Source organism: Akebia trifoliata, chromosome 4, assembly GCF_017979445.1.
Source record: "Akebia trifoliata isolate Shusen 1 chromosome 4, ASM1797944v1, whole genome shotgun sequence".
Classification (NCBI taxonomy): domain Eukaryota; kingdom Viridiplantae; phylum Streptophyta; class Magnoliopsida; order Ranunculales; family Lardizabalaceae; genus Akebia; species Akebia trifoliata.
Genome location: NC_141378.1, coordinates 3,651,446 through 3,896,527, shown reverse-complemented (window position 1 = coordinate 3,896,527; position 245,082 = coordinate 3,651,446). Strand labels below are relative to the sequence as shown.

Here is a 245,082-nt window from a genome sequence, read left to right as displayed (position 1 = left end):
CTCCTAGTGCTGAGCGTACTATCTCGGCTTCCATCATTTGGTTTAGGTCAGTGCCTTCTAAAATCTCTTTCTTTGTCTGGTTGGCTTCCCTTGGTAGGATTCTTACGATGGATAACTTGATTGCTCGGGGTTGGATCACTCCTAATTGTTGTCCCCTTTGCTTGATGGAAGGGGAATCTGTTGATCACATTTTAATTCATTGCCTTTTTTCCTATAATTTATGGTAAAGTTTCCTTGGTTTATTCCGTATGACTTGGGTTTTCCCTCATAAGTTTTCATCGTTGTTGAAAGAGTGGACCAGTAATGTCTTTCACACCAGAAAACGTTACCTGTGGGCTATGCTACCTTCGACTATTGCTTGGGGGATTTGGAATGAAAGGAATAACAGGGTGTTTAATGGCAAGATTAGAAGCTCTCATACAAGTTTTTTAGAGATTTTGGGCTTCTTATACCTTTGGTCCAAACAAAATATAGAGTTCGTGGGAACTTCGTTTGATGATTTTGTTTTTAGATGGAACTCTTTATGTAATCATTGATGTTGTTTGCTCTTCTTCTTTGTTGCTTTCTATGAGGCTTTCTCGACCTCCTTGTATGCTCTTTTTTCTTTCTCCCTGAATTATATTATACTTTTCAAAAAAAATATATACATTGCAAGCACATGACATATTGGTGGACCCAATGTTTGATTAACTCCTGGCCAGGAATTTTTTTAATTTGAATTTCTCTCCTATATTATTGACATAAATAAAATCATTTATTAGTATTATTATTTTAAAAGTAATTGTGATTTTTCTTTAATTTAATCTTTAAAAAATAGGGGTTTTATTGTCAATGAGCAATGATATTTTTCTAAATAAATTATAAAAAATATGTATTGTACAATAAAATCCTTTTTTTCCCACTACTCCAACAAAATAAAATTGCTTTTTAAGATTTATTTATTTAAAATGTTTGACTTTGGTGGTTGTAAAAGTCCAATTAACATCTTGATCGACAACATGTTCCCTATCAATTCTCTTGAAAACCTAAATGATAGGTAGAAATGTAGAATAACCATATGAAGAAACTCAATGAATCCCTAGAAAATGTAAGGGTTGGTGAGATGGCCAAGATTACATCTTAGGAACCGTAGGTCTTGAGTTTGAATCTCCCCTAAGAGGCACCTTCAGTGGTTTATCATAAAAAATACATGTTACATGTATTGGAGGGGGGGATGTGCCCTGAAAATTAGTCGGGTGCTCTAAAAGACTTAGATATATTAGTTTCAAAAAAAAAAAAATTCCCGTTAAAGCATAAAAATAATGATTTAAGTGATTAGTGTGACTTACGAGCATTTTATCAGACTTTTAGAGGTGATCAGAGAAGAACAAAAGAGTTTTATATCTTCTATCATGCATCTCAAGCTATTTTGAAGGATTTTCATCCCTAAAAGTATCATTGTAAAGAACTTTAAACTTTTTAAAACTAATAAAATAAAAGTTAAAAAAAAAAATGAAATTATTACTTTTAAGAGGGTAGAACGAGCATGTATAAAGCTCTAAAAAGATTGGTTGTAATAAATTAGTTGATTGAGTAAATTTTATAAATGATTTGTGTAAATTATAAAATTATCTTAAGAATGATATCATCCTGAATTGATGATAAAGGGTAATTTTTGGAAATGATCCAACTCGAATATCCGATATATAGAATACAATTTTTTTTTCTCATATTATACTTATATTTCTTGATCTTCATTTATGCAATCTTCACTATAAGAAAATCTCATTGAACAGATAGTGCGAAATATCTATAAATGAATCTAAAATCGTTCAGTCAATGTTTGATTTAATTTTTTAATTTTTTTAATTTTTTAAGTTTTTTTAATTTTAATGTGGGTCATCTAACTATGATGCCAACTACCCCAATTAATTGTGTGGAGGATATTAAAAGTAGGATACAATAAGTAATAGCTCGTTATCATCCTTGCATTTAATTATATCCTCATACCATAAAGAATTATCAAGTCGGTGGAACGGAAAGGGACACCACTATAAAGATACCTTTATCAAAAATTTGATATTGGTTGATGATTTCAAGATGAGTGCTAGGCTCAAAACTCACTGATGCGGCATGAGCAAAGAATCGTAGATTATGCTTCTCGGGATACACAACCGACCTGACCCTCCTGCTCTACAGTTGTGTATCTCTACGATTCTTTGTGCATGACACGTCAGTGAATTTTTGAGTCCAGATGTTAGGTTGAGTTAAAAAATCATTAGTCTTTCAAGATATCAATTTTAGTACTCAAATTCGATGGATAGATATTGAAGATCATGAACACTTGGGGGATCCAAGGGCTTGGAACTGTCACACATCTTTACCAAATTTAGTGTTCCTTCAACCTTCAAATAATGAGATGCCACGTAATCTCTAGGATGGTTATCAAATGTGTAGAGGCCAACATGAAATCGACATCCAAGTTTCTAGCAACCACGTGAACGATGCCACTAAAATAGAAAAATACGTTAAGAATCATTATGGTTGAGCTCGATTATTCTACACTAAAACTACCTTAAGAAATTCAGAAAATGGTAGATGATCCATGGCCCCCAAACCAGTTGGAAAGTATCTACCATTGAACCATTCGGCATCCATGGTTTGGCCCATGTTTAGCTAAAATCATTATGGTTGAGCTCATTCTTTTTATGGGTCAACCATTGAATCATTTGATCTCCATTGGTTTGCCATGTTTTTAGAATCATTGATTTGAACAATGGTTGAGCTTATTTTTTAGAATGGGTGGATCAACCAAGAAAGGATCGTGACCTAAGAAGATATGCTCCATCCATCACCATGAAACGGAAGGGAGTATGAATTAAATATCGAACTGCTTAGTAAACAATGAGAACCAAAACTTAACTTGGTTAAAGCTAAATAATTGTTTCTAAACTTTTTTGACATTTTTTTTTTGGTTGGACAAGAAAGGATTTACTGGTCAGCGTGAATGTGGGCTCAATGGGTTTTGAACCTGTTATGGCTTCAATACTTGACACATCTTACCAACTTAACTTAGTTGGCAACTTCAGAAGCATTCTTAGTAGCATTGCCAACCGCTTTAATTGGTTTTTTTCTTCTTATTTTAACACCTGTTCGTTAGAACTATTGGTGCATTTTTCATGAATCTATTCTGACTAGGTAAAAGCATGATATAGTCCTAGGTGTGACACATGTTGTCTCAAGATCAACATCAAGCACACATACAACAGGAAGTTGGGTTGTGAATACCTTGGATCCTAAGGGTTTGCAATGGGCCGCACTAACCTCACAAGATCCCAACTTCTTGGTAGGAAGAGAGATTCACAATAGAACTGTGCCGATGATAACCAAGACAAGACCTCTGAAGAAGGTTGGTCGGGAACATCCCGCCAACCAATAACAGAAGACATGATTCAAGGAAGACGATAATCTCAAAACTCAACATCATGGTGGGTGTTATTGGTGCATTCATAACTTACACAATTGATAAGTGATCTATAAATGAAGGAAACAAATTAATTACTCAGAGATTAAAAGAATTGAAAAAAAAAAAAGCACTCTTAAAAAATATAACTTTTGCAAGTACCACATTGGTGCACAAAGATTGAAGAAGATTGCAGATATATTGATTGTTGTGGAAAATCTAAAGGCGCGCAAACTAATGTAAACACCTCCCCCTACAAGGTGGCAGACTAATGGAGATATAATTTTAATTAGGTATTATAACTGATGAGCTTAATCATACATATACTCCCAACATGCACAGCAATCCAAGCCTCAAGTGATGGCAACCCCTTGGTGGAAACATGATTGTACCCTCAGGAAAGGTGAGCTTTGATATGGATTAGCGTTTACTCAGTAGGGGGGGACAAAATGAAGGGTTGATTGGAGCTCCAATTTCGACAAAGACAATGAACCTTGGCAAGGGCGACCATATAATCATCAGACCTTAGTCCATATGGGGATCGACAAGAAGCAAGTATGTGTAGTTTGGCAGATTCCGGATTGTTCTGCACAGGTGAAAATTGTTAAACTGTATCGATGCATCCACAAATAATTTTTCTATCATACCAGCAACCAAATTGAAGAATACATAAGCATTTATATAACCATAATTGGAAAAACAAAGAAGGAATAATAATTTCTGAGTTGTTGGACATCTTTTTGGTGACTGGTATGAGTTCAAATTTGTTTTGTGTTAGTTTGCCTGACACATAAATTGTTTAAGTTCCATCGTTCATAATTAATAACAAGAATTTTTTTATATATTAGAAGCACATGGTAATTATAAAGTGCAAGGTGAGAGATCCAACAAAAGGAGAATTAAGTATGACAAACCTGAGACTCATAATAAAGCCCAGCATACAAAGAAGCATAGAAATATTCACGGTCCTTCCCTTGCAAAAATGAGGAAACAAGCTGTAGAGAATAATCACATGCTTTGATTAGATGAATTCTTGGAAATAAATGCACCTTCATGAACCTAGATCACAAAACATACATCCACACCTTTTCTGGATCACCACCATCTTTGAACATATTATAAACTTCATGCATGACAGGTCGTGGATCACGGCCAACCTGATAAATAGAGTTGTAATTTTTAGGAACAAATATAACCATTAGTTGCAACGGATAAACCAATAACTCTGATCAGGGATCACATAAACATTGGTTGTAATGAATATAATTCACCACTAGTTTCAAATACATATGATCTTAATGAAATCTGTATGTGAATGTTGCATGCAAATTTGGTGAACTCAGTATCCACACAAGACTCAAAGAGGGAAGAATAAGCAATACCCAACAAGCACTGACTTGCCTCCAGAAATTTTCTCCTTGCTTCTTCCACTCCATGCAATTGAGCTTCACATAGGAAACACCATATCGACTCCTCTGTGTCATTTGGATTCTGTGAAACATCTAATCGAAACTGCTCTGCCCCTTCTTCAAATCTACATATATACCATCTTCAATTTTACCAAGTTCTAATTTTACAAACAAGCAATTTACAATAAGAATCCAAAATTGGTGAGATAACAATACCTATCCAGATAATACAATGATAGCCCCCTCTGCCAAAGATCTGATAAGAACCATTACAGAGTAGATATTGTCCAATTTAAAATTGATCAATATTGCAAATGAGTATTGCGTGTATTGAAAAATCACATTTAATCTTGTGTGGAAATGTGCCACCTTGAGGTATGTGCATCTATAATTCATAAAACTAAGGAATAGGGAGGAAGGAGTATTGTTCATCATTTCAAAATGCTCACTGGGGACACTGGAAGGTGGGGGTTCAGGGGTGGATCCCCCGGAAGAAATTTTCCTAAGAGTGATTTCGTCGATATGATGTAAACCCTAGTTATATTTTCTTAGGGGCATCTATATTTCTCATTACTCGGTGAAAGGATGTAATCTGTAACAGAGTTTTCTCTTCATAGTGGAATTGGTGTGGATCCATGGACATACCTCGATCTTATGTGAACCACATAAAATCTCTGCGTTTCTGTGTGTGTGTGATTGCATCTTTTTTTTTTTCCGTTCTCCATTGCTTCTGTTTTCCTTAAGTGTCCCTACTCGAGAAGTTATAAGGAAGAAGTCGTAATTGGGAGGTTCTAGGGAGAAAGTTTTTAGTTGGAGAGGTTATAGGGAGAAAACCCTTAGTCGGAGGGTTTTAGAGAGGGATTCCCAAGTAGGAAGGCTCTCCTAGTCCTCAGGAAGAATGTTGAGTCTTAATCCTGGTCTTTAGGAAGACTGCTGAATCGTAATCTTTAGGAAGGCCACTCAATCCATTGAAACCCCATTTAGCGAGGTAGGGAGACAACTAAACTGCCAAAGGCATGACCTCGTATGAGATTTGCCAAATGAAGAGGTCCCTAATATGATATGGAAAATGCTGAAGTGACTGTGCAAGACACAGCATTTAGACACTGAGATGACGTGGAGTGTGCTGATGAAAAGCATCCATGGTTCTATGCACACCTCCACGTCAGTTTAGTGTCTAATGCAATGTCCTGCACAGTCACTCTAGCACTACTCATGATGTCACTTCTACTAACCTACCACATTTATTGTTTAGAGTTGTGTTAAACCAACCAAAAGAAGACACTCAAATCCACTCTACTAACGCGGGATGTGCACAGAACCATATATTTTCCTCGAGATACACAAAAAACCGATGGTTATGTGCATATTCACATGAGTTGATTGGATTTGAGAGTCTTAGTTTTCTTAATAAAAAGGGGAAAAGATTCAAGGGAAAAAAAAGAGAAAAGAGTGGAAGAGGAACTTTGTGAAGAGATGAGCCTGAAATGTAATATGTAATAAGATGTATATTTCTCCAATTGATTGGCTCCAAAGAGTTTGATGACATAGTCACCAATTTGGGTGTCGTAAACCTAAAAATATAAAAAATCATCTTGTTCTCTCTTTCACTCCCCCCTCTCCTTGATTTGTTAGTGTGAAATTAATGTCCATTATGTTTTCGAATTGATTAAATTGAAAATAGTGATTTTTTTAAAACCCCGAAGGCACAATTAAAAAATTGGTGACATACATGCCTTTTGGCGAGGATCCAACTCGATCGCTCTATCAAACTCCATTAACGACCCCGAAACATCACCCTTGGGATCAAATAAAAGAACAATCAGAAATATAAAACCTAGTTTATCAAAGAAACTAAGATTGAGAGGAATCTTAGGAGAATAAATTATACCTCTCTGAAGAGTAGCATTCCTCGTCGAATTGCAATCACCGCTTCACGGGAAGAGTTTCCGCCTGTCAAGGCATCCCAAATCCCCGACACCGAAGGTAGGAACAACCGCCGAGACAATAATGGTGATAGAGTTTGTTGATTCTGCATTTTCGAAAGACTAACGCCATAGAATAGTAATCTTTTGGGGATTTTGACTCCAGTTGGAGATACAGAAGGAGCAAAGTATGAAGAGTTGGAAAAGCTGGGAGAAATGGAAACGTTGGGTTGCAAGTTCAGTGTTGAAACCATGGCGGTTCGATCAGAGAAATTTGAAAAAACAAAAATATGGTGAGTTGGTTTTTAATCGAAATGTTTCAATAACGATTTTGAGGAATTCGAAACCCTAGATTTGCAGAGATCAGAAGAAGAAGAATGGAGAGATAAGGTTCTTGAGAAGTGAGTGAGACTCGCAAGCGCGCCAAAGCCAACGACCACAATAAAACGGGTACAGTCGTTGTGACCTTTTATATTATGGATAATTTAGATATTGCCCTCAGGTTTCGGTGAATAACAATATCCGTTTCAATCCGATAACATCAGGTCTGGAATTTGGATTCCAAATAAGGATTGGATCCGATATCTTATTGGATTGAAACTGGATCAACCAGATCCGAATTATGTTAGAAAGTATATAAATTATATTATATATTAATTGAGATATATGAAGTTTATTTAGATTTTGTATATTACATCGGATTTGACCTTCTCTAGATTTGATCTGATTGTTAATGGATTGAATCTAAATCTTACTATTGAAAAATAAATATTAGACTCTTACCTTTTGGAATCCGATAAGTATTTGATCCGGTACCTATTGGATCAATATCGGACATGATCTGATCCTTATAGGATCGGTACCATCGATCCCAATCCGATCCGATCCATTGACAACCCTAAATATAGACTACTATTGAATGACTTAAACCATGCTCTCATAAATTATTGCTGGTCAATGATTTTTGTAAGAAATGCTTGGTTGTATAACAAGTATGTTTATATTTCCACGAGAAGGTGAATATCCTAAATGTTTACATTATCGGTAATGAAGTGCAATTAGTAGGTTAGAGAATAGGTTTTTTTTATTTAAAAAAAAAAATGGTTATTTTTTAAGATTGGTGTGCAACTAGAATCTTCTCTGTCACGCCAGGGATCATGGGGTCATACACATTTAAGCTGTAACGTTGTAAAGGATGGTCAGATTATGTAACCGATTGGGGTGTTGTAAGTAAAACTTGACGTGTTAATAGAATCTTTCTTTGAAAAGGTAGGGTGCCTTTCAACCATTCACCAAATTTGGGAGGGGTATTTCTATTATATTTTTCAAAAAAAAAAAAAATTAATGGGTCGAGTGGGGATCCTTGATGGAGATTTCTTTAAGTGGGTCCTAACCATATATTTGGCTAATAAATCCCATTTTAAGCACGGTAAGTGCTACAGGACTCGAGGCAAACCATGACTTCCTCTCTCATTTTTTCCTACTTGTTCTACTTCCATGTCTTTTTCTCTTCCACTCCAACCAAGTTTACGCTGCAAAATTAATTCCATTTAGTTTGAGAGACATTGAGGGCCTATGTTATCAGTCCTGGACACAATACTATGATCGATGTGTTTCATCTTTGAAATCCGATCGCTGGGCCCTCAATGCCCCGTGCTAGAATCTTCCAAAGATCTCCAATCGCCCAGACACCCTTCTTTACCAAAATAATAATAATAATCTCCAATCACATATCCTTGGCCAATGCCACAGCCATAGGTTCATACGTACAGAATTTTCTTAAGTACACAACTGAGGATCCCGTGCCATTAGACTGCCTACTGGCATGTAATAAAAGTTATGCTTTAGCAGTTGATGATATCAAATAGTCTTAAAAATTTTCTGGAGTAAAGAATGGGATCTGATTGTCTATATTTTGGCTAGTGTTCTGAACAGTGTGACCGAGTGTGAAAATTTGTTCGCAAAACATGGAGTGAAATCTCCATTGATACCCATTATTGAGCTATCGAGGCAACTCATTGTAATTGATCATGGTATTGTTAAATTTGCAGTTTGAAGCTTAATGTGTCGGTTCTTTATATGGCAATTGTTTGGGGAAGTGGCCCTATTAGATTTTAATATTTTGATATTAAACATAATAATAATGTGCATCTTTGTTTGGATTATCTGGCCTTCAATGCGTCGCTCCACGACAGATGAAAGTCTCAAAAGGAGATTGATTTGGATGTCGTTGTCTTTCTTCTCTCTTTTTTTTTTTTTTTCCGTGCGTGCGGCCACTTCAAAATTACAGTAGAATCCTCTTCGCTTTTGTATATATTTCACTCTACTACTCTTTTATTAATATTTCTATTGGATTGATGGTCCACGACTTCAGTGAAAGAGATACAAAGACACAACCTCCTAATAAAAGAATTGTAACTTATGCCACTCGCTCAAATGATCTTCAAAAGGGGAACGCAGTGATGCATAGACTTCCCAGGAGCCTAAGATGCATCTTTTGAATGTTGGATATATGCAGGATCTGAGTCTACAATGTGTCTTCTATTCCATTGCGCCCAGTAGATCAATCCTGACATGCTTGTAATGGGAACAAACAGTCGGGAAGACAATTCTTTCCTCTCTTTTGCTTCGGCAAGTCTCCTTTGTGCACCATGACATACCTTGGTGAAATTAAACATGACAGATTACTCCCTAACAAACCCAAAGACCTGTTTGTAATATAGATTAAAAAAAAAATGCTTCCAAGACCCAAGTCAATGACTTTTTGACCAACTCTTCTCTAGTCATAGTTTAAACCCATCAAGGTTCTCAAACAATGTTCCATGATCTTGCATCACAACAACAAAACCCAATTTTCTGACAATGGTATCAACCAATTCTTTTCTGAATAGGGCACATGCAAGGGATCTTAAACCACCTTCTGTAATCTTGCATCTCAACACTGAGATCCAATTTTGCATAGGGGCAATGGAATAATAAAACATCCAAATTAAATGGTCCTAACCATCCAATGCATTTGTTTTGGTTTCAACCGTTACCATCCCAGCATCAAGGCATCAAACCACCAATCACAAGTTGCACCTATAAACATTTCACAACTTTCTATAGGGTTAATACATCCAACTCTGGCCAAAACATTAAGCATAAAGAGGTGGACATCTAACAATCAGTATTGATTAATTTTCCCCTTTCATACACAAAGGTAAGGCGATTCAGAACCAGGTAAGGTGGGTGGGGAGATCAGCATCAACTGCAATACAACCCAAGGCCAGTATCCCACATATCGTAATGAAACTATGCAGTCATTCTCAAGAAGTTCATCCCAAATCCACATGGATTCCTCGAACAAAGATGAGTTTGATAGGGCAAGCGATGAAGGTGGGTATTGATCATATATATTTCTTTTAAGTATAAATACTCGTCTAAAGCATTTCCTAGCTGTGCTCTGCTGCAATCAGGTCACATACATTATATATTTTCTCATAAACTACTTTAAAATGAAAACTAAGAGAATTTAAACTCTCAATCTCAGCAAGAAAACTCAATTACAATCTCTGTCCAGTCACCACATATGGTTTGAAAGAAACATCACCAAACACGGGAAAAAAAAAAAACTCAAATAAGCCAAGTTTCATAATTTTGAAGTTTACTTTGTGCTTGGTGTAAAGAAAGAACAGCAAAAATGGGGGAAAGGCTCCAAAAACTACTATACTACTGCATACCTAATGATATTTTATAAGAGTATCTCATTTCTTGGCCTTCTTAGCTCCCCTACAAGAGAAAACATTAATAAGATTAGACGTTGGTACCAAACTTCCCCTATTCCAAGTAGAGTGAAATATTTAAACTTGTACAAAACACAAAATCTCCTTACTCGACTTTTGGAGGTGCCAGAGTAGGTGCCGCTCGTTCTACAGGTCCCTGTAGCAAATTGGATCAACATTACAAATTTAGAAACCCATTTTGGAGAAAAATAAACCTATCTACTTGATATTCATAATTCAACTCTTTCCCAAAAAACTGAGCCAAGTAAAATTTTCTTTACAAATTAGAATCCAACCCACAAGGAGTTGAATGCCGACTTACTCCCATCAGTTTTTACTAAACATGACATATTGCCACTTTTCGAAGTAAATATTGCAATTTATGTTTCATGAGTGCGATTTCGGAGGCCCACATTCTCATTGGTTCACATGTATTGAAAAGCACCCCAACGTGATCTAACATAGGTATTCATAATTTCAAAATGCTATTCAATACATGTGGGGTCTCCAAAATAAACGAACTCGTGTTTTACTTGGACACTATGATCTATGAACAAAACACATAATGTTACGACGATCCAATCTTAAATGGTTTCACTGGTAAAATGGACATCCATTCTATGAAATGATCAATCAATTAAGTCGTTCACCAGTAATAAAATCATGGGTAGTTTTAAGTTATTAAATAATATGTGTTACTATTACGATAGCTTGAAACGGAAGGTTCACAAAGGCATAACTCACCTGGGCCAAACGTTCCTCCCTCCTGGCATTCTTTCTTTCCCTGCTAGCCTTGTTCTTAGCACGCTTAGCCTCAAACTGATCAGACAAAGTCTTCTCTCTTGCCTTCTCAGCCTTTGACTTATGAATACTCTCCATCAGCACACGCTTGTTCTTAAAGACATTACCTTTTACCTTCATGTACATATCATGATACATATGCTTGTCAATCTTCTTTGATTCTCTGTACTTGCGAAGCAAACGCCTGAGTACCCTCATTCTCCTCATCCAAAGAATCTTAGTGGGGAGCCTTGCCTCCCTAGTACCCTTTCGCTTACCTATTAACACACCACATTATAGTCTATAAAACCATCCAAACCCTTTAAAAAAAACTCAACCCATCTCTTTACAAGGAAATTTCTCCAATCTAGTCGAGTATTTTTTTTAAACTATTTTCCAAAGTTTTTCCAATATTTCATGAAAAAAACTAGTTTCCTTCTATGAGTAATTGCCCATTACAGATGCTGAACCAATATCACAATATACATCTTGTAAATTTTGGGGTTGGCGCTATGATTTCTATTTCTACATAAAACTTTATTAAGAACCAAAATGTTTCATTAAATCTCGAAAAAAAAAATTACCATATCCAGAATGACGACCCTTCCTCTTGGCCTCCTTCATTCGGCGAGCACGAGATCGAGAGTGAATCTTAGTTGGCTTTCGGATGATGAAACCATCCTTAACCAGCTTTCTAATGTTTTGTCCTGCAATCGAAAATCACAAATGATTACCCTATAAAGTGATGAACAAAACCCTAAATCCCAACAGAAAGAAAAACTTGAATTCTCCACTACATGGATGTATCAGATCGAACCCATCAGTATCGATCAAAATGAGAATCAAAAGTTGTATTTTTGTTGGAATTTAAACCAAATAACGGTCAAAATGATCGAAAAAGGAGATTAAGAATAAAGAGAGATGATCATACTGGAATTGGCCATGGAGATTTCGTTGACCTCATTGGGGTCTAGCCAGACTTTCCCTCTCCCGCACTTGAGAACGCTTGCGGAGAGCCGCTTTTGAAGTTTCAGAGACACCATCTCGTCTCGCTCGCTCGCTTCTCTTCTGCGAAACAGAGAACCGTCAAGTTCAAGAAGAGTGTCTACTTGAGTTCGAAGCCCTGGATATAACCGTGATTAGGGTTCACTTGGGTTTTTTTGTGGCATAGTTGTAGATTCGAGAGATGCTAAGGGCATTTAAGTAACAAAATATTCTGATTCAATACACCAGATGTTGGATAAGTTATCGGACACCGAGTCTTGTTAGTTGCCATATATATATCGTTGTACTCCATTTGAGTATTTTGCTAAATTACTCCATATGACATGAGTATGAAGCATATGTTGAACAAGAATACTTTGGCAAGATTTTCCTAGGGTGCAACTTGGTCTGGTTCAAACTGAGGTTGAGCCAAACCGATGGCTTTGGGGTGATTTGGAGTAAGTTGTGATTCAATATTAGGTTAAGAACATGGATAACAGATCGATCCATTTCGATTTTGGTTCAAGGCTTATATAGAACTAAACCAAACCTAGAATAGCACTTACTACTTTTTAAGAGTTAGGACATAAATTAATTATTTTTTTCATAGATTAATTATTTATTATATGGAATTTCATGTAGGTTATTTATTTGTTTTTTTTTTTTAATAAAAAATATATAGCTTCCAAGCAGGTTTACAGAATATTGGCAATCAAAAGAATCAAACTGACTTCGGTTTGTTTTGATTTGATTAAGTTCTATGGACATTTCTGTTTGATTATGGTTCTTATTTAGGGGAACCGACTTGTGTTAGTTCGATTTTCCCCAAACCGAACCAAGTTGCACCCCTAGAATTTAGCTAATCAAGTGGTTAGTGCAGGTCAGAAATTCATGCTTACAATTGAGACATAGATCAAGTTGGAGCGTTTGTTTAGAATAAGGGCATTGGCTGTTTTCACGAATCTAGCAGGCGTACATATGTCTGGCATGTGTGTGTCAAGTGCCCTTGTACATATGTCTCTGTATATAACATTCTATGTGCCATTGTATGTCATTCTAACGGGTCATGTAGTTGGCCTTGGACTTCCATAAGACTTAGTATGAGTGACCTTAACTTTTAATGTTTCCTTATAGGTATGGGGGAAATACTTAGCATCCTGTATGGATGAGAAGTTTTGATCGAATCCCATAAGACCTAGTATTTATTTCTTTTGCTTATCGTGGGTGTCCCCACCCTTCGGGTGAGATTGATCCCACAGTCACACACACCGTCCCCTTGGAAAGTCCTACATGCAATTGGTTAAGTCGAGGTTTATCGGATCCTGGAGGGTGACCCTAAGAAGTTCATAGTTTCAGAGGGTTTCAAACACTTGACCTACCCTTCTGGAGGAGCTTATCAAGGCTCGGTTTGCCACTGGTCTATGCACAAATTTCTTGTAAGTTAGTCATTGTTTCCTTTATTGTGTTGCTTTGTGTATCATGGGTTCTTTTAAGCTTACTTGCGTAGCGATGCCTTCCAATGCTGCATGATTGGGCATCGCAAAGAATATGCTCGTGACACTCCTTGATTAGGTGGTATGAAGTCCGTGAGTGGTAATACAATGTGTATCCCAAGGAGGAGAATCTATGGTTCCGTGTTCATGTCACATCAGCTGAGTGAAGATTTTCTAGTTAAAAATGCAGGACTCGTATTCAAATGCTCCCAAAAGAGCTTCCTACGCAAGTCGAAATAGGAAACTTTCTTTGGAAGCAATCCAAACATCTACCTAGTATCTACTAATGGCCTTATTATGGATCAAGATGAAAATAATCAAATCTAGTGGTTATCCATCACTTATCAATTGATATTTTTCAAGAGAGATTTTGTTACTAAATGGATTTTGTGGAAAACAAAAAATAAATTTAATATATTTATATTTGAATCATTCAAATCAACTCTTGAATTGTTGATTTGACTCAACTTGGTAATCATTCAAGTGGAGTTGAGTTTTTGAGTATTAAAACTAGAGTTAGGTTAGTGTGACTAATTAGTCATGCTCCTACTCCCACAAAGGCTTGTTGGGTTTAAGGGTGTCAATGGGAACCTATTTACCCGGAATCGAAAATTTAGATTCCAATTCCCTTTTTATCAGAGAACCAATTATAGTTGGTTCTAATATGGAACCGAACCAATAAGAACTGAAACCATCAGGTTCTATCCAATGGGTACCTATGAGCACCCGGAACTGATTTATTTTTACATTATACATGATTCTAGATAATCCTATATTTTAAAATTAACATATATGATATAAAATTCTTCAAATTTCATATAAACTAAATATTTGAGCTTAAGATGAGTCATTTCTTTTGAAATTTATTATTTGTAAAGGAAAATAAATTTTAATATTTGAAAATAAAAGTCATTAAATCATTATTTTAATGGAACAAATTATTATTAAGTTGATACTTTACAAATAATATATTGTTTTTTTTAAATAATTTTTTTAATAATGATTTTGAAATAATTTTTCTCATTTGATTCTTGAGAACCAGAACCGACAGGCACCTGTGATTTTTTATGGTTCCAGTTCTAATTTCACTTATTATAAAACTGGAACCGGAACCGATAAAATATAAAGGTTATGATTCCAATATTCATATGAATCGAACCGGAACAGACCAATTGACATCCCTAGTTGGGTTCACATGGAATTGTAACAAAATAACACCTCAAACCTCCAGAGTTCATAGATTAGATCGGATTTAAAAGGAAATTATAAAATAAATAAATAAAGTAAAGTAAAAATAAATTGGGGTGTTATCAAAAGTTTTTAAAATGGATGGTCATTGAATTCCCAACTTTTAAATTCAAATATAATAGTGATTTTTTTTTCAAAGTTCTTTCACTTTGTGTTTGTTGTGGGGAAGCAAAATAAGAGCAAGAATCATATCTAAAACAAGTATATCTACAGAACATAAGGATTTATGTGATTTGAAAAATTACCTACATTCACAAAGGAGGTAGGAATCAATCCATTACCAACAATAAAGATCGATTACAAGCACTCATTATGTGAAAACTGGAAATTTCTATAGCAAAATTTGGTGAGCCAAGGCCCATGAAATTTGGAAACCAAAATTCGATAACCTAGGGCTATTGTAAGTTGTGATTCTCCCTAAAATCAATGGCTTACAACAGTCAAATTTCTTTCATCCTCCATTAATTTGATGATTTCAACCCGTTGGATGAAAAAATTTGACGCCATAATCCATTGAATATGAGCTTTTTTCACGTTGTGACTTAGACCTCCATAACTCTCTTGATGCTCCAAATTCCTTCACAGAGCAATAAAAAAGCGTTTTTCTTAAAATTATGAATAATAACCCATACATGTGAGATCAAAACCCTGCCTCAACCTATTTATGAATCAAAAGTGGGAAAAAGGTAGAAAAAAACGAAAAAAAATAAAAAAGAGAAGTATGATAAGATTTAGTTTGATTATAATTGTGTGAGTATGAGTTATATCAAACCAATAAAATTTTCCTAATATAATGTGCACCAAGTCAGGCCCAACTCTTGACTTGAGCAAAGGCTCAACTTTGGAGCTACCACGCCTAGGGGCGGATTTAGAGTGGGGGCTGTGGAGGTACTTGCCCCCATAAGAATTTTCAAAGTCTATGCATTAGTGAGGTATTGCGATATGTTTTAACGGCCAATAAAAACATCTGTCGCTATTGCTCTCATAATTATTTTTTTCCAATCTTAGTTGTCCCCACAACTATTTTTTGTCACTCTTAGTTATCCCCACAAAGAAATGTCTACTCTTGTTTGCCCTCACATGGGCAAAATCCTGACTCCTCTCTTGATCACACTGTTTCAAAATTTGGAGGAACTTGCTCATAACATGACACATAGCTTTTTATATTTATTTCACATCTTAACCTTTTTATTATTATTATTATTATTATTATTTATTTAGGATACCTTCTCAAAGATGTTACGTGCAACTTAAAGAAGAGAGTTCTATCAAAATTTTGAAGTAGGACAGGCACTTGGAAGTTTTTTTCACATAACAATAATGCGTTATATGTGGCCATCCCCAATTATATGGGTTGGGGTTACCGTCAAAATGATATCATGGTCTAACGATCTAATCGACATGACTTTTTCAAGTTTTATCCTAACTATTTTTCTAACTAAATTCATTCTCTCTCTCTATAGGAAAAGGTTGAAGTAGCATCTAATCGTTTGACACATTGCTGACATAGATGTGTCTATAAAACCATAAATGAGTTGCATCGAGATACGAGTGAGGAGCATCTATGATTCTATACACAATAATGTCCCAAATGATATTCATTTTGAAGTTACTCCAGCACGGCCCATTAATATATTGAATGAAGCAGCCTTACTAGACTCGCAATATCCTTTGAAAGTCTTCTCAACTCGTTTTGACCCTTCATTTTCAAAATTTGCCGGGTCAACGTTCTAAGGTACTAACATTGCTGTGTTGGCTCACTTTTTTCTTTTTAACATCTGAATAAGGATTAATATGTGTTAGAAATTATTAAGGAGACCCTCTAAGGGTTGGTGAGATGGCCAAGACCAAATCAAGTGGTGGTCTTGATTTCGAATCCCCCTTAAGTGCCACTCTCAAGTATTTATCCCAAAATTTACTTAGTGGATTACACGTGCTTTGAGGATTAATCGGATACTCTAAAAAGCTCGAATTCAAAAAATTAAAAAAAAAAATAAAATTATTTAACTGTAAAAACTTGCAAGTTTATATAATTAAGAGTGCTAGAGTAACATTGGATAGTACATCGATCCTAATATTTTGATGCGGTGGTGGTGGATGAAAAGCATATATGATTATGTGTGCATCACTACATCAGAATGTACAATCGATGTACATTTTAATGTTACTTCAATATTATCTTATAATTAATCATAAATATGTTAGATAGTGTCTTTTGTAGACCTAAGGATTAAGGAGCTATGAAGACAATCATGAGTCAATTGTTTCGGATGGTTGACAATATCTTGCATATTAAGGTTGTTGAAATATTATCTAATTATGTCATACTTTATTATAATTCAAGTATTTTTTGTATTTGCAATTGTTATTTTAATTTATAATATATTTTTTTTCTTTTTGAAATAGGTGGTGCTGGCGTGACACATGATTTACTACTCGTATCGCAAGAAAACACATATATGTTTATGTGCACACCTCACGTCAAAATTGTGAGAGTTGCAATAACTCCTGAGTCACCTCAGCATTAGTGTATCTAATGCCATACTTTATTAAAAGTAATATTTTCTTGTAAAAAAAAGAAAAAGAAAAGTATTTTGTTTTATTTTAAAATATTAGAACTATTGTATTTAAATAATTATAAAATTAATATTTAGTTTGACTGATCCAAGAAACTTGCGATATACGTGTCGATTGAATTTTTGAGTTTTAAAACTATGTGCAGAACCAGTGAGGTAAAGCCAGCCATCCGCGTCAAAGGGTCAAAAAAAGTGATATATGTGAATATAACCCCCACACGTTTGATGGGGAAATTTCTTCGTAACTTGTGTCTTTTTTCATTAATGTGTCTACGCTTCATCCATAGAATTTTCTCTTTGATTATTATAAATATAAGCTGTTATTCACCAACACAAGTGCCACACATAAAGACTCTAAAGAGCCTAAGGTTTCATTTCTGAATTTCATTAATAAGTCTAATATCTTAGAATGGAAGGTGTTGATTTTAATATCCTCCCTGAAGGTTGTATTTCTACCTTCATCTCCCTATCTTCTCCCCTGGATGCGTGTAGATCGTCACTTGTCTCTTCAATCTTTCGATCCGCGGCTGACTCCGATGTCGTTTGGGAGAGATTCTTGCCATCCAATTATCAAGAAATCTTATCGAGATCGGTTTCTTCAATAGCCTTTTCGTCTAAGAAAGAGCTTTTTTTTCATCTCAATCACCCCATTCTTATTGATGGTGGTAACAAAGTAAGCTCAAATTACCTCTAAATGTCACTCTAGCAATTAAGGGTACACATACGTTTGTAGAATTATATCATGTCAAGATTAACTTACAATAATTTAAATTTTGACAATAGAGCTTCGCATTGGAGAGATCGTCGGGCAAGGTGTGTTATATGTTGTGTGCAAGAGAGCTTCTGATCTCGGAGGCAGATGATCCAATTATATGGAGCTGGAAATCGGTACCCGATTCAAGGTTAGTACTGAATTCCCCCTTCTTTGTTAAAACTATGACCATTATGTGCTTATTTTCAGACTAAATGGTTTATTTAAGATCATTTATTTTATATTTTGTATTGTAGATTTTCCGAAGTGGCCGAATTAAGAGGTGTCATGAGATTGGAAATCCAAGGAAAGATCGATAGTCGCTCATTGTCTCCCAAAACGACTTATGCTGCTTATCTTATCATGAAATTCACTGATTGCTCTTATGGGCTGAACTCCATACCTTCGGAGTTGTCCGTTGAAGTAGGAAGCCATGTGTCCAGGGGTACTGCATATCTACCTCACAACAACAATAAAAAACAATGGTTGGAGCATCTGTATTACTTAAATCGTGCACAAATGTTGCAGTCTAGGGTGATCAAAGGGGAACAAAGTGAACCTCGGGAAAGAAATGATGGATGGATGGAGATTGAGTTGGGTGAGTTCTTTAATGATGGAGGGGATGGTGTGGTGAAGATGAGCTTGATGGAGGTGAAAGGTGATTTCCTGAAAGGAGGGCTTATTGTTGAAGGCATTGAACTGAGGCCTAAAGTATAAAAGAGGACTAATATGTCTATTAGTTTAATCATTCTTTTATTCATTGTTTGTCATCAAATATGAAAGAAATTAAGAAGAATTTAATCATTATGGCTATGTTGTAGATCACGTAGATCCACTGCAGTGTTTTGTCTTGTCACACCATGTAGCACTTTTTCGATGGTTAAAAGTGCCGCGTTCAAAAAGTAAAATATCAGTCCGCACGGGCTCATCATGATTTACATCAGATTAAAAATAATAATTTTTTATCTAATCAAAGACTTTGAAAATAGACGGCCACTAAACTCCTAAATTTATATTGAAAGTGAAATTGTAAGTCTATTAATACAATTTTGGATCAAAGCTCCATCTTCTCTCTTCAAACTATAAAAAAAAGGGTTGAATTCGTTTAGAACTCTTCGATGAGAGAACCTGTTTCATCCATGGGTGCCCATCTCAATAAGAGAGATTTGAATCCATGACATCCCACAAAAATAAGTTCATGTATTTGAGACTTGCGAGATCATCACTTCTAAAACGAATCCAATGGACGATCGTAATCATTCTAGAGGTGGCTTGGGATCATTATGAATCCAATTAATTCTCAAGTCAAAGTCATTCTTGAGCCATCACCCCATGCTCAAGTTAAAATCAAGCAATTCCAATTTTTGTGAGGAGCTGTTGACACGGTTTTATAATAGAGAAGATTGTTTGTTAAGTGGACGTCCCAGTCTTTGTGGTGGCGTGGGCTGAGAAGAACAACCATGTCACCTGCTACATTCTTTCCAGGGAAAATTACTTATAAGGCCCTAGTGAAGGGAATTTTTTATATATAAATAATCCTAAGTTTTGGGCAGTCTCTTAATAATCCATTTAGTAATCTTTTCTTTTCTTAACCATCTCTGGAACCTTGACTCCCACATTTCTTACGATTGAATGTCTTTTTGAATTGAACTCATCGTTTTTATTAAAAAAAATTTGGATTTTTGACATCTCAATCAAGTTTTTGAGACTCCATTTTGTCAGAAAGGATTTAAAATGAAAGAAGAAGTCATTTTCAGGCATTTTGAAAATATATGTAAAAAATAATAATTAGAATTTTTTCACTTTATTTTTTAATTTTTGGATGAAAATCGGCCAAGAGTGGTCCTTTTGGATTGAAATCATCTAAACAAGTGTCATATCAAATTTTTAGTCAATCTTTCCATGTATTTTAGTAAAAAATGGGTGGGTTTTACCAGTGTCAAGTTCACCACTTTTTATTTTAAAAGTGGTGAACTCGATAGTAAGTAGTGTTCAGTTCGCCAATAAAAATTGCGAACTCGACACTAAATAAAAAATAGTGAATTCGTCAATAATGAAGGGTCATTAAGAAATAAAAAAGTTTACTACAGATCTTATAAAGTTATTGTGCAAAACTTAGGGACTGTTTAAAAATAAATCCCCTTGGCAGGGCTCTTTTAAGTAATTTTACCAGGGATAATACTATGATACATACTTCTCTAAACCATGGTTCAAAGTTCAAACATCAACAACCATCTATAAAAAGAATAAAAATAAAAAAGCGACCAACCAAAGGAGGCCAACAACCCCTCAAAGTCGTTCATATTTTTTTGACTCACCACGTTTTTCAAATTATGATTCCTTGCACCACTCGTAGATAAAAAAAAAAAAAAAACAAATAAATGAATAAAAAATTCATGTGAGGTTCAGTTAGGTTGTTAATGCTTCATAATACCTTGTATGTAATATATAAGATCCTATAGCCAATTTGAGTTTTGACCTTATATAAATTAATTCTTTTTCTTTCGAGCGCGGCACTTAGGAAAATTAATATTTGGCTCACGCAGTATGTTTCCTGGTTCGTTGCTGTCAACAGTGATACCCGGTTATAATTTTTTTTTAAAATAAAGTCTCTTTAGTTATTTTTATTTGATTTACGCAATTTAAATTTTGAAAGTAACTACGTTTTATCCCATTAACCAAAGTAAATACTTAAACAATTAAGCTTGCAAATTTGGTGATATAAGATTCGTTGTATTTTAAGAACCCAAATAAATCGTAACATGAATCGATTCACTTAGTATCAATCTGCGGTATGATTTTATAGCTTGGCAGATGCTTTGGGCCTACTTAATCGATAAATGTTTAGCCTATTCTTTCTTGATCTCAGCGGCAAGCCCAGCCTTGATAAGCTCGTTAGGAAGGGTAGGTCAAGGGTTGAAACCCAATGAAGCAGTGAATTCCTTGTAGCCACACTCAAGGTCTGGTTTAACCTTGACTCAACCTGTTACACATAGGTCTTTCAGAAAGGGCAATGCATATAATCATGGGATTAGCCTCGCCTAAGGTATGTGCCAAAAGTTATTGTTTTAATGTGCCATGTGACAATGCATGAATCACATAAATATTAGAGTCGTGCTTGAGGCCAATAACTGTACTGTGTTGGAATCATAGATGCTTTTTCACTATCTAAAAAGCATCTTTGCTTCCTAAACACTTTCACTTAAGAAAAGTGAGATACAATCTTGAAGTCAGTTCAGCATTATTCTACATATTAACCTCACCAACCACATAAAATCCGAGAGGCACCTTTCCCGTTGAACCTAGTGAAACTACTAACGAACTTCAAAGATTCTTATTAATGAAAGACTTTTGAGTTTAAGGTAACATCAGTGCCGTGTCATACAATCATCTAATAGGTTGACATTTTTTTTTTTTTTCAATTCGGTTATTTGGTCTACTTTTTAATAACAGTGGGCCAGTGGTTGGTGTTATTGGACAACCAGTCATTCATGTTACATAGATGTTCAATATATATATATATATATATTTTAATATCTAAGTTTCAACTTATTTTCAAAAAATGTAAATAGTGCCAACATTTGCTTCTTGGGGAGTAATTTTGCGATCATCAACATAATGATAACATCAAAATCTTAAAAGTCCATGATCTGAATTTGTTCGAATAGGGAATGTTCAGGCATTTTCTTTCCTTCTCATGTTTGTCTCTAATCATGTTTCTATATTAATTTAGTAATTTATTTTTTATGGGTAAATTGAAATTAAACCCATGAACTCAAAGTTACTGCTTTGCAATGTGTCAAACCAACTGAGCTATAGGTGTAAACCCTCATGGCGTTTGTATGTTATTCCTTCACATATTCAAAATTTGTCATACATGAATTGGTTGGTTCACTAAAACAGAGCTTGATATAATTACCTTGATTTCATGGAGTTCTCATAATCATAATTTGTATTGTACATATGAGTAGTTCACAAAAGAACAAATTACAAGAGACATCCACTAACTTGTTTTATGTTCCTCTCATTCTCCCCACTTCTATCTATCACCGAAGGAGTTGTTATACAGAGGGATCATACATAAAACAACTATATGTTCTGCCCCCATTACTTCTTAAACAATTGTGTAAATAGATCAATTTTGCGATCATGATTCTTACAGGAATTTAAAAGAGAGACACTTCTCTAAGTGCACAAGGTGTACAACTTGTTCCAGTCGAAACTAAGAACCAAATATAGAGCAAAGTCACATAATATGTAAACAAGATCAATCTTACATTATTTTCTTCTTTGGGGAAGTAAAATATGATGGATATTGGTAAAACAAACCTAACATCACTAGAGTTTTAAAATTTAAAATCAAATATCAAAATTATATGTACAAGAAAGATCATACTATTATAGAAGGCTGAAATAAGGATTTGTATACTTCATTTGCCCCTTATTTCTTTTGTTTTCATTTAAAAGATAAACAATAAAAAATGGAGAGGCGGACAAAATATCAAAAGAAAAATGGAGAGTTCCCTCAGCGAATGTAAAACAAGATGTATTACTCATCAAAGAAATGAGTATCACTCAGTATTAGCATGGTTTAGTAAAGCATCACTGGGAACTATATATACAAATTAAAAATAAAAAATAAAAAATAAAAAATAAAAAAACCAATTATGAAGAATATAAAAAATATAAATAGGGTGCTCAGATAATATTTATTGGATCTTTTCCCCGATCCTTCAAATTGAAAGATCTCATAATGAGCTGGGATTATAAACAATATCATCATCGCATTCCCATCATCTAAACTTCCAAATCAAATATGAAAAATGAACCACCACACACACACACACACACACACACACGCAGAGACACAGAGAGAAGGGGGAAGGGGAGCATTGTTCACAGTATCATAATCGCCTAACAATACCCAAAGAGAAAGATGGAGGCGTCGAAGAGAAAACATTGTCGATTTAATAAGGCTGAGTGTTAGGGTTAGGGTTTTGGATCTTTTTATTTTTCAAATTTCTCAATATGCCCCTAACCTTCTAGCAAAATACGATATGACGGCAAGTCAAGTGTATAATTGTAAATGGGCCGGACCTGGGTGGCTGGGGCTAACTTTTGTTGAAATTTGCATTGGTCTGATACCCAAGCCCAATTAACATTAAATTTTATTCCCAAAACTACTATTACATTTCACCTAATTGGAACTATATCATGTTACCCATCCAAAAAAAAATTATATCATGCATGTTGGAATTACAATGTAAACAGATGGGCTTTTGTTCTGTATATCAAATTACTAAGAATCAAAACAAATTAAATATCTCAATCATGGTTCCTAGTGGGTCTAGTTCTAATTCAAAAACAAATGGGCCAAGAAATTACAATAAACTATTTAAAATTTCTGTCAGATTTCATCTTTTCTTCCATGAAACCAGTAAGAACTGAACCGTGATCAAGATAACTGAGAATCCAAAAATATACAATGAGCAATGGATAAGTATATTTCAAAAAAAAAAAAAAAAACTTCATTTAATGTGATCTTGATTGAAAATACTATTGGAAATTTGACTTGAACATCGAAATCTCTTACATGGTTGTGTATTTTGACATCTAGGACAAGCGGGAACTAGAATCAAACTATAGTTTGTTTACCAACACATATAAAGTAATGACTTATATATACAATGATTTCAGATATTATCATTTTGTTTCATATTGTGAATTTGGTAGTCCTAGAACGAGGATGATTCATTCTTATTCCAATTTAAATTTGGTTTCAGATATTTTCATTTTAGTTCATAATGTGAATTTGATAGTCCTGGAACAAGGATAATTCATTCTTATTCCAGTTGAATTGACTCTGATAACTATGTTGGACCTGTAAATGGATGGGGTCTGTATCTAACTTTTGTTAAAATCTAGGAGGCCCAAGGAAAAGCCATATTAAATATGCAATCCATACTGAAAACCACAACCAATCACGGACTTGACAATTACTTTATATGAGAATACTTTCGCACGAATGAAATGCCGTGCAGGCACCTTATTGGGCCCCCTGTCCCATCACATTTGGCCCACCAAATGGTCTATTAGGAAGTAGGGACCACCAATCCAATTAATCAAATTGAGTACTGATAGTACGATGGATTTGACGCACGCTATGTGAAAGCACATAATTTAGTATAAAAAAAAAAGTTTCTCTATCATGTATATAGTGAAAAAAGTAAAAAAAAATTTCAGATTTTATCGCCTTGTAACATTCAAAATCATGATCCGATGAAATGAGATTATAGAGGATAAAATTATATAAAATTAAAGATAAAAATAAAAAAATAAAAAATTTTCACTATTAAATTTTATTTTTAAATGTGAGTGTTGGTAGCCATCCATTTTGCACACCATGGATCAAATTTGATAAACAATTTTTTATTTTAAATATTTTTTTAATATGAATATTTTCATGAAATCTATATATATGTTGTTGGATTGTTAATGTGATAATCAATGTGAGCCCATTGATCTTTTTTAAGATTTGAAATCTAAATAAATAAATATATGAGTAAAAAATGGGCAAGAGAAAAAACTTTTTTAAAAAAAATAAATTATGTGTTACCAGTGTGTCCGTCCACCAAAAGTCGATTATATTAATTATTAGCACTCAATCAAAATCGATTGAACCCATAATCATAACATCAAGAAGAGTGCTAATTTTTTTAACTCAATTTGACAGCCAGACTCAAAAACTCACCGATGTGGTATGGGTAAAGAATTGTAGATTTTATCATTCACAATACACAATCAACCTACTATCTACAGTTGTGTATCCCGAGTGAAAGAATCTACGGTTAGTCGCACATGACGCATTGGTAAGTTTTGAGTTCGGCGGTCAGGTTGAGTTAAAAAATCATTACTTTCTCAAGAACGTGAGCATAGTTCTTAATACGCCATGTGGACACCTGAAGATACGTAAATCTTTCACCACGTAATCTTTTATTCAAATGGGATCGACTTTAAGGTGGGTCCCATCCCTACACTTGAAACACGTGTCCACATGACCTGGTCAACGGTCGAGATTAATCCATGGTTCTGTTGCAGATTTCCTCCTCGGCACGTAAGACGCCAAGTACCGACTCTACCAAGGCTGTCCGCTTCAAACTCCTATCGAAATTGTCTTCAGAAAAGAAAACCCCAACTTCCCAATCTTTTCATCTCAAACACCAAATCAAACAAATCGCTTGAAATTGCAAAAAACCCAGAAAATAAAGATGGAAGAATCATCTAATAAGCAAAGAAAGAAGAAGATTGAAGTAAGAGGTGCTGGAGTTGGAGGAATTCTGGTTCTGGGTGGAGCATTAGTTGCTGCAGCTTTGATAGCCACTTTTACCCACATAACAAACAAGAGAAAACCCAATTCAAAAACCCCGCAAAAACCTCATAAATTTAAGGAAAGAAACTGTAGTGGGAGCAGTAGAGAAGGAAGTGAAGGACTTCTCTCTGTTCTTCATCCATCTTCCTCTGTTGAATCTCATCGCTGGTATAAAAAAGTGAACGTTCTATTTTTATTTTTATTTTTATTGAATTTGGTATTAGTTAACGATTTTCTCTGCAGCTGTAGAAGCAGAATTGAACATGGAGAGTCGAGGATCGAATCGACCCAGATTGGGTTATTTGATTCAGTGGAGATTGAAACACATGTCATGGTAATTTTGTTAATAAAGTTTATTGATTTCTGTAGTTTTCTTTAATTAGAGACTCTGAGACTAAATGGGTTAACTCGATATGGTGTTTTTATCAGGAAGAGAGATCAGCTCTTGAAGTCAATGGGGAAGATCAGGATCTGGATATTGTGTCTTATAAATCACAAACAGATAGCCTTTGGACATCCAATGATTATGTTATAAGCAAAGATAAAGGATTTTCTTCATTGGATATCGATGTGAGTTTGATTGATGAAGAAAACATAAACAGGGAAGATCATGTTGAGGATTCTCTTTATGCTAATGCTCTTGTAGTTGTTCAAGAAAACCCATCACTGCAAATCGAAGAAGAAGATGATGATGAGGAGGAGGAGGAGGAGGATGAGATAGAAGGAGAGGGAACAGGTGACTCTTCCATGGAATCAAACACTGAGCCAATTTGGCCAGCCGAGTCCATGGAAGATGGGTCATTAGAATTGAAGGAGACGAAGACCCAAGTTCAGATTTTAGCTGAGAAGATCGATGAGGTAGATATTAAACCAGTCGAAGACGAAGGTGAGATTGAGTCGATGAGGATTTTTAAGAGTCAAGAGAAGAAAACAGGGTTCATGATGGTAAGGTCAAGGTTTTGTGTGTGGTCAATGTTTGCTGTGGGGCTATTGTTTGTTTTGCTGTCTCATGTTATGATCTTTAGTTTCAAGAATATAAAATAAAATTTTTAGAGGCTCTGATTATTGAATTTATATAGGGGTGCACATGGTGGATTGGTTCGGATTTTGACAAAATTAAAATCGAACCAAACATAATCGATTTTACAAATTTGGAATCGAAACAATCCAAACCAACTTTAGTTCGGATAAGATCATAAATAATGCCTATTTTTAAAATGAAAATGATTTTATGATAAATTTTGACTGAAACCTATATAAATTAAAAATTAGAAGAAGTTCAATGAGACTGAAAAAAATTATAATTTTAAAATTGGTATTTTAGATGGATTAGTGAGGAAACTAATTCATAAATGGTAGATTAACGAATCCAAGTCTAGGATCGTATATTATATTTCATCTAACAAACACGGCATAAAGGTTCTAGTAAAAAAATAATGAATCAAACTCTTTGAAAAAGTTTTTCCATAAATTGATTGATTCATTTAAGAGTTGATAGAGAGATTTGTGCAAAATTTTTTTATGAGTTTTTGTTAGAAAAAAATAGAGGAGATAAAGTTGAAGACTTTGATGAGTTATCTCTTCGTAATACACACACACACACACACACACACACACATATATATATATATATATATAGGGAAATGTTCAGCACCCTAAGTTTTACCACACACTTTAACAAACGTTTTTTGTCCTACATGGGTTAGAAGTTTTGGAATGAGCTGATTTTTGGTGAGGATGATCTCTATGATTAGAAGATCATCCTCCCTAAAAATCAGCCCATTCCGAAATGTTTAGCCCCATGTTTACACGTTGAAAAATCGTGGACCGTCCATTTTTTGTAAATCAATTTTGATGGGGTTAGAAGTTTTGGAATGAGCTGATTTTTGGTGAGGATGATCTCCTCACCATAGAGATCATCCTCACCAAAAATCAGCTCATTCCGAAACTTCTAACCCATGTAAGACAAAACGCGTTTGTTAAAGTGTGTGGTAAAACTTAGGGTGCCGAACGGGACCCATATATATATATATATAAAATAGATACTTCGGATTAGTTCGGTTCTCGGATTGATTCAGTTCTATTATACACCTAGTCCGGAATCAAACCAAATCAATCAGATTTTTTTATATACAATCTGTACCCAAACCAAGTCATGCTCAATCTGAATCAATCCAATCCAAAAGACTTCGGATTGGTTCAGTTCTCGGATTTACCCAATCCAATGTGCACCCCTAGTTTCATACATTGTCTCTGCTCATTAGTCTTATTAGAGCTTAGTCAGGCCTATCTAGTCTTGGGATTGTACTTAATAAACCAGCCCAACAACAATAGTTGGGTTCCATCGTAAGGGGACTTGTGAACATGCCCATCGATCGTTTACCAAGCCCATTCTTATTGTCACATTACTATGACAATTTTGATGAATGAATATATACATCAACATTATAATAAAAGTAATATATTTTGGAGGGCTTAGACTCATAGCTTTGACACATTACAAAACAACTTTGAGGTCGTGGATTCCATCTCAGCTTAACCATTAAAAAAATGTATATATATATATGGAAATGTTCAGCTACAAACATTTTGGCAAAACATGGGTTAGAGGTTTTGGAATGGGCTAATTTTTGGTGAGGAGATCATCATCACCAAAAATCAGCCAATTCCAAAACTTCTAACCCCATCAAAAATGGTTTACAAAAAATGGACGGTCCACGATTTTTCAACTTGTAAACTGGGGCTAGAAGTTTTGGAATGGGCTGATTTTTGGTGAGGATGATCTTCTCACCGTAGAGATCATCCTCACCAAAAATCAGCCCATTCCAAAACCTCTAACCCATGTTTTGAAAAATGTTTTGCCAAAATGTTTGTTGCTGAACGGGACCCATATATATATATATATATATATATATATATATATATATATATATGTATGTAGATTAAATTTCCGTCATCACTGAATTATTGATCTCATTAAAAATAGACTTTCGATGTGATAATACCGAAGTGCCAATTACTTTGGTTGGTAAAGCAGCCTATAAGTGATTAACTCAGATCTCTATGGTGATGAGATCATCCTCACATAACCAGTCCAAAGGATTTACATTAGCTTGTTTTTTAATTTTCTATTTAATAAAATGTTGTTAGACCATCATAGCTTGAATGCCGGATTTCCTTTTAACATTCATCCATCTATTCACACAGCTACAAGAAGTTAGAGATCAAGAATATAAAGACTAGTATATAAACCATTCTCGGTATGAATTCAAGATCTATGGATTCAAAAGAAAAAATATCTTCAGAGTATCTATCAACGACTAACATTAAAATGTTCCCTTGAACTTGGATTAGAGGACCGAATTCCCAAAGTTGTTTCTTTTCAGCATATAAATGGAAAATGTACATTTTTTCATGGCAAGCGTCTCCACACGAAAGCCCCCACCACAAATTCCTGTAACATAAAGACTCTCTTTCCTACTCGAGAAACCAATTTTCCTTGCTTGCCATAGTATAAATTTAGTGGTGGTAAGCAAGAAAAATAAAGAAGAAAGAACTCGACAATGGACAAGCAACTACCGACAAGGTGGTGGGTTCTGTTGGCCACCAAAGTGCATTTTCGCATTCGAACATGTAGACCTTGCATTCATAGAGTTCGCTCTTTTGCTACTGTACTTCAAATTGATGTCGAACAAGTTAACATTTTGGCAAGGAAACTGAGGGCTGCACAAGATACTGACTGCAACATCTGACGCTGAGGATCCCTTAATGTTTCTGAAATTTACGTTGCTTATCTTCACGCGTGAGGGCTGGACATAATAAATTAATAGGAACATTAGATACCCGGTCGATATATCCATTAGTTTATTTAAAGTCATAAAGAGTGGCTAAGATGGTTTACCTTGTTGTTACAAGAAGATGATGAACAGTATTCTTGATCTATGATGATTGGGTTTCGGGCGTTGTTCATGATGATATCTTGGAAAATAAAGCTTGAAGCTTGGCTTGGAGGTGATCCAGGCCAGGTTTTGATCCTAACTCCATTATCAGTGTTTGTTAGCGTGCAGTTTCTCACGATTATCCCTCTCACATCCTTCTCATCTGGGTACTTGCCCAAACTACCCACACTGTTGAAAGAAACAAAAACAGAAGTAAAATCAGCAAGCATTTGATATTAACAACCTTTCATATCTTGTCTTCTAGTAGTAAAAAACAAAAACAAAAACAAAAAATTAGTAAAAGTAACGATATTTGATCGTAACCTAACTATGTTATTTTTTTTTTTTTAAACAAAAACCAAAAAACATTGCACAATGGCATCAAAACCTTGTCCATTGACCATTAAAACATTTACATGGACGATGTATATTGCATAATGATAAAATGACTAAAAAAAGATACTTAACTGACGTGGAATGTGCACATAACCATAGATTTTTTCCTCATGTATCTGGAGGAAAAAATCTATGGTTATGTGCACATGCCACATCAATTGAGTTTGTTCTTTTTTTTAGTCCGTTTATCACGACTCATATATATTAGCATTCCCTTTAGAAAATAGGATACCGGTAAATAATGCATGTCCATGAAAGTGTGCGTAGTTGACAAATGTTACCTAATGCCATGTCCAGGCCCACAGATGATCTTCGATATTGAGACATTGACAGAACCTTGCCCTATTGAAATGCAGTCATCACCTGTCTTGATGACACTTCTAGAAATCCGAACTCCATTAGAACTGCTTATATGGACGCCATCGGTGTTTGGGCTATCTTCAGGGGCAGTGATGTGAAGATCGTGTGCCCTAAAGTTCTCACATCTATTGATGCCAATGTGGAAGGCTTTGCTATTAATCGAATTGATCCCCCGAACTTTTCCATTGGTTACAGAGCTGAATTTTAAGTTCTAGACCAAAACAACAAGTAACATAAGTCCCTACCATAAATCACAAAATCAATTCAACACATCGATCACAAAATTATCTTACTGTTGGAAGCATTTGGCATTCTTTATTCTGGTGACAATCGTTATATTCCCAAACAGAGGAGCCTTGTCCGTCAAAAGTTCCTCCTCCAGTGAGAATCAAGCCATTAATGGAGTCGAATGTGATCCATTCGGGAGAAGGATATTCGCTAATGTCAGTCTGAGCTAACAAAGTTCCCTTAACTTGAACAATTATAGAAATTGGGCTGTTGCATGGACCTTCAAATGAGACCTGTCCAACTAAAAATTTCCCTGTAGGGATAACAAGCATTGCTCTCCCTCTCCAATGACATGCTGCAAGCCATGCCTTCATAAATGCCTGCATGAACCCAAAGTTTATTTCTCATTTGTATCAAAACTATATAGCCAAAGTGTTTTGTATTATATGGGCTACAAAAAATTAGCCCATTATGAAACTCCTAATTGCAGTTTACAGGTGAAGAATCGTCCACCTGATGTATTAATTTTTAAATCACTTTTGATGGGCTAGAAGTTTTGGAATGGGCTGATTTTTTTGTGAGCCCATTCTGAAACTTGTTGCCATATAGGACAAAACTTTGATTCTATTTTGGCTCCCTAAGGTTTGGCTGCCGAATGAGCATTACGTTAAGTTGCCATTTATATTGTAACATGAAAGTGGGTTCAATGGGGTTTGAACATATGTCATGAGATTCTCCACATGCCTTTACCTACTTTGCTAAGTTGGCATTTATAATGTAGGGTATCCCACATCCCTACGGTTGTACACCCCGACCCCATGTTTTATAATGCTTTTTATAAGGGGAAAAAAAAAAAAAAAGTCGATCTCTTTCAGTCTGATTGGTCACACTTGCATGTTCAAGTACAAAGATCAAATGCCCATGTAGTGTAACATGAATGTCACATGCACTAGGCTGTAGAGGCCGCTCTCTACTACCCCACTAGTCGTACAATGTATGCAGAGAAAATATTTTCTCTGGAAATTTATTTTTAGGAAAATCTTTGTTGTTGTTTAATTGCACCTTGGAAAATGTTAAAAACAGAGTTTTGATTTTAGTTTTCGAGGTGGGGGTAATCCTGAGAGAATCACATTATGCTTTTCCTTCCTAGACAAGAAAATCATTTTCTTAGAGATTGAGTTTAACAATATTTTTACCAAACAATTCCTTGGAAATATAATTTTTATGTAAAAGAAAAAAAAAAACAGCTAAGTTCATATATAAAGCCTGAAAAATTCCATATTTTGCAAACTCACTTGGGTATTGTCTTTCCTTCCATCTGGTTTAGCACCAAAGCTCAAGACATTAAATATCGTAATAGGAACACCAATGCCAGCAACCGGACCTCTGTTAGGGGCACCGAATGCCCCTTTTGCTACATAAGAAATCAAAGTTAAACCCAATAGAAGAACAGCTTTGATACCAATTCTAAAGGTTGCCATTGCCACTTTGCGACCTTATAAAATTCTTTTGATTTTGATGGGAAGGAAGTTCTTCCCTTTGGATACTTATACCTTATTTTCGGTTAGTGCCTTTGTTACCACTAAATCTATCTATAGTAGCTCCAACTGTTGGTTTGTTGTTTGGGTTGCCTTCCCTAAATTTAACTATAATTGTGTTTCAACTCTAAATTTAGAGGGATTTTTGTTCATCCAACCATCGAACTACCCCTCATCTTCTCTCATCCATTAGTACTAATGCCAAGTACCAACAATAGCCACCAAATTTAATATTTCTTGCACCCATGAAACCAATTCGGTTGGGCACATTCCGAATTAACATATCTTGGGAATTCTTTTTTTTTTTTACTTCAACCCCTAATAGCCATAAAAAGATAAAAGAAGGACAAAAAAGGGTGGTTGTCCAAACCGATCCTGACTCGTTGGACATTTAACTGGGTCGCTGGGGCACCAACTCGTTATCCTTCCACTGTCATGTGCGGGAGGTGTGACGCTGCTCTGTGAAGCCAGCCTGACGCGGTCTCCTCCACTCTAAGAACAATGTAGCACTCTCTTTCGACTGAGCTACAGAGTTCGACACACAACTTGGAGAGGACGAGTCAGTATACGCCCTCATTGGCCCAAGCCCAACGAGGCAAGTCAGAGTCCAACCACACTATTGCCCCCACATGGGTCACAAGTTATCGCTACTTAACTCGGCATACAAAAGACCACCACCTGGTCTTTATAAAATACTCATCTTTTTATTTGCTGCGCGATGTGGGACAATTTTTTATGATAAAATTGGGTATCAAATTCATACGCCTCTTAATGAAACAGATGAATTGAAAATATCTGACCCAATCAAAGATCAAAGAACCAGATTAGCCTTACTAACTTAGTAAAATTTCAAATCTTCCCAAGTGTTGTTGGACCCACATGGATTATCCCATTGGCCTTCTCGATTTAATAAAAAACTCAGATTCAAAACAAAAGAAATCGAAAAAGAAAAAATATTTTTTTAAAACTTGATCCAATGTGTTAAAAATGGATGGCTACTGAACTCTTAATATTAAAATTAGCATTGTACAGTTAAATTTAACCTTTTTTTTTAAAGAAAAAAAAATTGTTCTAAGAATTATGTCCTCTATGACCCTCTGGTATCAGATCATGTCTTTTTTATTGCCACAATGTGATGGGGTGAGGGAATTTTTCTTACTAAGTAGTAAGAAAAGTGTTTTTCAAGATCAAAAGGTAAAAGTTGAAAATTATTGTTTAGTACCAGAGGACTACATCATAGTTTTGTTGGACTCTGTCTATGATCTTTCGAATGATTGATTGATTGATTTATACGGTAGGATGAGTGCAGATGTGGGCTGGCTTCATTGCGACTTGTTAGCTGTAGTGTACATGTGACAGTGTATAATTCGAAAGTAGGCCATAACTTCACTGTCCATCAATACAAATAATTGGTCATATACTGCCTAACTGTATTAAGCCATTACTTGATGTTCAGAAATTAAATTCAAAATGAAGGTCATGATCTTCATTCAAACTTGCTTCTAGAATGTGAAAAAATTCATAATTGAAATTAAATTTGAAAATTCGACCACTCCACAATAAATATATTCAAGGGTTGTCGCCGGCCTAGTTAAAGCTACAATCATTTTTATTAGAGTCGTGATAATATAATGCCCCCCTTTGACATAAGCCTCCTACATCCCCATTATTGAATCATAGATCATTTGTCTTGGGATACACAAGAAAAAGATTTAGGATTATGCATGTCCCGAGGCAAATGATCCAGGATTCTGTGATGGGGTGTGTGTGTGTGTGTGTCAGAGCGGGGGGCATTAGAAAATCATTACACTTTTCATTAATAATTAAAATAAATAATTTTTTTTTTCATTTATATGATTTACATGTGCCACGTGCCTCTTTTGGGATCAATTTTAATAAATTAATTCCCCATCTCACTCCCTTATCTTCTTCACTACTACCATGGATAGTCACAGAGAAGGCTTTCCTCCATACATACATTGAATTGCAACCGTTCAATTCGACGAGACTCACATCTTTACTATATCAAAGCTCAACGTCAATGATATATATCTTTATAGCTAGAAACTTATGAAAAGAATTTACAGATATAATGTTCCTATCACCAATTGCAACAATAATACCTAGACACCAATTATGATAATGCAAAATGCACCCGAACCCACCACAAATCCCTTGAACATGCCCTTTGGTGTCTAGTGTCATGTACACTAAAGGCGTGGGACTCATATATGTCGTTAGAGCAAAGTAAAAGAAGTTCTTGAATAATTCGTGTACCGAACAAATTAATTAATAAATAAGAACTTGTTCAATCGGTTCGTTAATATAACAATCACTGACTAATGAAGGCTAGGAAATTAGTCATGAATATAATTCATGTTCCGACCAAATCAACTGAAGGATTCCTAAAATGTTTAAGTTCCCATGGAGTTCATTGCTTCATCGGTTGATTTGTAATTATCCTTCATTCAATATTTCATCAATCATTGTTCTCCAATCGTCAATTTTCCAATGTAGTCCTCCATCTTCCCTCCTGTTAATAGGTTTGTCGTTTTATTTCTTTTTCCAAATGCGTTGTACAACATCATGATCACTAGCTAGCTAGAGAATGTTATCGATGCATCTTGTACCAATCGGGCTAGCAATCATTTAAAGCCATGTTACTTATTTGTATACCTATATCATTTTTTCTTCTTCAAAAAGATTCTCATTTCATACATTTAGTGTCATGGTCATTGGCCCATCCAATACTACACTGATCTATGATAAGTAGATTCAGTTTTGCATTTAAGATGGAATTCAAAGCAAGAATGGTTCATGATTATTTAGAAATTGTTTATAGATAACTCTTATTTTGTTTTGGTTCAGTATCAAATATTATGGTATTAGGATCTTGAATTTGATTTTATGGTATTTTTTTTCTTTATTTGATAAAATATGATTTCGATTTCATTTTATAAATAAAAGTAGAACAATGCTCAATGCTAAAGTGAACTCAAAGATTGACCTCATTTCACACTTTGCTGATGTGAAGGTGTGTAAGAGCTATAAATACTTTTTATTGATTTACGAGTAAAATACATCTATGGCTCGGTGCACAACTTCACGTAAGAGAAATGATGCCAACCTCAAATTCACTCCAGCACAACAAATAAAAGTATGTCCTATATTAATTAAAAAGAATCGAGCTGAAGTGACCTCAAGAATGTACCTCATATCACACATCCTGGGAAGTTTTCAGGAATCACAGATGTTTAGCACTCGTATACATTGGGAAAAAGAGAACTATTGCTATACCAATTTTTACTTATAGCACACCAAGCTGTAGATTATAATCTTTTGTTGATTTCAGTTGAATGGTGAGCTCATAGTAAAAGTTGGTGTGGCAGTAAAATCTCTAAGAAAATAACTCTAGTAGTTCTTTTTTTAATCCTGTTTGGTCTGGTTCTATATTTCTGTGGGCCTTATTATTGTGGAGTCCAAAAACCTGTCAGAGTCAGAGTCTCCTCGATATAAGTTTTTTTATACCTTTGTTTGGCATCTATTTGGGACACAGGCAGTTTTGTCAAATTATCATACACAAAGACGAGGTCCTAATCTATTCAACTATCCTCTCGCCTTAAACCCCACTGGAATGTCTTCCGGTCTCTTCAATTCTTTCTTCCCATGTTACACTTCCATGCGCCATGCATGTTACATAAAGCCCCTTACTTTGGACCACTCCTGACTTCTGACACCCTTGTTTCCTCCCTTTCTATCCAATAACCCCCTGCACACTTGGGACCCACTTCACATGCATATCCATCATTATCATCCACATACATTACCACCAACGGTCAAAATTTTCAATACATCTACTTAATTAAAAATAATTAATACCGCTTTGGGAATGTTAACGACACAGCTTAATACCACTTTATAGTAAACAACAGTTGTTAACAAGTAACAAAAATCTGAGGTTCAACACTATAGAAACAAAGAAGGGGGGGCTTTTTCTCCATTTCTCCCTCACTTCTGCACACAATAACACTTCTACAAACCATATAATAACCAACTACTACATAACCTTAAAACCCTATAACTACTTAGAGAGATGGATCGGATCTGGGTTTGTTCCACCCTTGGATCTCGACCCGATACACATTAGGGAATAAAAACACAATTAATTATAGCTTAATAGTATGAAATGGCAAATAAACTTGTTTCTTTAGAGTTGGCCAAAGGAGTGGGCAAGATAAGACAATGCGCCTACTAGTGGTGCGTTAATGTAAGTGGCTGGCTCAGATTGCTCGTAGTCTCTTCGCTGATCGGGGAATCGATCATGTGCATCGGGCCCACCAATGACTGCACCCACTAGGATGTTTGGGTTAGGGGATTGGGAGTTTAAGGCGCTGAAGCCTGATGAGCATTGGATCTTAGCTGGATGAGCAGCAATGGACGGCAGTGATGAGCCGCGGTGGTGTATCCTTTGTGGGTACCTCCCACCATACCCCACCATGTAGGACATCTTCAAAGGGTTGTCTCCGAGTAAGTAGTCCACCTAGTAGCGCATTTTAGCAACATAATTAATGTTAATACCTTAATTAATATAACAGTTACTACTAAAATACGCAGTGGGTTGAGTGTACTTTTCTTTGAAGTTTTCAATCAGATTTTTACCTGTCTTTTAGCTATGTTTCGGAGCCTCTTTGGCGTGATGACTGTGTGCCCACCACAGGTAACGACCTTGTGTGCGTAGGATAAGTACTTGGCGTACGTTAGCAAGAGAAATGAGGTGGAAGTCACATACTGCATGTTGGTATCACTCATCTTGAATAGAAGCCCTCCTGTTCATTTTCCAAGCATAACTAAGCCGTTATAACTATCAGCACAACTAGCCGTTACAATAACTATAAGAGAGAGAGAGAGAGAGAGAGAGGGAGAACCTGGAGTGTATTGGGCTTGAGAGAAGGAGTTGCCTGGTATAAGAGAACAAATATAGTTGTCTGCATGGCCTTTATAATCATGGAGAGATTGAACCTTTTGAACAAGGAAGGCCTGAAAATGCAATACAAGTAACCAAAAACAGCAAGTTTGAAAACCCATGTCTCTAATCAGACTTACTGAACCAAAAAAGGGGGAAAAGAGATTTTAAAAAATGGACCTTCGAGAGAAGAATCCTTGCTCCAACATGCTTGTTATCCCACCCAAATGTATTATCAGATTCATCAGCTCCAAGGGTTTGGCCATTAACTCGAATATAGTTTAGGTAAGTTGGATTCTTGGTGGCTTTGTGAAGCCATGCAGCACCCCACAATAGCTCATCCTTCAATAAAGAACCCAAAGTAAAAGAAAGATTACAGAGACCAAAAGTGAAAACGAGTCAAAAGCATAGAAGCTTACTTGATAGCCAGAATAAGAACAGTAATAGGGGCAGACATATGGCTTCAACCCATTGCTATAAGCTCCTCTGTACTTGTCAGCAAATGCAAATACCTACATCCATAAAATCCCAAGAAAGTAAAGATTTTGGAGAAACATAAAAAGGAGAAAAATATATTTATTGACGATGAGAGAACTCATTTTACACTGATAGCTCTTCTAATGAGAAGCTTGGAGTAAGAAGGATCAGATTTTCTGAACACCAAAGAAGCGGCAGCCAGGGCAGCAGCAGTTTCAGCAGCTACATCAGAACCAGGGGTATTTTTGTCAATCTTGAAAACAGATCTTGCTGTGTCCATATCTTCAGGCCTCTCCCAACAAGCATGGTCTTTGTTAGCATCTCCAACCTGAAACCCAAACTCAAGTAATCAAATAGGGAAATGGGTTTTGATTTTTGAAGAAGAATAAACAAAACTCCAAAACCAAAAAAAAGACCTTGAAACAGAAGGAAAAAAAAAAAACAAACCTGAACAAAAATGGTGCCTGGATGGGCAGTAGCTTTGAGGAGATAATCAGTAGCCCAACGAATGGCCACCCTTGCGTTCTGTAACTCGCCCTTCATCAACCCACCAAACTCAATCACACTCCATGAAAGCATAGTGGTTGTGAAAGCCATTGGAAACCCAAACTTCACATTGTCCCCTGCATCATAGTACCCTCCAACCAAGTCAACCTGCATTTTCCAACAAAACCCAGTTTAGATTTTCCACAAAATTTACCAATAGAAGATTAAAATAAGTCTCTTACATGCATGGCTGAACCATCTGAGAGACCAGAGTTTCTTCTCCATGTCATTCTCTGGTTAGAAGGGAGTCTTCCTGACCTCTGACCTTCAAAGAACAGGATTGATTTAGTGAGAGCATCTCTGTAGTTGTGGGATGCAAAACGATGGTGTTGGTGATGGGTTTGAGGGTGGGCTACAATGGCATTGGAGAGAAAAAGAGAGGTGTACAATAAACAGAGGACCAGAATACAAGAGGCCATACACGCCATTGGTTTTGGGGCTTTGGGATGCCTAACCAAGTGACCAACTAACCTGTACGTGTAGCTGAGACAAGAAGAAGCTCTTTATTTATAAGGAAAAAAACTGCCATTTAACTTCCCACTCTGTTATTGCACTGTCAAGTATCATCAATACCACTCAAAGTCAAAAAAAGCGGTCAAATTAGGCCTTTCCTTTCACATGAACAATAATGATTTTCTTACTTACAAAGTCTTAACCTGGTCAATACTCGTCTGATGTGGCATGGATACGGAATCATAGATCTTTTTCTCGGGATACAAAACACAAATATTATAGCACGATATGTGATAATGAATCTCAATGAAAAATATCTATGTCTCCTTATTCGTACCACACAGCCCAGTATTGACCGAGTGAAAACTTTCTAGTTGAAAATCAGCACTCTAACGTTAAAGAGTGATGTTAAATGGACAATGTTTTTAGCCAATCAACGACGCATCTTTCTCTCTCCCGCCCACAATGAAAAAAATCAAACTTCTTAATTTGAGACATTAAAAAACATGATCCAATCCAATGAAATGGTAGAGGATAAAAATAATATGAACTTGAAAAAAAAATAAAAATAAAAATAAAAAATAAAAAATAAAAAAATTAATTTCATAAGTGAATTTTATTTTTAAAGGTGTTCAGTGACCACTCACTTTCAATACTTTGGATCAAATTTGAAAAATAATATTTTTTTAATTTATCTTTTTTTTCTAAACATGAATATTTTTTTTTTAAATAAATATGTGAGCAACTTGAGAAAAACTCACTCTATTATTGATGTCATTGTGCCACATGTCAAATGTTTATTGGACTGTGAGCCAACACGTCATATGGCATAAGGGCAACGTCTGTTTAGCATTTCTCAACATCAAAGTAATGCAAATAGGGATGAAAATGGCGGAACTATTTAGAGAGCTGCTCTTGGCACTTCAAATTTTACTTATTATACTCCAATTAAAAGAAAATATCAATGAATGAGCTTACCCAACAGGCAACAACAAAACAAAAAGAATAATAATAATAATAAGTTGGACAATCATATTACACCACTATTATGTTATAAATAAACGACACAAATGACAAATAATTTGACAGGGAAAATATGATCCATGTTACCAATTGTAATACTTGGGATTAAAAAAATATATATTCTATGAGTTTTTGTTGGCATGGTATGAAGTTAAAGTGTTTGACTCAAAAACAACACAAGATCTTGGTTGTGTATATAATAAATAAAATTGGCGATTTTTTGAAAAAGTTGCGTTTAATCCCTAATGATTAAAACGACTAAAAAAAAAACGCGAATTTTTCATTTGTAGCAAAAGTCATCATTTTTTTTTCAAGTGGACAAAAATTTAAATATTCTCTCTTTTTTTTTTAAATGTGGGATTTGATACATAATAAAATTTGATAATTCATAAATATAAAATATATGGGATTTGATGATAATAACTTGATTTTATGAATTTTCATTAGATATTTTTTTTTTCATAACTTTTAATTTATTTTTTTATTTTTTATTTTCAGCATTTTTTATTATATTTTTAAGAGTTTTTTAGAAGTTTTTTCTAAATAGTCCAATTTAAACTCGTACCTTGACTTTGTGACTATGGTCATGCAAACCCAAAATCTAATGGTTAAGATTTTATGTGCATCTCAATAATAAATATGTTTATAAAACTTATTTCAAGGATAATTTCCAACCATTAAATTTTGTATTTACATAATTAAGATCTCATGTCATTTTCTAAGTCAATGAAACCTAACCTTAAGTTAAATGTTATACTAGATAGTCCCACCCCCATTAATTTTTTGGGTGTTTTCGATATGCTTTCTACATATGATCAATATTAGAGGTATCCCATGACACATGACCTAGATCTTATTGGAGAGTAAAATAAATGGTCTAAATACATTTATTTGTAATCTTTATCTGAAACTCCTTGATTTTCTCTTCAAAGCCCGTCACCTTCAACTTCATGGGATAATGGGAAAGTTCTTCGCCCCCAATCTTCACCCTTAATTTTTATTCAATTCAACTTTCACACCTCAATAACAAGATAATTTTGTTTAAAAGAAATTTGAAACGGATTTCTCAAAATTAGTCATCTTCAATTTGAAGATTCTACTTGCTTCAACCTGCATTTCTAACAAATGAGATATGATTTTTTTCAAAAATAATTGACAATGGGTGATTTCAAGTAGAAAAGTCAATGATTTTTTTACAAGAAATCAAGGTGAGGTTGAAAACGATGCATTTAGGATGAGGATAATAAAATGTTAAAAATAATTTCTCATAGAGATGGAAAAGCTTGACAATGATGGATATTTTTAGGAGAAAAATCAAGGGCTTTTTTCGTTAATCTATTTGAAGATGATAGATTTTCTACAAAATAAATCAAAGGGATTTCTCTACCCACCTATCACTGTCTAATTGACTCCTTTTAAATGCAAGTAGTTTCCTTATCAAATAAAGAGGGGCCATGTGGATAATGTTCTTCATCAATATCTACCTATACACCTTATCCCATCACTTGAGCAAAAGTACGTTATCTAGAAGGGGAAAATGTTTATGGAAATCTTTTATGAAGTATATTGTCCAAACATGCACCCTACTTTAAAAGCCTAATGACTAATGATTAATGCGTGTTAAGAAGCATTAAATACACCTTTTGGTATTTGTTAACGTGTGGCCAAAGGGCACATGTTAAAAAGCATTAAATGGTAAATAAGCATTTTAGGATATTTTTTGTAGGAAATAGTTTTTTGAAGGCAGTTTTAATAGTAAAACTTATTTCATGGGTGTATTTAATTTTATATGTTAGGGCACATGTTAACACCACCCATGAACTACAATTGAGCAAATTAAAATAACTTGCTTGGTTCATTTGGAATTAGAAATGCACTTGTGGTGGTGGGAAGTGATGCTTTGATTCTCTTTAATAAATGAAGACTTTTGAATAATGGATAATGGGGGAGAGAGAGGGAAGTTCTGTCAAGATTTTATCCTTTCTTTCACATATCTATGAAGACCAACCCTATCTTCTTTTGGATGAGAGCACTAGTTCTATTTTATTCTATTCTATTATATTTCACCAGACATCAGTTATAGTTGGTTTATATGAAAATTGATTTATTATAATCATTCCAACCAAATTGAACCTTTGTAGTTCCTCAAAAATTTATCGAATCATCAATTTAATTTATGAAACATTGGTCTTAACTTGAAATGTGACATATATTCTCTATTTTTTTTTTTAAATTTATTTATGAGGGAAAGGTAAGTAACCATTTCTATACGGCTTAAAACTCCTCGAGATACAAATCCTCTTTTGTCCATTCAACCAAACCCTAATGACATTATCTTCAATCATATTATTTATAGATTAATCTCTTCTTTTAATGTATATAAAGTGTAATAAGGAAATAGAACTTTTAATGTGCTTTAGAAGAAAAGGGATCAAACAAAGTGTAGAGAGTGTCACAGAGAGAGAAAGACAGAAACTGGTCCAAAAGAAGGATCCTATGAGGGTGTGTAAGGGCTGAGATCAGTCAGTCTTACATAAAGTAGATAAAGAATAATGGTTTTAAATGATATCGCTTAGATTCTCTCTATAATAATATTTAAAATATTTAAATATTTTTTTAAGAAATTTTATTCATTTTTATTCTTCCATATGTCTCAATGCATTTAATTTTCTTGGTTATATAAAAAAAACAACGTTGGATATATTTACAATTCTCTCAAGAATAAAAATTATAATAAAATAAAATTAGAATTTTTTTTTTAATTTAAAAAATCGAACTTTATCTGATTCTGACAGAAAGCGATGGCCCAGATTTGACCATATGGTAGTAGCGTGGTGTTCATGTGCGGCTCTGATATCTCGCACATGCAAAAGAACTGAAGAGAGAGAACTGAAGCAAGACTTCCTTGTTTCCTGGGTGAGGATTAAAAGATGCCCATTGTTTTGGGTTTAAATTTCGGTTATACCCTCTTAGTGTCTCGAGAATCCCCCAAGCGGCCAAACCATGCTAGCGATTTTTTTGCTTTTGGGAGCTACTCTATCGTGCGCCTGAGGTACAGTTTCATAATGGCTTACACACCCGTGAATCGTGGTTGCACGTATAAAATATAACGGCTACATTTAACTCTTGTCTTCAATGTGCTCTCAGTTCTCATCTCTGTCAGCTGATTCTTGCTTAGAATTCGGATTCATGGTTCGCCACTCTAGAATGAATCTGTTTCGTAGGCGTCAAGGGAGACGAGGGTATTTGAAGATTGAAATGATGAGTAAAGTAAGATTTTGAAAAAAAAAAAAAAAACATGAAAATTTTATGTATTTATATGTTGAAGATGAGGGTTTTTTTTTTTATCATTTTGTATTAGTCTATTATTAAATACCAAGGTCAAAGGAACATACTGTCAATATAAAATATTGGGGAATGTTTTAAATGTTATCAAAATGTGGAGAGATATATAAAAAAAAGCAAAGTAAAGTGGAATTTGTCACTTTTTACGAATGTGCAACGAACCATACTGCAAACTAGTTCAGTTCAAACCTATTCACGATATAGATCCGACAAGCCTACATATCTATATATATATATATATATATATATATATATGGGTCCCTTTCAGCAACAAACATTTTAGCAAACATTTTGGCAAAACATTTTTCAAAACATGGGTTAGAGGTTTTGGAATGGGCTTATTTTTTGTGAGGATGATCTCTACGGTGAGGAGATCATCCTCACCAAAAATCAGCCTATTCCAAAACTTCTAGCCCCATGTTTACAAGTTGAAAACTCGTGGACCGTCCATTTTTTGTAAATCATTTTTGATGGGTTAGAAGTTTTGGAATGGGCTGATTTTTGGTGATGATGATCTTCTCACCGTAGAGATCATCCTCACCAAAAATCAGCCCATTCCAAAACCTCTAACCCATATTTTGAAAAATGTTTTGCCAAAATGTTTGTCAAAATGTTTGTTGCTGAACATTTCCCTATATATATATATATATATATATTTTTTTTTTTTTTTAATGTTGTGGAAATTCAGGGTATCGCCCATGGGAATAAATTTAGATAATTTATATTGCGATACCATCTTTTACTTACAACACCCCAAGGTTGAGGTGCTCTAAGTAAAAGTAGACGTGACAATAGAATCTCTCTAAAGCCCTGCCTGGTTTGCAGCAAATCATTTGTGAATGCAAATAATTTTTTGAAATCAATTCTATTGGTACTTGATTACACAATGCAAATGATTTGCATTGCAAAAAAAAATTCATGGATCATCTAGATTTAAATAATAAAAAAAAAACTCAAAAAATAATTTGCGATACAAAAAGTATCACAAGTAATTTGCAAAATTAGACTAAAAAATTTATTATGATTCTCACATTTCTGACATGGAGTTGTGCACATAAGCATAGATACTTGTATCTCAAAGAAACGCATCAATGACTATCACATCAACGCAATGAAAAACAAAGTCCCCCAAAGATTTTCCAATATTTTATTGTAAAGATTTACAAATCACAAAAATATATTTGCAAGAGATTTTTCTATGGTTACCAAGTAATAGTAAATCATTCATTGTAGAACATTTGCAGTGTAAATCGTTTGTCAATGCAAATGATTTATAATGTATCCTAAATTTATTTGCAACTATTTTGATTTTTTTTATAGCATTTTGATGAAGAGATTATGAGTTGAAGTTTACTTCTTTGCTTTTAGAAATACTTATTGGAAACATAGGGTTTAAAATGGACTTTTGGCTGATTTTTTTTGGTGTTCAGGGTTATGTTAAGTCTTTTACTGAGAAAATCCCAAATTTGTAAGTATTTGCACATTCTTCACTAAAATTGAAAAACTCTTAAAAATCCTTTTTTTTTTTCTTTTTTTTTGTCCTTTTCTTTTTTTCTTATGGATATTATTATTGTGTGGTTTTCATGAACCTCATTATTTTTATATGACAAAAGTAGATTTTGTTTACTAGTTGAGGATAACAAAATACGAATGCAATGGTATTGGTATTGGAAGCAAAAAAAAAAACCCATCATGACCAAATTCAAAGTCTTCTATTGGGAAACCCCAATCCCAACTATTATTTAAATATTATCCCTCACTAGAAATAAACCAAAAAATTATCCTAATTTCTTTCTTTTAAATAAAATTAAATGTACAATTTTTTTGGTTGATAAATTGAGGATAACAGTGTAGATGATTTATATGTTTGGTTTGTTCAATGGGTCACAAGGTATTAGGGCAAATAAAAAACCACCTAATTCCAAGTCCAGCCCATATTGACAGATCTCTTGCTCTAAACAATTTTTTTATGGAGAAGTGCAACCGTGTATCCCGAGGAACACATATCTACGATTCTCAAACTTATCACGTTAGGGAAGTTGATTGAGTTTGCCATGTGGGGTTGTTAGATTATCACAATTCTTAATCAATCCCATTAACAACCATGAATATTTAGGATTCAAAACGATTAGATACCTGTTTGCAGTGAATTCGAAATAGAATAAAATAAAGTAGGAATGCATAAATCTGATTTCTTTTGTCGTTGATCAATAAAGGAAAATGCTGAAATGACAAAAAAAAAATTTACTGCGATTCTCACAAATCTGACGTGGGATGTGCACATAACCATAGATGTGTTTCCTCGCAATACGAGTAAAAACCATCTATGGTTATGTGCGCATGTCCATGTCACATTTGTGAGAATCACAGTAAATTCTGTGTCACCCCAGCACGACTCATCGATAAATTCAAAACCACACAATGCTATAAAGATGTTTGCTACAGTTTGGAGCCTTTGAATTAGAATTCGTTTCTCTTGATTTTTGAGTTTTGTAAGTCAAAGTCTTGGGTCTTTTCTTTTCTCCTAATTTCTCTATTGTAGTTTATGAAAATTGATACAACATTTATAAAAATGACGGAGTTCGTTCAAAAATAAATAAATGAAGTTTACAATTAATTGGGTGGTTGGATTTGGAGATTCAAAAAAAAGGCCTAAGTAAACGAAAGGTCTGTGAATTTATAGAATTTGAGTCTTTAAATGACCATTGAGTCCTTGTAAACACCATCCTTGGTGTGGTTGATCCAATCTAGTAAAACTCATCTTTTATTTTTATTGATCCAAGACTGATCCTGGCCTTAAACATGAATTGTGCATTGCACGTCCAATCCTTGTTAGTAATCTTTCGTCTAATTTTTGAAAAATTCATTATTTTTTTTTTTTCCCAATAAAAGTATTATTTTCTGGATTATTGAACTATTCTAAATAATTCACGGATTTTAAGTTTGAAAAAAATAAAACACGGTATTTACAAATTTTTGTAAAACTTGGTTGAAAAAAAATGCTTTTATAATATGTTGTATGCTGCAAAGTGTAAACTTGTAAGTTATGACATCTAACACAAATCTACTTTGAAGTGGTCATGCTCCAAAATTTTAGAAGAATCCACATTTTTACGTGACAAATATCCATTTTCTATCTTTAAAAAAATAATGACACAACCCTTTACATTTATTTGAGATTACATCTTAATTTTTTAAATTGATGATTTGTCCCTTAACTTTGGTTTTCTTTTAAAAATCAATGGAACAATAACCTTAATGCCCTCATTTTCTTGCCGCATATTTTTCATTTATAGAATTTTTGGTTGAATTTTAGACAGGATTTTTGCAATCTAAAATCAAATAGAACTTGAATTTTTCACGAATTGAATTTTTACCATATTCCAAATTGCTAACAAGGCATCTAATAACCAAACGGACCTAATAACACTTCCCAAGCATGGATTGAAAACCCTCCCCAAGAGTATCCAATGATTGGTGTGTTATGATGTCGATTGAGCGATGATATTTTCATTTTACACATCCATTTGTACATGAGTGTTGAATGTACAGTGAAAATTATTGCAATAGTTCTCAAGAAGATCAAGGTCAAAGGGGATATGCTAACACAAAAGTTTATCTCAAATATTCACCAAAAATTCAAGGAGTGTGTCTAATTTACCCAAATACTAATTTCCATATTTATTCTTATAAATATCATTTCTTCACCAAGAATTATTTGGATGCATTAATCCACGTTTGCCTACAATTTTCTTTTCATATTTTCTCCGAATCCAAGTCCAGGTGCATACGTATAGTTTATAATCAATCATCTATTCTCCAATTGGGTTTGATGTGTTGAATCAACTCGATGAAACTACCTTTAGGTTAGGTAAACATATTGGTAGTAAGCGATCAAGACAAGTGAGTGAAAATAACATGCCATATAATTGGAAGAAGTTGAGTATATTTTTTGAGTTGCCTTATTGGAAACATAATTTATTGAGACACAGTCTAGATGTGATGCATATTGAGAAGAATGTATGTGATAATGTACTTGGTACATTGTTGAATATTGAAGGAAAGTCGAAGGATAACTTAAAAGCTCGTCTCGACTTGGTAGATATGGGCGTGAGACACTCCCTTCACCCACGAGTGGTACCTGGTACAAACAAAGCTTATCTTCCTACTGCTTGCTTCTCCATGGATAAGACTGAGAAGGAATTGTTTTGTAAAGTGCTAAAGAGTGTGAAGGTTCCAGATGGTTACTCTTCAAATATCGCAAGACGTGTCAATATCAGAGAACGCAAAATATCAGGACTAAAGAGCCACGATTCACATGTTATAATGCAGCAATTTCTACCATTAGCTGTGAGAAAGTCGTTACCCAAGAATGTGAGTTCAATACTGATTGAATTAAGTAATTTCTTTAGAGAATTATGTTCCAAAGTCTATCGAGAACAAGATATGATACAATTGGAAGAACGCATTGTACTTACACTTTGTCATTTGGAGAGGATTTTTCCACCAGCATTTTTTGATATTATGATGCATTTGCCCATCCATCTAGCTATGGAGACGAGGCTTGGTGGACCTGTCCAATATCGTTGGATGTATCCCGTTGAAAGGTCTTTCATACCTTTTAAGTTATCAAAGATTTACTTTTTTACTTTATAAGTTATCAAACATCTATGTGACTTATTGTACTTTCATATTTTCACATATAGGTACTTATACAAATTAAAGTGTTATGTACGTAATAAAGCACAACCAGAGGGGTCTATTGCTGAAGGTTACTTGGCCGAAGAATGTCTTACATTCTGCTCAAGATACTTACATAATGTTGAAACAAAGCTCAATCGACCAATACGAAATCTTGACGAAAGTGTGATAGGAAATGCCCAATCATTTTTCTTGAGTGAGATAGAATGGCAACAAATGCATCGTTATGTATTATTCAACCATGAAAAAGTTGCAATATATCTAGAGTAAGGCGAATTATCATACATTTCTCATTCTCATTAAGTGTAGTTTTCTATACTAAATGTATACGGATCTTAACTTGTGCACTACCTTGCAGACAACATGTTCGACAACTTAAGATGCAAAATCCACGATTACGATCACGTGTTCGTGATATACAAAAAATGCATACTGACCAATTCATAGATTGGTTCAAGAACCATGTAAGTCACACTTAATACATATAAGTTAACCACGTAAGTTATGTCTTGATAATAATATTTATTTTCTTCATTTCTTTATATAGGTTCAACTAATGCAACAAGCAAATAGTGTGGTACCAGATGAAATTATATGGCTTGCTAGGGGTCCAGACTCAATAGCTAAAAGGCTCAAAGGATATGTTCAAAATGGATATAGGTTTCGAACCGTGTATAAAGAAAAGGGACGCATGAGTCAAAATAGTGGTGTTGCAGTCACTGCAAATACTACAAGTTATGCAAGTGCTAGGGACACAAGGCCTATTACAGGAGACTTAGTATATTATGGGCGTTTAACTGACATTGTTGAGTTGACGTATTCTCAACGTCTTAAATTTGTATTGTTTAAATGTGACTGGGTTGATGTGAGGGCCCAAGGAAGAGGGATTAAGATTGATGAGTTTGGATTCACTCTTGTGAACTTCACACGATTGTTATTCGAAGGATCTCATCCATCTGATGAACCATATGTGTTAGCATCTCAAGCAGAGCAAGTTTTCTATGTGCAAGATCCACTTGAATTAGATTGGCAAATTGTGATCAAGACTAAACCAAGGGATTTGTTTGATATGAATGGCGAATATATTGAAGATGATGATGTGGTTTGGGAGAATGAGCCATTCAAAAATCAACACTTACGGGTTTTGGAACGAGATGATGATGATGCCGATGTTAGTTGGGTTAGGGAAGATGTGCCTGGAGAAACAGTGGATGCACATCCTCAATTGTTCTCTTCGCAACTCGCTTCTTCTATTGAATTTGTTGACAATAAAATTGATTCAGATTTTGATGATGATTGTTGATACTAGAATATTTGTTGTAATGGTGACACTTATAATGATTGTTGGTTTATGTTGTAGCTTTTTTTTTTTTTTGAAGTTCTAATCTTTGTTGTAATGACGAGGAGAGTTTGTGGTAAAAATACTTGGTTTGCACTCTACCTTTTGGAGTGTAAATTAGATTTCAGAATTTGTATTCCCTATTTACTCAACCATCTCTTATAAAATGTTTGTGTGGTCATTCTAATTTGAAAAGATTAGCATATTGAATTTTTTTCATCATTTAAAGCCTTTTGGCTTGATTGCTTGACCGTTTGGTTTGTTGTATCTATTGCAGTTGAAGGATCTTTAGATTTTCACTGTTGTGCGTGTTATCTTCCAACTTGTTGAAGAGATCCCTTGCATTTCCGCAATTGTAGTTGCTCTACCTTCTAAGGTATGCCTAGCAAACAAATTTTCATATAATTAGCCTTAATTATTTAGCATTCCTATTTCATATATATGGATAGGTGAGAAATGGTGAGAGAATGATAGATATATTTAGTTGATTTTATTTTTCTTTTTTTTATTCCTTTTAATCTATGACCCAAAGGCCAATGCCCTTCCGCTTCTTTTGTTGTTGCTGTTGTTCATGGAAAGTAAAATTAGTTGATTGGGGGTATCAATGGGAACCAATCTTATCCTCTAATGGGAGAACAATCATTTTGCCCTTGACACTAAACACCTAATTAATAAGCAAACTAATTCAAACTAGTACTCTCTCATCTTCTCTTGAATGATAACTAGAAGTTAATGATCTATTGTCGTTATTATAGGTACTTTTGTGTTATGGAAAATTGAGAGCCTTTGTTGAATTCGGACTTAATAGGTGGTTTATGGATATTGGGTGGGAAATTAACTCGCTGTGAAATCAGGTTCTAGGTCATTCCGCACATCATAATTATTTTTGTCACTTGTTATTTTACATCATGTATTTCAATTTTCTTCTTCTTGGTGTTGGGATTCTAGCATTTCAATTTTCTTATTGGAATTGTAGTTCTTGTGTTTGGTATGCTCCTTATGCCTAATTATATAAAATGAGGGAAGAGGGGGCTTGGCCAAACCAAACTCATGGTTGAAAATACCAGAATGCATTCGTCTATACATATTGATATCGACTGAGATTGATACAAAGCATTGATCTAGAAACAATGAATGGGGCTACAAATCAGCGTATCCTGTAATATAACACAAAGCATAGATTTGATGATGTATGCATGCATGTATCCAAACACAGTTGATTTTAAAGTTAAGGATATCCTATAGAAATGCCAAATTGAGAATCGAACCCCAATGCAATAATTATTATGAATTATTTTAGGAGTTAGGATATTGATTAGTGGTCTTTTATAAATAAACTAATAACTTTTTATAGATAGATTTATGATTTATTGTATGAAATTTTATATTTGTTTTTTCATTAAAATAAATTACTTATAATTTATAGAATATTGGCATTTCGTATTGATTTTATTTTGATTTTGGTTAGTTTGATTCCAATGGAATTTGATTCACAATTAGCAGGTAACCATGAAAGGGGCATTATAAGTGGCATTATTATTATACTCCCTTTTGAACATTCTGTTGCACGTTACATTTGCAGATGGAACCTGGACAAAGTTCATTTGGTGAGAGGACAAAGTCGAAGAGAAAAAGAGGCCGCACTCGATGCCTCTCATTACAGAATCTAAAGCCAGGAGAAAGGTTTGAAATAATGCGAGATAGCCATGGACAGCCTGTGGGGAAGCATGTGGCTAAGCTCCAAAGATACTTGGGTATATTGGCTCGAGATGGCCATATGTTTCCCCTTGACATCCTTGATTGGCATGCAATGCCAGAATCAATAAAGGAAAATGCATGGCAAACAACATTGGTAAAAATTAATTATAATATAATATTAGATAATTTATAAGTTTAGCATTGAACAATTTTGACTCATAATTTTCAATTAATTTTTGATACAGGCCAAATTTGATATCCCGCCCACGCTTAAACAAGTTGTGTTACAATCTATTGGCAAGAAGTGGAGGGATCATAAATGTAAGTTGAAAATCAAATTTTATGATAAATATAAAAATGATGCAATTCGATGTGCCAATCGTCCATCCCATGTTTTGGAGGCTCAATGGTATTCTCTCGTAGCCTTTTGGAATTCGGAGGAGGGGCAGGTACATTTATATTTGAAATTTATACATATTGAATTATGAAAAGTTGCAAACAAATTATAAGGTACTCTATATCTCATATATTTAATTTCTCACAAATTATTTAATGTACAGTCTCGAAGTCATAGAAATAAGGCAAATCGTGCTCAACAGACAATGACCCATACAATTGGGACGAAGAGTATAGCTTGTATTAGATATGATGAGGTATATATATATTTTTATTATGTTATCTATCAATTCCGTGCCCAATTATTTATATTATAAACTAATCTGGTTGTCATTGTCTGAATGTGATGCACATAGAAATTAAAGAGTTCAACGAATACTGAGCCAAGTCGAGCAATCTTATTTCTCATGACACACAAATCCAATGATTTGGCCACGATAGAGAAGATTGTAAGTTTAATTTTAGATAATTTTCATCAAGCATTAATCAATTATGTTAATATCTGAATTTAAAGATACTAAGAATGTTTAAAATATTTTGCAGGACAAGATAAAAGAACTTTTGAGTTTATTACCAGAAGACTCTCAAGACATTACAGGTCGAAATGATGTATTATCTCAAGTCTTGGGTCCTGATAGACATGGTCGTGTTCGTGGTGTCGGCCTGGGACCGACTCCTAGCAAATTATTTGCATCATATACTGAAAATTCCTCTAGCGATTCTGCTGAGGTACATAAGTTGAAGAAGAAATTAGAGTCTTTGGAGCAACAACAGATTGTGAGAGATGCTGAGGTGGAGAGACTCAAGGAATTGATCATTACTCTAATGGGAAAAGTAAATTCTCACCGATAATAGAATATGTTGTGTTTTAAAATATTTTATTAATAAATAAATATTTATTTGTATGACTAATTTGATTAATGTATATGAATTGTAGGTTGATGAGCAGCACAATCAACCCGACAATGATCAGTGTCCACAACAACAACCATGATAGATAGCTTTTGTTTTTTGAGTGATAAACTTGGATTATAAGCATCAAACATGGATTTATAAGCATTGACTCTTAATTCAATCGACTTATTTTTTTGTTGTACTTGTCTCTTAACTAATTTGATTTACTAAGTAATTGTGTTAATTGACAGGTTGTATAAAAATAGGTATTTAATTATAAATAATTTTAAAATAAAACAAATTAAAAAATAAATAAATCTTATTAGCGATGGCCATTATAAGCATTCAAAATTGTATTTATAGCTACGCTAAAAACCTAATTAGCGGCGGTTTTTAACCATCGCCATAGATCTCACTCATATCTATAGTGACGGTAATATATCAATTAGCGGCGGTTTTTGACCGTCACTATAGGTCTCACTCATATCTATAGTGACGGTAATATATCAATTAGCGGCGGTTTTTGACCGCCACTATAGGGCTTCATATGACTTTTAGCGACACCACCTATAGTGGCGTTACACGTGGCCCTCACTATTACTAATAGCGGCGGTTTTTTGGTACTTGCGACGGTTTTTGACCCCCGCTAAAAACCTAAAATTTTGTAGTGCAAACACCTACAATCTTAGTCTTTTAATTAGTTTCTATCTACCATTAATTATAGTAATATTATTTCAATCTATCTTGTGTTCAAAATCCATTTATCCATCAATAAATTAGGGTTTGGTTGAGGTCTTGAACTTTGACTTTGTTAGACTAGTCTAGTAATCCCTAAGGGCTAGATTAATCATCTTTTAAATAATTCTACTGTCATCTATGATCTTAGAGAATAAACTAAGGTTGATGTTGATAGTTATGCATGATTAAACAACTCTCTTCTTCTAAACAGCAAGGGAAGTTTCTTCGCATTCGCATCACGTGTCTAAGCTTGAAGTCATGGAAAATACTTGTGTGTTCATCAAACCTAATTAGATCATCCTGTCCATCTAATTTATATACAACTTTCTTGATTGGTTACTATTGTGTCAAAGGTCAACATTTTGGCAAAATTAACCCCATTATAACGTGTATAGCTAGCACATGTCAGGGCGATTACTTCTTCCCATCCTTCCATGGAACGCGGTTACTCATTGTAAGAGCCCAACTTGTTATGCGTGTCCTACTTGTCCCACATGCATTTTTCTAATCCTCGTAGAGTATGAATGAGCATTGTACCTCTTTCTTCTTCACTTTGTACTCTTTGTTAAGTTAGGATGGATTTAACCCGTCCCATAATCAAGAAAATGGGTCATACCACTTGGGGGAAATATCCAACCCAAATTCATGATAATCTCAATCTTATTGAAATTCAAATCCAAATTATCATCCTTTGATTTATATAACAAATATATTCATATAAGTTTATATATCTATGAGTAACATTTTAATACTAATGGCAACTCATCATATGGGCAGGAAACAATATGTTAAGACTTAAATATCTTCTCTTCATTTTCTCAAATGTAAGCTTTTGTAGAATAATACGATGACCCCAAACATACGATCCCGTTGATCACCCACTTCATATGTGAATACTTAATATAAGGATGATTGGTGATTGATATGGGAAGACATGGTGCAAGTATCGAGGGACTGGACTTTATTATTTATAACAACATAGTAAAAAATAACAACTTGTTTCTCTAGTCTTGAAGAAGACTATATGTAAATGATGATGGAAATCGATGCGCTTTGTAGAATACAGAGAAGTTGACTTCAATCTTTAATTAAATAAATACAACTTGAATGACTCTATACTATCTAAATCTTGACCATCTTCTGTATAAATGAGCCTAACACATTAATCCAATTCAAACAAATCTAACTAAACCTTTTAAAATGATGCCTACTAAGATCTATTTCATTCCTCTCGTTGTCATTCTCCTTCTCTTCTTCTCTTCTTCTACTGCAGATGTCGTAGTCCCTTCATCCATGCCACTCACGCCAGACTCAGCATGCAATTCCACCCTTTATCCTAAATTTTGCAAGTCTATATTCCCGCATAATGATACAAGTAATATCCACAGATACAGTCAGTTTTCAGCCCGTAAGTCCTTGTCGACCGCAAGAAAGTTTCTAGCTTTGATCAACAAGTATCTTAAACACCAATCGACTTTATCAAAATCTGCTATTCGGGCCCTTGAAGACTGCCGGCTCTTAGCTGGGCTTAAGATGGATTTCCTATTGAACACAAGCGAGACTCTCAATTCTACTAAACCCCTTCGAAGTTTTCAGACCGATGACCTACAAACCTTGCTTAGTGCCATACTGACTAACCAACAAACTTGTTTGGATGGCCTTCAAGCAACCTCGTCGGCTTGGAGTGTTAAAAACGACCTTTACACCCCTCTTTCTAATGGAACCAAGTTGTATAGTGTTTCACTAGCACTCTTCACTCGTGGTTGGGTTCATAAGAAGAAGAAATGTAGTAAGTGTAAACATGAGAGAAAGCTAATGTTCTCCAACATTGGAAGTCTCCGACATGGCCACTTACCATTGACAATGTCAAGCCATAATCATGAGATCTTTGAGTCAGTTAGCAAAAGGAAGCTCACCACCATCAATGACGCTTTTGATAATGTCTTGGTACATGACATCGTTGTCGTGAACCCTGATGGGAGTGGAAATTTCACTACCATCGGTGATGCTGTCACTGCTGCTCCATCTAACACTGATGTTAGTGATGGTTACTTCTTGATTTACATTGTTTCCGGGATCTATGAGGAATATGTATCCATTGCTAAGAACAAGAAGAATTTGATGATGATTGGAGACGGTATCAATCAAACTATCATTACAGGCAATCGAAGCGTAGTTGATGGGTGGACTACATTCAATTCCGCAACTTTCGGTATGCTTACATATAACATATAATTATATTTTACATTTTATTTTAATGGCGAACTGTGATTTTCCTAAAAAACAGTACATTTTATGTCATTATTGTTAACCAAACGAACCAACTACTCCAAAAAGGAGACCAATCTGTCGGAAAGGGGGAGAACTATGAATATTAGAGGTTCACCGGGATTAACTGGAGTATGACACACTCGAGAGTGGAGGAAAATATACACTCAACACTCCCCGTCATCCGTAAGGGCAGAAAAAATCAAACCCATGACCTATACGAACCGAGTGCTCTGATACCATGTTAACCAACCAACTACTCAAAAAGATCGATCTGTTGGAAAGGGGGAGAACTATGAATATTAGAGGGTCACGGGCTTAGCTAGGGTATGACACACCCAAGAGTGGAGAAAAATATACACTCAACAATTATTATGACAATTTTGAACAAATCTTTTCTTTTGCAGCTGTGGTTGGACAGGGGTTCGTCGGGGTAAATATGACTATACGTAATACAGCAGGGGCAATCAAGCACCAAGCGGTGGCACTTCGAAATGGGGCTGACTTATCGGCTTTCTACAGTAGTAGCTTTGAAGGGTACCAAGATACCTTGTACACCCATTCTCTAAGGCAATTCTATAGAGAATGCGACATATACGGGACTGTGGATTTTATATTTGGTAATGCAGCTGTTGTTTTCCAAAATTGCAATATATATGCACGGTTGCCCATGGTGGGTCAATTTAATGCCCTCACAGCTCAAGGTAGAACAGACCCAAATCAAAACACGGGCACTTCAATCCAAAATTGTAGTATATTGGCATCTTCAGAATTGGCTTCGAGCAATGGTACTACAAAGACATATCTAGGACGGCCGTGGAAAGAGTATTCAAGGACAATCTTCATGCAATCTTTCATTGATAGTTTAATCAATCCATCAGGTTGGAACGCATGGTCTGGCGATTTTGCTCTAAGTACCTTGTATTATGCCGAATACAACAACAGGGGACCTGGATCCAACACTACTGGTAGAGTTACATGGCCTGGTTACAGAATTATAAACGCGATTGATGCAGCCGCTTTCACTGTCTCTAGTTTTATATCGGGGAATGATTGGTTACTAGCAACAGGAGTGGTTTACCAAGGTGGTTTATCATGAAAATGCTCCTTAAGGACACTCTTCATCTTGTTCATTGATTCTTGTTGTAATTGTTTTAGTTAACTAAATAAGTACCATGTAATATCTAATGTGAACCTTGCAAATGCATTGCTTGGGTTTTGTAACATTTTTATTATTGTTTACTTAGTTCAATCTTTGGTAAGTGTAGCATATGTCACTTTTTATAACCTATGCATTCATCATTGTATTTTAAAGTGGGCTGTAATAAGTAAAAGTTGGGGTGCCAATAGCAACTCTATAACTAAATATCACTTAAGGGTCTTGACTTTAGAATTTGATCGCAAACCTAAGTTCAGAATAAACAATTAAAATTAGCTTTGTTTGGGGAATTCCTTTGAAAGAATTGACCCCCACAAAAATAGGCGTATGCCCCTTTTTGCAGCGAGCACACGGTATTCTTTAGTAAAAGGCGAAAGAATAGTTCGCTTTGTGCTCACTGCGGGGCTGCGTGCTTTACTTTCTCACATATGAGAATCTTATGTAAGTGTTTGCGATTGGAGTTTCAATTTCTCTGGCGATGTGGGACTCTCTTCTTTTTTTCTTTAAGTGCTCACCTTTAAAATAAACTCCGTAAGTGTATATTTGTGTCATGGTCGTTGGGCTCTCTTTCTTAATGGGCCAAGATTAGCTATGACTGGATCCACCATAAAAGTTGAACCCAAACATTGCTCAATATAGAGTTGAATGGATAAATGGGATTCATGTTGTTAACCCAATATAGAAGAAAGGCATAGATGATGCTGAAACTGTACTTTATCTCCTTCTCTCCGAAGTCTATATGCGAAACATTTTCCTTACTAACTTGGTAAGATTTCAAATCTTAGAAATGGTGGTTGAGCACAAATGGGTTACCAAATTCGTCATCCAATACCACAGTCCTGTAGATTGTTAGATCTATTTTGGTAGCCTACGTGTTTTTGTATTTTTAACGTAGTTGGATTCAAATTTAAAGAAGAGAGTTGCTATTGATATACCAACTTTTGCTAACGCCACCCCAACCGTGTGCAATTCTTTGGTGATTTGAATAGGAATTGTTGTGGCATTACCAAAAGTTAGTGTGGTAATAGCATCTCCCTTAAAGAATGTCAATATTAAGAAAACACTAAGCCATTAGAAATTGGAAAGAATCCTCATCATAGCTTTATTAGAAAACCTTAATGGAGAGGAATCCTACTAAGAGAGGGACTCAACATGCTCTACTCTCATCTATAAAAGAATGGAATGGCACCCCTATTAGAGTATCGACTCAAAATTGTTGGAGCACTCTTCTAGTGATTTTGTCAATCTGCATTCCTGTAGCATCGATCATCTCTTGTTTTTTAATGTCACAAGGTGAGCTCAATGACCCTCAGTAAGATTTGAAATCTTATTAAGTCAGTAAGGCTAGCGTTACTCAATATTTGTAGAAATTCAAAAACCTAAGTGCCATTAGGTATAGATTTCAGGAAATAATCAAATTCCTATATATTGTTATGTGTTGGGTTGTTACTCTAGGTGTGTCCTTTATGCAACCAGAATAGAGTTATAACACAATTAATTAATGGAGTTTAGAAACAATAACAAGACATAAAAGACCAAAACTTTAGTAGAAAACCAGAATTAAATTTAGATTAAACAAACAGATCAAATCAAATTAAATTCCAGCCAAGGCATTAGTGATGGCTAAAGCATTGGTGCATAACTGGCTGAAGAGAGTATTCCGATCCGAAAGAACCGAAGCATGTCCAAACTCCTCCTTGAATCCATCCTCACATGACTGGGCATCCGCCATGGCCGCTTGCACCCACGAATTAACATCGTCATACCCTTTAGAATCCAATGCCGCAAGCGAGTCCTCCAACTGATCCACAGCATCCATGTAATTCTCAGAGCAATCATTGAGACATTGCTGTTCGTAAGGATCCGATGTCGACTTGAGCAACTCGTTTACATGTTCCGATATTTCGGTTCCTTTGTTCACCGCTAGTTTGACTGCTATTGAAGCAAGGCCATTGAGGTCTGCATCCTTGCTTGTTGGGTCAGATCGGAGGGTCTTGACGCATAGGTCCTTGTATGCAGATGTTGCGCAAGTTTTGGTGATGAGATCAGAGCCACCAGTTTGAGCTTTATTAGTGGCAAAAACTTGGTGGGTTTGAAGGGTGATGGAGAGAGTGAGAGATAGGAGAAAGAAGAAACTTGAGATGGACTCCATTAATTTCTAAGGATCTTAATTAATTTGTTTTGAGGTTTGAACTTGTGATGGATGTGTTGTTTATTATAGAGGAGATTGTGTTTGTTGGGTGGTTTTAGTTTTAGCTATTTTTGAAGGATGAAAGAGTTGGAATGAGTTGGTTTTGTGTTACAATTTAAAAGAGAGATGCGCTATGCCTCTCAATTGCTGTTGATACGGTCTCTTTAGTTCTGTTGTGGTTCAAGTTTCAAGTTTCAAACACAAAAGAACTGAAGTTAGTTATTATGCTAAATAGGGAAAGAAAATGGTTGTTTGCTACACACTAGTATTCACTAATTGTCATACAACCCTATGTATTTTCAAAATGATGACATGCCCCCTTGATCTTGGTCTTCTCTTATAGATTAATGAAACAAGAATTAAATGCCCTCATCTTCAATCTCTAAGGAAAAAAACACTTGATTTGTCTCCCAAGAATCCATATATTCATGCTTTTCAAACTTTAAGCAAAAAATCTTTTGATTTCTATTTGGAAGATCCGTCATCTCTAAGCTTTTGAACCTCTTGTAAATTTCTTTTAATCTATTCAACCTTATCTTCGATCTATAACTCTTTTGTAAAAGACTAATGATGAAACGACGCGCTGACACATACACGACTAACGTGACAAGGGTATAGAACTGTAGATCTTTTTCCTTGTGTATCCCAACGAAAAAGATCCATAGTTCCATGCTTTTGCCATGTAAGCCATATACGTTTTATTGTGTACCTTTATCACAACTCTATAAATCCCTTAATGTTTCTAGCCACATAAATTTTCATCGCATAGACCCGCTGAATATGTATTGTAGGAGTTTCTTTTGGATCCATTAATCTCATAAATATGCTCATTTTGAATTTACATACACAAATAATCTTCATTGATGATAGAAAAATGTCAATATAAAATTTTGATTAAATTCAATGGATAGGAATTAATAATAAGAAATAGTCATAGTTAATTCAAATGATTAGAAGCCATCAAAGAAAGTTGTTTTCTAGCATATAAATAAATAAATCCATTATTAACAAAAATTGAATGCATGATGTCAAGACCAAAACGTATGCCATTGGACATTATTTTTTTAAAAGTAAGAACAAGTTGGCATTATTAAAGCTCTTGTTTATGATGTTAAAAAAAAGAGTCATGCTGGATTGATTTCAGTGGAGACACCTTGATGTGGTGGCGTGCACATGTCCGTAGATGCATTTTACTCGTATCTCGGAGAAATGCATCGGTATACGCATACCACCAGGTCAAGATGTCTTCTGTATATCCCTCACTATGGTCACTCCAACATTAATGTAAAATAAATAGAGTCATGATAATGTAACTCGCCAAGTGGCATACTTAATCAACTCCTTAACATGAAAAGTTGTTTGGTAAAAGTAATTTTGAGCTCTTAATTCATGCAAAATTTAGAATTAGTTCCTAAAAATAAGACTTACATACCAATTAAGAAAAATGTAATAAAAAATAAAATATAACGTTCAAATTAAACTAAAAGGTACCACTAATTTAATAAATACCTATATATAACAGCAAAATTAAAATTAACATCCCCATAAAATGTACAATACTACAACCTAAATTATATAGATAACCACATATTCCTTCTCTTCGCCTGGAAATTTTCTTCACATATGTATCATCGAATTCATTAGTTTCTACCTCATCAACACATAAAAATGAATTTGCATAGTTTTATGTATGAAGCTAAATATCATTGAAGTAGTTCAAATTAAATTAAAGATTCATGATCTATAATTTATGATCAATGATCACAAATCAAAGAGATGAACGTTGATCAAAGACTATAAAAAATAAAAAGTAATAATATTTTACCATTGAAGGTAGCCACTATGAACATAACGGCATTGACGACAAAAACATTAGCCAAAAAAGGTCAATTGATGATGGACAACAATGGGGCGTGAGGAAGAAGAGTAGTGTTGTTTTTTAACTTGAGAGACATAAGGCAAAGTGATAAATAACCAAAAACGTTTTGTACGAAAACGCTTCGAACTTTTGAAGAAAACAAGAAATTGTAACACCAAAAAAGACCAATCAGTACCTAACTTTTGGATTTCTCATATAAATGTTTCACATGGCACCATTCAAAGAAGACCAATCAACTCTTAAGAGTGAAAACAATAAATATTGTAAAATGTTTGTCTTTCTTATTTATCTTTATCTATTTTATTTGCAAGAGATAACTTAAATGTCTGGCACAAATTTAATCATTAGATTTGAACATTTCTATTGTTTTCATTTAGTATTTGAATTTGATCAACTTTTGGTATCTTGACACCCAATTTTATTTATTATATCACAATTTTTTGAATTATTTATCACACACTAATTAAAGATTAAAGCACACTCTTAAAACATTACAAAAGTTTGGCTCAAATTATAATCTTAACTTTATAACAATAGTCACTTGTTTACATTTATGGTTAGATTCATATAAAATCTTAAATTCAAAAAATAAAAATCTCCTTTAAAAAAAAAAGGGGAAAAAAGAGAGAGAGAGAGAGAGAGAACACTCCCCCCTACTTATTCTCAGCCATTCATTTATTTTCTTTATTTTTAATTGGAGTGTAATTAGTAACCGTTGGGTGCCGAATAACAACTTCTTATTGTACTCAAATACAGCCAATATGCGCTAAGGTATCTTATGCGTGTGACATCAAACACGTCCACCCAAAAGAGATGATGGTGTCGAACACTAGCGTCTAAGTAGTTTATTAAAGAGATTGTGGGGCCGGAAAATACGTGAGTGACTTTGAAGTTGACGTTGTTTCACTCGTTTCTAGCTTGTGATGGGTCCATTTTTGTTCTAGATCCTACTACGAGTCAAAGTTTTAATATGGAAAAGGCCAAAGTGACATTAAAAATGACACTGATTTCCACATTGCTGATGTGGATGTGTGGACAATAAGGGTGCAACTTGGTCCGGTTCAAATCGAGAACCGAATCAAACCAATGGCTTTAGGGTGGTTTGGAACAAGTTGTGGTTCAGTTCCGAATTACAAAAATGGAGAATCGATTAATTTGATTCGATTCTTGGATCAAGCTTGTATAGAACCGAACCAAACCAAGAATCGAACCCCTATGCAATAAATAAATACATATGTATATAATAATTATTATGAATTATTTTAAGCGTTATTACATAGATTAATGATCTTTTATGGATAAATTAATGATTTTTTATGGATAGATTTGTGATTTATTATATGAAATTTTATGTTTATTTTTTCATTAAAAATATTACTTATAATTTATAAAATATTTGCAATCCGTGAAATCGAACTGACTTTAATTTGGTTTGGGTTGGTTTAGTTCCAATGGAATTTGGTTCGGTTCAGGTTCTTATTTAATGGAACTGACCTATGTTGATTCAATTCCAATTTGACCTCAAACCGAACCGAACCAAGTTGCACCCCAAGTGGACAATGCCATTTTTTGACAACCTACACATTTTTTTTTAAGGATCTTGTTAAAGGAAAAATACTTTGAAGCGGGCAGCCGTGTCTCAAAATTTTGAAGAAATCCTTTCCATTGGATTACACGTGGGGTTTGCAAGGAGGTGTTTTAAATTTTGGGGAAAATTTAAGGGGTGTGAAATCAATTCAAAATGCTTCTAGCCGTCTTGCAACGAGGAGGGGTCCTTCAATATTTCAAATAGGTTAATAGGCATGTTTTAAAATGCATTAAATACACCTTGGGGACAAGCACCTACGGGTATTTTTAGGGTAATTTCAGTAAAAAAGTAGATCCCGTGTATTTAATGCACCTCAATAGACTCCAATCCGCTCAAAAAAAAAAAAATAACAACAACAACAATAACGTATCTAAACATATTTTAATAAAAAAATTATTATTCTTAATTTTATATAAGTATATATAAATAAAATGTTTTAGTCTTTTTCGGTTACTTTCTATATTTGTTGTTGAAAGAATTTTAAATTTTTAAATTTTATAAAAATTAATAATTTGAAAATAAGGCATGTGTTCGGATCGGATTGGATTCAATTCACATATTCATTAATCCGATTGAATTGGGGAACATGTATAAAAAAATTTGGATTGATATTGTAATAGTATTGAACCAATCCATTGCCAGCCCTAATCTACATGGCACATTTTTATTAGAATTTAAATACACCGTGCTATGTAAAATACGGCTTGGTTAGGAATATTTTGTTTTAAACTCCAATCAAAATGCATAAACATTGTAGGAAGGGGGCATCTTAAATCCCGATTCAATATCAATTGGAATTAGACTCCAAATTACAAATCTCAAACCTTAAGTAGATTAGAAATTCTACTAAGGTATATTAACAAATCCCAAACCATAAGTGGATTAATATTATACTAAGGGTATATTTGATTGCACTGAAAATCAGGGAAAAGTTGAAGTTCAATGGAAAATGACAATTTTTCAGTGTTTGACGCGTCAAAAACTCTAAATTTGCGTGAAAAATGATTTACTAACACCCTCGATTTTCCTTCATTATCAGAAAATCATTTTCTTACCTCTCCCCCTTATAAAATGATTTGCTAACAAACGACAAATCAAACAAAATCAATACTTGTTTTATAAATAAAGTTAAACAAAATAAAAATCACAAAAAAAAAAAAAAAAATGAAATTAAACAAACATAATTTTATTTATAAAATAAATATCTAAATTGTTAAAAAAAATTAATTTTAAACTATATCAATATTTATTTTATAAATAAAGTTAGAGATCTAATATTGGCACCCCATATTTTATTGCTTACACCCCAAATAAAAAAATAAGTAAAAGTTGAGGTGCCAAAAGAAACTATCTCTATTTTTTGTGGTTTAGAATTTTATACAAGCTAATCATAATTGTAAACAACAACTAAAATTGTTTGAACTAATATTATAATGTTGAGATTATAATTTGAGCCAAACCTTTGTAATGTTTGAAAAATGTATTTTAATCTTTTATTGAGATGTGATAAATAATTTAAAAAATTGAGGTAAAATAATTAAAACGTAAGGTGCAAATGGTAGTTCTCTAAAAAAAATTGGAGTGTCAATAATAATTCTCTAATAATTTAAGAAATTGGGGTGTAATATATCAAATCTTTCCCATAAAATGATTTTATCATTATTTTTTATATAATTATCACAAAAGTCAAATTAAAATAAATTTTTTATATAATTTAAATAATAAAAATATTTTGTAGAAAAATTGTCATATTGTGCCCAAATAATAGAAAATGATTTGCCTTGAAAATCATTTGCCAATTAATATTTTCTCTGCAATCAAATACACCCTAAGGTATATTAACTCTAGGTAAAAAGAGTTGTTATTGGCACCCAACTTTAACTTATTGCACTCCAATTTCTTAAAATAGTTATCAAATCCTAATTAAAAATTAAAACACATCATTAAAAGAATTACAAAAATTTTGGTTGTAAGTTAGTACTTGAAGGTCACAAAGCATTCTAACCCATTCAAAGCAGTTGTTTACAATTAGGATCGGCCCCCAAATAAAATCTTACATTTATCGAACAAATAAAATCTAAATAAACGGGAGAGAGTTTCTATTGACACCCCCACTTTTACTTATTTTCAATCATTGATTTTATTTTTGCAAAATTATTGAGAAAATGGTAAAAATTTTAATTAAATATAAAAGACACCATTTTCTTTTTAAATTATTAAAAACACCGATTTAACACTGGACTATCTAGCGTTTTGGCTCTCCGACGTCCTGCGTGAGTTTGGCCAAGAAAAAGAAGCGCTCTACTTACTTTGATAAGATATCAAATCTTAGTGAGAGTCGTCCAACTCAAATGGATTACCAAATTGAAAATCCAACACCCAAAACCCTTTAGATTTCTTGTAAAAAATTAGATCCCAACACAATAATTTCTAACAACTAATGATTTTTGAGTTTGGTCAAAGGTTTTAAAAATGGTGGGGTAACGACAAACGAGTTCTCACCTAGTTCCCAAGATTTAAGAATAGAATTTAGAATAATGATGAGGTCACCTTCATTTCACACTTCTTGACTTGAAAAGGCATGGGAATCGTACATGCTTTTCATCGAGATACGAGTGAATAAGTATCTATGGTTGCTATCCTATCCACTTTTACGTCGAGAAGAGCCGTATGACGTTGGAGCTTGAGGTCATTGCAGGACTGACTCTAAAATTTATTAATTAATAATTACTAAAAGAAGCTTTGACACGCTGGCCGTTTTAAGTAATTTTTTAAAATTTAATATTATTTTTTAGAAATTAATTAATAAATTAACCATTATTCATTGATAATACATGTGCGAGTCTGCGTGCGGAAAAAAACTTTCCCCAACAACGAAACAAAATCAGAAGACGATAAGATCGTAATATAAAGGAGGTAGCCCTTCTTCTTTGGTGCTCAATTAATCCTCTCTCTCTCTCTCTCTCTCTTCTTTCTTTACTTAAAGAAACCCAAGCAAGAAGCACCACCAGCAGCTTCACCACAACAAAGGATATTTTGACTCTTAGTGAGAGAGAGAGAGAGAGAGAGAGAGAGATGGAGGAGATACAGCACAAGATATTAGCCGTAAATGGTATAAACATGCACATAGCAGAGAAAGGCGAAGGCCCAATGGTTCTCTTCATTCACGGCTTTCCCGAGCTTTGGTACTCATGGCGCCACCAAATACTCGGCCTCGCCAACCTTGGATACCGAGCGGTGGCTCCAGACCTGCGTGGCTATGGCGACACTGACGCACCCCCTTCGTTCCATAACTACACTATATTTCACATCGTTGGTGATCTCATCGCCCTCATTGACTCTCTAGGTCAAGACCAGGTAATTAAACAGAGTACCCAATTTTATTTATTTATTTATTTTCTTTTCTTTAATGGAGGAAAGGGTGTGAGGGGTTTGTGTTTGATAGGTGTTCCTGGTGGGGCACGATTGGGGTGCGGCTATCGCTTGGTATTTCTGCTTGTTACGACCGGATCGAGTTAAGGCTTTGGTGAACATGAGTGTCCCCTTTAGACCCAGACATCCCTCGCGAAAGCCAATCGCGAGCATGCGAGCTCTCTTTAGTGATGACTACTATATTTGCAGATTCCAGGTTTCTCTTCTGTTTTTATTTTCATTTTTTTATAGATTAATTGGTTGTTGTTCTGTTCCGTTTGAAGTAAAGATGGTATCTTTTTTCTTTTCTTAGTTATGAATCTTAATTTCTCATTAATTAATTTTTGTGTGTGTGTGTGTGTGTGTGTGTGTGTGATGAATTTGGGTTTTCAAAGTGAATTTAGATACCCCTTTTAAGTAAATATTGCAGTAGGATTTAATTTAAATTAGATTCTTGATGATCCATAGATTCTGCTCCACATGAAGTAAAGATGCTATCTTTTTCCTTTTCTTTGTTATGAATTTGTTAAAATAGATTCTTGACGATCCATAGTTTTTTCTGCTTTGGCAGTTTGGCTTGTTATCTGTATAACTAACCTCAGCACAATATTTTAGAAAGGAACCTATTTGATGAAAGAATCCAGATCCTATGCACCCAGGGTGCCATGTGTACGTCATAATCTAAGGACATTTTAAAAAGGAGATATTTTAGGCATCAAATCCCTTGGATTGTGGTTTATGTGGCATGTGTTAAGGTGTGGGAGGAGGGTTTCAATCCTCCACCCTGGGTGCATAGGATCCAGACTCTTTGATGAAATGTAGCTGTTGGGTTTGGTGTAATGTGGGAAAAAGTAATTAATTTGGTGGTTGTTCTGTTCCATGGAATTGAAGATGCTATCCTTCGTTTTTTCTTAGTTATGAGCTTAATTTTTTTTTATGAATTTGGGTTTTCAAAGTGGAAATTAGATACCTTTAAGTAAATCTTGCACTTAATTTTATCTCTGACAAGCTTTAAATTAGATTCTTGATAATCCATAGTTGAATTTGGCTTTAAATCTTCTGTTTTATGCCAAGGTAGACTCTTGAAACTTACTGTAACATTATACATATAGTAACACTAGGACTACCAAATGTTTCTCATTTAACTTATTTTGGACATCGAGGAAGTTTCTTCCAACTCCCTTTTAAGTATGGAGGATGAATTCTGCCATCCTTCAATCCGGAGGTGAGTATTCCTCTATTTCATCCAATCCTGACGTAGTATTCAACGTATGAAGGTGATAACAAATAATGGTAGCGGCCCTCAATTTATGTGTAGACATACATACTGTTATGTTAGTCCGCAGTTCTTATATTCTAAATACATAAAATTCCTTATTGACAAAAGGTATTGCTTAATTGTGTTGAAGGAACCTGGAGAGACGGAAGCCGATTTTGCTCGCCTTGGTACTCCAGCAATAATGAAGAAATTTCTAACACTCCGAAGTACGGGTCCACTACATATACCTAAATCAACAGGGTTTGGAGGTTTGCCCAATACTCCCAGGACGTTGCCATCTTGGTTGTCAGAAGAAGACATTAATTATTATGCCAGCAAATTTGACCAAAAAGGCTTCACTGGAGGATTGAACTACTACCGAGCTATAGACCTGTATGTTAACCACAAACTTTGGTTATATTTGAAAATCATATATAAAACATGATCAACATAAACTGCAAGCGTGAAATGAACCTTTTTTCAACAAATTTAATTTTTATTATTTAGCTGTCCATATCCAATAAGTACAGAAATATGACAACAATCACATTGTACAAGTAGTTGTATTTTACTTTTGTGTCATCTTATATACATATAGAATATGTTTGTTGATAATTTACTGAGTATTTTTTTTTTCTTTTTCTCTTTGGGCAGAAACTGGGAGCTCACTGCACCATGGACTGGTGTACAAGTGAAAGTGCCAGTTAAGTTTATGGTAGGGGATGAGGACTTGACCTATACCACCCCAGGGACCAAGGAATATATAGAGGGCAGCGGCTTTAAAAAAGACGTGCCATTTCTGCAGGAAGTTGTTGTAATGAAGGGAGTTGCTCACTTCATCAACCAAGAAAGGGCTGACGAAGTCACGACGCACATTTACGACTTCATACAGAAATTTTAATTTGCTTCCTCATATCTTCATGTTGAGGTTATGTAAGTCAGCTACGACTCCATATCGCCTTTAATTAATAAAGTAAATACATTTAATAATGTATTGGCTATAGAGACTTTCAAGTTTGAACTGCAGAAACTAGGCGGTATCTCCACCTACTGTTGTTTAGCAAAACCATGCAATTTTTAAAGTTTCTGATTCTCTCTTCAAGACATTAAATTTCATAGTTGCATATTCACCATATGAGTGCTAATATGATTAATTGTGTTAATATGCAACAGTGAAAAGGTCCTTTTGGATTGATTTATATCAGTTGATATGGAAATGAATGATCTTATTGGTTTTTTGTTTTGTACATTTATATAGAGAAATAAACTTTTTGGGAATGTTTTTTATTTTTATTTTTATTAGTTTTCATTTTTAAGATTAATCATAAAATTGTTTTATTGAAAATTTGGATTGTGATATTCATTTTGGACTTAATCTCTGGTTGAGACTTGGTGGGCCCCTCAAAAGTTGCTAGGCCGTCCCATAGGGCATCTAATTAGTCTTGGACTCAAAAAGGTCGCTAATGGGACTTGGACTCATATATTGTCGTTACTCTGTGGATCAAAGCAATTTTTTAATTCCATCTTTTACTAAGAGAGCTGTTATTGCCACACCAACTCTTACTAACGCCACACCAATTGCTACGCAAGTCAGCGAAGAATTGCTCAGAGATGTTGTGGCGTTAGCGTAACTCTCTTTTTTAATTGGCTAGTCCCTTTCAGCCTATTTATTTCAACAATAAAATACGCATAAAAATTATTATTGCTTAAATGTCTTGGTCTTGCACCAGTATAATGGAAGGAAAAAAAAAAAACTTCACGCTGAGAATTGGAAAATAAAATGTAGATATAAAAAAAATGTAACTTTCTTCACTAGTGCTTATTTGCATTCAAGATATCAATTAAAAATTTCTACATCTATTTTATCTATTCGATAAAATATTTTAGAAAGAAAATCCACCAAACCAATATAGAATAGTCATCAAAACCGATCCATAGAATACACAAAATTATTAGATTTTTTTCAAAAAAAAATTTGTAAAATTCTACAAATTAGGGGTTACCCAATTAAATCAGTGAATCGACGATTTCTTGATTAACTATGGACTATGATAAAAATCTTGGATGTCATCAATTCCTCAAGATTTACCCTTAACAATCGATCTCATTTATTCTTAATATAAAAAAATGATAAATAAATATAAAAAAATTACATAAAAAAATTATAAAATAAAATATAAAAAAATAAGATTTGTTCACGGGATTTATCCCAAAATCAGACTACGTCCCTAGATAATAAATAATCATTCCACTATTCTTGAAACTAATAAAAGATTTACAAAACCTAATCTCCTCTGCCATTTTTCTCCTCCCAAGAACTTCATTCTTCTACCTAATAATTCCCTAAAATTATTCACGATTCTCTACAACATCTATCACTATCTTGAAATAAAAATTCTCTAGTCAATTAGGAGACTTTCTATTTTTGGACAAAATTACAATCTTAACCATATAAAATCTAATCTAAAATATATCAATCAATACCTCAAAATACGCATTAAACCAGCTACGTGACTAAAATTTTCCTTATTTACACGTCTACTATCAATTTTACCCTCTACACTCTCCACCTTCAATTTTTTTATTTTTTTATTTTCAACACTAAAACATCAAACAAATAAGACTTCTCGAGAGCTTGAAGATGTGGGTATTGATAAGAAATCCAAAATGATTTTCTTTTTTTATAAACTTTGATATTTTTACAAAACTTTCCCAAAATTTTCAGAATAAACTTAATTGATGATCCCTTAATAATTAATAAATCCAAACTTCCTTACTATGATCCATGGTACAAGAATTAGAGAAAAATCCTTTTGGAACAAACCCATTAGAAATTATAATTTTATGCACCTTGCATAAAACCAAAAAACAAAAAGGATTGAATTTACGGAAAAAAATGTCATCTTTTTAGTAAATTAAATCTTGAAAACAGAGAATTGTGTTATGTATCTAATTATTAAATTAACACATGATTATTAAAATCATAATGAAGATAGATAATGATCTCATTCAAGGGAGATCGGACCGAATTATCAGTCACCAAATCCAATTAAGAACTTCTCAATTGCATCCCTGCTTTTACTGACCAATTTACTCAACTATTACAATAGAAATAATAAACAAACTCATTCTATTAACTTGAACAAAAAATATATATAATAATATAATTTTGATAATTATCAAGAAAACGCGATCAAAGTTATACCTTTCTACAATTCCATGATGGGAGATGTAACCGTTTTGAGTAAGAAAAACCCCTTTTCAAGGGCTTAATCAATAAGAAATTGAAAGAAAGAAACCAACAAAATAGGATAAAACCACACTACTTTCAGCTAGAAACACATTTTTTGGCCCACGTTCTGCAGCCCATCTTCATATTTGTACAAACAAGTCATTTCGGAACAATTTGAAGGGAGAACTTTGAGAGCAATTCTTGGCTTTACAGATACCCCAAACAGACATAGTCTCACTTTTAGGGGAGAAACATGATTAAGCAGATTACTAAAGAAACAATCCTATTAATCCAAACCCAAATGCAACATAGGATTCTAGAATCCAAACCAAACGCATTGAAATCAACTATGTTCACATGTGGATTCATGTCATCCACACTACAAACTTATATCAAAGTGCTGATGGCAATATAAATTAATTCATGGAGTTCAATGATCGAAGAATGAGTTCCAATGGTTATTTAGAAAGACCGCACACATTTAAGTTTTATCACAAAGATCCACAACAAAAAAGAGAAGAAATGAAAACACTCAACTCCTAACAGTAACAAAAATAGAACCCAGAACAGATTCATAGACTGACCCCTCACTTAAAACTAGATAGTCTGTGAGGGAGAGAGAGCACGACAAATACCTTAATTCCTAAAACCTCTGCTGTTCCTTCTCCCTCTAGCTTTTTCGAATTTCCTTCCCTTTGAACGCACATAGGGCTTGGTATGGCTGTGTGGCACTCCAGGAGCCTTACCAAAGTGCTTCACTGCTTCACGAGCATTCTTTGGACCTCTGAGGAGAACCTGAAAAGCAAAATGCATGAAAAGATTTGTTATGGTTGGGGTTCTCTCTTTTCTCACTACCAAATCTTATGAAGAGCACTAGGGATATTTCATTAAAAGTAGAATAGAAACAGCATCACAAACATGACACAAAACTACACTTTCATTAGAAATATTCAAGCCTGCAGACATGGAAATATCTAAGAAGAAAAAATTATACATGATCGTTGGCAGTAAATAAACTTTGGTCAATAATAATTCAAACTTAGGACAAGAAGAAAAGACCAAATGTTCAAGCTAAACTATCATAATAATGTGATTCGCCAAACCATACTGTAAATTTTCTTCCAAAAAAAATTAACTTGACAAACATATCCGTCTTGAATATTATAGGTATGGCTACATAAACAGGAGTAACCCTGAAATAATCTTTATCATGGTTGTTATCGTTTTCAATCTTTCCGGCTTGATTCTATGGAATCAAGGTAGAAAAGATTAGAAAAGTCAGTCATTTGTGATTGCAGATGAAGGATTCATCAAAAAGTACAGAATTAGTAGATTTGATCTCTATACATATATACAAGAAAGGTAATCAAAAGAGAGGTGATTTATTTCATTAATTAGGGGCCGTGCAAAATGAACGTCTCATGGACAACAATGACTATGAGAATGAAGGAATCCTCTTTTCCACTCTGATTCATCAATAACAAATGTTGTTTTCTGTTCGGTTACTTCAAAAGTGGCTGCTTCAGTTTCAGTCAGTCAATTTTTTTACATTCCTTTCTCATGTATCATCAAACTAATGTCACTTTCTTGTGGACATCCTAGTTGGTCTTACTTAGATATTGAGAAATCTACTAGTTTATTCAAACAAAAAAAGAACACAAGATATCAGGAAATCTCATTGTTATTTACTTAAATAAGCATGAAACATGTGCTTCGATATCCATCTTACTTTAGTCTCCAAAGATTATTCCAATAAATATATGTACCAAACTTTTGTATACAAGTGAAACAGTATCATATACAACAAATAAATAAACACATAACCCCCATAATACTTGTAACCACCAATTTCACCCGTGAGTCAAAAGCAAAAACGGTGAAACTTTTCTTGGATAATAATCACTTTCATTACCAAGTTTTGGTCAAAAATAAAAATAAAAAAACCTCACGAAAGTAGCAGAATAAACAATGCAAAAAATGTGAGGTATAACCTACTCTCTTTCTATAGAGATGTAAACTTATCACTTCCAAAAACTCCCTCTCTCTAATAAAAAGATCTTCACAAATCAAATTCTTGAAAATTGGCAATAACATACCAAGAACCAAATAATTCAAGCTTGCACCTTTATAAAGGTCTTCATTCCCTATTTCAATCTTGATGAACCCTCAACAACGCCCCCAACCCAACCCCAGTTGAAGTACATAGGATACTATCAGTTCACCTTGAAGTACCTTAGTTTTCAAGTAGAATACTTACATATATAATGGAAAAATATCATCACCAAAGCCGTATCCCAAAGATTTCAGGTTGGCTAAACGAATCATGTCCCTCCGTTCAAATTTTTCCATCCCTAAAAACGAATCATAAATTTCAAGACATCCAACGGCTTTCTCCGAACTGGTTATCATCTTGCAGATGAAACCCAATTCATAGAAGGACACCCAAAGCATTTCCAGGTCAACATGTTTCCATCACTGCTATATAAGCACTCAAGATGCCACTACGCTAACCCTAACTCCTCGCATTTGTTAGCATAAGTTAGATGTACAATATTCAAGAATAATAGAAATACAGGTGGTTTTAACTCAAAAAACTCTCAATTATCAGTAAATCGTTCACATAAAAGATAAGAAAAAGTTCAGTTTGAATCATCCCAGTAAATTACCGATAAAAATCCAAAGGAGCCCACCTTCCACTCTTTATCATAACCGAGAACCGCACAATGTGCATGGTCCACTAAAAAAATAAAATGTTTGGTTTAATTGATTCCAAATGGCTCTTTGTTGGACAGGCAACAAAAATTATTGATTCATTTGATCAATTGTTTGATTTTGCATCATAAAAAGTTCCTTCTTCATCAATTAGTTAAAACAAGATAAGCTAAGTAGAGAAAACAAATAGATTCTAATTAACTATAAACTTACGGTGGGATCGACAAAACATCAAATTTAACACATTTTGTTTAATGCCAATGGATAAAATATCAATATAGTTATTATACAAGGGCTAAAAATAGCATATTGATTGAATGTTTCAACCAATACATTGCCGAAACATTCAATGTTTTAGGGATCAATGATTCGTATCAGTCTCAACCGGTACATTATGATTTTTATGTTGGGCAATACTGCTTTGGTTGAATCTAAAGAAACCCCACAAACCAAAACAAATTACTAACCAAATAACATAATATTCTACAGACACAACAAAAAAAAAGTGTTTTTTTCTTCTAATGTACCGTGTTCTGTCCAAGAGGAGCCCTAAGTGCAAGTTGATCAAAAGTCAAGCATTCTCCACCAGCTTTCTCAATCCTGGCTCTTGCCCTCTCTGTAAACCTCAAGGCAGTAACTTTCATTGCAGGGACCTCGTAAACACGAGTGTCATCTGTAACTGTGCCAACAAGTACTGCGATCTTACCCTCCTGAGAGAACAAACCAAGACCAATAAATACAAACACCAACACCAAAGAAAATCGAGAGAGAAAATCAAAGAGAAGCTAAGATGGTGAAAAAAAAAAAAACCACCTTTCCTTTCATGAAGCGAATAAGTCTGGAGAGAGACAAAGGGGCTTTGTTGACCTTGCTCATGAACAGACGCTTCAGTATGACAGCATTGAATTTGCTTCCAGTCCTCCTCACCAGAAATCGATATAGCTGATCATCACGAACACATACACACATGTGAAGATGGATTGATTGATAGAAAGAGAGCGATTATGGTTAGAGTGAGTGAGTGAGTGAGTGAGACCTTGACGAGGAGCTTGAGATAAATATCATCAGATTTGGGGGCAGTCCTTTTGGTCTTCTTGCTTTTGCCTCCTGCCACCAAATCGATACCCTGCACTCAATAGAAACCAACAACAGAAGCAGATTCAGAGAGATGGGTAAAGAAGAGATTAGGGTTTTGGTGAAGGATGAGAATTACCATAGCTAGTGATGTTGCAGATCTTCCTCTTCCTCGCCGCGGCTATGCTGATGTTTCAAGGACTCACCTTTTCCTACTTCTAGGGTTTTATTATTTGGAAGAGGGATTCTATTACCACACTAACGTTTACTAAGAGCACCCCAAAATGTGTGCTAATTTTTCGATGATTATTATTTCTTTTTTATTGGGATATTCTTAGTAAAAGTTGGTATGGCAATGTAAACTGATCCACCGAGCGCACTATCTAGACTCATGAAGTGTGTGAACTCATATGTAACATCTTCCCACACGTAATTCTATGTATCCAGAGAATATATTACGAATCTAAAAAGATTAATCTCAACCGTTCGATCTCACGTACGAACGGTTGAGATTATGTGTGAACATACGAGTTTACTTTCTTGAGTCTATGGATCTCACCCAGTTAGGTTAGAATGAGTCCGACTTTGAAGCAGGCATCAACTTCAAATTTTGAAGAAACCCTCCACGTAACAAGACACGTGGCTTTTTGAATTTATTTTACACCCCTACATTCCAAATTTTTTTGAAACACCTCCTTGGAAATCCCACTTGTGAGGGTTTCTTCAAAGATTTTCCGATTAGAATCCTGCGCTCCCACGGGAGAAAAAGTATACGAATGAGCACATTAACCTTTGGATTTGAACTCACATCTCGATGTTTAGTAACAGCAATTCGCCTATCATGATGAGAAACATTTTCCTGACTAACTTAGTAAGATTTTAAACCGTACTAAGGATCATTTTAATCAAATGGATTGCCACATCAGAATTCCAACACCACAGCCCTAGAAGTTTCTTCAAAAAACTCAGATCAAACAAAAAAAAACATTTTCGTTTGAGCACTAATTGAAATCTTTTAAATTAGATTGCTACTGAACTTTCACATAACTTCCAAATTGAAAATTGAAAGTCCTTAGTGAAAATTAACCTGGTTTAGAGGGATAAAAAAATATATCAAAGTTCAAAGAATTTTATCCTCTCATGTTTTTTTTCATGCCACAAGGTGAGCTCAACGACCCTTACTAAGGCTAGTTGGACTTTATCATGATCAATAATGCTAAAGAGAGAAAGGTTTTCTTTGGTTCAAATTCAGGTTTGGAGTTCGTGGTTTGTCAATCTAAAATGAACCCAATATGTGTTTTGGGTTGGCTTTGGCTTCCTAATTCAATTCACTAGTTTGGTTCTCTTGTGCATATATAAATAAAGTATACAAGTTATATTATTAAATTTTTGAAGTTAAATAAAAATAAATCAGTAAAATTAACTAAATTTTAAATATGAACAATGAACGGAAATAAATATCAATTAAAAAAAATATTTGATCTGTTGAACCCAATCAAAATTCAGTGATTTCATAGTTTGCTTGATTTTACAAAGCCAGTACGGTAAATAAAAATAAATTAGTAAAATTATCTAAATTTTAAATATGAACAATAAAAGAAAATAAAAATCAATTAAAAAAAATATTTGATTCGTTGAATCCAATCAAAATTCAGTGATTTCATAGTTTGCTTGATTTTACAAAGCCAGTACGAACCGTACCACGATCTAGTTTTCTTCATACCAAATCCATAATTGTATGGGCACCTTGTTTGATACTAACCATTACATTAAAACCCCATCAAACCATGTGACACATTTTGGACCCAATTATGAAGATTTGATTGGCACCCCTCTTAGGATTCCACATGACACACAAAAAATAAAAAGCCTTTGAGCATTTTGCATTTTTCCATGAGTTATTTTGAGCCATTGGATTTGAATTTTTCTTTTGGTGCTTTGAGTTGATGAATGCAAAATAACAATTAAGCTGGTTTTGACGCGTAGCGACGTGGGACGAATTTCATGGTCCGTTACATCTTCCTTTCAATCACTCCAAAAGCTTAGGGCCACAATTTTTTGGCCCAGTGGCCCATTGACTTCTCCAAGTCACCTTGTCTCAGATAAATCATATCATTAAAATCAATTTCAATATTAAAAATAATAATAATAATAATAATAATAATAATGTTAATGTTTAAAATAATTATTTCTTTTACTTATAATAAACTGGATTAATAATTATGATCCTGGCTTCAGCATCTAATTGAGTTTCATAAATTTGCCATTATTTCAAAATATCAGGCTAAGTGAGAATTTAAACACCAAGATTCACACCTCTACAGATGCCTCATAGCACCTTTTCGATTCTTTGATCCATCAACATCTAACCCTACTCTTACCCAAGGGACATCCATATCAAAAATCACATTGATTGGTAATTTCTCTTTCACTCAAATTTCTATCAAACAAATAAAAATAATATCAATGCACTAGTTTGTAGTAGGCCGAGTAGACAAACGGTAGGCTACCAAGTAAATTAGTGATATTTAACTTGGGTGTAGTGGCAAGGGCCTCCCTCCAAATGGGAGAGGTCCAGAGTTCAAACCCCCGTTTAGGCCACCTTCAGAGATTTATCCTAGAAATTACCTGGTGCATGTGAGGATGGGCGTGGGGGGACCGCATGTGCACCAAGGATTAGTCATATTTGACTGCCAATTAATAAATGCAACCAAATTATATGGACTCAAATGTGCATTTTTTTTTATAATAGCATGTCATTGAATGCCCTTAATTTTACAATCTGAACTTAAGAGGTCGGCTGGATTGGGGACTGTTACAGTAGGTTACAAGGACTACATAGCAAGTTATGGCAACTTGTCAGTGATGCGCCAACCTTTAAACTAAGAAATGATTGACAGATCCTTATTAGAGCAGGTGAGGTCCTCATCAGAATCCCAATCCTTGATTTGTCTAGGTCCTAAGTTATAGGATCAGAACGGATCCAATTTCAGGTCTGAATTAATTCACCCATTAGGACCCCCCCAAGATGATAAACCTTCATGAAATCACAAGTGTTTTGGGGCCATTTGTTATGCTCTCTTTTTTTGCCCAAATTCCAAAAAAATGCCTCATTTCATGTGGCCAAGCTCATCAGATCAATCACCTTGATTGCAGATATCTTCTATGTGGATCTTTTGGTGGGTCCAAATCCCCATAAGCCATTGGTACATGAAGTAGCATCAGTGGACCATACCATTTCTTTCTTTCGTCCTTCCTCTTTTTTTCTTTTCTTTTTTACTTTTACTTGTTCCTTTTTGACCATGTTGGCTTGGATAAAGAGAAGTTGAGAAACCAAGCTGATGCTTTGATCATGACTACATGCATCATGGAAAGGTCAGAGCAACGACAGACATTAAAATCCTACATGACCAAATTTTGAGATTCTGCGACAGCATGCAGGAATGGGAAAAACTTGACAGAGAAGCATATGACAAGATTTAGGTATCAGAATTTCAAGAGTTTAAAAAATAAATAAATAAATAAATACAGGATATCTGCACGGCCTATGTTCTATTTTGAAGTTTGTGTATCAAGCATGAGCAATTGGTGCCAACAGTGAAACCCGGCATTGATCAAGGGAGTTTTAACTTTTATGTCCATCTATGTAGAGTTGGAGACCACTACACCAAAGAAGCATAAAGGATTAGGCTTCCAAAATTGTATTGTGCTTCAAGAAATGCCCAAACTTGGGATACATATGAAAGCTCATACTACGGAGCAAAAACAAACCTATGCTAGAAAAGGATTAACTGTGAACTGTATTAACTGTGAAAAGAGGAAGTTTTACATCAAACTTCATTAACTGGATCACCAAATGCCAGAGAAATAATGAAAACCGGGGAATGGGGAACTCCCATTCCAACATTTCTTTTTCTCTTCCTATTCGAACCAAAACAAAAACAGATCAACCTAGATGATCCAGCCACCACCCTATTCTGTAATCAGAAGCTTGGACTACTTGCATCAAGAACTAAAACCATCAAGTGTTAATGTGTATCAACTTACAAGTACATGGCATAAATAACTCTTGTAGGAATGCAGCTGGCAGTTCCTCAATCCAGTCGTTCCATCTGCAAAATAAGACAATGAACAACTTAAACATCCATTATTTTTAAATTTCTTGATAAGGAAATCTTAACTTCGCAGTTTTCGACTAGTTAAACTGGTTCAGGAAAATTGAAACTGGTCAATGGAAATAAACTTATAAATCATAATAGATGCATTTTATACCGTGACACCCCATTAATGTAAGTTGACCAAGGTGGACCCCAAACCCACAGCTATAACTGTGCCTTGCACATTTTAATTATCATTGGAATGGGAAACAACTACGACAAAAATTAAAAGTTGGGGGTAGATCCCCCAAGCAAGGAGCAGGTAAGGGTATAGGTCAAAGAAAGCGAGTCCCCTAAGTTCAGAACACCTACGGAATATACAAGTGTGTCCTTGAGAGGTCCCAATCTCATCATATACTGTTATTTCATTTATACGCATTACTGTTTCTTATGATTCACTTCAAGTTGTCCTTTCTTACAATTGAAAGATAAGGTTTGAGCAGCAGCAACGACACTTTATTGTTGGAAGAGACTAGGTAGTCAATAATCACACTTGAGAAGGCTAAATACAGCCTGCCAGCTTCTTCTCATGGACCTCAGAAAGAGGACAAAAAGTTCATCATTGAAGCCTTTTCCCAGAGGTTTGGGGTCAGCTAGAAAGAGAACACCAGGATGATCGGAAATATTTTCAGAGTAAGAGATGGAGAAAGGGAGAGAGAACATATAAGTTACAGGGAAGTATATATAAAGAATCTAATGTTATAGTATTGCATCCCATTTTCTCTCATCTGACTAGTGTTTCACTTTCGAATTCTCCAGTTTCAAATTTCATTTTGCAAAGGCTTCCTCTTCTTCATCATAATTATTTCAGTATTTCCCATCAACAATATCTTTTGCAACTCATTCTAAAAACCTATTACAAATAGAGAGATGTGGGATACTTACGAGAAAAAAGGGAAACAGGTGAGAGTTTGTTACAAAAATACCTTCCAAAGGCCATCATTGAGATAGTGCATGTTATCCACCCCAATTCCTTTGTTGATAGCCCTTCTGCAATAACGAATAAAGTGATATCTTCCATATGCAAACCAAAAGAAGAGGAAAAAAATAAAATTATTTACAAAGCAAAGAGGAAAAATCCATTTACTGCAAAAGATAGAAGAATATTTTCTTCTTGCTCTTTTTTTCCTGACGTGGACAGCCAATAGCAAGATATTGTTCCAGATAAAAGCGGTAAGAAAGAATATAACAAACAAACATAATAACTAAAATACAATACTTGTAATGAGGCCATTCCAAAAATAACAACCTATCACCTCGAGGTTGACCAACTGACATCTTGGTGAATATATACAACAGGAGCAGTGGACAGTCATGGGAAGGTTATCATTTGCAGATATAGATGTCAAATGCCGGGGTGAGAAAGCCTCCAACCACATCTTCCTTTGGTCTATACTTCGGAAATGCATTTTTAAAGTTACATCAGACTTCAAAAGGCAATATCTTACCAAGTGGGGACAACGAACAAAATCAGCTTTTCAGAGGATGTTTGACATGGGAGGACTCTCTGAAAAAAGAGTTTCATATTTATACACTACTTCAAACTCCAAGGAAGCCATATTCAAAGTATCGTTGGAAATTTGAAGGTAGACACATGCTTGGGACTTTGGGCTTCACATGAAATGTCGATTATTGGGAAATGGAGGTTTGAGGAGCTTATTAGGAGTTCTGTAAGAGAAAAGGTGTCCTGGGGAGGAGAATAGGAGCATCTTGAAATGAAGCACTTCCAACACTTGTTCCCAAGGATTACAGCATAGCAGACTTGTCTTTTCTGGCCAGGAAGCAGGGGTGTAGCAGCTCCCTTTTAAGTAGCGTTCTCTATAGAGTGAGACCTATCACACTTGTTGTTTTTCTTCCAAGTTCTATATTGTCTTTGCTACTTTTTTTTTTCTTTCAATAAACCTCTATCAAATAACATGTTTCCTCCATGAAACAAGGAGCCATACAGCACTATTCAATGAAGTCCAAACATCCAGCTATGTTGGACCACCAAGGATTCCCACTATGTACATTAAAAGCACTGCTTGTTGAAAAACAACATTTTTTTTTTTTTATAAGTGAAAACCAACATAATTATATTTTACAAACTTTCAAAATTTTAATTAAGAGACTACTTTGACAGCTAAAAATAAGGAAAAGTCAATTGAGATAGTTTGTGCAACAAATACCAAAGAGACAGTGCCAGTGAGAAGGAGCGAGCAGGTGAAAGGTTCAAAAGGGAATGGGTTGGGCTGGCGACAGCAGAATTGAAAACATCTGATTATCAGAAGCCGTGACTTTTTATAGGTTTTAATGGAGGAGCAAGATTCATGCAAAGAACGCATATATTTGGGATAAGTCTTTGATGACAGCTATGAATGATATTCCGCAAGTTCATATTTTAAAGCTCTTTAAGTTTTTGAAAGAACACAAGGTGCATACTTTCATTGAATCCAGAACCCAAATGAGCAACTATATACAGGTCTATGATTTGTACAATGGAATTACATTCCTCTGAATCTTATTATATCTTAAAAGAACATCATTTCTTATTTTATACACAAAATAATCTGATGCTACAAGGGAGCTTGTTTCCCTCGTAATACAAAGCAATTATATCATCACATGGAAATCCCACCAATTGCATAATAAATCTCACTTTTTTCAAACTAGAATCAAGTAAAAACTTCCTTCCTAATAGTCCACTTGTGTGTCACATTGGTGTACAAATATTTAAATGAAATCATACAGATCATCTGACTGCAAAAAAAATTTATTTATTTTTTGGATAAAGATCTGACTGTAAAAGTTTCATATAGAAGATAATATTTATCAGATAGGTAACTGAATAGTGACTAATATGATCCGAACAAAGAAAGCAACTTACATATCTTTTGCAGACATTTTTGTAAAGCCAATAGCAAGAGCATGCTGCTTCCCTTCAGCCATTACAGCCTGGAGAATTTATAGGTCAACAAATTAACAAGATATGGGACAAACTAAAGTTCAGTTCCTTCAAATCATACCCTTGTAGATATGAAGAATAAGAAGGTTAATTATGATTATAAATATAAATAAATAAATAAAGAAGGGTCGATAGCCCTGAAGATCTGTTATTATACAGGAGTCCTATTCAAAGAAAACAGATTATTCTAAGTGTATCATAATAGAAGGCTAGTGGACCAATGTCACGGTTCATACCACAGGAGTTTCTTCCAACACCTCATCATCCAATGCACCACCAGGGGATGTAAGACCAGGACACATTATGTTTGCGCCAGCAAGGACAAATTTAATGGCACCCCTATCCACTTGTAGTTTTTTCATTATTTCAGGATCTGCAAAACATAAGGTATTAAAGAACAAGGGGAAGACAGATACCATGCCTCCAAATTAATTGGAAGTTAGAAGTGACCAAGAAGTTCTCTTTTGGCAGCTTACGAGTGTTAAATGGGAGTATAACCCTATTGACTATCTGGTTTTCCAGACAATCTCCCCACAAACCTTGGGAGAGTTTGTCTTCAACCAAATTCAAATAAACGATATACATATATCAAGCACAACTGTACAAGTCAGCCTTTATTATTCCCTCTCATAATTAGACATGTAGAATCAAGCTAGCACTGCTCCAACATGACCATGCCATCCCAGAGCAGAAAATCCACAAACCAAGCAGTTATAAAGCAGTGAAGGATTTTCTATATGGAAGGCATAATTAATACCAGAATATTTGGTCAAAGAAATACTTTACATTGATGAAGAAGCCGTAGTGTAGGCATGTAAGGGCCATCACGAATGTTGAAAAACAATGGCACATTGTTGACCAGAACCAGATTCAGATGATTTTGACTAGAGGAATAAAATAGAAATTTGTCATAAGCAACTTTGAGGTAAATTGGCGGAACCACATGACCAGCAAAATGCAAGCTAAAAAGATGATAAACAGCATACAGAATCCATTAACGACAAACATTAAATATTCCTTGTTCTTAATCATTATTATTGAAAACGATATTCCTAACAGTCAACAATATAATGTTAGAGACGGCAAGAATTGAAGATTCATGAAAGTTCTTAAGTCCTGGGTTTCTAAACATTTACGATCATGAACTAATTTATGGAAGTTAAATGGTTGGAATGGCCCTGTTTTTGATATCTGGGGCTCCTTTCTATTTAAAAACAAAAAAACAAATGCAAATGTGCCCCATATTAAATGCAATGTTGACCCAGGGAAAACAGTAATGATCTTATTCTTTTGCTGATATGTTCTTTTGCAGTCCTTCAATTTGGTCTTGGATAACAAAATAAGGATGGTCTGTAATTGGTGTAACAACTACTCAAACTGAATGGAGTGGCAGCCAGAATCTGTCTCTTGATAGTCAACCATAAAAGTCTTGAGAGAAGTCTTTGGCCAACAATTTGACCATGTACCAGTGCCATGAAGTTCTCAGGTAGAGTCACCAAGTCTCAACTCTCAAGTATCATTCTTCGAGGAAGCTAACATCTCTACGTCCATGGATCCTCTCCACTTTGACTGGGTAAGAGCTTCATAGTTGGATGCAGAATGACAAAGAGTTTGCACAGAAAGAAGATAAAGATTGATACCTCAGAAATTAATTAGTATAGATGCATGAACTTGGATTTTCTGAACAAAAATACAAAAAACTAGATCACAAATAGATGTCTCAAGAAGAACAAACTAAAAAAGATGAATCCTATAGCGTGTAGTTCATTCATACTCGATGGTCTCTTCAAGCATCATTTACAAACACGGTGTATGAGCACCACAATTTTTTTATCCATACTTTCGCATATTTCAAGAGTACTATTCTCCTTTTTGGTCAATAAATCGGCACGAGTAAATTTTAATTGAGAAACATTATCTTATGCACATCCAACAAGGCTTATACTGGTAAAACCGAGTCATAAACTGACTATAAAAAACAAATTTGAATTCGATTTTAAAGAATCAGCAACCAATGTACTATCAATTACATAGCCAACCAAGAAATTAAAATCGATAAACATAGGAGGAAAAAAAAAGTAAATGAACCGAGAAAAAATATGTGTGAACAAACCATTTAGCGACAATGAGGGGTGATTTCTTCGGAAGCAAATCATCCAACACAGGTTCCAAGCCTGGGTACTGCAAATAAAAAAAAGTGAGAAGTCAAGAACCACATATGAAGTAAATTCAGCATTCCCACTTCCATGGTTCCTAAATTTACAAGTTCAAATTAACGGTAAATCAATAACACAGTTATAATCCAAACCTCATCTGCAATACTTTGCCGGATCTTGCGTTGTACAGATGCCTTCACTTGATTTTGGGAAGATACATCTTCATAGGAAAACCTGCAAAAGATGAAAACTTGATGACACCATAAACAAATAGTGATTGAGATGTCGAAAGTTAGAAAAAAATTAATTTCCCTGGGATGTTATAAATGAATTTCTATGAAATCAGAAACACTCCAGTATAAAAAGGATGCAATTTGGGAATTTCGCTTGTAAAATATCCAAAAATAGGTTTCTTTTTTTGGGCATTTTGAATCATGAAATCCAAAATGAGATCAAAATAGCTAGAAATATTGAAGGATTACAAAAAGATGCGATAAATATTTAATTATCAAGCTACATTCCCGTATTAATCGATTGAAACTATAACCGACAATACATAGATCATGCAATACAAATCATTGGAATCAAACACATCAAAGCCCTAATTCTATATCAAATATTGAAAAAAGACACAGAAACCTCGTTAAAACCACGATCCACACATCTACACATTAAAGATCCCCGAAATGATGAAAGATCGAATAAATGATACCTAAGAAGAATCGAAAATCAGAAAAAATAAAGAAAACGACGATCAAAAGAGAGGAAGAACTCACTTCTTGAACATGTTTGCAGGGGCAGAAAGAGAGAGATAGAGTTTGCTTCCTTATTACGGTCCTAGGCTCATAGCAGCGTGGTTCTTAAGCGACACTACTAGCTCATACACCGGTAGTGACCCTCTATAAACTGAAGAGTAATGATATCTGAAGCCCCCATCTAACATACGCCCCCGTACGCTCACTGAGGTGGCATTTCTTAGAATCACGTTTTTCTTCGAGATACACAACAGAGCATTTTTATGGAGATGTCACATTGTGTATCCCAAAGAAAATCTGTGATTCTAACACATGTCATATCAGGAAACCTAAACAAAAATAAGTTCAATTGTTCCCAATTTTCAAAAGACTAATAATTGGAATCGAGAATTTTCACTCCTTCTATACGTCGATGTGGTAAGTTTACATAATCGTTGATCTTTTTCCCTTGTGTATCTCAAAGAAAAGATCTATGATTTGTGCACTTGCCACGTCAATCAAGTAAAAATTTTCGAGTTAAAATCTCGTGTTTCTTTCCTATCTATCCAAATTGGACACTGTGTTCAATACTGTGATGACGTGCCATTAAAGATCTATTACTAAAGGACTAATGATAAAACAATCTTTAGTTCTATGCTTTTGCCACATCAGCTGCGTACAGACAGCATATGTTTGTGTGTGAGGTTATCACGACTCTCACTAAAGACTAAACGAGTTGGGCTGCAGTGACTTTAAATTTCACGTAGATTTAACACTCGTGCTGACATGGCTTGAAGTGCACATAAAACCATCTGTGGTTCCGTATACGACAAAGTGTGAAATCGATGTAAAATTTAATGTCACTTCAGTATTTAGCAGTAGTGTTACCAAAAATAAAGACTAGCCATGTCCAGCTGTTGCATTCAGATATAGATATACATTTTTACCACTATGACAAGACTCATATGCAAACTAATTGGGCTTTGTTGCCTGTGATTAGATTTATAAATGAAATTGCTACAGTGACTGGAATTAGCATTGTGTGCAGTGAACCATCAATTTCTCTCAAGTGTATAACACTTCTATCTCAAGAAAAGCGTATTCAATTTATTCACACATAAAAACACCCTACAAAAAGGGGAGAGTTCAAGTCCTAGCCTGGCTTACTAGTATGTGTGATTTGTGGGGGTATCACATGTATCAGTGAGATTTGGGCAGAGATATGGTGTTCCAAGAGATCAATTGTATCATTTCTGATGGTTGGACTTATAGGTTCGAATATCACCAATTTACTTTCTCTTTTTTTTTTTTTGCTTTTTTTAGAGTAAAATGGTCCATCCTCATGATTTTAATATATTTACATGAATTTCAAACACGTTTCCCCTTGATTGTCAATCTCGTTGAAGGTCATTTTAGGGATTTTCCTCCAAATATCTTTTGGTGTTTGATCCATCGATGAGCTTAAAGAGATAATCAACCAATGGTCAGTTTCATTTAAAGTTGAGATCAATGAAACCTTGTCAAAATGCATATTATTAAGAGGACTAGGAGAGTGTGTCATGTGTTCCTTTTTCGTAAAAAAATAATTGACCGATTTGGGTTTTGGGCATTACAAGCTCTTTGAGGGGAAAGGGTCATTAATTATCTCATTCTCATTGTCCAACCTCACACCTTGATGATGGGTCATATACAACGATATATCTATCATTATAGTGTTGAATTTGATAATTTATAAATTAAAGTTGTTGAACTCAATAGTAAAAAGTAGTGAGCTCGACAATAAAACTATTGAACTCGACATTGTAAATGTGATTCGGATTATTTTTCAATTTTAATATTTTTTTGACTTTGATATTAGATATATCTTCTTAAAATACTCAAAATATATTGAACAGCGGACACTCGAATCAAATGTCATAAGGAAGTCTTTAAAAAAAATTAGAATCTCAATTTTGTTATTCTTTTCTTCTTATAAATTGTCAAAATAAAAAAACAAAAAAAAAATACATTTAAATATTCAAAATTAAGAATTTGTTATTTTCCATTTATTATTTATAATAAAAAAAATTATCGACAATAATCATAGAAAACCCCAAGTATGCTAAGAAGATGAGAAAAATTATACTTTGGGTATTCCAAAAACATTATAAAAAAGATAAGGACGAGAATCATTAAGAAAGAAATTTTTTTTTACTAAATGGTCGATCAAGTACTAATCAAGAGTTATGAATTATATAGAAAGAAATATCTCCAATAGGGTCTAATAACTTGTCCGTATAGAAGTTATTTCTCCATCAAATTTACTAGTGTTCCATCCACTAATTTTGTAGTTATCGATAACATTTCATTTCTGAGGAATGTCTATGTCTGAAGCTATGACAAATCATCCGAGAGAGACACTATCCTTATCAACACACGTAATTTGTCAATCATGAGGCCCACTATTCATCCAAAATCCAATTGACCCTGTCCCCCTCTTTGACTTAACTACACGTTTCTATTTGCATTTTTAAGCACTTTTTTAAGGTTAAATCATCGTTTGGTTAATCTAAGAACTGCTCCTAACTCTTGCAAGAAGCAAACAAATAAAAAGCAAGAAACGATTTGGACTCACTTTGCGCTTCGAGCATTTTACAAAAGAGTCGTGATAATCGGACTTACACACGTGGCATACTCAATCGACACCTTTGAAGTGACAGGTTTAAAAATCATAGATTTGTTATCTTTTGTTTTTCTCAAGATAAAAAAGTGTTTTTTTTATGGGGAACTGTGGTTTGTATCTTGAGGAGAGTCGATCTAGGGTTCTTGAACTTGTATACGTCAGAGTTGTCGATTGAGTATGCCACATGGGTGAGTCAGTTTATCATGATTTTTTGCAAAAATTCAATGAAGTTGAAAATATATAAAATTTCAAATGATAATACCCCATTTATTTGGGTAAGTAAAATGTCTCCCATAGAGCCTCTTAGTTATTAAATAAATGATAATAAATACTGATATCATATACATCCAAAGAAGCTACTCTTAAAACAAAAACTATGTTTCGTGATTGATAATGTAGCAACTATGTGTTTATTATTATTGTTTCGCATTTATTATCATTTGGGATCAAGAACTCATAGGATGTCCTAAACACCCATTTAGTAGCGTTTTAAATTTCACTTATAGCTTACCACAAAAGCTAGCTAGAAAAATGTTCACGAGGAGGAGCTCCAATAGAGTCCACACTTGCAGATGACACTTACAACATCTGCACGAAGCTTATTATCGTTAAAATGTATGTTGGTTTGTTGGTTAGGCACTTATCTAGGCAATACAATGATGTGTGTGTGTATATTTTTTTTTTTACAGAAAAAAAAAATCAATTTATATCTCAATATATATATTTTGATTTCAATCAATCGTCACTTTTTAAACCAAGCAACTTTTCTTTCAAGTCAATGGATTATGCAAAATGATCTTTCATCAAAGAGTTGTCATTGATGATGTTTGTGTGTGCGATTAATGGAATATTCACTGCCATAACAAAAGATAGCAAATAAAAGTTTACAGTTGCTTAGCACAACAAACAATAGATTGCATTATCTTTTAAAATACTTGTAAATTATCAAAATAGAATTGTTAATATGTCTCTTTTATTTTATTTTAGTGAATCTTGAAAAAAAAATATATATATATATAAGTTAATGACATAAAAAAATAATGAATTTGAGGTTAAATATGTGTACAAATTATTTCAAGAGAAGAGAATGGGAAAATGAATATATATATATATAAAATTCAATAATATCCTTCATTATTTTATCTTTTAGTGAAAAAACAATGGTGTTTTAGTATTTTAAACAATAAATATATTTATTATACCATTAACAAATGCATTTATTATGTTGGTTTTAATAGCCAAAGCATTTACTACTAAAAGGGTATTTAATTCAAAATACTTAAATGCTCGTAGCATTTATTATGTAAACAAATATTTATTGTGTAAAAAACTAATACACCTTGTTTTTTTCTTTTTATTAAAAGACAAAATGAAAAGGGGCATTTTTGAAAAAAAAAATGTTGGACATATATATGGGGAATGCTAACGTTTAATACTTCATGAAGATTAGCATTGTCCAACAATCTTTTTTCAAAATATGGGTACAAAGTGTTGGATTGAGTTAATTTTGTGCGAAGATGATCTCTATGATGAGAAGATCATCCCTGTAAAAAATCAGTCCAATTCAAAACTTATAAATCCATCAAAAGTGGTTTACAAATTATTGGTAAAAAATCAACGGTCCACATTCTAAATCACTTTTGATAGGATTAGAAGTTTCAGATTAGGTTGATTTTTTTACGATGATCTTCTAATTATAAAGATCATCCTCACAAAAAATCAGCTCAATAAAAAACTTCTAATCTATATTTTGAAAAATGATTGTTATTGCATTGTTTTTACTTATATCTTATGATCTACCCTTTATATGTATAACATTTTATCCAAGGTGTTTCATAAACAGGCTTGGAAGTTTTGAAATGGACTGAATTTTCGTGAGAAGATCATCTTCACAAAAAATCAGCCTATTATGAAATTTCCAACATCAATTTATAAATTCATGAATCATAGACCATCAATTATTTGTAAATCATTTTTGATGGGGTTGGAAATTTATAAATGAGCTGATTTTTTGTGAGGATTATCTCTATGGTGAGGAGATATTTCTCACAAAAACTTAGTACATTCCAAAACTTCTAATCCCATGATTACAAGTTAAACAATCGTGGACCACTAATTCTTTGTAAATCATTTTTGATGGGATTAGAAGTTTTAGAATGAATCTTTTTTTTTTAGGAGGATCTTCTCACCGTACATATCGTCCTAAAAATAAAATCAATCTATTCCAAAACTTTTTAATCCATGTAGCACAAAACACGTTGGTCAAATAATTGATTGTTGAATATGACCTGACCTTACATATATAAAAAGAGGAAAATGTTGGAATGACATTGGGTATTTAGTATTTACTACGATTCTCACAAGTCTGATGTGGGATGTGTACATAATCATATATATATTTTTTCGTGATACGAATAAAAATCATCAGGTGAGAATCACAATAAAAAAAAAAAATGTTTTCTTCAATAAATCTATTTTTAATAAGGTGAGTGATTTTGTATGTCTGGAATTGAACCAATGGCGTCATCACATATAGACAAAGTTAGCAGGTGTAATTACAAATTTAAGTGAGTCCAGATTCTATGCGTCAGGATGGAGGAATGAAACCCTCCACCCACAACTCACTAAATGCCACTTAAGCTACAATAGTAGAAATTAAAGCCTAAAATTATTTCTTTTTTATAATTCCCTTAGATTTTGGTTAAATCATAGTGCACAGAAGCTTTTTCTTATCAGCGTAGTTGTACAATTAAGTTAAATAGTTTTATACAAGCGAAATAAACAAAGAAATGGACGTATGTTAACAATGATAGTTCCGGAACCTTGAGATCACCTCTCGGTCTGGAGTACATTTTCAGCACACAAATCGATGACACTGGTACATACCCTTCTTTTGTTGTGGTGGACCGTTTAAAATTTAAATTATTAAAAGTATTAGTGATGCCTATCCTATGATTTTTATACCTAAAATACCCCCTTCACCCAATCGAGTAAAATACAATCATATTAGGGTCGTTGTGCCCAAATGGGTTAATATCACATTGAAAATCCGTTGCCCACAGTCTTCTAGATTTCATGATAAATTCAAATAAATAAAATAATTAAAAAAAAATTCAGTCTTAAAATGGGCGATTACTAAATTCTCAAATTTAAAATTAAAATTTAATGATAAAAATTAAATATTATTATATTTCAAAAATATTAATTTTTGAATTGTGATTTAGAACAGAACACATTTTTGTTGAAATCTAAATACATTGGACTGCATGCACAACTTGCTTAAGAAAAAATTATCCTCTCTAACACAAGTTCCTGTGACATACTTTCAATGAATTAGAGAATTAAACTAGAAAAAAAAATTAACACCTCTATCCTTTTGTGATCATGATTTAGATATGATTTAAAAGAGAAAAAAAAAAAAAAAATTTCTAAATCCATATCTTTTCAAATGAACAACTATTACATTCCTAACATATTAAGTTTGAAATTTAATTGCATTATTGATGTGGCACTCTTTCTAACGTAGAAAGTATGCTACATGAACTTGAAGATTATCTATAATTTTTATATAAATCCCATTATGACTCCTATAATCATTATGAATAGAAGCAATCTAGTATTCTTCAAAACTTTGTGTTTTGTGTTTAAGAGTCTTAGGTGTTTCAAACTTCAATAAAAATCTGCCACGTAGACATCTTATTATTATTCTAAAAGCAAGACACGGCATTGAATCTTGAGCCCTAAATTTTTATCTTCTACTACTATTATGTTACATGACAATATATTTTTGGATGGTACAAGGTGATGGATTAGTCACGAGAGTGTATTTCGACAAAATATCCAATCTGATTTCTTTGACCCTCACAAATTCCACCTCCACATTCTCTTATCCGTCAATCTAGATATACACGTGGCAGATAAGTAGGATATTGGAAGATAAATAGCATTCACTCCTCATTTTCGTGGACAGATGGCCCTGTAACAGCCGTCTTTTATAAAGAATCTTGTACGGGTAAAACAATAGGATTCTTCTCCCTCCAAAATTTATTGTAGTAACGTCATTCAATAACCGTTAGATTTTCCTCAAGATTATGGAGTTCTGAATTTCGAGGAAATCAGGCTACATCTTATCGGTATCAGCAAATAACAGCCGGAGAAAAGCATTAAAACGACAGCACTCACAGCCTAGAAACTCATTTGTCTCTTTTGACCTTTTTCACATCTTTTTAAAAAAATTCATTAATTATTAATATTGCCAGCGCCCATTTTACTTCATTCAGGCAAGAGAGAATACAATTCAGCTCTGACTGAATTAAAAAAAGACTTGGAAATAGAAATCCCGAAATAAAGTTAAAAAAGTAAGGTTTCTACTTTCTACGTGGCTGTAAAAGAGCACTAGAAGTTAAATCGTCCTTGTAAAGTTCTAATGTCGATCGTCCTTTTCTTTTTTTTTTTTTTTTTTTTTTAAGAAAATAATTTGCTGAACAAACAGTGGGAGCAACTGCTTGATCACCTCCACTCGATGAATGCCACGTGGAAAACGCTTCAGACCTGTAAACCACAAACAATATTTATGGTCATGTGGGTCCAAAAAAAGGAGTCCCACATGGCACTTATTGGGGTTGGAGAACAAACTTAGCTAGCCTACAGGTGTAGCAAAATTTTACTGCTAATGAGTCTATCTTGCATTATTTTGCAACGTAGGGCTTGACTAATCGTCCTTCTTTTATTATTATAGAAAATGATTTGCTACACCAACAGTTTATCAACCGCTTGATCACCTCCCCTCAATAAATGGCACGTGGATAACTATTCAGACCTCTGACCCATGGACGTTGGTCCACAAACCCAAAACAAGATCTATGGTGCAATGGGTTATATAAAAAAAAAAAGAGTTCCAGGTGGCATTTATGGGGGTGGAGGAACAAACTTAGCTACTCCAGTGGTTTAGCAAACTTTTACTACTAATGAATCTATTTTGCATCGTAGGACTGGACCCACCAACCCCAATCAATATTTTATCTCCATTATTTTTAAAAAGCCACCATTACCACCATTACCAACACAGCCCGAGAGAAGAAAAAGACCATAGATGGTGGGCTTGGGCTTGAGCATTCTCCTAGAATCTCAGAAGAACCTTGAGAAAAGTTCCCAAGTCATCAACAAAAGTTCCATGATCAAGTCTCCTCTCTCTCCTTCCTCATCTTCACCATCTTTTTATTCTTCCTCACCTCTCCCAGCAATCACTTTCCTTGATGCATGTTTTCTCTGTAAACAAGAACTCTTGCCTGGAAAAGACATCTACATGTACAAGTGAGTCAAACCCACATCTTAGTTTCTCTTTTAATATCTTAAACTTCACCTTTTATTTTTTGTTCTCTTTTGCTTTAAACCCATATATTGATTTCATTTCAAACTACTTAGATTCCATTGTTTTTCTTTGTTTTGCAGAGGAGATCGAGCATTTTGTAGCATTGAGTGCAGGTGCAGACAGATTTTCATGGATGAAGAGAGTGTTAGGAAGGAGAACTGTTCTTTTGTTGTCATGAAACCTAAGTCTTCCGCTTCATCATCTCAACATCGTAAGAGAAGCAAGAATACAGCTGGTGGTTTTGCTTTTTGAAGGACAGAAATGGAGCAATATTCGGATCTTACCCTTTGCTTTCTTTTAATGATCTAAGAAACCCTTTATCATTTTGCATCCTTGTAAGTTGTAAGAAATAGACAAGTTGTTGTAGAAAATAGAAATCATCCTGTGAGATAGTTGGATTGATCTAAGGCTTCCATGCAAAGTCTTGGTTTTTATTTTTAATTTTCCAAGATGGAAATAGAGGGATTTTGGTTTCTGAATATGGCTGTTTTAGTAATGTAAATCTTTAACAAACCTTATGCATCAGGAAGGGATGGAGCGAACAAGCTGAAATGGTGAACGTTGGTCCCTCAGACGACAGCTCATGAGCCAAGTATTTGACACTTTGGTCATGAGATGCGCACTTTAGCGCAAAATTAAGAGAGTGTCTAGATTACGCAACAGGTGCCAAATAGATGAAAAAATCTAGTATGACTCGGGGCGTAGCAGAAAGAAGGATGCAACAACAGTAGTCCTCAAGAGAGCTAAAGTGGGGCCCATATGACATAATTGTTGTGTGCTTTTTACTCTCAATTTAAAAATAATAATATCTTTGGGTGATTTTTATTTTAGACAATTTACCCCTGGACACTCAGTCATCTCTGACAAGAAATTAATGAAAATAACCTAAATGCCCTCGTTTTCAACTTCATGCCAATAAAAATTACTTTTTACCTTATCCCATCATCTGACTTCAACTCTTTCATGGTGAATTCTCGTTTAATCTTTTCTACCTCAATCCATCGTCTTTAGTTGTTTGTTGAAACCATTAATTTTTCTACCAAATGTTCAACTTTCCTCAAAATTCCTACATTTTCTTGAGCTTTACAGGAATATTTTTAATTTTTTTTTCTCCTTAAGAGGTTCAAGATAACTACACATTCACATTGATTCTATAGGTGAGAAATAGATGTTTTGGGAGAAAATTAAATGGTTATAAGTTAGTGGTTGAAGATGAGGACATTTAAGTCATTCTCAATTAACCTAAGAGAGAAGACAGATTTAAAGGTTTTGTAACCATTTTGAAAATACGGTGGGTGTCCAATACATTCACCAAGAAACTAAGGGGTATTTTTTAATTTTGTGACAGAATAGTTTGTTGGTAGCCGTAGCCCGTAGGTTGTCCTTTCACTGAATCACCGTGATTTTATTGCTTATGGACCCTTTGGGCCTAGTAATGGGGGCCTAAATATCTTATAAAATGATACAGACAGTCCATGCTTTGTATAAGTCAAGTAATGGGCCTAGAACCCATTTCATGAAATCCAAGCTGAAAGAGAAATGGAATAAGTCTGTCTGTCTGTCTCTTATTGAGATGTATTATTAACCAATATTGAGATTATTTGTTAATGATTGAATTTTACCAAGAATTTAACTTAGCAATTCAAACGATACAAACTCGAACGAAAAATCTTCTTTGTAAAACAGATGGAACTTAATACTATTGAACTAATTTAAACTATTTCAAAGGCCCAATATGCATTTCTTATTTGTTTGAGCACTATAAAGAATTATATTCAATTATATAAGAACATCTATAATTGTGAAGAAAGTGTGTTTCACTATTTGACAAATAAGTGTACAAAATTTTCAAAAAAATTAGATTTTTCTATGATGACAAGAAGATCATTTTCTTATACATAGGAAAATGATTTGAAAATGACGGCAAAATATATGAGTCCGACATTTTTGTTAGATCTACGGTTTTTGTATGTCTCATTCGCCTCCATGTTTTGCAAATTATTTAGGACTCTAACCCTTAGATTCTATAAAAGCTGATTATTATGGAAGAATAATGCTGAAGTGACTTCAAGATTGTATCTCATAGTGCACGTCCTGACGTGAATGTGTGTAGGAATCACATATATATATTTTCATCGAGATATGAGTCAAAAAGCATCTATGGTTCCTACACACATTCACCCCGGGATTTGCGATATGAGGTACAATTTTGAAAGGGGATTCCTATTTTAGATATTATTAAGTATATATGATGGTTAACAAACTATATGAGTATGGGGCGCACTCTATTATTGTGTGTGCAAAATACATCAATGGTAGTTCTAGCCATCTTATAGTAAAATAAAATGAGAAGGTGAAAGCCTAGAATTTGAGAACAATTAACTTGCACCGGTTGGTCCAAGTGTTTTTGATTATTTTCTTCTAACTCATAATCAACTTTTACTTGTGGCGCAAGCTACGATTCTTAACCCTTCATTTTTATTTTATTTTTACGATTCAAACATCATTTTTAGGTGATCTTGAGATATCATTTGACTTCATTGATTTCATGAGTTTTTGTTCTGCTTTATCGTTGAATGATCCTTAATGTCTTTATACATGGGGGATTTGGGTGAGATATGTTGCTCTAAGGGGCAAGTTGCCTTGCCCCTATTAATCAAGCCAATTAGTGTGGACTATCTCATCATAAAAAATAAAATAATATTCTCTCACCAGTGATTCTACCTTCAAAATTAAAAGTCATAGTTTAAAAACTCAAATCGACTTGGATATCCATCGAGTTAAGTCAACAACTTGCAAGTTGACTTCACGGAGGCGTTAACATTCTCCACTAATTTTTCAAAATTATTTTTTAAATCCATTATTATAATTTTATCTTTTAACGCGGAATCGAAGAACATTTTCATCATTGTACGATAAATGTTAAAAAAAAAAATGTCATTACAATCAATACTTTTTTTTTTTTTTTGATAACGAAGGGTATCCAGGCCAGTTTGCACACCAGACTAGTCCCTACGCCCCGCACTCAGGCTATACCCCACTACGTGAAGCGGTGCGTGACCACTAAGATATTTTATGGGTAGTGGGATTTGAACTTGAGACCATAGAAAGAGTAGATTCCTTGACCTAAAGATATTATTATATAATGACTAAAGCATCCTTACTTTTTGACATTAAAAGACAACAATAAATGTATTTTTGAGATATTTAAAAAAAAAATCAAAATTACGGAGGATTCTAACTTCTATTTTAGATCTTGGATGTTAGCATATAAGTAAGAATCATGATAACCTAACTAACCACATGGCACACTCGATCAGACTCTCTTGATGTGACAGATCCAAGAATTGTAGATCTTCACACTTACAAAACTTTATTTCCCCCATAAAAAAAAATTGTATCCTAGGGAATCATGTATCTCGAAGCGTACAGATCTATGATTCCGAACCTATCACGTCAAGAGAGTCGATTGAGCGTGCCACGTGGGGTAGTCGATTATCACGACTCCATAAGTAATTAAGCATAATAATTTAGGGAAAATGGGGCCTTTGTTATGTTACATTCATGTTGGCTATATTGAGTACTGTAGGGACTACATAGTAACGTTTATGAGCCCAAATTTCAGGTTTCTTCTACTAAAGCTGATTAAATTATATTGCAAGGACAATAATCGTTATGATGATGTGAATCATTCATTTTGTTCGTATGTTTATACATTTGTACATAAACAATAACTAACAAGCAGTTGATCTTCCAAGCCTGAACGTCGTGAATTCTACAATCCTAGCTTTCCTTCTTTATTTTTTTCAACAAAATTCTTACTAGCAAGCAATCGATCATGGAAGTTTGAATGCCATTGATCCTGCAATCTTAGGTTTTCTATTTTCAACAAAAATGCGACTTTAAATAACTCATAATTACTTATTATATTGAGTATATTATTTATGATCATTCTGATATTATATTTAGACGTCATCTTTGCATAATATACTCTAGAAATAAAATTCTACACAATGGAAAATAAATAAATATACATTAAATCAATAGATTAATGTATATCTTGCACATCTATTCCACATTCCGGAAACCATATAATTTATTTTGATTTTTATAAAATTTAATTAAAATTTCACCTTATATGAATGCTTGATAGATTGATTTGTAAAAAACTGTTGTTTTATGAGTCTTTGATTCATAATTTATAGAATACTGATTTTTTGGCACCTCACTCTGACATACGCCCCTAATGTGACCGTAGATCTTTTTCCTCAGGATTTACAATTGTACATATTTATGAGGATGTGCATCTGTGTATCTTGAGGAAAAAGATTTTTGGTTCTAGCCCATACCAAGTCAGAGGACATGTGTCAGAGGGGGAGTTAGAAAATCACAATTTATATTAGGCTCATTCGTGCACAACATATTAGATCAAATAATTGGAGGACCAGTATAATGTGAGTCATCCTTAAATGATTGAGTGGTTTGGATAGGCACGATGACAAGTAATAATTAATGGAGTAGAAAAGTTCTGTGTTCATCATTGACAACAAATCTTTTTGAGTCCGCCTAGCCTTACTAATTTAGTAAGGATTTCACCCTTATTAAAAGTATGGTTTTTAAATTCGGTATCTCGTCTCGTCTCGTTCAGCTTCAATATCGAGTCGTCTCGAACGAGTTTTCTGATACGTTTGAGACGTCTCGTGAGACAAATCAAAAAATTACATGTGAGTCATAAAACTCGATTAAAAAAATGACTTTGTGAGTTGGTCTCGTTCAGCTCCGATATCGAGTTAACTCGGGCGATACGTCTCGGTCTCAGACGAGTTTAAAAACCATGATTAAAAGTCCTTGAGCTCACCTCTTGGCATCCAAAAACATAACACGATGCTACAAGAGAGGACAAATTCTATGAATTTTGAAAAAAAAAAAAAAAATTCAAAATTACTGAATTTCATTTTTAAGTTTAGAAGTTATGTGAAAGTTCGGTAGCCGTCCATTTTCAAAAACTTTAATCTAGTTCAAAAGAAATTATTATTATTTTATCTGAGTTTTTAGATAAAACTGATCAAGGGCTGTGGTGTTGGAGTAATCCATTTGAGCAAATCTTCATAATATAATTTGATTAATTCCTTGATGTGGTGTGTTCAAAATAAATGAAATGACATACTTGATTTTGAATAAGAAAAAAAGAGTAAGAAATGATATGTCATCATAGCCAAGCATCTGGGAGACTGAGACAGCACGTGACTCACGGATAGCTGGCTGGTTCTTGAACCAAATTTTGCATGATTTCTGTTAGAGTTCACAATCGACATTGTTGTCCACACAATCGAGTCGGTAAAGGAAAACACTCCACATGGATCCTAAATTGATAAACAAACCTGGACCGCATATACTCAAAATGTTTTATGTGGACATTGCTTGGTTACGATCTTAAATTATGATGATCTTATTAAGATTGCAACCCACTCAATAATTCAGGCAATGATCTTGATGAATCCTCTACATACAAATGGTAACCAATCTTAATCCATGAAAATCTCATTTTCCCCGGAATGTTATTGCGGGGTAATTTTCATCGATTCGATCCTTCCACTATGTTAAATCCCAATCTTACTTAGGGGGGTGGTCCTGTAGATGAAGTTCCAACAATCAAATCAGTGGTCAAAATAAATTTAATGCTAATGATTTTTTGATTTGAAAATTTTCACGTGGTTGATGTGGCAAGAGTACAGAACCGTTGATATTTTCCTTGTGTATCCCGAAAAAAAAAAAAAGATCTATGATTTTATGCCTTTGCCAAGTCAACCCGAGTAAAGACATAGCAAAATTTTTTGAGTCAGAAAATCACGAACTCTAAATTTAATTATAGTTTTTAAGTAAAATTTTGTCTTTTTTGCTTTTCATGATGCAATTATTTATAAGTATGGTTTGGAGAAGTTGCATATTCATTTATGTGATTCGTTAATCACATAATTGATTAGACTGACATGGATTGTTGTCGTTGATCATGGGAAATTACGGATAGTCATGGAATAGTTGTGGATAATTGTGTGCCTTATGAACTTAAAACTTTCATACTCCTTGTGCATAATCATACATTGAATTGTTTTCTATTTTGTCAAAATATATATATGAACAGCGTTCCGAAGACTCATATTGCGACTCACATTGCGACACACCGTTTTGTCTTATATGGGCAAAAATATTTGGAATGGGCTGATTTTTTGTGAGGATGATCTCTATGGTGAGGAGATCATCCTTGCCAAAAATCAGCTCATTATGAAACTTCTAGACCGTCCAATTTTTATTGAAAAATTATAGACCGTCCAATTTTTGTAAATCAATTTTGATGGAGTTAGAAGTTTTGGAATGGGATGATTTTTTTCCAGGATGATCCCCTCATCACAGAGATCATCCTCACAAAAAATCAGCTCATTCCAAACATTTTTGCCCATATAAGACAAAACGGTGTGTCGCAATGTGAGTCGCAATATGAGTCTTAGGAATGTGACCCTATATATATATATATATATATAGGGTCAGGTTCAAGGGCCGTCTGAGAAACCGTCTAAGAAAACTTTCGACGGTAAATAAAATTTTAAAATATGGGTTAGAAATTTTGGATTGAGCTGATTTTTTGTGAGGATGATCTCTATGATGGGAAGATCATCCAAAAAAAAAATCAGCTCAATCTGAACTTCTAACCCCGTTAAAAGTGATTTAGAATGTGGACCGTCGATTTTTTACCACTTTTTATCACTAATTTGTAAATCACTTTTGATGGATTTACAAGTTTCTGATTGAGCTGATTTTTTGTGAGGATGATCTTCTCATCATAGTGACCATCCTTGCAAAAAATCAGCTCAATCCAAAACCTCTAACCCTTATTTTGAAAAACGAAAGTTTTCTTAGACGGTTTCTTAGACGGCCCTTGAACCTGACCCATATATATATATATATATATATTCTAATTAGAATTATAATAGAAAGAGAAATCCCTCTTATTTGTCAAATAAAATCAACTAAAAAAAAAAGAAAGGAGGACATCACGACGACCTCCTTTGCCGCTACTACTTAAAGGCCCTTCTTCCCTTTTCGAAAAGAAAGGGCGTACTAAGCTCAACATTTAATATGGACTATGTGGGTTACATTACATGAGCCACATCAACCTCCCCATGTTGGATCAATTACCCCCTAAACTTAAACTTATCAGGGTCATTCTATTTGCATTGTATGTCCGCTACGATCTTCATCATGGATCAAGCTAAACTTATCCGGAACAGGTAAAATCCTGCACAAACGGGTTGGGTTATCAAGTTTGCCTGACCCACTGACCCGATATCATCTGGACAAGCTCTGTCATTTTCTTTCCAATAATGTGTTAGTGTTGCCTACGGAAACTAAAGCAAAATTTATCCAAAGAGTTGAAAAGAAGATCCTGACCATATAATTTAAATAGATATTTAGAAGTCCTCTTTAAAGTTTAAACTTTATAATAATAATAATTATTTCTTCGTATCTTAGTCAGTATTATTGTTATAGCATTGCTATATACATCTCAATATCTCATCAGATACATCCGTTTTATAAATATCTTTGATACCAAATGATCATCAAGATCTCGAGGATACACACTATCCCATAAACAATGAGATCAGACCTTGATGACTTTAAAAAGTAGGTTCTATAAGCTATAAAGAAGCTCACTTTCTTTTTATTTTTCTTTCTCTTTCTCTCAGCCCAAGAAGACATCAAATTCTTATCAGGATGGAAGGCCTTAGCTTCTTGGTTGGAGTCATAGGTGGGAACATATCTACTATATGAAATATGTTATGTAGGTATTAATTACAGGGTTTTGAATCCTCAAAAGGAAGGAACTCTCATGGCTTTCTATTGTTTTTTGTTGCAGGCAACATAGTTTCAGTGCTACTCTTTCTTTCTCCCATGTAATCTCCTCCTCTTAACTTTCAATTACCTTTTTAGATTATTAATAATTTTTGTATGGTTAATTTGATTGCAGAGGTACATTTTGGCGAATAGTGAAGCAAAGATCGACTGACGAATTCGAGAGCCTTCCTTACATTTGCACTCTTTTAAGCGCGTCCTTGTGGACTTATTATGGAATTACGAAACCTGGTGGCCTACTCATCGCCACCGTTAATGGTTTTGGAATTGTTGTCGAAATAATGTACATCTTAATTTTTCTCATATTCGCACCATCGAAAATGAGGGTAAATCTCACTATCAGTACCATCATCATCATCATCATTATTGTTGTTGTTGTTGTTGTTGTTGTTAATGTTGTTATAATCATCACTATATATTCATGTATTTCAGGCTAAGACTGCTATCTTTGCTGGTGTTTTAGATGTGGGATTTCTAGGGACATTTGTTTTAGTTACTCGCTTAAAGATGCGAGGAGATCTACGTATCGAACTCATAGGATTGATATGTGCAGGCCTAAGTATTATTATGTATGGTTCACCTCTATCAGCCATGGTAATTAAGAATCTCTTCTTCCCCAGTAGTTTATTTATAAAAACAAACAAGTTCTCTTATAATGGTTAAATTTCGTTATATTTAAATGCTTCCTCGTCTTGCTTCCTTCCTCATCTATAGGTAGTCTGGTATGGTAGGAATAACACTTTTGAAGGTCGACATCTTGTCGGATACTGGTTCTTGCTTCTATAACATTATTAGCCATTCAACTGTTTACAACAGCTTATTTTCTATTTTTTTTTCTTAATAAGGTAAATTTTAACCTTATTTAAAAAATAACAGCTTTAAAAAAATTTAAGAAATGGTGCCATGTTAATTATTTTAAAATGATTTGCCTTGTAACAGTGTTCAATTTAAAAAGAAAAGAAAAAGCATACTATTCAAAGGGGTTAAGTCAATCTTATCGAATTGAATCGACGAGCCACTGTCACGTGGGTCATACTCATATTGGCTCAAAAATTAAGATCATTCGAAAATCAAATCATCAATGATCTTAATTTTCCTTGATAATTAACATGCTATTTATAGTTCAAGTTGATAGCTTTACTAGTAATTAATAAATGGTTATTAAAATTTAACAGAAAACAGTGGTGACGTCGAAGAGCGTGGAGTACATGCCATTCTTTCTCTCATTTTTCCTTTTCATGAACGGAGGGATTTGGGCTTTCTACGCGATTCTTGTAAGAGACTATTTCGTTGGAGTAAGTTTTCATCTGTTTCTCTCTCATCATCTATTTGCTACATTTCCTTTTCAACTTAGACATAATGCCTAAGAATTCAATGTGCACAATTACAATGAATAAACTACACATATAGGCCAATTGTTTATTATCATCAAAGCCTAACCCTCAAGGCTTAGATTCGGCTAAAGCCTTTACTTTGAATATTTCTCTGAGGTTGTAATTAATTTGCATATTTCCCACTCGCAAGTCTCAACTAATCAACAAGAGAATGGATTTTCTGGGCTTTAATTAAATCTATTAGTAGAGAAGAGTTGACCTTAAACACTTTACTAATGTTATGTGAGTGAACAAATATTTAATTGAGTCCCACTTATGATTTTTTCTATGTCAAAAATCAGTGTGATTGGGTGATTGCAATCTATTAGTGGAGATGGAATTGATCTAGAAAGATCATGTAAATGTTGTTGCGACATCTAGGCAAATATCTTGTGTTGAGTCGTTTTCTATGACTGTTGGATTGACATTGAAATTGGCATCTTCGCGGACCTTGGTGTGCACAAAACCATAGATGCTCTCACTTGTATCTCGATGAGGAGAACATGAAGAACACGATACATTTTTAAAGATTTGTTGCAAAATTGTCGATTATGTCCCCAGGTTCATTGAGCTAATTCAGTAAATTATATTCTATTGCATACTTAAGTTCCAACTACGTGTGCCATGAAGCCTCCCCTACATTTTAGGTTAATTTTATAGGGATATTTACGAAAAAGTGATCAACTACGATTCTGGCTCACTGTCCATTTTAATTACAAAACGTGAATAATAATGAAAACGTGATCATGCAAGTTTTGATAATTAAAATGAACAATTAGCCGGAATCATAAATAACTCGTTTTCAGTCACGAAATAGTAATTCACCTAATATTATATCTATAATATAAGAGGGTAGGTGTGAAAGGTGATATATTGCATCTGCATGCTTTAATTTCCATCATTTTTAATAGGTATGTAAATCGAAGGGTTGGCAAACTGTCATTTTTCCTAGTCACATCACACATTCTCAAAATCATGATCTCACGTTTGGGGTATGTCTTGACTTTAGGTATTTTTGACTCTAAGTAAAATTTTAGGCTTCGGGACCAAGTAATCATTTTGGGCACCTGTAGGCTTAAAATCAAGAGACTTGAAATTTGCTAGTGTAGAATTTATTATCGAGATTGTGGGAGTCAAGATTGGATACTAGAGATCGGGATTTATCCTAAGCAAGTTGAATTATCTTGTTTTATGCATCTCAAAGATGATAGAGTCGACGTGAATCTTCTATTTCAAATATTTTATTCATATCAAGGTTTTACACGTTCGATTTAGATTATGCAAATTTTTACGACTCCCACAATAATCATCCAATTATTTGTGAGTAATAAAAAACTACATACATTTCCAACTTTTCAATTGTGTTCCTACTTTCTTGTGTTCTTTAGTGTATTTTAGTGTTTTAAGTAAGTGTGCGTGTCTCTAGTGGTTTTTTGCTTTTTTAAAGACTTTTCCTATGTGAAATCACTAATTAAATAGGAAAAGGATGTCACTATTTTCTTCTCAAAGTGGTGGTACATATGTCATTACTGATGCTTTGTAGTGTAGTTCAGTACTACTTTATCCTATCTTTTATGTACTAGATGCTATAAACCTGGGGTTCTGGGCACCTTAGCTCAACTTGAAGCACAGGAAAGGAACAGCTATTTATAGACTAAAGGCCCTACCCCCGGAAAGAGAGACAGAAGAAGTTGAACTTCGGAGAGCTTCTACTAGCTTGGAATTCCCTTTTACCCTAGCTCAGGAGAAAAAAGGCCCAACCCTATTCCCTAGATAGATATGTGAAACATTTCTAAATTATAGAAGAGCTTAATATGGTCTAATAGAGGTGATTAATATCTTCCCGAAAGGGCTAAAAACTTTGTTCATAGATCTCTTAAAAAATAAATATGAATAAAAAAGAGTAGGTTAGTGAGGTGGTTGAAAAAGAACTATGGTTCTCTTTTTAAAGGAGAAAAATAAAAATATGTAAAACAAGACAAACTCATGGTAGCAGTTGAGGCACTATTCTTTTTCATACCAAATAGCCAATTAAGGAATGGGGCCATACGTTGGCCATCCAAAAAATGTGGTATCTGAGGTCAATAATCCTCAGACCTCAATCAATCTATCATTGGATTCCTACAAGCGGACCCATTTCATTTTTTATTTTTTTTCAATTATTTAATAGGTGGGTCACATTTCCTTGTACCCACTCTACTTATTGGCATTTTGATCAAAGAAAGCGAGGACTCCTATTATTATGGTAGGGTATATACTTCATGATTGAGTATATGTAGATGAATTTACTGGTTTTTATCTAAATTAATTAATATGTAACATGAATGTTTACATGCACCTCATACAATTAAAAAAAAACATACACATAGTAATGGAACGATTGGTTTTGGTGTATACAGATACCAAATGGAACCGGATTCATACTTGGAACAGCTCAGCTGGTTCTTTACGCGATTTACAGGAATGCCAAACCATTGAAGAACATATCCGATGGATTAATGGAGGAAGGATGGCAACATGAACACCTCCTCCCACCTTTTGATCACACCAAGAAACCCAGGGAAGGTTGAAAAAGAAAGAGTCTCTTCTTAAATTTCATACGAGTCGCACTAAATAAAGGGATTTGTGTTGCTTAACATGAACCTTGTTGGTTTATGCCATTGCCTTGAAGATTTTGTTCCCCACTAATTGTGAGTTTTAATCGTTGATCGATCTTCACATCATCAGATATTAAGGATCACTAAACTTAAAAATTAATCTTAATATCGACAAAATCTTTTGAATCCAATTGTATCTCAAGAATAACAAGGAATGATGAATCAAACAATTAAAAGTATTAAGGTTGAGAACCATACATTGCACCGATATTCCTATTGATAAAATATGAATTCTCAATACTAGTTAGACTACGAGTGATTACCACTTTGAATGAATCACGCATGTCTCCGTTATGGCTTGTGGAGCCTAATGGTAGTGGTCAGTAAGGAGTGCTATTCATCATTTCATTATTCAATGAAAGGATATAATCTGTAACAGAGAGTTTTTCTTCATATTGAAATTGGTGTGGATCCGAGGACATAGTTCAATCTTTGATGGACCAATGTAAAATCTCCGTGTTTCTATGAGTTTGATTACATATTACTTTTTTTTTCTTTCTCTTAACAATCCCTTAGAATCCTAATTTGATTGACCCTCAAATATGGTCTATTTGATGGAATCTAATTGATTAGTTTTCTAAAACAAAATTGAGGGAGAGTTTATAGAAGTTCATGGGCTCTCATCCGCACAAAATCAACTTCTAAGGTGAGGATTGCCCTAGGTTTATATATAACCTAAGGTCTTGATACCCCAACAATATGGTATTATCACTCACACTCCCCCTCACATGTAACGTGTCTCCTACATTTTTGTAATTATCCGCTTTGATACTGTATAAAAACTTATGAGCCTAACTCATCCTTACAAAACCTGCTTATAAGGTGAGAATTGCCCCAGATTTATATATAGCCCAAGGTCATGATTACCCAAGCGATATGGGATTATCGTTCGGAGAGTTGTGGGGCCAATGAGCAACACTAAATTGTGGGTCCACGGTAGATTCTCTTTTTTGAGTTTCCATGTATTCTCAAACTGAGTTTTCAGAGGAGGTTTATATTTGTAAGTTAGGACTGTTGTAGTACCAATCCAACCAATTATTACTATACACACCATGCATTCTAAACGGAAAAGCTCATTTTTCCATATTTATTTATTTTGGTAGACCAAAAACAAAGTAAAAGTCACCACTTGAACAAGTTATATTATAATTTTGAGGTATCAACTGGGTTTTGTAAAAATAAAATATACCAACTTGAATTTTCAAACTGTTGACAAATTCCTCGACTTCGGTCTTGTATGAGAGACTAACATAAAATTTTCATCATTAACTTTCCATGACAAACACCATTGCATTTTTTATTTTTTAATCAAAATATCCCATTGTCCCATTCCAACCTCTAACTAATTCAAAGATAGTTTGCTAAGAAAAATCTGAAATTTTGTTTTGGCCAAGTTATTTCTAGCCCTTGATTTCTCTTGTCGATGTCCACGTGTACCGTGGATCATGTTCGAGGAATCAGATGGGTTCAGAAAAGAAACATACACCATAGATCCAGAAAACTAGTCTTTGAAAAATCTAAGGCAATTTGTGACCAAAACTTCAAAATAAAAAACTCATCTATCCATATTACTAAACTACCCTCACCACGACCTAAGAAACCAACCTCTTAGATTAAGGAAATAGATTAATTTCCAGTGGTATTGTAGTCAATTAAAATCAAGTCGACCCGGAAAACCAAACAAACAAATCGCCGCCTTCATCTCCCTTTCGACCTCTCCACTCTCTGCTAAATCTCCTCCGTCTCTAACGGTTCCGTTAAATCCTGAACTCTACCCTAACGGTTTTACAACAACCACCGAAGATGCAGTCTTCGAAGATGAGACGGAAAGTCACTCCCGTTAATAACGACAGTGAGTCCTCTGACAAGTTCGATCAAGTCCTCCTCTCTTCCGCGATCTGCAACGATGAAGACTTAGGACCATTCGTACGGAAAACTTTCGCTTCTGGAAAACCAGAAACCCTACTCCATCATCTTCGCCACTTCTCCAGATCGAAAGAATCAGAGATCGAAGAAGTCTGTAAGGCTCACTATCAAGATTTCATCATGGCCGTTGATGATCTCAGATCTCTTCTCTCAGACGTCGATTCCCTCAAATCGTCTCTCTCGAATTCAAACTCGGTTCTACAGTCTGTCGGTGGGCCGCTTCTCACCACTCTTGACTCGTTCGTCGAAGCTCAAAACGAGAGTCGAAACGTTGGTCTCGCTCTCGAATCTGTTCAGATCTGTGTTAGATTAATGGAGCTTTGTTCTAGAGCGAATTTTCATCTTTCTGGTAATAATTTCTATATGGCTTTGAAGTGTGTTGATGCGATCGAGAGAGATTTTCTGGAAAAAACGCCATCTTCGACGCTTAGAAGAATGTTGGAGAAGCAGATCCCTGCGATTAGATCTCATATCGAACGAAAGATTAGTAAGGAATTTGGAGATTGGCTTGTTGAGATTCGAATTGTGAGTCGGAATTTAGGGCAATTAGCGATCGGACAGTCTTCGTCTGCGAGGCAGAGAGAAGAAGAGCTTCGGATCAAGCAACGACAAGCGGAGGAGCAAAGTAGATTGAGTTTAAGAGACTGTGTTTATGCCCTAGTTGAAGAAGATGAGGATGATGGAAGAGATGAAGGTAAGGAGAAGTACAGTAGTGGCGGAAATGGTCTGTTAGGGTTTGATTTAACTCCACTGTATAGGGCTTATCACATTCACCAAACATTAGGGCTTGAAGATCGGTTCAAGCAGTATTATTTCGAGAATCGAAAGCTTCAATTGACATCAGACTTTCAGGTATCCTCGATGACTCCTTTTCTTGAATCGCATCAAACTTTTTTCGCACAAATTGCCGGATTTTTCATCGTAGAAGATCGGATATTAAGGACCGGTGGTGGTTTGATTTCGAAACTTGAAGTTGAGAATCTATGGGAAACTGCTGTTAGTAAAATGTGTTCTGTTTTAGAGGATCAGTTCTCTAGGATGCAAACTGCGAATCATCTTTTGCTTATAAAAGATTATGTTAGTTTGCTGGGTGTCACTTTGCGTCGTTACGGATACCCAATCGATTCATTACTAGATGTTCTAAGTAAACACAGAGACAAATACCACGAACTCTTATTGTCCGATTGTCGAAAACTGATTGGAGAAGCGCTTGCGGCCGACAAATTCGAGCAGATGTTGATGAAGAAAGAATATGAGTATCATATGAATGTGTTGTCATTTCAGATACAGACTTCTGATATAATCCCCGCCTTCCCCTACGTTGCCCCATTTTCTTCTACAGTACCCGATTGCTGTCGAATTGTTCGATCCTTTATCGAAGACTCCGTTAGCTTCATGTCTTATGGTGGGCAATTGGATTTCTATGATGTTGTCAAGAAGTATTTGGATAAGCTTCTTAATGAGGTCTTGGACGGGGCGTTACGGAAGCTTATTATTTCGTCTATCCATGGGGTTCCCCATGCAATGCAAGTAGCAGCCAATATGGTAGTTTTGGAGCGAGCTTGCGATTTCTTCTTCCGTCATGCTGCACAGCTTTCGGGCATTCCGTTGAGGATAGCAGAGAGGGGTAGAAGGCAATACCCATTGAAAAATGCCCGTGATGCTGCGGAAGAGACGCTTTCTGGGATGTTAAAAACCAAGGCTGATGGGTTCATGTTATTGATGGAGAATGTGAATTGGATGGCTGACGAGCCTTTACAGAATGGGAACGAATATGTGAACGAGCTGATTATATACCTCGAGACTTTGGTTTCTACGGCTCAGCAGATACTGCCGGTTCAAGTTCTTAAAAGGGTTTTACATGACGTTCTTTCTCACATATCGGAGAATATTGTTGGGGTTTTACTTGGAGATTCGGTTAAGAGGTTTAATATAAATGCTGTTATGGGAATAGATGTGGATATTCGATTGTTGGAATCATTCGCTGATAATCAAGATCATCTTTTCTCAGATACGAATGCAAATCAGCTGAAGTCGGCGTTAGCTGAGTCTAGACAATTAATTAATTTGCTTCTAAGCAATCATCCAGACACTTTTCTGAATCCAGTAATCAGGGAGAGGAGTTATAATACTTTGGACTATAGGAAAGTTGTAACGATTTCGGAGAAATTAAGGGATCCTTCAGATCGGCTGTTTGGAAGCTTTTCAGGGAGGGGGATCAAGCAGAATCCCAAGAAGAAGTCATTGGATACTTTGATAAAGAGACTCAAGGATGTGAGCTGAAATGGTATGGAGCTGTACATAATATTATTTGTTTTATTTCACTATGTCGCTGTTTATTGTGGTTTGCATGATCTCATCATGGGCAATTGCTAAGTTTGCTTTCTTCTTCATAAGCCGTTGCAATTGTTAGCATCAGTTGTATCTCGGGCTATGCGAATCTCATTGTGGGCACCATGCCCATATTTTTCTGGTAGTTTGGTTCATTGAATTCTTTTGAAGTTATGTTCATGGGCATTCTGTTATTTCCAACTGTTTTCTCTTTCTTTGGGTGGATGTAATAAAATAGCCGATGATTGTAAACAGGAACTTTTAGTTGATTCTTTTTTCTTCTTTTTTTTTCTTCACGGAAAGCATTGTAACTCTAGTTTTGTTTAATTCCCTTCTATTTCATGACATTATTACTTTTAAGGTTTTGTTTTGATGAACTCCATTGTTGTTTTCTTTTAGGTAGCATATAGACAGAGGGACAAACTCATTTGTCTTAGGATGGCAAATTATGATCATAATGGTTAGTATATGTGAAAGAGTTATCATTCAGACATTGAGTACTCTCTTTTTCTCTAGATTAGAAGTATTTAGAATCTATGTTATCAAAATCTTTGTCACAACATTTTTTTCGCCATGTTCATGTGCCTTTCACACACCGATGAATAGATTTGTTTGATTGATATATGTATGAGAAAGAACTTAGGCGACTGATTCATCATGTTTTTTTCCTCTTTGTTTTTCAAAAAAAGGAAACTGAATCCCTCGGTAACCTGTATTTGTCTTCCCATATTAAAAACTTTTGGTTGCTGGGCACAAAGTTAACAAGGCTCAATTGGGATCCATGCTTTCCAATTTACGAATTCATAAGCCAGACTATTATCTCAAAGGAATATTCCTTGGGGGGGCTGGTTGCAATTGAATACGGATAAATCCTTGAGGGATCGGATTTGGGGACAGGATGCTATAATTAGAGGAAAGATGGGGCAGGCAGGTTATGATGGCAGCTGCTACTGCTAATGGGATTAGAGGCAGGTAAGTTGTCATCCATGAACTTCGAGGAATCAAGATTGGTATGCAGAAGGCTAAATCAATTGGCTATGATAACCTTAGAGTGGCATCAGATTCACAAGTGGCCATTAGTTTCCTAGAAGGTAGAGCTTCCTTTTTATGTTAGAAGAATTGTTAGGGATATCAATAATATAGCTTCCACCTTCCGAAATTGTAGCTTCAATTTTGTGTTTTGGGAGACTAATACTGTGTTTGGAAGAGCCGTGGGACGGCTAAATTCATCCGAACACGCTCGGTTTTTTGAAACCTCAGTGTTTGGAATGGATTGGACCTCTTTTTAATTGCCGACTCTTTCGTCAAAACCAGCCGATTCTATCGACTACCATCACTTCACGGAGGCTCCGCAAAATCAACCGGTTCCGCAAAAACAGAGTGAACAACTTACTTGGCGTCATCTCTCTCTCTCTCTCTAATCTAACAATCAGGAATTCATCTCTGCAACTCACACAGGTAAGTAATTTTTTTTTTCTTTCAATTTTCGTGTTTTAAACAATCCATTGTCATCTTCTCCAAGAGCTCAATCGAAAAATTTCAGAGATTCTAGAAGTAAAAGAGGAAAAAAAAAAAAGAGAAAGAAGAGTAAGACAGAAATTTACATCCATTCATCAATCGATTTCAGTGCTCACTCACCTACAAACCTTCGGTCTCAACACTATTGTCATCTTCTCCAATAGTTCAATCGAACCCAAACTCACCCTCATTCTCTTCGTCCCAACACCTTCATCTCCTTCATTCATTCATGTTCACCATTAACGCACAAACATCCTTGTCTTCTCACCCATCACTCACAAACCTTCATCACAGCCATCCATTAATGGCCAACTCTCTCAACACCAAATAATCACTTAGTTACACAGCAGCACCTCAGCCATCCATTAATGGCCAACTCTTTCTCACTCACAACTCACCCATGGAACCCACCTTCATCGCATTCAACTTGCGTTTGGGCTCTTGACAGCACCCACAGAACTCACCCAAACACCTCTCTGAATCAATCGAACTTGAGACCCTAAAGACAACAATGTTCTCCCACAGCCACAAAAAAATTGGGTTAGAAACAGACTTAACAAATAAAGTTATATTGCCACACCAACTTTTGTTAACACTACATCAACTTTTTTTTAATCATTGACATTGAACAATCATCAATCCCAACGTATCAACATGAAACATCGAGATCAACATTTTGAAATGTTAATTTTGATAATTTGAGTTCATGGTTTTAAAAGGTAAGTTTCCTTTTATTTTACTTAAAAATCCTTTTACTTTTTTAGAGATTGTTCACTGGCTTGACAACAAATAGAGATGAAGCAGCAATTTGAGATACTCATTTCCTACATTTTTTTTCTATTTTTTTTAAATAACAAAATATAAAATAAGATACATTGAAATATTTTTAAAGGGATTAAATAAATATTATCTTTTAAAATTTTAAAAAACGTTATTGAGTAGAGTCCAATTATAATGAGAAATAAAAAATGATTGAAGCTCATCCAAATAATCAACAAGTCAAAACGTATTTCACTATTTGTTATTTTCTTATCCAATTTGATGGTTCTGTCATTTTCTTATAGATTTGGGGATGGTGATGGAATTTAATAGTGATAATGTGAATTGGTGTGCATTTAGTAAATGTGGGTGTGACATATTTTTTTCCTTAACATTACAACCGTTGGATTGAGAAAGATCTAACACGACGGTTCGGATGTTTATCAGATCGGATTGAGAAAGATCTAACATGATGTAAAATTGTATTTAATTATTTATTATTTATTTGATAGACATTAAATATGTTAGTACAGAAAAAATGAAATTGAATTTTTATTTTTATTTTTTAATATTAAATCCTATGTTTATATTTATGATTAACATATTATTACTTATATCAGAAAAATAATATATTTTTTTAATATTATTTTTAATTTCATCCAACAATTTTTAGACATCAGGTTACCAAACAGTTTAACATCTTAACAGTACAATTAGACAGCATGTTACCAAACAATATACTTAATTCAGCAAGTTGCTTCAGCAACAGCAACAACAACTTTCTCTCAGCATCAGCAACTTAATTCAGCATCAGCAACTTTACATACAGCTTTTCCAAACGGAGCATAATAGAACTGCAGATTTCTTGGTAGCCTTTTGTTGAATTTAGTCCTGATGATGCTCCAAGTGATCTTGTTTCGCTGTATTTTGAATGCAAAAACCATTTTATGAGAATCCATTGTAAGAGAGGATGCAGAAGGTAGGTCTTATTGCAGATTGTAATCTTTTGCATCTATTGCAACTTTGGGAGTTCCTGCTGCCTAACCCCCACGATCACACCTTTAAAGAAGAAGAAAATAGGGAAAATTATTTAAAAGGGCCCTTGCGGAAGGGTTTCTTTCTAAATAGTCCCCAAGTTTTGCACGGTAGCTTAATAGGACATTTAATATACTTTTTCTTTCTTAATGGTCTCTCATTACTAGTAAACTCACCACTTTTTTATTTACTGTTGAGTTCACCACTTTTTATTACCGTCGAACTCGATGCCTTTTTTTAGTGTCAAGTTCACAATTTTTACTGTCAAACTCACCACTATTAATTGTTGACATTTTTTATTTGCTGTCGAACTCAACGTTGGTAAAATCTATTCATTTTTAATTTTTGAGTTTTTTCAATTAAAATATATGGAAAGATTGACTAAAAATTTGAGATAACGATTTGTTTAGATAATTTCAACCCAAAAATTAAGAAAAAAAAGTGAAAAAATCTTAATTTTTCACATACATCTTCAAGATGTTTGAAAAAGGAAATCCTCAAAATGAATTTTTTAGTTCTTCTTAAATTTTTTCCGATAGAATTGAGTCTCCAAAACTTGATTGAGATGTTAAGAATCCCATTTTTTTATGAAAATGGTAAGTTTGAACAGTTAGGGAATTCAATGGTTAGAAATGTAGGAGATGGGTCTAGGACTGTTTAAAAAGAGAAAAGGTCACCAAATGAATTATTAAGAAATCATCCAAAATTTATGGACTATTTATTAAGAAAAAATTCCCTTCACCACCAGGGTCCTGTAGGTAATTTTCCCAAAAAATATTATCTAAAGACAGATTTCTGAAAACATAACCATGGGACTTAATGATAAGTGTGGGTGAAAAAAAAAAAAGAATTACTGAAATTCATGATGAGATGTTTGATTTCAAATTGATAGGCTGAGGCAAATGAGAAAGTGTAACAGAGTGGTCGAATTATCTGTGTGGATAATGTCGTTCACATACAAAAATATGACCATAGTATCAAGAAAGCCATGAAAAGTGAACATAGAAGTGTTGGCAGAAAACAAAAATCGAAGAAGAAAAAAATTAAATCGATGAAATCATTCACGAGGTGCTTGTTTTAGGTCATACATAATTATGTTCAAGCAACAAATATTTAGTTTTACTATTTTGCTTGTATGGGCATAAATCAGTACCCAGGATGATTGTTTGTTTTAGGAATTATCCTCCAGATATTGGAAGGGATCTCGAAAATCATCTTCGACAAATCATTTGAAAAAATCTTGTGGGTAGTCTTTTGGGAATCAGAGGAAGGATCCAGATTTGTTTAGATCCGTATCCAACCAAGATTCACAAGTCATGCTAAGGGAGACTAAATCATCTCCACAATTTTGACCCATTTTTTGGATAGGATCTATAGGGCTAGATTTGGGTTACTTCCATCAACTCTACAATGCAACTCCAATAAATTGCTCTTTGCTACTCCTATAGTTTGACGGTATCGGTGTAGTACTTGTCAAAAATTCTCTAACAATCAAATTAGATTTGTAGAAAAAAAGATTATTTTGTCTCTTGACATTCCAAAAGGAGAAAATGATCTCTTTGCTCTCGATTCCCCTCCATCTTATAGGGTTTCCCTTAAAATATGAATTTTCTCTTCGAATCCTTTCAATCCGAAATCCGAGATCCAATCATGGAGAATCCCATGATCAAAAGAATTTCAATCGAATTAGAATTATTCCTCTTCACATTGTTGGATTTTTGAGATATCTCTTTATATTTCAGAGGTCAAAATATATGATCCCCATATACCTACAAAATTTACCCTACTCTGAGATTAGAGCAGGAGTCTGATCATACTTTGTCCTAATGTCGAGTAGGACCAAATTTTTTGGCTGATTTGGTACCACTTACACGGAGTTACACTTGTCTGGTCCTTAATCAGGATTTGTACATGTGTTTGGTCTAAATTTATTACAACTTTTATCCTGTACAAATTTATTCAAGGACCCAAATCCATCAAATTTGATTTTCAATCACTTGGTTTCGGTTCAAGTGTAACCCATTATTGTAAACCATACCGATAACTTTGGGTTAACGATCGTCATTTTCTATATTGTAGGGGGTCTGCTGCGTAACAACCACTTTTTTGTGCTTTCCTTTCCTACAATCTTTTGGCCACGGTCCACGCTTTTCTAGGCACCAGATTAGCGTGCCTATGCACGCACGCCCACCCAAACAGTCTTCTACCTACGATGAATTAAAAATATAAATTAAACGCTGTCTCATCTGCGTTGTCATCCAGTAGCCCACGTGTTCTCTTTTCCACAAACTCCTTTGAATCGATCCGTAAATCTGGTAGGTAGTCGTCTTTATTTCTCAAACGTTGGATCTACCAAACCATTAATCCAACAACTTGATACTGATGTCCTCAGGAGGATTCTATTGTGATTTTGCATTTCCATTGGTGGGTGCACCTCACGTGTCTCATATTCAAACATAGTCACTTTCACTCCATAGAAATTAACAAACTTATATTTTACTAAATCGCTCTTGTTTCGTATGTATGCCACGTGTTTAAATTAATCTTTCAATTGATTCAATAGGACTGGATATTCGGTATATACTTTGGAATAGTTGCCCGTGTTAGTTTCATAGCTAGGCAGAGTAGCGGATAACTCAACTCACGTTATAGAGAATTCCTCGGGCCCACTCACAATCGGATGTTTTGTCAAACTTAATTTGATTGGTAATTTATAGCCTTTGGATTCCAAAGAATTTTGATCATGGACTTTATAAGCAGGCCACTGGATGTACTCTATCACATTTAGAATGTTAATCTCGTCAAACGTCATACGACAGTCACTACATGTCCTAATAACACTTAGACGGTATTTGTTTGCGCTATTTTTCAGTGTTTATTACTGAAAAAAATTAAATTCAGCACTTTTGTCAAAATAGCACATTTGTTTACTCTATATTTTCAACGCTTATTGTTGAAAATAAGTGAAAAAAATTCAGCACTATTTTGATGCTGAAAAAAAGTGCTGAAACGGTAAGCACTTCGCTTTTTTCAACACGGACAAGTATGCCATTTGTTTTTTTAAGTATGGACAAGTATGCCCTTATTCTTAAAAGGATATTACCTCTTATATCCCATGGATAAGTATATAAAAACCCGACAAATTAATAAACCCACACCATAGCTAAATTATTTTGTCTTATATGGGTTAAAAGTTTTAGAATGAGTTGATTTTTGGTGAGGGTGATCTCTACAATGAGGAGATCATCCTCACAAAAAATCAGCACATCTTAAAACTTCTAACCCTATCAAAATAAGTTCAAGAACCGTAAATTGTCTTTTTTTTTTTTTTTTGAAAACTATTTTTGACGAGTTAGAAGTTTCAAAATAGACTGATTTTTTGTGCGGATGATTTCTAGACCATATAGACCATCCTCACTAAAAATTTGCTCATTCCAAAATTTTTAACCCATATAAAACAAAACAAAAAATGGCTATAGTGTGGGTTACCCTTATTAATTCATAAGGTGCTTTTATAATTACATATCCTTCATTTCCATCGAAAATTATTCGTCCAAAATTAAGTTTTTTTAAAGTTGATTTCAAATTTTGGTGATTTGTATGACATTATTATTTTTAATTTGAAATTTGTGGGAAATAGAAATTATTATTTATAAATTGAATATTTGAGTATTATTTATTATTTAAAAATAAATTATATTTTAATTTTATAAGAAATAATATATTTTATTGTGTTTGATAATAAATAAGTATTTGAAACATGTAAACAATGTATAATATGATTGTAAAGGTAACAAATACAATTTACCAGTTTCAACAATGTGTAACAAACATGATTCAGCATCTAAACAAACAACTTTTTCAACACTTAATTCAGCGCTTAATGCTATTCAGCACTTATTTTTTTCAGTTTAACAAAAAGCACCTTACTCACTCACTCACTCACCCGCGGTAGCTATCGTCACTCACATGTAAACAATAAACCAACTATATATTAGAGAATTTCCATTGACACTCCAACTTGTACTTATTATATCACATATTGATATTATTTATCATAAACTTAAATAAATATTAAAATTTAAAACTCATGAGTTTAAATGAGAAATCATATTTAATAAGAATCAAATACTAATTTTGAGTTGAATTCAGTGAATAAAGTATCATATTATGAGTTAATTGTGGATATACTCTTGTCTAATTTTTAATGTTGATTTATTTAATTTTCTCACTGTGAAAGAGATAATAAAATATGTAAAAAATTGGAGAGCCAAAGCACGTTCTCTTATTTAATTGAACTTTTTCAAATCTTGAAGGCTTAAAGGTTAAACCACGACAAGGTTAGGTGAGCATCCTCAACCATAAGAAAAACACTTGTCTTAATAATCGGTCCAGATTTCATATAGATACGTTCCTTAAGATCCTTAGATCAGCACTTACGTCTGAGGCTTTCATTTTCACCTCCAATTCCCCCCACATTCATCTATGATCTTTTTTTTTTTTTTATATAAGAGAAGACAAATTCATAAAGAAGAGAGAGAGAGAGAGAGATGGGTTTCTTGTTGTTGAAACAAAGACCCATGTCACTAACGGCGCTGTTATGTCTCACCCTTATCTGTTTAACGCCATTAATCACCCAATCTACGGCTGACGATGGCAATGACCAGAAGTTAACGGCGTATGACATCCTCCAAGCCTATGACTTTCCGGTGGGTCTCCTACCTTCAGGGGTGACTGGGTATGATTTGGATCCGAGCACGGGAAAGTTCTCGGCATACCTTGCTGAGTCTTGCAGTTTTACTATTTCGGGTTACCAATTGAAGTACAAATCTACCATTTCGGGGATTATATCTAAAGACAAGTTAACGAAGCTGAAAGGTGTAAGTGTTAAGGTTCTTTTGTTTTGGGTCAACATTGCTGAGGTTATTAGAAGCGATGATGAGCTTGAATTTTCAGTTGGAATCGCTTCTGCTGATTTTCCTATAGATAACTTTTATGAGTCTCCTCAATGTGGGTGTGGTTTTGATTGTGTTAATGGTGGGCAAGTGATGAGGAGTATTAGGAGCAACCCCTTTGTTTTATCTTCTTAGAGAGATTGGGTGTTGTTAGTGTTTTTATTAATGGATGCTCTGTTGTTATGGATTAATGAGCAGGGGTTATGATTAATTAGTTAAATTAAGTTATGGGGTCTGGTTATGTAGTTGAATAAAGATGTTTTTTCTGGGTTATTGAACATGAGTTTTGCTTATTTAGATGAATTAAGATGTGATTTTTGGATTTTGCTTTTTTAGGTGAATTAAGTTTTATTTCTTCTTGATTAATGAACTTGCGTTTTGCTTGTTTAGTTCAATTAAGTTATGCTTTATGGATTGATGAACATGGGTTTGTATGGATTAATTAGGTGAAAATTTTGTGTTTTCTATATTTTGTGTTTTTGCTCTGTAAACCTAAGATTCATGAACATCGGTTTTGCTTATTTGGGTGATTTATCTTTGTTTTCAAGCTTAGTGGATCTGGGATTTTATTAATTAGGTTGTGTCTTCTGGACAAATGAATTTGGGTTAAGCTTATTTGATTAGATTAAATTGTGTTTCAAGATAGTGGGTTGGAACTATTGGGTATAGGCATTACTTTAAAGTTTAAATTATTGAAGTTTAATTAGTTTTTCCAAATATAATAAGATTCATTTTCACCAGGGAACAAAAGAAAATATTACTATTACATTTTTTCATAAAAGATATTTAATTTTTCATGTATAGTAAACAGGTATTAAGTAATAATCAATATAATCTTCTTTTTTTTAAAGTATTACGCCGTCAGCCATTCTTCCTTAAAAAAAGTTCTTCTTTTTCATTAAAGATATTTAATTTTTCATGTATAGTAAACAGGTATTAAGTAATAATCAATATAATCATTCTTTTTTTTTTTTTTTTAATTAATTACGCCCTTAGCCATTCTTCCTCCACTGAATGTGCTTCTTTATCAACAAAAAAAAAATGTGTTTCTTGATTCCTATCCTCCATTGGAGATATTTTATCTTCTTCTTACTAGTTATTGTTGCCACAACAACTTTGCACAATTCTTTTGGTTATTTACAGAGGAATTGGTGTGGCGTTAGTAAAAGTTGTTGTGGCAATAATTGCTATTTTATTTTATCACCAAGCATGCCAATGTTGACCAAACAAGTAGAAGATCTTTCCACTTGTCTTTATCAAAGATTTTTCTGCCATAACAGCTATAGAAAATAAAGAATTAATAGCTTTTGTGTAGAGTTTTTGGCTCTTAATGGAATCAACCTGTCATAACGTACAGCTAGAGAAAATAAAGAATCAATAGCTTTCAAATTCGGCCAGCTGCCCACTAGGCCCATTTTTGGGCCAAGATCCAGTTCATCCCGAATTTTGGGCCGACCCAAGTCCATTAAAACATGGACGGGCCTGGATTATGGCTTTGCAAAGCAAGATGAATTAATTCATCAAAATAGACTTGTTTATTATTGAAATATTGCACACAAAGATCCTATATGTAACTAAAAGCTGAAGTGAATTGTCCACCTGTGAGCCAAACAAATCAAGAGTCCAACACCTCTGGCACCTCTACAGGATACAGATGAATTCGATCTGACCATGCATTTTTAACCCTTGGATCTAGATCTGATATACATTTCCACACTGCACTGTTGCACTTGAATCCGCTACCGAATCCAATTTGCCATACCCTATCTCCTCTCTTTACCCTCCCCTTCGCCTCGAGATAGACAAGTGTGTACCATATGGAAGAAGATGATGTATTACCAAATCTATATAATGTCATCTTCGATGGCTCGACATCTTCCTTACTCAAGTTTAGATTACTTTCCACCTTGTTGATCACCGCCTTTCCTCCCGTATGTATGCAAAAGTGCTCGAACGCCTTTTTAAAATTTGGCTTGTAAGCACACTTGTGATAACTTGATGGCAATAAAAATTTTCGACAAAACATCAACCAACCACATCGGAGTTGTTCCGAATATGGCAACACAAGTGGACCCAATTTCACTATGTTAGTCCTCAAAGCCCTCCCTGCAACCTTCAAGATTTCCTTTGATAGTGAAACTCCAACGATCCCATCGTGGTCTTCTTCTTGGAATATGCATCGATACGATTGATCCTCACTACTATTGTTTGTACGGACGAGATGTTGGAGGACGTACTTTGCCATATTCTTGTCTTGTACTCTATTGGACACAAGGATAGCAGCTCCAGCAGTACGGAATAGGGTGTTGGTCAAAAGCATTGACTTGACTTTACCTGAATAAGCATTGTGGCTTAAGGGTTCAAGGCTTAGAACTAGAGCTAATGAGTTGTTATGGACTTTAAGGAGGTCTTTACATAAACTTATGGAAAGTAATCCAGCACTACAACCCATTCCAGTGAGGTTGAAGCTCATGACATTGCTTCGAAAACCGAATTTATTGATGATCAAGGACGAGATGGACGGTGTAGGACAGAAGGCGCTACAATTAACAACGAGGATGTCAATGATCTTTGGGTTTATATTGTTTTTGTTTAGGAGATCTTGGACTAAGTTGAATAAAACATCTTTGACCTCTTCTAATGAAGCGATCAACGATGTATCGGTTGGGAGTTGGTGCATGGTGAGGGGCGCACATGCTTCGTTCCCTATGCCGGATCGATGGTGAAGTTTCGATAGGAAGTCGAGGCTCTTTTTGTCGAATATATCAGATAGTTCATAATGTTCGGTGATCATCGAGATCGGGACACGTAAGTTGTTGGGAGGATTGTAACATTGGAAATCAAGTAGGTATACTTGATTGGGTCTGATTGAGAGATAGAGAAGTAAGATGATTAGAGCTGTGGCTACCAAGAGAAGGAGATTGGGGAATAAGATTATGGTTTGGTTTTGATAAGGTAGGCTCAATAGGGAGGTTTCCATGACCAACATCACTGTGCTTCTCAATAGCTTGGATTAGGAGTAGTAGTTTTGTAGATATTTAATTAGTTCTTATAAAAGAAGCTCCCTCTCTCTCTCTCATGCAAACAAAATGTTAGCTTAAAAGATTCCTATTGAACTTGAACTTCAGTGCTATGGATTGCCTACTCCAGATGTTGAGTAATGCTATCCAGCTCCATGTCTCCTTTTCTAGCAATTATTATTATTTATTAGGATCGTTTTTCAATGTATAACAGAGTAAGTCAGGAAGTCACCCAACTTTGAAGATACGATCAGAGGAATTAAACAAATGACATTCTTGATCAGGCCCATGTACTACCCTTGGGAAAATCAGTTTGATTAGTGATTTCTAGTCATTGAATTTGAGATTTTTAATATTTATGGACTTCATGAGCTGGCTGATTAATGGGATTCAGCCCATTAATTAGTAAAAAAAAAATTCTCCAATTAAACATTTAGAATTGTCACTCAGGCAGATTTTTGGTGCATATATTCATCAAAGCTTGGGCCAAACATTCATCGATCAGTCGGCTGAAAATGAGTATGCCACATGGCAAAAAGCAAGAGTTGCATTGGGTTACATTACAAAACTGATTGAAGTAGAAAATCCAAACTAAGTAAGTGCATCACATTTTATTTCAATGGGCCTGGCTGGTGTCAATTTCAAAGCTCAGGCTTATAAGGTCCAACAAGAGTAACAACCCAGGTCAGGCCCAAAATGATTTGGTCCTCAACATCTAGACCTTGCAGCCTAACAACCTCCATAAATGCTTCTTCTTTCTTTTATATAATTTTAATTAAGTGAACATCATATTTTCATGATCTACAAGTAATAATAATATAACTACTTGTGAAAAAGGTGATCGTTGGTTGCGTACATGTTTTGTATTTCTCTGAAACAAGCACCAAAGTGATGCTTTAAATTCCCAAATAACCTTCTTTCTTCTCTTCTCATGTACCCATAATTTCATGCATTTTTCCAGGAAAATCAAACTATCTTACATTTACCACATGTCATGTCCAATTGGCCATACCTCAAAGCTTGGGAACTTATAGAATGGTATCCAGAAGAAGAAGATGATTTATCACATTTTAGTTGTGTAATTGGGTACCCAATTAACTGATACTGATTCAAATCAAAATCTATTAGTCTTGAGTCCTTCTAGTCTTGAATTCATCTAATGTTAATCTTAGAACCGAACCATTAGGGGTCAAAATCATTTTGACTACAATATTTCGATAGTAAGAAGTTTTGTATCTAAATTACATAGTTCCACAAAATTTCCTACATTCACGAGCGATGGTGAGATCATTTTACTCTTTCCGTAAACATTAAGGTTATAATCTTTAAATCTCACTTCCTCTCAGAAAAATTGAAATTCCCACATAGAAATACTAAAACAAGTTTTCTATGGGGATATAGCTACACCAACATACCAATATGATATTACCAATAAAATATATTAATTACAGGATATAAAGTATAAACCACCCTATATTTTTTTACCCATGTTTTCATTTAAATTACCCATGGATATATTCTTTTATATATGTAATATATTCCTTCAAATTCATGTGGGCATCTATGATCTATGTACGTTTGATAAAATATGTTACATAAATGTCTTGTATTTTGTTTGCGGTACCCTATATTTTTAAGGTTATGAAAAAGACAATTAAGCAATATTTTCTTAAGGATTTTCTATATTTAGGGGTTTCTAATTTTTTTTTTTTTTTTTTGTGTGGGGGGGAGGGGGGGATAGGTATATTTTTCTCTACTCTTGAGTTTATAAATAGTGATCTCTAGGACTGTAAAATTCAAAAAAAAAAAAGAGAGATTGTTCTTGAATTAATCTGTGGACGTAGGCACATTGTCGAATCATGTAAATCCTTGTGTTTTTATGTGCAATCTTTGCTACTTCGTTTTCTTACATATATAACACTGAGAACATGATCACCTTTCAGGGACTTTAATGAAGAATTACAACCATCGAGTAACAAATGTCATTGGATGACCACTTTGATGCTATGATTAAGATGTTGAGCTTTATTGAGAATTTGATGATGTTATTATAATTTTATGAGAATGGTGTGGATGGATATATTTATAGGTAGCAAGTTAATCTTAATGAATTATTATATAATCAAAGTCTTCATATAATCGTCATTAATTAATATTAATCAATCGCCATTAATGGTCCAACACCTTGGGTACATGTACTGGGTACATATGAATTCGATCCGACCATGCATTTTTAGCCGTAGGATCAAGATTCGACACACATTTCCACACCACACTGTTGCATTTGAATCCACTTCCAAACCCGATCTGCCAAACCCTCCCACCTTTCCTCACCTTCCCCTTGGCTTCTAAATAGCATAACTCATACCATAGCGAGGAAGACGATGTATTTCCAAACCTATATAGTGTCATCTTTGAAGGTTCCACGTCTTCCTCAGACAAGCCAAGATTGTCCTCCACCGCGTCAATCACTGCCCTTCCTCCCGCATGTATACAAAAATGTTCAATCCCCTTCTTGAAATCGGGCACATAAACACCTTTCCGCCTTTCAGGAGGCCAAAATTTTCGACGTATTAACCATAACCCATATTGGAATTGCTCTGAATATGGCAATACAAGTGGCCCCAACTTGGTCATGTTAATCCTTAAAGCGTTGCCTGCCACATGTAAGAGTGACGTGGACAATGACACCCCGACAAACCCATCATTGTCGGGTTCTTGGAAGACGCTCCTGTATGATTCGTCATCAGATGCCATGTTTGTACGGACTATGTGTTGAAGTACATACTTCGACATACCCTTGTCTTGTCTCCTATTCGATAATAGAATAGCTGCTCCACCCATACGGAATAGGACGTTAGATAAAAGCATGGATTTCACATTACCCCAATAACCACTAGGGGTTATGGTTTCCATGCTTAGGACTAAAGCTAATGAGTTCTTATGTACTTTAAGTAGGTCTTTAGCCAAACTTATCGATAACAGTCCGGCGCTACATCCCATTCCAGCAAGGCTGAAACTCATGACATTACTTCGAAACCCGAATTTGTTTATAATCATGGATGTCATGGAAGGTGTTGGACAAAAGAGGCTACAATTTGATATGAGGATGTCGATGGCCTTGGGGTTTATATTGTGTTTGATTAGGATATCTTCAACAAGGGTGAATAAAACGGTTTCGACCTCTTCTAGGGAATTTGTGATGGACCCATCAGGTGGAATTTGGTGCATCACAGGGGGCATGTATGCTTCACTCCCTATGGAAGATCGTTGCACGATTTTCTTCACAAAGCCAAGGCTCTCCTCATTGAAAACTTTCAGCCATGCGAAGTGTTCAATGTAATGAGAGGTCGGGGCTCGAAGGTGATTTGGGGGCTGGTGACAGGAAAAATCGATGAGGTAAACTTGATTGGGTCTCGAAGAAAAATAAATAAATAATATTATTAGAGCTGTAACTACTAATAGGGGGGAATAGAGGATGGAGAATGGTAATTGTGTGAGATTAGCTATATGTATTAGGGAGGCTTCCATGATCAACATTACTATCATTGTCTAAAGCTTCAAGTAGAAGCAGTTTTGTGATATTTAGTTCTTATAAAGAGGGTAGAGAGATGGGACTCTCCTCATTTTTAGGACAAAAAATATTATATAACAACCCACAAAAATGACATTATTAGCACAAAAACAGAAGAAACTAATCCCCATAGTTTCTAATTGGGTAATTTGATCACTCCCCTAAGGTTTTGGTGAAAAAAAAAATTGACCTTTTCGGAAAGATTGCCACTTCTTCTTTGTATGCTTTGATTAGTTACTCAAATTCTTTTTACAGTCTCTTCTTCTAAATTACCCTTTTTAGTTTAATCAATTTCTGATTCTAATTACAAGATAATCAATTTTTCTAATCCAAATCAAACATAGCATCGGATTCTAGAATTGGATTATTAGGCAAGAATCAGATTCTAGTATCCAAACCAAATGCCCCCTTGGTTCACTAATCATACAAGTACAAACTACTAAGAAAAGGGTCTTAGTTAGACATACATTTTTATTCATTGACAGGCACTAAAATGATGTTTAATGACCTAATCAGACTCTCTATTTCCTTTGATTTCCCAATTGGCCTGGCTTTCCCCTCATCATGCACCATAACTTCATGCCTTTTACCAGGAAGAAAAGCAACTAGCTTACTTGTAAAATGTTCATACCTCTTAAGCTTAAAAACCTTGAACAAAGGAAACAAACTCGCACATCTTACTTGAGCATATAAGTTATATTTCTTCCTCCTTCTCTTGTTCAAGACCAACCTACCTCTAAACATGATTAGTCTCTTAGAGCTTATCCTCCCTACTACCAACCTCCATGCTTTAATCTCAGTTGTCTCGGGTTTAGTAGCATTTTATCTTGTGTCGAAGAGAAGGAGACCCATCTATTTGTTGGACTTTGTGTGTTACCGACCACCCGATTCATATAGACTACCCATGTCCATGTTCTTAGAACATATTACTCTCGATGAAGAATTTGACCCTGAGAGTATAAAATTCCAAATTAAGATACTCGAGAAATCAGGATTCGGCCATGAAACATACATCCCCCGATCCCTTACTCACCTACCCATACGAAATTCATTCTCGTTCATTCAAGAAGAGGTTGAAACTGTTATCTTCTCCATTGTTAAGGACTTGTTTGAGAAGAACAACATAAATTCCAAGACCATAGACATATTGATCACAAATAGTAGTCTTTTCTCCCCTACACCTTCTATTAGTGCAATGGTTGTTAACAAGTTTGGGTTAAGGAGCAATGTTATGAGCTTTAATCTATCTGGCATGGGCTGCAGTGCAGGACTTGTATCGGTGAGTCTTGCCAGGGACTTACTCCAGGTGCACCAACACGCGTTAGCCCTTGTGGTGAGCACCGAGATGCTAGGCTTGAATTGGTACACCGGGAAGAATCGTTCAATGTTGCTAACCAATTGTCTATTTCGTATGGGGGGTGCAGCCATCTTAATGTCTAGCCGAAACCAAGATAAGAAGAGGGCAAAGTATGTGTTACAACACATCGTTCGAACAAACAAAGCACGAGAAAATGGATCATACTCTTGTGTGTTCCAAGATGTGGATTCAGAAGGCAAAGTTGGAATTTCGTTATCGAAGAACATATTAAACGTAGCGGGAGACGCTCTGAAGGCCAACATTTCTTCATTAGGACCATTGGTCTTGCCATTTTCCGAGCAATTGAGATATGGGTTATCAGTAATTCGTCGAAAAATATGGATTTCAGCTAGAAAAACAAGCATCTATGTGCCAAAATTCAAGAGAGTCTTTGAACATTTTTGCATACATACAGGAGGGAGAGGTGTGATTGAAGCAATTGAAGTGAATCTTGGATTAAGTAAGGAGGATGTTGAGGCTTCAAGAATGACTCTATATAGGTTTGGTAATACTTCTTCCTCTTCAATTTGGTATGAGCTGTGTTACATAGAAGCCAAGAGGAGAGTGAAAAGAGGTGATAGAGTTTGGCAAATTGCACTTGGTAGTGGGTTTAAGTGTAATAGTGCTGTTTGGAAGTGTGTTTATGATGTGGGCCCTGAGATTAAGAATGCATGGACGGATCGGATTCACTTGTATCCTGTTAATGTACCTGATGTCATAATTATTGATTGATTAAACCATGATGATGGAGAAAAATGTATGTTTAATTTCAAGTTCTATAATTCGTACTTCTTTATATTAAACAAATTTTCATCAGATGCCTTGTTAACAATGCCTCAACTCAATAAATTTTATCATTATAGCCCATTTGGGAGGTAAAACTGCAAATTTATCGACCATGTGATCTGGAAGAAAGGGTGTTAATTTAGTCTACCGACCTAGCTCGGCCAAAAAAATAAGAGTTCCTTGATATTGAGTCTGCAAAGATGGAGTTGGGTTAATACCTAGCCCGACCCAACCAGTTATTATGCTTCAAATAAATATTATGAGTCAGGATCCATAACCGCGTCCTGTTCCTATGACATAGGAGTTTAAGACACATTGGGCTCCTCAAGCTGTTTTTTGTATGGTGTGCAGCCCTAATTATTAGATGTATGTTTCTTAATCAAAGCTTTGTATCATAAAATTATAATTTAATCTTTGTCCATAGCTAGTAGAGTTTTTCTAACCAACTAAGGGCAAACCCAATCCGAACCCAATCAGGGGCGGATTTAGAGTGGGGGCACTTGCCCCCACAAGAGTTTTCAAATTCCATGGAATAATGTGCTATTGCGACAGATTTGAGCAGCAGATAAACAAATTTACCATTATTACCCTCACAAGTATTTTTTCCACTCTTAATTGCCCTCACAACTATTTTTTTCACTCTTAATTGTCCCCACAATTTTTCTTTTCTACTCTTGGTTGCCCCCACATGAGCAAAATCCTGGCTCCGCCCCTTAACCAAGTCCAAACCTATTGGGATTGGATTAGGACTTAGTCCATTGAGCTCAGTTGGATGGTCCACAAGTCCACTAACCAAATTTAAGAGAAACACTTTCCTTACTAATGGTAAATGGATTACCAAATTTTGACAAATCCAACCCAATGTCCCTCTAAATTACATAGAAAAAATTCAAATCAAAGAAGAAAAAAAAGAAAAAAATAATAATTTATTGGTTTGAACCAAGATTTTGAAAATGGACAACTATTGATCTCCCACCAAAATATCAAATTTGAATTAAAAAACAGTAAAATAATATCTTTAAAGTTTTTTATTTTATTTTTTAATTATAGAATTTTGTCCTCTACAAGACTACATCCCAGTGGAAGCCAATCATATTTTTGGATGCTACAAATTCAGCCCAACAATTCTTAAATCTTACTAAGTGAGGCTAGACTTACCTAGCCAAAGAATGATTAGTACCACGGGACACGTATACCTCTATTGTGCTGGTCCCGTTCCCACCCTAAGCTTTATCCTACACTTTAACAAACATGTTTTGTCCTACATGAGTTAGAAGTTTTGGAATGGGCTGATTTTTAGTGAGGATGATCTCTATGGTGAGGAGATCATCCTAATCAAAAATCAGCTCATTCCAAAATTTCTAATCCCATCAAAAATGATTTACAAAAAATAGACGGTCTACGATTTTTCAACTTGTAAACATGAGGTTAAAATTTTTGGAATAGGTTGATTTTTGATGAGAATTATAGAGATCATTCTCACTAAAAATCAGTTCATTCCAAAACTTCTAACCCATGTAGGACAAAACACGGTGGTTAAAGTGAAGGGTAAAGTGTTGAACATTTCCCTTGTGCTGTGATCACCATATGAAACTTGGCAACAAACAAAACAAAACGATATTTAGGCGGCGATTTGGATTATAAGAGGGAGAGAAAGACAGGCAGACATGCACACGAGAGAGAGGCGAAGCTTCCATCTCTGTAAAACCATAAAAATGGATACAAACTTCCAAAACCTGAACAAACCAGACACCAATGTAGAAGAGAACCATCAAGATGAAATTACCATTCTACCCATCATCACTCCACCACTCTCTACAGCTTCAATCTCTGTCTCCCTCTCAACTATCTTCCCAACTCATCTCCTCCTCCCACCCAAACCTTCCCCACCTCCTAACAAACTCAAAATCCCCTCTCAACTCTCCTCTCTCTCACACCTCTATCTCTCCTCCTCTCCTCTCAAACAATTCTTCAAGTCCACCACCCTATCATCCTCCCCACTCCAAACCACTCTTCCCCATATTCCCCATGACTCCTCTGATCCCACCAACCCCATCGCCACCCGTAGTCCTTCGATCGTGTGGTTCCGCAACGACCTCCGAATCCACGACAACGAATGCCTCAATTTAGCCAATAATGATTCCATTTCGGTCCTCCCCGTTTACTGCTTTGACCCTCGGGACTACGGGAAGTCGTCATCCGGGTTCGACAAAACCGGACCTTACCATGCTGCCTTTTTTATCAAATCCGTATCCAACCTCCGAAGAAACCTACAATGTAGAGGGTCTGATCTAGTTGTGAGGATTGGGAAGCCTGAGATTGTGTTGGTTGAGCTTGCAAAGGCAATTGGGGCTAATGCAATTTATGCCCATAGTGAGGTTTCGCGGATTGAGGTTCGGGCGGAGGAAAAGATTGAAGAAGCCATGAAAGAGGAAGGAGTGGAGGTGAAGTACGTATGGGGAAGTACATTGTATCATATCGATGATTTGCCATTTAAGTTGGAGGAGATGCCTTCAAATTATGGTGGATTTAGGGAGAAGGTGAAGGGGTTGGAGATAAGAAAGTCAATTGAATCGCTCGATCAGTTGAAAGGGTTGCCAGCGAGTGGGGATGTGGAGTTTGGGGATATACCAACACTGTTGGATTTGGGTCTCAATCCAAATGCAACATTGTCTCAGGTTTGGGTTCTTGATCTGCTCTATTTATGTTTTTATGGTAATTTTAGTTGTATAAATATGTAATTGTTGTTTATTTTCAAAAAATATTGTGGACGTGTTGCTTTTTTTTATACTTAATTAAATATAATTCTAGCTGCAGATTGTTCTTCATATAATTTAGTTTCTTGAAATTTTGTTATTGGAAGCATTGATTTTATTATGAAAGAGTTATTCATGATGAGAGTGACCATAATATCAAAAGTTAGTTCTTAGACTAATTTCCTATGCAAATTGAGATGGAGAGCTCAGATTATTTTTTTTATCAATCTGACACCTCGAGATTTTTAGCACAACCAAATCAATCCTCTGTTCTAGGGCACCGGTGCAGTACCTGCCGAAGTTGGATTTCCATTGATTGGAATCACATTTAAAATATAAAATAAGAGAGATTAAAATTTACCTCCCCTTATATAGGTTCTATCGTCCTCCTTGAGTCTGTCATGAACCATCCCATCTCCAAGTAATTCGGGGATGCAATATTACCCTTCACTCAGGAAGGTTGTGAGGACAAGCCCTTGGATGGTAAGGATGTTTTCTCCATTTTTATTTTACCTACAGAGAGAGTATGATGAATGAACATTTGAATTGGTTTACTCTTTCTTGATTTCCTGCAGTTATAATTATTAGAAAAATTCAATTCTTGGTTTAGCAAATGAAATTAGAACTTAAGTTAGTAAACATAGCTAGAAACCGAGCTAAAGGGTGTTCAATTTGTTCTACAGTTTTACAGTTTTGCAGTTTTGAAGTATTTTGTTTGGGAGTTTTAAAATGTAGTATATTTTTATATTTGTTTTTATTCATTGTGAACAAAGCATGGCCTGTCCAAATCATAAAAGTTCCTTTTGCTAGCAATGCACCTACATCAATGTCTCAAACTAGTTATACAATGTTACTAGTAGATGTGACAACAACCTGACTAAGCTTCTTTCATTATTTGAAGTTTGAACACCAACCAGCTTTTACGCCCATTTTCATGGACAACTAAAATAGAAGGAACACATTAATTAATTCTAAGTTTTTGTCCAAAATCCAAATCCATGGATATTGCTGGAAGCAATGAATATATGATTTCTATTTCTGCTCCCATTCAATTATGTGTATCCAAAGCCACGCCTTCTGTTACTTCAAGTGTGTTCATATCCCCTCTTAATACCTCAATCCTCATCCTTTTTGGCCGTCTTCTTTTAGAGCCTCTAACTTGCATTTTCCTTCTAATTGAGAATCTAACCTTCGTTGCAAAAAAAATCAAACCATTTATATCAACTTTTCCTTATTTTGTTAACTGTGCTTTTTTTGCTTCAATGATAAGGTCATTTCTTCTCACACAGGAAGGAAAGCACTCTCTCAATGCTTCTCTCGTAGGAGGGGAAACTGAAGCATTGCATAGGCTTAGTGAATTTGTAGCTGAATTCTGGTCACAACCAAACAATGATAACAAGGATGGCAGCATGTATGGTGCAAATTTCTCCTCCAAAATCTCTCCATGGCTAACCGTGGGATGCCTTTCTCCCCGTTTCATGCTTGACGAGTTGAAGAAATCTGCCATTAGGTTTGCTGTCTATACACGCTCTGGTCTATGAGTTATTGTAGTTAATGAGAACTGTCCATTTATGGTTTTAATTGGAATTTAATTGTGATTTCTAGAACAACTTTGGCTACCTCAACCTGGAATGGAGGTACTGGTCCTTCTGGCAATGGAATGAACTGGTTGATGTTTGAGTTGTCATGGAGGGATTTCTTCGGGTAACTACCTAAACATTTAAAACATTATTTTTCTCTTGAAGAGTAGTGGTTGGGTTTGTTCATGTTCCCTTTCATCCAATCCAAGTAGGGCTGGCAATGGATTGGATGTGGGTCAGATGGGATGATGGATAAACCTTAATTTTGGGTTATACATATATCTTATTGTGAATTATTGTATTAAACTCGCATAAATATTCGTATTGGATAGGACACATATCCGTATTCCGACCCAAAAAATTTGGATAAAATAATTACCGATAATTTTACCCGAATTCTTAATGGGATAAAAATAAATAAAAAATTGTACCCATACCTGAATAACTTGGGTTGGCTGAATCGGGTAAACAAATGTTATCCAACCCATTGCCAGCCCTGGACCAAGATTAAGTTTAGAGGTGGTCCTTCTTCACTTGGAAAACAACCAGTAGCACTCTTACTTGTTTTTAGCAAACAAGAAGCTAAATGAGTTCAAGTTTACAACTCAAAGTACCTTGTTTTTCCTGCTGTATGACTTGCTTATCAGTTTCAAGAAAACTAGGGATACATACCAATTTTTTTTCTTCATACTCGATGTCTGAAAGGTTGTTTGCAATCTCATGGGATTCATATTAAAATGTCTATGCTGGTTTCAGATTCATTGCCAAAAAATACAACACCAGTAAGAAAATGCTTGATGGTGCTCCAGCAACTGCTTGCACAGGTGCACTTCTTCAAGAATTGTGATTCAGGTGAAAGGAACAAATCTGATTTGCTAGTTAAAAATATGGTGGCTTTATTTTATCTATTTATCGTCTTTGAAGTCCCTAGATGTAGATTCCCCTTGGTGGTTTAGAAATGTGAAGTTGTACATTTTTTTAAACTTAGTTTTCACTGCCCCAGGAAAATTGGGGCAGAGATGGAGAACAATTTTTTTTTTAATTCCTCAATGTCGTCAATTTTGGTCTCTGGACATTTGTTTTGTTTTTACTATTTCATTTACACCCTGGTATAGATGAAATGGTGTATTCTTCCCTTATTAACAAAAAGGGTTATTCATTTCTTCGTGATCTATGCCCATTGAGGGACAAAGGATCATGTTATTCATGCTAGAATGGATCTACTACATGGACTTTCTTTCTTCTTCTTTTTAATTTATGAGGTTGATGGTTCGTGTTAAGTATAATTTCTCGGAGTTGAGAAGATTTCGAGTAAAAAAACTGGGAGACTCAATCTTCAGAAGAGAGCAACAAAAATAACAACAAAATATTATCCCAAAATTCAGCCCAGTTTTAGCATTTGAATGGTGGAATTTGATCCCACCTGTGGCTAAAAATTCACAAATACCATTTTTGTCTTTTTTATTTACTAAATCTTTCTTTTATCAATGTTTGACCTATTTTTTCCTTGGATTACTTCGTTCCCTAAACTACTTCTTGATTCTAACAAGGGATGTGTGTGGCCATTTTTCACTGAAATATGTTGGGTACTTCTTGTTCTTGGGTTCATTCAGCTTTCCACAGAAGAACACCACAGGCATGCCTTCCTTAACACTACATATTGTCGGCAAACCATTCAACTTCAATTGCCTCCTCAAACTCTGGCATCTTTGTCAAATGTTTTGCAAATCATTGCAGCATCACTTTTAACATTAGAGCTAAAAATAGAAATAACGCTATAAGTATGAAGTGCTATAGGGCCAATTTATTTTTTGGAGAATAAGCTTTGTGAAGAAGCAAGCAAATCTCCTTTGCAGGGTCTCCCCAGCTGAAGGTTATTTTCGCACCAACTTATATTAAAAATACACTTATTTAGTCAAAAATACATTTATTCAATGAAAACAATTGTTATTCAAATTTCAAACAGTTTGTGTGTGTGTGTGCTTCATACTTAGAATACAGGAGGAGTAATTCCATCATGAAATCATCCCTACTCCTTATCCTGTGAAGCAGAATGATTTTCCTCCCACTCAACAAATTTATTTGATGTCTATTTATTATTAATTTAATTTAAATTCTGGACTCTTCTAAGTCGTTTACCTAAAAAATAAGTGGAATGAGCATTTCGGTATGAAGGTACAAGTAAACATTGAGTTTATATAAGCCTTTTGTATGGTAAATGATCATCCGATAATATAAAAAAATGATTTACAAGCTCAAAGTATTGATTAACAATAGTCCTGAAATCCTTTTTTGACAATTATGCTTTTTTACCAAACAAAAAAAGAAAAATCCATGTGCCATAACCCAATCATCAAAGGTGAACACTGCTCTATTGAAATCCATGTGTATGTGCTTAAGTTGTTAAACAACCCAAACCAACCGTATCTAAGTTACAAACCTATCAAATTACATAATTGCAACACAGCCCCAAATCTTTTAGTGTTAAAGCTTTCTAACCTCAGAAGAATGAACATAATCATGGAAAACAGTTTGAACCAAATTGATTAATTTAGAATGAGTGGTGTGACATAAATAAAATTTAATATACATTGCACATTAAAATGTAAGACATTGACAGACTTGCAAAAATGTTTGGCAAAACCAACCCGTCTTTGTTGCAGGATCAGGCTAAGCTTGGGTGATTTTAGAAGGGAGACTGGCACTTCTAGGACTTGAAGTGGTCATCCTATGGTCAACCATTCTCCAGTCATGCTTCTTACGCCTGCATCTGTGATGAGATTTTTGCTCCGCAAATGTGTTCTCCCCAACCATTTCCCTATCACAATCTGTATCTGGCGAGGAAAGAAAAAACAAAGACACCATCAGCAAGATCATCATCGATATCAGATTGTAAAAAGAGTATTACAATCTGTAATCTCTTTTTAGTTCAACATTTAAAACACCCTCTGACAAAGACAGACCAATTATTTACAAGGATTAAAGTATTGGCATCATGGTGCATACCTGTAAACCAAAATAATGATATATATCACAACATGTACATATTACGAAAGAAAAGTCATTGATACGCTTTGACAAATTAACCGCAACAGTGTAGATAACATAAGACAATGATTTTTTAAAGTAATTATATTCCCTTGCAACCATATATACTAAATGAAATCACACCTTAACTCTGTTCAAGGCTATGGCACTGAGATGTTGAGATACATTATACAAAACTAAGTTTAAATGTTCAATGCACATATTGTCATCGTCATATAAAATATATCCCAATCAAGGCATGTGTATCTTTTCTTACTACCACCGTTTCATATATGTTCTAACTACAGTATATTACACGACAATAGACGTAAGCTACATCGTGAATTTGATATTACCCTCATGTATCATATACTGATTATATTACAATATGTATAGCATTATACAAATCAATCATTTAAACTATGTTTATGAGGCAAGTGAAACATATTCAGTTGAAGGGGATAAAGTGAGAATAAGACATAAATATGCCAATTGGCTCTCTTTTAAGGCTGGTCGTCTTATGCTTTTAATGCTAAAGATAGAATCCTTTGGAACAATATTCCTTTTGCAGTTTCTTGGGGAATTTGGAAAGAAAGGAATGCTAGAAGCTTGGAGGGGAAGAAAAGAAGCAGCAGCAACACAATCATTTAGATTACAGCCAGAATATTCTTACAGTCCAAACAGCTTGAAGAGTTCAAGGAAACTTTCTTTGAAGATTTTGCTTTTAGACGGCTATCAAAATAGTCCATGGGGATTGAGTTGTCTTGGTTGATATGGGCTTCTATGGTTTTGTTTCTCTTTGGGGTCTCTTTTGATAGGTCCAACCTCCTAAGAGACATCTCTTCATGTTCTCCGATCCTTGGATTTGTTTAATTGATTTTACTAATAAAAAAATAAAAATAAAAAGAGAGGATAAGAAAGTGCTGGGAATGTGCAAACTAGCATACTAATCAGAAAGGACTCTAATCTATTGTATTTCTTATTTAGAGTTATCGCATATGTTGTCTACATATTGCATTAATTGTGTAACTATAAGATCTTTTAATGCTATTAGTCAACCGTGTTAATGGTTTGGAGTATCGGGTCAGTGTTCAAGGTCTAGTGGTACCAACACCTACAGACTTAAACCAGCATAACAAGCCAACACCTTGAACCCAAGCATGTGACTTAAATTTAACCTAAATTTCAAGTCTCTAACTTCAACAATAACCAGAACTACACCCTCAGAGCATCCATTTATCCCCATTTTAAGGATTTTGTCCAGAATACCTCATATTCGCATGTAAACAAATACCAATTAATTTAACATCAAGTCAATAGGAAGTTCTATGCATTATTTATTCAAATAATCCATCAAAATTCAAGTTATAAAAGAATAAATTTTGTTTTTTACCTTCAAATCGATCTCCCCAAAACAACAATCGCACATCGTCTTCTTCCTCATCAAACTCATCACCATACCCGAATTCCGCATCTCCTCTATACCCGGGCTCGCTTCCATACCCTGACTCATTCCCTTGAGCATCAAACATCCCAATTTGCCAAGAGCCAGAAACCAAAATCTCTCTTTCCCCTCCTCCCCCATTATCCCTCCCCTCTTTCCTCGAATTCTTTGCCTCGCTCACATCGGACGACCAATTAGCATCCCCATTCACAAACAACTCCCCACTCGAATCCGTCCCCGCTGCAATTGGAAAATCAGAGCATGTCGCATAAGCCGCCGATGCCCCGACCGAACACCGACGAGTCCCACTCTTATCACTGCTCCGTCCGGATACTGATCGAGACCCTCGACGCCTCCTCTTCCTAGCTATCCACCGAAATTTCTCTCGCTTATACGATGTTACTGAAGTCCTCTCATCTTCGAATAAACTTAGCTTCGACATGTCGAGATTGTCGATCGAAAATGTGGTGGTTCGATCGGAGAGACAAGGTCTCTTGTTGTGGATACCATTGGTTGTGGTAGCGGCGGTGGTGGGTGAGTAGGGTTTTGGATTGCAGAGATCGTATTCTAGGGTTTTGGTTAGGGTTTGGATCTGAAATGGTTTCCAGCTATGGAGCTGAAATGTGCACGATTCTAGGGCATGCCGAGAATTAAAGGTTTTTCGTGATCCTTTCATGTAAACTTAGGGTTAGGGTTTCGTCTTCGTCTTGACAGAGATTAGGGTTTCATCTTCAGAGAGAGAGAGAGTGTTCCGGGATGGAGGGAGGAGTCCCAAAGTGAGCTGTCGGAGTGGAACTTGTTTGGGCATTGACGGACGACTATTACGGCATAGAGTGAGGCAGCTAATACGGGCATTATGGGCATAGAGAAAGTATAGTCCTATTATCATAACGACACGTGGTCCAAATACAGTTGGAAATTGGGATTAAACCCACCACACAAATACTACTTCTTATTGAGGAATGTGGATTCTATACTCCCGAGTTTTGCATTCCAACTCAACTGTTATTATCGTTAGTCTACCACGTGGCACGCTCTTGATGGTTCATTATGATGAAGTTTTGAGTCAAATTACAGAAGTCAGCTGGGTGGAATCCGAAAATTGGTGGGAGTAATGGCAATAAAAGCCTAGTCTAAGATTATCTTGCAAAATGATCTACAAAATGAATGATTGTGATTACTGGCTCAACTTAGGTCTTGATATTAAAAGTAATACTCCTTCAATTACTAAGGGACTTTAGTTTTTATGCAAAATTAAAAAATAATGCATGATTATGCACAATTATTATTATACACAAAAGAAGTCGCAAATTCTCGTTTATAAAATAACAAGAGTTGCGATAGTTTGATTCAAAAATTTTCACTTAGTCGACATGGCAAGTGAACAGCACCATAAATATTTTCTTCGGGATACACAAGGAAAAAGATCTACGGTTCTATACACTTGTCATGTCAATCGAGTGGAAATTTTCGAGTCAAATAACAATTCACTAGTAGACTATATCATCGTTCTCACCCTTTGCATTGTTTTGCATGTATCTTGTTGTCTAAGGCTAGACACTAGGGGTGGCAATGGGTCAGGTTAGGCCGTGTTGAGGTACAAGTATTATTAAAATTTACTAGACCCAAACTCAAATCCAACCCATTTATAAATAGATATATTTGACTCAACCCATATATAACTCATTTAATAAAATTCTAATCTTTATTGAAAAACATAAGTTCCCTTTCCACTATCAAAAATAAAATATCGTTAATAAAAATAATGTCACACAATCATAAACTAAGTTCAATGGTGAAAAACAACCTTCTTTCGAAAAAAAAAAAAAAATCAAAGTTCATAGAATTTTGTCCTTTACAATTATGTAGTATCAAATCATGTTTTTTAGATGTCATGAGGTGATGTGGTCAGAAAATTTTATTACTAATTTAGTAAGGAAAGTATTTTTCAATATTATTGTGTGTGTTGGGATCCGGTGGATGGCTCTGCGGACCCCAACCCACACCATTTCGAAGTCACTCATTGCGCCTCCCTCCTTGCGACGACCTAGTACCTACCACAAACACTCCAACGCTCAAATTAGAAGCCTCTCAAGACAGTCCTCCCTCTTTTCTAATAGTGTTTACTCTGCTATTTAACCCCTCTACCTCCCCTTAAGGTTTCCTTTTCCACAGGCTGCAATATAAATTGTAATCGTGGGATTTCTGTAGGTTCTGTGGGATTGTTTATCTAATCGGGATACTCTGAAACAGTCGAACTTATCTGCAATGATCCCCTCTAGGATTTTCGAGATTGACGTGCACATAACAGTATCGCGATTTTCTCGATGCCTAACATGCCTTGCTTGTTTGGGTTGGCATCACTTAGTGTTGTGCTGCCCTACTGGCTATGCTAGGGAGGTCTCTACTTTGACTTGCCCTGCCTGCTGGACAACACCTCATCAACTAGTTTGTGCTAGGTACCTCCTGACCAGCATGGACATGTGTACAGTTAAGATTAATGTGTAATTATTTTCCTTTACAATTATTATTATTATTATTATTATTATTATTATTATTGGCTAAGCAAAGTATATTTCATTATCACATGAAACATAACAGCCTTACTTGATAAGATATTAAATTACTGAGGTCATTTTGTCAATGTAAGGAATCGAACACTACATACCTTTAGGATTTAATGAAAAATTTTGAGTAAAAAAATATAAATATAAATAAGTTACTTATTAAGAAAAGTGTTTTTTCTTTCTCAAATTAAAGTTTAACCATTTATTAATTTAAAAATACCTTAAAACACCATTTATATTTTATAGTCTTTGATTAGAAAAATGGCTCATGAAAAAGTTATTGGGAATTTAAAAAAAAGAGTAATTTTTTTTTTTTAAATAATTATTAATATGTTTAAAATTACATGTCAATGATAAAATAACTAAATTATCTAAACAGGTTAGGCGAGTTGACGCTAACCCAAACCCAACCCATTTAAGAATCTTGTTAGACGGATTAACACTATTACGACCCAAACCCAATTAGGTATGTATTTTTTTTTCCCTTTTATCTCAACAATTTGTTTAATGGGGAGTCTCAAACACTGTTTGAGGTAAGAGAAGTCCAACAATTTCCCTAGAAAAATGCTCTACTTGTGGTATAGAGCCAAATTATTTAAAATAAAGCGGCCAAAACTAGCTTGATGCCTAGTATGGGAGAATCTTCTCTAAGAATTTCCAAATGAAAAGATCCCTATAATACATGTGTTATCCCTAAGAAATTTGTGTTTTTCATACAATTATATGTTTGATTATGTGAATCAAGACCTCTCTGTGGTTATATAAGTCCCGTTAGCATCACTTGTAGTTTCATTAATAAATACATATCCTATGTTTTAAAAATCATATCTTACACCTAAGAATCCTAAAGGGAAAAAAGAGTTCAATTCACCTTTCAAAGTGGTGTAAGTATCTCAACAGTTTATTACTTGATGGTGGTAGAAATTGAGTCCAAATCTATTATATCAAGACTCATAGACTTCGTCAATCATCTCAACTGATAATCCTTTTTCTTCTAAGTTGATTACATGTCCTCTGACTTTAATTTTCCTTAGAGCAGAAATTTATAAAATAAAATAAAAAAACGTAAAGATATCTCGAATATTCACCAAGAAAAGAGACACGATCTATTTTGAATACAAAAGACAATAGGTTGGAATCATGTCAACCTTTTTTTTTTGGTTTATCGTGGATATCCCCACCCTTTCGACAAGACAAATCCCACGATCACACGCACCACCCTCTCGGAAAGTCCTACGTGCAATTGGTCAAGTTGAGAGTCAATTGGACCTTAGAAAGTAGCCTTAAGGAATTTACTGCTTCGCGAGATTTCAAACATTTGACCTACCTTTCTTGAGGAGCTTATCAAGACTTGGCTTACCACTAGGCCAACCTTTTAGGGTTGGAATCATGTCACCTTGATGTACGACGAAACTAGCTAATACTCCAACCACCAGATTCATGAATATATGTTAAAAATCAATTGAAAACAAAAACAAAAAAAAAACCTTCAATCAAACCAAAATATACCCCATGTTGAATCTCTAAAAAAATGCATAACAACAAAGTGATTTTTTATCGATAATGCCCAAGACAGTTTTTTGGGACTTACAGCTAAGATAGGTATGATTCCCACCACAAGAGTTAACAAAGCTCTCTCCCTAACAAGTCAGTTCCACTAGACCAATTAGCAATTTGATTATTGGTTATATTTATTTATTATTTTATTTTTATTAGTAATTGAACCCTGGTCTACTTACTACCCACATTAACACTAGCACGTAAATCAACCACATTTATCCACTCAGATTTAGTCTATCCGGAACAAAACCACATCTGTAACCAAACGCTTTTTAATCTAATCCCGCACGATCCACCAAACAAAAGTCCTCCGAATAATACAATCGAGAGAGAGAGAGAGAGAGAGATGGCTTCAGGTTGGGGGATCACAGGAAACAAAGGGAGGTGCTACGACTTCTGGATAGATTTTAGCGAATGTATGTCTCGTTGCAGGGAGCCCAAGGACTGTGTTCTTCTCAGAGAAGACTATCTCGAGTGCCTTCACCACTCCAAAGAGGTTTTCTCTCACCTCCAATTTTATTTTATCTTTTCCTTTTATCGATCAACACTTGTAATAATAAATATATATAGATCTCATATGTTACTGTGATGTTTCATTCGAATTTGAAATCAAACCCTAGCTTTCATATTTAAAACAAGACATTGGAAAACGAATTCTGAAGCCCTAGATTTCTTCAAAATTCATAATCACTGTTAGTTAACTTCTCAACTAATGTCTTCAAGTGATTGAGATCGTCTTTTAGGGTTTTTTTTTTTTTTAACATAATATACTTGTTCATCGATTCGGTATTTCTTCAAGTTAGACTTGACGCATTGATTTTCGGGTGGTTTGCTAGACAAATTTGTGTGCTTGTTGAGGTATCAGATGCTAAATTCGTAATTCACTTTGTATCAAACAATAAGTCGTGTGTTTTCATATAGTATCACTGCTTTGCAAGCTCAGAAATGTGTTTTATTTTATATATATGATGTTGTTTTACATTATGGGTATTATTATTTTAATTTACATTGCAATGCAATGCGATATTACGTAATTCCCTTCAAGGAGAAGATCTAAATTATCAGAAATACTACTAGAAATCAAAATTATAATTCTCAATTAAGCTACATTGATATAGTAATGAATGAAAAAAAAAAAAAAAAAAGTAGTGCAAACAATCTTGAGATCCCGTCAGTGAGTATTGGGATCTTTCAAGGTTCTTCCTCTGTTCTTGTCAGCTCCAAAGATAGTTTTATAGGAATATTCTTCAACAAACTTATTAGGGTATTTGAAATGGAGGGGTCAATCTCCAAACATCTCAAGAGCACTCTAATTGCTGCCTCATTAAAGTGATATGGTGAGCCTCACTTGAGCACCACGTTCAATTGGAATACTTGTTGGTAGAAATCTCTAATCAAGACCCATAGGACAGCAATTGCATTTTATTAGACTTCCTCTTACACGAGGCTTCTTGAAACCAAGCATGAATCGGCTGAAAGGCCAACAGAAAATGACAAGTCTAGTCCAATATCTGTGAGAAGTATCACTCCGAGGTCCCTTGCATCCTAAAGTACCTCTTATTTTTAATAAAAATTACAAATTTTGTTCGCTGACATTTTCTCATATACAAGCACTTGAGTATTTTGACATGTTATTTCGTTTCAGATTCTGAATGTGGGCACTCATTCATTTCCTACTACAGAAACTCTAAATAGTAGAACCGAACAATGAAAGTTTGAATCCTAGACAGTTTTGATCAAACAATAAAATAGTAATTCATTCTAAATAAAACTCCAGTTGACCAAACAATGTGACCCACTTTTTTTGGTTTCTCACCAACACTGAAGTCCCTCCTTTATTGGGCTGTATGTACAATTCTTACTCCAATTAGACTTGTTTTACCATGATGAGAACCTCTTTTATGGGCTGAATTATGGCTCTTGTTAGATTGCATAATAGGCTTTAGAATGGGCTGAAAGTGGGCCAGATCATGGAATAAAAAAAATTGAGATTCTGTGCTCAGTTTTGTGGTTACAGCTCCTCATCATTCAGCACTAAGTTTGGAAAAAATAACTCTCACGTGCCACTAGCTTCATGAAAACAGCTCGATCTCACCTCAAGAGGAAAGGATTTGGTTATAGGAGACATACCTAGCTATACTTGAATTTATAAGGAATTGGAGAAGGCCTTGTGTCCTTTTTGGAGTCTGTATCCTGACTGGCGCTGAGCCAGGATAAATATGTCAGTTGGATGAATTGTATGTATGTATGCCACATCATTTTTATTTTTATTTTCTTCGCTCCATAGGAATGCTACATCTTTGTTTACTAACCGGACTGTCATTTATGCTCTGACCATGGACTACCCATGCATGTGTATTGCCTAGAATATGTGTTTCAGCTAAAACCTGCATTGATATTGTTTAGCTATTTAAGAATAAAGGCTTATGTATACCATTTTTTATTGGGTGAATTGCTACATGTTTTTATTGATTCGTATTGAAATGGATAATGAATTGTTATTGTAGTTCCAACGAAGAAACCGGGTTTACAAAGAGGAGCAGCGTCAAATAAGAGCAGCTGCTCGGAAGGCCAAAGAAGGTGGAGAAGATGGTGAAAAAATCCATCATTAGGACCCAATCATAATCTTCCATCTTTTTTGTTTTGCAAATAATGATTGGGTTTGTTTGGTTTCAACTTGACGAGGATAGGTGGTGTTCGTATTTTCTTACCCAAACTGTTCCTTTTGGCTTTGAAAGTGAATGTAGGTTTCTTGGTTTATGCAAAATGGCAGTTTATTATCTGTCCATACCTGAATTCGGACACCAATAATTAATTTCTTTGATGAAACCTGTATCTTGACATTTGAATTGCTTCGTTTATTACGCCATTAGATCTCTATTGGTCTTCTTTCGTGCTCTTGTATTCTGAATACATGGGAATCGTATATTTTACCCTTTTATACTTGTCAGATTCCCGTTACCCGATTCTCAATCTGGAGTGTCCTGTGAGTTGGGCAAAATTTTGAAGCTGTTACAACCTTACAGGTGTCTATACTCACAAGGATAATTCATGCAGAATTACTTTTAACAGAGAGGCCACGTTTTGATGGGGGCGATGAGAGGAAGTTCATTTGTCTTTACGTTGGGGATAGGCTGCAGTTAGAATCCTCTGATTCTTTAACTTATATCTAATGTTTTAAATTTCTATTTTGCTAAGAGCTGTGTCGCTGACTTTGAAATCTACCATATTTGTTTTGCATTTTTTTTATTGCTTGCCTAATGGGTGGGAGATTTTGTTTCCTCGCAACTGTTGCTTCTTGGACCTTTCTCTTAATTTCCACCTCAATTGAGTATTTTCAATTGGACTTCGAGGCCTATGTTGAATAATTAGCTATTGAAAATTAGAATAGAATGCAAGTTGGCTTTCATCTCCAGTTCTTATTTCTTATTTATAAAACTCATAGGTTTAAACCGTTGTGAATCTTGGACGATAGTTTTATTCTCTTCTTGGGAAACAATCGTCTGATACTCAAGGGTGATCCTTTTTTTTTTTCCTTTCGTTGTTCTTTTTTTCAATTTTTGTATTTGGTAATTATATGAGTCCTAATGGATGGCAATTTTTGTATTTGGTAATTTTTGTAGTTTTTTTCTTAAAATTCAGCTTGGGAGAACCTATCCTGACTTGGTGTGCCTTGCTTGAGTGATGTTTATAGACAAATGACCAATTTTCATCCCCTACACCAAACATCGACAACCAAGGCAATTTTTACCTTCACATGGATGTTGAAACATATATCTCATATCCGGGTAATTTTTACAACAAACTTAGATCATCTTAAAATCTTATTTTTATTATTTTATCCCTAATTATAATTTTAGTAATCTTAATTTTTTACATCTTTTCAGATATTATTAGATTAATACCTAATTGGAAGTTTTACGTTTCATGAGATCTTTTAATTTAATGTTTTAGATTCAAATCCACGGGTCTTAAAACATGGTTTAGAATTTAAATAACATTTTTAATCTAATTGGTGGTCTTATATAATATTGGAAGCCTGCTTCTTACTTGTTGAGCAGTTAAACTTAAATTAAATATTTTACTCCTTACCTCACTTAAGGGGCAAAGTCGTTGAAGCTTTGTTAATTTCATTTTTATATTATTTTTCTAATTTGGGAGCATTGACAAGGACAAATCAATTACATTTACATGACAACAACATACATATTAAATCTAATATATCTCATCTACTTGCCCTCCTATTTTATTATGTTCATCTTCTATTTTATAATACAACAATTAAGAATTCTTGCATGGTGATCAATAATTACCGAGGGAGGGTAGTTTTATACAACAAGGGCAGATGCATCCATGTTTTTATATAAATAATTTGTCAGTCGCAAGGTTATCTGTTTGTGGAAGCCAGAAGCGAAATTTATTTGATGAAGTAGTTCTACCAATATCATATCTAGTTGCGGTGACATAAGTCCTTCCCAACAACGCGATTAATTAAGAATTCTCACAATGTGTTCTACTCATTGTGGATTAGACATTCATGAAATTTGTCGCAAAATTCAGACCTAATTCTTAGCACATTTTTTCCTTCAACCAGGTCGTGGGGAGGGAGGTTCTTCCCATCATGTATTATTACTATTATATAATGTATTTTTTTTTAAATAATTCTTTTAGATCTTGTGATATTTCCAAGAATATTAATGCATAATAACAACATCCTTAGTTTGAAAAAAAATATGCCATAATAATAATCACTTTTTATAGAGATTTATTGCAAGCGATGTGGACAACTTTTGGTCAACTCAGTGTTGGACCCAGTGTCCAACGCAGGCAATAAAGCATTTTCGTTTTGGCTATTTGGATCTCTCACAAGCGAGCAAGCCCCTCTCCGAAGTAGCATAGAAACCCTCACGTACGCGCCTCGCATGTTGTTCATATCTTTCTACCGTCCTTGACGTGTTATATATTACATTATATTGGAGAAAGCTACTGTCTTCATCCGGAGACGCACGAAGTAATAGTCAACCTTCTCCAAACATTCACACATGGACCCACTTCATTTAATCTGATTGAAACTTTTTAGAAATTTAAGTGATCTTACATCACCGATTCCTAATAAAAATCCCATTAATATGAAATCAAATGTTAGAAAAACACCAACCCAGAGTAGACCGACTTTTATCAAAGTGTGTAATGTTATGAACCAACAACCGGGGGACTACAGGATCAACTCTCAACAAACGCGTATAAACTTCCAAGCCCTCCCTTTTAAAAAGACCTCCAACGAAGAACAATTAAAAAGAAACAAAATGATAGAAGAAGAAGGTCGAGGCACGCCTCATGGCGCTCTGTTTGTAGTAGGTGTGGTGTTGGTGGTGGTGCTTCCGATGCTATTAGGTGAGCAAGGTGAACCCATAAGGGCTCTGATTGCAGAGCTATTGAGCCCAATTGGTCTCATTCTTGTCTCCATCATCCTCATCTTAGTAATCAAATTCATCTCCTCTGAACGAGGTGGCTCTGTTCTCTCCAACATCATCTCAACTGGTGAACCCGATTCCATTCACCGACTCAGTGGGTCACCCCTTGGGGTCGCTCTCTTCGTATTACTTGTAATCTTTCTCTTGCAAAAACGGGTCTCTTTGTTTGGAACTGGAGAGGGTGACTAGGTTGAGCTTTGTCTTTTGTATAATGTATACGTATAGTACGATGTAAATAAGAATATTATCTTGGGTTTATTCGTAATAATGTTAAATTATGGAGATACCCTTCTGAATTTATACGTTTGATTTGAAGTGAGGATAATATATTGGAAGAGCTGATATTGCCACTCCAACTTTCACTTTTTACACCCCCAATTTCTTAACTTATTTACCACTCCCAAGTATAGATTAAAACACATTCTTCAAACAATATAAAGGTTTGGCTTTCCCAACATTACAAAATATTATAACACTTAATTCAAATAAATTTAATAGTTATTTACAATTATAATTAAGCTAATATAAAATCCTAAATCTAAAAAATAAAAATCTAACATAAGAGACATACATAGAGCTTCCATTGGCACTCCACTTTTATTGGCATCCCAATTTTCCTTATTCTCAATTATTCATTTATTTTCTTTAATTTTTAATTTGATTGCTCGAGGGTGGATCACTCCAAATTGTTGTCCTCTTTGCATGAGAGATGGGGAGTCTGTCGACCATCTTTTAATTCATTGCACATTCTCTTACCATATTTGGTCAATATTCCTTGGTCTTTTCTGTATTCATTGGGTCCTTCCTTGTAAGTATTCCCTGTTGTTAGAAGGGTGGGCCAGTAATGTCTTCTCTTCCAGGAAAAGATTTCTGTGGGCTATTCTTCCCTCGGCTATAGCTTGGGGGTGTGGAACGAGAGAAATAACAGGGTGTTTAACAATAGAATGAGAAGCTCTCACGGCATATTCTTGGAGATCTTGGCTTATTATATCTTTGGGCGAAACAGAACATCGATTTCAAGGGGATCACTTTTGATGATTTCGTTTTAGATGGAATTCTTTATGTAGTTTTTGATGTTTTGTTTTCTTTTTAGCTTGTTGCTCTCTTAGAGGCTTCCTCGGCCTCTTTGTACTTTTTTCCTTCATTTAATATTACACTTATCAAAAAAAAAATTGAAGTGCAACAAGTAAAATTTGGGGTGCTAATAGGTGTTCTTTAAATTTGTTGCAGGTCAATTGGGGGTGGGGGTGGGGGTGGGGGGGGGGGGCGTTAGGTTTTGTGAGAAGTCTAATATTAAAAAAATTGTAAATGGTCATACTCTTTGGGCCCACTGACTCCCTGGAATTTTTGGCCCCTTGATTGACTTATACATCTGATGACGTATGATCTGATCAATTATCATATTTATTATATATTTTCTAAAGTGTCTGAAATATATTCTTCTAATTCATGGCATCAAATGTTACTGTAAAATGAACGAAAATCTTAACTAGAGAGAGAAAGATTAGGGACTTTCTAGCAATCTAGATCCTCGACAATTTGTGCCTTAAATTATCGTCTCCATCATCAGCTATCAGTGTTACTTATTGAATTTATCTTTCATAAATTCTATTTGAAAATTTTCTATCGTTACTCCATTTACACGACCTTAGAAAGGAATGATCATCCATTTTCAGGATTTACATCATCAGTTCCGCTAAAAGGCTATTATTCTATCCAATAAAACAGACTATCCCAACAGACGGACTTAGATATATCAGGATCAGACCCACCCTAAGATACATGTAACATAAAATGGGGTGTCACCTGACCTTGGTTAGGTATGGGACACCGTTCTGAATCCCTACTTTTGCTAAAAATCATCATTGAGGTAAAATCACTCTTGAGGCCCAAATTTGTTCATGTAGGAGAGACAAAGTCTCCTATAAATAAAGGAGTGAAGTCCCGTAACTCATTAAAGACATTACCATAGCCTCATTGGGTTCCTTGGCCTCTAGCAGATAGAGAACTTGTGAGAACCTCTACTCGTATCTCGAGACCAATAATTATGGTATGGATCAATGATTTGAAATCAGATAGAAAAATTCAGTCAAATCATCATCCAGAAAGTCATATATAATCCAAATCTAAATATTTGAGATCAACTAAATAAATCATGTTTTTCGATTCCATTCTGTCTAGTCATTTCTAAAGAAACCCAATCCCATAAGGGTCTAATTTGAAATATTATTTGCTCAATTACTAATGTATTGGTTATAGATCAACCACTTCTTAATGATTTTCTCGCAATTGGAGAAAAATTAAAGGGCCCACATATTCAATCAAGGTCAGGCCCAAATCTGGTTCATTTATTGGGCAGGACTTGGCTCAAGGGCCCTGTACATCCAGTCAATTAGGACCTGGCCTCAAAACCCACATTTAATTAGACCGGCCTCTTACCGTAAGATATACCTCGAGATCATAACATCAGTCCCACCCCGTTTCATATAAATACTATTTCTGAAGCCGACAAAGCCCTAAATCTCAACTCCCTCTTTCGCCGTTTCTGTATCCCTCATCGGTACTTGGTAAGCCCCTGAGTTTCAAACCCTAGAAACCTTTTTTTTTTTTTTGACAATCTAAATCCTGGTTTTTGATTTGTTAAAATTTGTTCTATAGTTTCTTCCAGTTTTAATTATTTTTCCCATTTCATAATCTCAAAACAAAGGTTTCAAGATTGATTTTTATTTTTTATATTTATAATTATTTTATCATTTATTGCATCTCTTTGGGTTTTTTAACAAAATTTTTGATGATTTTTTCTCAGTGATGTAAATGTGAAGAATAGCATAAAAAATTACAAAATAAGTCGAAAGAAAATGCAATTTTTATTAAGAATGCTAAACAAATTTTATTTAAAAAAAAGGTTAATTATGAGAAAGTTAGGGTTTTCATTTTTACTTATTGCGTATGTTTTTATCCTAATAATATTGTGTTTATATGTTATTATTTATTTTTCATGTGTTCTCAGGAACTATGAGTAGCCGCGCAAGCCGAACTCTCTATGTGGGAAATCTCCCTGGTGACATTCGCGAGAGAGAAGTCGAAGATCTGTTTTACAAGGTTTTTTCTATTTATTTTTTATCCCAATTATTGCTAAATCTGTTTCTAGCTTATGTTCTGTGCATTATATTTCACCTCATTATTGAAATTAGATACTGTTTTAGTTGGGTTTGTTACTTAGAAACATTTTCAAATTAAAAATCCCGGATTTGATTATGGGTGATGCATGGGCATGGCTATGTTTCACTTTATGCCAAAATTTTAGTATTTGAATCAGTGTAAATGGCAACAGTGAAATCATTACTATTGTAATGAGAGAAGGCGGAGTAGAAGTGGTTCTACACCAAAAACATTTATCCCACAAATACCCCCACCTTTACATTTAAACTCAGTAGGAGCAGGGTCGTTTTAGTCAAAAGCAAGAAAATTGCAGCTCACGACCCAATAATCACATTGGTTACTTTTAAAAAAATTAAAAATAAATCATTTTTACTGTTTAGTATTAAAAAATCCTTTAATCAATGTTTTAAATTACAAATAAGCCCATTTGGTACATGTTCGTTTGCACATGCCACCCTCTAGTTTATTTAGTGTGACATGGTGATTTAAAACTATAAGCACCTGATACATGTTTGGCATGGGTACTCTATCCAAAATGACATGTTTCAGTAGGCAAGAGTGAAGGTTAATAGATGAGATTGAAGAAGTCTAAGCTGTTGCTTTATTTGTTAAATACATTTTGTTTTCTCATTGGCTTCTACATTGCAGTATGGGCCAATTGTCGATATTGATCTGAAGATTCCGCCAAGACCCCCTGGTTATGCCTTTGTTGAGGTAACGTGATCTTCTTAAAGCATTGAAAACCCTCAGAAGGATCATCAAACAATAGTATGAAAATTATGCTCTTCTTTCTGTCCATTACATGCATGGTTACGTTCAGTGTTTCTAAATGCTTAGGTGTGATCCAAAGTGTTTCATTAGCCAAAGCTCTCTCTAAGATGGGCCTTTAGCCATATTCCTCCTTTGCTTTTGAAATTATTGGTTATGTTCTCCATGAATTACTACTTTATTTATCTTTTTTATTTTATTTTAATGTTGTGCATTTTAGTTTGAAGATGCTCATGATGCTGAAGATGCTATTCGTGGCCGTGATGGTTATAACTTCGATGGGCATCGGCTACGGGTTAGTCATTGTTGTTGGGTGTTGATGTTATTATTGCTATTCTATCCGTTAAAACTTCTGATATTCCAGCAGCTCTTTAGTCATATTCCTTTTTTCCATGTCTTCTTAGGTTGAACTTGCACATGGTGGACGAGGACAATTGTCTTCAACAGAACGTCGTAGTAGTTACAGTGGTGGTGGGGGCGGTCGTGGTGGAGTCTCCAGGCATTCCGAATATCGTGGTGTGTTGTCTCATCCATTATGGTCACTTGTCTTTTACATTGAGGCTACATGGTATGACTAACAACCATTATTTGTTTCCTATACAGTGTTGGTTAGTGGATTACCTTCTTCCGCTTCTTGGCAAGACTTGAAGGTAAGCTTGATAAACCTTTTCAACTGTTAATTTTTTTAGCAAATCTCCCTCTTGTCGATGAATTTGTTCATTTTAATTTTTAAATTTTTTTTTTTTGAAACGTGAATCACGAGTATTTCATGATTAGGATCACATGCGTCGAGCTGGGGATGTTTGTTTCTCTCAAGTGTTTCGTGATGGTGGTGGTGAGTTGCATTCGCCTTCAATTTTAGAATTTTAAGCATCTTTGATTTGTAAGATAAACCAATATGCATACGTATTTTTCATGACTTTTTGGTATTTTACGTTGTTTGTTATGGGATAGTGGTGCTTAAGAATTGGATTGGATAGCTTCTTTCAATGTTACTTCGATACTTGGCACGAGTTTTAAGTGTCAAGTTGCCCAGAGGTACCTCACACACCTCCAAAATTCTAACACAGTGGCGCAGCTGTACCAATATTAATTTGTAGTACTACAAATATTTTAGGTAGTAATTTAGTAATTTGTTATACATAAAGGATAATTAAAAAAAATACATAAAGGAAACCTTGAGGTTGATGGTTTCCCTAGTTACTGGAATACATGATCCACACAATGTTAATTTAAATTAGATTTTTTTTAAAGGAAAACTGGGTCTACCATATGTGTGGGAAGTGACTGGAAGTATCATGTCATGCCATGCATTTTCACAACACGTTGGCATGCCAGCAAAAAATACTAGAAATTGAAAGTGCCAAGGTAACACTGGTTTCTGAAATCTAATCATTGTCGTTGCCATTGCCATGGTTTTATTTTGACCATTTGGGTTGAATCAACAAATATTTTTATACCATTCTACTCTATTTAGGACCATGTATTTCAAAGCGCAAAGAACCAATTGTCATCATCAATGCCTCTATTGAACAAGTCTTGTCCCTTCATTGAATTGTCTAAAGCCATGTATATTTCTAAATCTAGTGTGTTCTTGTATGCTTTCACTACATCAATCTGTATGCTTTCACTACATCAATCCGTATTCCTTTTTGTCTTCCTCTCCCTGTTAGAAACTTTACTTGCATATTCCTTCTAGCTGGATTTGTAATAGGCCTCTGTGGCATTTAATGAACCATTTAGTCAACTTTCCCATAGTTTATCATCTATGAGGACTCTTTTTATATTTTAATGAATGCGTTTGTTTCTATTTTTTTCTTTTTTAGGTTTTCCACTCATACATCTCTACTATGCTCAATCTGTGAATACGTTGCTTCTCAATTTCTCAACATTCAGCTCCGTAAAGCACAGTCAGTCTTGCTGTAGAATAAAGAATTCAATCTAACATAGAAAAAGGCGTATTGGTTAGGATTGATTAATATTTCACTCATTAAATACAAAATTTCATATTGTACTAAAAAAGAGTAACAGATGTGAAGCATCACAATCATATCATCGAATATTTAACATTAAACTAGGCAAAAATCTTTGTTTATCAACTTCTAAATGTTGCTGGAAAGATTATTTTCCCAACAATACTGTTATGTATTGTTTTATATGACATTCTTAACCTTATTTGTATTTATATGTCTAAGGTTCCAGTGATTGATTAGTCTTTTAATATTTGGTTTCATGCATGCATGTTTAGGGATGCTGATTTTTTCTGGTATTTTTTTTCCATCTCTCCTTTTAATATTTTTCAAAATAGTCCTCAAGGTCTAGCTCATGTAACCTACCTTCTCCTAGTTCACAAAGGATTACACTACCAAAGTGACTTTGTAGAATGAAATGGAAAACTTGACTTTCACTCCTTTTCTAAATTTTCATTTTCATGCTCATGTAAAACAGCAATTATCAATGGTTTTATTATAGGTAAGCATGCACTGCTGTGGAGCACACTACTTGTTGTCCTTAGCAAACCTAGTTAAGGCATTTAGTCGATAACATTTTTTCTAATTTTAAGTTTTTTTTGTCTGTGTTAAGGTAATTCTCTTTTTAGTCTTAATTCATCTTTAATATTTACGTTTTGCAGAATATTTTTTTATTTATTTTTTAAACCAAAGAACTTCCGTTGCCATTTGTTATCCAGTGTCAGTTTAGTGAAAATGTTTCTTAATTCAACTGTTTGGCCAGGCTATCATACAACTTACATCAAATATGATTCAACTGTTCCACGAGAATATTTGTTCATCTGCACTGGCCCAGTTGTTTTGTTTGTTTATGATGAACTATACACTATCTCCTTTGCTTTAGTTTTTCTTCCTAAACTGCTGGTTTAAACAATGTGTGGCAAACAGTTATGAGCTATGTCCTTGGCAGCTGAGCTGCATTAGACATGGAGTCAAAACACTATTCTGGGTTTCATTTTCTGTGCAGTTTGTTTTGGTTCTTAAATTTGTCATATGGTTGTCTTATAGGCACCACAGGGATTGTGGATTATACCAACTACGATGACATGAAATATGCTGTAAGTTGATAATCTGTTTAGCTATTTTTATCATCAGGTTGGATGATTGTTGTGTGTTTCTCATAATGATTTCCTTATAACAAGAAGTATCAGATATCTAACACTCCCCCCCCACCCCCCCCCCCCCCCAAAAAAAAAAAAAAAAAAAGAAGTATCAGATAATTCTGTGAATGATTTTTCTTCCTGTTTCTTCTCTGCAGGTAAGGAAGCTTGATGACTCTGAGTTTCGGAATGCATTTTCTCGGTCATATATACGGGTATAATCTGTTATTTACAGTAGTGAATCTTGAGTGGTTTTATTGATCTTGGAACTTCTTTTTTCTTGGACCAATCTTTATGAGGAATTTAAGGGGGTTTTCTTTGAGAATTTTGTTGCGAGATGGGATAGAATTTGTTCTTTGTCGTAATTATTTTTTGTTTTTGTTTGTGCTTGGTTTTTGTCGCTTTTCTTTGTTTTGGGTTGGTCGCCTTGACCCCCCTCGTTTCTCCTTTTCTATCAATAAATTCATCTTTAAAGATCAAAAAAAAAAAAAATCTTGATTTCTTTCTTTCTTTTTCATGCAACTATATCTTCATCCCATTTGCCTGCTATAGGTGAAGGAGTATGATTCAAAGCGAAGCTTATCTAGGAGCCGAAGTCGTAGTCGATCCTACTCAAAAAGTAGAAGCCCTAGCCGTAGCCGCAGCCGTAGTCGAAGCAGGAGCCAGAGGTTTGCTTTTGTTGTTCAGGCATACGAAGTTTGCAATGTTGTTTGAATGGTAGTTAGCTATTTTTAACCGGTTACGAGGTGTTCTGTAGCAAGTCTCCAAAGGCGAAATCTTCTCGGCGCCCTTTGTCTAGGTCGAGATCCAAATCTGTTTCATCACGCTCACGTTCAGGGTCAAAGCCCCGCTCCTTGTCGAGGTATGGAATTCTTTTTCTAGCCACAGTTGGATTTGTTTGGGGTTTTTTCATATACATATCATGCTTGTGTTTTCTAAATGTTAAAAGTATGGATTTGCTTGAATTTCTCATGGTCTCATTTAATTGTTCAGGTTATTTTTGTTTATGAATATATTTATTCCCTCTGCGGAAATTTTTTTAGCACACTGCAAAAATTTGACCCTGCCCTTCGTTGTATGATCGGGTGTTCCTAATCTGCTCCTTGGATGGGGTTTTAAATAATCAATTTATCCGGACCAGTTAATTATAAATCTTTGCTACAAATGGCTGGATTGGGTGTGCTATATTTTTGTGGCAAAATTTGTTTCCTATATTTCCAGTGAAGTATAAAAAGTATGGTTGTATTTGGAATTGTTCATAATTGTTAAGAGAAGAAAAGTTGGTTAGTTACTAGTCCTCAGTAACTTTATGTGTCAAATGACATGGGATTTATACTTGAGCAGGACCTATGATATTCAATGATGCCCATGTTTTCTCCTTGTTATGCTCCGAGCACTATCCCACTTCATAATTTGTTTTGTTTTTTTAATTCCAAAAATGGGTGGGGAGTAGTTGAGAAAGAGCATACCGGGTTCCAGTCACTATCCCATGTTTATGAAGGTTCCCTTGTTTGTTTTCTAGATATGGATTTATGCGGCGATTTGGGGATTTCAAATTAGGAACTTGATGGAATATGGTACAAATTCCTGCAACTCTTTTGGTTGTGGAGGTATTATGTTTAATAGATGGGCAGCTTTGGAAACCTTAATGGTGTATTAATCCTCAAACATATTGCATAGCACATGCTCGTTCGTTGGACTTAAAGTGGGATGGAGAAGATGATGGGTTGCGATTTTAAAGCTGGATTGCTGTGAACTGAGTGATTTTGGGACTCACCACCAATCAGCAGTTGAAATAAATTCAAAACCATTCTCATCCAATGTGGATTCGCTAATAGGAGTTGCAGTCACGATTCTGTGGATTTTGGTGGTACAAAGGAAAGAAGTCCATTTCCTGTCCTTTAATATCTTAATATTTTATTTTATTTTTGTTTCTATTGAGGTTCTTATCTGCCCTTTATTAGGTCATTTGGGAACCTTCTTACATGGGAATTTTGTTATAGATTGAATATATGCCTACCCTTGCTAAATGATTCTAAAGTTTTATGGGTTTTCTTTCTTTCCTTTTGGAATTTGGTAACTTTGACGTGGAAGAGGCGTCGAGGCTTTTGGATCAAAGGTGTTAAGGGAACCTTGTAGATATTGAATTGGCTTGTTTCTGGAAATTTTGCAGATCCCGATCAAGGTCCAAATCTCCTTTACCCTCTGTAAGTGAAATCACATGAATGAAGAAGACTTTGTAGGCATGCTGCCACTTCTTACCTCAGTCTTTTTCTTTACTAAATTAAGCATTGTGCAGCCTCCTCGCCTGAAACGTGTGAGTAGAAGCCCAAAGAGGAGGAGCCCCAGCCGTGGCAATGCCAAGAGCAAGAGCAAGAGCCGAAGCAGAAGCTTGTCTCGGTCTCATTCACCTGCTGTAAAAGATTAATCCCTTTTTATGGATAACATTTCTTTTTTGTCTAAGCACCCAACTCCATTTTTCAAATGGATCAAATTGTGTGTGTGTGTGTGTGTGTTTTTTTTTTAATTATAAATAGTTTGATAACTGTATGTTTGACTGGCAGGTGAGATCTGATCGTAGTCAATCTGTTGATTCCAGAGGCCGTTAATGAATATGAGGTTTTAACCTTGCCTATTAAATGGTTTTTGGTTAACAGTACCTTTAACGAAGACAGAGAACTTTGATGTCCTTTATTTTGTTTTCTTTAAAAACTTTGATGTCCTTTTATTAAATTGATTTGAAATTCTGTTGAAATTAAACTGAGGTGTTGCCTAAATATCTCCAGTTAAGATTTACAGTTCTCATTTGTGGTAAGGACAGGAATTGAGTGTCAACTGTGCCCTTCGCAATTAAGAAAGTTATTAGGTTCGGATGTGTACCTGAAGCAACTGGCATATAGCCAGAGTTTGCTCTCTAGTAGATTATGCTGTTTTTGTGGTAATGCCAGACTTGACTAAACAATTGGTCCAGGAAGAGTGCCAATGGTGCATAATGGATCTGAAAATACTTGGAAAATTAATGAGCTCTTTTAAATGTCTGGGTCATCCTTTCTGAACTTACATTAGATCATACCACTTGATGAATATTACAGGCCAAAAAGGACCTTAGCGTCATCATCTTTAGTTTATCTTCCATGTTGAATAAAGAATGGGTTTTGGGTGGGGAGGGGTAAGTAAGTTATCGTATAATGAAACATACCTTTATATTCTTTAGGTTGATTAATGGGTAGAAAACCACTATTGGGTCAGTGGTCGTGCCCTGGTAATATAGGGCAGGTATTAAGACAAACAATGATTTTATTTTATTAGTTGATGTGGAATATACATCGGTATTATCAACCATAGATTAAATAATGGGAGAAGTATTGAACATATAATAAACTTTCTTGTCACTGTATCACATTATAGTTATTAAAAATGGGGGAATGCCTCTACCTTATAATTTTTGGGACAGACAAGGTCCTCTTGAACCTATACCCCACATTCCATATTGCTATATGGCACTCTTCCTAGTGTTGGAACCGTTGCTCGACCAAGAATGCTAATACTTAAATCCAATCAGGTTGATTTTTGCACTGTGAAACCTAGGAGGGTTGGGTTCTTCAAGTATCCACATCATGCAACAGGACAGGTTCCAGCTTTGCTAATTTGGTTAAAATATCAGTGTTGATACCATGATCTGGGTTCAAGACCGCTGTCTACTACTACTCTCAACTTTCTTTAAAATATATAAAAAACTGCTTTTCCCCATTCTACTAGAAATCTTATTTTAGATCCTCTAAAGAGATTGGAGGAACCCAAAATCATAACATTTCCAAAGTATCATTTTCAGCTTTTGGGGGCCATATGACATGAAGTCCCTTGGAATTTACAGACTCAAAAAGTATAATCATTTCTGATATAAGGGTATGCTTTAAGTCACTCAACTTTTGAGCTTCACATGAAAGGATACATCTGACCAGAAGGATGAAATGGGTAGTAGGATGAATTCTCCGAGTGTCTTTGTGACGATGTCCTCTTGGACCTGTGCCTATGCAAATAGCTATTTGCCCTGCTGGCATCTGATCCACCGTCCGCCCAACGAAATGGACCCAACCAACTCAATTCTCTGTCTACTGGCATCAATGGGAACGGAGCGAAGCAATCTTGTTCCCATGCATACGAATGGGAATTATCTGCTTCTTGGAGGTTCCTATCAGATGATCCTGAAGAAGGAAATACATAAAAGCCACTATGGGTGCTACTGGACAATGAAGGTGCTGATCCCAGAGGAACCCTTGGACCACTAGATCTCCAGAAATTAGAAAATATGGGTGACCCCGCACCATGTGAACTGGGTTGCTGCCGTTGATGGTATGCACTGTGACCTTGGACCCGGTCATGAACCCGAGAGTTGTTGCCTGGATAAGTTGGAAAAATAGGGGATTCAACCAAGGCCCTGGCTCTAGGACCTGGCCTGTAAATATGGTGATACATGCAAAATTAGTACTTTTAGAAACAAGTGAAAAACGCAATGTTACTAGGCAAAGTACTAGATATCTTGGATCATCAACACTTACCTATGACCAAGAAGAAGTGGTTGCAAAAGTGATCCTGGTGTCCGTATACCATTTGAATCAACCCTAGTAGATATTACTGTTGCAGATGTAACTGAAGCTGGATCAACACCATTGATACGGCTACTAGTTGGAGAGAAAGGAGGTGGCAGGTGATCCCATGTATGATAATGGAGATCCACAGCAGTAAAAGTATGGGCATTGGAGATGTCACCGTGTCCAGAAAGGCCGTCCCAATGATGATTGAAGCTATGTCTATCAGCAATTCCCTCGTTGGAGTTCGATGATAAGGGTTGAAGTGGGTGGAAGTAGGCAACATACGGGCATGAATGAGCAGTTGATGAAGCAGCTGTATGTTCCTGGAAGATAGCATGGTGTCCCAATATATCGTGATCTGCATTAATGAAATTTTATTACATACATATATATACATGTATATTGCTTTAAATTGAAAACCAAAAGCTTGGGAAAAGATGAACTTACATGCAGTTGATGGCAATTCCCCTTCCCTGCAAGATTTAGGACATCACAATATTAGAACAGCAAGTAGTGATAAAACTTTACAATACAAAAAATGTTTACTCGATTTGCCTTGGCTGAAGGATAGGTGCCTTGATCTAGATATTTAAAATTGAGATATGGATTTTTTAGGCTATACCTGACAGCTATGTATAGGGAATTAGGAGAAGGATATTCACGGCATGCTTGGGTGGACCTCTGAGAATTAGTGTCAAATGTCATCATGCCCTGACTAGTTTGTTGTGAACTGTGATGGTGTGATAATCTAAAGCAATAATTGAATTCCCTCATCCAAAAAAATATATATAGCAATTCAATTTGAAGGGGGTAGAGCTTGCAAGTTAATTGGACAAGGTTTAGACACAATTATTTACAGTTTCGATTGGATGTTATTTTAAGAATCCCACTAGTATTTTCTCTCCATCTTGTGTTCAACCAAATGAAAACCTCCACATAAAGGATTTGTTCTAAATGCACAAACAAAGATTGAGGTAGCTGAGACACACTACAACAATATATCATGAGCATTCCAGCTCTTAGACAGACTAACAATGTGTCATAATAATAGAGGATACTGGTGATCGAAAGTATCAATGAGATCACAGTGGACTAAAAGAGGCACGCAGAGTACAGAATTTCTTGAATGTCTACTTCCTCGATTGATCTGCGGAAAAATCCTTATTTAGAAGGTACACAGAAACCAGCACTGAAAGATTCAGTGAAGTACAATGAATTTGAATGTCAATTGAGCAAAAACCACAACAAATTTGGCTTCATGCCAGGAGGATACTTGTCAAGGTTATCCTCTCCAACAGTTGATAGAGAAGTTAAAAAAGAGTCCAACTAGCCTTACTAAGTAAGGATTTCCCCCACTAAAGGGTCCTTGGGCGCAACTTGTGGCAAACAAAACCATTATCCAATGCTTTGGGGGTTGTAGAGAACACAATTCTATGAATTTTGAAAAAAAAATCCAAAAAAAAATTATTTTTCACCATTGTATTTTTATTTTAAATTTGGGAGATATGCGGAAGTTCAATAGCCGTCCATTTTCAAAACCCTGGATCAAGCCTAAAGGAAATTGTTTTTTGAAATTTATTTTTTGGATCTGAGTTTTTCCATGAAAACTAGAGGGCTATCAGGTGGATTGCCAATGTGGTAATCTATTTGAGCAAAATGATCCTTAGTAAGGCTTAATATCTTTACTAAGTTAGTAAGGAAAATGTTTCTCAAGTTGAAAAAGGGGGAGGAAGTACCTCCACATGGATAGCAATCCAGAAAACATATTATTGAGTTTTGGTTGGTATGTTGGGAAAGAAGTCCTAAGCAAATAAAGACACAAGAAAGCAGTAACAAGTATAAGTTCCATCATCATCAGAACCTTATCCAACCTATTTAGGGTCAGCCATGCGAATATAATTTCACCATTTCAGTCATTTTGGAGCTATGTATTCCATTGAAGTGTACATCTTCAGAACTTTTTTCACTGCCAAGGAGTAGCTCCAATATGCAATAAAAAAGGATGGTCTAGATGTGTGCAATGAAGACCATTGGATCATAGTGGCAGCGTAGGGACAACGTAGTAAAATAGCTTTTGGCGATAGGGATGGCTCAGGCAAAGCTTACTGAAAATGAGATTAGTAAGGATTCAAAACGTGAATAAAAGAGAAAACTTGTTTTGAACATAAACCATTGGATCTATTTAGACTTAAAAAAAACTATTTGTGTAGAACACACATTATATTGAATTGCTAACTAGGCCTAAGAAATGCTTTAGCACTTAGATGCACATAGATGACTGCCGGGGAATTAGTTGAGGCTTGGATGGGATGAAGCTTTAAAAAAATAAAAGGGGTCAAATTCAAGGAAAAATACTAAACCAAGTTTAAGCTCAAAAAATAAAGAGGTGACAAGAACTCAAATAGAAGGTCATAATTGGAAGGTCGTACTTACTCAAATGATGAACGAACCCGAGTCAATCCATTGAATAGACACCAACGAACTCCAAATTGCTACAAAATGCATTAAAAACCAATAAAATGAAATTAGAGATGTGGTAAAAGGTGGTGGCCAAATTATTTCCAGATCATAATGAAGTCTATCAGTGTAAACTCTCTTTTTTTTTACCAAGACAGAGTAGCTTAGATCACGAACATCCTCATCATGTGTCCAGTCATCCATACTAAACTCAGGAAATGATCGACAACCATTTGCATAAAGCCATTGACCTTTCTCAATCTTTCGACAATTCGGGCACTGCATAATTCCCTTTGCATTGAACGCTGAACCAATGCAGTCTGATGTATACCATCACAGAAAATAACGAGAAACACAACATACCACGATATCGAAGCTAGGATCAAAATAATATAATAAATTCCTCTAACAAGGTGCACGAAGCATAATGAGAAATGGAATTTGAGTCTAACCATCACCTCCAATCATCAAAATAACTACCCAAAATATAAACCATAAGTTTAACAATCTACAACTTTGTAAGAAGTTCAATTTCTTGATAAAAATCCACGCTTTTTGGGTAAGAAAATGCAATCTTGCTTCAACTCGCATGAACAAACCTTAATTCAACCATTTCAGTTGAAAAAAAAAAAAACATAAAATTTCAAATTAAGACAAAAAAGAAAAGAAACGATTTTCACCCACCGAGATGAAATTCGTGTCCACATTGAAGCTTCGCCCACGATCTGTCTCTATTATCCGCCACAGTTTCAAGGCAAATCGAACATGAAACCGATGATGTACCAAACAAAATCCATCCATCACTCCCTTCATCCAGAAGATCGGTATCTTTTGAGTCCATAATTCCAACTGAAACCTCAAATTGAGCAAAAATTTCAGACAAGTCTCCCCATGATCCAATTGAATCTTTTAGAAATCTTTACTTTCGTTTGCAGTAGCATTTTCAGGAGAAATACTATCAGTAAATCGAAGAAACCCTAGAAATGGATCGAAGGTTTCGCGGAATCGCAGAGAAATGAGAGACAGAAATCAGTTTCTTCGCAAGGGAAGAATCTGATTCTCTCTCTCTCTCTTCTCTTTCTCTCCCTTATCCTTCGCTGTTCGACCCGTCACATTTGGGCATTAATTACGTGGTCCGAGGTTTCATGTCGAAACAAAATTCATTGGCCTCATAATTCAGATTGGTCATCGTCTACAATTTCATAATCATAGCGTCAAACTGCGTTGGAAACAAAAACGTCCACGACATTCGTAGAGATCTTAAGAAGACGAATCTCTAGAAAAGTTGATCCTAAGGTCCTGAATTAATTTCCATCTCAGCCGTAAATTTAGCAATATAGTTTAGTCGATAGATTATTGTGCTCCGAAATATGGTCACAAAATTACAAATGTAAAAAAATAATAATTAAAAGAGAGTTTCTATTGCCACACCAACCTTCCCTAATGCCACTCCAAGATCTGTGCTATCCTTTAGTGATTTACAATACTAATTGGGGTGGCGTTAGCAAAAGTTAGTATGGCAATAGAGGATCAATCAATTGAAAATTGAATCCTCAAATTGATGAATTAATAAAAAAAAACTTATTGTTAAATGGAGAGGTTTTGGTTATGTTTCATGATCAAGTTTACTTGATGTTTAATGGGATAAATCATCAATTGGTATATCTACCCCTTTTTTCTTTTTGATAATTATAAATTTTATTAAATCACGAAAGAAGAAATACCTACCCTTCTTCGACACTATAATACTTCGATATCGCACTCATCCCATGGGTACCAACCAAATAAAACATGACCATATGCCAAAAATTATACTAATAACAATTGTATAATTTTATTAGACGGAATGAATGTGCTAATTTTTCATGGGGGTGAGATGCTTATCTGTTTCAACTCTCATAATGGCTAAGCTGTTGATTTGCATGGATTAAAAATCTCGGATGCAAAGAAACTATTCTCGTACCTATCTTCCAATAGATCGAGAAGACGGCCAAAGGAACAAATGATTATCAATTCCAAAGTGTTGGCCAAATTCAAATCTAAGTATGCTCAGTTCGAGTTGCCAGATTTCTGATTATTTTTGGCAGAGTGGTCCAAAATGAAAATGCAGTGCAGCAACGCTATTTATCTAATCTGGACAAATACTGGACATCACCAAACAAATGAAACCAAAACACTTCCCAGCTGTAAATGCATCAAGGGTCACAAGAGCACCAATATTCAAGATAGATTGAAAAGTAAAACCCTGCACGACAATTATCAAGATTCCAGATCACCTGATCCATTAACATTCAATATGTCACGGCTGTTGATGAGAATAATATACATTAGATGGTTCTAACAACATCTATTAGTACAATTGATGACAAAAATTCCTACATTGGGCGTCAATGGTGGGATGGATATGGATATGGCACTCTTTTTAACTTCTCTGTCGCAGGAGATGAGATAAATTGGTAGTCTTGGGACCCATCCGGATGGGACCATATGATTTCAAAGACCAGTCAAAATGTACTTGCCAGAACTGGAGGATAACATAATAACCAATTGAACAAATATCTGTGCTCTAAAAAAGGGAACGCACGACCAACCCATCATCTTAAACATTCAAGTTTATATCTTGGCTGGCCATAGAAGCAAACCGGTGACACCTATTTGGTTCTTAACTACTTTAATATTCAAAGAGAGATTAAAACCGATTAGCCAAGTAGATCCTTAAAGGGCTACCCACTTCAAATTAACAAGATTGGGTGCTATAACAAACTTTCAACATGAAACAAAATATGACCTATCACCACATTTCTCGACAGTCGGTGGGGGAGGGAGGATGTTCAGACGAACTACTAAATCTAAGCGTAATAATTCAAGCTGGATTTCTTCTTGGTCTGGACTTGGATGATACCTTCGTTGAAGTCTTCATGGATCACCTGCAATCATATGTCATAACCACACAAGTTACTTTCCCTAAAACATAATACCTTAAATGCTTAACAAAAAAGTCAAAACTTGCCCCCATGGGAGGTCATTCAGATCAAGATCCCTGTATGCCATAGTGGGCAGGGCTACCAACCAGTAATGTTGTCACAGATCATTCTTGGACTATCAAAAAGATGCAGAAGGTGATACCAAATTTCGTTTAATTATGTCCAAGAACCTCTCATGGACGGAAATAGAAGAGGGGAATGAGGTACTATTACTATAGAATGCAGTGAATCATGCCACCTTTCTAGCAATGCCATATCAAACAATTTTTTTAATCATAAAATAACATTGGGGTCACTGCTGAAACGTATTTGGACTAGGATGTACATACCACTTCCCCACAAAAAAATAACAAAAATAAATAACAAAGACGACAGCCATGCTGATGGGATTATTGATAACAAATACGGTATTGATGACTATGCTATAAGCGATAATAATGGTCGAGCCATAGAGGTGAAACTTGGGCTCAAACTTAACCCTAAACTCCTATTTCAGGCCAAGTTCAGGCTTGGATTTACAGAATCCAGCAGAAATTCGTGTTGGGCTTGGATTGAGGTCCCGAGCAACCCAACCCAAAACTGCATGCCATGTATAAATATATGCATAATATTATATCATGTCTATAGTTAGATTCTTAGATTATGACATAATGTATGGCATTTTTTTGCTAAGCCATAACGTTATAAACTGAAAGAAGAAACTGACTCGTCTAAACATTTTTACGGTATCAAAGGCATCATTATCGAGCCTACTGACAATATTAGGAAGACAGGTGGAACATTTGGACAATAGATACCTCAGTTGTGTCTCGATGTAGAGCCAGCATGCCAGCCTCTACACAAACAGCTTTCAGCTGTGCCCCATTGAAATCATCTGTTGAACGAGCCAGCCCTTCAAAATTTACGTCAGGTGCAAGTTCATTTTTCTCGAGTGGATCTGCAGTTCCAACGAAAGGAACTCAGAATAGCATTAAAACAGAAAAAATAATTGTATAAGGGATTCTTGACAAGTTAAGCCACCTGCAAGATTCAAGCTCTTGCTTCTTCAGAAGGATGAGGGAATTTAATTTTGCAATACAAACAAACTGAACGCGCCAGAGCAGGATCCAGCATATCAGCTCGATTTGTTGCTGCTATGACCTGCACTTGATGAAAATTGTGCTCAAGTCATAGTAAGATTTCAGTTTAAAATGATCGTGATCCTTTAAGACATTTAAAGATGATCCCTGGTGCATGGGCACTCCAACTGATCAACATAATAGGCACCAAAACAATGGAAACGCGATCCAAAATCAGATTTTGGGCTGTTTATAGGTATGATAAAGTTCTCAATGCCATAAAAAGAAGGAACTCAAATAAATGAAGAAATCCTTAATAACTTATCAAAAAAAAAAAAAATCCTTAATAAGATTAAAACAGTGAGCACAACATTACAACGGCTAAAAGTGCCTATACTGAAACCCTTATTGTGCCAGTAATACCATCCGAATTTGAGGGAAAACAAATACCTTTTTTCATGAAATTTCGGCCGGAAAAGAAGAAAAGAAAAAGAGGTGATCTAACTAAAGCAGCTACTCTATTGCTGTTTTCGTAGTTCATTTGCATCACAAGTTAAAATATAATTAGAATAAAATAAGATTCCATGTAGCACAAGAAAGCTACAAAATACTAACCTTTATCTGGTCATCACTGCTAAAGCCATCAAGCTGATTGAGCAATTCCAACATTGTCCTCTGAACTTCCCTATCTCCACTCACTTCACTGCAACAAAATGGAAAGAAAATTATATAGCAAAGCACTTCAAGTAATAGGGATTAGTTTGTTCAATATAATAAAATAAAAATCAATTTTACATCATTTGATGCCACCAAACTCTCGAAAAAAACAAAATGTTAAACGCATAACACAGAAAAAAGCGTTATCTGCAAAATATTTTACTCTCTATTCCCAGCAGGATTACAGATGTTTCCAATCCTGACAACAGGATATCATATATTGTGTGAGTTCTAAGGAATCTTTGTTCAGCAAAATGGTAGAATGGAACTAAAAAAAATAAAAATTAGATAAGTAGTTAATTCCAAATGTCTACTGTTTCTTTATACTTACTAGAAGAATCAAAAGGGTCTATTTGTAATTTAAAATATTGGTTAAAGGCTTTTTTCAGATTAGATAGTAGAAAGGGATATTTTTGTAATTTTGTAAACTAAGCAATGTGATTCTAGGGTCATGGGTTGCAATTTTCTGGTTTTTTGACTAAAATGGCCCTCATTATAGGATACTTAAATATAAAAGTGGGGGCTTATTTGTAATTTAAAATATTAATTAAAGGATGGTTTAAAGATTACATAATTAAAAGGATATTTTTGTAATTTTGAAAACTAGCCAACGTGATTCAGGGACGTGCGGTTGCCATTTTCTTGGTTTTTACCCAAATGACCTTGATCATATTAAGTTTAAATGTTAAGGTGGGGGCATTTTCGGAATCCAAATTTTGGAATCGAACCACGTCTACTCCGTCTTCTCTCATTATAATAGTAATGATAAATAATAATAATATCTATTCATTAGAAAAAAGAAGAGAGGTTAAGGTCACATGGTTTACCTATCAAATCGCTTTGTGCCAATTGCATCTATTTCATCTATAAAAATGATGCAGGGAGATTTCTCCTTTGCAAGCTGAAAGGCATCATGAACCAGCTTTGCTCCATCCCCAATGAACATCTGAATGCATTCTAATAATGATGGTCAAAAATGTAATTTCTATAAGTATCAAGAAAAAAAAAATTCCAGAGCAAATTCTTCACTCAGCTAATTGTTCAAGATATTAAATATTGAAGTTCATTTGATGGATATTATGTCCTTGGGAAAGACAAGAATGCTGAAGTTCATTGTATCAAAACTTGAATCCTAACCTGCACAAGTTGTGGACCTGCTAGCTTCAGAAAAGTCACATTAGTCTGTGCAGCACAGGCATGAGCCATTAATGTTTTGCCAATCCCAGGAGGTCCATACAAAAGCACTCCCTTGGGTGGGTGAACTCCTAACTTCTGAGACATCTCTTTGTGCATCATGGGCAGAACAATGGCCTCAACAAGTTCTTGAATCTCCCGCAAAATTAATATGCCAGGTTTCAATGAAAAGTAACAAATATTCAGTATCTAATGAAACCCCCTTGGAGTTTAGCTAAAAGCCATGTTCAGAAGCAGAAATGGACCTGCTTCTCCAACCCCCCAATGTCGTTGTAATCCTCGGTTGGCTTTTCATCAACCTCCATAGCCTTTACACGTGAGTCATATTCAGAAGGAAGAGTATCCAAGATCAAGTAGCTGTCTTTGTTTACTCCAACCAAATCACCAGGTTTTAGCTTGTCAGGATCAATGAGCCCAACAGCAGACGGAAAGATTGTCTGCAATCAAATAATAATAAGTATTATAACGAACTCCCATGATAGGAATTTAAAAGAAAATAACATACACGAGTGCACGGGAGGAAGAAGATGAAGCTCATTTTAGCACATATCTTAATAAACAATGAACAGGAGGATATACCAATTATAACAATGTAGAATTATGGATTCCCTGAATCCCCTAAACATTAAAGGCATTAGACTGGCATTTTATCCCCCAAAATCCCATTATCATCTATTCTACAAGAGGAAAATGTCTCGAGAAGAAATCATTATTGAAATCAATTATACTCGTACATAGAATACTACTCTGAGCATAGATTTGCAAGAAAATGCTACCAAGTCTTAGTATTGTGAACATAAGGAATGATTCCTCATTCCTCTCATCATAGTAATCAAGTTTTTAGTAGTTCAAAACAGGCCAATAAATTGTGGGGATCGATCTATTCAGCTACCTATCGTGAACTGGGACCATTTGAGCATAACAATCTCATACAAAAAAAATGAACATGCTATTTGAAGAATTTATGACAAAAAATAAAATAAAAACAATGCAATTTTCAGTTTCTAAAATTGATATATATCCTCAAATAAAAAACTCATAGAGAGTGGAAGCGGGGATTCATAGATGGATGGCTAGGAAATAGGGGCGAAAGCAAGAAATGAGCACATCCGATGGTAACTAGGAGAAGAGACATGCACGACAAAAACAATGAAGACAACAGTAAAAAGGAGAAATTTTGTACAGGTTGTAAGCTCTAAAAAATGTAATAAAAGTTGAGAAAATGTGGATTAATGTACCAAGGAAAGATTTGAAGGGGCATACTTAAAAGAAGATACTTCTATAGAACTAAATGATGAAACACGATTTATATTGTTGGTCTCGAATTCTTGGGATAAAAATATTGGCAACTCTCAAATACAAAAAGCATGTTGTAACCACTATAGTACATTTGGGTGCGGGATGTGGAAGGGCATCATGAAGATTATCCCCCTGTTCAGAGTGAGAATCAAGTTCAAAGTGGGCCAAGGTAGTCGAGTAAGGTTCTGGGAGGACACATGGTGTGGTAATCGGCCTCTAATGGAGGTATTTCCAACGTTGTACTCCATATCCTCGAAGAAAGGGCAACCAATCACATCCGTCCATGCAGCTATGGGAGAAGACTGGGCATGGGATCTTGGTTTTCGAAGGGGTATTAATGAATGGGAACTTCAAGAAGTTGGTAGGTTAATCGGTGACGTTTCAAGTATCGGGATACGTACGGGAAAAGAAGATGAGAGGATTTGGACGGCAAGTAAGGATGGAAGATTTTCGGTTCGTTCATTTTACCAATCATTGAGCAACAATGAGGTTCCATTCTTTCCCCATGCTTCAATTTGGGGCCCAAAAGTGCCAAGTAAAGTTGCTTTCTTCACGTGGACAGCGGCCCTAGGAAGGATTCAAACGACAGATTTGTTGATGCGGCGTGGTTGGTGTGGGGCGAGTTACTGTGTGTTATGTATGGAAAATGGAGAATCATCGGACCATCTTCTAATTCATTGCAAATTCTCACATGATATTTGGACTCATTTTTTTAAGTTATTTGGGGTTTCAACATGCTTACCAAGATCAGTTAAGGATATCTTCATAGGTTGGTCGTCAATTGGACACGCGTTTGATGGTACAAAGAGGACGTTGTGGAACCTTATGCCCTCCGCCATTTGTTGGGGGGTGTGGATGGAAAGGAATAGGCGCATATTCGAGGGGAAGCAGAAAGATCGTCCACAAACAATTTTGTCTATCTTGGGTCTTATCTTTTGTTGGTCCAAAGTTTTTAAGGAGCTTAGGGGTTTATTTTTTGAAGATTTTGTGTTTAGGTGGGATGGGATTTGTTGTTCTGTTCGTGAGTAATTTTGTCTTGTAAGGTTCTCCCAGATTGGTCATCTCGACCGATTTGTTTTTTATTCATGAATACAATGCTGTTTATCAAAAACAAAAAAACCACTGCAGTACATTTATGTACAATTACAAACACTTAAAATTTTCTCAATAACAGATTGTTGGTATTGATTGCCTATCAAGCAAGGTCACTCGATGTTAAAACAAATCAATGGTTATATAGCTGTTCCTAAAAATTGTATCCAACAAGTTACACACCTAGAGGAATATATATATATAAACAAGAAAATGTTGGCTCACTTACTTGGCGTGTCGATGTTTTCAATAAAACACACTTCCCTTTCCTTTGCGAATCCAAAATCTGAAAATGTCAAGAAATTGCCATCAACTTTGACATAATGAACAGAAGTAAACAATCAAACCATTCCCTAACTATGTCATCGTTCGACATTGAAGCAAGCTGATCATCTTCAATGTTGTCTTCCACCATAACGGAAGCCATTAGAGAGAGAGGTGTCGCAAAACTTTCTTCAGAGGAATTGTGTATCTTTGTCTGGGAATTTGGGCGTAACCTTTGGCGCGGTTAACGGTGATGAATAGTTTAAAACTCGTGCCACAGCGAAACTGAGCGAGTCATCTCGGTCTCCAAAACACTCAGAACGATAATCTACAGTAAGCTGTCCATCTCGTTGACTCTTTCGAGTTGGAGTCATTCTGGTCGATTTTATATAAACCCAATCTAATTAGGTTAGCTCTATAGATATTATGAATAAATTAGACAAGATGCCCCTATCTTGATTAAAACTTCATGATTCATTTTATATAATTTAAGATAACATAATAAGAGGATTTTTTTTTATTTTTTATTTATAAATCTAATAAAACAAGGATTGTAATTTATTGATTTTTGAGAAAAATAAGCTAAAAATAATACTCGATTTATATGTGACTTTAAAATATTCACACTTATTGCCTTCTCTCATTATAGGAATTGTAGGATTGTAATTTTATTGATTTTTGACAAAAATAACATTGATAACAATAAAATTACAACATTCAAGATTAAACCATTCATCACATTTCAATGTTTTGGAAAGTCTAGACATAAATATACCAATAAATCCAAAATAATTATGTAACATTCAAAGTATTAGGATTGGGGTGTTCAATTAAAGTATTCCAAAAAATTAATAAACTTTTGACCATAAATATTTACAACATTCAAGATTAAACAAAAGTTTAGATTTTAAGATCTGCACCCCCCCCTCCTCCCCTGCGGGGGCATCACATGTGCACATGTAGACGCACTAAGATTTTTTTGAACCAATAGATCTTAATCCTTTTTAGAACCCATGAGGCCTCGTGTGTGAGTGGGATTTACCCATCTCTCTCTCACACTCACTATACTACGTGAGAATTTTCATATAATAATTACATTATTTAGTTATTTCTATCTAATGTGGAAATAAACATTTACGCTACCACTTCACAATACCCTTCTTTACTTCCATTCAAACATATGGGATAAATCCCAAAATTTTCCAACAGTACCTATAATTTTACGCACACGATTAAACTGTGATAATGGGAAATACAGGGTCTTTAACAAGCATAATTATATGCACGATTCATGCCTAGTGATCCACTGTTTGATGGACCTTGAGTGAGTGATTTGCATTGTGGAAGATGTCTTATTCAAATAATCGTAATTGACACTAAGTTATTTAGACGTGACAATTGAAAGATTGTGATAATTTGGACAAATTTTTTTTCTTAAAAAAAAAACCCATCCCTGTGAAAGATAAATGTATTAGACATTATTTGTTATTGTGAGGGTGGGACAAAGCATTCTTGTGTCCTCGTGCAAGACTCGCCTTAGTATAATGTCTTATCATGAAATATTTCTGAAAGGGATACTTTGAATCATGTCCGGATTCAAGCTCATAACCTTGTCAAAGGGTACCACATGTAGGGCTTAAAATGGGTTGGGTTACGGCTAGATATGTGTATATCCATATCTAGATCCAAATCTGAATTCTACTCTGATCTTGTTGGTTGAAACCATGTATGAACCATATCATTTTTCATTAAACATGTATCTGACCCGACTGAATTACTTGATTCGGGTCAGATGGTTTTAGACCGGTCATATTTTTTTGCTATATTTCTTTTTTAACTGACATACTATTTTATTATTATAATTCCTTTATTTTATAAGAATTCGTATTTTTTGGAAACCCAGGGAGTAGCCCGCCCACACCTTCCCTCTTAGTCACATGTTATAATATTTAAGTAGCCGCATTTATTGTGGAGTGGCATATAGATTTGAAGTCACGACTTGGGGTGCAAACCTAGTCGCTTCTTACCATCTCAGCTAACCTTCCGGTGGATTATAAGAAATTCATATTATATTAAAGTAGTCGATAAAAGATATTTTGAAAAACATAGAAATTTAATTTTCAAATCAATATATCATTCTGATCTAGGCAAATATCTGGATGGATTTATATCCAACCCAGATCTGGCTTGAGTCAAGGGATATCAACACATATTTTTATTTAGATCTACTCTCAACCCACTAAATTCGGATTCGAATAAAACCCAACTCATTTTATGCCCTAACCACATGTTCCTAAGCAAGAATACTCCCTAAGAACATTATGCCTACTAAAACCAAGGATTAGAACTTGTACAACTTAAAAAATGAGTGACAACAATTGTTATCCATGAAGTATAAAAATTACTTCAAATCTTGTACAATTAGGAAGTTGCAGTTTGAAAGGAAATTGTTAATCAATGGATAAGGTTGATATTGGAAAGTTATAATCTAGAAGAATTCAAATATGAAAATCTATAAATAGAGAGTCTGACCTAGGTAAATGTTTGCAAAATTTCACATTTAAATTGGGATTCCACAAAAATCATTATTGACTATCGGGGGGGTGTCTTCGTAGAAACCCCCACAAGAGCACCAGTTAAGAGAATGCAAAGGAAGAGTTGAAGGATGAAATTAATTTCTTAAGAGGATTTAATCCTTTACCTCTCAATAACAGATTTGAGGAAGAATATACATTCTCGTGATTTGTATCCAAGGGTCAATTAGAAATTGAAAAAAATTGGATTATGGAATCATGAAGCATAATTGTGTGTTTTTTTTTTTGAGTTGGATCAAGAACATAAACCCTATATTGACGATCATTGTTTTTAAATTGAATAGTTTCAAACCGGTCTACTTGAACATTGTCGATTAGGTTTTTTTAAAGGTCATTACTTAAGTTGCAACACATGCGTCCCCAATGATTTAGTGTCAATAATAATCTTGATGAAAGATATAATTTGTAATAATCGTAATCGTATTGTTCAATCTATTTCCCATCTAACTACTTTTTTTATTATTTTATTATTTTATTGGAGTAAATTACTACTTATTGTTTATTTCGTTGAAAAGAAATGCTTCTCACTAAAATCACAAAAATGAAAAAAATAAAATGATGGCTTTAAATCATTGATGACCAAATTAAACGGATCTTAGTTAAATTAGTTAGATAAAAGATTAGTACATAATTAAAGGAAGTAAACAACTTTAATTTGAATCCAATAACACATTTGTTCGGTCTCAAAAATACTTGCTTTTGGTTAAAGCAACACTTTATTCAAAAGAAGTGCACCACAAGGAATGATGAATTAAGACCACGTCAAAAGTGGTTTGAACCCACCATGGTATCCATCTTAAGCATCCTTCCCATCCAATATGGCCCACAATGACTGGTACATCACAGCTGAAAACCTAAACCAAGCTGTAAAATAAATTTTCAATGAAGGGTTTTGGTGTTCCAACGTCCAAGTGGGCAATGAGTTGATTCTAATATAAGTACACTCGAGTAACTTAATAAAAAATGCATGTATGACCCCAATATTCAACTAAAGTAGTCTTTATATCATCATTCCATATCTCAAAATTACCAATAAACCTTTGCTTTTCGTACATAACTACCCCAAACAAAGCATCACCCTTAGTTTTTAACCCTCACTCCACCCACAAATGCATTTTGGGTGAATTAAAATAAATATAAACTTCTGTACACTAATTTACCACGTTGATGCATGATTCTGATATCAAGAATTGCATTATTATCATTATTAAAGGTATTCGATCAATAATTTTAGAAAGCAGTTGAAAGTGTGACATTTCTATTGGTTGGGTGGCTAGAGGAATGTCTCCCTAATGGGGAAGTCTTTATTGTGTTTGAACAGTCACACATGTATACATCAATCACGGCTATCGACTTGATCGCAACAATCTTCATTTATTCGGATTTTAAACCATGCATGGGAGAATGATATTTTCACACGTGTTTTTTTTTTCTTTTCTTTTCTTTTCTGGTAGCTTAGCGAGGGGGTATCCCCACCTTTTGATGAGGCTAATCTACTTGGTCCGCACGCACCATCCCTCCCTGTCATGCACTATGACAATTAAGTAGCTACATTTACTACGGAAGAGCATATAGAGATTCCAAGTCACGACCAGAGAACCATATCTAGACATTTCTTACCATCTCAACTAACCCCCGGTGGGTTACTATTTTATATACACTGGGTCATAAAAGTTGCATAAAAAAGTTGAAGGCCACTATTTTATTTATTTATTTTTGTTTGTGAAGATGAGCACCCTAGAGTTCATTCTTATAACTCTTTCATTCAAAAACTCGGATAAAAAAAATACAACATCAATAACAACAACAACAACGACAGCAATGCCTAACATTTTAGTGGAAAAATCAATTTTCAATTTTTTCATATATTTTGAAAATGTGTGTCGAGATTTGATTGCACTTAGAAAATTATTAAAAGAAGGTTAGTTTGGCAAAGATAATCACGAGAGAATAACATTAGAAATTTATAGTGTTGACAATAAAATCATTTGTTTAAGTGAGATGACAATATCCATACTTGACATTCACTCATCATGGTTTTGAAACTCATTTTGACGTCTTGTCTTGCTTATAAACAAGATCGAGTCGTTCTGGATAAGTTTTTTGATTTATTTGAGTTGCCTCATTCAATAATTACGTAATTGACTAATTTTTAAGAGACCCATCAGAATTGAGATGACTTGTCAATCCGCCTCGTTGGTGGATGATATTGAGACGAATTGGACGAGTTTTAAAACCATGTCACTTATATAAAAGGATGATCCCGTAATTTACTTGTAAAATTAAGGCATGTTTGCACTTCGAATTTGGTTGAAGAGACCCGAATGGATGTCTTTGTGATGACTCGCTTAGACACTCTCACGTGTTCACATGATTTGGTATGACGCCCAGGGCAATATCGTAATTAGAGTTAACTTGCTGGCGTAACTGACTAGTACAGTTAGGTTCGGCAAAATTAATTTTCCTTCTCCCACGCGATGTAAGATTACGGTAATGCCACATAAGCATTGATGACGGTTGTGAGCTCATTTAAACACAATGTAAATTTGTGCCCTCCACTTTCCATGAAATTACCTGTCATTGCCATTCCATTTGTTCAACAAAATAGCCACCACAATTACATTCAAATTCCGAAATAAGCATTTCCTAAAAAACCAAATATTTGGGAACTGCATTATATTTGGTATTTAAAATTTTGTAATTTGTTATAAATAATAAGTAAATCTTTTTCTCCATCCCTGAAATAACCGGACCAAATTGAATGGTTGAGATAACCTGACTATGTAAGTTTGTAACTAAAGAGGTCTCTCAAATATGGACCATTTGAATGGTGGGCCCAGCCAACCAGATCTTAGGTGTATGATCACTTCAATAATGGATGTAATAGCCATTAATTGGCTTGACGTGGCACACAAAGAAAAAAGATATACCTTTATACTAGGAAACCAAACTTATCTTTCAAAAAAGAAAGTCAAATCATTTTACGAGTCCAACGTCTCCATCAACAAAACACATTAGTGTGAATTGTCCACTTGCAATGCTAGCTCCAAACTAATATAAAGGAGGATCATGTACGATCAACATAACGTATAAAAAATCTTGAATCCTTTATGTAAAAGATCGTTGGAGTTGTATTTCATTGTTTAGATTTTCGAAAACACAATTGCAAATTTACAAATATTAATTCGTATTGCATAATAGCTAATCCCAAATCTTTGGGATAAGGTTTCAAGGATGATGGGAATGGATTTTTTTATTTATTTTTATTTCTTAAAGATTCTCCACTTTTATGTTTCTAGGGTTGACAATGATCTGAAATATATTCAATGTTTGAACCAGTTTGATCTGATATGAAAAATATGAAAAATAGAATTTTTGGATCGAAATTTTAAATTCAAAATAATTTTGAATCAGATTTAGATATACCTCAATCTGATTTAAAAAAAAAAAAAACTATTTGAACATATTTCAATAATTTTTTTAATTCTTAATTTCATATAAATACTTATAGATAAAAATGTTTTAGCCTTTTTTATTTCATATAAAAAATAGATTTTTTAAAATTTTATATTTAAAATTTTTTGAACATTGATAATTTAAAAATAAGGCATGTGTTTGGATCTGATCGATTTCGGATTAATGATAAATTGAAATGGATCGGATTTGATTCACATATTCATTAATCCGTTCGGATCAAGTACATCTTTAAAATTTTTTGAATTGAATCGGAGTGACACTGATCTAGTACCGAATAGATTTGTTGCCAACCCTATATGCTTCAATGACAATTCAAGTATAGTTTTGCAATCAAAGCAGTATGTAAAGGGTATTTTCCGTCATTATAAGATGTATACATGAAGTCATGATTTTTTTAGTAGTTTTTTTGAAAACGAAGAAATAAAGATTTTCGTTATCGCGTAATACGTACAACGAGATGTTAGTCTACCAATAACTTACATTGACGCTAAACGTAATTTGAAATATATCTTTGTGGACGAGTAAATTTTTGCTGTGGTCTATGTTTCTATGTGAGGCAGTCTCCACTGATCACATGCATGTCTGGTCTACTGTTGCAGGTCTACCAACAAAGAATCAAGATGATTGTTGGTTCTAACTACTGATTTAATGAATTTCCGGAGATTAGATCTGAATATATTTAGCATCTATAAACCCTAATATAGACTGATCCACGTTGTCTGGCGTTTTGTGGTTCGGTCCACGGCTCCACACAAAGAAAAGATCCACATAAAATTTTATTTGGATTTTTTTTTATCTATATCAGAGCTTCCTCCCGCGTGCAGGCCCCGCAATTATCACAAAAAATTGCAGAGAAAGAGAGACTCTTGCAAATGCAGCAAAATTAAAGTTTGATCGTCTGTATTTTTTTTTTTTTTCTGGATCTGATTCGCAATCTCAAGCATTTGAAGAACAGATTGCCAATGTGTTTATTTCCGAAAAAAAAAAAATCTTTTTCGGTTTGAATTTGGTAAGAATTTGTGTTCTTTCTCCCGTAATGTTAGAAATGGCTTAGAATTGTGATATTAGAGAGTTAATTAAAGGTTAGATTTGAATCGAATCGTTCGCATTTTGGTTTCATAGATCTGATTCGTTTTCCATTGCAGATTCAGTGGTTTTGAATCTCAGATTCACGACGGAAAACGTGAATGTTTTGCTCGATATTTGATTTTTCACCTCCTTGTGAGTACATTTCGTTGAGATTAGTAGATTTTGGGTTTCAAATTCTCTTTATTTCCGTGTATTTCCCCCGAGATTTATTTTGTTTTACAGTAGATTGTAAGATTTCGTTTATTTTACAGTAGTTTTCTACAATTTGTGAAAATTGGCTCCTCAACGCCGCGCGCAGCGCCACATGGGTGGTCAGATGCAACAGAGCAATGCCGCCGCTGCGGCCGCTGCTCTGTACGACCACCCTGGAGGGGGGCCTCTGCACAATGCAGGGCCCACAAGTGACGCTGGTGATGCTGTCATGGCACGTTGGCTCCAATCTGCTGGTTTGCAGCATCTAGCCTCTCCCTTGGCATCTACGGGTATTGATCGTCGTCTCCTCCCCAACCTCCGAACGCAGGTATAGAAATAATGCACAATTATTATTTTTATCCACATTTGTATTGTTTTTGTTCAATTATAATTCTAATTGGAAAGGGCATTCACTTTTATTTACTATGATAGTTTTGATTGAATTGGGAATTTTTTTACTTGTATTTTTCCTTTTTTAATGATAGTGGTCGGTTTTATCCTTTTTCAATGTTTTTTGGATGAACCTGGCCCCAGAGTTGGTTGTGAATCCCTAATACACTAAGCGCTAGGACACATGAACAATGATGTTATATGAACTGGAAAATGTGGGAAGGGAGTAGTATTTTTGCCATTTTTTATCCCAAATTTCTTGAATTTTTGTCTAAATTCTTGAATATATAGAAGAATCATGATCCAGAGTGGTACCCCTTTCCTATAACAAAATACGGTGTCTAGGTGCCACGTTTTGGTTGGAGATTAAACACATTGGGCTGCATGCAATGTAGAAAACAGCTTGGTTAGGAGCCAGGTGTGTTTTAAACTCCGACTAAAATGTGCTACTTAGACACCATTCCTATTTTATAGGAACGGGACACCTTACTTGATCCTGATTTTAATGCTTATATACTTTTAACGGGGCTTTAGTATATGGGATAATAAAAGGGGGATTTGTGATGTTTGTTATTGAAGGGTTTTGGAGTACAATCTGCTGAAGAAAAGCAGAAGCTTTTTAAATTATTGAAGAACCTTAATTTGAATGGGGAGTCTGGTTCTGAGCCATACACCCCACCAGCCCACGGTTTGGGATCGGTGGCTGCAACAGATGGTTTATATTCCCCTGAACTTAGAGGGGAATTTGGAGATGGGCTTTTGGATCTTCATGCTATGGATGACACAGAACTTTTGACAGAGGTATGCTGTTTTTATTGTAACGTATTTCCATTTGTGATAGCACCTGTGTGTGATCGAGCCTTTCCCACCCCCCCCCACTTTTGCATTGGAAACTAACTAATATGAGGATTTCTAATTTGATGCAACTATTTTATTTAATTTTTTCGTCATGTAAGCCTACTTGCTTAGTGATTGTTAAAAGATCTCATAGGGAACATAGACCTAGAAGGAAACACTAAAAATTGAAGGATATTAGGGCATTTAAACTACTGTAGGATGACTAACAAAAATCTGTCATAAGATTGGGTTACATAAATAAAAGAAGCTTTGCTAAGATAAAAATAGGAAAAGGTTTTGGCCCCGTATGCTGTTCATATAGAGGATTGGATGGTGACTGTGCTGGTTAATTATAGTTAATATGAATATGGAGAGTAGGAATAAAAATGACTTGTGCGTTTTATTGGTACAAATAAAAATGACTTGTGCATTTTATTGGTACAAATAAAATGACAGCAACTCATTTTTAGTCAAGCCTGAACCACTGAATTGATTCTTCCAAAAATCACCATGTCTCGAAATTTTTGTTGAGATTCTTTGATTTGCATAGAAAGTAGTAATAACTAAATATTCATGACCTAAAAGGAAATTATAATGGCAACAAAGATATTAACATATCAATTTTTTCCAATGACTTATGTCTCTTGACTTTGTTCCATGGAAGAATGACACCTCCACTTCTGTTCAGTTCAAGCTTTTGTTCTACTAAATAAAGAAGGAACTTTTTTTCTTGCGTTGTTTCTAGACTGAAAATAGCGGGGAAGAACAAAATGTTACAGAGATCTTTGTGACAACAATTGCATTATGTATATGACGAAGTATATGATAAGTTTTCATATACTTTACAAAGTTGGGAAGGAATTAGAGAGAAGCAGGAAAAAATTGCAGGATTGTTAACTACAAAACTTACAAAAGAAACCTTCAAATTTCCTGATCTTTGGCTCTTGGGATGCTTACTGTTTTAGAAATACACTTTATAACATCAGATTGTTGCTATCATTATAGAAATGATGATTTGAAATAAGAACCATTTTTATTATGGATTTCTTTTTGTTAATAGTTTTGCCTTTTTATCTGCTCGGCAGCATGTTATATCAGAACCCTTCGAGCCATCACCATTTATGCCTTCTGCTACAAGGGGGTTTGATGACGAGTTTGATGCAGTGACTAGCAGGCCACAACGAGGGCAAGCAGCAGATGCCTCGATGAGATTACCGACTAATGAGAGGGAGGGCAGTGCAAAGGAGGGCAATTTGGCTAAGATTAAAGTTGTGGTATGTTGGTTCTTTGCTAGTAACGCCTGCTCTTTAGTCTCATCTGTCTGGTAAAATTTATATATATTTTCTGATGCAGTAGCATTATAGGTTTCGTTTCTGAAAGATTGTAGAAGAAGATATGAATACTTGCTTAAAAAATGATAGAGCTTTAAATAGAGTTGAGTGGTGAATATATGATTCATTTTGTCGTGTCAATAGTCATTGAAGAGTTGCATGGTGATATATATGATTCATTTGCCGTGTCAATATTTGGTGCAAGACGTGAATTATGATAAATTCATTGCAACCTACAGTTGCTAACACTTCACCAAGTTATGCTATGCTCTTCATTTCAGAATGCATGTCAATTATTGCTGGACACTGTTTGTGGGTAAAAAGTTTTTTTTTTTTTTCCTTTTTTCCACCTTTTAAATGGATGCCTTTTGTATTCACTTGGCATTTGGTCCTTCTTGCCAGACTTACACATTCAAGCTCAAATCTGCACGCCTTAAGGGGGCTTTGTCATACTATTTTGGTTCACTTTTTTTATGCAATAGTTAAGTGACTCACAAGCAGATGATGGAGACTTTAATTTTTCAATTCTATACTTCTAGAGGTTCTTTAATTGGTGATGTTCCTTATGCGCCTCAGGTACGTAAAAGACCTTTAAACAAGAAAGAGCTGTCTCGGAAGGAGGATGATATTGTAACTGCGTATGATAGTGCATACCTAGCTGTCCATGAGCCCAAGCTAAAGGTTTGGATTTTTGCTACTGATTCAAAATCTTAATTATCTAAGTCTTCCTATACAATATACCAAGAAGTATGATGCTGATGGTAATGGAAGTTTCATTATCAATTTGGTTATATTTCGTTGATTGGGCTAATTTTATGTTTTGATGTGAAAGGTGGACTTGACTGCATATGTGGAGAAGCATGAATTTTGTTTTGATGCTGTTCTGGATGAGCATGTCACCAATGATGAGGTAGATTTTCGTTCTCAGAGATTGGAATATGCAAAGTGTACTTTGGCCAGGGAAATTAGTGTGGTTGTTGCTTCCTGATTTTTCATTCTCATCTATTTGCCTTGAGTAGCTCATAATCCTTACGTTTGGTAGCTTTTCAAGCATTTGTGTTTGATTTTAGTAATATTATTATAGATTTGTTCTTTGCTGAGAATGGACCATTTTAGTACATTCCCTTTTTGCATATTGATTGCTTCCCACGCACTTATTTGAACAGGTATATCGGGTTACCGTGGAGCCAATTATTCCTACCATTTTTCAGCAAACAAAAGCAACATGCTTTGCGTATGGTCAGACAGGTGTGTAAAGATCCAGATATCTTCTCCTTTTAAATTTCATTATATGACAGAAAATCCATTTATGTATGCTTTCCTCGAATGAATTATGAATATGAGTGGTTCGTTAATTAGTGATGGAGGCTGCATCTTGAATGATTTTGAATTAGGGTTATCTCCCTAATTCATTATATGACAGAAAATCCATTTATGTATGCTTTCCTCGAATGAATTATGAATATGAGGGGTTCGTTAATTAGTGATGCAGGCTGCATCTTAAATGGCTCTGAATTAGGTGAAAGTCGTTAAACATGAAACTGTGGTTTGTGTCATTATATCATTTTTCTTAAAAGATATAATTATTAAATGCATTTAAATGTGAGCTCCTTCTGTTTTCCTTCTAAATTCACATGCATTTTTATCAATTGCTTAATCTCTTGTTGTTTCTGAATTATAAGTAATTAAAACAAGTTCACTTTCATCAACTTGTTAAGGTAAAAGTTTTAGAATTTGCTTGCATCTTATCCCTTATTTTTATATTTGAAGATATTCCAAACTAGACATGCCTCTAGATATAATTGAATAGCCGAAAAAGATTCGTGCTGTAGGCTTTAAGTAGCCAGGACATTCATGGTTGTAAGTATTGTTACATCTTGGCCCAGATGTCTCGTTCCAGCAAGGTAAAAAGATGGTACATAGAGGGATTTATCATCTCATTCCAGAAAATTAATTTAATCTTTGTATCAAAATAACATGTCACTCTTAGGGTTTTCCTGTTGTTAAACACAACTATATTTATTTGATAATATAAATCTACCTACAGTTATTAAGTTTGTGAATTTCAGAGCAAGGAGAGTATTCCCCAAACTGTGTTCTTGGAGATTTTGGGTCTTTCGTATTTTTGGTCCCAGTTGAGCGGGGATTTTGTGGGAGTTTCTTTCCAGGATTTTGTGTTCAGATGGGATTCTTTGTGTGATGCTTAGTTTCTTTTCTTTGCTTTCAGTTTTTGTTGCTATTGGGTTTGCTTTTGTTCGTTCTCCCTTGTATGGGGGCTATCTCAGCCTCATTTTCTCTTTTCTTCTTTATTAATAATTTTTTTATACTTATTAAAAAAAAGGTTTTTTTTTTTCTTCTTTTCATATTTTTTTAATTTTTAAAAAGTTTGAGTTAAATATAGCTAATTATTGTACTATAGTTCTTGTGTATTTTTTTTTAATGAGTAACTGTAGTACTTGTATTTTGACATGTCCATGTTCTAGGCTTCTTGAGTAAAATTGTTTATGAATCCTTGAATCAGTTGTTATCGAGACTTATTGTTATCTTGCAATTTATTGTTGTGTCACCTGAGATGTCCTGTTCCATTAGCTTACATAGATGCTAAACAAAACCACGGATTTAAACCTTTCTGTTAATGGATGCTGACGACAAGACGTTGATATTCTGCACAATCTTTAATGATAAGTTTGTTTAGTTATCTTCAAGTCTCTTTATGAGTTGCACTTGAAAATAACCTGAATAATATGTTTTGAACTTATAGAGAATGAGGTGTGGATCCAACTGTAGGTGTGTATGGAAACTGAAGGCACTGGTTTTGACCTTTTTTTAGTAATTTCGTCATTTGGGGTTTTCCTTTTTTTTTTTTTTAAAGCTTTGAATCTCTATGTATCTTTCTATATTTCCACTAGCTTCTGAAGCCAGGCAGGTTATGATAAGATGATTGAAGTATTTGTATTTATATAATTTTCAGGCAGTGGTAAAACATTCACCATGCAACCTCTACCTCTTAGAGCTGCAGAAGACCTTGTTAGGCTATTGCATCATCCGACCTATTATAATCAGAGGTTTAAATTATGGCTCAGCTATTTCGAGATATATGGAGGAAAACTTTACGATCTCCTTAGTGACAGAAGGTTAGAATTCTACTTATTTTTGGCATTGATTGCTTTCTTTTCTGTATTGGGAATTTTGATGCCATAGCTGATTATAGCTCCATTGAGCAATTATTGAAAATCAGGGGATTTTTGGACACTTTTTTAGGACAAGTTTTCTCAATTAGATAGCTTGGAGTCTTGTTCTTGGAACCTGGTAGACCGTTTGATGTGATGGCTTGCGACCTAGGACATTGAGAGAATTTTCGGGATATGATGATTTAAAACTACCAAATGTTTACTGGTCTCAGCAAGTTTGAATACCATGAACTGTGGATCATTGGTGCTGAAACTTGTGAGATCATTTAGTATGGTGATCAGTCTTTATTGCTACACCTTTGTACTTTGTGCGCAATATTGTGCGTTTACATCTGTGTGCATGCTCACACACACACATATACATAGATAGATAATAACCTGTTAAGTATCTTAGGTCCTTTTAACTTTGGGAAGTGTGGGCCCCTGACACCATTACGCGGGTCTTATTTGATTATGTGTACTTCCCGTGCTTAATCAGGAAACTCTGCATGAGAGAAGATGGTCGGCAAAAAGTTTGCATTGTTGGACTACAGGAATTTGAAGTCTCGGATGTACAGATTGTTAATGAATATATTGAGAGGGGAAACGCTGCAAGAAGTACCGGGTCTACTGGTGCCAATGAAGAATCTTCGAGATCCCATGCTATTTTACAGCTTGCCATTAAGAAGCACAATGAAATAAAAGAATCCAAAAGGAATAATGATGGAAATGAATCCAAGGTTGGGAAGGTGGTTGGCAAGATTTCTTTTATTGATCTTGCTGGTAGTGAACGTGGTGCCGACACCACTGATAATGACCGACAAACACGGTAAAGTTTTTCTGCATTTAATCGTTCTTACCCATTCTTATATTTTTGCATAGTAAGCAGGGTCTGTTCCCACCTCACAAATAGCTGTGTTTCCTGTTTTCTGTTTTCACATCAAATAGCTGTTTTCACTCCTAGTTTCCAATATCTATTTCTTTACCTTGCAATTAGGAGGATTGTAGGTATCAACTTTGCATGATAAGCCTTTCATGTATCTTGTCACTTGTTCAATTGCAGGATTGAGGGGGCAGAGATCAACAAGAGCCTTTTGGCTCTGAAGGAGTGTATCCGTGCTCTTGACAATGATCAGATTCATATCCCATTTCGTGGGAGCAAACTCACAGAGGTGCTCCGTGATTCTTTTGTGGGCAACTCAAAGACCGTTATGATCTCTTGCATTTCTCCAAATGCAGGTTCTTGTGAACATACACTCAATACTTTGAGATACGCTGATAGGTATGCCAGTTTCTGTTTTGAATGTGAACTTAAACATTGACCATTATTCCATTTTTTTAAACCAAAGATGATTGTTGGGTGTACAGGGTTAAAAGTCTCTCCAAGAGTGGTAATGCTAAAAAGGATCAAGCCCTTGGTTCATTGGCACCTACAAGTAAGGAATCTTCATCAGCACTATCTTTGCCGGTGTCAGCTGAGTCAGACGATGTTTTTGACCAAAGTCAAGAAATGAAATTTGTGGATACTGGTAGAAGGGTGGTTGGAAAAGAAAATTTCTCCTATAGCTCTACTACTGATTTTGACAGACACCCTTCTAGTATACCTCCATACCAATCCCTCAGTGGGCGGGAACAGCCTTCTAGTTTGCCGTCAAATTATTCCAATCGAAGGGAGGAAAGCGGAGTGACTCATGGTTCTCTGGACAGAGAAAGGTACGACACAAAAAATAATTTTGGTGGTTCAACTAGTCGTAAATTAAATTCCTCATCTCAAAGCTCAAGTGATGCTCTAGAGGAAGAGAAAGCGCAAAAGGTGTCTCCACCTCGTAGAAAAGTTTCTAGGGAAGAAAAATCAGAAAAGCAGCAAGGGAACTGGCCCCGAAAAGATGGTGGCGGTGGATCTGATTTTATTTCTACTAGTTACAGACAGCAGAATACTTCTGATTCTAATTCAAGCAACGCCAGTTCAAGACAATATGAACCTGAACCTCGTAATGACGGAGATTTCAATGCAATACGTGAGGTAATTTATTTAAGTCATGTTAAAATCGAAGCTTCATATTTCCCGAGTTCATGATGTACTATCAAGTTATAAAAAATTCCATGGCAATATTTCCTAGGGGCCACCCGCGAGGGCGTTCCCTCACTTACCTGGTGCGTGTGATGTGCGGGCGTTGCACGTGCCTGGGGAGGGTCTCACATGCCTTGGTTCCGGCCCTGGCTCATCTGGTCCCCCTAGTCGGACATAAGTCTGGACACCCCCGTTATCAAGAAAAAAAATAAAATTCTATGTAATGTTGAATGTTCAAAAGAAAATCACTTGTAATGGCTTTATCAATAGCTGAAGTTCTATCTCGTCTTTACCACTGCAGGAGGAAGAGGCTTTAATTACAGCTCATAGAAAAGAAATTGAAGACACTATGGAGATCGTCCGTGAAGTAAGTCTTGACTACCATATCTCTTGTACTATTTCTTTTCAAAATTATTCCTTCAATGTGTTTGAGGATAACACTGGCATGGAAAGTATATTTGATCCATCCTTGTTTTATTTTGTAACTTGTGTTTCATAAAATTTAAACATGGTTTATTATTTGCCAATTTATTTTATTATTTATATTTGTTGTACATCAGGAGATGAAGCTGTTGGCCGAAGTGGATCAACCAGGCAGCCTTATTGACAATTATGTTAACCAGTTAAGCTTTGTTCTCTCACGCAAGGCGGCGAGCCTGGTTAGCCTACAAGCTCGCCTGGCAAGGTTCCAACATCGCCTAAAAGAACAGGAAATACTGAGTCGGAAAAGGGTTCCCCGTTAAAATACAGTTCTTGAAGGGGGGGGGGGGGGGGGGGCTCCTTCGAAGTTCCCTTTTTTTGGGTGGTATGAAAATCTTCAGCTTGTAATATCTAATTTCTTAATTTTTACAAGATTTCACTCATAATGGTACATTCCCTCGAGGAGGGATTTAATCTTGAATTGGGAACCACCATTTCCTGTTATCATTTTGATTTGTTTTTATATTTTATGAATTTCTGGAAGAGATTTGATCCATTTATTTTTTAACAAATTTGGAGCCAAGCATGAGAAGCAAGGTCTTAAACTTGAGGTTTGTTATAAATTTGGGCCCCAATTGAAATGCACAGAAAGACCTCACAATGGAATTTCACTTTTAAGCTACTGGAATTTGGAATGGGATTTGATCAAATATTTGAATGCCTGAAAATTTTCAAGCTTGCTTATAATGAGGGATCACATCGCCTTGTGTATGATAGCTCACATCAGTCTTATCATTTGCTCTCTGTTTTAGATTGGTAGATCTTACATGGATGGGTAGTAAACTAGTAATACTATTGCTTTATGTAGCCACTTAAGAGGGTTTGTTATTAATCTGAGCCCAAGGTCATTACCAGTCACGGTACCACTGCAAACCCTTTTTTCTTTTTGTGGTTAACTGAGTCTTTTGCTAAGCACACCCCAAACTCAGATACTATTTACATATTCTCACCTAAAGTTGAGAAAATTCTCACTTAGCTTTACTTTACTTTTTCAACTTTCTTATAAACTTCCACTTGATGTAGGCTCCATAATACTCTCTATTAACTATTAAATAATAAAAAGTTCTCAATTATAGTATTCTAACATAAAATGTCCAAACTCAATGAAATAGTACATAATGTTATTTTTTTCCTTTTAAAGAAAAAAAATGCCTGTAATTTTCCTTACTCTCATTTGTTGCAGACAAAATACAGAAGGAGAATTATAGCATTCTCTAACCAAAAATGTCCAACTCAATGACTGGCAAAAATCGTACATAATGTAATTTTTCTTTAAAAAGATAAATTTTGTCTTCTAAAGATAAATGATATTGTGTATTATTTTAGTGGTGCAGGACCATTTTGGACATTACAGTTATTTTTTTAAAAATAATTTATTCTCTTTAATGAAAGAATAATATTTCTATTATTTAAAAATAATGACACTCTTAGATGTACTAAAAGATAATCTGTAACAAAGTTGAAAAAGTAAAATTGGACTGAGTTTTAAGGAGAAAAATGTAAATAGCATCTGGGTTTAGGGACTATATAGTAAACATGTAAGGATTTTGTTAACACTTTGGAAATGGGAATCCGAGGTTATTTTGGTAAAAATTGATTTTTTAAAGGGTATTTTCGACACAAAATTCAATTTTCAAAGTGTATTTATTGCACTTTAACGTGTGTCCTCAGGACACGTTAAAATGTAAATAGGTAGAGTTTTTTACTATATTAGTCGCCAGACGGTTAAAGACTTAAAAAGTGTTGAAACTTGAAACCCTAGGTCAGAATACGGGGGTACTTTCGTCGCAAGAAATTCTAAGAAGAATTTTCTTCTCTCTCTCAAGGTTCCGTTTGATTAGGACGGATAAACTAAACGACCTTTCGCTTGTTTCACCAGAAAAAAAACATTATTATTGCTCAAACCAAACAAAGCCTCAAATGGCATTTTCGTGAATTTTCATGACCTACATATCTCTCTCTCTCTCTATATATATCACACCACAGCTGTATCTTGGAGCAGTTTTGGTCGCTCTCACTTCTCTCAGCTTCTAAACCGACGATTCTCATTTGCTTTCTAGGGTTTCATTTTTTCTCTTCGAGACACGATGAGGTGAACTCTCTTTTATTTCTCTTTGTTTAAGATTGGATTTGCAGTTTTCTGCAAAAGAGATCGGTCAGTTCTTGCTTTTATATGTGTTTGATCTCGAATTAAAGTGTGTTTTGATCCACTTTTTATTCTTTTTCTGCTATAAATCTGAACTGGTTTTTGTTTTGGACAGCAAAATGTAACTCGATTCTTTTTTGCTCTTGTTGATGTGTTTGTAGCTCTGAAATTTATCAGTTAGGGTTTATCTGTTTCACTTATGAGTACATGTAATGACGATATTTTGATTCTGTTTAGAAATATTGATGATTTGTTGTCTTAGAATCTTGAATCTTGATTATTTGAAACAAATTGTGCAACTATGTCGAAGATTTAAGTGAGGATGTCGTTAGAGACTGCAACGGATTTGTTTGTTTGGTTTTAATGAGAATCTGAAACGCCCAGAAGTGCCAACTTAGTTAAGTTGGTTTGATGTGTGGAGTGTTATTCCTACATCTTAGGCTCAAACGCCCTTGAACTCAACTTCACCTCCTTTTTAATTCGTAAGCTGGACTTGAACCCATGACCACCAAGTTGCTTTTCGATGTGTTAAACCAACTGAGCTATGAATCTAAGCCCAGAAAACCCAACTTCACCGTGTTAACAACTAACCCTTTAAGTATATTAAAAAAAAAGAAAAAGAAAAAAAAGAATCTTGAATACCCAATTTTCAATCCTCAACAAGTCCACATCTTGTCTGTTGACATGAAGAATGCTTGCAATACTTGTCCATGTTGAAAAGGTTATTTACTTGCTCTCTATATTTGGCACGTTCTTGGAAAGGTATTTGTGTTATTTAAATAGGTTCAGTAAATACTGTAGTTTTCCAAATCCTCCTGATATGATATGGACATTGATGCAAAAAGATGTTCATTAAGATAGGTCATAGAAAACAACCTTTTTTGTATTCCTTTTTTCATGCCTAATGCAATGGGTGAGCATGTATGTTGGAAGTATTCCTATTGGTTTCGACTTGGAATGGAAATATCCACCTGCAGACACTGATGTGGAAGGTCCATGATCAGACTCTTGTCCCTTGGGAAAACTGTCCATTATTATGAGATGGATCATGGGCCATGGCCACGAACCATCTTGTGGAGTTTTGAGAAGCATTGTTCTTTTATTGGTAATTACAGAAGAAACTCTCCAAAATTGCATTCTAACTTTTTTCAGTCTTAAATGGATGGAATTTTTTTAAACATGACTCTTAAGGTTCATCATCAGATGGCATATCATGTAGAAATGTGACCATAATTAGCCTAATTGTTCTATCATTCGTCATAATTACATGAGACCAAAATTCTTAAATTCAAAAACTATATACTTTGTAGTACTTCTTGATGGTATCGTACTTATGTGATGTTCTTCTTCTTTATTTGATGTTTTGAATTGAAAAATATGTACTTCAACCATCCTTTTTTGAGATGGCTTGGACAGTGTACAGTGCAAATGAATGACAAAATCGGTGAGAATGAGTGCTTTGGGATGAGGCATGGATAATGATGATGAATTCCTTGATCAAACGATAAATGGATGTTTGTTCATGAGTAATTTTTAAGGGTGCTGCAATGATCCAACTTCGGAAACAATTGAACAATGCTTCCAACAGCTGGCCATTTTTTTAGAATCATAAAATTTCCATTCATTGTTTTAACAAACAGAATACTAATTTCCGGTAGAAGTTTGTCAAATCCTCAAATCTGTTGGATCTGAATATGATTTTAACACCACTAGAAATAGGTACATCCATTCATGCTTGTTCCTGCCATAATTGGAATTAAGGTTTACCATGATTGATACTATAGTCTTTGATGTTGGTGCTATAATTCAAGCGCAAATGCATCTACTTTTTGGATAAGTAATGATGTATATTATTAAGGCAAAAGGGAAATGAGGAAGCAAAAGAGAGCTTCCAATATATAGAGCTTGCCCTTGTAGGCCCTCTTTTCTCAAGAGTGGCAACATCATTGGAAAATCTATAAGCAATTTTACTTTGGACTTCTCTAAATATGGTTAGATGAAATTTTCTTTTATTTGTTATCGCATCTTGAATTTGGTATTGATTGGACTATCAAAATAAATGAATAAAGATATTATAAAAAAAGGATGGCTAAACAAATTTCCTTTTCTTAGACAAATAATTTATTGTTCTATACATCTTGTTGCAAGTCTCTGTGGCCCTTCAAAAGTACCAGAGCATATTTAAGATTCCCCTTGCTACATTGTATTTTCTGTTTTATATTGATCTTGGAGCTAATATTTTCAAAAATACTGCAAATCTTGCAGTCGCCTTCCTGAGGTGATATGGGCACAGAGGAAGGAAAATGTTTATATCACAGTGTTGTTGGCTGATGCAAAAAATGCAAAGGTCAATCTTGAACCTGATGGAGTGTTTAGTTTCTCTGCTACTGCTGGACCTGAAAACCACATTTTTGAGCTGAAGTTGGATCTTTATGATAAGGTCAATGTAGAGGTAAGAGCTTAATTCCCAGCAGTGGTGGGATGCTTGTTAGAGGCAAATCAACTCAGCCTGTGTCATACATGTGTGACACAAGCTGAGGACCATGAACAGACCATTTAGTCAGTCCTATGTCTGGGATCTCCATTTATGTTAGCATGCTCAAATATTCCCAACCATCTAATCCATTTGCGTTCTTTTGAGTGATCGAAAGACAAGTTAAACAATCATTAATTTCTTTGATTGGATGGTTGGGATCATGTAATTCGTGCAATATTTGGGGTGGGTGATACCAGATCCATTGATTGATGGGTGTGTATTTTGTATTGCTATCATCCATAAATTTTATTTTCTTCGACGACTGTTCGTGCATTTTTTTTATTGGACCAGGAAAGCAAAATAAATGTGGGTGTAAGGCGCATTTTCTGTGTTGTTGAGAAAGCAGAAAAAGGATGGTGGAAGAAGCTATTGCGTGGGGACCAGAAGACACCGCACTATGTGAAAGTTGATTGGGACAAATGGGTGGATGAAGATGAAGACGATGGTCTGCTTTTCTGATAACCATGTTTTGTCTTCTCTAAACTTTCTTGCTTTAATAGCATACACGTATTTTCTTAGTTGGAACTGATTGAATGTGCTTTGTCAATTTGTTTAGGTCCTGCTAAGATGGATTTGGAAGGAATGGATTTATCAGTATGGATGTTCTACTAATCAATTCTATTTCTTTAAATGTTTTGTATGTTGAATTTGTGCTAATTGTTTCATTATTTAATTCTTAGAAATTTGGTGGCATGGGTGGCATGCCTGGCATGGGTGGCATGCCCGGAATGGGTGGCATTCCCGGCATGGGTGGTATGCCCGGCATGGGTGGTATGCCAGGCATGGGTGGCATGCCCGGCATGGGTGGCATGCCCGGCATGGGTGGCATGGACATGGGCGGCATGGATTTCTCGGTATGGATATTCTGCTAATTAGTTTTATTTTCTTTGGATGTTTGTTTCTTAAATATGTGCTAATTGTTTCATTATTTACTCCATAGAAATTTGCTGATATGGGTGGCATGGACATGGAAGATGGTGAAGACCATGACATCAGCGATGACGATGGTAGAAAATCTAGAAGCCTTATCATCTCATGAATAATTTGAATTGGTGTTTGAACTACTGTATATGTTTCTGCACTGGGTCATATGATTCTTTCAAGTGTCTTAAGAACCAACCTCTAATGGTAGGAAAAGTACTTGTGTACATTGGAGGGTATGGCATGCTTGCATTATGGTTAGGATCAGTAGATTGAGTTGTGGTTTGGTCTGGCAAGATATCCATACGGATTAAACCAAATATCCTAACTTTTTTATTTTTATTTTGTTTTAAATCACAACTTAAGATGAAAGTGTTGCATTGCATCCCTAGCCACACGTGTTTCTGTCTTGAATCCATTTTCTTTCTTTTCTTCCTTGTAGGTCAGGAAGTGGAAAAGCCGGGAGGACAAGAAGCTGAGAAGATAGAAGGTGAAGCTTCAGATGTGAAGACAGAAACTGCTCCGAGCAAGTGAAGAGTGTCTAGTTGAAGAAATTATTCCAATCAATTACTAACCTTTGGGTTGGCAAAATATGTGGTTAAGATTTCTTTCGGCAATGAACGCGTGGGATGCATATATGGATTCCAACACAACGAAGCTCTCTTGCCTGGTATTTTCGTTTTTGAGTGGTAATTTCTGGCTTTTAGCCAGTAAAACTTGGTTTTTAAACTAGGGGATGATTATCTGGAATTAGGCATTAGTGTTTAATTATCTGGAAGTAATAGTTATGCGTGTGACAGGCCCTCTCTTACGATCCTGAGTTTTTTTTTTTTTAAATCTTATTGTTAAATGCTAATGATTTTTAAATAGAGTAGATGACGAATAGAATTGTTTCTTCAAATTGCGTTGTGTTGCCATAGAATTGGTATTTCACTCGGATCGACGTGGAAGATGAATTTTCATGTTTGGTTAATACAAACCAGAAATCAAATCTAAACCCCAAGGTTTTAGATAGAGTAGCCTATATTATCAAAACCTCATCGTGGTGGGGGAAGGGCGTGTGTAATGCTCAAATAAATGTTTTTTATTTCTTTGGATGGTTGAAGAGGGTGGTAGGGATGTGACACGAGGACTTCTAAGGAGGTTATACATCCTTTAGTTTTAGATAGAGTAGCGTATATTATCAAAACCTCATCGTAGTGGGGGAAGGGCGTGTGTAATGCTCAAATAAATGTTTTTTTATTTCTTTGGATGGTTGGAGAGGGTGGTAGGGATGTGACACGAGGACTTCTAAGGAGGTTATCCATCCTTTAGTACTACAACCCCTATTATGTCTACTTGGGTCTTTCATCAGAAATATGAATGTCAATTTAGCATAATTTGATAATCTAGAATGTTCAATGGGATTTGAGATTTTGTTTATTGCATTTTTCTTATTATTATTAGATTGTATTGGACAGATTTTTTTAATGGTATGGGAAAACTTTTGTTTTAAAGTAAATTTTTGATAAAATAAGTAGTAGTTAGTATTGGAAAGGTTTTGGCCAAGTTCGTTCTTATGGATGTATTTTAGATGCAGATTCAGATTGTGGTCATTTGAGAAGTTGTCAAGGTCATTTGAATTCAAGTGGCTAGAGAAAAAACTTGTGAGAAAATATGAAAAACCCTTCCATCTAATTTTTTGCTAGAAAGTAATGAGCGTTTTGTTCCTTGTGAACAATGTACCAAAAAAATAAACAAAAATGAACCTGTTATTGTAAATTGTACAATAACTAAGTCTAGACTTTTACACTTGGTTTGGATTGAGAGAAGAGGAGAAACGAACCAGTTATAAATGGAGAGAGATTTGATGGAGAAAAAGTTGCTCTCTTTTCTTCTCTCAATCTAAACAGAGTGTTGAAGAAAGGAATGGATGAATTCAAAATTGAAAGAATAATTTCATTTTTGGTCATTCAAAGATCTTATTTCTTAAGGGGGTCCTTCAATTTTTTTTCTTTTTTGTCGGTAATCAGGAGAACACGCAGTCTTCACTCGCACTTCACCTGGAAGTCCGGTCCGATCCGATCTAAAAGTTTAGGTACTGTTATAAATACTTGATCAACCAGCAGGTCTGATCAGATTTGGAAACTAATTAAATTCAAAATCATCAAGGGTCGTTTAAATGTACAAAAGTATTCATGAGGTTATTTGAACATCCTATCAGTCTATTTGAAGACAAATAAAGTGCTAATCAAATCCATTTAAAATACAAAATCTTGAACGACCTGATTTAGTCAAGTGATCTAATCAGTTGCAATTCCATTGATGGAATATGCTAGCTTCAAAGAACTGTTTCCACACTTTCAAAGGACCAACTTCACGAAAAGTAAGCCGACTTTCTGTAAGTGATCTACTACTATTCATGAACAAACCTTTAGCTGCAAACCCCATTAACTCGGTTGGGTCCATGTAACCACGGATTCTTGACACAATCCCGCCTTCGTAAGAGAAACCCATCCTGAAGTATTGATCAGAAGAAGTGGGTACCTGTTTCTGGTCAAGATTCAATTTCGGTTGATTTTGGATTACTTGTTTTAAAGAGCAGGAATCATCCTCAGGCTCAGGAAGCAAGTAGCTTCCCATGCCAAATGCCTCCCAATCCACCTGCTGCAAAATGCCAGTTGCACGTTCAGTGTTCCGTAAGGTGTAATTTTGGACTTGGACTGAATGTTCAAGCGCTAATTTATCGACTTGGACTTTCAACTCATGCAATCTTTGTCCGATTCTAGATGATATGGCATCATATAATGCGCCTCTTGAGATGTGTTGATCATTATCCACAAGAAGCAAATCATCAAACTGGATTGGATCGCCAATAAGAATTGTTACCTAAAGAGAGACCAAAAAGAACATGGATTGAGGTTGTGAGAGCAGATATGAGCAAATTGAATTATCACAAGGCTTTAGACAGAATCAGAATCAAACTCGGGAAATTGATTAATTCAGCCAACCAAATTGTTGGTATAAGGCTTCAGGGATGATGACCTACAGATTCCCCAGCTAAAACAATAATCAATAGAAATGGCTCCTTTTCATGGTAAAAGATTAAATGGACCAAATGCTTGAACCCAAGTATGCAATTACCACACTGAAAATAAAGACTATTTCTTTCACAATGTTAATTACATAAAAAGTAACGCATCCAATCTAATAATGATTCCATGTTCGACAAATAAGAGACTAAAAGAATTTTTGAAATGGGGAGGTCAATTTCTATACGAGTATGAGGCAAGTCACATCAAAGATTTGGATAAACAATACAAATCATTTCAAATACTAATAAACACTTATACAAATATTTAGTAGATAAAGAATATCTAATCATTTCAAATATCTATAAACAAATGTTGATCATTGTATTCCCATGTATGCAATGACAGCCATTCACGATTAACTGGGGCAGGTCACAAGAGTTAAAAAACAAAAAGGAAAAAGGATTGTGATTGAATAACATGAGACGGGAATAATAGGACTGAACGATTAATAATACAAATTCTTAATTTATTAATGGGAAGTCTTCTATCAATGTGGAAAACTAATTCTAGGTGGTGAATAACATGAGACAGGCATGATAGGACTGGAGTCTATAATACACATTCTTAATTTATTAATGGGAAGTCTTCTATTAATGGGGAAAACTAATACATGGTGCCAACATCACATCCAACATATATCCTACCCCAATCAATTCCAGATGATCGGTGATCCTTTCTAATTTACATTGTGAATGATCAGAGACTATTAATCTGGAAGAAAGCCTTCCAATCAGTTACAGTTGATTAGATAGGCTCAAATTTTGGAGTAGAACTACTGGGTGTGACAGATCAATGTTATTTGTATTAGTGTTTATAAGTATTTGAAATGATTTGTATTGTTTATCCAAATCTTCGATGTGACTTGCCTCAATACTCAGAGAGAAATTGACTTCCCCATTTCAAAAATTCTTTTATTCTCTTATTTGTCAAACATGGAATCATTATTAGATTGGATGCGTTCCTTTTTTGTAATAACAAATGTTGGACCAAAACCACCACATGAATACATGGAATACTGTATGGTAAGGGAGGATGGCTTCTTCCTATCCTCCTGTCTGACGTAAACATCCGTTGTTATTAATAACTAGGAATTAGACTGTAAGTGGGTAAAAGTATAGTAGAAAAGAATTTGAAACCATCCGCACCCCCAAAACCAAAAGAAAAAGAAAAAAAGAATAAGAGGGGTACTAAGGAGCAGTTACCATCTTGCCAATTCTCGGGAATTTAGCTCCTATAGGCATTATTTCCTGCATCCCTGAATGCACAAAGGGGACGACTATAGGAATACTGTCGGCATCCAGGACCAACCTGTAAAAACAGGTGTAGTAAATACATCATGCTCATATTATCATATGAATTGGGCTCCTCAATTCAGGGGAGTCAGGTTGCAAAACAATCATATATACATTCATAACATGTGTCACATTAAAACACAGCAAAGGGGAATAAAAAGGCCATTAGTTGGTGGGGACACCTGGTATGGATGTACAAGGAGTTGGTTTTGCACCCTGACTTCTGGAGTTTGGGATACAGATTCTTATCTTACATCACAAAATGACAAATATGAGAGATGCAAACAGCTAAACTTCTCTCAGGGCAAGAAAAACCATTGTTTACTATTATTAATAGGGGAAGAAAAACAATCCTCTTATTATTAGGAGGCAAGAAAGCAAAAAACGGAGAGGATAAATAATACTCTTATTATCATCACTGTCAGCAGCAGCATTATCATTTGGAAATGTAATAGAATTTTATTAATCACAGGAAAAAATGAATATTAAAGGGAAAAGATAAAGACAAAGCAGAACAATTTTCTAACATTTACAGATTAAAACAAGAGAGAGGTCAATGCTTATGAATTGGCCCCTTCCTAAATTTTGTATTTAAGAAATTTTGGTTTTAATTAATTATAACAAATGATAGAATAGATTATATTACAAGAAAAATGTCAAATTTCTACATCATAGGCAATCTGATGATGAACCTTAATGCCCTTTATCCCCTTCTAAGTTTTCAGTTTACCCACATGAATTTATGATGGGGCTTATTTCTTCTTCTGTTCTTTATAATTTATTATTTGTTTTCAACTTTTTATCTTTTCAGAAAATTCTAACTGAATTTTTTTTTAACACCAACTTATAACTAACACAAAATGCTCTGAGGATTGTTTGATACAGCTATACGTTTCTCCAAACCATAGTGTACAGTCTAAACTCCCCAATCTAATCTAGCAACAAATATATGTTCCAAATAACTGAGGAAATAAAAGCCATAAAGTTCTTCAAATTACATTGACCAGAGAATAGGAAAAGCTCCCTTAAAAAATAACATAATTTCATTGAATCTCACCTTCCAACTCCTCTCTTAGCAGACCCCATGGTTTTACCACCATCCCGAGATCGGCTTCCCTCTGGGAAGATATGAACCCACCCACCTTTGTTTAGTTTTGAAAGGGCCATATCAATCCCCTGCAGAATGTTGGACATTGACATGCTATCAATTTACCATAAATAAGGGAAGAGAATGATTAAAGATACTTTGCATAAGTAAGAATAAATTCCAGTAAAAGAAGCAGGAATAGAAACATATGACCAATCTTCAAACTTTAGATTCACAACAATTGGTTTTTCTACTAATAACATCTTGAAAACATGTCTAGACCTTAAAGTTGCAAATAAGATGAACTCCTAATATACATTGTTCCAATAAATATAACATTTGATACCTTTTGATTAATCCCATCGCCACGAGAAACTGGTAAAACCTTAACACTTTGAAAGAACGCAGAAGTCACTGGATTTTTAAAACATCGGTCAGTTGCACAAAGTGTCCATCTCAAGCTGTGAGCATCCAACAGAACACCTGGTGGCAAGAGAGAAGCAATAATAAATGGATCATCTACAGATGCCACATGATTGCTTACCTGCACCATATAGCATATAACAATCAATGAAAACTCCATCCTGAATCCTGACCATATGCCAAGGTGTAACTTGTACGAGCACCCAAATAACGTATATGAACTATGACACACGAATGTAAAAACAAAGAAATAATCCATGTAATCTTTATGATACCGTTACTAGAGGTTTGCCTTCCGGTCTCCGTAATAATGCATTTTGTAGTTTCTCTCCACCATATATCTGAGAATACATGCAAAGTTAATCTTCACCGAACCTTAAAAAAGTAAATGAAAAAGCACTCCGACACCCAATTATAAGTCAATATACCTGGATGTGGTTAAACCCATGCATAAACACATGACAAACATTTCCAATAACGGGAACAGCTACAGCTTGAAGCATGCGGAGAATCATTGAGTCCTCCGTTGCATCAATATCTTTATTTACTGCGTTTGTAACAAATCCTTGAGTTATGACTAAATTGAATATAACACCACCTCGTAAATAGATACATGTTAAAAATACGCATAATGGGACATAATTATAACTTAAAGATTTAAAGAAGACAAAAATAAATGTCCCAATGTGTGTCCGGCACAAATCGGATGTAAAAACTTTTAGAAGTACAAGTTCTTTCTCGTGTTACATTGATTTATGGAAATATAATAATGAAAATGATATGTAACCCCTTCTAATGCAGGATGGTGAGGGAATATTAAGACCATGGGCTAATAAAACATGAAAATAAGCCACACAAAAAAAAACATAAAAAAGCCTAAAATAGAAAACTAAATAAACAAAAAATCTACTTTTTAAGCTTTGATGTCCCATCACCTTCCCAACCACTGAGCCTCCTTGATGTGAATCAGAATCCCACAAAATTGGACGACCACTCGAACTAATCCCTTGTCTTCTTAAATAAAACCCAGACCCATCATTAAGCAAGCGTGGAAGATCGAAGCTTTTACTACCATAATACACTCGAAATAACAACTAAAACATCACAATGTTGAGTACCTTGAATAAATTCCATTTAACCCACCCAAGAAAAAAGCTAATATGAAATTTCACAAATCCCATTTCCAAGTCATAATCTTTTTTTTCTTTTTTCGGTTGAGAACAAGTAAAGTTCCATTCTTTCAGACAATTCTCTCTCCAATTGTTCATTGAGAAAAAGATTAAAAAAAAAAACTAATAAATTAAATTTAATAACAACAAAACAGCCACTACAATCTCTAATAAACTACGAAAAACAGCAACAAAAAATCACAAACAAGAAAAACAACACAGAAATCTTTAAAAAAACGTATTCAAAACTTCACATAAAGAGTATAACAGAACAAATTCAATGTCTTACTTCTCTTGCGATAGAATGCCGTAGCAGGAGTTAAGGAATCTCTTGGGAGATTGCGAAGGCGAAGAAGCCATCTCTGAAACGTCGACGAATAACCATCTGATAGAATCGTTCTACGCCGATGCTTATCTACAGCAACACGAAAACGATCTCGGATTCGATACCGAAGCGATCTAAATTTGTTCTTCCACAGATCTCCTCGATCAATCCAGTCCCTCTCCATGGATTCTTCGAGAGCTTTTAATTTCTTCCAATCGAAGAAACCGAGCCAGTGATGAGATATGTTCAGAACCTTTTAGGGTTCGTTGGTGGGAATCAGAGAAATTAGGGTTTGATCTCTCAAACTGTTTCCCCAGGTAGACTAGGACAGGAAATGGTGTATCAACCGTGATGTTCGCTTAAATGTATTGGGGGTTCGTACCGCGCATTCCGTCTTAGTGCTCTACACGTGAGCATGTAAATATTATGGTCTATGGAGGGCCCACAGAAGCACAGAGAGTTGGTTTTTAATTCTTTATTCCTTTATCTGTTAAATTATAGTGAGATTATTGTAGAGCGTAAACAATGGTATATAAGCCAAGAAAAAGACACGTGGCCAGGATTAGTTACTAAAAGATAATAATGCTAGACTGACTTATTTGAACACTGCACACTGACGTGTCAGTACAACGATGACCGTTGATTATTTTTTTCAAATGAAAGCGAAAAAGAGATTGATCAGCCTCCACATCAACGAAATTTAGTGTTGAAAATTCACCAATCCTCCATTTTCAAAGCCTTTGATAAGAAAAAAACTCTTATTTTTCCAGATCTGATCTAGACATTGAATGTAGAGGCTGATTTTTTTTTTTTTTCCTTACAACGTGGCATTCTCTAAAAAAAATACTGAAAGTACTACTAGAAATATGTATGAGAGAACTTTCAACTAATATATTAGAGAGATTTACGAGCAGAACTATTTGTTGTAATTTTATTAAAAAAACTCCCTTGTTTTATAAGTTTATTATTTGAAGAAGTCTTACTTTATGAATTATGCTACCATGGCAAACTTGGTAAGATTTAAAATCTTACTAAGGGTTGTTGCAATCATGGGGATTATTACATCGGTAATCCAATAGCACAACCTTCTAAGTTTCATGGAAAAACTCATAATAAAAAGAAAAACATTTTAAGCTTGATCCTAGGTAGTGAAAATGGATGGCTTCCATACTCCTAAATTTTAAATTAAAATCAATGGTAAAAATAAAATTTTTTTATTTTATTTTTTAAAGGTTTTAAAATTTTGTCCTTTATAACCTTATGAGATCAAATCATGCTTTTAAATGTCACAAATTGATGTTGTTAGAATCTACTCTAAGATATATGAAGTAATAGATTAATAGCATAAATTTGAATTTTATGACATGGATCCCACTCCAGGATTTGCTTGGTAACAAACTTAATAAAGTGAGGTTTAGTAGGTAACAAACTTCATATAAACTAAGTTTTCCTTGGAGTTATTAGACCTCTAAGGGAATATTTGTAAAAAAAAAAAGAAATCTCTCAATGTATCATCGTCATCATCATCAATTGAAGGTGCCAACTTAACTAAGTTGGTAAAGGTGTGAGGAGAATTGATCCCACGACCTAAGATCAAATCTCATTAAATCCATCTTCACGCTGCCTACTAACCCCCTTGCTCGTCTATAAAAAAAAATCATCATCGGCTTGCCTGTTTAAGGTATTTCATTTCTTTACTTTATTAGACTTGAGATTCAAGATTATATCGAAGTTCTTAGAATAATTCTTTAAATATTTGTACATTATTTTTATTTTATAAAATATTCAATGGGAATAACAATTAAAGCATCCAGAATTCTATCATGGTATCATAGCCATGCCCATTTATTATTCTATATCCTGCATTCTCTCTCTTTTCCTCATTTAGGATATATATATATATAGATATATATATATATATATATATATATATATATCCTAAATTTACTTGGTACCTCTAACCCGTATATTTACAACTCACAAATGTCTTTATTTTTTCTCCCATTCAATGTGGATGAAACTACTTGAAAACACCTCAAAATTGCAAAATCCTACGTCCTGTGTGGATACACCTCTCCATGCAAGAGCAAAGAATCTCTTTGCGAAAGAGTAAGTTCTTGAAACTTCTTAACAAAGAGCAAAAAATCTCTTCTCACAAAAATAAAAATTAATCCAAATGTTTGCTAGCTCCCTACAGAAGTAAAAGTCGTCAAGAAACTCTATTCAAACGCATAACTAGTGACAGAGATCCCGAGATATTGAGAAAGAGTTAAGTGATGACTTCACATCACGTGACCATCGATTCCATCACGTGGCATGTGCACAGAACCATAGATTTGTTCCCTCGAGATTGTTGGTTTAAAGCAGTAAACTCTAAATGCCATACTTAAAACATTTAACAGGTCCAAAGAAAGTCAGACAGCTTAGATGGTTCAAGTATGCAAAATTTCTCAACTAGACAAAATCCCTGTAAACTATATTGAGGATTTTTTTTTTTTTTTTTTTGTAAAATATTAAACCAAATCTCTCTTTCACGTTCATCTTTATAATATATAAATCCATTATAATATTTTTGTACTTTTGTTGGGTACTACTGTTGTGAATGAGTATGTATCAAGGAGTCAAACTTGATCAATCCCCAATAGGAGATGACTCAAATACGAAATCTTAAAACCATGTATCTAATGGTTTCTTCTCGTTTATCTTCCTTCATCTAACTGTTGAATGTGAACACAATCAACCTATTTCCTTAAATTTCGTAAAATCTACTGGGGTGCCAATAGCAGCTCTCTCATTTTATGTTTTTTAAGTTTCATGTTCAGGCTTCAGATCCAATAATAAGTCGACTCCAACTATTAGATAACTTCAAACAGAAAATTTCAATTTCCAATAGCATTTACATCATATAACTTGTTCAATTAGTTGGGTGAGTATGTGATTTGCATGCTATATAATTTTATAAAAGATAATAACTTTGGATCCAAAATCAAATCGCATACCCCTAAAATTTTAGAGCAACTCCAACCGTTCTCGATATCTCTATATTTATAAATAGAAGACCTCCAAACTTAGTTCCAACCGGTCTCTTAATTACTGACACACCCTCTAAATCACTATTCACATCTATAGAATTGGAGATGAAGCAAAAATAAAATAAAGATGGTCTCTATTTCACTATTCATCTTGTACAAATACCAATCATTTTACATAAATGACATTCTTAATTCCTTTTTCACTAAAAATATGTTTTAAATATAATTTTTGTCTCTTATTTATTTTCAATTATTATTATTCATTATTTTTTTAAAATATTTTAAAACTCATATTTAATCAATTGTTTGACCAAATTCAACAAAAAATTATAAAAACAAATAAGTTTGATCATGAATATTCAATATATATATATATGTATAATATTTAACTTGGGGTGTATCAAGTAAAGTTGGATTGTCAATAGTAAATTTATTATTTTTTATTATGTGAATAGTGAATTAGAGACGTGAACTTTATAAAATTTATTAACTTAATTTAGGTTCAAGTAGTAGTACTACTAGTAATGTAGCATCATCATCTTCTTCCGATGTTAAATCAAATTTTTATTGATACTTATCAAGAATGTCTATAACCTTTACTCAAAATAATTCGACATCCGAATTACAACATTATTTGGATTCTAATCTCGTGAAAATTTGGGATACGAATGCTTATAATGTGTTAGATTGGTGGAAGAACATAATGTACAATATTGAGTGTTATCTGTAATGGCACGTGATCTACTAACAATTCCTGTGTCTTCAATGACTTTTAAATTGGCGTTTAGTGCAGGTGGAAGAGTTTTATCTACATATAAAAGTTGTCTAATTCCGGAGACGGAGACGGTGGAGACTTTAATTTGTTTGAAAGATTGATAGCTAGCTGAGAGTGAGGAGCAATAACATGAAGATGCACGATTAAAATAAACATTTGATGAATTAGAAATTTGATTATTATTGTTTTCTTATTTATTTGAGTTGAACTATGCATAGATGAGTAGGTACCAACCAACTTGGGATGTACCTATATTATTATGATGCAATACCTACCAATTTTTGTAATTGCAAGTAATTTAATTTTAAAATTTTATTAATAAAAGTATGATTGAAGTTTAAATTATTCATTTTGTAACGTCTACTTAATTGTAAATTAAATAATTTATAAATTATATTATTTATAAAATTAATATAAGTATTATTATAAGTTAAAAAATATTAAAATATCTATTGATAATTATTTTTGGATAACACAATTGGAGTCCATGGCTACCCATTAAGGGAGATGGGCATCCAGTTGGAGTTGCTCTCAGTGTCTGACATTGGTGCAAAGCTCCCGCAAGATATCCACATGTCAATTACTAAGTTATAAAACAAAACTTAAAAATAAGAATAATATTTTATTTTATATAATTACCAATACATTATTTTGAAGGCACTTTTCAAGAGTATTTTGTATAAAAATATATATATATATATTAATTCTAATTAAAAAAATTTAAAGAGAGAATCTAGTTTTATAAAGCAGTGTCTTTTCAATATAATGCAGGGACATTTTTATAATTTAAAATCTTGAGTTTTGTGGATTTGTATATTGACATTACTCCCTGTATCATTCTAATTGTAAATTTAAAATTAAGTAAAGCGCACTTGAGCCAATAATTCTCATCCTTCTCTCATATAATAGTAAAGATGATATAACGAAAAGGATACTTTTAAAAAATAAAAATAAAAAACTAATACGTTTTCTTTTGTGTCGATAATACTTATGCTTCTAGCATTATTTATTTTATGTATTGAGGTCACTTCAGCATTATAAGAACTGAGTTATTGAATTGTGCTCGGCTTAATTTGCATACATGACCCAATTTAATAGAAAACAAAGAATCCATATGATTGTTTCCTAAGAACTGAAAAAACAACATTCAAATCTATAGGCCATCTTTGACTGATAGCAACCGAGAGATTTAACTACCAGGCTCAAGGTTTAATTGAAATCCATTCCAAGCCTTGAAAATTGAAATTGATTGTAACCTTTAGCAAATAAGTCGATGCAGCATTCAAGCACTACAAAATTCCAATCTGTCAAATTTAATTTTAAGTAACCATCAACAACACGACCATCAAAACAACTTTCACCTCGGTTGTGCAAGGTGTATCGAAATTGTCAGTTAGGCCTTAAGCTCCTCTTCGGCAAGATGGATCACCAGCTCAACAGATACTCTTCGTTTATAAGTTAATGACTATAATTTTAACTATTGGTGGGGTAACTATCGAACACTATATTTATATATATTATATAATACACAAGAACCTACTCAATGGAAGAATATAGCCGCCAACTGACGATATCACGCTCTGATCTTACTGGGGCTTTATCAAGAAGAGAAGGATGAAAAAAATTTCACTGTACAGATTAAATATACTTCCCCTCTACATAAAGTAGCTGAGAGATTTCTTCTTCCTAGATCCACCTTCTCCGTATAAATCATTCCACTGGATGAGCTCGTTCATATTTGAAGACTCCGATGACACACTTGCACATACCTACATAACAAGACATGAATAAGTCTCCCAAGCCCTCACAGATTGGGATGTTTAATAATCATCCTATATAGCAACCACCGACATCAAGTAGTGATCACTCTTCGTTTCATCAAACCATTAACAAAGCCAGGCATCCAACATAACCTTTCTCTGCATTCTTTACTTTCTTTAAGATCAAAAATAGAACATGCGCACATGACAACTATGCACATACCAATCAAATTCAAATTCAAATTTATAAGACAGGAGTAAGATCGTGTATGTTTATGGAGCTGAATGTTGGGAGGTCAAGAAGCACCACGTTAATAGTTTTGAGCACAACAAAGATGAGGATGCTGAGATGGATGAGTGAAAAGGCTAAGAATGATAAAATTAGAAAATGTAGGACCAGCAGCTCCAATAGGTGATAAATTAAGAGAAAGTCAATTGAAAAATTGGGTTGGCTGAATGAATCATGTACCTTAAGATTCATGTTAAGGAGGATAGCTAATTTTTACACCAGCTGCCAATTATCCAACAAAATTGGGACCGGCAATATAGTGTGAAGAAACACTTCCAAGATTTCAAATTTTCTAAAATATCAGAGGCATTTCCACAGTCTAGACTTAGAACATGTTGGGAGAAGTATGTAAAAAAATACCTGCTCATGTGCAAATTTCAGATCCTCCATGTTGAGAGGACGAATATCTGCACTGACATGCAACGGAGGCATTGATTTATTCTCTGCTATAGCTGAACTTTTATCCTGAAAAGAGGGCCAACAAAAGCTTTAGATTTTCCAGCCAATAGACAACAAATGCATCATTAAACTCATATCAAATTTTCAATAATTACAAACAAAGGTGACAACCAGAATGCCAATTCTGGAATCTAACACAAAAGGATGTAAAAGACCACAATCAAGTGCAGTAGCATTTATGTTAATGCAATCCATTAAGGATCACAGACATGGATGGGGTTAATTGCTTGGTGTATTGGTGAAGAAACAGGCAAATAAAACAAAGGACAAAAAATTTATCAAGGGACATTTGTGAGATCCTGACCTTCTTTTCCTTTTCCAGAATTTCTCTTATGGGGCAGTGTGCTGCGGTAACACAAAGATTCTGCAACCAAATAACTGATTAGGGGGGAATAAAGATGCAAAGCTTCTTAGATCGTAAGATATTGCTGATGACAAAGAAAAAAACTAGGCAAACCTTTAGGTCACTTCCAGAATATCCATCGGTCATATTTGCAACTGCTTCCAGATCAACATCAGGTGCCATCTCTTCTTTAGCCAATATAACTCTCAGAATTTTTTCTCGGTTCGCGACATCTGGCAAGTTTACCATCAATCTGCAAGAAATAGTTGCACATTAAGGATTGTCGAGAAAGGTTCCTGATGAAGGGTTGTGACATGACATTATCAAAGCCATCCTTGAAATATTTCTAAATGTTTACCTTCGGGGAAGCCTCCTTATAACAGCTTCATCGAGGTCAAAAGGCCTATTAGTTGCAGCAAGTACCAAAACACGCTCTTTGTCCTTTGTACGCAGACCATCCCAATTTACCATGAACTCATTTTTCATTTTACGCATGGCTTCATGTTCTCCTGGATTTTCACGCCTTCCCAACATGCTGTCAACCTATAACATGGAAGCCGCAAGAATAAAATAAAACCAAAAATGTAAAAGCTAAAAAATATGGCATAGGAGGAACTGCGACCATCACAAAGTTAAGGTTTTAAATTTTGATGTGTACAAGTATTTTGATTTCAACCGGGTCCAATAGCTAACTCTTAATCTGATGCATCTCTATATGACTATAGATCCCATCCCTGCATTTTGATCTATCTAAAAGGGATTGGAACTACTGCTTTATGGATCAACTTAATCAAAATTATGATATGCTGCTTCATCAGCGCAAGGAACTAGTAGCACTGATGGTTTGAAGTCATCAGTTTCAGATCTGTTTTTTGAATGAAATAGCTACTGGGCTTTGATCTGGAAGTGGAGGGAGGTGGTGTAGAAACTCTTTTGCTCAGAGAATGGCCAATACCTCTGCCTCCACTTCAACAATTTTGAAAGTTTCTTTCTGACCAAGTCAACATATTTCAGAATATTTTGGTATATTTTATAGAAAGTAAACAAAAATATAACTATATGAAAATGGGAAAAAAAATCAATAAAAATATTTTGAATGTATTTAAAACATAGAAAGTTTAACTCTTAGAAATCATCATCATTATATTGATGTTAAAATTAGAATATAATGGTAAAGGATTTACATTAAGCTACTTAAAAAAAGGAAATACACAATTTTTAATAGCCAATATAGCTGCATTTGGTTTACACACTAGTCACAATATTTCCATGTCCAACCTGACAAAAATAAGCATCAAGATTGAATTACATAAGGTTCATCAACTGATGCAAGCACATCGAGAGTCATAAGATATAAATTGAAGTAAATGAAGTTTCGACTAACCTCGTCAACAAAAATAACACTAGGAGCAATTTTACTAGCGAGTGAGAACACAGCTTTGACATATTTTTCTCCCTCACCAAACCACTGAAAGAAAGATGAGGTTGTATGTTAGATTAGGTCGGTGACACAAGTAGATACCATATAAGTCTGCGGGAATACCTTTGACGTAATGCTTGACATTGATATGTTGATAAAATTTGCACTTGCCTCCGTTGCAACAGCTTTTGCAAGCATTGTCTTACCAGTACCAGGAGGACCAAAGAGTAGTATCCCCTTGCAAGGCTGGAGACAAAATAAACTTCATTAGACCATACAAAATGATTAGGTGAACTAGTTCACTTCCATGGGTATTTTGCAAAAACAGATTCTACATCAGGAGATTTTCTACAGGAAAGGACTAAGCAGTTAAGACCTTAGTCAGCTGCCCTTTACAAAACAATTCTGGCCTCTGCAATGGAAGCATCACTAATTCCTTTAAGGTGTCCTTGACATTTTCTAAGGCTCCGATGTCATCAAAGGTAACTCCAATATCATTAGGCGGGATAACATCTGCCAGAAGTCTCTTTTCAAATTCATTCTCAGTGACCACATCCTGAAAACCTCAAATGTCAACACCAAGCACATGTCAAAGTCAAGGACTAACTCAAAAGTAAACAGAAAATGTCTGTGCAAAAAGTAATATGTGGTTAATATAAAGACTCAAAACATCAAAATCACCTTGAGTGATTTCTTCAAACTCTTAGACTCGTTTTGAATATCCTGTAGAATGTTTAGGCCATACCTAATGCTGCAACATATTTCGACGAGAACAAGTTTTAACAGCCCAGCATATAGAGGTCCATCAAGTTCATTTTTTCCCGACATAGAAGATGATAGTAATCATAAAGAATATAATAACCTTTCAATGGAAATCACAAGCTTAGAATCTTTAACAGAAGGTTCAGAATTATGCATAAGGTGATGACTAAAAGCCCAGCCAACTATCTTCTCCACACCTGTAAAATTTAAGCAGGAAGCATTGTAAGAAGGTAAAGATCAGCATAGGATTCTGTTTTGAACAAGTAAATATATATATAGATATATTAGCTCAGCATGATACTGACTTTCATTTGTAAGTGCTTGATCTTTTACACACAGCGTTTCGAGGTCATTGCACTCCAATCCATTTCGGTTTAGAATCTGAAAAAATGGAGGGAGGTGGTTGGTATAACTGAAATATCCAAGATATCCATGGAGTAAACATAAAATGGTGAAGGAGACCAAGAAAGGATTAATATAGAGAGCCATGAAAGTCAATTACAATCATGGAAGAAATTGGCTTCACAGTGATGTCCAGCAGCAGTACCAGGAATTCAGTCACCAACATTAAGACAGTGTTACCAGATTTGTTCCAACTAGACTAAGGAGGTTTGTGGTTTGGTTCACTCTTGGTTCATAGAATACAGTGAACCCTTCAAACTGATGCCATACTGCTCCACATTTTATAAATATTTGATTTACCTCCCTCTGTCCTCAAACTGATGACATGCCCCCCTTGAACTCAATTTTCTCTAATAAAAATTATTTGAATGCCTCATCTTCAACCTGTAGCCAAAAACACTTTTCCCCTCGCCAGTCATCTCCAATCGTTCATTTTTTATCTTCAAACCCAGCCATCTTCAACCTTAAGATACTATCTACTTCAACCTTTAAGCCTCAAAGTAAGAGAGGATTATCCCTACCTACCCCAACAAACCGAGTTCATTCTAGAGTGGTGAACCGCAAACCATGAACCAGAGTTCAAACCAAGCAAACCAATGAACCATATAATAGTTATGAAAGCAATATAACTTGGTTACCATGGGACAATATGCCAACTATTGTTCATATGTGATGTTTGTCATGAAAAAACATCTAATGTAATATGTAAGTTCTAATTCACAATTCAGACAATCACCACCTGCATTGTCTACATTAGAAACATCAAATTTGCACACCTGAGTCTGGATCTAATTTATAGGAGAATCTATGGTGTCCATGCTTAGAAATAACCCAAGGAAGAATACACCCATTTGAAGAAGGCTCAACAACGAAAAAGTTCCATGAGAAACACGCATCCAATCATCAATATCATCTATTATCCAACTCTTTGAAAAGGTAACATAAGACTGATTTCGCCATTCAACTCTATTTAGAGATTTTTTTTTTTTTATTTATCGATAAAGATAAATTTATTGAAAAAGATAACTCTATTTAGAGATATGTCTTTTGTCAAGAAAATTTCTTTGTATCTTCTCTCACATCCAATTATCAATTATCCAACTCTTTAAAAAGGCAACATAAGACTGATTTCACCAGAGTTTTGTTGTTTGGGGGCTATCTCAGCCTCCTTTGCTCCTTTTCTTTATTTATAAAATTTATGCTTATAAAAAAAAAAGACTGATTTCGCCATTCAACTCTATTTAGCGATATGTCTTTTGTCAAGAAAATTTCTTCGTATCTTTTCTCACTACCTGAGCCCACTTCATTTTCGATCTCCTTCTTCCCCTTTTAGAACCATCAACTTGTACTGATGTTCTCATCAATGGTGCAATGATTGGTCTTCCTTGTACAAACCCAATCATATTTTATCTCCTCTTCTGCTATTCCGAGACTCTCAGTGCTTAATTAAAAATAGAAGTTTTTAAGTAAGAACATATCATGTTACTACTGATAAATTCTTAGGGAAGATTCTACATATCCACAATCATCATAGTACAACACAAAGTCTTAAACCCTATTGTGCTATGACAACGATACTGGAGTACCACAAATAAAATGTTTTCTTCTCTGTCTGTGCATTAAAAAAGTGACTCCATAAAAAATACAATAAATAAATAATAAATCATGGATTGGTAGCTGGCAAATATGTAGAAAGAAAAATAGAAACCTAGAAAACAAAAGTAGGGCGCATCACGAAAGATTTGATAAAAAAGTTGGGCACCACTTACTGAGCGAATGCTAGAGAGGTTTGACTTAGCTTTGAGAGTTTCAACATCACGATCTAACTGTTGTTTCCAATCTAAAAGCTGAGCATCCTCCTGTCCCACATCCCATAAACATTAGATTATTTCTACAGGGAATGCCAAAGAGCAAAAAAAATATTAAATTAACATGACTTAGGTATAAAACCTGTGGCAGCTGTACGGTCACTTTATTCGGAAAAAGTCGGGTGAGTTGCTTCATTGCCTTTGGAATCTCTTTGCCTCTCTCATGTAGCCTACCAAAGCTATCCTGCATGATAAAATAACATCTATATACAACGTTCTCAAAGGAAGTGAACCATCCACCAATTCATAGGCAGTGGCCTTAAATGAAAGCCCAATAAATTCATTTTTAATGTGCTTCACATTCGGTAGTTGAGGTGAACCAATAGAAAAAGTAGTTGAGGTGCACAACTAGTGCACTTTTAAACCTTTTTTTTTTTTTTTGGGTTCATAGTGTATTTTTTACACTTACATACAAAATTATGAGAATGGGAAAATCATAATGAAGAAAAAACAAAAACAAAGTTGGAAAAAAAATAATACTACAAAATGGATGTATGTTGAGCATAGTAGTAAATTTTGACATATTTCCACGAAATTACCGAATTATTTCCATTTTCACAAAGCTAGACATTAAATTTAACAGCAAGTTTCTTTTGGTATATATTTTGGTGGAAATTACTATTAATTTCATGAAATATTTCAATGAACAGCAAATTTTTGTCCAAAATAATCGAACTTTGATCACCATAAGAGCTTATCTAACTTTACAAGATGAAACTTGCAGTTGCTCTTATCAGTCCACAAAAAATCACGTAAGAGCTTATCTAACTTTTGCTCAACACCATTGGAACTAAAAATTAGGATAGGGAATAAACCGAAATACTCACAAGATAGCTATTGATGAGAGTCATTTTTCCATCTTTAAACATAAATATAGCCTTCCATGATTAGTTAGGTGCCTATATATCACCTTATTTAGATGTATTCTAAGCATATTAACATGTTAGTATAAGCACACGTACAATTGTCTGTGCTCTAATCAGTTAGCCACATTAGTAATTTATTCAGACATCAAATAAAAAAAAATATAACAATGAAAAAATAGTACCAAATAATTGGCTCATTTAAGCAAGTATTTTACATATTAAAGTGAATGTACTTAATATGGGCTTATTATTCTCATTATCATGCAGAACAAGGTTGTTTTTGGTTGTCGGCTCTCAGATACCTACACCAACGTGTAGCAAAATTCTACCAATCTTCATTTCCACATTTTACATGATTGTGTATTATATTTTGATGACATGAATGTCTTCAAATATTTGCTTTACGATTTCCTACAATCTGAATGAGAATTTCATCGATATTTCCATCATTTCTACAACATTTGTCATTTCCATGAATTTTATAATAATTTCCACACGAATCAAAATATTTGTATTTCCAAGTTGAGCAAAATTTAATCCTTCATGTTGGGTCTCTAAATGTAAAAAATGTATGAGCAAGGAAAGGAACAATACCCTGATTCTTAAGATGTCTCCTTTAAAACATCCCATCACAAGATGCCAATAATGAACCACTGGTTGTCAGAAAGAAGATAATGCCCAGCATGTGTTTCATTTGCAAAGCTTCAGATAGTCATCTCTTGATTCCTTTTGATTTTAACATTATAATGTCTAGGAGAAGCTTGGACCTTTCCCAAAACTTATCAGAACTCATCCAAAGTTGAACTTTGAATGGCTTGGATGTGATGAGGAAGAAAGTTTAGAGGATAATTCCTCTTACATTTTTCTTTATTGATAATTTTTATTTTATAAAGAAGCTCAATGCAAATAGTGACTGATATGTCAATATGCCAGCTAGTTTAGTTGGTAAAGTGACTAAAGTCTATAGGTGTTGATACTATAAGCCTGGGTTCAAAACCCACCCTCACCAGAATCATTGATATCTCATTCAAAAGGGGGTTTAGCAGGTGACAACACCAAAATTAATTAAACCGATCAAAGAAGAAAAAAAAAATGAAGGATATAGAAAAGTCATGTGCATGTCATGCAAGCATATAGTTACTTGAAGCAACAGCAACTTGACAATGTTTAGCAATACCGGTAATGCAAAATCGAGTAGGGCTGTCTGGTTGCTTCCGAACTTTGTGAACAGAAGACCACCGGGATGAGACTGCAAATTTAGTACATGTTAGCATTGAAAAGGAATGGAACATTGTGTATCCACAAAGAGAACCAGAAAAACATAAATCAAATTTAAAAAGAAAAAAGTTTCTCACCTTCTCCTTACGATTGTCAATCTGGGTATGCGAGCCAATAACAACTACATTATTTGGCAGATTCTCAAGCTTAATCTTGAAAGTTGTAAATGCCTCTAGGTTGCCTAACAGAGACTTCTCTATTTCTTTCATGAACAGTATTAATGGACCATTTTTACTTTCACCGGAAGCAACCTGTGATAACAAAATGTTTCAGGAGAAGAGACATGAAAATGTAGAATTGTAGATAATAAACGGCTAAACATCCTTTGACCCATACAGAGTAGGCAAGCATTCACCTCAAACAGTTCATTGATGGCAGGTTTTTCCGTATCATCACCTCCAGAGCTGTCTAAACGAAGTAAATCAGCTGCATTGTGAAAAAGATCACCTTCAGCCAAAGAGTACATAATAACATGCCCATAAGAGAAGAAATAAAGGATGGTTTGGTCAAGGGAATCACCAGTGCAAAGGAAACCACGGTCTTCTTCGCAAAGGCCCCCAAGATCGTTACCCTCTGAAATTGCTTTATCAAATCTAACTCCAACTTTAGATGATCCATTTTCTTCCAAAGCAAAGACTACTTTGCCTCGATAACCATAATTTGGTCCCCTAACACAAAGCATACATTGGACATTTCACCTCAATCACTCCTTAATACCGTAGATATTTATTATGTCATGATGCAATAATTCTTTTTATAACTAAAATATTGCACACACGTGATTCGAGAGGCAACCCTAGCACCAAAGAGAAATATTAACATGCAAAATTTTGTTGGTTAAGCATTCATAATAACTGAACTACCTGTATGACTAAATTGGATTTTTTTTCAAGAACAGATGCCAGCTTCCTATGACTATTCCACTTGTAAAAGGAAATATACAAGAGGTCAGGTACTGCAGAATCCCACATCACGAAGTCCATTGGGACAACTTGTATCAAATGGGAGACACAAAAAAGGGAGAGAGAGAGAGAGAGGTAAGTTTCCATAGTTCCAGGCAGTATATATATAGTTCTTCCTAGTAGAAGGCAATTACATACAGAAAACATAGTGAATTGAATTTTGAAAACTGCATCAACATCATCTATACTCTATACAAATATTGGGGTCAGCAATGTAAATATAGAAGTATAACTTATTGCTGTCTTGCAAAACTTCCGTCAGTTCATATATAGAGTCATATCCTCAGTCATTGCATATGACTTTATATAATTTCATAATACTGTCATCCATGTCATTTCAGCTTTCCTCTCGCTATTTTAAAGCCTTTGGCTTGCACCAGTGCACTGCTCACTTGTTTTATTGGTATTTCTCGCATATGCTCGTACCATCTCAATCAACTTATTGATGTCTTGTAAAACTTCCTTTCAGTTTGATCAGTACATATGGCAATGATATTGTATCATGTCGATATGGGTACATGTGCATATGAAGTATTCAGGTACCATAGGTCACAGTCTCACCACAGCCACCAAAGATTGCAGAACCTGAAACACCAGGTCCTTTAGGGCGCATGGTATGTTTCTGCAAAGCTTATTTAGCAGGCCATCACCAAATCAGAATCGAAGAGGATAGAGAAATGCTTCACCCATTCATGTGGGCTGCTACATCCATCCATGGAGTAACTAATACCAGAACACTTGGAATCTTGAAGAATGGTAAGCTATCAATAACTTACAAGCAACATACTTGATCATTTTTCCCACTGGCAATGGAAAAATGGTTTTAATATGCGATGAAGCATGATTTTAAACTGAAATTCACAGATATACAATAACTGCAATACTCGGGTAATTTGGACACCAGAAGACGAATACAAATGAGGGTAGAAAAAAATACACACAATAACAAACTCAATTTCAAGAATCAAAATGCCAAAGCTTGTAGCTCACGGGGAATAAAATCCAGAGCTAGGATACTTAGATGAGAGACCAAAGTTCACTGATCACGTGATTAACTGAAAGACATTCATAGTGAGCTAAAATTGTCAGAACTTTAGATACCTTGAAGCAGTTTGAAGAGGAGGAAATCCAGAAGAGTGTGATGGACCCACATATCTTACTCTATCACCTGCAAAATTCACAAATGCTGATGAAGTTCCAAAAAAAAAAATAGAAGTACGCAAAAAATTAATGGATGGGCTAGTGATACCACACAGAAAATTAAAAATCTACAACACAATTAAGTATATATTGTTTATTAGGTTTGCAATCCCCCTTGGATTTGAGAACAAGGAAATGAGATGAAATGAGGCATTTCTAGATCCAAGTCAGAGTAATATGCCTGTTTTAAATGTGTGGTTCTTAGACGACGCAGTTGATGACTCCTTCTTTGGCAGAACTTGGGAGCTAATAGTAGAGGAACCAATGATATCAGCCTCAACACTAGAAGCAGGTTTCTTATGCTGTAACATGTCTGCCTGTGCAGCTCGTTGCTTTGTAAATACTCCTGATCTTTCTGACCTTGAAACGTCTTTGTTGGATTCCGAATCCTTCGGAGATGGTCCCTGAAGTCAATTGAAAGTGTCTAAGTAAATTTGAAATGGCTGATATGTTGTGTCCACTTCTACAGTCAGGTGAAACTTCCTAACCAAAATCAAGGATGTATGCATGTTTTTTTTTTTCCCAATAGGTAGGATGTATGCATGTTTGAGGAAAACTAAGATAGTTTTGTCATGAAGTCCTACCTAAGATTTAAAAGGATCCAACAGGATAATGCTCATGTTACACTCACAATGTGGGACCCACTCTTCATAGAGAATAGCATTTAAGAAATGTTTTAGGAGAGAGAAAATAAAATGACATACAGATGAAAATTTGAAAAGAATACATGAATTAATTTTATTTTTAATTAAAAAATGTTTTTTAGAAGAAGAAGAAAAAATTGAAATGGGATACAGAAAAAAAAATTGAAATGAAAAAAATATATAAATTAATTAATTTTTAAGTCTACATTAATTTATATTAAACAGTGATTTTCATGGCATCATCATTATAACAGCGGTTATTGTAAAAAGGAACAGAAAAACAGAAACGGTCAATATAAATTAGAATTCATTTTTCTTTTCAAAATATAAAGTAGAAATAATATTTTGAAAAACAATTATAAATTTTAGCGGATGTATGTTGAAAATCATTATTACAGTGTGTTACTGTAACAAAGGCAATAGAACCATTTCTTTAACCATGGTTACCCAAAGAAAGTCAGTGAAGCTTACACCAGGCAAAAGGAGAGAATCAACTATAAGCAATCTAGCACCGGAATGTTTGGCCAGCGCCTTTGTCAAAATCTCCTGATATATTTCAGAACCTATAAGAAGATTTTTAAAAAAAAAAACCCAAATAAGTTGAGAACATACAACAACAAAACAAAAAAAGTGGTGGGGATTGGTGGAGGGGAGTGGGGCGATACTGGGAAAAAAGAACCTTGACATAAACATACAGAAATAGCAGTCGTACCTGAAGGACCAGATAACAATATTCGTGGGCTTACGGTAGGGAGATCTGAGGTATATTTTGCAAACTCATTACGCTTCAAATGTACATAAGTGGATGCAATTAAAACATTCTTTGTTGTCTCACTGTAACAATAACCGATGTTAGATATGAAAATAATCCCCACATACACATGCATAACTACCTTATGCATGTATGGCATGATTTGAATATTTTTAAAGCTAATATTACTGATACTTACTAAAAAAAAAGGAGCTAATATTACTGATAACAGACCACGGAAGTGAAGAGTAATGAGTAGGCACACTTCAAAAAACACCCACAAAAAAATTATAAAAGTGGGAATAATATAATAAAATGAACACATTGTTTTTTACAAGCATTTGGCCAAAATGTCAAATTCGTAATGGATGCAAGGCTCAAAATAATCGTTTGTTGTTTGCTCATACTTTATTTTTTTGTTTTTTTATGAGTTTTGCTTGTGCTTTATATTTGTTTTTTAATGATCATATCTGATCAATAGGTCTGCATGGAATGGCACAGTCAAATAATGAAGAACATCAAAAGTGTGGGTACAAGTTAACAAAAGGTCTGGTAGGAAGTGAGAAAGCATGTTTTGAAATGAATGTGTGGAGATGTCACACCATCACCACTTTTCCTTTTAACATTCTAACAGTAAGATCTGCAAATTAGAAGAAAATCATCTTCAGATTTAGGTTCAACTTAAATAAAAAGTTAAGAACACTCAAAAAAACATACTTGAATGTGCTAAGGAAACTCGAAACAAGATACTTCACGAAAAAGGGTCATAAAAAACCACATTTGTGGTTCTCACATGGTAATAACCTCTAAGAATGCACAGCGCTACAAGCTAGTTTCAAACATGACACTGGCTTTGCTTCTATGGACAAGCAGAATGTCTAAAAACAAGATTAATGATGTTAATGCAACTACAAGAATATCTAGGGGTAAGTTGGTTAGCTGAGAAAATATTGCTGAGCACTCAACTATCTTGTGAAAATGGATTGTAAGTGATTGATAGCGCAGGGAAAATCAGATTCGGAGGAATACTAATTGCAGTTGGGCAGGATTTATGTCAGAGAGTCCATCTCAAATTTTCTAAATCAATTTCTCGGAAAAGCAAAATCATGAAACAAACAGTTGCAAGTTCACATTTTCCAAGCAGATCTTCCAGCAAACAAACAGACCCTAACCAAGCAATTAAGTAGACTGGCACTCTAGAGAAAACCAATTCAAAAAAAAAAAAAAATGTACCTTATATAATAAGGAAAATTATCAAAGGACACTTCAATATCACTGGAACTGAGAATTCCTTTTTGTAAATTATCCTTGAACGCTTGCAATCTAGTTGAATATGAAATTGTTGGTGGATCAGCATCTTTGAGTTCTCGTACCCTTTGCTCATCAAGTGCTTTGAACACGCTTCCACTAAATTCAAAGGCAGAAGCAGATGTTCCAGCAAGCATTCGCAAAAGTGGTCTTATTTCATAATTTTTCCCAGGAATCTTCCCAATTTCAGGATCAAGACGAGCATCCAAGCCAATGTCATCAAGATGCAAGGTTTCATTTGCAGTAAGGTCAGCGGCAGATGGAGCAACAGTAGCTTTCCCACTTGAAGAAACACCGGCCCCGTCATTGGCAGTATGGCTATTGGTATCAAGATCTGGCATACAGCTTTCTGACACTTCACAAACCAAAGGTACCGTAGAACTTTCTAAACCTGGTTGTACATCCTCACCATTTTGGGCAACTGATGGAACAAGTGACAAATCTTTGCTAAGGTTCGACAGAGATGCTAATATTGATGCTCCTGCAACGGCCGATGGGTCTCCAGACCTTGACTCGAATTGTGTTCCTCTAATTGGAGCACTCTGTGTTTCTGTGGTACTAACCGGAGAAGGCACTGCTGGAGTAGTCAAGTTTTCATTTGAGAGTTGCTGGAAAATCTGGTAATATATTATGTCAAGGAATTTGCTACTACCATAATAGGAACATGACGGTTTTCATACTATGATAGAGGAATGCGTCACATAATTCATTAAGTGCAACAAAATTACTGAAAAAGGATACATAAGCATGTTTACCAGATGAACTAAAAACTACCTCATCCCCTTCACAGAGAATTTTAGTAGAATTTTTCATAATAATCTTGCCATTTACTTGGACGACACCTTTGCCCCCTGAGATTTCTAGCAGTGCAAAAGAAGAACCTCTTCGCTGTCCATAAGAAATAAAATAGAAGTGTTACCTTTGACCCATGTCATGAAATGATTCGGGACCACAGTCACGGCTGCTATGCCTCACATTTATTTCCAGACTGGGCAATCTATCTATCCCCAAAAGGTATAGTATATCCAACATTTTACCTCCATGTGCCTCAGCTTACACAAAATTGTACTGACAGATGGATCTCTCAACCATAAGTTACATCGTCGGCTTTGACCAACAGTGAACAGAGACCCACGAATGAGCAGGTGAGGATTCTGGAAAAAATAAAAAATAATGTTACATCCTTTATTTTAATAAGTAATAACTATCATACCTTCAACAACCAAGGAAAGAAAACATTCAGCAGTCAAATAATAATGCAGCATGTAAGTACTGGAAAAAAAAATAATGTTTCAGAAGAAGAAAAATAGAAAGATTTTGATTCAGCAATACCACAAAAGCCAATGGGCAAAAGTGGTTGAAGCTTAACATACAGATGGACACATATAAAGGAGACCTGACAACCAGGATTTCTAAACAAAAGCTTACCCATAAGTTGCAAACTTGCAATAAAGGAAAAAATGAAAAGACCCTAAGCCAAGTACATGAACCACATCATGTCTTTGCCAAATTATGTTAGAAACAACAACAAAAAGAGAACATGGATCTTCCAATAAGAAGTCAAATCAACATCATTTCCAACAAAATTAAAAGTGCATTAGTTCACCTTCAACCCAAGCACATTGGGGTTCCTTGCTTAATCAATTTTTTATTTACTAGCAGAGGGGCACATGAATGCACATGTAAGTAATGGAATCGCACATAAATGATGGATAATTTGCATATAAATGAGCAACTTAAACACAATATTAACATAAATTCTTATAAGAGTATTATAAGAATTTAGGTTAATGTAAATATAAAACTTATAATTATAAAATATAAAAAAAAGTTGTACAACCTAATTTAAGGATTGGAGGTTAGTGACTTTTAAATTTTGAAGAGGAAAAAAGAAAACTTCCTTGAAAGCTATGCTGGAACAGTTTTTATAAGAGACAGTATATGGAGCCGCATGGTTTATGTTTCTCTTATTTTCTTTGATAAATGGGCTTTAAAAAGCAATACATACAGGTTTAGAATTGATGACTCGTAAAAAACCATGAAATTGCTCTTAGGGGGGGGGGGGGGTTATTAAGATATAGAAAGGGATAGTTTTGGGTTAGCATAACTAAATACTAGGAGGTAGGTCCTCTATTCCCACCTCTACTTGTTGGGAAATATGCCCTTCTCTCGGTAAATCAAGGGTCTCCTCCTTAAGAGACAAACTCAATTCTAACGGCAAACGTTTACTACAATGGTAACGACAAAACTAGGCACCAAAACCAGGGAAAGTGGGTGACTGCACATAACACAACGGTGGACCCCACTCAGCTATAATTTTGTAAGGATAAATGACCCTTCCTACTACAGTTGGGTGGGGTCCACACTACCCCCATGCTTCCTCTTCTCCCCCCTTCAACTTTATTGTCTATCATCCCCCACCACCACCTTTTTTAATAATACCCCATCTAACTTTATACTCCCCTAATTTTACTATCTTTCCTCTCTTACCCCTTTAACCCCAAATAGGATGCCCATGTCTACGGCGATCTCTAGTATCTATAAATGTTAGATTGGGTTGCATAGACAGAAGAACCATGTATTTAAACGGACCGTACATCCATATTGTTGGGAAACTCCTTTCCCTTTACAAGCAAACCAGCAAGAGTAACTAGTAAAAAGGGGGTTATACCACTTGAAACCCTGCTTTGCATAGTATCAGTTTAGTTTTTGATATATCACATGTGTGAGAGATGTTCGCAAATGAATATGGTGGCCTGTTAGAGCACAATTTAAAATCTCCAAAATGGATGGGAGATAGATTCAAAAGCCAAGTTTCAGGACAATCCTTCCTCCTTAGCAACTCCTTGAGTAATTAATAATAGAAAGTAAATATTGCAATAAGCGTTAAGGCAACCAAATTAATAACTAAACAACAAAACCTGAGATCCATGAGGTAAACAAGGTGTTTTCAAAATAAAGTTGTAAAACTAGTGAATTTAAGGTGCTTGGTGGTAGGAAAACATTGAAGCCACCAAGTCCAAGCAGTGAATTTGTGTTCCATGGGTCATCAACCTTGTTAAAGATAAAAAGTGAAGCACTAGTTAGGAGAAAAGTCAAAATATGTCCGTTTGGGAAAATAATATAATAATGGACTAGAAATCAAAAAGGAGAGATTGTCAATATGAGCATAAGCATGTATTTCAAGTGCAACTTGGCATGGGTAGCTTGTGGCTCAATTGACCAACCCGATTTCTGGGCACTACGATCAAATAAGTGGATTGGACAAGACTCGGCAACTAGCACAGACATGGTCATTGCTTGTGCATGACTTGTCAATAATGTCTTGAGATCATGAGCAACATGCCATTGGTGATCCAAAAGAGGATTGGTTAAAATGATTATCTCATAAACATTGGCAATTGAAGGTAATCAACAGTACACATCTAGGCAAGTGTGAGTTTGGTCAAATTGTAATGTAGAACGCAAATCAAGTCAAAGGTCAAGGGCACCAACAAAAAATTTGCAATTATTTAGGTTTTCACTTAATTAGGTCTAGATTTATCGTTCAAGATTATTTTAGATTAGTTTTTTTTTTTTTTTGTTGAGTTTTTTTGTGTGTTTATTTTCATGTTTTATTAGCTCATAGTCTTAGTATAATATTTAGAAACAATTTAGTAACTTTATTTTATCTTTTATTTAAATTTATTAGGGTTGAAAAATTAGGAGAGAGAAAACTGTGAAAATTAGGTTATTTTAGTTTTATTAGGACTTCTGTTGATTTTTCTTATTTATAGATTGTATTAGGGTTTATTGATAGAGAATGATGGAATAAACAAAATGTTTTCTTTTGAATATTATTGCATTCAATGTGGTTGATGCCATGGAAATCATTGGGGTGATTTCAAGGTAAATATCATTTTTTTTCTTCTTTTTTTTTTCTATAATTTTCTTCTTATCCTATCTTTTCTTCAATCCGCCTCTTCTACATTTTTTTTTCTTTTTGTTTTTTCTAAAGAATTCTTGTTTTTTTTTTTTAATTTCTTGAAATCTTGAATCTTAAATTCTTGATTCTTTAATTCTTTATTCTTTATTTTTTATTCTTGAAACCTACAAACCTCAACCCCTTAATCCTTTCTCCATTCTCTTAACATTTAATTATTGCCCTATATACCTTAACCTTTAACCCTATCCTAGCCCAAATTCTTAACCCAATCCCCAACCATAATTCCCTAAAACCCACTTATTTTCCCCTTCTTCCCTCACCGTCCTGCATCAGATTGCCACCAAACGATGGTATCAACAAAATCCTGAAGTTCCTGCCTCTTTAGCAGAGGGAGGGCTCTCCTCGAGTTGTAACACACAAATGACATTGTCTTGAATCTTGAATTCTAAGATCTCCACGACATCCTTGAAGCTACAAGGATAATTGAGGACGTCAAAGTTGTCCTTGTCACAACCTATCTAGGAGTTTTTCTCAACCCGGCTTTGGCATAATTGCCTTGGCACTGTTTTGATGGCTCAGCGGCAACAAAAGCATGATGAGGTTTGGTTTTGTTAAGGCAAGAGCATTCATACATCTTTCAAGTTCTAGTCCTATATAGCTTGTCTACATGTGCCAAACATATATTATGCATTTTGTAGCTTCGTGACCCTCGATTGAGGGGGAAAAGTGATAAGCGTTGCCCAACTTCCCCCCCCCCCCCTAATTCAACTTGACACACTACCTAATAAACTAAGGGAAAGCTAATTCAGTTGGCTTGATCATGTGCAACAAAAGTCGGTTACAATTCCAATTTGACATAACTCGCAAGGTATTCTAAGAGAATTAAGAGGAAAACCAAAAATAGTACATGGGTTAAGATAGTGAGAGTGAATATGAAGACATCTCGATAAACGAAAGACATACTTAGACAGAATTGAAAGGAAGTACAAGTTTCCTTAGGCAAAAACCATTATTTTGGTAAAAGAGCTTGATGATGAAAGGACTTCCATTTGTTATTTGATAGACTTTGAAATTTATCTATCGGTGTTTGTCCCATAGTTGGCTGATTCTGACCAGTTCCGCCAATGTGATATAAAATTTTATATAGTCGATAATACAAACATAGAAAACCAATATAGAATCAAAGAAACCAACATGCAGAACCAGAAACACAAAATATCTCCCATCACAACCATTCCACCTAAACTTAACTAGTAAATATTGATTATAAAACCCCCAAAAAAAAAATTGAAAATGGAGCCTACCTGAGAGGACCGAGAGATGAGCTTTCCCCATGCAACCGTCCCAGAAGATTTCATTGGCCGTTTCATCGCCCGATTCAATGCCGCACTAGCCAACCTCAAAGATTTCTTTGCCTCCGAAATCGAATCAACTGGAAACCATCAAGAAAACAACCGAAATTCAATGTAACAAAGAATCAGATACGAAGAACATAAAATGAACAAAACTACAAACATTCAAGAACTCAAGAGAACATAAATCTAACCTATAGTCAACGGCGAAGCCGAGACCTCTTCTTCCCCATCTGCATCTGGAGATTTCTCTGTCATCTTCGCATCACAGCCATCGGATTCCTTCGAATGATCAGCAACCGACGGATCAGATGACCGAACCTCCTGTTCTCGAAATTCAGAGCCCGATTCCTTGGACGAACCTAGGGTATCGACCTGCGAAGCAGACGGAACGTCGTTCGTTGATGGTGATGCCTCCGCCGCCTAGAGTTCCAACCAAATCGATCAGACCTCCGCAAATCCGCCAAAAAAGAAACGCACGTAAAAAAACCCTAGACGTAAATTTGAACGTTAGATCAACATACCTTCGAACGTTTGCCATTAGTGGGAGGAGACGAATCTGAGGAAGGAAGTTGGCGCTTCGATGTTGCAGAGCTTCTTCTGGTCTCCACCATGTCTTCTTCCCTTCTTCGATCCGATTTTTTGTTGAAGAGAGAATCGGGTGAGAAAAACAGCGAAGCGAAGATGAGAGAGAGCGAACAAAGATAGTCAGGTAACCAGTTATTTAAAAGCTTCGATTTTTAACCTTTTTTTTTTTTATCGTTCTTGTATTTTAGAGGCAGGTGGGTGTCAGAGTGACTAATCTAACGCTCTCTTTTTTCTCCCTCGGTAGGAGACCGAGATGACTCAGACGAGTCAAATATTTTCTGGTGGTTTCGGACTTTTCTGGACTCTCCATCGACATCACCATTTCAGTGTTAGGGATTCCCCAAAATGTATCTATCAATCAATAGAAGATTGGTTGATATCTAAGATATTTGCGTAAATTGTATCCCTAAGAAAAAGAGTGTTAATCATTAGAAGATTGGAAGGATATTTGCGTTTTTCATCAAAGGGAGCGGTTCAGCAGCCCTAAAGTTTGCTAAACATTGTTCAGAACATGGGTTAGAAGTTTTGGAATGAGCTGATTTTTTGTAAAGAAGATCTTTATGACGAGGAGATTATCCTCACCAAAAATCAGCCTATTCCAAAACATCTAACCCCATCAAAAGTGATTTACAAAAATTAAATGGTCCACGATTCTTCAATTTGTAAATTAAGGTTAAAATTTTCAAAATTAGCTGATTTTTGGCGAGGATGATCTATTCAACGTAGAGATCATCCATACAAAAAATCAGCTCATTCCAAAACTTCTAACCTATGTTTTGAAAAATGTTTGGCAAACTTTAGGACTGTTGAACCGCTCCCTTCATCAAATCCTAATTTTTGTTAGTTATTTTACGTTATATGTGAATAATTCATTTATATTACATCAGTAACTGACTTTAAGTTGATATCTGTTTGCACATATTATAGATAAAATTATTAGTGATTACTCATAATCAAAAGTTGGCATCTTACAACATTCATTTGTGGATATGACATACTGTTAGTCAATAAAATTGTAGAGGAAGTCAATGCAAAACTGAAATTATGGAGGGAAGTATTGGAGTTGAAGGGCTCAATCATAGGCAGAACCAATGTTAAATACATATATTATAATGTTGATACTAACAGCAATGAAGAGGACATCCAATTAAAATTCATGGTCTTGAAAAATCCTGAAACGGTCATTTTTTTTCCCCTTGAGCATATCTATATAATAAAGAAATAATGTTGAAGTGGCCTCAGGTTGGAACCTCATGTCACACTACTTGATTTGATAGTGTATGAGAACTATAGAAGCTTTTCATCAAGATATGAGTGAAAAAGTATCTATGGTTCTTATCCACTTTCATATCAAGAAATTCGACATGAGGTTTCAGCTTGAGGTCACTACATCACAACTCATAATAAAATGCAACAATGGGCCTTACTCCAATCATATTAATGGGTTTTATACTGTCTTATTTTATTGTCCTTCCTTTTCAACTCTTCAACTTTATAATATTTTTCCCCTATTTCAATAACATCCCTACAAATTTACCATATTTTCTCTTTTACGTCTTTTTTTAAATATCACCTGTCTAACTTGATTACATCTCCTCTTTTGCCCCCACTAACCCAAAAAAGGATGCCCGCAGTGAGCATTACATTAATAGATCAAGCGTTGCATGGATGAAATTGCTAAGAGGGATGAGTGAGAGACTTTAAAAAAAAAAAAAAAAAATCCAATCAAGACATCTATCCTTAAAATATTGCAAATTCTTTAAATATTACAAATCCAACCTTCAATGCAACCCCAACTTTGGATTATCTATTTACATTACATCAATAATTCTACCTAACATGCTACCTAATAATCTAAGGGAAAATTAATTCAGATGATTCAATCATGTGAACAAGAGTCTATTACAGTATGCTTTGCAAAAAAAAAAAAAGTTACATTACCAATTAGAAGGAATCAAGAAACGCGAAGGTGTTCTAATAGAGTTGAGAGGAAAGCCAGAAATAGTACGTGGATCAAGATGGTGAGAGTGGATAGAAAATATCTAAATAGCAACATTATCCTAATACATTAAGTATTCGATAGTAGTTGTTACCTAGTGAATCTTGAGGATAATTTGCAGTCTTGAGTCTCAACCTTATGACAATACTATATATTACAACATAGTCGAAGGAGAATGCACGCACTCATCGATTCAACTTTTTTTGCATAGAGAGAAGAAAAAAAGATATCTATGTGAAATTGGTTATAAAGTTTAGGAATTTAGGTAGATGACAAGAAATATTTGAAAGAAGTCCATTAAAAGATTGAGCTGTAGGTTGATCCCTTGAAGTGGGCATATCAATAAATTATATTAAAGTTTATATATTATATTTTTATTTATCGAGTTTGCAATACTCGATTTGTCTTTGCGCATCATATTTTTCCGTATTTTCTTTGGCCCAAGATTGTGTCAATTTGACTGGAAATCCATAATTACCATTGGCTTCAAATTGAATAAAAAGGAACAGCCATGAATTTCATAGTTATAGCGTCAAGAGGAAAAACAACCCATTTACAAAAGAATGTTGAGAAACCATGAAATACACACAAGTTATCAATAATACCAGAACTCGAATTTTAGAACAACCAAGCAAACAAGAGAAGCCTTCAATATCTGTCGTTCTTATTCCAAGTTTGTGTTCAATATAGAATCCTCAAAAGAATTATGGTGTTTCCGATGATTGTTCAATGTGGAATGATAGAAACGAAAAAGAAAAGAGAAGGATGAATTTCGTATTGTAATGCATCTTATAATAATTCCTTCTCTCTCTCTCTCTCTCTCTTAAAAACAAGTGTTTATCAGCTATTTAACTTCAAATGACAGGTTTGTTATATGGTTTCAAAGATAGGGCAATCCCATTTTTGTCTGGACCGAAAGATTGAATTGGACCATATTTGGATCAACAAACCCTTGTTCTGCTTCGAACTAGTTTTGCAAAAATGTTGATTAACTTGGCAAATTCATGTAGTTTTTATTTATTTATTTTGGGTGGTGTATTTATGCAATAACTGTGGTGACATAAAGATGTGAGACTGTGAAGTTCTTGATTTGTATCATATGTCAAACTAGCTTTTAAAAAAAAAGAGAGTTAAATCGTGTTTGGTGCAGCTTTCAGGAGGCAAATTTTTGGTTTCCACCAATCAAAGACGTTCTTAAAAGTGAAAATCTTGTTTGGCATGCACTCTGTCTTTCGGGTTTCCACAAAAAAGAAGAAACATCAAGCGTGCCAGATGCCAAAGCAACCCTCCTAACCATCTTTTATCTAGAAGCATTGCAGATAATTTAAAGGAACCACAAATATATAATGTAAATTTTAAGAAAGTGTACCACTTGGAGACACTTATATTTGCTAAATACCCACCTTCGATGGGGTCCCAAAACCTGATTTTTATATCATGGTTGTCAGTTATTAGTCCTCACTTGCTCATGTGCGGCGTCTGGGTCAGACGCCTCCATAAAAATAAAAAAACCATGATTCTTGGCATCCAATTATCAGAGCAAGTCTTAGTACCATTATATAAAAGAAATAAAATTTGAAAATTGACATGCAGCGCAGATAGGTCAACGAGCCCAAAAGAGTGTCACATGGCATGCTAGCTAAAATTATCAACCAACTCCTCAGCTTACAGAATCTAGGCTCTTTGCTTGGTTGAAAGTTGAAACAACAACCAATGCCCTGTGTTCAATTATCCAGGGAGATTAGTAAAAATTATAGGCAAGATGAGGGAATCATGTCAAATAGGAATCAATATCAATATATATATATATATGTTTATATTTCTCATTTTTAGCTGGTCCAAAGATTTGTCATCATGGTCATCGCCATCAAAGTCATATTCTAACGATTGAATTGTCCCATTTAATTCTAAGTGCGCATAACACCATGATATTAATAAGGATATCGACCATCTGATTGGTGTTGGACAAATTAATGTGCTCTGAACTTGCACCACGTGAAAATTGGAAAATTCGACATACAAATTTGACGAGCCAAGGCCCACGAATTTTAGAAATTAGATTTTGTCAGTCTAGGACCGTCGAAATTCTTGATATTCCCAAATTTGATGGTTTAGAGCTGTCGAATTTCTCATCCTTCATTAATTTGACAGTTTCGACCTGTGAAAAAAAAAATTGACAATGAAAAATTCGACCTCTTGGTCCGTCGAATTTTATGAAATTTGACGGCCCAAGACCCTCAAATTTGGGTTTTTTTCACATTGTGTTGGCACCCACATTGACTATGCGTATGGAAGATTGAATGGTGAAACAAGAGAACAAGGTGTGGTGTAAAGTTTGCAAGTAGTAAAAGCACAGATCTAGGCTCAAAATCCTGTTTGTGCCTGTTTACTCCTTAAAAAAAATTACTTTGATGTTATATTTTATGAAACTAAGCATAGCTATATGCATATATAAATAATAACTTTCAATATTTTATGAAACTAAGCATGGCTATATATATAAATAATAATTTTCAAATTGATTATTATTTAGAAATAGTCTCCTGTTGAGTAAAATGGTTGTATTCTAATTTGGGTTTAGGCTTCAAGAGGCAAAATCAAAGGGTACCTTTTCCGAAGTTGAGTAGGCTGGGCCTGAAAGGGCAAGATTCCCTTAGAAGATTTTTTTTTCGAGGTGCATACGTATTCTTTTGGGAAAAGTCATCCAGGGTTTCTTTTGGGGCGCAAGGGAGAAACATTTTCTTTGTTGTCATTTTCTAGAGATCTTTAGGGCTATAACTTTGAAAGATTATAGTGCGATTAGATTTTGATTTGATTTGTGGACATAGACACACTACTCCTTGTGTTTATGTGTGATTCTATCCTTCTTGTTACTTTGTATTTTACACCTTGTCAAAAAAATCATAATTAGGCGAATATACTTATTTGTTGCTTAATTAAGAGTATTTATTAAAGTGATGATAATACGATGCAGTTTTGGTGCACGCCCGTGATGCTAACTGACGTGTTTGCTCATAGCCTAACAAATGAATGATATCAGCAATAGAGAGAGCTTCTCTCTTTTGCCCGCTGCCCACGTATTTATCTTTTTAGATTTCAAATCTTAAAAAGGGTTGTTGGGCCCAAATCGATTTTCACATTTACAATCTAACAACACATCCTTCTAGATTTCATGAAAATATTCATATTAAAAAAAAAAACATTGTTTTTCAAACTCGATCCAAGGTATTGAAAATGAACGACCAACGAGCACCCAAATTAAAAAAAAAAAAAATAAATAAATAAAAAGGTGAAAAATAACTATTTTTTTCTTTAAAATTCATATAATTTTATCCTCTACAACTCCATTGCATGGGATCATATTTTTGAATGTCACACAAGGTGATCAAATCAGTAAGTTTTTTTTAAAACTATGGGCAGGAGAGAGAAAAGGGCATTAGCAAAAAACTATGCCATATTATCAAAATTCTATTTATTATTACTGATAGAAGTTTTCTAAACAATACTTTTTTAAAAATAAAATTTAGTAACATAAAATTTACATAAAAAGGGGTGGACTGATAAAATAAATAAATACTTTATAATTGCATACATTATTGCTAGTAAAAACAGCTTAATCGGATTATTGATATGAGTATAGTTGGAAAATGTGGGCAAGAGGAAAGAGCTTCTGTGAATGATAATTTTATGTGACAAACCAATTTTACTTGAAAGAATGAGGAAAGGTGATCCAATTCTAGAACTAAAGGATCTCTAAACTACTCACATATATTATCATCCCACAATTGTATACTAACTTCGTATTTCTTCCCAAAATATTTTGCTTATAATTGAATTGGTTCTGTTTCAACATGTGTTTTGGAAATACATGAGTCAAGCCAGTTGTAGGGCAGCCACAAAAAATATAAGTGAGGTCCAAAAATGTGGGTCCTTCATAGTTGTCAAACAAAGCTTTGAAAAAATGAGGCCAAAATCAAGAGTCGTGATAATCTGACTATCCCATGTGGCACATTCAATTGACTCTTCTCACGTGACAAGTTTGAGAATCGTAAATCTATACGCATCGGGATATAAAATTGCACTTCCCCATAAAAATGTATATCCCAAAGGAATCATGTATCCCGAGACATACAGATCTACTGTTCCCAAACTTGTCACGTCAAGAGAGTCAATTAAGTGTGCCATGTGGGGTAGTCAAATTATCCGACTCCAAAATCAACTTTGAATATCCCAGGCCTCTCTTTTTTATTACTTGGTTGAATTGTTACACGAGATATTGGATGGTAAAAGTGATTTTCTCAAGCAAAATAAAAATAAAAATGAATAACTAACAATATTTAGGACATGATAATGGTGATAAACCATATCAAGCCAGAGATAAGTACGGGTGATTTTCATATCGATGGTCTTGATTTTTTCGTCTATCCATACTCGAGTCTAGAAACCATTCTCTTTGGCCATTTTCCTTATGTGCAATCAAATATTGACAAACATTTAAAAAAAAAGTTCATTCATTTAATAAATATTCTTCTTAATATTTTTTTTTGGTCAATCACACAGATGTTGACAGAGCTTTGCAAAGGTGAATGTTAGCCATGTAATTAAGATGAGGAATAAGAGAGAAGAGAAGACTACACGTACAAGGTGTCATGGGAAGAGATAACACTCGTTATCTTTTAACGAATGGAAACAAAACAAACACAACACTACAAATCTTGGAAGAACCTTTGCCCTTGATTCCTTCACGTTCATGCAAACACAACCAAACAATAGACTTGTTACTCTTGAGGCAAAACCAAAGAAATTCTCATCACATGAAGCAACTACCAACTGCTGTATCAGTTTATCAACCCAAGGCCCCATCCATGACAAGAACAAATGTCCAAAATACCCTTTTATATCAATATATGGATGCAATATATATATTTACTAGAGTTTAGCGGTGCCATCCTCACTGGAATTCTTGTAGAAAAGAAAAGATAATAAAGTTTCCCCCAAACTTTTGGTAGTTGCTCCCACCCCACCCAAGCTTTTAGATTTATTAGAATCCTTCAATTTGTTTAATATTTGACAATTAGCCCCACCCCTCTTGGTGACATTGGCTAGTGACTTGGATCTTCTCTCATAAATTAATAAGAAATTATCTAAGTGCCTTTTTTCACCACTTCTAACCAAAAGACCCCATGAATTTTTCCTAAAAACTATTCTTCTTCATGTTCTTCAACGTTATTGGATAACTATAGTTTGCCCCCACTACAAATGATTCCACCCATGATTGGAAAAAAAAAGGGGGGAGAGGAGGGAAGGCAATATATAAAATTGAAGGGTATCAAGTCAGATACAATTTTCTCCTAGTTTATCTAAAGTTGGAATCACTCTTATATATATATATTTTTTCTAAATGTATTAATATCTAATTATTATTTTTCCTAGTATTTTCATTCATTTATCTCAAATCGAGGCATGATTGATCCATAATGATAAGATAATTTTTACATTGGATTTAGTCCTTAATCACCAGTCCGAACCCCAAGTTTTTAAATAAAAGTAGATCAAATGTCGGGTTTATCTAATCCATTGACAATCCATTTTTTTTGTTTAATAAACAAATGGGGTTAGACTTATCTTGGAGTAGATTTATCCCCCAAAAGAGGTCCATTCCTTGGGTGATGCAGTTCCCATGTGTGCAACTTTATGCTGATATCAATTTAACTTTGGATAGATTATAGACAATAAATGATTCCTAGAAATTTGGGACAAAACCCCAAAATAAAATTGGGAAACAACTAAAAATTTCATGTGAAATATTTAACATAGAATGAATGGGAAGACAACCAATAATGATATAAACAACGATAGACATTCATTGATTGGTATCCCTATTCCAAATCTGTTTGTTTTTTTTGTTTCTGCTAATATTTTGATGACCACCCATTATAATAATTTAAAATTTTAGATTATTTTGGGGGTGTTTTAGTAACCCAATTAAATCATTTTGTTAGGTGTCACTCCCATTTTCAATCTTAATTATGATGTTTTTGGAGTGAATCCTTCCCCAATCCCTGCTCTCAAAATATGAGAATACGTCCCAAGATCTTCAAAACCCGCTCTTCAAGAAGATTATCATTTTATCCATTATGTTAAGTATTTTTTTTTATATTTCTTACATAATTATTCATGCACGTCCTTGAAAATAAACATTGCGATGAAAATGTTGGTGAATATTTCAGTTAGAAGACAATCATGGTGAACAAAAGAGTTAAGAGGTCCAAGATGGAGTCATTCTCATTTGTGCAAATTGCAGAGAGTGAGGATCATCAATTGCCAAAGGCAAATACACAAAACCTTATCAATGGTCACACGGACATCTACAATCTTGAAGGAGTCTTAATCGTAACATGGTTCAATGCAATTTCACACAACTTCTCAACAGAAAAAATTGACATAAATTTTTTTCCCTTTATCTTAATTGGGATTAGACTTTCATTTATTACAAAACACTCTCGCGTATTAAATATTTATTTTAACTAAATATAATTATCTAAAACTCACTTAATACTAACTGGTTGCACTTCATCACTTAAAAAAATCTTCCTTATACCCAGAAAAAAAAAATTGCATTCATTTGGAAATTTAAATCTTCTTTAATTTTTAAGATTGGTGCAACAAATTAATATGTGAGAGGGTTATTGAAGTAAGTTGCAACTTATAAAAATTAAAAAATTAAAAAGATAAATACTTTTCTTTTAAATTGGAGTGCAACCGACCTATGATGAAAACCCTAAAAAAATTCTCAATGAGAAAAATATGGTATAAGGGTTATTTATGTCATTTTGCCAACTCTACTCTACGTGCACATGCACAGTATACCTCCTTCACAACAAACGCATTTCTTGCGTCTTGTGTCATCTTGTGCGGCTCTGCATCCCAACACTCTTCATATCATCCAAAAAAGAAAGAACCAAAAAAATGGAAAAAAAAAACCTAAACCCTTTATCTTCAAAATCCTCACAGTGTTCTTGGTCTGCTTTGGCATCTGTGCTTTTTTATTAGAAACAAAAGCTTAATCCATGGAGTCAAATCCTTCTGTCTCTCTTTCAGCAACACAAGCTTCCCAATCACCCACGAGGGTGGTCTCACCACAATCACCATTAAAGGCCACTCACCCACGTCAATTATCGGGTAATAATTCTCTCCTAATCAGAGCTCCTCTATCTCTTGATTCTGATAAACTAGATGATGGTAGTAACAGTAGCGTTAGTGGCATAAGCTACAGTAGTTACGAGTCCGAGGCTGAGGGGTTTATGAGTGGTGAGGAGGAGTTCGATTTTGAAACAGCGTCTGAGAGGCCTTTTGTTCCAGACCCAGATGACGAAACCCTAGAAATTGATTCGGAGGAGGAAGATAATGGTGTTCCATTTGTGGAACCTGTTGTGGGTTTTTCAACTGTGAGGCCGAAAGCGCAGGTGTCGGGCGATGACGACGATGATATCGAAGTTGATGAGGGTTTGGGTAGTGAAGTAGAGGATGATGGATTTTCAGGTGTCGTTAGGGTTCCTAGTGTCGGAGAATTCGGGAAGACTGAAGTTAGGGTTTTGGAGAGTGAGGAAGGAGGAGAAGACAAGCCTTCTTTGGGGAGGGATTCTTCTGTTGTTGAAACATCAGTGGGGAACAGGCTTCTAGTCGATAAAGCAGAGCCCTTGATTGACAAGGACCCTGTTTTGGATTCGGTTTCAATGGAGTTGGTTGAAAATTCTGTTGAAGCTTTGGAGAGTGACAGTGAAGAGGATAATTTGCTTAAAAACCCCAAAATAAATGAGGATGTGAAGCCTACAGTTGATGAAAGCTCTGTGGTTGTGGGGAAGGAGCAAGAAATGTGTGACTTGAAAGGTGGGGTTGAAGATGGGAAGAATGGTGAAGTTTTGGATGTTGGTCGCTCCGTCATCGTGGACTCTACAACCCGAATGGATTTGGGTCTCGATCCTAAACTACCCACTAAGGTAGAAGAGAATGGGGTTTCCAATATCAATGAGGTGGAGCTTCCGGCCGAGAAGAACACAGTCTTGGGTGTTGAAATTGATCAAGCAAGCCCTATCATTGAAGAATCAATTGGTTCCAATTTTGTTGAAGCAGATAAAGATGTGAACTTTATGAGCGATAGGGATTCATCTGTTGAACCCGAGCAGCCAATTTCGTTGGAGTTGGAGTGTGGTGTTGCTAGGGTTGGAGAGGAGGATGAATTTTCTGAAACCAAAGTGTTATCAACCGGTGGTGTTGAAGAACCTGTTAATTTGAATTCGATTGGAGCAGATACCGATGTTGCAAGTTCTGTCAAACATATTAACTCAACAGACTCTAGGGTTGAAATCCTAAAAACGTTGCCTTCTGAATCAAATGCTGATGTGGCGGAAGCGGAGAAAGATTATCACGAAAAGAATTATGCTGACGTTCATGAACCTGTCTCGCTGCACCGAGACAACAACAGTGATGGTCCAAAGCTCGAAACTGAGGCAGAAACGGACTTTGAAGCCCCACCATATGAACCCAATGATAAAGTAGATGTCATGGATGAAGCTCAGACCGAGGACTCTGGAATCAAATCCACAAATGATGTAAACCCATTTAGTAATTATGAAGAGGAAGACAAAGACGAAGATTCAGTATCCGGTGAAGATGTTGAGGGTATTCTCTTTAATGGGTCCGAAACAGCTGAACAGATTATGAAGGAGTTGGAGCGGGTGTCAGGCATTAGTTCTGACATTGGTGCCAAGAGTTCTGGGGACTATTCACTGGGAATTGATGGGCAGATTGTTGCAGACTCAGATGAAGATGTGGATACCGATGGTGAGGGAGACGAGAAAGAGATATTTGATTCAGCTGCATTGTCCGCCCTCCTGAAAGCCGCAACTAGTGCTGGATCAGAGGGTTCAAGGCTCTTCTCCATCGATCGTCCTGTTGGTATGGGATCCTCAAATCGGTCTCTACAACAGCCTCACCGACCAAACCGAACCAGTTTTTTTACTCCCTCAGGTCTCATGGTTGGGGGAGAATCAGAGAGTAACCTAAGCGAGGAAGAAAAGAAGATGATGGAGAAAATACAGCTTATAAGAGTGAAATTCTTAAGGCTTGTTCAGAGACTAGGCCACTCTCCTGAAGACTCCATAGCCGGGCAGGTTCTACATCGGATGATCCTCGCTACTGGGAGACACACCAATCCATCTTTTAGCCTTGAAACGGCTAAGAGGACAGCAGCGGAGCTTGAAGCCGAGGGGAAAGATGATTTGGATTTCTACTTGAATGTCTTGGTCCTTGGGAAAACCGGGGTGGGCAAGAGTGCAACCATAAATTCCATTTTTGGTGAAGAGAAGGCTGTGATTGATGCATTCAATCCTGCCACAACTGTTGTAAAGGAGATTGTTGGAACCGTAGATGGAGTTAAGATTCGGGTCTTTGACACGCCGGGTCTCAGATCTTCTCTGATGGATCAAGCTTTCAATCAGAGAGTTTTATCATCTGTAAAGAAGTTCACAAACAAATGTCCCCCAGATATTGTCCTCTATGTCGATCGATTGGACACCCAGACCAGAGATCTCAATGATCTCCCATTGTTAAGGTCGATCACCAGTGCTTTGGGTGCCTCGATCTGGCGAAATGCCATTGTTACTCTGACCCATGCGGCTTCTGCACCCCCGGATGGACCATCTGGGTCCCCCTTAAGCTATGAGGTGTTTGTTGCTCAACGGTCTCACGTTGTTCAGCAGTCCATTGGGCGCGCCGTTGGTGATCTTCGTTCAATGAATCCAAGTTTGATGAATCCAGTGTGTCTTGCTGAGAGTCACCCCTTATGTAGAAAGAACAGAGAAGGCCAAAAAGTTCTCCCAAATGGCCAAAGTTGGATACCCCAATTATTGCTCTTATGTTACTCTATGAAGATCTTATCTGAAGTGAGTTCCTTGTCAAAACCCCAAGACTCGATTGACCCACGGAGGCTCTTTGGCTTCCGAGTACGCTCCCCACCTCTACCCTACTTGTTATCTTCTCTGTTACAATCTCGGCCCCACCCCAAACTGCCTAACGATCAGGGTGGTGAGAATGTCGATTCTGACATTGATTTGGGGGATTTGTCGGATTCTGACCAAGATGAAGAAGACGATGAATATGACCAACTCCCACCATTTAAGCCACTGAGGAAATCTCAGATTGATAGACTCAGCAAAGAGCAGAGGAAGGCATATTTCGATGAGTATGATTATCGGGTGAAGCTGCTTCAAAAGAAACAATGGAGAGAGGAGTTGAAAAGATTGAAGGAGATGAAGAAGAACAAAGGGAAGGATAACAGTGATAATTATGGTTACATGGGGGAAGATATGGATCAAGAAAATGAAACTCCTGCAGCAGTCCCTGTTCCGCTACCCGATATGGTCTTGCCGCCTTCCTTCGATGGGGATAATCCAGCTTATAGATACCGATTCTTGGAGCCAACATCGCAGCTTTTGGCAAGACCAGTTTTGGATAGTCATGGTTGGGATCACGATTGTGGGTACGATGGTGTTAACCTCGAAGAAAATATTGCTATTTTCGGTCGGTTTCCAGCAGGGGTTGCTGTTCAAATCACAAAGGATAAGAAGGAATTCAACATCCATTTGGATTCCTCGGTAGCAACCAAGCACGGAGATAACGGATCGACCCTAGCAGGTTTTGACATCCAAACCATTGGGAAGCAACTGGCCTACATCATCAGGGGTGAAACCAAATTCAAAATTTTGAAAAAGAACAAGACTGCTGTGGGGTTTTCCGTTACTTTCTTGGGGGAAAATGTTGCTACGGGACTTAAAGTCGAGGATCAGATTGCAATTGGAAAACGTTTGGTTTTGGTGGGGAGTTCGGGTGCCATTCGATCTCAGGGTGATGTGGCTTATGGAGCGAACTTGGAAGCACGTCTCAAGGGTAAGGATTATCCGATTGGCCAAGACCAATCCACCTTAGGTCTTTCATTGATGAGGTGGAGAGGTGACCTTGCATTGGGGGCCAACTTTCAGTCTCAATTTTCTGTTGGAAGGAGTTCGAAGGTTGCAGTTCGTGTTGGTTTGAACAATAAGCTCAGTGGGCAGATTACAGTTAGGACAAGCAGCTCGGAGCAGCTTCAGATTGCTCTCTTGGGTATTCTTCCGATTGCTAATGTAATTTTCAAGGCCTTCTGGTCTGGGGCTGGTGAAAGCTATTCTTCGTACTAGATTTTGTTTCTTTTCTTTGTCCTCTGTAGTCTACTTCGATTGGATTTGTAATTTAGCTTTAAAATGATGCATGGTTTAGTGTTTCTCAGTTCTATTCTTCATTAGAATTTTGTTCTCTGTGGATCTAAAACAACTTCCACTCTTTCGATTCACGTTATATAGGCAAAGAAATTGCAGTAAAAGAGAGGTGGAACCAATGGGTATCAATAATTTTATTCATGGTTCATGAGTTCTGGTAAATTGCTTTGTTTTGTCATTCTGTTTCATGTCCTCAGGCATTGTGATCAATTACCTCTCTTCATTGTTTAGCACTTAATTGAACTGATCCACTGATGTGGAATTCGACAAAAGTTGACTCCGTTCTGAGTGACTTGGGGAGAGTTTCTGATTCACAATGCTGGGGGAACAAGAAATCTGAAGGCCAAATTTGAGTTTTACAGAATTTAGATGTCAAGTTCAATGCATGATACAAACAAGAGAAAATATATTCCTAATTAGAAAAGGATTAACAAGTTGACCTTTCAAAAAAAAAAAAAAGGATTACCAAGTTGTAAAATCTTTTGGAAATAATGTGTCATAATAATTGTGTCTATTAAAGGGTGTAAGAAAGAAAAAAAAAATTAATAAAGGTTCATTGTATGATCAAAACAAAAGATAAAAAATGAGTTTGGGAATTATAAAATCTTTTAGAATTATTGTATCATATTAATCACAGTTGTTGTATGATTTGTAGAAAAAAAAAAACCTAAAAAAGGAAATTTATTGAAAGTTAAATGTAGGGGTATCAATTGGTTCCACTAACCTGTTAACCCAACCCAACCTGATGTACAAAAAATAAATATATTATTAATAGAAAAATATTATATTTGACAAGTTGTATGATTTTTTAAAATTAATGTATCACATTAATTATGTGTGTTGTGCCTTGCCATTTGAAAAAAATAAAAACAAGAAACTTTAAAAAATTAAAAAAAGGAAACTTATCAATGATTACATGTCTGGGTTCAATGTATGATACAAATAAAAAATCTTGTGGAAAAACATTTGACAAGTTGTGGCATTTTTTATAATTAATAAATTATATTTGTTTCCTTAAAATTTCAAGGAAATTTTTTTCTATACAAATCCCACTCACACCTGGGATTATAGTATCAAGCATTGTATTATTGAGGTCTTTGTTTGATATGTTAACCCTTCCATCACGAAGACTTGTCAACTGTGGTGGTTCTTTAAGTAGATATCTTTCTATTTTCTCTTGAATGACAGTGTCAAATATGGGTCTGGCGGAACGATGTCATAATTATATGAAGATTCATGTATTTGCACTCATTGATGAAATCTTGATCGTTGTTTGTGACATTTCATATTTGGAGGACAAGTTCAGGTAGGAAAATGATCGACTCGTGTCTGATCCCTACGTTTGATGTTAGAGAAGTCATGTAGCTTTTGTTTCACAAATTTGTCTTATTAATATGTAAGTTTTTAATATGTGTTCCTGAAATGTTTATTTTATTTTTAAAAATCCTGTAGGGTTTCTTTCATGAATTTGTTTTATTAATATTGTACGTTTTTTAAAATTTGTATTCTGAAAAAATGTTTATTTTAGTTTTTAATATGTTTTATGGTAGTTTTTGTCTTTGTGCATCCACAGACTGCATTCATGTAAAGTCGAGACATTAATTAATTAATTAAATAACGTGGAAGGACTTGGATCCTCTCTCTTTCATTTTGGCACTCAGTCGTTTCAGACACAACAGAGAATCTAATGCAAAGTTGGTGGCTATGAATAATCTATAGCTGCTATTGGCACTCCAACTTTTACTTATTACAATCCCAATTAAAATAAAATAAAAAAGATTTTTCAGAAAACATGCTCAACTTTTGCAAAAACTCCGATTCCAGTACCATGTTCATTTTAATTCTCAAAACATATTTTCAAGTGAGTTCGTTAGTATGTATTTTAATTTAAAGTGACGGACTCGCTGATAAATTTAAAGAACAAATATTATTGATTTTAAAGTGACGAACTTGTTGATAAAAAATAATGATCTTGCAAATAAAAAAACAACCAACTTGCTGATAAGTACCAGCAATTTCACTGTAAAAAAATAAGGATAAGTAAAAGTTGGGGTGCCAATAGAAACTCTGTCTACCCACTCCTCTTTATTTCTATTTATTAGATTTAGGATTTTATAATGGCCTAATCCTAATTGTAAACAACTGCTGAAGTTGTTTGGAGGTGTTATGATGTTTGGTAACGTTGCAGTAGTAACCCAAATCAAACTTTTGTAATGTTTGAATGGTGCATTTGAAACATTAATTAAGGTGCGTTAAATAATTTAATAAATTGGGGTGTAGTAAGTAAAAGTTGGTGAGTCAGTAACAGCTCTCTTTCACTAAGTAGTTTGATCCAAACCTAACTTATTAACATTCTAAAAAATATCTTGAAGAGTGCCGATACAGGAAGGTAACATGACTTGTATGCTGTAAATGGCTAAGTGCCGAGCAATAAACCATGATATTTTGGATTCGAGAAAACAAGAATTTTCTACGAAGGATTCTAAATATGATGGGTTGACGAAGACAAAGATGAATAAATTAAAATATAATTTATCAAAAGAGATGTGTTTCATTGAGATACAAGTACATTTCAATGAAAGCATCTATAATTTTGACACACATCCACGTTAGAAATGTCTCCCATGATATACATTTTAATGTTACATCAGTATTATCCTTTATAAAAAATAATGCTCGAAAAGTTTCGCAAGACATTGAGTTGATATTGTGGTATCCACATAATCAAAGAGGTTGAAGATGCCAAATTTTTGGGGAAAAAAAAATCAATAGTTGTCTAGCGGTCTAAGATAAGGATGGTTAAGTAGTTTCATTAATTTATAATAAAAGATTGAGGCATGTCAACAGTACGACGGCTATACTTGTTTCCATGGCAAAAGACCCTAAAAAGGAAGAAACATAAAGCTTTACAGTATTTTATGGTTTTGAATTGCTTGTTAGAATAAGTTGCATGCCTATAAGTAAGGACTCATAAAACCTTGTTAAATTGAAGGAATATATATATATTTTGAGGAAAAGACCTCCACAAAACTTTCCCAACCTAATCCTCTCCTCTTACCATACTTTTCCAAAATAGCAACCAAGCACTTCTTCTGCTAAAAATTGTGAAACCCAGTAAACATAAATCACCAAAAACGATTTTGCATTTCCAAGTTTTTACGGAGCAGTCAAGCAGGGCCATTATCTCAAATATTCTCTAAAATATGGATGGTATGTCAAAATCAACTTTATTCCAGTGGAGTTTTCCGAACTTTTGGGGGAAGATGCATAAAAATAATTGTTTGTTGTACATAGAATGACTAATTACAAATCACGTACTAATGATTGCATCCCTCCACTTAAAAAATCCCATATTACTTTTTTTCTGATAAAATTGTACTAAAAAAGAAATTGTACCATTTTAAAAAACCAAATCAGCCTACAAATCTTCTTTTACTTGGTTCATTGAGATTGGTGTAAAAATAAAATAAAAATAGAGGCTGAGAGTTATTGAAGTGTAAAGTTCAACAGTAAAGATCTGAATTTTTTTTTTTTATGATTTGGAGTGCACCCAACTTATTTATTAGTCAGATTAGATGGGCTTGAACCCAAACTCTAGTCTGACCATTTAATTTAATTGGCTAATCCTGACCCAACCCAAAAGAATAAAACCTATTTTCTTAGTCCAAGATTGATCCACCAGAGGCCAAACAAGGAGCCTCCCTAGCTCATTGACACCCATCATATCGACACCACCAAACCATGAAATGGCTTTAAAAAGATGAGAAAATTATCCCCATATCTTAATTGCATTTGGAGCCGTGCTGGAGTGACATCAAGCTGGAACCTCATATTGCATTTCTTGAAATGAAAGTGGATAGGAACCATAGATGCTTTTTCATTCTTATCTCGAGGAAAAACATCTTTAGTTCCCATATACTTTCACGTCAAGAAGTACAATATGAGGTTCCTTAAGCATTATTCTTGCATTTACTAACCAAAGCAGTTTGTTAAGCATATCATGAAGTCCTAGGATGAGTCAATGGTTGGTATTGATGGACAAGTATTACCTTAAAGAGATCATTTTTGTTATAGATTAAATAAGAAAGATGATTAAAAAATTATTGTGGATCATAGAATTAGAGTTTGGTGGATATACTGAACGAATATTGTTTGATTGACATGTTCCTCTCAAATTACGTCGATAACATTAGTTATACTTAATGAAATTTACCCTTGTACTAGCTAGAATCAACAAATTAAGGCGTAGGCTAGGCCAGGCCAACCCAACATGATAGTGGTTTGAATTGGGTCCAGACTAGAACTTTTTCCTACAACCAAAGTTGAGGGTCCAACTCAAAATCAATTGGCATGCAATGAGTGTCTGATGTGGTACTAAACTCAACACGACCATGCACGTGTGGGCCGGACTGGGTCGAAGCACGTGAAGATACGAATTAAGTGACATAGAGGAGAGAAAGACCCGCTCTATTACTATGATAAATTTAGGGGTCAAACTCAAAATCAATTGGGGCATGTAATGAATGTCCGATGTGGGACTAAACTCGACACAATTTAACACGTGTAGGCCGAAGCACGTGGAGATACAAACTAAGTGACATGGAGGAGAGAAAGGTCCGCTCTAATGCCATGATAAATTTTGGGGTCAAACTCAAGATCAATTAATAATGAGTGGAGAGGCATTGGAGGGAGAGCGAGAAGGGACACTATTTGCCTTATCTCTCTCACTAAACTCAATAGGGTGGGTTCATGGTTTTAAAATTCAGACATTCCTGAGTCACCTCTCAAGTGAATCCAAACAAGATCTGAGGTAACTCAATTTTGAAAGAATAATTGGGATTAAAAAAAAAAAAGAGATTGTATGATCTAGCATCTATAAATTCAGATTATAAAAGAGGAAAGAATTAGTAATATACATATTTATGAATTGAGGAAGAACTCTGGTTAAACTAGTGAACTCATCAAACTCGTATTGGATCAGCCAAAGTAAAAATAGATTCAATCAGTGCTATTCTGATCCCAAAACCATGGTTGGGCCCCAATGGTTTCTAATACACTTTCTTATCATGAAAATACTACTACCATGCATATAGAAGGAATCTCCATTGTTTCGGGAGGTTTGAGAAAAGAAATTAAGATTGAAACAGGTCTAGTTGTCACACTCACAGACAAAACTACGGGTGAGCCGTAGGTTTGATGTTAGAGAAGTCCTTTAGGTTTTCTTTCGTGAATTTGTTTTAGTAAATATTGTACCTTTTTTTTTAAATTTGTGTTCTTTAAATGATTATTTTATTTTTTTAAAATAGAATTAATGGTAGTTGTTGTCCTTGTGCGTCCATAGACCACATTCACGAAAAGTCCAGAGTATTAATTAATTAATAAATTAATTAAAGAGTCCTGATAACATGACTCTCAGATGGCATACTCAATTGACTAACTGACGTGGACAAGTTAGGAATCCATGAATCTTTTCGCATCAGAAATACACTTTTTCTGAGGAAGTGCCATTGTGTATCCCAAGGTAAAAAGATCTACGATTCTACATTTATCACGTCAGTGAGTTGATTGAGTATGACACATGACGAGTCATTTTGTCAAGACTCTTAATTAAAATAACGTCCAAGGACTTAAATCCTATCTATCTCTTTTATCTTGGACTTGAATCTTATCTCTTTTATTTTGCACTTTGTTGTTCTAGACACAACAAAGAATCACATGCAAAGTAGGTGGGTATGAATAATCCAGAGAGCTGCTATTGGCAATCGAACTTTTGCTCATTACATCCCAATTAAAATATTGTTTTATTTTAAAAATATAGAAGAGATTTTTTCCAAAACGATCTCAACTTTTGCAATCGAGGACTTTCAATGATTATGAATGCTTCTTATCATCGAAGTCATGTCTAGGTCTATTGGTATCATTGGGAGAGAAAGATGGGAGGTGTAGAAGTAAAATCTCAGATAATGTTGATTCTTCAAGATTTATTCATAATGATCAATCTTTATTATTATCGATGTACACAAAATAATCATAACCACACGAAAAAAATAATCAAATAAAAAAAAAAGGAGGGGAGATAAGACAAAAAAATAAGATTTGTTCATAGGGTACGTCTTAAATTCGAATTATATCCACGAACTCCGAAGAGTCATTTCACTATTTTTAAAACCATTATATGATCAACAAAATCTAGTCTCATTTTCTTTACTTTTTCTCCTCCTATCCCTTTTTTACCTAATACATCTCATCATATAGATACAAAGATCAAATCCTAAAAAGAAATGAAAACAATTCAAAATTTTCTATTAAATCTATCATTATTTAGAAGTAGATATTTATTAGTCAATTAAGAGATTTTTTATTTTTAAGTAAGATTACATTCTTAATCAAATAAAATTTATCTTAAAATGTATCAATTGATACTTCGAGATACATATTAAATTTATCATGATCAATCATCGATATTCGTCTTATTTACGTCACATACCTTGTAACATAAAAAAAAATGAAAACAAAATCCAATTATAAAAGGAAATTAATAACTTCTATTTGAAATATGGACAAATAGTAAAGACAAATAAAAATCAATTCTAAGGACAAATAAAATTTTGGAAAAGATCAAGGTGTTAGTTGATGTAAATATGGACAAATACTAGTCATACACATCAGCTAGTAATGACGAATATTGACCCCACTTGATAGACATCAAGGCCACTCTGATCCATCGACATGTTAGGTAGACCCATGAGTTTGGGCACCAGTTTGGAGACTAATGCAACCCATTCCAAGGACCTATCATATGAACAAAGTGTATCTTGCAAGATGGTTGATTGGGTGATATGGTTACAATAGAATAGCCTTGGTTGATTTGACTTGTTGGACCAAACAAGCTCATCACTCACCCATAACACCCAAGGAACCATATTTTCTCACTGCTCGAAGCTTCTTAGGATAAAAAGTGGATTCTTTTTCATCCATCTATTGGTAGCGATTTTAATGTTATCCTAACTTTAATCTAGGTGGAGTTGTCGCTTTTTAATGATTTGTTGAAAAAAATTCATCACTTAAAAAATACCATATATACTTGTTTTATTTTCCTCTGCAAAATTGTATTTTTTTAAATAAAAAAAAGAAAGAAATTGTACTATTTAAAAATATCAAATCAGCCTAAGAATCTTCTTTTACTTGGGCCATTGAGATTGGTGTAGTAGCGGCTGAGAATTATTGAAGTGACGTTCTAACAGTAAACATCTTAATTTTTTATTTTATTTTTTAACGATTTGAAGTGCAACCAACGACTTAATTATTTTATCTGTTCCAATTCTTAATTTTAACAATTTATAACCACACATGACGCAATGTTTAGGTCACTCTTCTCAATCCGACCCAACCCAACGTCAATACTACCATCATTACAAAACACCTTTTAATACTTATCAGTTCCAACAGAATTACAAATCATACGAAATCCCCACCCCGCCATCCTATTGAAAATTAATGTTTCCTTTTAAGTAGTTTGTAAACTTTGTATTAGTAGGTGGGAAAAAGACAGTATTATCCAAGCCCCTTAATCTATCCACTCAACTAAAGGGCCAAATTACCATAGAAAGTAAACTAGATAACTGACATACATCATCACCATCTTATCATCATCTTCACTCGAAAAGAAATTCAACGACTTTCACTATGCCACGACATCATCAATTCCATTAGACTTTGTGGGCTCAGCCTCACTCTTTCCTTCCCCAAATACCTTGGCAATCCTCTCTGTAGGTACAATAGGAAGATACGATGACACCGTATAATCTTTCTCAACCGTATAAGATACGGCTTGATTGTACTTTTCAGCCCAGTACGCCGTGGTGGGTACTACGATCAGTGCTACTTGAGGAAACAGAGGAAGTTTGTTAAGTTTCCGCCAAGCCGAAACGGCGTACTTCTCGCCTACCGGCTCGTACTTGGTATACAACGACTTTGCTATCCCTGTTGCGGTATCCACCAAGCCAACGCGCTTTACTTCTGAAGCCACAGCTCGAGCCACATCAGGAGCTTTCTGAACCGCTGAGTAAGCTTGGCTAGATGCCTCTTTCATGAGGGAAGGCATGTGACGCTCCAACTTGCTCACGGACGAATCGACCTGCAAACAAGACGAATTTTTCGATCGATCTCGCTAAAATGCGCCGCGAGGACAGGATGATAAAAGAGATCTGAACTATTTAAGTCTCTTACCTTGCGATCTACGAATTTGAGGAGTTCGATCGGTACGTCGTGGAATTTTTCGTAAACAGGGTTTACGACGGTTTTTACTGTATCTTCGACGGTTTGTACGCCATGTTTGAGAGGACCAGAGTTCTCTTTCGCGTAATTGTAGAGGCCAGAGAAGCAAGCGATGACCTGAAGAGTTGCAACTTGCACGAAATCCAGATATTTGAGCTTCTGTTCGCTTTCTTGAGCCTGTTATTAGAATCAGATCAAGAAATCATCAGTAGAAACCCTAAAAATTTCGATAAACCATACCCAATCAAGAAAAAGAAATCTTCTTGTCGATTGATCTTCGACGATCAGAAATTTCCAATATTTTTGCAGAAAAAAAAAATCGGTTCCTTGCAAGATCAAATCTTTGACTTTATCCAAGAAATCGAGTTAAAGAAGGAGAGGGGAAAAAAAAAAGAGCAAAGCAAAAAAGCTTACGCCTTCATAGATGAATCCTTAAAAAAAAAAATCTTTAAATCGGAGATGAAGAACAGATCGTTACCACTTCTTCTTGCTGTTTCGTATCTGCTGCCGCCATTATCGCTTAGATTCAAAGCTCGTTAAAACTGAAACTTTAAGAATAGTAGAATTGAGAGAGAATTACAGAATCGCGGAAGAAACACGTTACAAAAATTCAATTTATAGGGCTTTCCTAGTTGCTGAAACAAAGCTTCACTAGGTCTGTCGGCTAGAGTGTGACACGTGGCGTGATATTGCATGTAGATTTGCCCCCAAACGGGAAGTGATCTAACACCCTTTCAACAGTTAAAAGAGCGCCGCATCAGCAATTCAATTAAATCTCAAACAAAAAATATTGGGAGTTTAGTATCCCTTCGTTTGTAAAGACAAGGATCTAAAGAAAAAAAAAATTTTAATTTTTTTTTTATCAATAATGTTGAATGCAGGCATCTTGGTACCGAGTGCATTCATCAATACTATTTTTTTAAATCAGATCTAAATCATGATCACAAGAGGGTGACGTGTTGAATTTTTTCTAGTGATTCTCTTATCACACACACTCAAATCTCAAATGTTGAAACTGTAGACACCCTAATTTGAACGGGCCACTACTCGAAAAAGTCCAAAAATACAGATTTTTCAAATAAATGGGTCAACGGGCCTTAAAGGCCCAAGTCATTGAAAAGTGACATTTTGACCAAACCGAGGCCCCTACGAGGCCACCAAAAGGACTCGGCCTACCTTCCGCTTTCCCAATATTCACCGCTCCGCTTCCAAAATCAAAAACGTCAAATTTTCGATAAAGTTTACCAACGGGCCTAAAAAGTTCGATTTGCCAACACGTGACATCTCGATCAAACCAATGATTTCAACCAATTCCTAAAATCCAAAACCATTTCATAACCCAAGTCCAAAACACTACAAAGCCCCTAAGCCCAAATCCATATCCAACCCACAACCCTAACCCATCAACCACTACCCACATCAACCAATCACCATCTTGATAATCAAATATGACAAATGTCATCACCCCATCTCACCTCCCTCACCTAACTACCTACCCCATTAATTTGCTTTAAATCCCATCTACCCACACATCAACCCATCACCTTTTCTCTCAAATCAAACACATCTACCCACACTCCTAACCTATACCTCCCCTAATTTACCCTCATCATTCCCTACAAAACCCACATCTACAATCTAAACTACACTATCCTCTCAAGTTAAACACTCAACCTCTCCCATCAACCTATCTCAACCCTTCATTTCCACCCACTTTGACACATGGCATCATCTTCTTCATCCTCCCAAAATATCATCAACCACCTCTTTAAATCCTCCATTCTCTTAAATCAAATACCATTTAATCACAACCACCATCTTAAACTCACCTCACCAAACACTCCACCCAAATGGGTTGGGTAGGATCCAAATCATTTGAGTCAAAACTCACCCATCTAACCCCCCTTACCTAAATACCCTCCAATCTCCTCTAAATTACACTCACTTCTCTCTCAAACTCATAATCATTTTATCATTTTTCTTCACTTCACCCCATCATATCCCTAAAATAACTCTTCAACATCTATAAATACCCTCATCCTCTTTCCAAAAATGGTCCCCAATTTTTCACTACAAAAATTCTCCCCCCAACTCTTACTACCAACCATTATTCTCAATTCTCACCACAAAATACTCCCAATTCTTTCCCCCAAGTCTCACAAAAAAATTTACTATACTCCATTCACCTCTCTCATCTCTTCTCTACTCCTTCAATTACACAAAAAAAAACATTTTCCTTAACTACTAAGGACCTTAGAAGACATCAAAGAAGAAGAAGAAAAAAGTTTCAAGGTGGGTTCAAGGCAATCTCCCCCTCTCTCTCTCTCTACCCTCTCCTCCTCCCTTTTCTATTATCCCATCCTCTCTTCTCAAGGCAAAGGTTTATAAGGATCATCCCCTTCAATGGGATGATCCTATAATCAAGCCAAAAATAAATCCCTACTTAGGGTACACATTATCAACATGTGGCACATCATTTTTATTATTGTATTTTCGATTAAAATGATCGAGTTGAGTTGAGGTTACCACTATTTAGTGGGGAGAAAAGGGTGCCTAACACCTTTCCTTTTCTCCAACCGAACCGCTTACCCCGAATCTCAAGGTTCAATTAGTTCCTATCCATCAAGAGTCACTAAACACCAAAAATATCACATTTTCTAAAAACTGCACATCGGGTGACCATTCACACCCACTTACAAAAATGAATGGTGTCGACTCCTAACCTTAGTAGATGTGACCGTCGTAATGACGAAATCACATGTCTACAGAAACCTTCAAGGCTAAGGTGCTTCGGAGGTTAGATTTTAGAGAACCTTCTAGGACCAACATCTTGGACAAAAATATTCAATAGATATGACCTTTTGTTTGTGCAATTAAAACTGTCAATTCTGGCCTTAATTTCCCCTCTTACCAATAAAGAAATAGACAATGGATTGGATCATATCCAAAATTTGATTCGTTACAAAATTGAGGATTTAAATTTCGATAATGATCCAATAATATGATAATGTTTCAATAGATATTTAGATTGATTTTGTATCAGTCATGTTACGATATGATAAAATGTGAGAAAGTATGTAAATTTTTAACACATAAAATCTATTTATATTTTTCAAATAGGGCTCAATTCAATTCAATTTTTATTGGATTGAGTTTGAATCTTAATATTGAGATCTAATAAAATCTTATAAGACAAGAATGCTATACTTATTAGATCAATTTTGGATTTGCTCCTATCCATACGAAATTGGCCTCAAATAGGAACTTGATCTTGTTGATTTGATGTCATAAAAATCTTGGGCTGAATTAATTGGGGGTGGGTAAGGAAAATAATTTAACTCATTAAATCTAGTTAGGGCTAGGACGCCCAATTCGACCATTGTCATATTTTGATTAGATGTATAATCTTTATGTTTATTATTATAATAAGAGAAAGTGGAGTAGAAATAGTTCGAAACCAAAATGCCCCCCACTTAAACATTTAAACTTAATAGAATTAAGGCCATTTTTGTATTTTTAAAAATTGCAATCCCACACGTCCCTAAAATTAGGTTGGTAAAATTTTAAAATTATAGAAATGTCCTTTTTTATTATATATATCATCAAAATCACTCATTAATTAATATTTTAAATTACAAATAAACCCTAAAAAAGCAAGTGCATTTGCACATGCCATCTTCTAATTTTGTAAATAAAAAGATCTTATAAAACAAAAAATTTATTCTCATGTTTTATTATTTTCAATTACGATGGGATTGGATTCTATTTTAGGGGAAAACAGCATCAAATAAATTCAAATATATATCAATAAAAGATTTACAAATTTATACTTTTATGGATTCGTAACCTAATTCAAACCTATTAGAATCCAAAATGTATTTAACCTCTTGTAATGGATGGATAGCCCATCAATAGGAAATCATTTCCATTTTCGGAGAATCGGGCGAAAAGCCGAAAACCAAAAGAAGGTAACCGATCTCTCATTCAAAATTTCCTAAAATAACCCTATGAGCTGGTTAGAGCGTACAAATTCAGTGTGTAAACGTATTGACACGTGTCAATGTGAGGTAATGTAACGGTATCTATCTTTAATTATGTACGTGTCGGTGTACAATGGAGTGTCTTTGTCATTAAATAATTGTCTGGCAGTACATGTCATGTTCTGAATGTAACGGATGGCTAAGCCGGCACTTATTCCAAGGTATCCCTTCTATCCGATGGTGGACACAGTAATTTAATCCACCGAAGATCAGGACGTTAATAATCATCGAAACTCACATATGAATCTTGAAGATCACTGATTTTTTATTCAGTATTGTAACCACCAGTGAACGGGATGATCTATTCTAACCCTCTTCATCTCTAATTTATGAGGGGCCCACATTAAGTAGGCTAAACCCTTGTTAGCAATATTCCGTTTAATTCCCTAAAAATTCATGGATTTTACAATTTTTTTTTTTCCAATGAAAGTTTCATTCCCGTGATTATTGAACAATTCTAAATAATTCATGTATTTTAAGTTAAAAAAATAATAAAATATATTTTTCACAAATTTTTATAAAAGCCGATAAATTTTATTTATTTATTATAACTTGTAGTATGTTACAAAATGTAAACTTGTAAGTTGTGATATATAACATAAGTCAACTTTAAAATGACCATGCTTCAAAATTTTGGAGGGTGACAAGTGTCCTTTTATCTTAAAATAATGACTTGACCCTTTATATTTATTTGAGATTACACCTTAATTTTTCAAATTAATAATTTGTCTCTGGACTTTAATCTTTTTTTATAAAATAATGAAATAATAACCTCAATGCCCTTATTATTAACATCATCATTATTATCATCACCATTAACATCTCCAATTTCATTATCACCATCACCATTAAAAATCGAATTTTTTGATTTTCAAAATTTTGAAATGAGACATATAATACACATATGAAGCATATGGTGCTTATTTTTCATTTATCAAATTTTTTACTGAATTTTACATTAGATTTTTGAAATAAAAAATTGAATAGATCTCG

General features: G+C 34.9%; 26 protein-coding genes, 2 long non-coding RNA genes, 4 other non-coding genes and 4 pseudogenes across 47 annotated transcripts; 17 read left to right on the top strand and 19 right to left on the bottom strand.

Moving 5' to 3' along the window:
- Positions 1-3,624: 3,624 nt before the first annotated feature.
- Positions 3,625-7,279, bottom strand: LOC147403070 (Tetratricopeptide repeat (TPR)-like superfamily protein). The gene is made up of 7 exons (XM_086438519.1): positions 6,743-7,279; positions 6,584-6,650; positions 5,068-5,107; positions 4,844-4,976; positions 4,528-4,599; positions 4,357-4,437; positions 3,625-4,028 (listed from the first exon to the last, which is right to left on the bottom strand). Exons 1-7 carry the CDS (start codon positions 7,028-7,030, stop codon positions 3,870-3,872), a joined length of 840 nt encoding a protein of 279 aa, XP_086294645.1. The 5' UTR covers positions 7,031-7,279; the 3' UTR covers positions 3,625-3,869.
- Positions 7,280-10,274: 2,995 nt separating this feature from the next.
- On the bottom strand, positions 10,275-12,439 carry LOC147403069 (Ribosomal protein L19e family protein). Its single transcript, XM_086438518.1, has 5 exons — positions 12,252-12,439; positions 11,905-12,027; positions 11,285-11,598; positions 10,651-10,697; positions 10,275-10,547 (listed from the first exon to the last, which is right to left on the bottom strand). The coding sequence occupies exons 1-5, from the start codon at positions 12,361-12,363 to the stop codon at positions 10,523-10,525; spliced, it is 621 nt and encodes a 206-aa protein (XP_086294644.1). The 5' UTR covers positions 12,364-12,439; the 3' UTR covers positions 10,275-10,522.
- Positions 12,440-17,907: 5,468 nt separating this feature from the next.
- Positions 17,908-19,257, top strand: LOC147403068 (F-box protein PP2-B15-like). The gene is made up of 3 exons (XM_086437627.1): positions 17,908-18,294; positions 18,405-18,523; positions 18,630-19,257. Exons 1-3 carry the CDS (start codon positions 18,031-18,033, stop codon positions 19,087-19,089), a joined length of 843 nt encoding a protein of 280 aa, XP_086293753.1. The 5' UTR covers positions 17,908-18,030; the 3' UTR covers positions 19,090-19,257.
- A 3,633-nt stretch (positions 19,258-22,890) lies between these two features.
- LOC147403067 (small nucleolar RNA snoR53Y) lies at positions 22,891-22,985 on the bottom strand. Its single transcript, XR_015178149.1, has one exon. It is a non-coding gene; the product is annotated as a small nucleolar RNA snoR53Y (small nucleolar RNA).
- Positions 22,986-23,062: 77 nt separating this feature from the next.
- LOC147403066 (small nucleolar RNA snoR69Y) lies at positions 23,063-23,165 on the bottom strand. Its single transcript, XR_015178157.1, has one exon. It is a non-coding gene; the product is annotated as a small nucleolar RNA snoR69Y (small nucleolar RNA).
- A 2,331-nt stretch (positions 23,166-25,496) lies between these two features.
- On the top strand, positions 25,497-26,785 carry LOC147403065 (uncharacterized). The gene is made up of 3 exons (XM_086437542.1): positions 25,497-25,909; positions 25,985-26,075; positions 26,171-26,785. The coding sequence occupies exons 1-3, from the start codon at positions 25,641-25,643 to the stop codon at positions 26,783-26,785; spliced, it is 975 nt and encodes a 324-aa protein (XP_086293668.1). The 5' UTR covers positions 25,497-25,640.
- Positions 26,786-29,056: 2,271 nt separating this feature from the next.
- On the bottom strand, positions 29,057-32,215 carry LOC147403064 (exopolygalacturonase-like). Its single transcript, XM_086437625.1, has 5 exons — positions 31,959-32,215; positions 30,729-31,043; positions 30,357-30,646; positions 29,643-29,868; positions 29,057-29,550 (listed from the first exon to the last, which is right to left on the bottom strand). Exons 1-5 carry the CDS (start codon positions 32,142-32,144, stop codon positions 29,317-29,319), a joined length of 1,251 nt encoding a protein of 416 aa, XP_086293751.1. The 5' UTR covers positions 32,145-32,215; the 3' UTR covers positions 29,057-29,316.
- Positions 32,216-32,553: 338 nt separating this feature from the next.
- Positions 32,554-32,862, bottom strand: LOC147403063 (signal recognition particle RNA). The gene has a single exon (XR_015178168.1).
- Positions 32,863-36,098: 3,236 nt separating this feature from the next.
- On the bottom strand, positions 36,099-38,677 carry GH9B13 (glycosyl hydrolase 9B13). Its single transcript, XM_086438517.1, has 8 exons — positions 38,370-38,677; positions 38,089-38,295; positions 37,769-37,969; positions 37,584-37,676; positions 37,345-37,506; positions 37,127-37,238; positions 36,861-37,027; positions 36,099-36,741 (listed from the first exon to the last, which is right to left on the bottom strand). Exons 1-8 carry the CDS (start codon positions 38,613-38,615, stop codon positions 36,409-36,411), a joined length of 1,521 nt encoding a protein of 506 aa, XP_086294643.1. The 5' UTR covers positions 38,616-38,677; the 3' UTR covers positions 36,099-36,408.
- An 8,328-nt stretch (positions 38,678-47,005) lies between these two features.
- On the top strand, positions 47,006-48,457 carry LOC147403061 (uncharacterized). Its single transcript, XR_015177389.1, has 3 exons — positions 47,006-47,975; positions 48,068-48,173; positions 48,257-48,457. It is a non-coding gene; the product is annotated as an uncharacterized LOC147403061 (long non-coding RNA).
- Positions 48,458-48,492: 35 nt separating this feature from the next.
- LOC147403060 (uncharacterized) lies at positions 48,493-52,348 on the top strand. Of its 6 annotated transcripts, none has more exons than XM_086438515.1 (7): positions 48,493-49,424; positions 50,631-50,731; positions 50,992-51,067; positions 51,307-51,399; positions 51,499-51,591; positions 51,686-51,976; positions 52,080-52,348. In XM_086438515.1, exons 2-7 carry the CDS (start codon positions 50,631-50,633, stop codon positions 52,134-52,136), a joined length of 711 nt encoding a protein of 236 aa, XP_086294641.1. In that variant the 5' UTR covers positions 48,493-49,424; the 3' UTR covers positions 52,137-52,348. The 6 variants fall into 6 exon arrangements, with proteins under 6 accessions (XP_086294641.1, XP_086294639.1, XP_086294637.1 ...); XM_086438513.1 differs by having other exon boundaries at positions 48,497-49,424; positions 50,992-51,195; positions 52,080-52,284; XM_086438511.1 differs by having other exon boundaries at positions 48,499-49,424; positions 50,631-50,900; positions 50,992-51,195; positions 52,080-52,275.
- A 1,626-nt stretch (positions 52,349-53,974) lies between these two features.
- LOC147403059 (putative pectinesterase/pectinesterase inhibitor 7) lies at positions 53,975-56,141 on the top strand. The gene is made up of 2 exons (XM_086437624.1): positions 53,975-54,986; positions 55,450-56,141. Exons 1-2 carry the CDS (start codon positions 53,975-53,977, stop codon positions 56,139-56,141), a joined length of 1,704 nt encoding a protein of 567 aa, XP_086293750.1.
- Positions 56,142-56,489: 348 nt separating this feature from the next.
- On the bottom strand, positions 56,490-56,608 carry LOC147403058 (U5 spliceosomal RNA). Its single transcript, XR_015178169.1, has one exon. It is a non-coding gene; the product is annotated as a U5 spliceosomal RNA (small nuclear RNA).
- A 1,071-nt stretch (positions 56,609-57,679) lies between these two features.
- Positions 57,680-58,425, bottom strand: LOC147403057 (putative invertase inhibitor pseudogene; annotated as a pseudogene).
- A 6,447-nt stretch (positions 58,426-64,872) lies between these two features.
- LOC147403056 (alpha/beta-Hydrolases superfamily protein) lies at positions 64,873-67,621 on the top strand. Its single transcript, XM_086438505.1, has 4 exons — positions 64,873-65,216; positions 65,305-65,487; positions 66,680-66,921; positions 67,183-67,621. The coding sequence occupies exons 1-4, from the start codon at positions 64,935-64,937 to the stop codon at positions 67,427-67,429; spliced, it is 954 nt and encodes a 317-aa protein (XP_086294631.1). The 5' UTR covers positions 64,873-64,934; the 3' UTR covers positions 67,430-67,621.
- A 2,573-nt stretch (positions 67,622-70,194) lies between these two features.
- Positions 70,195-73,827, bottom strand: RPL18 (ribosomal protein L18). The gene is made up of 5 exons (XM_086438506.1): positions 73,686-73,827; positions 73,509-73,598; positions 73,286-73,414; positions 73,000-73,182; positions 70,195-70,555 (listed from the first exon to the last, which is right to left on the bottom strand). The coding sequence occupies exons 1-5, from the start codon at positions 73,686-73,688 to the stop codon at positions 70,397-70,399; spliced, it is 564 nt and encodes a 187-aa protein (XP_086294632.1). The 5' UTR covers positions 73,689-73,827; the 3' UTR covers positions 70,195-70,396.
- A 2,420-nt stretch (positions 73,828-76,247) lies between these two features.
- On the bottom strand, positions 76,248-83,735 carry LOC147403054 (pseudouridine synthase and archaeosine transglycosylase (PUA) domain-containing protein). 3 transcript variants are annotated; one of them, XM_086438509.1, is made up of 9 exons: positions 83,580-83,735; positions 82,956-83,037; positions 82,761-82,828; positions 81,434-81,531; positions 80,884-81,020; positions 80,570-80,637; positions 78,630-78,693; positions 77,594-77,658; positions 76,248-76,902 (listed from the first exon to the last, which is right to left on the bottom strand). In XM_086438509.1, exons 1-8 carry the CDS (start codon positions 83,588-83,590, stop codon positions 77,641-77,643), a joined length of 546 nt encoding a protein of 181 aa, XP_086294635.1. In that variant the 5' UTR covers positions 83,591-83,735; the 3' UTR covers positions 76,248-76,902; positions 77,594-77,640. The 3 variants fall into 3 exon arrangements, with proteins under 3 accessions (XP_086294635.1, XP_086294634.1, XP_086294633.1); XM_086438508.1 differs by lacking the exon at positions 76,248-76,902 and adding an exon at positions 76,983-77,208; XM_086438507.1 differs by lacking the exon at positions 76,248-76,902 and having other exon boundaries at positions 77,210-77,658.
- A 7,093-nt stretch (positions 83,736-90,828) lies between these two features.
- LOC147403053 (uncharacterized) lies at positions 90,829-92,405 on the top strand. Of its 3 annotated transcripts, none has more exons than XR_015177388.1 (3): positions 91,244-91,512; positions 91,651-91,905; positions 92,101-92,405. It is a non-coding gene; the product is annotated as an uncharacterized LOC147403053 (long non-coding RNA). The 3 variants fall into 3 exon arrangements; XR_015177387.1 differs by having other exon boundaries at positions 92,097-92,405; XR_015177386.1 differs by lacking the exon at positions 92,101-92,405 and having other exon boundaries at positions 90,829-91,512; positions 91,651-92,049.
- A 6,851-nt stretch (positions 92,406-99,256) lies between these two features.
- LOC147403052 (bidirectional sugar transporter SWEET17-like) lies at positions 99,257-103,634 on the top strand. Of its 2 annotated transcripts, none has more exons than XM_086438502.1 (6): positions 99,257-99,374; positions 99,483-99,519; positions 99,594-99,804; positions 99,911-100,072; positions 100,654-100,773; positions 103,251-103,634. In XM_086438502.1, exons 1-6 carry the CDS (start codon positions 99,341-99,343, stop codon positions 103,419-103,421), a joined length of 735 nt encoding a protein of 244 aa, XP_086294628.1. In that variant the 5' UTR covers positions 99,257-99,340; the 3' UTR covers positions 103,422-103,634. The 2 variants fall into 2 exon arrangements, with proteins under 2 accessions (XP_086294628.1, XP_086294630.1); XM_086438504.1 differs by lacking the exon at positions 99,257-99,374 and adding an exon at positions 99,385-99,407.
- A 1,440-nt stretch (positions 103,635-105,074) lies between these two features.
- Positions 105,075-108,125, top strand: SEC15B (exocyst complex component sec15B). The gene has a single exon (XM_086438501.1). The coding sequence runs from the start codon at positions 105,312-105,314 to the stop codon at positions 107,715-107,717; it is 2,406 nt and encodes an 801-aa protein (XP_086294627.1). The 5' UTR covers positions 105,075-105,311; the 3' UTR covers positions 107,718-108,125.
- A 7,457-nt stretch (positions 108,126-115,582) lies between these two features.
- Positions 115,583-116,305, top strand: LOC147403050 (uncharacterized protein At5g01610-like). Its single transcript, XM_086438500.1, has one exon. The coding sequence runs from the start codon at positions 115,628-115,630 to the stop codon at positions 116,165-116,167; it is 540 nt and encodes a 179-aa protein (XP_086294626.1). The 5' UTR covers positions 115,583-115,627; the 3' UTR covers positions 116,168-116,305.
- Positions 116,306-117,647: 1,342 nt separating this feature from the next.
- Positions 117,648-119,283, bottom strand: LOC147403049 (3-ketoacyl-CoA synthase 7 pseudogene; annotated as a pseudogene).
- A 1,938-nt stretch (positions 119,284-121,221) lies between these two features.
- Positions 121,222-122,605, bottom strand: LOC147403048 (3-ketoacyl-CoA synthase 7-like). Its single transcript, XM_086438498.1, has one exon. It carries the CDS (start codon positions 122,599-122,601, stop codon positions 121,222-121,224), a length of 1,380 nt encoding a protein of 459 aa, XP_086294624.1. The 5' UTR covers positions 122,602-122,605.
- Positions 122,606-123,349: 744 nt separating this feature from the next.
- KCS21 (3-ketoacyl-CoA synthase 21) lies at positions 123,350-124,741 on the top strand. The gene has a single exon (XM_086438499.1). It carries the CDS (start codon positions 123,369-123,371, stop codon positions 124,713-124,715), a length of 1,347 nt encoding a protein of 448 aa, XP_086294625.1. The 5' UTR covers positions 123,350-123,368; the 3' UTR covers positions 124,716-124,741.
- A 1,663-nt stretch (positions 124,742-126,404) lies between these two features.
- Positions 126,405-133,529, top strand: LOC147403046 (blue-light photoreceptor PHR2-like). 2 transcript variants are annotated; one of them, XM_086438495.1, is made up of 5 exons: positions 126,405-127,447; positions 128,815-129,035; positions 129,131-129,229; positions 129,862-129,957; positions 132,704-133,529. In XM_086438495.1, the coding sequence occupies exons 1-4, from the start codon at positions 126,437-126,439 to the stop codon at positions 129,950-129,952; spliced, it is 1,422 nt and encodes a 473-aa protein (XP_086294621.1). In that variant the 5' UTR covers positions 126,405-126,436; the 3' UTR covers positions 129,953-129,957; positions 132,704-133,529. The 2 variants fall into 2 exon arrangements, with proteins under 2 accessions (XP_086294621.1, XP_086294620.1); XM_086438494.1 differs by lacking the exon at positions 132,704-133,529 and having other exon boundaries at positions 126,406-127,447; positions 129,862-130,174.
- LOC147403045 (LYR motif protein) lies at positions 131,480-134,438 on the bottom strand. Of its 2 annotated transcripts, none has more exons than XM_086438497.1 (2): positions 133,526-134,438; positions 131,480-131,933 (listed from the first exon to the last, which is right to left on the bottom strand). In XM_086438497.1, exons 1-2 carry the CDS (start codon positions 134,250-134,252, stop codon positions 131,776-131,778), a joined length of 885 nt encoding a protein of 294 aa, XP_086294623.1. In that variant the 5' UTR covers positions 134,253-134,438; the 3' UTR covers positions 131,480-131,775. The 2 variants fall into 2 exon arrangements, with proteins under 2 accessions (XP_086294623.1, XP_086294622.1); XM_086438496.1 differs by having other exon boundaries at positions 131,480-131,939; positions 133,526-134,432.
- A 3,561-nt stretch (positions 134,439-137,999) lies between these two features.
- Positions 138,000-140,592, top strand: LOC147403044 (NADH-ubiquinone oxidoreductase-like protein). The gene is made up of 2 exons (XM_086438493.1): positions 138,000-138,199; positions 140,211-140,592. The coding sequence occupies exons 1-2, from the start codon at positions 138,050-138,052 to the stop codon at positions 140,313-140,315; spliced, it is 255 nt and encodes an 84-aa protein (XP_086294619.1). The 5' UTR covers positions 138,000-138,049; the 3' UTR covers positions 140,316-140,592.
- A 5,034-nt stretch (positions 140,593-145,626) lies between these two features.
- Positions 145,627-153,051, top strand: LOC147403043 (serine/arginine-rich-splicing factor SR34-like). 2 transcript variants are annotated; one of them, XM_086438490.1, is made up of 14 exons: positions 145,627-145,744; positions 146,188-146,279; positions 146,988-147,053; positions 147,328-147,402; positions 147,512-147,623; positions 147,711-147,757; positions 147,885-147,942; positions 150,125-150,174; positions 150,375-150,431; positions 150,769-150,884; positions 150,974-151,078; positions 152,390-152,423; positions 152,516-152,632; positions 152,781-153,051. In XM_086438490.1, the coding sequence occupies exons 2-14, from the start codon at positions 146,193-146,195 to the stop codon at positions 152,823-152,825; spliced, it is 969 nt and encodes a 322-aa protein (XP_086294616.1). In that variant the 5' UTR covers positions 145,627-145,744; positions 146,188-146,192; the 3' UTR covers positions 152,826-153,051. The 2 variants fall into 2 exon arrangements, with proteins under 2 accessions (XP_086294616.1, XP_086294618.1); XM_086438492.1 differs by lacking the exons at positions 152,390-152,423; positions 152,516-152,632; positions 152,781-153,051 and adding exons at positions 151,739-151,793; positions 151,897-152,155 and having other exon boundaries at positions 145,628-145,744.
- A 958-nt stretch (positions 153,052-154,009) lies between these two features.
- On the bottom strand, positions 154,010-158,445 carry LOC147403042 (E3 ubiquitin-protein ligase RFI2-like). Its single transcript, XM_086438489.1, has 6 exons — positions 157,950-158,445; positions 157,416-157,585; positions 157,242-157,300; positions 155,256-155,281; positions 154,776-155,166; positions 154,010-154,672 (listed from the first exon to the last, which is right to left on the bottom strand). The coding sequence occupies exons 1-6, from the start codon at positions 158,104-158,106 to the stop codon at positions 154,153-154,155; spliced, it is 1,323 nt and encodes a 440-aa protein (XP_086294615.1). The 5' UTR covers positions 158,107-158,445; the 3' UTR covers positions 154,010-154,152.
- Positions 158,446-159,521: 1,076 nt separating this feature from the next.
- On the bottom strand, positions 159,522-166,024 carry LOC147403041 (26S proteasome regulatory subunit 6A homolog; annotated as a pseudogene). Its single transcript, XR_015177186.1, has 8 exons — positions 165,917-166,024; positions 163,464-163,655; positions 163,162-163,407; positions 162,852-162,970; positions 161,923-162,010; positions 161,270-161,389; positions 161,047-161,186; positions 159,522-160,192 (listed from the first exon to the last, which is right to left on the bottom strand). The product of XR_015177186.1 is annotated as a 26S proteasome regulatory subunit 6A homolog (transcript).
- A 6,457-nt stretch (positions 166,025-172,481) lies between these two features.
- LOC147403040 (kinesin-like protein KIN-13A) lies at positions 172,482-182,016 on the top strand. Of its 2 annotated transcripts, none has more exons than XM_086438488.1 (14): positions 172,482-172,953; positions 173,090-173,165; positions 173,288-173,553; positions 174,195-174,416; positions 175,538-175,726; positions 176,360-176,464; positions 176,616-176,693; positions 176,950-177,031; positions 178,755-178,917; positions 179,453-179,782; positions 180,017-180,235; positions 180,322-180,976; positions 181,326-181,391; positions 181,585-182,016. In XM_086438488.1, the coding sequence occupies exons 3-14, from the start codon at positions 173,338-173,340 to the stop codon at positions 181,765-181,767; spliced, it is 2,508 nt and encodes an 835-aa protein (XP_086294614.1). In that variant the 5' UTR covers positions 172,482-172,953; positions 173,090-173,165; positions 173,288-173,337; the 3' UTR covers positions 181,768-182,016. The 2 variants fall into 2 exon arrangements, with proteins under 2 accessions (XP_086294614.1, XP_086294613.1); XM_086438487.1 differs by having other exon boundaries at positions 173,285-173,553.
- Positions 182,017-183,436: 1,420 nt separating this feature from the next.
- LOC147403039 (uncharacterized protein OsI_027940-like) lies at positions 183,437-187,981 on the top strand. Its single transcript, XM_086438486.1, has 7 exons — positions 183,437-183,596; positions 185,916-186,102; positions 186,478-186,631; positions 186,743-186,780; positions 186,867-187,040; positions 187,127-187,193; positions 187,550-187,981. The coding sequence occupies exons 1-7, from the start codon at positions 183,592-183,594 to the stop codon at positions 187,639-187,641; spliced, it is 717 nt and encodes a 238-aa protein (XP_086294612.1). The 5' UTR covers positions 183,437-183,591; the 3' UTR covers positions 187,642-187,981.
- Positions 187,982-189,260: 1,279 nt separating this feature from the next.
- On the bottom strand, positions 189,261-194,834 carry LOC147403038 (Phospholipid/glycerol acyltransferase family protein). The gene is made up of 7 exons (XM_086438485.1): positions 194,442-194,834; positions 193,412-193,530; positions 193,259-193,324; positions 192,907-193,104; positions 192,531-192,649; positions 191,384-191,489; positions 189,261-189,975 (listed from the first exon to the last, which is right to left on the bottom strand). The coding sequence occupies exons 1-7, from the start codon at positions 194,659-194,661 to the stop codon at positions 189,394-189,396; spliced, it is 1,410 nt and encodes a 469-aa protein (XP_086294611.1). The 5' UTR covers positions 194,662-194,834; the 3' UTR covers positions 189,261-189,393.
- Positions 194,835-199,492: 4,658 nt separating this feature from the next.
- On the bottom strand, positions 199,493-218,606 carry LOC147403037 (uncharacterized). The gene is made up of 27 exons (XM_086438484.1): positions 218,398-218,606; positions 218,068-218,296; positions 217,826-217,953; positions 213,634-213,750; positions 213,338-213,484; positions 212,522-213,213; positions 211,250-211,371; positions 211,009-211,100; positions 210,075-210,297; positions 209,795-209,861; positions 208,251-208,399; positions 208,087-208,157; positions 207,809-207,982; positions 207,631-207,702; positions 205,670-205,771; positions 205,489-205,578; positions 203,623-203,698; positions 203,418-203,514; positions 203,237-203,306; positions 202,932-203,111; positions 202,679-202,801; positions 202,520-202,603; positions 201,494-201,678; positions 201,250-201,388; positions 201,097-201,156; positions 200,694-200,798; positions 199,493-200,053 (listed from the first exon to the last, which is right to left on the bottom strand). Exons 1-27 carry the CDS (start codon positions 218,485-218,487, stop codon positions 199,940-199,942), a joined length of 3,798 nt encoding a protein of 1,265 aa, XP_086294610.1. The 5' UTR covers positions 218,488-218,606; the 3' UTR covers positions 199,493-199,939.
- An 8,742-nt stretch (positions 218,607-227,348) lies between these two features.
- Positions 227,349-231,782, top strand: LOC147403036 (translocase of chloroplast 159, chloroplastic pseudogene; annotated as a pseudogene).
- A 7,341-nt stretch (positions 231,783-239,123) lies between these two features.
- Positions 239,124-240,753, bottom strand: LOC147403035 (stress-related protein-like). Its single transcript, XM_086438482.1, has 3 exons — positions 240,528-240,753; positions 240,002-240,226; positions 239,124-239,909 (listed from the first exon to the last, which is right to left on the bottom strand). Exons 1-3 carry the CDS (start codon positions 240,561-240,563, stop codon positions 239,457-239,459), a joined length of 714 nt encoding a protein of 237 aa, XP_086294608.1. The 5' UTR covers positions 240,564-240,753; the 3' UTR covers positions 239,124-239,456.
- Between the last annotated feature and the right edge of the window lie 4,329 nt (positions 240,754-245,082).

Bases quoted from the DNA above. Each gene is read 5' to 3' on its own strand.
- LOC147403070 (XM_086438519.1), bottom strand. From the start codon at position 7,030: ATGGTTTCAACACTGAACTTGCAACCCAACGTTTCCATTTCTCCCAGC. The intron at 6,651-6,742 runs GTATAATTTATT...TTTGATCCCAAG, and splicing joins GAATGCTACTCTTCAGAGAG to GGTGATGTTTCGGGGTCGTT. The intron at 5,108-6,583 runs GTATGTCACCAA...GGTTCTTATCAG, and splicing joins GGATCCTCGCCAAAAGGCAT to ATCTTTGGCAGAGGGGGCTA.
- LOC147403069 (XM_086438518.1), bottom strand. From the start codon at position 12,363: ATGGTGTCTCTGAAACTTCAAAAGCGGCTCTCCGCAAGCGTTCTCAAG. The intron at 11,599-11,904 runs GTAATTTTTTTT...GTGTGTTAATAG, and splicing joins GGGTCGTCATTCTGGATATG to GTAAGCGAAAGGGTACTAGG. The intron at 10,698-11,284 runs GTGAGTTATGCC...AATTTGCTACAG, and splicing joins GGGAGGAACGTTTGGCCCAG to GGACCTGTAGAACGAGCGGC.
- LOC147403068 (XM_086437627.1), top strand. From the start codon at position 18,031: ATGGAAGGTGTTGATTTTAATATCCTCCCTGAAGGTTGTATTTCTACC. The intron at 18,295-18,404 runs GTAAGCTCAAAT...TTTTGACAATAG, and splicing joins TTATTGATGGTGGTAACAAA to AGCTTCGCATTGGAGAGATC. The intron at 18,524-18,629 runs GTTAGTACTGAA...TTTGTATTGTAG, and splicing joins AAATCGGTACCCGATTCAAG to ATTTTCCGAAGTGGCCGAAT.
- LOC147403065 (XM_086437542.1), top strand. From the start codon at position 25,641: ATGGAAGAATCATCTAATAAGCAAAGAAAGAAGAAGATTGAAGTAAGA. The intron at 25,910-25,984 runs GTATAAAAAAGT...TTTTCTCTGCAG, and splicing joins TCTGTTGAATCTCATCGCTG to CTGTAGAAGCAGAATTGAAC. The intron at 26,076-26,170 runs GTAATTTTGTTA...TGTTTTTATCAG, and splicing joins AGATTGAAACACATGTCATG to GAAGAGAGATCAGCTCTTGA.
- LOC147403064 (XM_086437625.1), bottom strand. From the start codon at position 32,144: ATGGCAACCTTTAGAATTGGTATCAAAGCTGTTCTTCTATTGGGTTTA. The intron at 31,044-31,958 runs GTGAGTTTGCAA...GGGTTCATGCAG, and splicing joins GAAGGAAAGACAATACCCAA to GCATTTATGAAGGCATGGCT. The intron at 29,869-30,356 runs GTAACATTTGTC...TTCTTTCAACAG, and splicing joins GGGCCTGGACATGGCATTAG to TGTGGGTAGTTTGGGCAAGT.
- GH9B13 (XM_086438517.1), bottom strand. From the start codon at position 38,615: ATGGCGTGTATGGCCTCTTGTATTCTGGTCCTCTGTTTATTGTACACC. The intron at 37,970-38,088 runs GTTTGTTTTTTT...TTTGGGTTTCAG, and splicing joins CAGGCACCATTTTTGTTCAG to GTTGGAGATGCTAACAAAGA. The intron at 36,742-36,860 runs GTAAAAATCTGA...ATGCGCTACTAG, and splicing joins GAAACATAGCTAAAAGACAG to GTGGACTACTTACTCGGAGA.
- LOC147403060 (XM_086438512.1), top strand. From the start codon at position 50,631: ATGGAACCTGGACAAAGTTCATTTGGTGAGAGGACAAAGTCGAAGAGA. The intron at 51,196-51,306 runs GTACATTTATAT...TTTAATGTACAG, and splicing joins GGAATTCGGAGGAGGGGCAG to TCTCGAAGTCATAGAAATAA. The intron at 51,592-51,685 runs GTAAGTTTAATT...AATATTTTGCAG, and splicing joins TGGCCACGATAGAGAAGATT to GACAAGATAAAAGAACTTTT.
- LOC147403059 (XM_086437624.1), top strand. From the start codon at position 53,975: ATGATGCCTACTAAGATCTATTTCATTCCTCTCGTTGTCATTCTCCTT. The intron at 54,987-55,449 runs GTATGCTTACAT...TTTCTTTTGCAG, and splicing joins ATTCAATTCCGCAACTTTCG to CTGTGGTTGGACAGGGGTTC.
- LOC147403056 (XM_086438505.1), top strand. From the start codon at position 64,935: ATGGAGGAGATACAGCACAAGATATTAGCCGTAAATGGTATAAACATG. The intron at 65,217-65,304 runs GTAATTAAACAG...TGTGTTTGATAG, and splicing joins ACTCTCTAGGTCAAGACCAG to GTGTTCCTGGTGGGGCACGA. The intron at 65,488-66,679 runs GTTTCTCTTCTG...ATTGTGTTGAAG, and splicing joins ACTATATTTGCAGATTCCAG to GAACCTGGAGAGACGGAAGC.
- RPL18 (XM_086438506.1), bottom strand. The intron at 73,415-73,508 runs GTCTCACTCACT...CGTGATGATCAG, and splicing joins ATCTCAAGCTCCTCGTCAAG to CTATATCGATTTCTGGTGAG. The intron at 70,556-72,999 runs GTACATTAGAAG...TTTGCTTTTCAG, and splicing joins CTCCTCTTGGACAGAACACG to GTTCTCCTCAGAGGTCCAAA.
- LOC147403054 (XM_086438509.1), bottom strand. The intron at 81,021-81,433 runs GTAAAGTATTTC...TATGTTTTGCAG, and splicing joins ACTACGGCTTCTTCATCAAT to ATCCTGAAATAATGAAAAAA. The intron at 78,694-80,569 runs GTAAGTTGCTTT...TCGTTATTGCAG, and splicing joins AAAATGTCTGCAAAAGATAT to AAGGGCTATCAACAAAGGAA.
- LOC147403052 (XM_086438502.1), top strand. From the start codon at position 99,341: ATGGAAGGCCTTAGCTTCTTGGTTGGAGTCATAG. The intron at 99,805-99,910 runs GTAAATCTCACT...CATGTATTTCAG, and splicing joins TCGCACCATCGAAAATGAGG to GCTAAGACTGCTATCTTTGC. The intron at 100,073-100,653 runs GTAATTAAGAAT...AAAATTTAACAG, and splicing joins GTTCACCTCTATCAGCCATG to AAAACAGTGGTGACGTCGAA.
- SEC15B (XM_086438501.1), top strand. From the start codon at position 105,312: ATGCAGTCTTCGAAGATGAGACGGAAAGTCACTCCCGTTAATAACGAC.
- LOC147403050 (XM_086438500.1), top strand. From the start codon at position 115,628: ATGGGTTTCTTGTTGTTGAAACAAAGACCCATGTCACTAACGGCGCTG.
- LOC147403048 (XM_086438498.1), bottom strand. From the start codon at position 122,601: ATGATAGTAATGTTGATCATGGAAGCCTCCCTAATACATATAGCTAAT.
- KCS21 (XM_086438499.1), top strand. From the start codon at position 123,369: ATGATTAGTCTCTTAGAGCTTATCCTCCCTACTACCAACCTCCATGCT.
- LOC147403046 (XM_086438495.1), top strand. From the start codon at position 126,437: ATGCACACGAGAGAGAGGCGAAGCTTCCATCTCTGTAAAACCATAAAA. The intron at 127,448-128,814 runs GTTTGGGTTCTT...CTTCTCACACAG, and splicing joins CAAATGCAACATTGTCTCAG to GAAGGAAAGCACTCTCTCAA. The intron at 129,036-129,130 runs GTTTGCTGTCTA...TGTGATTTCTAG, and splicing joins TTGAAGAAATCTGCCATTAG to AACAACTTTGGCTACCTCAA.
- LOC147403045 (XM_086438496.1), bottom strand. From the start codon at position 134,252: ATGAAAGGATCACGAAAAACCTTTAATTCTCGGCATGCCCTAGAATCG. The intron at 131,940-133,525 runs GTAAAAAACAAA...TTTCCTCGCCAG, and splicing joins TTGGGGAGATCGATTTGAAG to ATACAGATTGTGATAGGGAA.
- LOC147403044 (XM_086438493.1), top strand. From the start codon at position 138,050: ATGGCTTCAGGTTGGGGGATCACAGGAAACAAAGGGAGGTGCTACGAC. The intron at 138,200-140,210 runs GTTTTCTCTCAC...TTGTTATTGTAG, and splicing joins GCCTTCACCACTCCAAAGAG to TTCCAACGAAGAAACCGGGT.
- LOC147403043 (XM_086438490.1), top strand. From the start codon at position 146,193: ATGAGTAGCCGCGCAAGCCGAACTCTCTATGTGGGAAATCTCCCTGGT. The intron at 146,280-146,987 runs GTTTTTTCTATT...TCTACATTGCAG, and splicing joins TCGAAGATCTGTTTTACAAG to TATGGGCCAATTGTCGATAT. The intron at 152,424-152,515 runs GTAAGTGAAATC...AGCATTGTGCAG, and splicing joins CCAAATCTCCTTTACCCTCT to CCTCCTCGCCTGAAACGTGT.
- LOC147403042 (XM_086438489.1), bottom strand. From the start codon at position 158,106: ATGGACTCAAAAGATACCGATCTTCTGGATGAAGGGAGTGATGGATGG. The intron at 157,586-157,949 runs GTGGGTGAAAAT...GGTATACATCAG, and splicing joins TGGACACGAATTTCATCTCG to ACTGCATTGGTTCAGCGTTC. The intron at 157,301-157,415 runs GTAAAAAAAAAG...TGCATTTTGTAG, and splicing joins ATCTAAGCTACTCTGTCTTG to CAATTTGGAGTTCGTTGGTG.
- LOC147403040 (XM_086438488.1), top strand. From the start codon at position 173,338: ATGGGTGGTCAGATGCAACAGAGCAATGCCGCCGCTGCGGCCGCTGCT. The intron at 174,417-175,537 runs GTATGCTGTTTT...TCTGCTCGGCAG, and splicing joins ACACAGAACTTTTGACAGAG to CATGTTATATCAGAACCCTT. The intron at 178,918-179,452 runs GTTAGAATTCTA...GTGCTTAATCAG, and splicing joins GATCTCCTTAGTGACAGAAG to GAAACTCTGCATGAGAGAAG.
- LOC147403039 (XM_086438486.1), top strand. The intron at 186,632-186,742 runs GTCTGCTTTTCT...CAATTTGTTTAG, and splicing joins GGATGAAGATGAAGACGATG to GTCCTGCTAAGATGGATTTG. The intron at 187,194-187,549 runs GTAGAAAATCTA...TCTTCCTTGTAG, and splicing joins TGACATCAGCGATGACGATG to GTCAGGAAGTGGAAAAGCCG.
- LOC147403038 (XM_086438485.1), bottom strand. From the start codon at position 194,661: ATGGAGAGGGACTGGATTGATCGAGGAGATCTGTGGAAGAACAAATTT. The intron at 193,105-193,258 runs GTATCATAAAGA...TATATGGTGCAG, and splicing joins AAGGCAAACCTCTAGTAACG to GTAAGCAATCATGTGGCATC. The intron at 191,490-192,530 runs GTGAGATTCAAT...CTGTTTTTACAG, and splicing joins GCTAAGAGAGGAGTTGGAAG to GTTGGTCCTGGATGCCGACA.
- LOC147403037 (XM_086438484.1), bottom strand. From the start codon at position 218,487: ATGGTGGAGACCAGAAGAAGCTCTGCAACATCGAAGCGCCAACTTCCT. The intron at 213,214-213,337 runs GTATCCTTTTTC...ATATATTACCAG, and splicing joins CATCTGGTAAACATGCTTAT to ATTTTCCAGCAACTCTCAAA. The intron at 202,802-202,931 runs GTCTTAACTGCT...TTTTGTCTCCAG, and splicing joins GTAAAGGGCAGCTGACTAAG to CCTTGCAAGGGGATACTACT.
- LOC147403035 (XM_086438482.1), bottom strand. From the start codon at position 240,563: ATGGCGGCAGCAGATACGAAACAGCAAGAAGAAGTG. The intron at 240,227-240,527 runs GTAACGATCTGT...TTCTAATAACAG, and splicing joins CGAAACAGCAAGAAGAAGTG to GCTCAAGAAAGCGAACAGAA. The intron at 239,910-240,001 runs GTAAGAGACTTA...TCTTGTTTGCAG, and splicing joins TCAAATTCGTAGATCGCAAG to GTCGATTCGTCCGTGAGCAA.